Here is a 288,358-nt window from a genome sequence, read left to right on the forward strand (position 1 = left end):
AGGAAACTACCTTACACCACCACTCAGGACCAAACACTGGACCTGGAGCCACAGTCCCCTCATCCTGAAACCCTAAACAAATCAGAAACTGCAAATTTGGGATCTTCAAACCAGTCCTTTAAAACACACCTCTTCAGAACATCCTATAATAATGTGTATTTTATATTTCTAATTATTTGCTTTCTCCGTTTTTTAGACTATGTTTTATAAATACATCTTTATGTAATTATACTAAATATAGTATACTGCTATTTTCTATACTACAGTGAAATTATAACTTTATATTCATGTTATATACCACACCTACTTATATACTTTAACAATCTATGTCTAGATATATATGTATGTGTAAAGATGTAATAATTTTTTTGTTTCTCTATTCTATTACTCTGTTTTATTCTATTTTATACTACCACGTGTTCTCTTGTCTATCTGCTGCTGTAACAACTGAATTTCTCCAGCGTGTGATCAATAAAGTTGATCTTATCTTATCCTAAATAAAGTTGGTATTATTATTATTACTATCTCGATATAAAGGAGTCAGGTACAGCATCACAACTGTATCAAAAAGGGATCATTGCCACTTCCCAGAGTAACATTTCCTACATTGAACAATCTGCACCACACCGGGTTAATACAAAAACTGACTCAAGGCCTATTTCACCGGAGGCTACATCCGCACCATGCAGCCTGTATGTGTCTAATGAACAGCCATGTTTCTCTGCAGCTAACAAGAGGGGTCATTACAGTGGGGCTATAGGGCCCGGCAATCTATTCCTGTGAAACATACAAGCACAGGCTTGTCTGAGCCCAAGAAAAAGAGGTCACTCTCTGCTCTCCTCATTACAGGATTATGGTTCACTTCCAACACTGATCTTTAATAAGCAAAATGGGCTTGAGCTTTTTTTTTCCTTCTCCCCCACCCTGAACAAACCAATTGTTGAATCACCCGAGCATAAACTCAGTGTGTCCTCTTGGTGCAATGGGGCCTGTGTATTACACTTGTGTCCTTACTTTCCATTGGCTCAGTCATCTATAATGGGCATAACCGGCCGAGGAGGGGGCTGATTTGTTATGCCCATGACCAGTTCTGTCCCCTGTGGTGAGAGTATAATGCAGGGTAGGATCCCTGCCCTCTGCCTTGTGCACAAACACCCCATCAGCCAGCTGAGCTTAATGCACTGGCTCCCTTTGAACACTATTAATCCTATGCCTACTCCCAAATAATTATTCTTTTTTAATTTAAATCTTTAATGGTGCATATGTCAATTTGTCAGTGCAGGTATTAATATAAAAAAATGGGTTTAAAGCCAGATAACAAAGTATTTCTTCTCTGTTAGATCACTGTTAGAAATATCTACCATAAATCTTTAAAAAAAATACAACAAAATGTATTTTCATATATTCAAAAAACCTGAAAGAGGTTAATAATGTTCAATTCAGCAAATACAATTTTTTTTTCAAGCACTGTATCACGTATTTTTTTTATTGTGCCATAGGAATCTGCTTGCCACCTGGGTCTAATCTAATCAATGTGAATGACAAGGAGAGAAAAAGCCTGAAAGTGAGCACCAGCTCAGGGACTTTACCTAATGCCCAGCACTGTCACTTCAATGATATGATCACAGCACACAAAATGACAACAAAATTATTGCCAGCAAGGATATGGGGGACATAGTGTGCCACTCCAGTCAGGTGAAATTGCTTTTTTCCGACTATGAAATGGCTTGTCTCTTGTCGGATGGGTAAACATTTCCTTGTCAGGCCAGTAATAAGGAATGAGGCACACTGGGCTGAACTAAGAGGATGGAGCCAAGGTTATTTGGGATTCATGACAGGTAGTGGCTTATATTACAGCGGCACTAAAAATTTCATGGGAATGCATTTAAGATGGCCTTTAAGTTATTTATATGTTGTTTGCCAGACGTCACATTGCAATTTCCATCAATAAATCAAAGTGAAGCATTTCCTCCCCGTCCTTCTCCCTCTTTTAATTTGAAAAAAATGAAGAAGACAAAACCTGTGTTTACCCTAAGTCTTTAATTACCCAGCAAGGCTAATCTGATGAAGTTTGGTGGTGCTTTGTGCTATGCTAACATAACTATCGCCCCCTGTGGTTTCCTGCCATCAGTGATCTGCTCTGTCAGAGGCAATCGGGGCGCTCTCTGACAGAGAAGACAGCTGGAGGCCTGCTAAGGGGCGGAGTGGACAGTTGTGGCTTTTAAAACCTTATTAGCCGTCCTCCCTGGACACACCAAGACACGCGTCGAACGCAGAAGTGCACTCCTACACCTGCTCATTATTGATGGCCTTTAAGGGTCAGACCAGACCTTTCCGCGCGAATCTTCACCACAAAGCTCACAGCAAATTAACCTCAGGACAGGTGATTATGACGTTTGGTGGAAAATACAGGGACACGGCTGCTGTCTAGAGACTGCACCAAAGGGACTGTTCACCTGAAACAAATATTTATACATGTGCTTGATGCATGCTTTATTGGAATAAAAAGCCATGTATTCAAGAAAGGTGGATTTTTATCTCTACAGTATTTTTCTCATTTAAACCCATCATTCCCATTACTTTCTTATTAACACATTTACGGTGTTCTCACATGAAATTTGACTTTTTATACCAATTTTAATAAGAGAATAAAATGAAAACACACCTTTTAGTAGTTAGTTATAAATTATTGTTATGAGCATTTATTAGATGTGCATTTATTCTCACTTTTCATCACGTGCACTAAGGTCCTAGGCACAGCTCTATGTGCCGTTTCACATTCAATGCATTTATTCACCGTACCTCTTCAATTAGGTAAAAGCATAAACTGTTCCCTGAGTTATTTTTTAACTTCAGTCTTTCTGTCACTGTCAGTTGTTTCTACATCACAGGACAGTGACAGCATGATAATTAACACACTCCATTGGAAATCATAGTACAACTCTGTGGGGAAATGAGCCATGAGGTATCCACACTGCTCAGCTGAGCTCCCTCTCTCTCCTTTACAAGCACTAGAATTACGTGCATACACACGATGGTATGTTAAAGTGATGAATAATTATAGATGTGTGAATTTACTCTCTTACCAATTCTACAGCAAGGTAACACGTGTAAAATATAGCGATCCCTGAGGTACCACAATCCCTGGGAGTCATCTCTGTGCCCTCGGATGTGTACTATTTGGCTTAGCAAATGGTGAGGATGTAATGTCAGGAATCGCAAAGTTAGTGAAGAGGCTAATGTCTATGAAAACTTCTTTTATCACCTGCTACTGACCTGTTATCAACTGTTTGGTTTGTTGCTACTCCCTTTAAATATTAAAGAGGCCTGGGTGACCCAACCGAGTGCAGTGGGGTTTGTGACCATTTTGTTATTTCTGCTGCCATGCACTGTCAGACGTCTGCGAGTGAAGAACATGGCCACTGTCCCCAGCATGCCCGCAGCATGAAAAATTCAGACTAACTCCACTTTTTAAGCCACTTCTGATGAAAAGCACGCAGAAATGAAACTGACTTATGCCAAATGAATATCATTGAGTCGCTGTGATTGTGAGGCTGATGTTTGTAACTTTCAAATTATTTATAAAACATCAGTTCCATTTTAAGAGTGGCCGTGCCATGAAGTGTGCACTTACTCCTCTGAGGATCCTTGGAGGTTTCTCAGGCACCATCAGCCTCAACCCGAACAATAGAAAACACATGGCTTCCGTCCAGCAACTTAAGCTTGCCTATCTTTTGACGCGAGTCTATGTTGCTTGGACAGGATGAAAATAAGCACCAATTACCAAGTCACAGCTGTGTCTGCCGGCGTATTGTTTAATCGATAAATAGGTTGACACGATGATGAGTGTTTAATCTGAAAACAACAACTCATAAAGGCGTTCTCTCCCAACCCGCTACCTTAATATCTTTTTTTTTATAACCATAATAAATTAGGGATTGACCTGTTAAGGAAATACTCTTAAAATAAAGAGAGAATCCTGCACAGATCCCTTGACAAAAGAATAAAATTCTGTTTGAGGAGAGCAATATTTTGGGGAGAACAGGAGCAAACAGGCGCCTGTCGTGTTACAAGAATAATCTTCATTAAAATCACAGGCAACAACACCAGGCCAACACGCAGCTCATTGGGAATGCAGTGTGAAAAGAGAGGCCCACAGATTATCACTCTACATAACTCATGTTTAATTTATCCAGGAGCAATATTGTCAAGAGTCCTTCCATTCCAAGGAACGAGAGACGCTGATAAAAGCTGCAATAGGACTCAGGGAAACCCAAAAATGACACAGAGTAAACTGCCGCGAAATGGACAGAGCACACATGAGAGCGAAAGCATTAGAGACGTCCTCTGATATGTTTAGCACAGCTTCACAGGACTATAATATAACTGCTTTAGGGTTGTTAATATTTCAAAAGAAGACTTCTAAATGACGATAAAAATGTTCACACAACACGCAGACATGAAACGCAGCACTTAACCTTTGCTCTGATTCGGAGCCATTCTACCAAATACTGCACCTTTGAAAGACATGGTCCTTAAATCTCTTCAGACTACGTACAGAAAAACAAAATAGTCTTACATTCGATTATAAGAAGTAACCCTAAACCAATTTCTCTCTGCTCTGTGGTGTATGTGTTTTTTTTCTTCCCCGTGCTACTCCTCCTCCTCCCCATGGCTGAGTGAAATGGAATTGCCTCTCACATTCAAAGACAGCTCTAGGAAGGTGATAATAGAGCTACTCCCTGCTGTCTGCAGGCAGGAAATAGGAAAGTGGCATATGGGGCCAGGAACCAAATAGAGAGGAAATGTGACCAGGCAAGGGAAGGAACTAAAAGAAAGGTTAATGATCAGCTCTGAATTCTATGGGGAAGAGAACCATGTTCCGAGTTGAGAGGGAAAAATAAAAAAGTGACATGATTTATGTCTGTGGCGTTCACATCGAGGCTATCACAAACAAACATGTGGAAACCGGTTGGTTTTCTTCAGAAACTTTGCCGATGCTAAAGTCGATGAAGAAATATAAGAGGTCTCACAATGATTAGAGAGAGGAGAAATACACACTGTACCATGGAAGAATACATCAAGGAAGAATCCATCCTCACAGTTTCACTAGTGTGCTCCAACAAGTATGAACCGGAACAAGATACTAAATTAAATGCTGGACACCAGATTCCTGTGTGAGAAAAAGGAAGAAGAATAAAACGTTTCCAGCGGAAGTGTGTGAAAACATGAAAATTAGTGCCGTGAATGCAAACCAGTGGGTGTTTTATCACCTTGTTAAACTATGCCTTGGATGAAAGAGTTTGTGTCCCTTCACCACGAGGTTGGATTCTCACCCTTTAAACTATTGCTTAATTCACGTTTTCTGCTGTAAAGGAGGGATCAATTTTGAAGTCATTAACACTTGGTTTGTGCCGCTATACGGAGTGCCCGCTAACGTTCATTGTAAGTTGTCCTTTTAATTATCCGAGGGAGTGGGTGATACCAAGGACAGCACGAGATGAGAAGTGACTGAAACTGTCACGCACATGGTGGAATTTAATGGTATTCTGCAAATACACTTAAGTAAACAGCATTAGATTATATAACTAGATGATCAGATATCAGCAGATTGAACTACATCTATACGCTGGCCTTAAACATGTTGCCGGGGACGACTGTTGTTGCAACAGCTGGACATTAGAGACAAACCAACATCACGCGGAGCAGCTTTTTCCAGATCTGACAGCTAGATCATTTGAAGCAGACAAGATAACACTTAAATGCAAAGGTGACATGACAGTGTCTTCAGAGCCAGATGGATCAATACACCGCTTGGCTCGTCGGGTTCGGAGCAGTGGTTCTGCAGCCATGTTTTTTTTTTACACTGCCGTTTTGAAAATAGTCTATCATGGTCTCGCACAATGTCTGGTATGTTGTCAAAAGCAGATTTCCTTTTCTTATGTTCCGACTGAAATATTGATTCATTTGATTTAACAAAACAACTCTAGATTCCAGAGGAGACCTGGAGCCTTTTACCTATTTTTTAAATTGTAGTTTGTTTAGTGTTGTTTTTTTAGTAACGTGCCAAATCTTCAGGTCTTGAAATGTTTTTCAAGGTGTAACAGGAGGTGCAGCATCTGGATCGGCTGCGAAACGTGGCGCTAAAGAGCTCTATTCAAAAAGGCATGTTCAAATTCAAGCAGCGATAATTGACTATGAGACTAAAATGATCAATAATCTGTCAGCCCAATGTCGCCGTCAAAAGGTACTCAAAAAAAGCACATTTTTCCAAAACGTCCCCCAGCGAGACGGCCAAGAAGTCCCGTAGATCGGTTAGAAAAACTCGGCAAGTTGCCTTGGTGACCATCCAGGCTGCACTGACTGGCACTATCTCTATTTCTTTTTCCTTTTTTTTTTCATTTTCCCCCCCATCCACATATATACACTTTAAATAAAAAATCAAATCTATCTTTCAAATATTCAACAGTCCCCTTTTCCCTGGGAGAGGTAAAGGAGCATTGTTGAATAATGCAACCAGACAGGGATCTCCCAGGGCCGGTCTCTACAGGCATCACTGAGCAGGTCGGATCCCACTTGAGTAGCATCTATCACAGTGACATCATCATTCACACAAGGAGATGTGATCAGACAGTAGTACACTACTCTACTACTTGAGCCAACTCTAAAGCAGGCAGTGGTGTTACTCATTTAAACCAATCCATCGGCCATCTGTTGATGCTTAAATCATGGTCCGACTGCCATTTCTAAATCAAACACCATCAGTCTGCCTTTATTGCTTCCTGCTGAACGAGAGCATGTTCTTTGAGGGGTGAAAAAAAAATTGTAGCTTGCGAGACATATCGCATATTCTCTTTTACCGTGTGTGATTCTGGTGGGTGTGTAAATCTAAAAAAAAATAACCACAGGGACATGAAGCTCAGGAAGAAAACAACATCTACATGCTGCAGCGGCGGCGGGTCTCTACGCTGCAGATTAGGGCACTGGGAGCACTTTGCAGGTTGTTGTCACAGGTATGACGAGGGAGAAGAGCGCTCACTATCCCCAGGTTGCACAAGGTGTGAACAAAATGTGCAGCCAATTTGTTTTGTGCTGAATTAGAAGAAGGGAGAGAAAAACAATGGAGCAGTATGCTTTGCTTTATGTATATCTGTCTCTGAATCTGCTGTGAGTTTAGTTCAGGGTTTTTTCTTTTTTTCCCCTCAGTAGCTTGGAGGTACTTTCTGAGCGCGTATGTTCCGGTTCAAATGGTTATTTAAACTGGACTGCGAGTGACATCAAATCAACAACCAAACAGCATCAGAAAAGAAACACGTCCAATCCAACGGGCTTAATCAAACCTCAAGGACAAAGAGAGAGTGTGAGCATTGGCACAGGAACGACTGATCTTGGGGGAATTGGCAAGACCGACTGCAAGCAAGTGTATTACATATGGCGTGCCATTTTCACAGCTTCCACAAAGAGAACACAAAAAGTGTTATATCTCACTATCTAAGACGAATAAACAAAACGACGCAGATATGCTGAATCTGTCTTTAATTCTGCAACAAAGGCTCGAGGTAGAAGGAGCTCGAGGTAGACGAGGCTTGCGGAAGACTCTTCAGATTTATATCCGCGAGATGAGACGGCGGGGTTGTCTGAACTGAGCAGAACACACTAATAAATGAAGCTGTCCTCCCACTAATTCTATGAGGTGTCAGTCAGGAGGACTTTCAGCTCCAACCAAGCCAGATGGTTTCTTAACACTGCATTAATGAATTGATTTGAATGTGGCATCTGAGGGAAAAGAAGAAGGTTTGTATTCTCCTGCAGAGGTGGTCAGCGATAAGGTAGAGAGGGACGCAGTCCACTGACCCCGATGGATGACGAGTACACGTTGAATCTTTTCCCTTCGAGCTGATACGAATGTGACTAATATCTTCACAGTGTTTGTATCTGTTATGTTGACAAAGTGTTAAGACGAGGCCTTTGTCGTCACCATTGAACACAGCTCGCGCCTCAAGTGTTATCATCTGCGTCCTACACCACTGCACTTTATTACTATCATTAGATGGATCGCTGCACTTTCCCTGTGGTGTGAATTGATATCAATTATGTAGCCATCTTTCAATTATTGTATATTGTTTTAGTACCTGCTAATGAAATGTGAAACTACCGTGTTATGGTGTGATTGTACCGGGCAATAATCGGCTACTGTAGACTTAGGCACATTTTTCAATTAGGTCTGGGTGGCGATTCCTTTTTCAGTCATTAAGCCCATTTGGTGCAAGGCTGTCCACCTTACACTTAGCCAAAGGTGTTTCTGCAGTTTCTTTTCGCCAGCAGCATCGCCGGCCCCCGGTGCAAAAAAAACCCCACTGCTGTATGCAAGAGGACTCCGAAGACAATACAAGACGACCCACTGTGATTTTCACTGGGGATTTTGAAATTCACACCTGTGCTAGGTGTTGTTTGGGAGTCTGATAAGCATGTGTGAAACCGGAGGGGTGACTAGAACGGGGGCCTTATTTGAAGGGACAGATCTTTTCAGATGTATCTATCAAGGATTGAAGGATTGTTTTGGATTTTCATCTATGACAATAAGAAGGGACAAGGCCAATCGAGCAGCGTGTATCTTAGTTACCAGTCATGTGTCTAACTGAAGCTGCACATGGCCATATGGCTGTGTGCAAAAAATAGACCCTCCAACAACGCTACATGAGGATTCAAGCATGTAGCACATTGGGAAATGAAGTATTCCCAACATCACTGCCAGATGATAGTCAGCCACTGCACAGCTCATACAATTCATATGAACATGCACAAGGAAAGAAATATTATAATTTTCAGCGTATGATTAAATCCCAGACCTTATCATTACAGGATCAGAGGCTGGAAAACAAAGTGCATGGGAGTTGATGCTCCTCCTCTCTCCACATTGGTGATGTTCAGAGGCAGCCTGTTATCGGAGGTGTTAATTGGCAAATTCAGTACAAGTCAAGAGTATGTTCCCTGTCGTCCTCGCCCGGCGAGGCTAGGTCATTAAACCGAGAATGGATTCTTTCATGCTGCCTTAACCCTTGAATTGCGATTCGCCGCTCCACAAACATCCCCCATGCTCAATCCCACCCCCATGTGTCAAGAGAAGAAAAAAAACAACACTGATTTAACCGTGACAATACAAGAACAGGAGGAAGGCACATGTTTGAGAGCCAGACTTTTGCAATCCTTAAATTATTTTTAATTCCTAGCCAAACGACTTCAAAAAGTTTACTAGTTTACAAATGTCCAACCCTCCCCATGTAAGGGTAGTGTTACACGGTGGCTGAACAATGTGCATCAACGAGCGCCGCTGATCAGTGCCTATGTGTTCTGTGTATTGAACCAAGTCTCTCATCCGCCTGAAATGTGAGCCTCCTCTGGGGTTCCGGGTGCGATCTCACCACTGCCTCTGTCATCACTTGCTGTGACTGCCAAATCTCTGCTCCAGAAACCAGGGGCTCTCAGACCAGCACTGAGACACACACACACACACGACGGCACGGGGCTGCTCGGAGACTCTGCACGCACAGGCAGCGACGGCTTCAACACATTTAATCGAACACACAAAGTCAGCGCCACCACTTCTGCACAGAGAGCACGCCGGAGCCCAACGCATGGCAAGACAACTGTGAGGTGATACTCTCAGCTCGCGACGCCATGAGAGTTGGCAGTCTCTCATGCCAACGGTGACCAGTGCACAGACAGTTGAATATGCTTCTCTCCTAAGTTGTTAATCATCGAAATGACATTGCTGTGAAGAGGGCATTCTAGCCAGGTGACCTTAATCAGTTCTGTTTTTCCATTTGACTAAATCTGACAACTCTTTTAATCCCCTGCTTGCGTTCTTGATAAGCATCGTTTGAATGAATGAATATTTTGAGGAGTAATTGTGGGAAATAATTCCTTACACCAATAACAAAAAGGGTTTGTTTGTTGGATATGAAGGTTTGTTTCATGGAATTTACATATTTTAATTACTAGCCTATTATATTGGGATGCTTGAAATCAAATATCATGAAATTAAGCTCACAGAGATGTGATGGGAAGTTTCATAAAAATACCCTTTCTCTTTTCACCTTTGCTGAGGTCTGATGTCTAAATCAATACAATTATTTCCCCCCCCATCAATCCACACTGAATAGACGATACTGACAAAGCAAGAACAACATTTCAGAAACTTTTGCAAATGTATTAAATGGAAACTCGGAAATATGACATTGACATAAATGTTAAGACCTTTTATTGAAGCACCTTTCCTGGGTAAGATGTGACAGACTTTGTTCACATGTGTTTGAATATATTTCCGCCATGTTCTCAGTAGAGCCTCTTGCAGAGATGTTCAATGTGATTCAAGCCAGGGTTTCGGCTTGGGCCACCCAAGGGAACTCATAAATTAGAAAGAGATGTTAAGGGTCGGTACTGCTCATCAGTCCAGAGGATCTTGTTTCCCAAGGTCTGATGGTCCTTTATGTGCTTTTATGTGACTATCACCCAGGAGAAGCCTCTGTCTGGCCAATAAACCCTATTTCGATGGAGTGCTACAGGGTTGTGCTTCTGGATGTGTCTTCCATCTCCAACCAGGATCTCTGGAGCTCTGACCATCACTCCAATGGTCACCATAAGGCTCTTCTGCCAGCCGGCTCATTTTGGTGGGGCATCCAGCTATCAGATGATTTCTGGCTGCTTTAAACATCTTCCATTCAAGAATCAGAGGCCATTGTCCCAAGATACAGTCCTGTCTCTGAGCTCTACCGGCAATTCTTTAGACCTGCTGGATTGATTTAGATCTGATGTGCATTATCGGCAGCCAGACCTGATATAGAGAGGTGTTTGTCTGTCATGTCCAATCAAGTGAGTTTACAGGAGGTGAACTCCGACCGAGGAGATCTCAGATGATCAGGACTAATGAGACGTGCATGAGCTAAATTACAAATGACACAGCAAAGCCTCGGATTATTTATGTGAATGGAATTCTTTATGTTGTCCCTTTTAAAAGATTTCGTTATGTGATTATGACGAACTGAGTTTAGATCGCAAATGGAAACAATTATATTAAGGGGGCTAAATATTTTCTTGATGTACTGTGTGTACATATATATGTATATATATATGTATATATTGTAAACATGTCAGTTTTAAAATAAAGTTACTGCTGGATAGCCATTCTATTTACAAAGATAGCCATATTAAAGGACAAATGCAAATTTTTTGACCACTTTAAATTCAATTAGATTTTTTGTTAAAACCATTTAGCTCGACTTAAAAACTTGATAAATACTAATTTTCCTGCTTTGCAAACTTCATCAAATTATATACAATTATATACAAATTAACATCAAAAGCTTCAGAAGAAAAATAGTTATTGTTGTCCACTGTAACTTATTGTATCAAATGGTGTCAAGTCAGTATTAATAACAGGTTTCAATAGAAAGATTTTCGGTTTGGGGGCAACACAGCTGGTAGTAGTAGCTCATAGTTGGATTTTTAATGTAATAAAGTTGTGGGCAGTTTCAGTAACTTTTTCAAATCTTCTATTCTTATTGAAACTTTTTCATGAAATTACCACATGTATATTTTGCAGCACTTCATACAATCAGCTCATTTCACAAACACGAGCTGAAAGCACAGGCCACAGAGATCAGTCTGTGCATACGATCACCTCCAAGCTGAAAGAAGCAGTGGTGGAGTGCCAACAGCTATACCGTGCCACCCCCCCTTCTCTCCCTCTCGTCTCTCCTTGGAAATGACTGTGCTCCCCTGAAGCCAGTGACTTCCCATCTCCCCGAACTCTCTGCAGCACCGACTGGTGGTGCAGAAACACTGCTTATTAGCATGCAGTAATGATGGTGAGCTGGGCTCCATTGTTCTAACACCTCCCCTCTCCTCCGCACCAATCTGTCACCATTCAGTGGGCTAGAGCTGCCTCAAATGCTTCTCTCCACAAATGAGATGGATAATTAGTTGCCCCTCACGAATGCTGCACTCTTCTCACCCCTGATTGCTTTCACCTTCTTGCTCCTGGCAATTTTGACACCTTGTAATCAGCCTGCTACTTCACCATCTCAATCCATATCCCTCATCTCTTTTTTTTGGTCTCCTTTTACTTTTTTTTTTTACAGCTCTTAAATCTAACAGCAAATGTCCCAAAGAGAGAGATGGCTCCCATATATGTTCTTTTGCTGGAAATGCCCCCAAACACTATTGCTCGGCTGTAAAGTGGAGTTTTCTTAAAACAGCACAAGCAAGAAAATACAGGGTGCGTTAAAAAAAATCCTAGCTGTCACTATGAGTTTCCTCTTCCAAATAACAATGAATGACAACATAATTATGAGCAAGCAGCTGTTCATGATCCCACAGAGAAAAGCTTGCAGGTTGCACAATGTTCAACTCTTCACAGATTAACCACACAGCATCATTAGGGATATGTACTTGCCAAAAGAATCAGACTAAATCCTCCCCTTAGTATCCATGATGTGAGGTGAAATATGAAGGTACGTGGTTTGCATGGCTCTGATGATGTGTAACCCACTACATTAGATAAATATGTAATACTCACTTTTGTAAATACGCTAAATGGAATTTTCAATCGGTCTTTCACTCCATGTGGATTATACAGTGAGTTTGAGTAGTGCTCTTATATTTCCAGTGACTCATTAGTTCGGAATATTAAATAATATTCATCCCATTTTTTTACACCCTTCTGAGTTATTTATGAAACAGTGAAATGCTCAACGCGGATTTAAGTTAAGGCTGAAATAACAACATCAATCAGTCTAATAAGCCGTGTTTGACTATTTAAGATTATGACGCCTAATACATGTATAGGGGGAAAAAAAGGTTGTTTGCCGACTTCACACCAGCTCATCTACCCCAGCACAAGTGTTACCAGCCCATAGCTGAGGGGCTGCGAGGTCCTCGCCGCACAACCAAGTGTTCCAACACTCACAGCGTCCCCATTTCTTTAAACATCTTCACGCTGAATGGTGAAAATCACAGCAATTGTTGGCAGAGGTGTGAATAAATACTGCAGAAATAAAAGGCTGAAGCTGCCGTGTGGAAAAGAGGCAGGTTTAGTCAAATGATTACTGTACACATACTGTAAAAGATGTATTTTCACACAGGGAACAGACAGTGACTGACACATCATCTGTTCTATTTCCAAATTATGATTAAGTGTTTTTCACTGGTCAAAGCTTCACTGAACTGCTTTAATTGTTTGTGTATTTCTCATATAGCTGCATGCTTAATAAAATAAAATCTATAATGTTATAAAATGTATTTATAGGGAATACCTAGACTGACATATTAAAAACATGTAGAACATAATTTGAGTAAAAATGTAAAACTGCTTGAATATAATATACTACAAATAGAAATACAAACAGCAAGGTAATTGGGAAACTAATTGAATAATGAGCCTGCGCCTAATGCTATGTGATGCCATCTGTGTTGATCATTTTAATGAGCATGTGGCATGCTAACTTTTAAAGTTATTTCAAAGTTATAAATATTTTTCAACTCTGCACCAATTATGACATACAGATGCTTCAAATTATCCTGGTGTGACTCAGAGAAACAATAGGGATTCATGTGAAAATAGCACTAATCACCGTTCTAATGCCCGAATGAGGGATTTGATGCATATTGTTGTTACGTCTAATTCATAACATATGGTTGCTCTGTGAGATATGATGCCAATACTGAGAGAGGGCAGAACTCTCATGTTTTCAAATGTCTAAAAGTAAATGTTTTTTTTTCAATGCAATTTCTTTTAGAAATAAAAATATATATATTAAGTTGTACAAGAAAGTAAATAGATACACATATTGTCCACCTGATGTCTTGTGCACAGATACAATATCTCGTGAGATTTTCAGTTTACATGTTGGAAACGATTCAAAAGATAAAAATGTTGAAAGAGTAAATATCGGTTTTATTTGCTCATATATACCATGTTATGCATCATCATCACTTGCTTTCGTAAAATCTCAACAAGTTATTAGAAAAATATATTGGGTAAAGAAGTGTACCATTCAATTCTTCAAAATTAAATAAATGGATCCAAGTCCTATTGCAGTGTCTTTTCAAATCCAGCACAGCGCGTGTGCTTCCTGGCGGTCGGGCAGACCACAGGTACAGTAAAGTCTTTGGAGGAGTAAAGGCCAGGGCCCATCAGTCTGCTTACACTGTCAATTGTCGTCTTCACTCTTAGGAGAGAAATGCAAGTAGAGGTGGCTGTTCATTTGGTCCTGAGGAACCACAGCGTAGCAGAAAGCGCAATTATCAGGACTGCTGCTCTGAGGCGTCGCCAGCTCTGTCCCCACGTCAACTGCATCACACAGCTCAGGGCTCCAGAGAGGCTGCAGAGCAGGACGAACCAAACAAAAACAATACATTATTCATGCTCTAAACAATCCTTATATTAAATTCATGCTGGACCACTTGGCCCTCAAGCTGAAGTATCTGTTGCTCTAATGTCCTCTGTCAATCCAAAAGGCTGCACAAACACTCAGGAGCACTAAAGGCAAAATGCGAATTTATCTCTTACTGTTTGTGTTTTTTCAAGGTTTCAGAGCCATCATGTCTAATCTAAACGTCCGTGTTGATAAATCCAGGGAAATTATCATATCACGAAAAACTGGACCAACTTCTAAAGCTTGCTGCATGTCATTCACAATTTTTTATTGGGCATTTATTCACATCAGCAGATAAAATTCAGACACTGTGTTGTGCTTCTATCTGGCTCACACTTTCCAGCAAAGATGCCAAATATAACCAGAGCATCAGTGCTTGAGTAAAAAAAGAGAAGAAAGATTCGGCACACATTACACAGTAATACATTTCAAGTTAAATACTCCGAGGGGATTTTTTTTTGGAGGGGGGGGGGGACTTCACACCGTTTCACTACTCCATTAGCAAAGATCAATCATAAACTGATAATTTGCTACTAGGTTTCTCAGACCTTCTCCTGTGATTCTCACCTGCTGGGGTCCCCGCACACTCTCCTGGGAGAGCGAAGATGATGTGGAGTGGGAGGGGGCCGGAGGGTAGACAAAAGGCATGGGCAGTTCCACGGGCTCCTCCTCTGTCAGTGCGGACGGGTCACCACTGAGCGGTGGCTTCAGGGGCATCATGAGACCAAAGTGTCTGTCTGGGGCACTGTTCAGGAAGTCATATTCACTGTCTGCAGAGGGCGGGAATTTGACACTCAGTTTGGTGAGAGAGTCTACTAGGTCCCGGTCCTCAGGGCTGGCGCCGCGGGACGCCAGCGACTTGGGCTGGGGGGGGATATCCACTGCTGACCTGAGCACTGAGGGTAAGAGTCCCCCTGCCTCTGCTGTACGGTCCGTGCACTGGATGGGCATGGAGAACTGATGATCTGTCAGACGGCAGGAAATTATTTGACATTTTTCTGTCTTCTCTGGCTTTAAGGAGATTTCAGCTCGTCAGAGAAGCGTCAGAGACATAAAATACATCTCACACTAGTACACGAATACACCTTTCAATTTAAATGAAATAAAATATGATATGTTAAATTACTGTTTATAAATCCTGTATCTATAGCCAGCTTCATGCTTTAATTCAATCGATGCCTTCAAGTACAGTCCGCGGTAAAGGGCTGCTATATAATTATTGTAAGCATAGGTTGATTTGATATAACAATTTATCTCAATAAATGGAATGAATAAAAAAACTGAAGTTTGCAAAAAAGCGCTTGATTGAACTCGTTCTGCGGGAAGGAGTACACTTGTTTTATTATGATAAATAATTAGAATTTTTTTTATATTTGATGAATATTGACATTACCATTTGATGTTTCGTTTCCTCCATGGAATCTTTTCAGGTGATCTTTTTGTCTTTGTGTTAGAGACCGAATCTGCCGAAATTTCCCTTGAATTGCTTCAAATACGTCCAGCATGTCCTTGCTGACAAATAAATAAATAAAGAGTTAGGGGGGAAAAAATCCAGCCTTGACCTGTACTTTCTATGATTTAAAAAAATAAATAAATAGAAGAAGATGACACATACTTGTCAACTCTGCTGTTGACTGGTAATTTTGAAGAAACAGCAACAGGGCCCATATTCTCCTGAAAAAAGGCATAATGCATTTATAGAAATTATCACCACAAAATATCCAAGGAAATATTTTAAACACATCTGCATGTTCAATAAGATTTGAGATTTGTTTACTCTGGCTGGTTAAATAATGAACAGTAAAAATCAAGCTGCTCAACTGTGCAGGGATTAGTCCTCTAGCACCATCTGGTGAAGTAAAAGTGGATAAACCTTGTGTGGCGTAAAAAAAAAAGAAAAGGATGGATCCTGTTTCAGAAGCAGTTCAAACTCGGGTCCCCTCGATCGTTTGAATAATGTACAAAACATTTAAAAGGAAGCATGAAAAATTGAAGGGCATTCCCTTCTTATAGGCCGAAATGACTGGACAAGGACAGAAGTTCCCTAAACTATCATGAGGTTATATGCTTACTGCTTTGGAGCTACACTAACTTAACTTAAAAGATGCAGCTCAGACGTTACAGTGCTAAACATCTTATAGATAGTATCAATCACATGGGGCAAACACTTTGTTGCAAACCTAATAATTAGTGCTATATTCACTACCTAACCTAATGAGTTCCTTTGTCGTCAACAAAAGTGCAGCAACATCAAGCAGAAGCACGAACAGAGTGTGTGTTTCGTGTGCGGGAGGAAGCTGTTTGTATGCTTGTGCAAATGTTCCACTGTGAGAATGAAGAAAAACCTGTTTTGGAGTCATTATATAGACATTTTCACACAGTATAGACCCAGAAAAAGCTCAGTGTCAGACAGCAAACATACCGGGTACTGTGTTATCCTATAGGCACTGGCCCCATCGAGGAGATGGTTGCAGGGCTCACATTTCATCTCATCTTAAGAATCCAAATCAGTGAAAATGAACGTTTTGCATTAGTGAAATTTCAAAATTAAACAAATGAAGGGTAATTCATGCCAATCTATCAAAATATGATCTCATTGAAATATGAGCAGGGAGATGGTCTGATACGGCTCACTAACCTGCTGATGGTGGCCTCATCGATGTCAACTTCACTTGAAGTTTTACAATCATCTGCTGCTGGTCCTCTATCTGCTTCTGAAGTGTTTGAGTGTATCCCTCGTAATATTCAGTCTGTGAAAAAAATTTGTTATTTATTTGTTAGCACCATTAAATGGAATCAGGTTGAAGCCTTTACATCAGAAAGTGACACATTTTCATCTACTAATATGTTATAATTAACATTTATTTATTTCTATTTAAAAGTAGACGAAACCACAACGAGCAAACACACTTTCAGTGAGTGACATATAAAGAGTTTCTCAGGAAACAGTGCGAGCTGCTCGGTGGAGAATCACTTGAGCTACACTGGTAATATTTGGCAGATTTTACACAAAATTATATTAAGGAGTCTTTCTCCTTAAATTACCATTTTCTGCAGCTCTTTTTTTGCATTGTCCTTCTCGATGGAGACCTGGCGATAAGCTTCGAAAGCTTTGTTGAGCTGGTCTCCAATGTTCCTTTCCATGCCGTGTGCTCCACAATCATCACGAACACAGTAGACATGAGCCCTGAGAGCGAAACCACAAAATATTTTCTTTTAAATTACAAATAGTTTGTTTGCAAAAAAAGGCAAAAGAAGTTTAAAGAGCAATTTTGGGGGATACTGATTACATCTTTTTGCTCGTTCTATTGCGTCTTTGCACCACATCAGTCCTCTTTTAACAGACTTTTAAAACAGATAAAAGTCAATGAAGTAGTGCCAAAGCCGCTTGTTAATTTCTGTGAGCCAACGCTGAGTGAAAACACTTCCTAATATCTGCTGGCGTCTGAAAGAGGGAGAAGAAAAGAAATTCCAGCGGATTCTCAGCCACTTGCATGCAAACGCCAAATTGCATTCTTATTTCAAACAACTCAGGCCTCGGGAAGATGTCAATGACCAAACTGAGTCTAAAGAAGTTGCTCAATGCATTTGCAGAACCCGACATTAAAAACCACTGAGCAGGACAGTTGATCCATTATCTGCCCCAGTGTCTGTTGTGATGTTCAGAAAAAAGTTTGCAAGTTAAAAGTTAAAAAATGGACGTGTGGTGCAAAACAAACACGGGATCATATCATGCTCATGTCATTAATTAACGATCGATCCTCCTGATAAATGCCATAGCAACACTGAGGGTTGACAGCAGCAGAGTCCCACTCGTTGAGTTTGTCAGAGAGAAAGAAGAAGAATGGCCTGAACACTGAAGCTCCGCCGGGACACATCGAAGAGGCACTTCACAAAACTCCAAGCCCCATAGTTCCGTATTTTCTACAGTGATAGTGAATGGCTAGCTTTAGCTCATTCAACCGGTGGCGGATCAAGCGTCCGGGCAGACACTCCTCAGCCCGGTTCGGCTCGGCTCAGCCCGGCTCGACCCCGGTGACTCTCCTCTTACCTTCATCCGAGTTAGTTCACAGCCTCCAAAAGAGTCCAAATTAGTTGTTTTCACTCCAGCGTCTTCTGAAGTTGTCTGAGCAGCAGTGGAGGATATGGCGTGTGAGTGTGTGTGTATGTGTGTGTGTGTGTGTGTGTGTTTTACATAGCCCAGTTGAGTTGGGAACTTCCCTCGGGGAATCCCCCCGCGCTGTGGACTTCCGCCTTCAACCGGGCTCAGCCAATCAGCGTGCGGCGTGAGGAGCAGCGCTGGGCGGTGAGCTGGTTGAGGGTTCTTCCATCCTACGCGTCTGCAACCTCTGCAGCAGTGTGTGTGTGTGTGTGAGTGTGTGTGTGTGTGTGAGTGTGTGTGTGTGTGTGCTTGTGTTTGTGTGCTTGTGTTTGTGTGTGTGTGTGTGCGCTTGTGTGTGTGTGTTTTGTGTGTGTGTGTGTGTGTGTGTGTGTGTGTGTGTGTGTGTGTGTGTGTGTGTGTGTGTGTGTGTGTGTGTGTGTGTGTGTGTGTGTGTGTGTGTGTGTGTGTGTGTGATAAAAACTGTCACCAAACCTGAGCTGCTGCAATCTACTCATTTTCATTCCCAGACATTGTTTTTTTCTTTTTGTCATTGATTATCACTTTTTTACTTTCAGCAAGTTCTTGGGCAAGAAGTAAGCTGTTTTTTTTTTAGATGAAATAAAATAATCCCACAACGGGTTAAACTGCAGTGTTACAGAACATTCTTTAGCTTTTTTTCATAAATTAAATGCTACTTCTTAATTTACTGTACTTGACAAAAATATTTAGACTGACAGAAAGATTGCAAAGTATTGAGGGAGAGACTAATGCAATATTGGCTTTATCTCTTTTGTATGAAATCGTTAGAAAAATGTATGTAAAATATCACAGGCCTTAACTTGCACCTTGGTAGTTCAACCATTGCTTTGATGTTCCCAGAGCTTTCCTTAAAACGAATAGAGGCTCTGCTCCACAGTCTTAGCTCCTCAACACTGGGATAGCATAACTCTTACATTTAAATCATCCACTGTACCAACTCGATGAAAATTTAAGATAAGCGCATATTTTCTTACTTTTCAACAATGTTTTGCCTTTGTCATTTCTGTATGGTAGCAAGTTGACCTCCCTCATGTTGCATTGATTTATGTTTTAAAACTATAAACATATTCCCTCACAAAACAGCCCCATCTACATACAGTGAATATAGCTGTTAACAGTTTATCAGCAAACCATCAATAAGTGTTTCCAGATGTAGGTTTTGCGTAGTTTTAGTGCCTCCTGGTGACTGAACCCTTAACATGTGACCACAGTTTATACCACACAGGATCAAGCTCTTATAATGTGGCACAGCCGCAGGCTCAGGGTATAATGATGCACTGGTAAAACCTGTTCAGTGCCAAATGAGAAATACATGTTGAATGTTGATGGCTGAATATCAAGTCTTTGGAGGAAATGAGCCATATAGCTTGCAGCTGTTTTATTTAGATATTGATATTATCTGTTAATCTTAGAAGGCAAAATAAAAATATACATAAAAAGCCTTTATCCTAAATCCAGGATGAGTGGTTTACTTACCTTAATAAAAAACACTACCTGTGTTTTTCTCCATGTCTTTCCCGTAAGTACAGCAGTATAGAGAAGTGATGCAATACTCTGCCCTAGTGACTTCATGGTTAATGACTCTATACTGCTTATAAACACCAAGTGCTCTCTTCTCGAACACTCCCACAGTTTAGTGTAAGAATACGCATGACTCTAGATGATCTAGGTTCATATTTCTGTATCACCTCTGACCAGGATTAAATGCATCCATGTCCCAGAGTGCATTGTGTGTCACAGTTAGAACTGTGTCCTCACCAAAGGGAAACCCAGGAAATGCTGGCAGCACGCAAAACAATGACCAGCAGGTGGCAGCTGAGAGCGACGTGTTGTGATGACCTATATCTTCTTATTACTTCCTCAGAGACACTTTATTTTATAAGTTATTGAAACTATGTGATGTACCAACTACTGATGTTATAAGTGAAACTATGTGATGCATCAACTACTGATGTTATAAGTGAAACTATGTGATGTACCAACAACTGATGTTATAAGTGAAACTATGTGATGTACCAACTACTGATGTTATAAGTGAAACTATGTAATGTACCAACTACTGATGTTATAAGTGAAACTATGTGATGTACCAACTAAGTGAAACTATGTGATGTCCAAATCACTGACGTTATAAAACTAAGTGAAACAAGGCATTTCTATTGTCAAGTCTCATCTGTTCTTTTAGGAAAAGCAAAAACCTGACGTCTCTATGTTTACAGTTTCCATGTAATGTTTTATAAGTGCAATAAACATTGAATTATACAAAAAAAAGTATTCACATTTAAAACAAATGTAACAATCAATGTAATACATTTGTCAACAACGTATTATTAGTGATGTAATTTAATAAATTAAATAAGTGTTTTATTACATTCATCTGTCTACCTTTCTCTAACCTCACTATGTCCAGGACAAGATTATCCCTGAATTGTGATTGATATATTTATACATATATTAATGAACTGGTGAAGCTTACAGGTCTGATTTTAGCTTGAAAAAACACATTGTTCGGCAGATTCTATTTCAACAGCTTAAATTCATTTGATAACAACGGTCATCAACCATCTTTAGTGTTTAAATTGCAGACAGGAGGGTGTTTGTGTCCATTGTGATGAGTCAGTCTAATTTTCCCCTTAATTATTGATTTAATCCTGAACTGTGTAACAATGACACAGCAGTGACACATTAAGGCTCCGGTGGCCTGGTTCATCCAGGGATTGTTTCCTTGCATCCTGTCACAGAGATTGTCATCTCTTACCCTCGCTGACCTTTCAACCTCCACCTCTGCTCCTGCTGAGGGTGATTTTTTTCCACAAATAACCCAAACTCACACACACACACACACACACACACACACACTCTGTCTGTCTGTGGAACACATATCTCCCAAACCATTCATCCAATCGACTTCACACTCAGCATGTGTAATGTAAATTTCTCGAGAAAGTCTACCACCGAGTTTGGGGCACAAGTATATTGTATACTCTGATGAACTTAACTTCAAACTTTGAAGTGATGGAACTGTAGTCTTCTGGCTCTGGTAGGAATTTTACAGTACAGTGGTGTACCGATAACCAATGTTTTGATAATTGAATAAACGGGTGAGTCATTTCCCTGACCTCACAACCCTTTACCTCAGGAACGATTTCACTTTCTGTTCAGCCAACAATCCCCGCCTTTGTCCTGCTGTTCGGGAAATCAAAATGTTACCTACCAACACCAGAAAATGAAATTAAACAAAAATAATTTAGGTATATTACTTCAATGCGCTCTTTATCGACTCAACCTGCAGTGACAGTGTGAGCGTGAACCGCACAAAAGATGAGAGAAGTGCAAACGCGATAAGACAGATTTACGAAAAACTCAGAGTCCCTTTCATGTTGCACTACGCTCTGTTTGATCTCTCGCCCCTTCTTCCAATCTCTGCTTTTCTCTTCCAAAGTAAGCAAGCTACCGAATCTACCCATGTGTGACTCATAAATAAACTAGCATGTCATCATTTTCTCACATCTCACAATGAAGCATTTCCGTCAATAATAAGTGCATTTCCTGCGTTGTCAGAACACAGCATGTACACTTCAGTAACCCACACTTATTAACGGGTAGAAAACAAGAGGAAGTTGACACATAGGGTGTTGTGTGTTCATTATAAATGACTATTACAACACCAGTATCAATCTGTGTTACATGCAGCCACGTACGACAGATATGGATGCTCGATGTACAGCACTGTACATCTCTGTTGAGAAATTAGTGTCCCAATTCAATTCTTATCTAATATCCTGATCTCACCACTTACTGTACAAGGGGCCAGGAGTGGTCCAGAGGCCTCATAAATTTCAGCAGAAGCAATCTCTGGGGAGATGCTGTGTCCTCAGTTTTACCCTTGGAGAAGACATGAGAAAGGGTCAGATGTGTTTTTTTCGCCCCTTTGTCCATTAAAGGACATCTGTGTGTGTGATTCATTGATTGATCTATGCCCTCAATCTCCACAATTAGCTGGACGAATAGACTTTTGTATGCACAGCACCATGGCCTATCATCTAATGCAGGGGTTCTCAAACTTTTGCAAGCGGGCCCCCCACCCCCCCCCCCCCCCCGCCGCCCGCCACCGCCGCCCTCAACTACACCACCATATATAGATAGATAGATAGATAGATAGATAGATAGATAGATAGATAGATAGATAGATAGATAGATAGATAGATAGATAGATAGATAGATAGATAGATAGATAGATAGATAGATAGATAGATAGATAGATAGATAGATAGATAGATAGATAGATAGATAGATAGATAGATAGATAGATAGATAGATAGATAGATAGATAGATAGATAGATAGATAGATAGATAGATAGATAGATAGATAGCATATTGTTATTGATAGGCCTGACATGTCAAGGTTAGGCTATTGTTATTGTTAGGCCCATACAGACAATTATTATTATATTATACAGTGTGTGTCAAGTTAATAAAGTTCTAATTGCAACGGCGTGGTCTTGAGTGTGTTTGTATGTGTGGCTGTGAGCGACTTGCACACTAATGATGAATAAGGCTGTGCTAGCCAATGGTTCCTAACAAAACGAACAGTACACAATGTAGACAGGGACAGCACAGAGTAGTGTTCAAGTGCTGGTGTTTTTTTTGTTGCAACACGGTTGATGATTGAAGATGTAAAGGTAGCTGCAGTTGGAAGAAGTTAGCTAGCTGATTTGTTTGTGTCAGTCCAGCCCCTTGCATTTCGCCACTGAGGGAGCTTTCACTAACCAGCGACAGGGTGGCGGTCATTTTTTAATTTTTTTCTTCTTCTCCATCTGTGACATCGCGCCCCCCCCCCCCCCCCCCCCTGGAGATTGTTCGCGCCCCCCCAGTTTCAGAACCACTGATCTAATGGTGTCTTCTCCCTTGCAGCTAGACAATCATTGTCCTTTTAGTGACGTGTCAGTGAGAATACGAAACGTGCTGCTTTCAGGGAGCCCTTCCCACCACCACCATTCTTGATACACATCGTGCTGGAGCCTGGCTGAGCTGAGCAGTAAATCCTGAGCCAGTGAAGGGTCCAACAGTGTTTCCTCCATGTCTGGCAAAATAAACAATCTGCTGTAGGTCTGCAGAAACAGGAGATCAGACAGAGGGCAGAGTGGAGGACTCCGGCATGACGGGGGGAGGAGGGACTCAGGGGGAAACACACTGATCAGATTTCAGGAGCCCAGAGAGAGAGAGAGAGAGGAGGAGCAGACTGTCTGTCTATAGAAACCCACATAATACAAATGATAGTACAAAAAAAACGAATACAAATATTTCTTTGTCTATTTACACATTTTATTTGATAGAAATGTTTGCATCAAATAAGGCTGTGTGCAAAACCAATCAGCTTCTTGTGACAGGGTGCAATTTGTGTATTGTAATATATGGAAGCAGGGCATGTAAAATGCATGAATTCATGACATCATAGCATTCCAGAGAGCCACTTGAGTTTCCATCAGAAGCTTAAGCTGCACACATAGTTGTTTGGGTTGAGGCTCTGCCCTCAGGGACTTCCTGCTATTTGAAGAGGATGGGGTGGGGATGAGTGTGTTGAAAAAAGAAAACAGTGAGAAGATTTAGGAGCTCTGAGAAGTTTTCACAATCAGGCATTATACTCTAGATCTTTATGGGTCGATTTAATGATCATCAGCTGTACTGGACGCTTAAAGACTCTTGGCTGCGGATAGCTTTCTTTTTCAAATGCCGAATTCCAAGAGGGATAAAAATGCAACACAGCTATAGGCCGATTGTGTTGTGCCAAATAAACATTTCTATCTATTTGTACTCCAACAGTGACCTAAATAAGCTGCTGCTTTTAACCATTTGTGACCATGAAGAAATAGAAGAAGACGACTTTCCTGCATGCTTGAACAGAATACTCTTGAATGGCAGTGAAAGGAAGTTCTCTCTCTGTTCCTGTTGCACAATGACTAAACCACAAAATGTAGTTTGTATGAGCAGTGAGCATTCTAGAATATCTCCTTAAAAGAGCGGATGAATCGTATATCATATTAATTCACATACTGTTGTCTCAATATGATACAAAACATGTTTTCTGTCACCGCTCTCTTATTATTTGTCCTATTAAATTTAACTTTTGAGCCGATATCTACTATAACATTGCCTTCTTTAACTTCACGCAAACCCTCATTTTGTTTTACAGATATCAACAGGTCATTAATCCCCAAAACGTGGGTCAGCAATATGTGCATTGATCTTCCCACAGTTCAATCACATCCACATTGAGGTTAGGTCAATTGGAGACTCTAAATTGACTGTGGATGTGAATGATTGTTTGTCTCTGTCTGTCAGCCCTGGGATACGCTGGCCAGGGTGATGTCAGCTGGGATTGGCTCCAGTCCCCCCGCAACAAGCGGTATAGATAATGGATGGATGGTTTTCTGGCGTTCATGTGTTTCCCTCAGGTGGTGACGTTCAGCAGTTATGAATGTGGTTGGAACACTTAAAAAGCAGACGCCACTGAATACAATTCATTCTGTTTTCATGGGAAAACTGGGGAGCCAAAACATATTACCGTTTCTTCAAAGGCGCATGTGGGTTAAACAGATCTTATCCCTATATGTTGTACAAGCTGCATGCAAGACCTGGATTGTTGTTGTTGCAAGTGGGATCCATGTCTGATCTGCCCTATAGGGAAGAGCACAAGCTGGTTATACCACTCTGTGGAGTAAAACAAGACAAAAAGTCGGTGTAGATTGGAACAAAGGTGAGAGGGTATATGAGGTTACAAGTAAAGTCCCTTGCTAACCTCACTTAAAGAGCCCTCCAGCGCTCTCCATTACTCAAGCTCATGAAAATGTTATTAGCAGGAGACTGGAGGCTTCACATGTAGACAGCAAGAGGAAACACAGACAAGGCATTCACACTATCAGTAAACCAACAGCGAGAGTAGCAAAAATCATACTGTTTGGTGCACAAGTGAACCTGAGCGGTATTCAGTGAGCGGACTTCGCGCAATTCATTCATTCATGGCAGCTCTTGGGATTCTAAAGGGTGGTATATGAGATTATTCAAATGTTAACCAGGTGCCTAAATAAAACAATTTGTTTTTATAAAACGATAAAATTGGTTTTATATAAAACAATTTGTTTTTATAAAACGATAAAATTGGTTTTATTTACTTGAAATAAAAGAGTGGCCTGGTGACATGTCAACAGATTTTTGATTATCCTATGTGTCCTCTGTATAGCAGTTTTTTGTTCCACATGGGCTTTCTTGGTTTGCCTCATCTAAGATAATATTGTATTTATTATAACAATGAATTTCAAGGCAAGAAATTGTGATTTCTGTTTCCAGAGGATGGATTGTGCAGAACTTTCTCTATCATTTTAACTAAAGTATCCTATATGGGTATAAAACTGTTCAGAAAGTAGTGATGATGTTGATACTGATAAGCTAATCCAACAAATTAAACTTGAAACCAGACATCATATCGGACATATTTAATGCCGTAATGAGACTGAGGACAATTGCATTATGCTGAGGCTGAGCAGCACAATACAATGTTTACAATAAAGTTTGGAGAGTTGCCGGGCAGCAGAATGTAAACAATGAAACAGCTCAGTGGCGCTGCTCTTTATGTCAGTGACCAGGCCTGAAAGGACTATACTGTAGCTTTGTACACATATTACGCACATGCCCAGTACATGCAGCAGGGCAAGCTCCACAATAAAGCCTTTCCTGCTACTGTTATGTATTTCCTCAAATACATTAGAACGTATTCAGAGAAGTTTCAAATACAAATTTAAGAGAAAAGTGTGAATAAAGGCTAACTTATCGTACAAACCCTTGTGAGGACAATTTTAAAAGCAAACACTGTGATATTATGTAGCTCAATAATGTGTCATTTGAATATAAAAATGGCATAATTTCATCCTATTAGAAATTAGTTTTTTCATAATTCAGATATGACTTCATGAGTTATGTATTCAGATGAAATTAACATGTGTTCCAAGTTTAAAGAAGTTCCCTTAAAGTGATCCTGAGATGTTCATGAGAATGGGTTAACAGATGGACCACTCGAAAAAACATGCTGCCATGATGGTTGCCAATGCAGAGGCATGAATACAGTACTGACGTCAAGGATGAATGAAGATATATGTTGGACTGCTTGTTAATTCGTCAGTAGGACTAAGCAACATATTTGCACTCTCATAGAGATGGGACGGGGTCATGGAAAAACCTGCATATTTTTGTTGCTGATCTTTTTTATTTTGTTAATCAATTTTCCCTAGCATTGCAAAATAGGGCACTTTTATCCAGTTCCACAGAGTTATGTATGGTTCCTGATTTTAAAAAACAGATACAGAATATGGCGACTCCTGTCGGTTTTTATTTTTTTTTCTCTTTTAAAAGCTAGACAGACTGACTGTTGGACCTTGGTGGAGGTATACGCTCTACCGAGTTCCATGCTGGTTAATGAGATATATGTTAAAGAGTATTTCACATAAAATGGTTTCAAGAGTTTCAATTAGCTGCTTTTAGATTCCTAAATTGCCTTGCCACATGTTTTATACATTAAGACTACGAAGGCCACTTTAGAATAAACGAGTACGTCCAACACCGTGCTCCAGCAAGAATAAATGATGCATAATTGTGTGCTCACTAATAGGTTCCAAGTGTTCTAATGCAGTATAATCCTCTTACTCACCTCGACAAAATGATATACACAGTTTTAGAGTGCACTGGACTGAAGGATGACGCTGCTGCACTCATCAGTGTGATCATATCCCAAGTTCTCTGTTACTGTAAATCAAACACAAGCCCCTTTTATGCATTCCTGTTGGAGGTGGGAATGTTATTGCGCCTCGCTGCTCTGTATATTGTCGTTCCACCTTGATACCAGCAGCAGAGTTACTGGTAAAGGTTAAGGAGCCAAATTGACATCTGTGAAAAAAGAAGAGCTGGCATCGTGGAACAGAGATGCTGCTGGGTTTCACATCAAACCTCTGACTCCTGATCAGCTGCTTGCTATCCAAGAGCATACAATATGGTAGCTATTGCGATTTCTTTCTGCTCTGTGTAAGAAAGTAAAGTCGGAATAATGAGAGTTTCTCTTGAAGGTTCCATAACATTCAGAGAACCCTTATTATTACTGATACCGGTGGTCATTTTGTGAACTGCAGTTAGCATCCAGCATCTTGCATGTGTGTTAGCCAGCATCCTGGACAGAACTAACTGATATGTAAATGAATTAAGTACTTAAAGTTACCAGTATTGTAGTTTAACAATAAACTATTGACAATATTTGACACTCCAGTACTATCATGGCGCTAAATCAAAATGAGTAGATAGTGCTGGCTATTTGAATCCCTGGTTTGACCAACATTATGTTATGAGGTCCTTCCACAAATTGAAAGCTCTGCCGATGTTGACGCGTGTTTTTCCCCGCCGTTCGTCATATTCCAGCTCGGCCAATCAGGCATGACTAGATAAAACCTTTGTTGTTTTTTTAGTTTACGTGGCGTTTGTGTTGGAGGTTGTAGTGTGCTAGAAGTTGGTTGTTTGGTGACGTAAGAATAAGACACTGTTGGCGTTTTAGAGGAAAAGGAGCTTCAGAGCTGTAGATTCATACAGTAGCCCTGCCAACCACTTCCATGTGACCTCTCGTACCCCTCCCTCTCTTTCTTCTCCACAGGAAGAGGCCACGGACCAACAGGATATAGAAGCAGAAGCAGAACAATGTCCACTCTATCCCTTTATTCTGGGCTTCACGTGATGACTTGCTCCTTGTGTTGTAGAAGAGAGTGGACAGTGTGGGACAATGACCTATAATCCGTGGTACTACGTTGTATATAACGAAATGTAAAATAAAATGTTACAATACTGTTACAATCCATTCACAGTTTGGCAACAAAAAAAGATTGTTACATATAGTTACTTTGCCAGCAATACAAACAATACAGACAACAATACAGTGAAGGGTTCATACGTCATTCCAAACATCCATAGCGTAACATCATGTGATTCTTAGACATTCAAAAAGAGAATTTGCAGTGGTTGATCAATGCCTTGAAGCTATTGAGTGATTCATTCGTTTTGGATGGCTGAGCAGGGCTGTCATGAACACTCCCACACCAGCACCTCAATTAAAGACCAGAGTTGTGAATGTCTCCTTTTTTTTTCTTTGACACACACAGCTCACATTAGCTCTCTTTTATTGTGGCTACTTTACAGTCAAGAGTCAGGGGAAATGAATCTGCTGCTGCTGCCAAAGCAGTGATACACGCCCCAACCCTTTCCCTCCAGACAGGAAGGTAAAGAGCTGTTACTAACAAGCTTCCTGGAGCTACGAAAAACTCTCTGCAACACTGATTGTGGCGATGCCGCTTCTCAGGAATCTACAGCACAGGGAGGAAGTGAGGAGGAACGGCTGTCTCTGATTTTAACAGATTGAGCTGTTAGTGCTCTGATTGCTGTTGTAAGCTGTGAGGACTGAACTGGGAGAAACACTTTCTCAATCTAGAGTTATTTGCTGGCGGAGACTGTTTTTATTAGTTCAGGGGAAGAGTGAGTGCAAGTAGTACAATGTCCTAAAATAACCTCACTCTCTTATTTCTCTTGGAAATACCCAGCGTGTGTGTGTGTGTGTGTGTGTGTGTGTGTGTGTGTGTGTGTGTGTGTGTGTGTGTGTGTGTGTGTGTGTGTGTGTGTGTGTGTGAGTGTGTGTGTAAGCCTGTCTTGCAAACTTTACATCTCTGCATGTCCGTGCCTGTTTGAATGATTACGAATGCACAATAAAGCAGCATCTATATAATGGAAGATCTTCGGCAACTGCGTGCTTGTTGGATATCTGTTTCTTCCTGTAATGGCTAATTCTGTGTGGCATATTAATTATGTTTCTTTATTCTTTTTGCCATAACATGTAAAAGAAGCATCATTGTTTTCCGCTGTATGTGATTTTAGTTTTTGTATAATATTATTTGCTGACTTTTAAAAGACATTGGAATAATAAGCTTCTTGCCTCGTTTCACATTCTTTGTTTTGTTGTCCTCTTTGTGAAACACCTCATTATTACTGTTTTGAAAGCTAATAAATAAAGTTATAATACTTTTACAATGACACAACCTGTATGAAGTGATTTAATGGTACCAGTGCAGTTCCCGTCCTAAACATGGCTGTTTGCTTGGCCTGTGTTAATGAGCTACTTCAGAATTATTCCTTGTCATCAGTGAGTCCTCCTGTGTGCTGGATGTTGTGTGCAGACTTTTTATTCACAGTCTATGGTGCAGAGTAAAGTTGTTCATCCTACCTGGTTTATCTGCAGTGAACATTTAATAGTCAATGATTTTCATATAATGAAACTGAATTTTATTTTTTAGCGTGTTGGTTTTATATGTAAGTTTGAATAATTGACATAACTGCTGTTAATTTTTTACAACAAGTCAGCCATTTCATTTAATGGTATAAATAATTGTTAACACTGTGTAAACCTTAAATGCGTCAGTCATTCCAGGCCTTGTTTGTGGAAAGCAGTGAGTTTAATAATAATAAAGATAATTTCCCTGTGTTAATAACATTGATTTATAAAAGAGAGAATCGTTTTTTTTTTAAGTGCTATTGTAGTGCTACACAAACACAGGGAACAGAGAACAAATTTCCTTTCACTGTTTCATAAAAGGTGGTGGTTCAATTGCCTCTCTGTCTGCCCTGCCCCCCCCCTCCCTTTAGTACCCTGAGCAGAGTGCTGAATCAGACCTCTCTCCCTTTCCTCTAACGTTGACCCATTGACTCCTTTTGGCCCGGTGAACTTCTCTACATGTTCCACTGGTGACCTTTGCTTTCATTTCGGTTGATATATCACATATCACACCAATCCATACGCATTGTGCCACCGCCTTCAGTGGAGAGGGACACTGATGTCATAGTGGGCTCAGGAGGATATTTGCAGTGATTACTAAGGGTTAGGGACCCTCTTTCTTTTCATTACACAGCTAAAACACAGGCTCTGTCAGTTATAGGTTCTCTCCAGTTGTGCGTGGTTTGATGTTTAAGTGAAAGTGAGAAGTGAGAAGATAATATTTAATATAGCTTCCTATCATGTCTCAAGTCAATATCTGACAGTTGGGACATAAAACAGCTGCCACACAGGCAGAAATCAGAAGGTTTGACTGTTTTGTCAGACTGTTAAACCACAGCACGACAGTGCTTGTACCTTGCTGGAGGTGGCCATTAATTCACATTTTCTGCCACCACTGTTGGTTTTCCAATCAGCCGGTGACAGCGGTTGGTAGATTAGCTTTGATTTATAGCCCAGCCTGTCCCTCTTACCTGCTCCAATAAAGATCCCCACTCTGACCAAGACCACAACAACAACCCATCACTCACATTAAGAGGGTCCTACTCACAATCCATAATGGAAGCCACCTTTTTTCCAACAAAATTGTCCTTCCCCATGAAACCCAATCCTTAAAAGAGCAGTTAACCCAATTCCCTCTGGTTTCAAGCATTATATAACACAGCTTGAATGTTTAGATTTTTCAGTATCCACTACTGGGACTCCTTTCACCAAATAAAGTGGAGGTTAATGTAATATTGTTTGGGTGCTCTCTACTCCCTTTACCACTGTTAAAAGTGCAAAAAAATGTATTTCTTTACTGATATGTTCATTTATCTATTCATTAATGTATTCATTTATTGCCTTGGGTAAATGTAGTGAATTAAATGCAATTTTATTAATATAACTGATTACCCATCATGCAGTGACTAGGCTATGCTCACAATATCCTGCGTTTAGGTTCTAAAGTTGTGAAATTAAAGGCATCCGTATTATTTTGGGGTTTTGGCTAAAGCTGATTTGCTCTTTGGTGGATTGACAATAAATTGTTCCATTCATTCTAAATTCAATATAACAATTTTACTATGAATACATATCATCACAGCGTGTTAATGTTGTTTTGTGTGAACTAAGCTATAGTCTATGTTAATGTAACAGGTAATGTAATATTCTGTCTTTTGTTTTACTTAATGTATTTTACATCCATTTTCCCTTTGTAATACAATTTGAGGAACATAAAGGCACAGAGCCATACTTTTGATCTATTTGGCAAGTTAGATTTTCTATTTTGTATGTATATCTTATTATTTCATTTTTTAATCTGTAATTTTTTATTTTTTTTTAGGTTTTATTTTTCTACAGTTTGACAGAAGGCTTTGGAAAATTCACATTCAGCTGTAAGTTCTCCATGATCGTTTTTTTAGTGTAAACTGTGGACTGTAAAAACCCCAATAAATAAATAATTAAAAAAGAGAGTGGCTGTTTTTGCAGATGTGCCCAGCTAAACTGAGCATTTATATCTTGCATTCCATTTCAGTTGAACAGGAAATGGATGACCTGAAACTACAACAATAATAATGATACATTTATCTGTATAGCTCTTATCTAAACAAGGTTTGCAAAGTGCTTCAGAAAAAACGATGGCAAAAATAAAAAATTAAAGGTATTTGGTCCGGTTCAATTTTAAGCGCCAAATCATAAAAATATCAAGGTGGAGACCTTAAAACTTATAAAGGAACCCAACAGTTCCCACAACTAAAGCATTTCGTAAATGTGTTTTCATTGAGCCTCACCATCTCTTACGTCCATCTGGCTTGTAGATTATATTGATTATCGGTAGATTGCTCCCACTACAAAACAGAATCTCCCCCTGCCATTAACAATCACACTGAACTGCATGTTACATACCCTTTATTCTTTACAACTGTGGGACTATAACTCGAGTCAAAACACAAAGTGAAAATGGTCAGAACATCGCAGGAGCAGCCGCACGGTGGAATGCGTGGTATGCAACCTTTCATCCACAAAAAACAACAGAGGTGAAACGCCACTTTATATCATCTTCTTGGGAGAACATGGACAATTAGAGTAGACAAAAAACACCATGTTGTAGTTCACTAAAATCAACAAATCCTTTTACATATAAATTTGGCCGAACATGAAGGAACTGTGGAGTGTTTTGGGGGATGAGTAGTAAACGAACACCCCTACTCCAGGAGGGCGAATGGTTCCTCCCGCCGGAGCAGTGCCAGTCCTGCGCGGCCCCGGCTGCAGATCGATGAATCCAGTCAGGGCAGCGGGGCTGGGCGGCTCCGACTCGGGACGACTCACGGAGCTTTCTCTCGCCGGATAGTCGACGACCAACACGGACACGTACACGGCGAACATGCCCAGAAACATCCCCTCGGGCCCGGCAGCGGAGTGAGGAGGACCGCGGCGTCAACCACTTTCACACTTTGTACGAGAAGTTTGACGTAATTCCGCGACACGTCTGTGGAGAAACCGAACCCCCCCCCCCTGCTCGGAACCCAGGATGATTTTCGCCAATACTGGAAACCCGCTGAGGACTCCGTACCGCAAACAGGTAAACACACAACCAGTCACCACACATCACCTTCTCGGTCGAGGTGTCAGAATTTGCCACTGGCCATTAGCTACCCAGTCCAAAATCAACTTACAAAGAGACAACAACTTGTTTATTTGTTTATTCGACTGGGGTCGTGTGAGGTGGACGTGCTGTGTTCGCGTGTCCGATGTGAGATCCAAACATGATGACCCCCCCCCCAGCTGCTGTGACAGTGCTGGACGAGCTCCAGGCCGATCTCTTGAGTGGATGCTCTGCTAATGTCATGGCTCCACTGTTCACACAGAAGGCCAGCCCTCTCCTAAAGTGACCCTCATCTATTATGTAGTATCTCTAATGATATGCACTGTACACTCAACCAGTTCCCAGTGAAGATGTCCCCTGCGAGGTTTGGATCAGTGAACCTTTTACTTGATTTCAGTTTTTAGCACTTTAGGGTGTAATAATCCATCTTTTACCCAAACCATATGAAGTGTCTTCAATATCATACATGTTTATAGATGGTTTGCATTGTACATATTTCTATCTTTTATATATCCTTGTGTTTATATATTATTATCATATATTTGTATACATATTGTGTATTTCACTATTTCCTTTTTGCTGCTGTAACATGGTAAATGTCCCCATAGTGGGACGAATACAGAACTATCTTATCTTATTTTATGCATTCCAAGAAATGTGACCGAGCACAATCTTCTGCTTGCAGTATTCGGTTTCAGAAATAAGAGTCTAATTGCCTGCATATGCTTTGTCCACTTTGTCCCAGTTCCAATTACATATAGATTTATGAAATAAATTTTAAAAAAAACTCCCTTTAGCCAAAAGATTTGAATAAGCATATTTATTCTATCGTGCTGATGCTGTTCATCCTGTGGCTAGAGCTCCATGGGCGAGGCTTGTTACTGGAAGCCCTGTGTATTTCCAGCTCGGATATGACGGGGCTCTGCTGGTCTGGAACTGGCTGATAAGATGCTGTCCTCTCCCCCCCATCACAGTCGGTCACAGTCCCGCTGCATCTGAGTAGAATCAAACATATGAATGAAAACAAAATTTACTCTCAGTCCCACAGAGAAAAGGGGAAGTTGAAGTCATCCGAATCCTTGACCGTGAAAAACAAAGAGATTGGGGCTCGGTTGCATGCATTTTTCTTTAAATGGTGGCTTGTCATGTGTGTTTGTACATATGTTATAAACTATAAACCAACAGGTATGTAATGTATTTACAGCTCACGAATGCAGAGCAGAGTGACGACACAGGCCACTACCAGTTTAATGTTAAATACAACTAAAACTTAGAGCTTTTGTATATTTAAAACACTTACTCTCTCAACCCATTGATTCCCCAGCTTAGGTTTTTATTTATTTTTCTCATCTCTTGTCCTAGAGTTCAACGTAATGCAGTTGTTAATCTTGGCACTAATTAATTCCCCCCCCCCACACCCTTTTTAAATGTGACATTCATGCTTGGAAGTCGAACCGTCCCAAACAAGGTCAAATTACCATGGCTTTATTGGGATGCCGAGAAATAGCTTGCATTATTTGATGTGATCATTTGATGAAAACCATGTATCGAGCAGGGATGTCACAATACCAAGCATTTAGTAGTTCATACGATACCATGAAATTTCCACCTTTCTCGATACCCAATTCAACACCACGGTAATAGACAAAAACAAAACAATAAATCCCCTTTACTTCAACACAAACTACTTTATAAAGAATACGTTAACATACTTCAAGTAATAAATAAAAAGAAAAGACTATTAAGATTATGAAAAAGAACAGTGGCAGGTTGGAACATCATTTCAGATTTCAGTTATCAGGTGTAGCTCAATGATTGTAAGAAAACAGCAGACATCTCTTGACATCCCTAAAAGGGACATATTTTCCATGTTAAAGAAGGAACCTCCAATCTAGAATTGTGATACCCTATCTGCCTTTTTTTGGTTCGTGAGATTCATTTGAAATCAAAGTATTTCATATTTGGTGCCAAAATGCAGCCATAGTTCTGTTGTCTGTAAATAAATGCTAGTCATGCAAGCATCTGTGATCTATTTCAAACTTATTCAGTATAGGGTTGAGTTTTTTCTTTTCTTTTGCATTTTCCATTTAAAAGAAAAAAAGATATTGTGACCACTCGTCTTTCACTATTGTAGTAGCAACAGTACCAACATTGTCGCAGTTGTCTTTATGGTTGTTAAATGTAATCTCCTCGGAATAATGTGATCTTATTAATAGAGTTAAGGGAATAAGGAATTTCCCCAAAAAAGTCCACCCCTCTGCTTCCTCGGCTCTTTGCTTGCTATATGCTTTGCATGCTCTTTTACATGTTCCAATTTCCCAAACATTCTTCCAAAAAGAGCTGTCACCAGTTACATCGGCATTCACTATAGAGCATTGGGTGTTGGTCACAAAGATGACTCACAAGAATAAAAATGTAACGCCCCTTATAAAAACCAATATACAACGTTCTTCAGTGGTTTTACAGGGATGACAAATCCCTTGAGTGCTGTCACTACTTTCTTCCACGTTGTCCTGGATATACATGCGGTGTCTGCACACATCCGTCTGTGAGATTGTTGCCAACTTAATTTCAAGCACGACAGCATTTAACATGTGTTTTTAAGTGTGACATTCAAACACAGTTTAAAGGGTAATGAGAATATGAAAAGGTAATACTAACTGTCCGGTTCAGTGTGTCATCAGTAACCCTTTCATCCAAACGTACAAAAGACAACATAACAACTTTATCTTAAAACTCAGAAAAATTGGCAAGCTGCACCAACTGTGAGCGACTGAAATAGATGATTCAAGGAACTTGAAAAGAAGATTGAAGTTCTGCTTGAAATTTACTTTGGAGCAGCTACTGTACAAGGCGCAGATACACCAAATGCTAACAGACGGACCCTGTTTTTTTTAATGAAAGGGATTACATCAAATACGGAGCATCCAGTTACAGACTTGGTTGATTCGCCCCCCTGGATGTGTCGTAATGCAAATGGATTAGTTACGGAGGCTCCCAAGCCAGCCTTCCCTAATTACACTTCTCACTGTCAAAGCACTGGCGCCAGACAGAAAACATCAACTCCAGCCAGGACTTGGACTGACGTTGTCCGGCAAATCCAGCAAGAAATCAAATATAAGTGCATGTACGCCCACTCCTGGACTCTCATTGCAAAACAGACACAAACCGCATGCTCTGAAAAAATTGTGCTAGTACTAACTAACTAATATATTTAACTCAGTGGAGCTAATCATACCACTAGCATTTAGGATAACCAAAAATCCAGAAATCAACCCAAACCTCTACTAGACCGAGGGCTACATGAAACTATGCTAACTCTACACCTAATAAGGCGGCCACTACTCTGACTGGGGACTCTATACCCAAGCATGTAAGAAAAGCAAATATAGCAACTCTAACTGCCTGGCACTTCTGTCTAGGAGCTAATGGAGCCATACTACTACATAATACTCACCACTACTAATGGAGCATCTGAGCAACCTCTCAGGTCTCATTCTAACTTTGGAGAAAATAATCAAATATTTTACCAACCTCCTTGGTCTGAATACATGACTGACATCAGCATTCCTCACCAATAGGATAGAGTTTATTGACACTTTCTATATCTTTTGGGAATGTGAAGACAAATGTAAACCTGATGGGATTGATCTAAACATCCTTGAAACCAGAATACTCTACTCTTCTAATCTATAACACACTCTTGGCTAGCGTTACCAAAACAAGAATATGTGAATAAGAGCGAAGCCTATATTTCTCTCTCCTCACCTGACCCTCTGCTCTACACCACCTAAGACATTCAAATGATGTTTCTCTCTTATTCAAGGACTCCAAAACTCCCCCATTCCTCCTTCAATACACTGACTTGTCTTCTACCCTGTCCCGTAATCCCTAAAGGTGCCCTGCTAAAGCTCATCAAATGATTGAACTCTCAAACGGCAATAACTACAGACTGAGGTGTCGTCCAGTGATGAGGTATACCTAATGCCACTTCCTTAAACATACCGGTTATATAAGTGGCATAGTCAAACACATCAGAGCAAACATAGATCATCTGGTAACTGTCACAGTAATCTTAACATTGTCCTCGATACCTTTCCTTTGAAACCCAACCTAGATGGTTATGCACTGAGCAGCTACAGGCGATATTCAACCAGTCATCTGTTAATAGGCTACCTGAAAATGAAGTTCCAGTGCAAATGAAGTACTCAATTAAAGAAAACTATATTTCCAAGCTGTAGAACATATACAGCCCTGAAATTACTATTATAAATCAGTGATTTCAGACTAAACTCCGATGAAAATGAGGTTTCAATTCCTGTCTTCTTAGACACAAGCACATTGTTTGATACAGGGGAACATGAATCAATCCTCTTGAAATGTGGGTTGATCAGCCTTAAAACAAAATGAATCAAAAATCAAAACTCCCTAGATTAACTCTGAGCTCATGAATCTGGAGCACTATCTCACCCATGGCACAAAGTGGCAACAAGTTTTTTGACCCAAAAAAATGGCTTGAAGTCAGAGGGTTAGTATGGTCTACTTTTAAGCTTTCACTTTCTTTTTTCTTACTTGGCAAATTTGCCCTTGTAATGGCAATCTGCCAAAGTGCCAAGAGTGCCTGGCTTTTAAAGGGACTGCAAGATGGCACTCTTTGACTCATTCCATTTGACGCCCAAATCACATCCTTTGTGAGTCTGCCACGGCTTTTTCTTTTCACTGTTAAACTTGCAAGTATATTTGACACGCCCTCAATGCATTTTTGCCATTCCCTTTAGTCCATTCACTCAGACTGCTTGACGTAATATTCACAATTGATTTGATGGTCCACCCCTTTATATACAATGGGCTTCTACCAAGTTACCTCACAAACTCCCTTGTTAAGTATTTGCCTTCAACAACACTGCAATTAGCTGATGTTGGTTTATTGGGATGTAGCCATCGTAAGTTACAGCACAAAGCTATGGTACAGTAGCACATAAGAAAGCTAGAAACGTATCACTTCACTTTAGCCTGAATTTGGCTTCATTCTGGAAGGCATGTCAACCAGCCAGGAACGAGAGAAGATCCTTTAGGCTGAAGTCCAAACTTGGGTTGCTCTCTCCTGTCACCACCTCATGCCTGGGATTCCATCATCTTCCTCTCAGCTTGTTATTCCTCAGAGGGACAGAGGGGGAGGGGGGTTCGTGTCAGATAGTAAAGTAGAGCACAAATCCCTGAAGGGGCAAGCTCTCCCACACCAGGACATCTGTGTCTTGTAAACATGAATCACAAAGTTGGGCAATCACAGAGTGATTTTTGCTTGTATTTCCCCATTGCCCTTAGCCACTATTTGATGCTATTCTTTTACTCAGAAAATGATCTTAAGACTGAATAGCATATGGTGAATTCATGTTGTCTGACTATGTCTTAATATAATCTTAAAAATTGCAATTTCTTCCCTTTTTCCCCCTGACAAATTGTGGGGAGATGTGATTCTTTGTGTCACTTCAACCAATCTGATAATCAAAGCTATCTGTAAAAGGGGCATTAGGGTTAAGAAGTCTGGAACTGGACCAGAGATAATTGTTTATGTTGATCCACAAATACCTTGTTCGGAACCCCACAGCAGTGTGACATCTGTGTGAAACTGATGTCGGAGCTACAGCTCCCAGTGGGCCCTCATTGTGTTGACAGAAGGTGCAATGCAGGTTAGCCTGCAGATATGGATCACTGCTCTGTAAAACAGCAATCCTTGCACTAAACAGAAACCTACAATGATGGTGATACTTATAATGGTGTACCCAGGGATCTTAATCTTTTTTTTTCCCTATTATGTGACTGTGACTTGTTGAGGGCATTACAGACTGAACCAGCACCCAGCTGTAACCATCTGTGACGTTGGTGTGGTCAGAGATGAACCAACTTGAAACAGAAGCAACAGTGTTTCACTGCCCTGAGGTTAATTTATATTCTCCATGACATGCTTTTGAAGTGCCACATCTTTTAATTTAAGCTCAATTATTTGTACAGTTCCTGCTTCCGTTTACGTTGGTCGTTTCTACCAGTCTGGTGATGGTAAGTCGTGAGGGGATGTGATATGCGGGTTCCAATAAGTTTATCAGTTGTCGAAAACCTTTGCCCTCAACAGTACTAACGGGTAGCATATCCATCTCGATGAACTCTCAGATCCGTCGGGTGATTTCCTCTGCTCGTTATGCATCGGAGCTCCTCCGTGCTAACACTGAGTTGATGCTAGGTTGAGACCGGGATGCACCGCCACGAACCAGGGTCGGGTGTGCGGTGTTCAAGTGGTACTTCATTTGAGTCGTGTCCGAGTTGTACTTATACACAGCTTCACAGTGTTGGCAGTGAATCCCACGCTACACTTCACCGTGACCTCTTCATGTTTACTTTTGAAATTCATGGAAACTCGCAGGTAACTGAGTAGGCCTGTGGCGTTTTTTTTCAAACATTGACCCTCCCGTGGTAATATGTGTAATTGCTGCCACATAGCGAAATCCATTGCATTCCTTCAAGACTCACGCTACGCAACAGAACATGCATTAGTTTTATCGATGAAAAAATAATATCATCGACGAAATTCTTAATCGTCGATTAATTATGCCCATCCCTACACAGTATTATTTAATCACCACCCTGGATTAACCTAATTTTTTTCCTATGTTTTGCTCATCCCAGTCACTGTTTGCCCCATCGTCATACCCTATGGCTCCACCCAGCCCGAGCACCAACAGCAGCAGCAGCAGCACTGCAGGCTGGGACCAGCTCAGCAAGACAAACCTCTACATCCGAGGCCTGTCCCCTTCAACCACAGATCATGACCTGGTCAAGCTCTGTCAGCCGTGAGTACCGCACTTCCCCCCGTCAATATCTGGTATTGATCAGACATTGATTTTTTGGCCTAATTAGTTTTCAGGTTTAGTTTTAATTTGCAGTCAGTGATGTATTGATTTATATTTGGTGAAAAAATGATAAGATGTACATGTTATAAAATGTTTATAGTATAGTCTATGTAGTAAATTATTGATGAGTAGTTTACATTTGAGATTTTAACAAAGGTAACAGTGCTGTAGGCTTTGTTTACATTAAAATGACCTGAAAGAGTGCACAAGGACAGAGTGTAGCTGATGAGCTTGTTTACAGCATGTGGAGCACAGCAGCAGAGATTTCATTTATGAAGAAAAGCAAAATGTAGTGTCAGTGGTGGTCCACAGCTCTCTCTGTGAAATGAATGCTTTATTATTTTCCAAACAGAGAGAGAGAGAGAGAATGAGAGAGAGAGAGAGACCACCCTGGTGGTTTGTTTGCTTTATTTTCCCAGGCCCCATCTACAAACAGGACCTTCTTTTTTCTTCTGTCGCAGGGTCACACTGAATGATCCTGAGTCGTGATTGTAACTATATGTTCTGTTCATGAACTACTGTCTGATGGCACTGTAAGAGCGAACACGGTGGCCACACATGATATGAGATTAGAGTTCAGATGATGGGAAGCTCTTCACCCAGTTAGTTGATGTTAGCCCAGCCTAAAACTCCCTCCTGGTTGATTGCACGGCACATTGTGGCTTTCGACACTGTCACTGTATGTTGTGTGCATACATTTAAAAATGATTGTAGATAGATTGTGTCTCAACATTATTGAGCAAAGAAAATAATGAGAGTAGAAAGTACTGTGCAAACTGAAAGCTCCACCCATGCAGGGATCAACAGGCAGTGAAAAAAACCAACATATATTTCAAATTAAAGAATAACTTTATGAAAAATCAAAAGACAACCACTTGTGTGACCTTTTAAACATTGGGGATATACTAACAATTTGAATTTATTAAAAAATTATTATTATTTAATGTAATACATTTTAAAGTGTGAACAAAAATGTATAAATGAATAAGCTACTAACACTGAGAAGAAGTCACATAAAAAAGAGATATCATTACGCTTTTTTTAACAGCTCCTGCATCAAAGCTTCTTGTAGCTCTTCTAACTGTAAGAACAGACATTGTAGTAACACTGAATTCTCAGATGTTGCCATTAACACTTTGCTGTGGTCTGCTTTCATAACAACAATATTGCTCTGCTCACACCATGGCAACAGCACGAGCCAGACATGACTATTACATTTCTTGCTCTCTTTGTTTTTTGAGTGCATTTGCATTTACATACAGGGATTTGTAAGTTAGAAAATGTATCTTATGTGAAAACAAAGTACCATTTAAAAAAAAGTGTACACAGACCATTGTCCCGAAATATAAAATATGTAAAAATACTGCATGTTCATGACTCCCCATATTCAAAGATAAGATATTGATAATTCAATTCATCCGAAATATTTTTGTGACTGTTTATAAAGTTTGATTAACTGGTTCAGTTTGGCTGAAGAGGGGGACTGTTACGCTTTGCACTCACATGGTGGGGATTTTCAGTACCACATGGAAACCACTTCCTGTTTCTCATATTTTCACAGTGATGTCATAGATTGTTGCTCAACCGTCTCTGTGTGTTTTATAACTGGCAGTGTCTGGTACATAATCCTGTTAACAATGCCTCGCCTTTCTGCTCCTCCCCTAGGTATGGTAAAATTGTATCAACAAAGGCTATCCTGGACAAGACCACAAACAAATGTAAAGGTGTGTGTGTTTCTTTTTGTTCAGCGTCACAACGACACCCTCTTTTATTTATCTTCTAATTAAGTCTGAGTAAGGCCCTGCTGGATATTCAGCCCCTTGCTGCGAGAGAGAAAATCTCTTCTCCACTTTCACAAAATATGACCAATGTGTGAATCCTGCCGAAATCTTAAGTCATTCAACAGCTATCTAGTTCTCTCAGAGGATCTGGTCTGGTGAGGAAACAAGGCGGCCAGAATTCTCAAAGCTTCCTCCCAGCTTGTGTTATTTTAAGCCTCAGCCCTTGTCTGTTGGTGTGTCTGTGATGTGGGTGGGTCCTGGGGAGGATGCCGCCTCCTCCTCCTTTCTCTACTGAATGACAGTGCTTGTTTTGTTCCAGCCCTTGTAGACAGTCCACCTGGCCAAAGAGAGATTTACAGATTCTCTCATCTAGAGCGGATGGATTAAGAGAATACTTTGTCACTCTCCACTGGATTATGCAGATGCAAGTTAATCAAAGGTTCTCCGTGAAATGGGACACCATTAAATGCCCTGTAAAGCTCCAGCTTTAAATAGAACCCAGGAATGGCTGTGACAATAACCCCATGTGACCTTACGTCTCACGAAAATCTTTTTTTGACTAAAGTCTAATTTTATACTTTTTCAAGAACTAAGCGTATACATTAATCTTTTAGTACCAGTGTGGCCCGTTTCTAAAGCTGAACGAGCTCTGACACATTCACCATCACTCAGGTTAAATATAGCAGCTGCAGGGCCGGCACTACGGTTTCACCCTGTTTGTACCTCCCAGGACAAAGAGCTGACCTGAGCCATGAATGTCACACTGGTATCTGCATCCTCAGCACTTTCTACCTCTGCTCCCACACACACAAACACACACACCCACACACAAGCACATATACATATAAAATTAGAGAGATTTAAAGCAGATGTGTATGTGTGTGTCAATTTGACGCCGCTGCCTGACATGCCCATCCCAAGAAATGTAACCACACATTGCTGTGACACAGACCACAGCTGTGATTGGTCCACTTGGTCCAGACTCTCTGTGGCCAGACAAGCACACAAAACAGTCCAACTGTCACACACATCATCTCTTCTGACGTCTTCTCTCTTTCCTGTGTGGCAGCAATTTCAGTAAAAGTAACTCTAGATCAGCATTTATGAGTTCCAACTCCAACATGAGCTGCTGTTTCAGTCCACAAAGAAGACACAGTCACACCAGCACACAAGTAGAAATACTCAACACCATAGAGAACTTGCATGGACTATGCGTTGATCTGTTGAACAAAAGCATTAACCAGAATTTCGCTAATCAGTAACAATGTTAACGCAAAGCTTCTATATAGTAACACATGAGATACGCACAGACCATCACCATCCACAGCAGACAACAACACAGTGGCTTTTCCATTATGCTCGCCTAGATCTATTGTCCTAACTGTGCTGCCCGTCTCCACAGGATATGGCTTTGTGGACTTTGACAGCCACAATGCAGCCCAGAAAGCTGTGGCTGCCCTGAAGACGACTGGTGTCCAAGCTCAGATGGCAAAGGTGAGGATTTATTACGGTCTGATCCTGATATCCCATCCATACAAGTCACTCATTCACACTGTTTCTCCTCCATCTGGAAGCTATGGGAGCTCAGACCTAATCCTTGTGGTTTTAAATAGACTGGAGTCCTTGACTGGTAGGTGTAGGACCCCCAACTCAGTGACTCTGAGATCAGTGACTTCAATCATGACAGACTGCTGAATGATACTCTGTACTTTTTTATATGATTTAATCAAGCACTGCACAAATAGTGGGTGCAGATACTTAATGCTGGCTGAGTAAGTGTCCTGCTGGATGTACTTCAGTCACGTATTCCCCAACACAACATTAGGTTATTGTGTAAATCCAGAGTGGTTTGTGTTTTTTGAAATTGACCAATGGATTGAAAAGATTTTCATAATCTTGGTGAGACACGAGTACAGCATGATTGATAAATCAGATTGAATCACTTTTAGAAAATGTATTTTTCCACATGGTTCCCTCTCATGTTGACACACTTAGTTCAGCAGTTGTTGGGGACACAGATCTTTGTCATCACTTTGTTATAGTGGAAATGTCAGTGGCCAGTCTTTTAGGATGAGGGTCATCCACTAGGCTCTCTGTGCTATGTTTGAATTCGGCAGTCTACCTGTTCACCATGCTGTGAGAAGGGACACCCTCCCCCGTGTTGCCACCACATCCTTGTGGACCTCCTTAGGTGATAAGCCGTTAACTAAGGTAGAGGACGAAATCACAAAGGCCATCATTGTTTATTTGCTCAGATGGTGGCTGATTTTAGATTAAATTCCAAAGTTATTCACTTTGAAAGTTTCTGCATAATAATTTCTGCATATGTAACAAGAGATGTTAAATGAATCTTCTTCTACCTAAGGCCACACAGGTATCACTCAGCCTTTATACACTTTTAATCAAGAGTTCATGGGAAAGAAAGTTCATAAATTCATGCTCTTTCACCCGGTTTATTGTTTAGCTAAATCCCTGGTTGAAATATCCTCCTTGCTGACTGCAGGGTCCATCATAGTTTATATCACTGTCACTTTAGATCATAGAGGCTATTTTTCTGTCGACAAAATGTCTTTTCACATGATTGAGTACAAAAACTCTGAAGAATAGAGCTCCAATAGGTAATTGTAGGTGTGTGGTATGGATTTTTAGCGCCACATGGAGACCATTTCCTGTTTCTCATATTTTTACAATGATGTCATGGACCCTCCCTCTCTGTGTTTTTGCATCAGGGAGACATTGCTATATAAACACAATTTAGTAGCTCAGAGTGCCACCTCCTGCATCTGAGCAGCCAAACGCTTTCTCATTGGCTCATTTGATTTCTTTTCCAACTGCAATAAAGTCAGTTTGACTCCCTTTGCACTAAAGCAGGGTTATGACCAAAATTGTTCAAATTTATTTTGTAATAAGCTGCTGTGCTCATACATGGTATGTTTACTGCCAAGTGTTGTAGGCTTTTACACCACTGATGGTTCCAAGAGGTATTATGTCAGCTCCCAGCCCGGCTGACAGAAAGATTTCAGATGTGATAGGCGCCTTTAGTCAGACTATAGCATTTAGAGATTTGCGTTGCTGACAGTGGGATGACATACCAGTAGAATTATCCGGCACGTGATTGGGTTTCTACACTTAAGTCAGTTGAGGAGCTCAGATTAGTCACGCGGAAGTCTTATAGATCTATAAAGTATCTCTGAAAGAGGATTTTTGCTTAAACCTCTCAAATATGAATATTCCTTCTCTGAATGTGTGAAATACAGATTAACACATCTTTCTTTATTCTTAATTTGGAGTTACTGTAGAGTACCAGATTAATTCTATTGAGTGTGGTGTGGACAGACAGTTATCGTATTTTAAACACTAGTTTGCTCTATTTTTTAGGAGTTTATCAGATGAGGGGCCATAAAGTAAGGCTACATAATTTCTGACATTATACTTGTCCCTGACACCAGTAAAGGAAGTCAATAATTGTGTGTTGTTATGGTAACAGGAACCAGTCAGGGAAATGAGTTCCCATATAGCTCTGAGAGTGAGCTCTTTGCCTCATTTCTCTGTCTGGGGGTCTGTGGGGCTTCTTGACATGCCTCCGTGCACCCATTTTACTTTTTTAATTAAAAGAGAGCAGCGTTGAGGGCCATGCCTCAGTTTAATCTTTGTATTGTGGAAGGTAAATGCCATTATAAAGTGGGAGCCTTTCACTCCAGCTTTATTCTCACAATGGCAGTAGCTTGTTTGGGCTTAATGGACTCCTTGACAAAAGTCCCTTTTCCTGTTTTATTATCTGCCCTGGCATCCTTCAACTGACTTTTCCCCCTTATTAGTTGGAAGTCAGGAAGTGGCCTTATAGGAATTTGACTTCTTTTTAGCTTAAATCATTTTCGTTTCATTGAGTTTCTATTCTTGTGTTTATGTTTGTCGCTGTCTGTGAATACATCCAAGTGATTCGCCCAACTTTTACATAACAGAATATATTAATTTAGGCACAGTATATATCCTGGAATTCATCATGCTGTGTGGTTGAGCATTATAAAGAACAGCATTCCTATATCGTTTCTTATTTCTTCTGACCTTTCCATCCTTGCGTTACTTCAAATAAACTATTCCGTCCCTGTAGCTGACTCTGAACACAACACAACATAGATGAATAGTAATGGTGAGAGGCTGCCCCCCAGGGACTAGTAGCCACATCCTTTGTTTCTGCTGATGCTATTAAAACACAGCAAGAAATCAGCTGATGTGAGTCTTAAGCCACCGTGGACTGCATGCAAATCACTAATTATCACTGCTCATATTGACCCTTTATTACCTTAATTCCCCCAACACACAGACAGGGGGCAGCAGGACACGTACTTACTCCATTACTAAGATCTACAGTTTATTCGGTGTTACGCTGTTTCCAGGGATAAATGATAAGTGATTGCAAAGAAACTCCCTCTTCCCTGGTCTCTTCCTGCTTCATTTTTAAATTAGTATATCACTGAAGATTGTATGATGATGCTAATGTATTAAACAGCAAATGATTCCTGCTGATGGCAATTGTATAATATCTTAATATCTATATCCGCATAAGATAAAACAAATATCAACTGTCGGGACTTAAGGGGCTCTATAAATCTGAGTCTGATGCTCAAATGTATATATCTGTGTGTTTACCAATGTGTTGATACGTTAACTCTGGCTTCCTTCTCATTTACGGACTATACAGCAACAAGAGCAAGACCCCACCAACTTATATATCTCCAACCTGCCTCTGTCTATGGACGAGCAGGAGCTGGAGAACATGTTGAAGCACTTCGGTCAGGTCATATCCACACGTGTCCTGAGAGACTCCAGTGGAACCAGCAGAGGAGTGGGCTTTGCCAGGTCAGCTACTTGTTTTGTTTCTTTGTCAATGAACAAAATATGTTTCTACAAATGCCACTTACTGTAGGAATGTAATATCAGTAAATCTAATTAGAATCAAATATAACAAAATTTGATACACAGTGACCAACTGAGATGACTGACATCCTCGTCCGGCCCCTAAACAGCATTTTGTCCATTAGGAAGTTTATTGGATGGCTTCATGGTCAAAAGAGACCACTTTACAGCAGTTAACAGGAAGAGACCACTGTACGACAAGTCGAATGAAAAACATGCAAGAGACAGAGGAAATTAGACAAGTAGCAACGTAACAACCTTTGCAACGTAAAGCCACATCATATACACGGGAAATTTCTTTTGAGAGACAATAGTGCTAACAGGATTAAGATTGAGCCTAATGTTCTACACCTATTGTCATTATAAGTTACCTTTTAGGTAGATACAAAGTGGTTTGCTGATTCAAAGTACAACGTGTTTCATTTCTAAAATTAGTAACAAAAAAAAAACATGACCATGTCATCAATAGCAAGGCAGAGGAACAGCTCAGGTATGCACAAACGGAAACTCCTATAATACAGTTTCACAATGACATCACGATATAATTATAGTGATAATGCTGGCTTCCAACGTCAGCACTTGCATAACCGGATGTTTTACAGAACCCAAAATATCTTAATGCATCTCAGGAATGTGTATGTGCGCGTGTGTGTGGGTGTGTGTGTGTGTTCACTAATGGGTCTCTGTTAAGACTGCAAGTTGCTTCCATAACATATGTGTACTTAATGCTCACAGATAAAAAATCTGATTATTTTTAAACACCTTTTCTATCCAACTGAAAAGGAAACCGATATATATGAAAGCTGCTCACCCTCATTACTGCTGATGTGGTTAATGCTGTTTGTCCTTTTAACTTCAGGATGGAGTCAACTGAAAAATGCGATGCAGTCATTTCTCACTTCAACGGAAAGTTTATAAAGACACCTGCAGGTTTTCCAGGTAAGACATACTCCTGAATTATATTTGCAGACATACCTAGAAATGTAATGTCAAATTGTGTAGTTTAATTGTCATATTGTGAAAAGAATATGTTTGAAGGCAAGTAGCAGGATTTGTATTTTAATGATTAGAACGGGATAGAGGTGGAGCTGTATAGACAGGATGTAATGGTCAGCCAACTGATTCATGCTTCCAGGAGGAGTCAGAGAGTCTGCTGGTACAGAGCTCATATACACTCAGCTTTAAGTGGCAGAGCCAGACAAAGAAAACGAGAGAGAGAGAGAGCGGCTCTGTGTGGCCTCCACTCCCTCTATAAGCTTTTTAATTGGATTATTAGACTGAAATAGTCTCTGCTGGCCTTGCCTCCTTTAGGAAGCAGAGAGGATTACAGCTCCACAGCTGCCAAGTCAGATGTCTGTGTTCCCAGGCCGCCTAGTGAATGTAAACTCCCAGGCTGCAGGGAGCGAATGACTGCATAGCGAGCAGCGACAGAATGATCTGTGTGATAGTCTTAGTCTAAGACAAACATTTTATTTTATTCTCTCGCCCTTTTCTCTCTCCCCAGTGCCCTCTGAACCCTTGCTGTGCAAGTTTGCTGATGGAGGGCAGAAAAAAAGAAGTCAGAATAAATTTGGACAGAGTTATCGGGGCTGGGCAAGAGACAGTGACTCCAGACTGGTGAGTGGTGGATTGAGAGATCTGAGTGGCTGATGGGAAGAAATCCATGTGCATTTATGAATAATGAAGGATAAACCTCAGGTGTTGATGACAAACAACAGCAACAACTGTCACACAGCAACACATATTACAACCTACATGTAGAGTGTTGTATCTGTGAAGCATCTGAGGTGGTTACAGTCTCTGCTGTGAATTCTCCTGTGTAGTAAATGGATTCCCTCCCTCAGGTTTGAGTGTTATAGATACACACTGAACTGTCGAAACTGTAGCACAATGCTATTGTGTTTGTTTTGAGTTACATTCATCGGTTAAGCTGCTAAACCTGTGCTGTTTTTCTCCCCCAGCTTGGAATGACACTCACTTACGATCCCAGTGCAGCTGCCTTGCAGAATGGGTACGTTACAACAACAGATTAGATTACATAGCCAATATATTTTCACTGTACCTATTTTACCAAAAATGTACTGTCCTATTTTAATGAAATGCACTTTATTCCGTGTCCACAGACTTTTCCCACAAGCATACAGTATTTCAAACAGGATGATTGCTCAGACGTCCATGTCTCCTTACATGTCTCCGGTTTCAACATACCAGGTTTGCTGCTCTTCAATGATGTTGATGTATCTGTAAAAAAAACTTTATTTCTAGTACTTAAAAAAACCCATTTAATATAGAAATAAAAACAACCAGAGTTCTTACAGAGTGTGTTTGTGTGACGTTCCAGATGCAGAATCCATCCTGGATGCCTCATCAACAGTACATCATGCAGCACCCAGTAAGAGCTAAATCTCCTCATCCTCTCATCATCACTGAAACCTTTCTCTTTCCATTTTCTCTTCAGTGGGACAGTTGCTCACTGACTGACTGCTTCTTTTTGGGAGAGTTTAGCGTAGCCAACATTGTGAATTTGTCACAAGCTTTCCAGATTATTATTTTTTTTACCTCTTCTGCAAAGAGGCCCTAAACCATTTTAGACAAACCTTATCTCCTTGCAGTACAGGAGTCACCAGTATTGTCCTGTGAGCACGGGATCAGTCACACCTCTCCACACGTCTCATTCAATTGACCTCACAGCGGCTGACATAGACATGAATAAGCTCCTAGCATCCTCTCTGATTGGTCATTTTACAAGTAAATACAGCTGAGATCACAGCACAGCTTTTGTCTCAGGGTAAAGGCTTTTAGAAGCTTGGAAAGGGCTTAGAAGTGACCACTGTTTAACATGAGGTGCTATAAGGTGCATGTTTCAGTCACTATTTTATTACCTGTCTCATTATCTGACAACAGAAACAATAAAGTGTGTAAAATGAGAACATCTTTATTGAGGATTTGGCTTCATTACAATAATGTCAATGTGAGCTAGTAGGAGAATTGATCATAAATGATTTGACCATTTACAATTATTTAGTCTAGACTTTTTCTGTTAACAGATACAATGTGGAAGAGTAGTAGTTGCACATGAGTTGACACTGATTCTTGAGGATTTACTGTGTTCAAGTGTTAGTAGAGGAATGTAAAAATGGACGCTCTAGCGAGGCCATATAAAGACGGGTAGACGATGACAGATGCTGGATATTTCATAACAGATGGCTGTGAAATTAAGTGCTTTGAAAATGAGTCAAAATGGATTTGGGAAAAAAAGGTTGGAGGCGTCAGGTCCGCCAAGTCGCTCATAGACAACTTGTTCAACTTGTAAAACTCATGCTCCGACCTTCTGCTGCCGGCACAAGGTCTGACCTCATTCAGTTTCGCTTTCCCTGAAATCCAAATGGCAAATGGACTGCATCTATTCAACGCTTTTTCAGTCCTTTCGACTACTCTGAGTCACAGACACCCACACCCGCACCTTTCTATAACACACCATTCACACACTGTTGACACAGGCATCAGGGTCAATTTAAGGTTCAGTATGTTGCCCAAGGGCACTTAGGAATGTAGACTGGGGGAGGCGGGGATCAAACCATACAACATGCTGGTAATTGCGCGACCCTCTCTACCTCCTGAGCCAAAGGCAGTATTACTCATGTGTTATTTCACAAGCAGAAAGACACTACTCCACAAGCTGCATCCGTGCCCCTCACCTGCATTTTCTTTCCCTCAAGGGTACAGTGCTATCGCCATCTATGGACCCATCCATGTCACTGCAGCCTACTTCCATGATGGCCCCCCTTGCGCAGCAGATGAGTCACCTCTCGATGGGCAACGCAGGAACGGTGAGACCTTGAACCAGACGTGACTTCACACATTACACCCATTTGAGAATATGATATTTAAATGTGTTTCATTAAACTGTGAAACGTACAGATCATGACTCTTGCTCTTTTTCTTCACCGTGCAGTTTATGGCTGCCAACACAGCTATGCAAGGAGCTTACATCCCACAGTATGCACACATGCAGACAGCCGCTGTTCCTCTGGAGGTACGTGATGATCATTAATGATGCCTTCATATCGCATAAAGCATTATCTTCATCTAAACCCACAACAGCTCGTTGGCAAATAATCTGAGTTATCTCACTTTGTCTTCCAGGACAATGGGGGACAGTCACAATTGGACTCCTCCAGAAACCACTCCCCATATCCATACCAACAAACCAAGTAGCGCTGAGGTAACGTTCTGACAGCAGCTGAAGCAATCACGTCTACAAATGCAATGGGGGCGCCGAGGATCTTTTCACTGTTTTGCACAGGTTCTGCAAACGTTTAAGTGAGACTATTTTTTGGGGATCGTTTTCAGAATTAAACAAATGATTCAAATTTTATTTAAAAAAACTAAAAAAAAATGTTTGAAAATGTTTTATTTTGATACTACAATGTTTATTGTTTACCAAGGATTGCTACAGGAGACAAGAAAAGACTAGTTGTTTCAAGTGCATGATAGTTCATATGTCATTTGTTAATATTTCCAGATTTTTCCAGACAATTTCTTTTTAAGCCAGACATTTTTGAAAATGACGTTTTTGTGCTTGCTGTGTGAGTGTTGCTATGGTGAAGTATTAATTGTTGTTGTTTTTTTGTAAAGTGATTTATCTTTAGCTTTGGAATTGATCTTGCTGTCTGATTAAAATTTGCCTTAATAGTTTTGATACAGTAGTTGTACAGACCACCACAGAGAGTAGTGATACGCAAAAGCTGTTACATTTGAACCGGCCACAGACGACGTTAAGAAATAAAATAAACTCCCAGAACTGTTAGAAAAGTTATTGTAGAAAAGGAAAAATCCTGAATGAAATTACTCCACATCGGATGCTTTTATTGGATGTAATATTTATTCAGTAAGAAGGGTCTACATGTGTCTGGATGTTGGATGAGGACATTCTTCTGAACGATCACCATTTTGAACCTTGCCTTTTAGAATACTTAGTATTGCAGAGAAGCTGAAATGGATCTTGGTGGGGGGGAGGGGGGTTTGGGGGATGAGATGGGACTATTGTGTTTTGTTTTGTCGGTCTTTGCTTTTGTCTTTTTTGGATTGATATTAATTGTGACTTTTTATGAGGTGTGTCTTTTTCACTTTTCTTTGAACAAAAAATTAACAGTAAAACACAGATGATTGTGCAAAAAAAAAGAATAACTCGTCGGAGCCTTGTAATAGAACAGAGTCGAAGGGTAACAGAGATTAGTACGTGTATTTTATTGCACCTCGCTCTTTGATAGGAAACAAAAACTTGGCACTTTTCAATTGTAATTTACTTCACCAAAGATTGTGAGCTATAGTACACTGAGGAAATAGCATCATTTGTCTCTTAAACCAGGACAGAAGTGACTCTGCAGAAGGAGATTGCAGTGCGGACAGTGTGCCTTTTTTTGTACATTTACATTCAGTTCTCACAGGTTTCAGTAGAGTACCTACACACACTCGAGCATGAAGGAAGGCCTGGATCCAACAAGTGCCACAGATGAATTTCACGCAGGCAGAAAATGCAATGTTATTGTAAAAAAAAAAAATCTGTATAAAAGAGGAATCAATGAAAGGGCAGTGCTGTAAAATCTGATGATAGCACTAAAACAACAAGTCTGATTATTTCAATAATTAACGTTGGCTTTTTGATCAAGGCGTCCTCCAATAAGCCTGTGATTCGACCTGGTGGTCAGTCTGACCAATTATCTACCTCAGAGTTTTCTTTCTCCTCTGTAATAGGTCGGGTTAGCAGGTCCAGCCCGCCCTTCCAGACCAAACGCCACGCTCAGGAGCTGGCCACATACAGCTGTTTCCTTTCAGGTTGTTTTTTGAGTACTTTTCTTTTTTTTTGTGATTTGCATCCGACCTATTTTCTTAATGATGTTATTAATGTAGTCATTGGCGGGTGGGGCAGCGACATTTTTCTCCTGATGCTCACACATTCAGCTTTATAGTTCGAAAATGTAAGATCTCTTGAGGCCGTCGATGACAGCGAAGCTTTGTGGCGTTCACGGGATCTGTGCTCCTTTAAACAAACACGTCTGTTGCTTTGTCTTTGGGTCCAGACAAACACGCAGCAGCATTTCCTCTGTAGCTAACGGGCGAGCGACACACGGAGGGGCCGCGATACTTGAGATGTAATGCCTCAGACTGAGAAGTTGTACTGTTATGTGAGGTTCATGCTGCTAATGGTGTCTGAATCAAGTGCCATAAGTACAAGGATCGAGAGTTGCAGAGGTGCGTCAGAGAAAAAAAGCTCATATAGGTAACCATCATGTTGAACAGTCATTAAGTTATACAAGGAAAAAAAGTTCTAATTTATGACATTTTTTTGTACAGACAGCTTGAGAAAAGAAAGATTTTCATAGTGCTAGATGAAAGTTGTATCTTTTTTTTACTCGTGCCACACAGATGCCAGTGGTAACTTGTTTGTACAGTTTAAGGAAACTTTCCTCTGTATTTTTGTTTTGTAGTGTTTGTTAAATCCAAAGACCTGTTTTTTTTAGTAGCTTGTTGCCTAAGGTTTATTCTGTTCATTTCTTTGACATTTTTGAATAAAGATTTTAAAGATTTTCACCTTTTAATCTGTTGTGAGTCTAGTGTTTGTTTTCAGGGCGAGCTGCTGTCCTGATCATGAACCCTGAGAGAACCTGTTCTTTTGTTAGCCTTGTATTGTTCAAGGATAAAACTATAGACTTATCTTTTATATGGCTCATCTGTAAAATATCAACAGTTGAACTGTACATTTTAATATGGTATTGTCAAGGTAGATGACTACAATCAAAGCACCGTCTCTCACTTCATTTTTAATTTATGTGTAATAAGGAAATGGCTTCTATCCTAAAAATAAGTTTAAGGATATTAATTACTACCCTTTATTGAGATAGCTTGAAAGAAACAACATGCCCACTGCCAAACAAATATAATCCATAAGAAAAATATGTGGTCTTTTTTTGTTTGTGATTATCACTGAGCTGCTGCTTTTATTTTCGTCTTTTTCTATTTAAAACACAGGGTGGAATAAAGATTCTCTAAACTGGAGTTCAGGTAGGCAGAAATCTGGGAAGAGAAGGAACAACATCTGCTTAATACTCTAATTAAAGCAGCAGCTGACAAAGGTCCCTTCACTGTCAGTTTTCTCCAAGATACCAGACTCCATTAACATGACAGTGACCATCCCCTGCACACACACACATGCTGCACAGTCCTTCAGGAGTCCGCTCTGCATGTGAATTAATGAGACGCTATTATCTCCTACAGCTGCAAGCCAATGTGTGGAGGTATGATGTGCACTTCTGCTAAAATATGGTTTCTCTTTACTGCACAGTTTGCTTGCATCAAATCCATATGCTACTTCTTTATCAACAACCTTTACAATTAAACAAATATATTAATGTCATCACATTAAATAACAGCACTTAAACTCAGCGTTGTCTCAATGTTCCTGAGCATGCAACTCGGTACCAGTATTTAAGAATCTCTGTGCTATCAGAGGACCTGCTTGAGGACTCTAACAACACTGTCACATGGTATTGTTGACAACATGCATGGCCTGGACAGTAATGGGTATCAGGAGGTAGCAGTGGGTGGACAGGGGGGGCGTCTGCGAGCAGGCCTTGCCATGGCAGATGGGTCCCCAACGGTATCCTGCAGGGTGTTGGTGCCACCCTACGGGAAGCCACCAGCTCCAGACGAGGAGAAAAACTCACACTCCAGCTGTCTGTGTTGGTGCCACCTGCGCCTGAACAGGCAGTGGACATGAAGCCCCCTCATCCCTGTGTCCATTACCCATTCTGCCCCTGAGGCTCGCTGCTTCTGCCCTCTTCTGAGAAACAAGAAGGGTTAGGGTTACTTTTTTACAGTGGTAAACTGGTAGGTAAACATATTGACTGTGATTGCCGAGCTCATTTCAACAACCAATTAAAAAAAAATCACCTTTAGAAAGAGTTATACAAAGAATAAAGACGAACAAGGAGAAGGAGAACAATTAATTTGATCTGGAAATGTAATGCTTCCATAAACTGACTGGATTTAGAATATATATAAACCAGACAAAGGTCTTCTGCGATTAAGATTCAGCCGAGACTCATTTCCTTTTTGGTATATTTATATATAACAAAGATGGTTATCAGATTTACATTATAATAAAATTAAACCACAGAACCAGTTCAATATAGTGGCTACGGCAGCTCACAGAGGTCACTTGTGTGATGTATAACAATGCACATCCTCTGAGAAACAATGTGCACACAGCACCATCCAGAGGGCCCTGTGTGAAAACCTTTTTGGTCCGTGCATGAAGTTTAATTCATCAGCAGGATACGTTTTAAATCAGGAGGTAAGAGGTGGATGGAAGACAGGAGATCAGAAGAGGGCAGAATTGACACCTACACACAAAGACATTAAAGATGACTTGAGCAACTGCACTTTTTCATCCTGGATAAAGAACTCTTTTTCCACTGAGGGGGTATTTAAAAACAAATTGTGGAACAATCAATTTTCTTTAAACTTTTGGGGAGATTTTCTGGAGAGAGAGAGCCTACTGCCCACCACCCGGAGTTCTTTACGTCAACTATAATTCCCCTTAACTACAGCCTTTGTGAGGTTTCTGGTATGACTAATATATGACCTTATATAAAACTAGTTCCTTAAAATAAATACCAGCACTATACAGTCTGAAGCTGTGCTTCTCCTGCAAATATTTCAGTATAAAAGCTTCTTTTTTGTCTTTTTCTTTTTTTAAATGAATGGATTCCGTCAACAGAAACACTGGCGAGCCTTTATTTTGAAATATATATCTACATTTACAGGTAGTGTTGAGCTAAAATAGATATATTTAAATAAAATAACACCCCATCGAAAATATAATACCTTTACTTGCAGGTTTATCTAACACTACCCTTTTCTAAATTGTATCCATCCATCCATTAATGGGGGGGGGGGGGGGGGGTTACAGTATTTTGTTCTTTCCCAGGACCCAAACCTTCTAGCAGCGCCCCTGGCTGGCTGTGGGAGGGATTTGTGGAGTCAGAAAAGTAGTTTGGTGCTGAAGACTCTTCTCCGCTGTCATGGAGCCTGTGAGCAGGAAGCACCATGTTGGATCCGTGTGGCGCTGCGTCGTCTTCCTGCTGAGCCTCCAGCTGAAGCTCGGCCTGACGGGAGGTGAGAGACGAGTGAAACCTAAAGGATCGTGTGGGTTGTGTGCGCGTAGGTGTGTGTCCGTGCGTGCAGGGCTTCACTTGATAAGAGACATGTCAGTGGAGTGTGGCTGCACGTCGTCATGCGCGTGTGTTGTTCAAACTTTCCTTTATGTCGACACACTGGTTAGTGGACCCCCCCCCCCCACACACACACACACAGCACATTGTGAGTGAGTGTGTGTGCGCAAACACTACAGATTGAAAAGCCTGGAGGCGTCTAATCTTTGGTTTACTTGCGATGAAAGTGTTCAAACTCTCATCATGGAGATCAGCTGTGTGTGATCAGCCAGTGAGTGAGTGTGGGTCAAACGGGGACATTACACTTACACCGGTGGTATAACCTTATAAAGGGGACGGATTACAGTGGGAAGAGTCAGATGTGAACGTTTTTAAAGCAGCTTGAGAATGAAAAACCTGATGGGGCAGAAAAACTCCAAACAAATTCACCAGGAACCTTGTAAACAGCTCACACAGGCTGGACCAGTAAAGAGGAACCATGTTCACCGGTGTAGTCCTCACAGGAGTCCATTAGGGGACCGGTACTCAAATGTATGCATTTCAAGGACCCTTAACTGGCACCCTCAACTCAACCAAATTATGGGGTTTAGATGATTTTATTTGAAGAAGTGAACGAAATTCAGGACCAGACTTGTTGGGTCTCTAACTGGTACTTTTTTGGCATATTTTCTGTTTTTTTCTCAAATGTTTTTAGTATTAACTTTACAATATTTACAACAAATCTTCCTCATTGTTCAGGCTAATGTGTTATAGCAGCCGGGTGCAGCAGACAGAGGCAGGAAGTGACGTATTAACTCTGCTGTGTAAATCATGTGATTTTGTTTTTATAACACCTGACACGTCATCAGCCTTTATCACCACAAACGAGCTTGACATCTCCGTCGGTGTCTCCTACTTGTATGACACCGCTTTTACACAGGGAGATATTTGTTTTCTTAAATTTATGGCAGTGAATCCAGTGGGGGATCCCCTGCTGTGTCCTCACATCGACTTAATATTAAGAGGCCAGGCAGATAACTTCCATAGAAACTGCAAAGTGTCTCAATCTGACATTAACGTTCACACATGCACCTCCTCTGAAAAACATACTGAGAGTCTCCGGACTCCAGTGCATGTCTGAAAGCTAGCTTTTGGATGAAAGGACAGTTAAAATAAACAATACTCTTTTTGCCAGGGACCCTAATTGGTCCTTGAACCCCCCCTTTGAGAAACCCTGTACTCCCAGTTGTGAGATTGTGTTAACCGGCCTTCAGCTAAACTTAATGTTATGAGGATAAAATGGTTTGTCAAGTCATATGTGTTTTGTTAGATGTCTCCCTGTATATGTTTAAATATCCTAATTCAGGTAAATAGGTCATATTGTATATCAGATATTTCCGTGAACACACCCCCCCCCCCACCCCCCCCCGCCGCTCCTCAGACTGCCCTGCAGATGGACGCACCTGGGTGCCCCTTCAAGACAGATGTTACCACTTTATTCACGGACAGGAGGACAAAATCAAAAGCTACACTTTTGAAAGAGCAAAATCCCTCTGCCAAGGGTTCGGTACGTGAAACGTTTTATTTTCAATTTTTCATCCAAGACCAAATGACGAATATGCGCCGTATCCTCAGTGTGGTGATATATTGAACACTGCTTTGTGTTTTATTCCCCCAGAGCTTCTGACCATACAGAGTGTGGAGGAAAATGACTTTGTCATTAAATATAGCCCAGAGGTGTGGAAAGGCAATGTCAACGTGTGGCTGGGAATGTATTATGACACAAGCAGTAAGTACCATGTGACCGGAGGACTGTGGGAACAAGCTGGACAACTTCCATTAGATCAGATCTAAATATTGATGACAAACAGAAACTGATACGCCAATTTATCAACTACAATTGGTTGGAAGGAACTCTGTGGAAACCCAACATTGAACATTACAGTTTTGTTTCACATGTATTTATGTTCTACTATTCAGAATCTACGTGTTTCTATTCTTCTTTATGATATAAGCTTTAAAGTTGAGCCTGAAAATCAATAATCAAGCCTGGAGAGAGAACTCTGAAGAGATACATTTTTTTTTATTTTTCTTGAGACAGATTAACATAACAGAAGTTTGTCTTCCCAGCTTTTTAAAATTTTAAAACATCCATAACCGGCATTGCCTCACTGCTGATAAAGCACTGATACAATCAATATTAGCTCCACAAACATTAATATGGATAGAATCAATGAAAGTTGAGAATGTGTGACAACATCTTTCATAAACAAATGTAATGGTGTAGGGGTAGCATATTCAGATTGTGAGAAAAAACCTCATCACAGTATGAGGACGATATTTACATCATTCTGTATTTTTACTATTGTCAACAAATCACATGAAGACATTCTGACTTTCCTACTGAAGACGTGAAATTATATAATTCCATCTTTTGAAGATGTTTCCTTTCACAGCGAATGAAAATACATCGACCTATAGTGCCTCAGCGTGGTCCATGTAAACAACATTTACTGAATACCTTAACCTGAATAAGGTCATACTCTGATAAGCTGTAATCTTATTAAACCTGTGGAGCTTATTCCCATGATGTGGACATTTACATGTCTTTATCACATTATAACGCCCTCTTGACCTTTTCACAGCTTTTTGCAACCTTGACATACAGCAGTTACCAACTGCTTAACAGTGCACTTCCTGGATATAAGTGTAAACAAGTAGGAAGTAATGTTGACATCAGTTATGATCTGACTATGCTCTGTAACACGTAAACAGGAATATTCAGAAAAGGTTACAATTCATAATATTGCTGTCCATGTAAACACAGTCACTGCCTGTGTTTCAGTTATTGTTCCAGTTTCCTGAAAGACATGTTTGCGTTTTCCTCTGTTTGTCGGCCTGTCCCCTTATTTCTGCTGGTTCCAGCAACTTTTCAAAGCTTCGGTGACAACACTGATTTATCTTCCTCGTGAAATCCTGGCACTGCTTCGGGAAATCCTAGTTTTTTTTTTCTATTTTAAAACAGTCATGGGGAAAAAAAGTTGCACATCCCTTTTATATTCTTCTTTCATAGTATTTATTATGAAACTCGGCACAGTATGTTTGTGAATGCCGGAGAAGGAGCCCAAAGACAAAGCAAATGTGGGACTGTGTAATTTCCCCGCTCCATGGCTGATGTTGTCAGGTGCTTGGTATTCCTGCTGCCCCGTCGTGCTGGAGTAGTGATTGGCGTGTCTTGACAGGTGATGACATGAGGTGGTTCGGCGAGGACCCCGTGGGATTCACTAACTGGGAGGACAGCTCGTCTCCGTCAGACCTCGTGCCCCTGGACACGTGCGTGACCCTGCACAGCAACACGGGAAAATGGGAAAATGTCAGCTGCCTGGACGAGGTGGAGAACGGTGTGATCTGTGAGAGCGTTCAGAGTAAGATACGAGTCCTTTTCCCCCTAATAATTTACTAAATGAATGATTTATGTGTAGAAGGAATTTGAACCAATGTGACTTCAGGATATTGTTTCCACTCAAAATGTTTTCCTTCCCCTCAGAACCAGAGGAAGCCAAGCAGAGTAAGTGGACCTTTGAGCTTGTTCCTTTACATATTCCTCTGTGATTTTCTTTGTGTTTATACTCATGACCTTCCTTGCATTGTCACCCGTCCTCCTCAGAAGCCAGCGTGCTGCTGACGGCCCTGGTCATTCTCAGCGTGGTGGCTATCATGGGAGTCTCAGCCGTTATTTGGTTCCTGCACCAGAAGCACAATCTTGGCTCCACCCTCTTCACGGCATTTGAGTACCACCCTCCGTTCCGAGTCCTGGAGACGGACCAGTCCTGCCTGGTGGAGGCCGAGGAGAACGACAGTGTGCCGTAGAACAACCCCCCCTTCTCACTGGGTGGGTGTTCATTCGAAGAGAATTCCACTTTTACAGCAGTTACTGAGGCTTCATCCATACTCATAGGTTTTAGTTTTTAAAATAGGACGAAAAAATCTCCGTCCAGACTTGTGCTTTAGCTCCAAATCAGTATTTATCTCCATCCATATTAACAGGCTTGCGAATGAGAAACAGCAATGGTGAGATTGGGATACGTTTATTTGGACCGACCATGAGGTGGAACAAGTCTTCACATACATGAGTACATGCAGTTTGTTTTTCCAAACTTCTATGTTTCTGCCCGTCCATACTAAAACACAGCCCAGGAGTTTTCAAACTAAAACGGGACCAGATGTGTTTTCAAACTTCTCCGTCTTTAGGCACTTGAAAATGTGGTCATGTAGTCGCCAAGTCTAACCCTAGCAGCAGTGGTGCTTTAATAAAGCTAAAACGTTGCCGTGTGGATGAAGCCTGAGACAGTTTTTCGGTGGAGTTTCATGCCTGTGTCCCGTCTGAATAATTTAGTGTGACTGTGTGAAAACTGACCAGGATACTTTTGATACTAACCTCTTCACATAAATATGTCACTGTGTCTGCTTTTTTTTGTCGTCTGCACTAAGGGACACTCGCTTGAATCAGATGTTAATTTCTTACAGCTGTACCTCGAAGTCAACATCACCCGTCACACTAGGTTAACATCAAGCGCTACACTGCCTGTGGAAAATAACTTGTTGCGTATTAAAATGGGAGGAATGGGTTAATATTAGAGCTAAGCGTTGATACTTTGTGTGAGTAGACATTTTCTGTTTGCCATATATAGTATTATCCTCAGAAGGTTGGGAGATTTTGACTCATATTCCTCAGTATTAATTGAAGCTCATAAATGCTGCATTCTTCTGTACATTAGCATATTTTCTCTATTATAAATGTATTGTCTTTAAGCCTGATCCCCAGGGGTCATTTTATCAGACATCATACAGCTTCCTCCAGTGTCATGATGTGAGGACACAACGGTAGAACTTCAGTTGTTTCCCTTCATGTGGTGTTCATAGAAACAGGAATCTTTAATCACAAGGTTTAAAAAATGCACATGTACATAGTGGGATCAGAACGCGAGCCCAGTGATCAGTTGCCTGGTTACATGTATGTAAATGAGCCAATGAGGTTGAGTCTGTAGAGCTGATATTTTTTGTCCAGGTATCCTATTGATATGGAAAACGATCCTAAATAAATACACATATACATCCTGACCTATATCCATGCATTGTCATTAACTGGACCGAAAGATTTCTACCAACTTGTTATGATGGTTTAAAATCTTTCTGCTTCCTCCATGTTGGGATGAGATGAAAGAACATAATAAACTAGGGCTACGTTGTAGCACTAACGGGCCCGAGCACACGCGCGTTCCAAGTCTGTTGCGGTCGGGGAAGAGAGAACGTTGGATGAGCAAGCGCTCGTCTCCACGTTGCATGCGTTCGGCACTGCGGCAAGGATAAACGCTTCACTTCCTGTAGCCACCAGGGGGCGCTGTGATTTTAAGTCACGATTTCTGTGTAGATGTCTTCAGGTCGGGAATCTTGTCTTATGTGTCTAGTTTGGATTTGATCAGACCAAATATGTCTGAGATACAGAAACTCGTGTGTTGATGGCGTTTCATCAAACTTTGACGCCACGGTCACAGGCTCTGACGAAAAGTTGATTTTTTTGATAACTTTAGTACTCCATATTGTTGTGATGAGACTCGTCTAAATTTTAAGTTGATCCGATGAAAGCCCTACGACAAGTACATCAAAGTAAAAACGTGGAATATCGCCAAAATGGCGACTAAATCCAAAATGGCGGACTTCCTGTTGCTTTTTTCATAATGCTCCTTGAGACTTTTTTGTATGATTAGTCACGATACACCTTTCCCCCGATTTTGGTGAAGATCGGCCATGGGGAAACCTAGGGGCTGCGTTCCAGGTGGCGCTGTTGAGCCATTGTGCCACGCCCATTTCCAAATACTCCAGAATACGTCAATTTCCACCACATTCTAATTTACTGCAAAGTTTTAAACATTTTTGAGCATGGGAAAGCCCTCAAAAAGCCCATTCATTTGGATGAATAAGAATAATAATAATAATCATTTCAATTTCAATAGGGCCTCCCACCGGAGGTGCTCGGGCCCTAATAATAAATAATAAGAAAAATGCCTTCAATTTCAATAGGGCCTCACACCGGAGGTGCTCGGGCCCTAATTAGTATAAAACTGTCATTCCAGAATATTTCAGTGTGGTTATCATGTTGATAATCCATATCCACACTTTGGTCTGTTTTTTGTCTGTGTAAGAGGACAGATGTTACAGTATTTTACATACAGCATTGTCAGGATTTTGATGTAAACAGGAATAATAAATCATCCTGTGACATTAAAGACAATCAAGACTTGGCTCTATATGATGGGTACATTGCCGAATAATGGCAAATATCCCTCTGAATACTTTTAATGACAACAGCATGAACGCTACTGTGCAATATCTGGCGTTAATTTGGCAGAATCTGAGCCCCTGTGTGCTTTTCATAATAAAGTATGTTTGGATAGAAGAATGGTTTCATTTGCTTTTTGTTGAGTTCTGAGTCAAGAGTGCAAGTTTTTCTTATTTCCAGGAATATGCCCCCCTCCAGTCTTGCGTGTATATATATATATATACATTATATATATATAGTGTCAATGCATAATTGAGGAGAAGAAGATGAATTAGGATGCCAAAATAAGGACTGGATCCTAATTAGCTCTGAAAGGACATCTAGGTCACTGTCATTGAAAAGCGACTCCATCTGAATGTCCAGCGGCTCTGTTGACATCTCAGCGTGGTCCAAGATCAAACAGAACTGAGACAAGTCAGCAGGAAATCTTTTCTCTTTCCACTCATGCATGTCTAATTTTAGACTTCCAAGAAGTCTGTCACCCAACGAATTATCTTTGAATCTCCGCTGCATGTTCCTCTTTTTGTTCAGATCTCTCTATGTGTTTTTTTTCACATCCAGAAATGTTTTACCAGAGATTTTTATGGACCAACATTTTGTGATGTGGTGCCATAATGAAAAACCACAACAGTAATATTTTTCACCCCAAACCTTCCTGATAATTTCTGTATTTGGCCACCAGGTGGGACAGTGACTCACAATATGACACGTCTCTTTCACTGTGATTCTGCAGAGAAGCCATCAAATCAATGAAATTCAAAAACATGGAGGATGATCACTTTGAATGCAATGTAAATACAGTGGATGACACACAGAATCTGATGTTAAACCATAAAATAATATAATATAATCTTTAAAACATAATCTTTTCTTCAAGTTGAGGTGAAGGTCCTTAACAAATTATTAACTTGTGATTGAGTCTCCAGATTAAATTAAACTGACTGTAAGGCTGCTAACGTATTAACGGTCTGTTACACTGATGGCAGTGTGCACAGTCCCAGTGGCTCAACACTCTCCTTGTTGGTGCATTCTTGGTTGGTTTAATTTATCTGTTTAATTTATCTTGGACAATGTATGTCTTTTTTAAGAATATTTATAGTTATAGGATCTGTTAAAGGAATATTTATATATCTATAGGGCTTTGAGTAGGAATATTTATATATTTATAGGAATTTCTATTATCTCTTGGTGAATTATCTTTTTTTCTTTGCTGTGTTATGTGTGAATGCACAATCTGGACCGCTGAAAATAATCCTGTTGTGCTCAATGACAATGAATCTATTTGTTTACTGTATATCACCATTTTTAAAACGGGAGTGAAAGTGACACTTTTCAATTAATATACGGGTCTTTGGGCCTTTAGAGGTGGTTTATGTGGTTATGGCTTTGAGCAGACATGTCCTTTTGAAACCCGTGATTCACTCTCATGAATATGCAACCAAGTATAATTTATTAGAAATACAACAGCTGAATGTTCCAGGGGAAAAAAGCCTTTGAAAGGAGCCCAAAGTGATGCATTTATAAAGCTCGGGGTGTGCGATTGCAGATGTTCCTTTCTTCCCGCAGTCTCGCCTGGTTCCAGACCTCTGAGCTGCTGCCCTCAATTTGTTTTCAAATAAAAGAATGAATAATGAAGTGAAAACAAAATGACTGCTCAGTGTGAGTATCAGCAGTATAAGGTCTACCGAACCTAAACACAGATCTGCAATCTGTTGTACTGCAGACAAGTCCTCGGGTTCTGCAGTTCACCAGTTAAAATAGACAAATGTGTATTGACATGCAGAAGGTGGGGTCCTGTATTTGCCCTCCAACACAGTAATGATAATTTGAATAAATCAATGCATTTATTTTACTCCAGATTAACCCTTTAAAGCATATGCATTTACAAATTCAGATTTGCAAACATCTTGAGTGATTTTTCCTGTGACATCCCTAAACCATCTCCTCTGTTTACCCGAGATGTATTTAATAGTCACACAGCGGCTGTTGTCTCATCACAAAGGTTCCAACGGCCTGTTTTCACTTGGATAATAGCAGAAATGATTTCATTCACACATCTGCCATACCACTGCTTGGAACAGGAGGGGGTCCTCGCTGACCCAGAATGATAAATTAAAATGGACATTGGTATGCATGAATGTGACATACAGTCGCGTGATGGATGGACTGAAAACGAGAGGCAGTGAGAGGCAAATTCATCAAGCACATGAATTATGATAAGATATGAGCCAATAAAATCAGATACAGAACTAAAAACAAAAACCCTCAGCTTGCTCAAAGATGTCTCATTGTCTTATATGTATAAATACAGAGATAACAGCGCTGACTGTGGACTGTGTAAGAACAAAGAGTCTGTGAGAACTGTTTCCTTTCCTCCTGTTCTCACTCATCCTATCTTTCTCATCCTCCATGTTTCTTGGACACAAGTGTAGAGCATCTGTTTCTCATGTCCCGCAAATCTCAGGTTACTCTCTCATTTACTCTCCTGGAACATTCTGCTATTGACAAAGGAAAACAATGGCATCTTTTAAGGAGACGCCTCCCTGTTCTTCTATATTCTTTTATGCCAAGGCCTGGCATACTACAGCCGTACTACTGCACACAGCTAATCTTAATTAGCGTGTGTAATATTCATGTTTAAACCTCAATTTGTTTCTTTATACATTTTAATGTGTGTAGCAAAATTGGTTTGGCCCACATCCGGCCCACATACCACGTGGAATGATGGCACTTGGGCAGTTCATGTTGGCATCCAGATTACACCTTGCCTGGAGCACTGCATGTTTGCCAAAAAAGGCCCACATTTGATTTGAGATATTTCGGCTACGTTTGCTATTTTACAAGTGGGTCACTTAAGCTCAACTGCAAGAAGCCCAGAAGTGACCCACATCTGTATGCTGTATAAAATGAATGCATTTAATGCTAAATATGAAATCATTACATTACACTATTAATTTGATCTTCCCCTAATGCATGTCAAAGCATATGTTACTCTGTATATCTGATAACACACATGTTGTAGCAGAGTTTAAGAGTAAATCAGGTCTGAGTTGTTAGGGGGAAAAACTGTTGCACTAGACTCTAAACAGCATATTCCAAAAACTGACACAAACTTGATGAATGATAAATGAACGTACGCAGGTTTTCAGCTCGGGTAATGTTTCATTTTCTAAATCAAATGCATGTGCAGTGCTGGGAGGCTTTGGCGTGAAAGGATCAGAAGACTGTGTGCTGACATGATTAAAATCTGTATTATGGAGGGGGAGAAAAAAAAAATCAATGACAGTGAGTCCAACTCCTGCATGAGCCCTGAGGGGTATCCTTAGCTTTCTGAGGATTGATGGAAAAAATAATAATTAAAAACAAAAAGCAGTGTCTTAATTTGTTTTGCATCCGTCTCCAGAGACATCATCTTTGCTGTGTCTTTGGTATCTCATTATACTTTTTAATCAAGACTCTTAAAAAATCCCTTTTAAAGGAGGACAGACTGCTGGCCCTTCCCCCAGCAGGCTGCTTGCATTGCAGCCATCCACCACGACTTGTGTTACAAACGACCAAGGAAGGCTGACATTTTTATTGTACAATACGAAAAGCCACAGCCAGAAAAAAGGGGCTTTTTGAAAGCCACGTCGCTCTGATCTCTCATTCCCTCTAATGAGGAGTGTCCAACATAATTAAAAACCCAGGTATCCTGTGGCTCGGCTGACAAATTTATCAAATCATATTTTTCCTCCCTCCCTCACCGTGTGTGTGCATCCAGGCGGGCATGTGTGTTTCTCTCAGTCCATTCAATACACTAGCTCCTGTGACTGCAGCATCTACAATGACACAAGAATTAAAGCGTGGGAGAGAAAAATCAATGAGCACAAGGGACAGCGAACAAGCAAATAAGCCTGTTTTAAATAACAAATGCTGATCAACGATTTTTTTTTGCCTCCCACATCTTTAATTCAGACGTGCCTTTGTGCCTTAATTACTGTGTCCAATTAGTACAACTTTGTGTACAATGTGCAATGTGCAAAAAAGGGGCAGAGCCTTAAATTAAAAATCCACTGAAAAGCAGCTTCTTGTTTCTCTTTAGGAAAGAATCGCATGGCGTAATTTTTTCAAACACATAATGAATCAGTGCAATATTCAAAAGGTAATTCAAAATGCCACTTTACCTCAGTCCTAATCTCCGAAAGGCAAACATGTACTGTATCGTTATAAGCTGAAATATAAGCGAGCGTTATGTATGATTTGTCATTTACAGCACTACTTTAGTCACAGACTCCCAAAGTGTTTCCATCCACACTGTGTTGTAAATGTCTGTTTCAGTACAATGATCAAACGCACCCCCTTTTGTGTCGTCTGTGGCCAAATGTACGCTTGCTTAATGATCAGAAAGAAAGGCAGATGGTAGTCCTTGGCCAAATGGAGTCTTGAATAACGCATTTATTTATAACATGAATGTCTTGTTGACAGTTTCCGCATCACACTTGAAGCTCCACTTGGTCCTCGTCTGACCGCAGCGCTTCACACATTTACACAATTAGACAAAATAGAAGAGTATGGCAAGAAGCAGACATATTTCAAACGGATTCACACCTAATCTTAAATAAAGGGTTTGAGCTTCTGTTTTAGGTGAAATAATCACTTTATTTGCAGTCTGAATTGATTAAAATACCTTATTTCCCAACACTGTATTAACAACTCTGTCTTAAGTGTCACCTTGTTCTTATATATATTAGTTTAGTATTACATGTTGCTTTTTTTCTAATTTATGACATCAAACTGTTTTGTGGCTGGGTGAGTATGTGTTAAGTGTTAAGTGTGTGTGTTTGTTTGTGTGTGTGTGTGTGTGTGCTTTCCATAATGCAAGCCAAACTTTACAAAGCCTATAGGGGAATAAAGACTGAATTGCTTTACTTATCAAAGCACCATTGAATCTTCAAAAACAGACATCTGTCCTTCATCTTTATGTCAGTTTTACTTTCAGACATTACACTGCATTACACTTTGTCCTCACCGCCAGAGCCAAACTTGCTGCGCCTGCCTCCTTTGGTTATTAATTACAAAACAAGATGAGAGTGTATGCGGCACCGTCTACCACCAAATGCATTTGGCAGCATGTCCTCCAAACTTTATTCTGTACTCACTTTGATTAAACACCAACAGGACGTGGTGACAGATACAGCTTAGTTTCCTCTTTAAATTGAGTTAAATGCTTCTAAGTGTAAACTGTGCACTATCCCCACCAAACTCCTGTCTCATGATCAGAGTCCAAGCATGAACAGCTCTATGTGTCAATATTTCCTCAGTCATTATTTATTTTTTTCAGACAAAAGGCAAAACGCATGCAACGCTTCAAAATGCATGTGCCAGCTCAGTGCTGCTTTGCAGTCCTAGAAATGTTAGAAATTGTATTTTATAGTTGGTACTTTCAAGGGTTGAGCAATCCTGGTTATTATTATTTTTTTTTTTCAGGCAAATGAATTGGCTTTTTGAGGGCTTTGACGTGCTCAAATTTGCATCTCCTGCACAGAAGTGATCTGTACACCTCCTGCGCAGAAGTGGACTGTGCAGGATAATAAAATTTACTTTAAAAAAGTATCTACTTTATCTAAGTATCTATCTTTTTTACAATTTGTTCTCTTTGCCCACAAAATATGTAATCATATGATATAACGATACAGTTTAAAGATGTCTGTAAACATGTGGAAGTAGAAGAACAAAAGGAAACATGGGAGCAGTGAGATGAAATAATTAACCTGTTTTTATTCAGTGCGGCAGCTCATTAGCTCAAGTGGTAACAAATACCTGGTTTTCTACAAATATGGTTTCATGTGTTCCTGATTTATAACTTCTACTCTACTTTTTCACTTAGAAAGCTTGAAAACTACGATTTGAAAAGAATATCTCTGATACTAACTCATGGTGTGTCTTTTCACATCAGTGCATGTTGCTGCAGCTGAGCTCATGCTGTCTGTCCTGTCAGTGTGCACTTGCATGAAAAGTACTTCATAAACATTTTCAACAAGACTGCTTGATATACAATATGCCTACCCACATACTCTACCATTACTGAAAATAACTCAGTTGCTTGCGGCATCGATTGCACTTCTGTCCGTCCTGGGAGAGGAATCCTTCACATGTGACTCACTGAGGTTCCTACTCTTGTTGAGGGCTCAGGACAGAGGATGTCACACCTTGGTTATCCCTATGAGATGAATTGTGATTTGTGAAAATGGGCTTTACAAATAAAATTTGATTGATTGATTGATAAATCAAATCTGTTAGATTAAAATAGATTTTAAACTAATGTGTGTTTTACTTATTGGTGCATGTTGCTGCAGAACTGCTGCTGTCTGTACTGTCAGTCTGTAAAATGCACTTGCTTGAAAAGTACTATATCAATTAAATCTGTAAATATAAAACATATGATTAACTCATGTGTTTTTCTTACTTGTGCGTGTTGCTGCAGAGCTGCTGCTGTCCGTCCATGACTGTACTGTCAGTGTTTATAAGGCTCTTTATTGAAAATAACTATATAAATAAAATATGTTATATTACAATATATTATTAAGTCATGTGTGTTTCTCTTGTTAATGCATGTCCCTGCAAAGCTGCTGCTGTCCGTCCATGTCTGTATTGTCAGTGTTTATAATGTACTTGCTTGAAAAGTACTATATCAATTAAATCTGTAAATTAAAACATATGAATAACTCATGTGTTTTTCTTACTTCTGCGTGCTGCAGAGCTGCTGCTGTCTGTCCATGTCTGTACTGTCAGTGTTTATTATGCCTTTGCTTGAAAATGATTTTATAAATAAAATATGTTATATTACAATATATTATTAAGTCATGTGTGTTTCTCTTGTTAGTGCATGTCACTGCAAAGCTGCTGCTGTCCGTCCATGTCTATACTGTTAGTGTTTATAGTGCACTTGCTTGAAAAGTACTACATAAATAAAATATGTTTTATTAGAATAGATGATTAACTCGTGTGTATTCCTTGTTGTTGCATGTTGCTGCAGAGCTGCTGTCTGTACTGTCAGTGTTGATAATGCCCTTTATTGAAAATAACTATATGAATAAAATATGTTATATTACAATATATTATTAAATAATGTGTGTTTCTCTTGTTAGTGCTCGTCACTGCAAAGCTGCTGCTCTCCGTCCATGTCTGTACTGTCAGTGTTTATAGTGCACTTGATTGAAAAGTAAGTACTCGTGTGTTTTTCTTGTTGGTGCATGTTGCTGCAGAGCTGCTGCTGCCTGTAATGCACTTGCTTGAAAAGAACTAAATGAATAAGTCTGTTATATTACAATAGATGATTGACTCGTGTGTGTTTTTCTTTGCATGTCGCTGTCTGTCCATGTCCGCGCTCATCATGCACTTGCTCGGCTGCAGGTTCGAGAACAAAAGTTTGCTTTGTAGGAGCCTGGAGCTGACGTCACTTCTCTTGAGTTGCCTGGATGAGACGGAGGAGAGACTGTGTTCAATCTGCGACCAGAGAGCAGCACCAGCAGTCACTCTCACCCGGACTCAATTAACTCAGCACCTCTCCGCACCCACCTCGCTGCTGCTGCTCTCCAACTGGGATCAACTGGGAACTAAATTAGTGGTCTCCTGTATTTTCCCCTTTTGCATTTTTATGAGAACACACATTTCCAGCGATAAGGTGAGTCTAATTGTTTTTTCTCTCCCCCCTCCTCCTCCTCCTCCTCTTTGGGACATTAGCAGCATTAGCTTCGCTGGACGTTAGCGTTCACTAACAGGGCTGTTCATTCACAGGTTCGTGGCTAGCAGCTAGCTACGCTAACGGTCCCCAGCTTTGTAACGTCCTTCCCCCGGAACACTTGCCACCTCGAGGCGTCCTCCAGCACCGTGATGGAGAAAGTTCATATCTAAGTGCAGGCGAGGTTTTCACTGGTCGTTCGGTTTGGAATCGGTCGGAAATGTCACTAGTTCTCTGTGGAAAGTGTAACTTGGTGATAAAAGCACCGGCTCGGACGCCGAGTTGAGGAACTAAAGCACCAGCGGGCTCCCGGTGCTCTCCGGCGGGCAGCCCGGTGCTCTCCGGCGGGCAGCCCGGTGCTCTCCGGCGGGCATCGGAGCTCCGTGTCGCCAGGAACGTTAAACGGTCCTGACGGTGGAAATAGAAGTTGAGAACGTGAAGGTTTAAATCCCACGGCACGTTGCTCGTGATTCATATTTTAAAACAAAGTGGTGGACTTGTGCCTTGTTGCGGTTTGACGCCTCTTGTGACAACACGTTCACGTATGACCCAATAAGTGTATTAAACACAGGTGTGTGTGTGTTCTTTACGTGTTATCTTCTTCCTCTTTCATTGTGTTGTCACAGTGTTATGGAGCCGGGCTGCTCTCCTCCTCCTCTTCTCCTCCTCCTCCTCACTGTCTTCTCCTTTTGTGGCTTCCTCTTAAAGCAAAGCGCAGCTAATGCAGCAGCTACGGTCTGGGCTGAAATTTGCCCTCTGAGATTATGACAATACCCTCCATTTTTTTTCGCCTGCTTTCATATTAAAACAACAAGGCATTCGCCATCTTGGGCTGTTTAAAATAATCAGCACTGTAAACAGCAGTGATCTGCCCTGAAGTTTGCGAAACTTTCAAGGGAGAAAAGATCTGAAAGATAGGACCTTGATTTGTGTTGAGCTGGAATAGGAGGAGTGTTTTAAACACATAAATCTTGGAGGTGCTGGGGCAGCGAGGTCTGATTGGATGTGTTATAAAACTGCTAAATAGACGCTTTTATCTGCCTGTGATGCCACACGTTTTGGGTTTAATCCTAGAAATGAATCCTTAAAATGTGCCACAAGTCCAAACTTCTATAGTGCTTGAACTGGGGGCATTTGAATCCCCCTGATTTCTACCCTGATGTGCACTTAATGTGTTTATTATGACCCTGCTTTTTGGATTTCTGTCAATTCTGGTCAGGCACACATGCCACAGAAACGCATTCAGAAAACCAAAAGAAGTTTTTGTCTGTTTTCAGTGAATAAGGTGACATATTAAGGGCAGATCTAAAGGGATGCCACTGACTGAAATGATTCAGATGCTTGAGATGAATATCGATAAGCCTTTTTTTGACTTGTCTTCGTTGGGAAAGCACAGGAGACGGTCGTATTCAAGTGCTATAGCAAGCCCTGAAAGCAGTGTGACAGAGAGCCAGCGTTCACATTGCCAGGACCCTGTACCTGAAAACATGAAGCCATTGACAGTTTAATAAGGACTTTTTTCTTACTGTCATATGTTAAAAGGATTTTGTGGAGAAAGGCCTGTGAATTGTTAAAAAATGTTAGACCAGATCTTTTTTTCCTTCCGGAAATTAACTTTTATTAGGCTCTTTCACATAAGTTTGTGATCTGTGAAGTCATCGAGGACCACGGAGCTTATTGTGATCGCACTAATTCAACGTTTATCCTTCAGTTTGCTCTGGCATGCAGCAGCTTCTGTTGCACAGTGGAGCTGATTTGTTTTCTTTACAGATATAATTGATAGTAATGAACCAGCGTGTGCCCTTTGCACACACACACAAACACACAGTCTACGTGAGATGGCAGTAAACATTATTCCTGATGAAGTTCATCGTTTAAATGGCTTCAGTCGCCAAGGCAGCGAGATAAATCAGATCACAGCCTTGATGTGCTATGCATGCATCTAGCAACTGCCAATGAATCAAAACACAGGTAGAAGGTCACTAAATTTTGCCTCATATTTATTCAGAGCTCGCGTCCTTGAGAAGCTGTGCAGACAGAGCAGTGTTTAACCGGTGTGTACTCGGCTCCTAATGTGAGCTTTGAACATTGTAAAATCAAAAGAGTCAGCATCTTGCCATTTGAATGCTAAAAAAATAATGCAGGCTTTTGTTCTCCCATGCGCAGAAAGAAAATGTAGCTCATGGCTGCTAAAATCCACCAAACAGGACAAAATGTTAGCAGTCAAATTGTAAGATACGTGTTTTCAGATCTGTGGGTTTTCCAGAGATGTATCACTTGACCAAAAACTATTTATTGTGTTACTTTGTAGAACCACTAGTTTGTAAGGGTAAGGTGACAGATCTGGGTTTTTCTTTTGCTGAAATGATCCCCGTTGCTTCATTGCTCATATTTCACATGGGGATCACATTAAACATGCTTTACCGGTCTGACTTTTTATGCACGTCTCGGTATATTCTTACATAATATGAGATGGTCCCTTTTTATGTCCCTGTGCGTCTCTTTAAAGTGTCCTCCTTTCCTTTGGCCTTTTCAAACGGCCAAAAGAAGAAGAAAAAAAAAAAATCAGGTCTTGCTAATAATTGTGTTTTCACCCATTTTACCCTTGTCTCTCTATTCTTACCCTTTCCACAAGTTTGCACTCATTAATCAAAGATGCTGGAGTCCTGCTGAGGGCTGAGCTGGTTCATCAATTTGGCAGCCCGCTCGCTGTATAAGGAACAGTGCAGAGGCTCTTAACACACAAGCATAAATAAATCTGTGGTCTTTATATGCAAGCCCTGAAGGTTAATGCTGTATAATTCAATGCACCCTCTTTGTCTGCCGTGATTGATGTTTTTTAAACATGTAAGGCTTGACAGGATTCCCTTTTTGTAGGTCAGTGTTGACACTTTATGATTGGGTGAGCTTGGGGGGGAGCGGCACGAGGGAGGTGGATTATTAGGAATATGTCAGGGTGATTACTCTTTTTCACTCATCTTCCTGGTCTATTTTCTCTCTGCCTGGAGATGCTTATCCTAACCCACGATGTCTCTGAGACTGGAGTGTCCCCGCTGCGTTAATGGAGCGGATGTTTCGAATGCTACTGCTGTTTAGTATATATTTGTGTTGGTATACTTTACTACAGGAATTACAGGCCACTTGCAGGCCTTGGAGGATTTAGCTCCATATTCATAATTCCAGGCCAGTTAGCTTCATACATACGGTAATGGAGACTCTTTGTCCTGCTGCTGTTGTAAACCATTCCACTCACACACAAAGACCGGGCCTCAGCAGCCCCCTTTTTTATTGATCCTCATGCATTTAAAATCTGGTCACAAACACTACCCACTTGAAGCATGCTGCTGCAGCGTCATTTTTAAATATTTAATTTTTACTCAACTCACACTGGCCTGATACGAAACTGGAGAAAAGTAATTCATCCCCAGAAATATCTGGATCAGCAAAGGCCAGAATCTAAGGCTCAGTGGAGCTAACAGAGAATTTCTTGCAGACAGTGGCATTGCATCTTGGCCTGTAGTGACAATACTGTAACTCTTTTAAATAGCATCTTCTTGCATTGAAATTATAGACCTCTAACTAGTCATTATGTATTGTACACTAAGCTTTTTAAATATTGTAATGCTCACAAGTGTTTCAGCTCTATATTTATTTCACACCACTATGTTGTGACACACCAATGGCTGGATCGTTGCTCATTCCTCTTGGTGCAAGTTACAGTTTTGCTGGATGTGAAAGATTGATCACGTTAGTTTTAATCATAAACTATATATAAAGATGGACGACATGTCTGATCCCCAGATGTGTGTCCCTCTCCTACGGGGAGTGGGACACAAACCTAGAACACAGGCAAAGACGAATACACATCATCAAGCACTGCACCTCTCTTTTCGCTGCACTCTCTAAATGTCACACTGCTGTCTGTGTTGGCACTGAATGTTGCCATTATTAGAACATTAATTACCAGCATTAGTAAGAGACAGTGTTGGTTTGTTGGAGCTGAGAGGGGGGTATTAACAAATGAGGAAATGACAGATGCTGCAGGCCCAATCGCAGCCAAACTAAATGTTCAAGCGGAGAGACTCGAGTCAAGGACTGTCAAGGAGTCTAGGGACAGAGGTTACCATTTGTTACTCATGACTAGTAAACAGCTTTATGTGCAGCGAGGTGGGGGGAGCAATCTCATTATCTGTACTTTAAATGATGACTCAGAGCGTGATAGATGGATAGCTGAATTACCTGGGATGGTTTCTCCTTGTAGTCAAAGACTTCCTGTAAACTGCCCATTTGTTAAGACCATACCAGTTATGGAGTCTGACCTTTTGTATGTTTGATTTTCAATGAATCATTTATGTGTAGAAAAACATAATCTTTTTTTATAACAAAAGTATTCATATTACAAAATGACACAACTACAACTGAGTGTTGACTCACATGTTCGTGAAGGGAAATACATGTGGCTGCTACGGATGAGATTGAATGGAGGCGACGCGTGTAAGTTATTACAGATAGTGTTTACTGGTCATATTTATAGCTGATTCAGAAGGTATAGCAAGGGAGGTTAACAGCATCCCTGCATCAGACAATAAATATATGAAAGTGGCAGATATTTTATCCAGAGCCATTTTGCTTTATTTCCTCCCCCTGCATCTAGACATTTCAAGAGGATCAGTCTTTTGGGTCATTAGGACACAAGGTGAGCCTCATGTGACTGAAAGCATTGCCCCTGTCTTTGTAGACGCGGGATCAGGAGGTGAAGAGGGTCATTCAGCCTCTATACAGAGGTGTGCAGACAAATCTGCACTTTGAGTGGTCGATAAGAATGGAAAAGAGCCATATAAATGCGGTCCGTTGTGATCATAGCCCAATTAGGTTTTGAAGATATGTGACAGTCAGGAATGTGTGAACCTGTAAAATCTAAATGAAGTGCCTTCTAAAATCATGAGCAAATAGCCTGTGCTTGTCAGGTTTTCTTGACAGCTTCATTAATGTTGGGGCCTGAAGTAGTTTCTGAGATTCTTAATAAAAAATAACTCAACCGCTTCAAGAAAGGATATGTTGTCCTCTCAAAGTACTAACAGTGTGAAGACTTTAAACAGTTAAATGTAATATCGAAAGTTAATTAATCTCTTTTTGCCTTTTTAATATAATTATTTTTTTCTATTTCCTTAGCCGGTTTTTAATTCTATTAAACATTTTCCTTTCAGCGAGAAATAAAACTCAAGAGAAAGCTTGACTTAGAATAATCTTCTCTTTTTTCTGCCATAGGAAATGGTCGTGTAATTTATTGACACAATCACAATAGAGGACTGTGGAATGTCTGTAATTTTCTCTGTTTACTTTGTGAATAACTGATTTGAGTCCATTGAGACAGAAGCTTACTCCTATGACACCACAAGTTGGCATGCAGCCATTTTTAGGTTATTCTATGAGTGTAACAACATGGGCTTCAGCTGTACAAAGAAATCCCCAAAAAACTAACATCAGTGGAAAAAGAATCCAAACTAACATAGGACTATCCAATGGTGTTACCCCACAGCTTATCGAGAGGGATGGTGTACAGATATTGTAAAGGAAAAACACTGTCTGGTTTTACAGTAAGCTCAATTCCAACTTTAAAGTAATAATAAAGAAGATAAAAACCTTATGGATTGTTGTTGATGGATGTCAAGTGGTTGTAATCTGCTATACTGGACCATGACATCAATACTCTTATGGTTGCAGTAAAGCCTGGAGTCTGTGATCAAGTGATTATTTAAGTGGTGTACGAAGACTTGAAAGGATTTCAATGATTCAGGGTTGATTCAAAGATGCTTGGTCGAGGTTTCGTTTCTTTACATTCCAAAACAAAATGAACACAGATGCTATTGGCATAAATAGTAAACATGTGGTGGCAGGTCAGAGGTGTTTGTGCTGCCTTACATATGTGTATTACATCATAAAAACCTGTTTTGTCAGAGTATGAACAGAATCAACAGAGTTCTATTAGGAAGGAGACTTTATTACTAAGATTTAAAAACACAAAATCTGTCTTGATGCCAATTTATTTGATCTATAAATGTTTTTGTTTCCTAATGTCATCGGATGTTGGCTCTTCAGCCCCGTAACTGCTCTTGTTATACTGTAGCCTATAATCCAATTCCTCCAAAGTGTTTTTGTCATGTTCCATTTCCCTGTGTGTTTTGCTGGGAGCAATAGCTTTATTTTTTTTGTGCTGATGTCTAGAATGGATAATTCACCTTTCCTCCAGTCTACATTACCATTTTTATTTCATTTTCACAGAGCTCTCATGTAGGAACCATGCTGAATGAGTAAATCCATAAAAATCACGCAATAAATCTGAACGTTGTTGTTTCGTGTTGCAGGTGCAGAGCCGGGATGTCACAGAACTGAGGATCGTCTCATACAGTAAGTGTCTGGATACGTCAGTTTCCCCATGCCCTTTTGTATGTCGTGCATCTTTAGATTTTTGTATAGGAAAAAAAGCTGTTTGCTTTTGTGAAACTGGAAAACGTCACCCATGAACGGAAATGCTGGACTGAGCTGATCACCTCATTTTACTGTATTATTTAGGCATAGGATTAAAATTCTCCAATTAAGCTGAAATTTAACAAAGTCCTCATTTATGAAATTAGTTTGTGCTGCATTATGCTCTGCACTCATTTTGTGTGCATCTAATTAATTTGGTCTTTCTTAGGATTGGCGTATCGAGGCTTCAGAACACATTTAAATCTCTTGGGGGAGAAAGGAAAACTTTTTAAGACTATAGGGTATTTCTAGATAAATTACTGAGAGCTAAACAGGGCTAATTGGTGAGGCTGGGGCTATTGTTTGGCTTTGTTTAAAAAAATTAATATGGGTTACTCCTCAAATAGTAACTTTATACAGATGTTTCTTGGCTGCAATTAAAAATCAAATTGTTGCCGCAAGACAGAGGTGGTGGGTTTATCAAATTCACCTTCCCTTCAGCCTGAGCTCTACTCTGTCACCATGTGACATGGTTTTCTTTTGACTGCTAAATTAGGAGAGAGCTAATTTGCAGTCTTGTAAGCCAAGTCAATTTTTTAAACGTCTCAGTTGTTCATGGTCCTTTGTAGAATAGGTGTGAATTGATGAGAGTTTTTTTTCACAAAACACTTCTTCCTCAGAATGGCTATATGGGGACTATTGTGCCTGCTCTCACACTAAATTAGCAACGTCAAAGCAGACAAATCTCAAATCAAATAAGTATTGTTCTAAGTGAAATATTCTCAAAAAGAAATACTTCAGACCCTTAATTGTCTTGTTGAATTGTTGGCGAAACAGATTTTTACTCTCATTTACTGTGCCTTGGGCAAATCCCACCAAAGTTTTCTCTCCTGTGTCCTCTCCTCTGACTCCATTCGTACTTCCTCACTCTTTCAACTTTTAACAGTGTCCTGAAAGTGAAAGTGCCGGCCTACCCACTTAATTTTTATGAAGCAAAGAATACTGAAATTGTGCCATGAAATTCATGACATGAACACGGCCACTCTTGATCTACAGTAGGGGTAAAAGTCTCCCGCTCTTTATGTGACCGACCCTGGGAAGGGACAGGTCATGTGCAGCACTGTGTGGACAAGCCGGGTTGAAACAGCGACGGCAAAAACGAGCACGGTCGCACAAACCACATCATCTGTAAAGCTGAGCTCCCTCCCTTTCGTGTGAGGGTGTTGTAGAAGCTTTCAAGGATTTATTATGGCTGTTACCGGTAACCTTCAGTTTATCTACAGGGGCCACAGTAGGTTTTCGGATGGCAGAGTAGACAGCCAGTGCTTTTGGTTGTCCATTGGCTGAGGTATAATGATTGCACTCTCCTGATACAACACATGCAAAACACACATACCTATAATAAGTTAACATGACACAATGCTAACTGTAACCATTAATTCAAGGCTGGGACTTGATAGACACTTATTATTATTGTTATTTTTTTAGCGGTTCAATGCAATGGAGAAAAAAAAGGACACGAATGAAGAATTCTGAAGACTTGTTAGGGCAGAGAAAGTTCATCATATGCCATTCGAATAAATACATTAGTGTATTATGACATTTCAAATCAATTATCTGAGTTAATTTAAATGGGTTCATAATTTTATAATTTCAGATTTGTAATTTTCAGTATATCTGTATATATACCTTTTTAGATTGTGTTGGCATTGAGCGTGTTATCCATAATTTGCAGTTACATGATTATCATTTAGGTCTTAAATGAGGGGGAGGCAAGCTTTATGGACTGGTGATTGACATGTTTAATATGGATCATTATTTTGTCCTGTATTTTCTTTGTGTGTATAAAAGAGAGAGGTTGAGCTGTGCAAATGACATTTTGTTCTTTCTCTTTTAAATATTTATGATCTTCAGTTAATAGTGTAGCTTCACAGAGCAGGCTATGTTTTGTGATTTTGCCAGAATAGCAAACTGATAGCTGTGGTAATATAATATGGTGTTGTAGTAAAAAGCATAGCTCAGTCTTCTTTCCACTTCTTTTTCCTGCCTAGAGGGAGAAGTGAAATACACGCAGGAAAGAAAAGTGAAGAGATGAAAGGACTCTGTCAATGGTAAATCAAAGGCTCGTGTGAATGATGCAACTATGAGATTTATCTGTTGTAGGGATGGCGGATTGACACTGACTGTTCTCAGTCTAATGAATATACAGACATATTTAGCTTCCAAGAATAGCTGCCGGGTGCATTATGCGTTTGTGTGGTAATCCAGACTCACTGGTTACATCATGCTGCTTTATGACATGAAAGATCTTTAAATACACAGCCTGCTAATAAGACAAGTCAGGTGACCAGTCTTTACCTTGATGGCCAATTATTCTGGCTTCTGCACCATTAAAACAACACAAAGCTGAAACTTTGCAAGGCCTATGAGGAAACTGCCCACAATTACAATTGGTTGCAAAAAACAGGTAGGTTGCTGCACAACTTACAAATATAAAATAATGACAAACATCTTTTCCCTCTGGAAATCAGAGAGAATTGTTGTGGATCTTTGGATACTTTACCTTTGTTGGCTTCAAAGTCAATAGATTGTTCCTTTGTGATGACGGTGCATCATAGGAATGTTTAAAGGTGCTGATTCACCTGCGTCTTGAATAAAGGATGAAGTCGTGGGACCGGAACTGAAGTCCAAAAACTTAGCAGCCATATGGTGGAATCTCAGTCTAATTTGAGGTATAGTTGCAATGCTGTAAATCTTTAGAATATCATCTGAAGGGCGACGTAGAACCTTTTTGTGGATTGGTTCAAGTTGTAAGTATGCCTGTTTATTTAAACTCTAAAGACGCCTCTCATTAGCACCAAAGTGCCCTGAACTTCCTGTCATTTACAGCAAAGAAGCTCATGGGTCGTGCATGTTTATGTGACTTTAAAACAGGCTGATGCACAGACACATACTCTACTTTTCTCAACTTGGTGCTATACAGCCTGCTAGTCTAAAGAGAGTATTATGATATTTAGGATACAGAAAGAGTGAAGTAAGAAGTATGGATTTACAGAGCAACTGGGGTCTGCTCTACAGCCATAAAACCACTAGGAGAGAAATTGTACATCAGAGAGTTCCAGGCAGCTTCAATCACAGGGGCTACTTTGTTGTCAATAAAGTGGAATTCATTATGTGAGCCTCTCCTCTAAGGTGACAGGTCAGGTATGACTGGGATTTGGGACAGCACTGGCATGGTCTACTGGGGAGCCTGAGACTGAAGACCTGCAAGGGCGTCTCCGAGGTGTGCAGATGGCATTGAGGCAAAATTGAATTTTCTTGGGCAGCCGTGGCCAGCTGCCTGCTGTTCCTTCTTTACTGTTGGCATGCAGTCTTTATTGAACAACAGGGATTTTAAGTGTCTCCCTGACTTTATCACTACACAGCTGCACTGTGCATTGATTTTTGCTGCTGATCTAATGAATTAGTTGTTTCTTTGAGTGAACCAGAATTTCTGAAACCCTGAGTCTCAAAAACACTTAAACATTAGCAATGCTAATAAACTGCTTACCATTCTTGCGTAGGCTTAATGCCTTTGTTAGCAGTCTGCAGGGGCTGCACACTAAGGATCTGTGGTGTCAGCGCTCACACCGGTGTAGAGGTGACACCAAGGTGAACGCTGAGTTGTAGAATGGTTGGAAATCATTGACATTCTGACTTGAAGGCTGTAAATGGCTTGGTGGCAGATGGAGTCTTTGTCAAGGAAGAAAAATGGCAGCTCGGGAGCATCAATGCCATTTCCTCTATCAACTCAGCTGGCGGGCTGTGACCTTCTGCTGCTCACAGAGATCACCCAGCACATGATCAATTATCTCATTTCCATTGTTGACTAAGCTAGTGGAAAAGGATTTAAATGTCAGTTTTTAGCGAAAGACTGCATGTGCCATCACGAAACTGTTGTTTGTTGTTGGTGTATAATAAGGAGACAAATTGCAGGCAGTGAACAAGCATGTGTTTGTAAGCACAGTAGAAAACTAAACTGGTGTATTGATGCATATGAAACCAGTACTTGGCAGCTGTTTAGCTCCATTTATTCTGTGTTGTTACAGAATTGCTGTAATTGATTTGAATGAGTTCCATCATATATTACTAATGAAAGAAGATCCTCTGGAGTATAGATATATCACATGGCATCAATTTGGCAAGTGGCTTTCACTGATATTGTGTGTGTCAGATTAAATAATTTGATACAATGAGGATATTTTAATAAATAATATACATTTTTGAATGAGTCTTTTTACACACACTATTAAATTCAGTAATTCTGCTTGACTGTTAACACATAAAATTAAGAATTAATTATTGAATGAACCTGGGGAAAATGGTAACGGTGCAAAAAGCAAATGACATTGAAACCCCAGTTTAATATGTATATATTTTAGCTTAATGGTTGATTTTATTAGCAGATCTCATTGTAATGAATAAACTGTCCTCCTGCAGTAAAATGAATATTGTGTTAATGTAGCCTGAATATTCAGGATATTGTCTTTGAGTGACATCCCTCAGTAAATGTAGAGACTTCTCTTCTTAATAGAGATTATGTTTAAAATTGTATACATACATACACGTTATTAAAGGATTTTTATGTCAATTTAATGTAAAATTAACATGAATCAATAGTTCATTTTGAATGTTAACACAAATTTGAATCTTTTGTGATTACTGATAATAATCTATTATCTAAATAATAAGAAGTTATTTATTTTTACATTGTGACACTACACTTGGCTTTGTCTGCTTCCTTTGGGCATTAGCCATTAGTCATGTTCTCCTCCTCCTAACGCTTACTCAAATGTTTAAACAATGTTGTTATGTAAGGAACAATAATCTAATTTCCCATGTTATTTGTTCTTTAAAGTTCTATGTACCATACACGTGAGACTCTTTGTATGGAGGAGCACATACCAGCAGGCTGATATTAAATTGCCGTGCACCCACCTTTCCTCCCCTGCTTCAGGCCTGGCTGCACACAGCTTTCAGAGGGCACTGCTAGTGTTGCACAAACAGAACCTGTGAAAAAATGTCATCAGTAAAGCTCCATGTGTGTGCAAGGTGTTTTGTTTCACACTACCCTTATGTTAGCAGTGGCAGATGCTGCTTCCTCGTTGGGCTTAAGGTAACCCATTAAATACATATCAATATTAGTCTAGTCTACACCAGGCCAGTTTTGTTCTGTCCTGGAGGTCAGTTTGTAGATGCTGTAAGACAAACATTGAAGTAGATTAAGAAGGCTATGTATTTTGATTATCTGTCAATGATATATGGTGACCTGTTTCAGGGCGATACTGATGATAATGTATGTTGCTGAAGTGATATTGATGAGATATGAAGACCAGAATGGGGTAAAAGTAACGTGGAGCTGATGTATCTGTAGCATGTTGTGATTGAAGACTTAGAATTACTGTTATGGGTTCGCAAATGAAGCACTTGTAGCTTGATCTACTAGTGTTTTAGGTATTTTTCACCTTTTATTGAACATTTTGAAATGAGGGTGACAGGAAATAAGTGGAGAGAGAGGAACAAGACATACAACACATGTTATAGACGTTGCGGTTATATGGCCTAACCGTGTTGTTACCAAGAAACTCCAGACTGTGCAAGTGTATTTGCTATTTAAACATGGGCAGTGGAAGTGTATCATTCCGAAACAAGCAAAGACACTCGCGCTTTGTGCCGTGTGTGAGATAGAGACCTCTGCGTGAGCCCTTTAAAGTGGCAAATGATTCTTTCAGCCCTGGCTAATCAAATGTCAGTTCTCCCCAGACCCCTTCCTCTTTTAGAACAATGAACTTAACTCAGGTCCCGTTCCTGCCCAGAACAAACATAGCAGATAGTGGCACAATCTGCTTATTGCTGTGCTGCATTTTCGTCTTGTTGTTAGGCACAGAGTGTCGCTGGGTATATCTGGAACTGCACATTCATGGATTTCCTGTTATCTGACATGATATTCTGTCTCTTTGTTGTTTCTTCATCATCTATTTGAATGTGTGCAACACAAATCTTGCTCCCTTATTTGATTCCAGTGACTGCTCCATGGGTTTTTTTCAACTAAATAGCCCCAGGAAAGAGAAATCCCCTCAGCACATTCTTATTTGTTTTTCACAAAATCTGAAGAACCATAAAGATCAAGAAAATGTGGCAGATTAAATTACATTTTGGCATGAAAGGTTATATGTTTCTGCTTAGATGTTGGGAAAGAGACAGGCAAGGGTAGAATCTGCACAGTTTCACTTTTCTTCCTCAAAGTGTGACAGACTCTTTCAGTCAGTCAGGATGTTTGTCTGTATAACTGTCAAAATCAAGGACATTTTGATTAAACCTAAAAGTGGTTCTGGTGATGATGTATGTCATTCTGTCACTGCAAACTCGATCATTAGAGATGAGACGGCAGTGTTTTCCTGAACCAAGGCATATTCAGTGCAGATCCTGGTTATAGTCGCTCTCTATTTCACATTAGCTCTGTTTTGTTGGGTTTATAAATTAAGTATTGGCCACCCAATCTTCAGCCAAAATGACCTCTAGTATGTTAATATTTCACAGCTTGTACATATAAACCTTTTAGCATGGACACTGGTGTTTTGTGGCATTTGGTCAATGTCAGCAACACAATAGAACCCACAGTGTCTGACATATAGTCCAAGCTGGTGATGGAAGGATTCATTCAGCAGAGAAGAAGCTCTGCTTGCGATGATAACTCAGAGGCAGAGAGAAAACTACTTATTTTCTGAACACATTCTTCAAAAATATAAATAGTCTGAGTATCCCAAGTGACTTTCCCACATCAATTGAAGCCATGCGTTGAGCAACTCTCCCATGAATTTCAGGTGTTTTTGAGCACCATTCAAATAAGCTCTCCTTTTTTTTCATGCTCTTCCTCATCTCAAAGTCATTGTCCTACGTTTCATCCCATAAGAATTAGCATATTTAAAATAATGAAATGCCCTACTTAGATATATAACCTTCACTCATTACTTTCCAAAATTATAGTGTGAAACATAGTTACGTCCAAGAGCCAAGAACAAAGAATTCTGAAAGGCCAAATCTGTTCCATTAATAATGTTTGCCTTTTAAAAGTAATAGCCTTTGATTTAATGACTTAACAGAAGCAGAATGGGTTTTATTTTAATGATGACAAGCAGCATTGTCAGAGCATTATTGGGGGAAAAATTGTAAAATCTGTCATATCTAGCATAAATGTGCAGAAAAAAACATTACTCATTCATGGAATTTATTTTTAGTAATATCCTTTTAACTGTAGAAACTAGAGTTATGTTATTGTTCTGTTTGTAGCCTGTGAAATACAAGGTAGTTGTAACAGCAGTGGCAGTTGTCTTTATAACAGGAACAGTTTTTTTTAAATTGCACAACCTTAGTGATTGGACTTTATCATACATGTTGGGAAAGATAAAACTGGAAGTTGTTTTTTAAACTTTGAGGATTTCTTCATTCGCTGCAGTCCTCTTAACTGAGTAAATATCCCTCTGTGTGTTTTAATGATTAACTGTCTGAGAAAATTATCATCAGATTTAACATTAACAGGAATTCTTACTTCTCCTTGTCTTAGAAATATTGGATAATGGATAGAAATATAAGACAAAGAAATCCTTTTCTTCTTTATATGTTTTAATGGTGGGTTCTTGTCGTGCTGGACAATGAAACAATACTTATTGTTCGTCTTAAATTGATTGATATAATGCTTTAGGTTGTGCAAACACAGTTAGGAGATATAACACAAAATTGTTCTACCTCAGATTTGCAAAGAGTTTTGCTGTTAAGTGTCAGTCCCTGATCATAGAAAAGAGTTTCAAATAACAACCTTCACTCAGCAGCAAAAGTATATGTTTAAAGTTAAAAGAAATAATGATAATGTGACATTGGATATTGTGATTTTTTTTTTTATTATCTTGACAGCATTTTTGGCCCTATCATCCCTATGTTCTTTGAGGAAGACCAGGTTCTCCTCTAAAGTGTGTTTACAGGGATAGCACATTTGTGGAACAGTTTTTCAGCTGAACACTGATTAGAATTTCTTAGTAGAGAGATCCTGTTACCTCATGATACAAATTGTGAAAAGTTGTTGTTTTAGAAGAGATGAAAATGACCTTCATTATTCAGTGTTTTTGAACAAGCAAGCACTTTTTAATCAGGCTGTTCTGATCAGACCTGTGTTATTCAAAGCAGCTCTATCCAGGCAGGAATTATTAATCCTGCACTAACTGTGTTGTTTTGCCGCTGGCAGACGTTTCACACGAGTATCTCCTCCCTAAAATTATAAATTCAGATTTCCTGCTTTTAGGAAACCAGTTATATTCTAAAGATACATATTTTAAAATAAAAGTCCTCATACTGTTTGTGTTCTAAGTAGTGTGACACAATCCTAAAATATTCTCTCTGCTTATTGTGATGTTTTGAAACTCAATCAGAAATGTAGTTTTGAACTGGATCTCGAGAAAAACCCCATTGTGTCCTCTACAAAACCATTTTTTTGGCTACTTGATGCACTGAATTCACCATTAAAACTTAACACATGGAGAATCGTATAGCAGCTGTGGTGCACAGTGATTGGCCTTGTCAGCGAGTGACAGTTCATACATGTAACCTATAACCAGTGTTGGGAGTAACGGCGTTTAAGTATAACGGCGTTACTAACGGAGTTCTTTTTCAGTAACGGAGTAATCTAATTAATTACTTTTGTCATCGTTACAACGCCGTTATCGTTATTGATAATGTAAAGTGGCGCGTTACTACAATTTGGTTGAATGAAGCGGTCAGTCGGCGATCTCAACCGGCAGCGACTCTGCAGTCGCCGACCAGCCAGGGCTTACTCAGTCTCTCTCAGAGGTCCGCTCCTTAGTTTCGAGGGTTTCCACTGCCTCTCTTTCACTTCCTCCGCTATAGTGGTCACGCTGTTTTGCCGGCTTCCTCCGCACTTCCGCTTTCTCCTGTCCCTTGCGACTCCTTCTCCACCAATAAATAGGCTTGACGTCGCTCGCTACGTCATCATCCGGCGACGGCTGTCAAACAACACTGGTGGGGGGGTCTCTCGATCTGTTACAATATTACACCCCAGCTGCGTGGAGAGAGCTGTCTCACTGCACGCTCTGACTACAGCTCAAGACAGCGACAATGGCGACGAGCCAGGGAAATTCAAAAGTAGCGTTCAATAACTGGAAGTACCGGCACTACTTCTCACACTACTTAATGGCCAGATTTTCCTTTGTTTCTTTTTACCCAAGTTTACATTTGCACTTGAATTTTATTTTCAATATTTATTTTTATATGTTTTAATTCTATGCATCATATGGCAGGCTGCAATCTATTGAGTTCAAATAAATACCAAATGTTCTAAAATACTGTATATAGTGTTTTTATTCTTCAATCAGTTAATATAAACATCTTTGACGTTAAAGATGTTACAGAACGTAACAGCGTTATAAAACATGAAAAATAACGCCACAGTTACTTTGCTGAGTAACTAATTACTCTAACAATGTGGTAACTGAGTTACTAACTCAATTACTTTTTGGGAGAAGTAATTTGTAACTGTAACTAATTACTTTTTAGAAGTAACTTGACCAACACTGCCTATAACATACAGCTTTTTCCATTTGTTCAATTTATTTTCCTCTTCTTTCTCTCTCTTCTTCCTTTCTCCCCTCTACAGATTTATTGCACGTGTTCTCACTGCCACACATATACTGCTAATGATGTAAGAGGAGTTTGAGTGGTTGATATGATGAATATGTGTGTTACAAATGGTGTGCTGTGAAAAAGTAGAGTAGGGGAACGTTGTATATTGGAACCACCCTCTTTTCTTTTAGTTAATTTTCTAATGCTGAGGCCCAAGTGTTAACATGCGTCCTTCAAATTGAAGGAGTCATCACTGATCACTGTTGATCAGGGGAAAGTCACAGTACCATGAATATGGACAGTAGCTTTAGACGCTATCGGAAGTTTTCCCACCTGTATCGATGCATCATGTTTCTCTCTGTTATCCTAATCACGCTCATCGTGTGTTGACGACCCCTCTTGTTTCGTTGTGTTCCAAGAATTGTTATATGTTATATGGTTTTAATCCTGTGCTCGTCACATCAAAGTGACTGATGCAGAGATGTGATGTGTCAGTCCTTGTGCGTCTCCATTAGACGGCTGATGTAAGAGTTCCGCTGTTGAGAACCCTGCTCCCCTTTTGACAGCCCAGCATTATCAAGCTGTAAGGGTGCAGTGCCAATTTCCTGATTAACTCACATTTTACGTATCAGTGACCTTCATTTAAGACATTCGGTGTAGCGCACAGGTGCTTGTTTGAATGTAACCAGCGTCGTCTGCTTCAATAAAGCAGTGGACATATGGACACTGTGTGACTAATGCTTTGAAAGGTTGGATCTGTTTTATTGCTTCATTTGGCACACTGCAGTCCTACTTCCCATTACGGTTGCCATGTGATTTATGTTGTGCTCTTTGGAGAGTGAGCGAGAGAGAGGGGAGCGCTGTATAAAAAGCTGTGATAGCGATGTTTACCTTGATCCCGCTGCCTTTTTTATTTCATCCTGGACTTTGACATTGTGGAGAAAGAGGTTAAAAACCCAGTCAGGTTTTCCGGCACATAAATGCTGTTTGATCATTTGAGGCATGAGGAAGTTATTGACATTGCAGCGTGAAGCCTAAAGGACCGGCAGAACCTTGGACTTTTTATCCTCACTGTCTCTGCTATGATATATAGCCAAAATCACACCGTCAGACGTCACCACACCACCTTCCACCAACAGAAAACAAGCACATACTTCACTGTTGTCAGGCAGATTTTTGCCTCAATGTACAGTAGTTCTGTAGCATAATCCACACAATGTCCTCCTTTTGTCTAACCACGCAAATAAACAGTCATCATAATGTCATGATGTTACAGTAAATCCAAAATAGTATAGGCCGTGTCTTGTATCTTGCTGTGTTTTATTTAGCACTGCGGAATGACGGATAACCTTTGCATCAGCATCCTCCTCTCATGATTAATTTGTAGCTCTCCTTCCTGTCAGGTGTATGCACGTGATTCTTCTTTAGTCCCCAGCTGTGTTTTTTCCTGTTTACACTGAAATGCACCTTTCTCAGTCCACGTTTAATAAACATAGCTTTTAAACTGCTGAATCCCTGTAACATTTTAAATCACAACTGCATTACCACCCTGCTTTTTGTGAATAATTGAAGCGATGAAAACGATGTTTTCTTAAAAATGGAATTTTGTTAAAAAAAAAATTGTGCTAGATAGTATTTTCAAATGATTAGAGTGTAATGTCACAATCAAGTAAATGCAGGATATCACCAGATTTTAGTTTGTTGAATTTTAGTATTTATGAAATAGTTTTCATTGATTCTTCTTCCAGAGTCAGGTCCAATATCTGCACATTGCCTTTCAAATATATAACTTGACATCTAATCTTTGTTCTTCAAAGTGTGCAAAAAATAATTAGAAATGATTTTAAAGCAATGTATTTTGGTCTTTCAGTATTTCCCTTGTGAGCAATATCATTAGACGTTAATCCTTATTAGAGAGATTCCTTCAGTAAATTATGGAGAACAAAATATGAAGAAGTAAACAAAGAGGGTGAATTTGGAATTTGTCTAATTTGTGATCCTACTTATACAGTGTTAATGAGATTATCTGCAAAACTATTGGCTTTCCTACCTTCTCCATTTACATCAAATAGAACTGGCTGCGTATTAGGGCCACGAACAGGTAGAGTGAAGTCCCAGAATGTGAAACTCAGACATGTGTATGCCACTCAATTTAAACAGTGAGGTATCGATTTATATTGAGTTCAATATCTAATATATTAAACTGCTCTAGCTACGCATTAACAACAAAAGTGGAGGTCATTCTCCCTGTCCCAATACATTTTCAAAGCCAACTGATTAATAGCAGCTGATTGGAGGATGCAGGAAATATCTTGTCCGCTCCTTCTCTCTCAACCCCCGCTCTTCTCTCTTCTCTGTATGTGTCTAATTAGAAACTGCAGGTTGAGCTGCAGAATTTCTGGCTAACGTTTGCTGTCGATGAGGCAGCACGCGACCAGGAGCTCCGGGAACATGTCTGTCTGTGCAGAACATGTGGGGCTCCTGTTTCCCGACGTCATTTCCTCCCTCCTTGTGATGATCCCCATGCAAACTGCAAACTGTGCAAAGGCTGCTATATGAGAAATAGCAAAAATGCATTTCTTGAAACATCTGTCTCACTGCAGTCCACTATATTCATGGAAGTATTCAATTCTTGCTTGAGGCAGTCAGAACATTCATGTTTTTTGGTGTGAAGGTCTCTTTAAAAGAATGATGACAGCAGAACACTTGTGCTTTGTGTGTTCCGGGTAATTCTCAGGTGCGTAAATGGATTATTATCCTTGAATTATGCACAAGTGGATTTCTTGCTGGGCTTTGCGTTCTTGCATTGGAGGTCAGACATGTAATAACACTGATGCATGTGGCTATGGCTGTGACAGGCAAATCATGTGAGTAGCTGGTGTTTGAAGGTGTTTAGTAACACTAGGGCAGGTTTTGTGATGGAAAATATTTGTCACAGTGAGACCATACCACTGTATCTGTCATAGAACATCCCAGAGGCTCTCCACTGTAACCAAGGCTGCTCTGCCATCTGCCACCCAACACATAGTCAGGGGTTTTACTCAGTTTCTCTTTATTTACAACCTACATAGCTGCAGTAGCCTGACTGTTCCTCTCCAACCAGCTTTTTACTTCACCTTCTAAAAGGGTTCATCGCTGTGAAGAGCAAACCTGAGTTGACTAATACAGAGTATTGATTATGTAGCAATTAAATGTTATCCTGTTAAATCAGGTTGCACAGGTCCACTCTCTCTGTTGCATACTCTGTGAACACCATCAACTGAAAGGTCAGTATGTTCCCTTATGTAGAGACTCCAGAATATAATAAATTACCCTGTAAAAAGCCAAAACTTGTAGATATATACAGTGGCTTATATATTAAACTAACTAAGCCTATAAGTGTCACCTTATAGTCTCACATTATTACAATAAAATTGCACTCCGTATATCACATACCTAGGGTCCTATACATGTCTGTGTGGCCCTTTATATTGGTAAGAAAAAATGGAAAAGGGAGTCTTAATATGCACCAGATTGAACAAAGTGCTAGATGTCAACACCATAAATGTGTCTGACTTTTATATATCAAGATTTACACATTATTTTATAAGGAAATGAGAAAAATGTCAAAAAGTGCCCTTCACATATATTTTAATGTCGGGGAGAGAGATGATAAATTCTTGAAACTGTCCCTTTAATTGGATCCAAGCTGCACAGAGTGCGTCCATTTTTAAAGTCCTTCCCTCAAAGCCAAGAAAATGTTTGACATTGTACATAAACCCCCACCCCACTGTATCATCGCCAAACATATCAGGTAGTCGTCGGCCTTGAAAAAGGTCCTTCTGCTCTGACTCTGTAGCTAATAGTGTGTGTTAGTGTAGTTTTGCCCCTCGTGCAGGTCAGTGTGATGTTTCCCTTCTCAGCTGGTGGGATGGATAAGACATAACACTCCATCACTTTCCAGGTGGAGTAGGAGTCAGGGCCAGGAACCGTAACTTGTCATCAGAAGACATGACGGAATGAAAAAATCTGATTGAAACGTTCCAGCCGAACTGTGGGTGTGCCATTGAACTTGTTATACACCTAGCCGCAGCAGCAGTACGCACTCTATAAGCGCATGCTCCATACCGGGCCCTCATCCTGCACAACTTGTGGGTGTACACATAAATGGGGAGAAATGAAAACCTTCAAAATAATTGGCTGCATTTCAGCCTGTTCTTCTGCTTGACCTCAAAGAGGGAACGATGAGTGGGGGAGTGAATGGCTTTTTCAAAAATTTGCTTTTCCTGCTGCCACATCTCTCTATCACCTCCTCCCATCCCGGATATCACTTGAGCCAAATGTGAGTGGCATTGCTATTTTTCCTCTGACAGCAGAAGGAATTAATTGTGTTAAGTGGGATGATGGACACGAGCAGTGATTTGTGGTGTTTTGGAAACTGCAGCTGGTGACAAAGCAACCATGTGTACAATCAATCAATCAAGGAGACATAAATGTCTGCAGAGGTGGATTTAACATCGTGATGTAATTCTAATTAGAAGGCCATCAGGGATTCATGGTAATTATAATCAGAACTTGAAACATTTGTTGTTGTTTTTTGGTATTCACACTCTTTTTTAAATGTTTTATAATTTCACTTGCATGGAATACTGTGATGCAGCTCTCTGCCTTAAAACAGTTGCGACACATCAATATATTGCCTCTTTCTCTCCTGTGCCTTCCATTAGGTAAAAGACAGCGTTTGCAGCCGTAATACTGCTGATCCATGCTGAGGAGTCTGTTACTGGATTATCATTGTTAGCATCGGCCATCTGTTACCGTGTGAGAGGATAACGTAGACAGGGAGGAACACACAGTGAAAAACAAATGCTATAGTGCATCCACAACAGAACAAGAAGATATGAGATGTACTCACTGAGACACACAACGCAAGGTGCACATACACAGACAGAATGTGCATCAGAGATAAAACCAATGAAAATTTGCATCTTTGGTGCTACTTAATCCATCACAGTCAGATTAAAACACTGTGTTGGACTTGTTTTGAATTTGTTATCATTTATTTCTTATTTATTTATTCACATTCAGTTTGACAGATCGACACCATTCTTATATATATATGGTTCATTTGATAATGGTTAAAGAAGTTAACTGCAGCCTAGATAACTGACTGACGACAGTAGCTTCACAATACTGTACAGATGAGAGTGGACATTATATTTTCATCCAACAATCAGCAATAGAAAAAGCCCATTTCCCCCCCTCCAAAAGAAAACAACCCAAGCAACCTTGGTGAGGCTTTCTGAAATCATATCATATGACATTGATGACGGGCAAAATAAACTAAACAAGAGTTGGTGGATAACAGCAGAAGAGTGAAACTGGCAAAATTAAGGCAATGTTCAGACCTCATTTTTATCAGGGGTTTGGAAATCTTGGTACTGAGGCCAGCTAAATTATTTCTGCTTAAATGTTTTTGCATCTGCGGCGACGTGTCAGCTGAGTTTGTTTGCTTTGTCACAGCAGGGAGCTCCTGTGTTTGAGCTTGAGCTTTTTCTCTCGGGAGTGTGACTGTTCTCCTAACGATCATATATGTATCTCCTGCTTGTGCTTCAATTTGCCTACACATTACAGAAAAGTGCTAAGCAAAAGCTTATTATTATTATTTTATTATTATTATTATTTCAATATGTGTACGTCAAGGGAGTTGCAGAATATAAATGAGTCTGTTTATGTATGTCCTTACACCTGTAATGGAAATTAGATAAAGCAGTGTATGCTGGGATACCATCCAACTCGTGACCTAGAGAAAGAGTATGCAAATGTACCAAGAGGGCTGAATTTTTTCCAGCTATTAAATATTATTTCATGCTCCATATTTGTTATACGAGCTTGCCTTATACAGCCATCAAAATAATAAGTTGTGTACCATGTATTCCACATTGTACATAAAGGGAAAAACCTTGCTCTAACAGTTATTTGAAGCCGTTTCACTCTGTTGCAGTTGAGATGTCTACACAAAGGGCTGTTATTATAAGAAATGTTGTTTAATAACAGTTTGTGATACTGTGTCATCACTCATAACACTTTCAGAGTGTTTTTATCATTGGCTAATGGTTATATTGTTTATTTGAATAGTTATGGCTTATAAATGATTGATGGTGTTTTGTGCTTTCTTTGTCTGATTAGAATCTCTTTCTGTTGATGAGTTCATTGAAGACATTTTCCCTCAGAGAAGACGAGCTGTATTGTGTTTGTTGAGTCATACTCACACATGGGATCATGGTTTTGATGCAGTCATTTGCTCTGTAAATCCTGTAAATACAATACATTTCATACATGCATCCAGCATTTGGTCATGTCCTGGTTGTGTGACTTGCACTGAATCTGCTCATACGTTTATTACATATAAATTCCTTTGTATTTGCTTAAAAACATTTTAATTTCTTGTAATGAAGAAGGGTGGGCTTTGTAAGTGCTGCAAATGTACTTCATTACAGATCAGGGTTAGTGGATATATTGTAACATACTTACAGTACACAGATTATATATACATATTTTTAGCTGTGCTAGATTTGAACATTAACTATAGATAAAAATAATTCAATTTGGAATTTGTAAAGGAAATTGAGATGTAATTTCACGATTCTCATACGCCAGTTTAATTATCCAGCAGAAAATAATGACCTCATAATGACATCATGTCTGCAGCATTTCACTTTAATGAAGTGAATTATCACCAAAATGTGGAGTATGCAGAATTTATCACACACACTTTAATCCCAGTCAACACTCTCGCCTCCTCAGCTGAATATTTAATTTCTACAACAGATTTAAAATTAATACACACTTAAGGTTTTCCCATCAGCATACTGCACATCTTAGCTTGACAAATGAAGGCTGATGAAGCAAGGTCAAATTTATACTTTTTTTTAACGATGCATCATAAATATGAAAGCACCTTTTGTTCTTCGCTCTGCACAAACCCCGACTCACTACGGCAGGAAAACGGTGGCCTTATCAGTGAAGCATGGCCGCAGCCTTCATGTCATTTACGTCTCATCAGTGTCGTTCCTGGTGAGGGATGATACTTGATATTCAGAGGGTGGCTTTGTCTCCTCAAATTAATCAGCTGCTCCTGTTTTCCTGTGCAGAGGAGAATCACCAGGGAGATAGAGAAATTGTTGTTGTAATGTACAATGCTATACCAAAGGCAGGCTGCGAAATACAATCTGCATGAATACGTTATGTGGGCTTTTGTGTTCAATGAAGTCTGAAGCAACAGACTGGGGATATCAGCTGCACTAACATCTCTGCGGTTTGGGACGATGATTTGGATGATGGGCAAAGTCATCAGAGAAAATGGTGGAGACTGTGATTACAACCTCTGTGTATTTATCTGTGTTGATTTAATATAAAGGTTGCGGAGGGAAAACAGGAAAATGTGCTCCCATGAGAGTGAACATTGAATTTTCTCTTGAGGCTCACAGCTTCATTAGATTATCACAGCTTGGATGGCAGCAGCTTTACATTAAAGAGCTCGGGAACCCCTTGATATACATCAACAGCTTGTTGTCTCGTGTGTATATTGCTGTTGTATCTACTCTGTTTTATCCGTTGTCTCTGTCATCTCTCCATATCCCTGTGCTGCGTGATTGTAAGATTGTTCTTACGTTGATGTGTACTAGAATAACACAAAATCACTTCATTTTTCTTTCAATCAATGTGTTGTTTATTAATCATTCCAGCATTAACAAAATCAATGAAATACTTACTTGTCTGTAACATGTTTCTTTCAAATAGGACACCAAGAGACTCGGAGCACTAGCATGCAGATGACGTTTTTTTTATTTCACAGCAGAAAGCCAGTATTGTGGTGAGCCTAATTCAGTTGTGTGTCAGAAACTAAGTCTCAGTGGGGTGTGTGGCATGTGTGGGTGTTTTTTTCCTCTCCACTTTTTTTCTTCTCTTACATCTCTAAGTATTGACTGGATTGTGTTTGACAGATATGGAGTCTGGAGAGCGGCTGTCCTCCCCATCTTCAGCCCCGTCCTCCCTTCACATGGCCTCCTCTTCAGCCAGCTCCTCCCCTGCACCCCCCCACACGCCCTCCACCAAATGCAGCCCGGTCCCTAACCCTGCAAGCAGTTCCCCTCTCACCACCTGTGGTATGTACACACACCAAAAATGGTTTTCAGAACTATTGGATATAAACAATTTAAGCACATAATCCAATGTGACTCACAGGTAATTGTTTTAATGTATGATTTGATTTTTGTCAGGATTTTGATGTTTCCCACATTTTGGTTGAGAAATAATTTGAAGCAGGTCAAGGTTTGAATGTGTGGTGCTGCAAATTCCATTTCAACGAACCCAAAAAACAGCCAGGCTATTAATAAGTGTATGGTAAATGACCATTCTGACTGACTAGCTGTCATTTAAAAACTACACTTCTTCGCAAGCTTTTGAGAGAAAAAAAAATGGAAGCAAATCTATTCAGGGATTCTGTCCAACTAAAAGCTATGCAAAGCACTGAATTAAAACTGTGCAACAGTAAGGAGCTTAAGACACCTTCCTCTAGTCTTAACACGTAACAGACAATTTTGATAGGAATGGAAGGGCTGTTGAATTAATGAATGCCAACAATTAAGAGGCTGTGTACGCCCTTGTGGATGTCTTTTGACAACCTTTAGCTCCAGTTTATCCCGTGTGATTTGACGTGTCTGTCAGTCCTCACACTGCGCATGCAGCCGCCAACATCCTCTTGTTTTCTCTGAATACTAATTGTGGTCAGAGCCATTATGCATTGAGCAAGCAGCGATGCATAAGCTGTCAGATTACCCCTGACCACAAAATAATTTGCAAATTTACATACCCTGGTTTGTGATTTCTTTTTTTTGCTGTCATTATAAAATGCCCCAAAATTATTTTTTTGTCATGCTATGACAATGAGGAACACATTAGAGACTCTCATAAATTATTCATTTATAAGCCCCTCACACCAAAACGTGCAGAGAAATTTCCCTAATAATTTGTTTTGGGCTGAACACTTAATACTGAAAGTACACTGGCACGTTTGTAGTTGCTTCTATGTAGGATGGTAAACACCCTTTTGATTGGAACTACATTCAGGTGTTTATCACTCTGACTGGTTGAGTTTATCTAAGAAACTTATAGCATAGTGTCCCAGTCCAAATTGGTATATGACCTGGTAATTTTAGAGAAGTTGGTAATAGTTCCGGAACAGCAGGAATTCATTATATATAGCCGAAGCTGAAAACTTGACTCTTAAATAATAAAATCTGTGTGGTTTTAAAACTTTCCCACTCCACATTCACATCACTTTAATTTTTGTTTTGAAATTAGCTAGGATTACAGCTAGAGGTCAGGGTTTAATACCGTATGAAGAAGTTATACAGACAAATATACATAGAACTTATTGGCAAGGTCGTAAACATCAATCAGTTGTAATCAATAAATATCTGTTTTACTATGATTAGTTGTGCCATACCCGAAATGGTAATTATTCTTAGTAATGGTTTTCAGACTCTGAATATACACAGTAGTATAGACATAATAGTCTATACTGTGTCTGTTGTTAGCTAAAGCAGTTTTGAACAGGAAGTGTGCTTCGTCTTTATTGAGTATATTATTGTATGTGAATGTACGAGAGGTTCTAGATAAACGGATGGCCTATCTAGATAACAAGAATGATGAATTCCTCCCTCGATAAGATCCTTTCTTCTCCAGGCCCTTTGCTACAGATGACCGGGGATGCGTGTTTAAATCCGTCTGGCAAGCCCAACAGTTTTCCCTTAGTCGCTCATCCTGCTTTTGGGCTCTACGCTTCGAGTTTAGGCCGGTCTGAGTTTGGAGGTCTTGGTAGTCTGGGTTTATCTGCCATTGCTGCTCACCCCCAGTTTGGTACATTTCCAGGTAAGGAAGCTCAAGATGCAGCGGTTTTAATCCTAATAATCAAGGTGATGCAAAATGTCTGTAATGGAAATTCTTCCTTTAGGGAAATACTTTGCAAATGGTAAGGACAGTAGTATTTTGTATTGTCACCTGCTGATCATCAAGCAGGTACATACAACAGCATGCCTATCCTTGTTGTCATACTTTATTTTGATGGGGAGAATGAATATATTTAGGACATAGTATTGTACATTAACTGTAATAATTTGTTGTCTGAATTTTCAAGGACAAAATGATGATTGTATCTTTCTGGATACTGTTTTGTAACTAGGAAATGTCAGTAGATGGGGTGAAACTACAGAGTTCCAGATCAAATGCAAGACCATACTCTGAACTGAGTGATTAGCGCTGTTATTGAGTTGGATAAACTGCTGCTCTCCCAGCTTGTTGACAGATTGAATTCTCTGTATATCTACATCAGATAGAGTGGCTATTTTTGACTGTACGGTGTCTCGCTCCCACACTCCAGACTGGTTTTGGCCATCTGACGCACATACCAGAGGAGCAGCAGCCTTCTTCCCTCCTCTTCTGGGTCTGCATCCTGTATTTACATCAGCCTTCAAGAGCCAAGATCCTGCTGACGCCCAGTCCCGTACATCAGGTTAGCTCCTGTTCTAGGTCATACATGTTGTAGCAGTTTACAGATACAGAAAGCTTTTACAGAAAGCAAAGAATAAGACCATAAATTAATGTTTTGTCCTTTGGGGCAGCAACAAGGGCTTGTCACTGACTGATGAACTAGCAGGCAGCTGTCCTTACTATTAATGTAAAGGATTATACTAATACAAACCTGCTGTTGATATTATGAGACTAACCTTGCAAAGTGTTACTGGTATTAGTCAGGTTGTTTTTCTCTCTTACCCTCTTGAATAGTTCTCCTTATGTGTTTGACTCATGTTCCTCGTGAGTGTCCATCTGACGAAATGTACAATGCCAGTTTCTGTAGGTGTGAATGGAACAGTGAATGGAACAGTGAATGGGCGGAGCAGTTCCTCTCCTACTGGGAACTCTGCTGGGGACGCCAGTTCATTTCCAGCAAAGGCAAACAAGGATAAAACTAAGGCCAACAGTCAACCAAAGAGCAGTCGGGACCCAGGCCAACTCTACCAGAAGAGTGTTCAGAAAACAAAAGAAAAGGTAAAGTTTTGGTCAAGCCCTTAAATGTCCTTTCTTATTTACAGTATGCATGAAAGTCCACTTCACTGATCTGTTTAAATCAGGGGTCTCAAACTCAAATTACCTGGGGGCCGCTGGAGGCAGTATCTGGGTGAGGCTGGGCCGCATCAGGCATTCCACAAAAAAAAAAAATTTGCTAAAAAAATCCAAACTTCTCTAATGTCATTACTAACAGTTATTTAACTTCAATGGGTTCTTCTGAACATGAATAGAATATTGAAGAACACGAACAGTTCTTGTAAACATGGCTTCTCTTGCCTACTTCTTGCTGCCAGAGACCTGGCAGCGCTTCCTCTCACATAGCTGAGCCACATTTGGCTTGAGGGAGGAAGCAGTTGAGACCCTCAGTATGGCTTGAAGATGATCATCAGTAAGCCTGGACCTGTACCTGGACTTATTGAAGTTCAAGGTGGAGAAGAGCTTTTCACACAAATATGTGCTCCAAAAAAGGCACATGGTCCGCTTGAACATTCGGGAAAGCTCAAGGAAGCTGGGGTTAAATTCTCACAAAAATTGCCCAAGCTTGTCTTCCTTTCCACTCACCTCCCTGAACTTGGCTTTGAGGTCAGAGTTGCACTGCAGGCCAATGAGCTCCATTTGAAGCACAGGAGGGGCATCTTGCATATCAAAGGAGAAGGGATCCGCAAAATTTTTGTAAAAGTCGCTCTGTGCGTCTTGAAGTCTGCAAATCTATGATCAAATTCCTCCTGTAGCCTCACATTTTTCTATACATTTTTGTGCTTACTTTGTGCCGGCGTGTTGGCTTGCCTGCGTTCTGGGACTTATTTGAGCAGATCCGGTACCTCTCGTATCGAAAAAAATATGAACATTAAAAAAAGTTTTTTAAGAAATGATTAAAATAAAATATAACAATATAATGTAATCACTAGAAAATTACGGAGCCCCTGTTGACATCGGTGGATGAATTACTAATTTGTGGCCACGCAATAACAAGATAATCTAATAAATTATATATAAAGCTTTCTTAACAACAGCATCACAATTTCATAAAATGCAGACTTCTAAGATGAACCAAAATAACTAGCACATTGTCATGTACAGTCCGTGGCTCGGTGCGTAAATGTCACCACCAGAGGATGAGGGAATTTAAATCATTAAAATTCATCCACACATACCAGGTGTAAATAATAATGTAAAACAGCCCAGACTGTAAAATGTAGATATTAGCTCAATGACGTGTTATAAACTGCTGCGGTTTAGAATAATCTGTCTGCGTAAAGAAGCTCCCAAAACCTCACAGCGCAGCGTGTGCGTAAAGGAGCCGTGGTGTCCCTTGAATTTGCCTTCAATTTAACAAATTGTGTGTGTGTGTGTGTGTGTGTTCCGTTCCGCTGGACACAGAAGTCGCCCTTTGCTCAAGACGCCACTTTATTAATCACTGACATAAAGACTGATACCGTCACTGCAGTATAGCCTAAATAAGTCCCACTGCATTGTAAGTGGCATGTGTGTGCTGTTTTAAGCGGCGTTTTATGGGCGACCTGTGCTCGTCGTACCTGCGCTGTGATATGTACTTAGCGTTCCGGCACCTTGTGATTTATAAATGAAGCACTGGATAAATCATGACCTGCGCGAAAGAGGGCGGAAAACTATGAATTTCACCCTCCTGCACCGCACATCCAAAGCCACTCTTTTCGCTCCCGGCTCTCTCTCTCAGTCACTCTCACACGTACACACACATACACGACCCCGCCCCCCATGTAACTCACTTGCATGCTGCGTTCACTGGTCAGGCACACAGTAGGAAACCAGAACATCATAACATTGTCCCACACAGCAGCTAACAGCGGAGCTGCTACAATGTTTGTGCGGGCCGCACTAACATTAAACTTTCATATTAAGGTGGGGGCCACAAAATATCGTCCCGCGGGCCGCAATTGGCCCGCGGGCCGCGAGTTTGAGACCCCTGGTTTAAATGTATACGGAATTCTATTGTTACTTAGAAACCCAGCAAAAGACCACTAGAGACCTCAAGCACGAGTGGCAGCCAGTCAGGATCCATATCAGATAGCTCCAGTGATGGTGAGGACAGCAGCAGTGATGCTGATGACATGGAGGAGGAAGAGGAGGACAATGATGAAGATGAGGATGACCAGAGCAACGACAGCGATGACTCTGATTCCGAAACAGAGGGTCAAGTTAAACAGAAAGTCAAGGTAAGGCCAGGTTGTGTTCAAATGCTGTTGTCTGTGTTAAAACATTTAGCAGAATATTTACAATCAGCTGAGACATTATTTTTGGTTTATCATTTTAAAAAGGCCATATTTATCAGATGGAAACTTCTGGTACAAGAGGTTATTTTGTGAAGTTTTGTGTCTAACAGTTGTAAAAAAAAATCTGTGTGTAAAGCAGCCTTAATGGCAGCAAACTGGATGTATGTGCTAAGTGACAGAGCTGCCACAGTGAGGCTTTCTCAGCAGGATTTGACATGACATGCTGTCTTCTCCCTGTTCTCCCCATCCTCCCACTCAGCGGCTGACACAGAACACTTTGGAGAGTAAAAAGAGGAGATCTTGCACTGCTGATGGAAATGCAACTCAAGACAGTCGTCGCGATGGTGTCTCTTTGACTTCTTCGCACCGTATCCAGTCCTCTCCCCATCCTGCTGGCAGGCCTCAATCCGAAGCTCTGTTTCTCAAGAGATCCAGGACTGCGGAGGAGGACGGACAGAAACACATTAGTGTCATTCAGGCCACAGGGCTGGCAGCCATTAGCAGCAGTCCCTTCTCACAGTCCCACAGGGAGGTGTCTCCTCTGCCCTCCAGATCCTCACCCAAACCCATATCCTTCTCCAACTCACCCAAGCACTTACCTCCGGCTTCACCAAAGCCCTTCTCTCATTCGTCCTCCCCAAAGCACAGCTCTGTCTCCTCTTCCCCCAAACCTCTTGCCCTCTGTTCCCCTCTGAAACCCCTGTCTCTGGGTACCTCACCCAAACCTTCAAATCTTTCCTCACTTAAACCTCACTCCCTCTCCTCTTCACCCAAACCACCCACATCGTTAGCCAGACAAAAGCCCTCACATAAGCAGAGGGGTCTGATGCCCTCTTCTAAGCACACACAGCCTGTTTATAACCCAAAGGAGAGCAGTGGAAACCCAGATGAAATCTCATTGCACCTCAACAGTTTTAAATCGAGAAAGGTGAGTTATATATATATTCATGTTGTTGCATTGTAGCTGATTTTTTTTTATTTCTGAATTCTATCTAATGTACAGAACATGAATTCCTGTAGTTTGTTTCTCTTTTGCAATAGAATGAGCTCTGTTCTCATGTGTTGTCCATCATTCTCGCTGTCATGAAATAAATAAAAATCGGTGGGTTCCGTAACAATAGACGATGAATGCATAAACACTATTTTTAGTACTTTTATTGTACTACACGAGAGTCTGTCACTTTTAGACTTCTTGTCATACGGTGGTCAATGTTTTTAGCTCTATAGAGAAAACTGACAAGCAATTAGCTCTGTTCTGCTTCAGGATGTTTGTTATCAAGAGAGAGAAATTGGCCTTTTTACAGGACTCTGTTATTGTCACTGTACTGAGAAGGAGGTAGAATGTGGCAATCTGTAACAAGAGCATTCTAATTCATATGATGGTGGTACATTAAATACAGGCTTTCGGTTGCCAGAGCATGACAATAGCAACAAATGCGAGATGACAGCTGAATTTGCAGGATGGCACTAGGCCAAACAATTTGAAAATATTTTTCCACAGCAGCCTTTTTTCCCCCTTCATTGTTGTTGACAGCCGCGAGCCTGCTCTTCATTGTCCCTGTCTCTTATTACACCTTAAATTCCTTCATTCACAGCCCACAGCGATGTAATGTGAGTGACAGATTGTGTAATTACTTCATTTTTTCCCCTTTGTTTCCCTTTCTTTTGCATTTTTATTTAGCGCGTCCATCCAGAGGCCTCTTTAAAGCAGCCTTTCTCTCTGCAACTCTCCAGCCAGAACTGGTATTAAGTCACATAAATTCAGCATCCTCTTCAACATTGTTACCACCCAAATATTGCCAGATATATTGAGTAGTCATTTGCCGTCTCTCCCACACAGCAATGACAACAACCTGTTCCTGAACCTTCGTCCTAATGGAGCGTTCCACGGCGAAGTTCAGGATGCCCCCTTGGCTCTCATCAAGAAGCCCCGCAGGCAGAGCAGCACCCTCAGCAACAAGCCGCTTGTTGCCGCTATTAGCCCTTCCTGCCTGATGCCCATCAACTTGAGCATTGGCACCAAGGATCCAACGGACTCTGCTTCCCCGCTTAAATCAAAGGCCTCGCCACGACTTTCTCACGGATCGAGGAAGTCCAAGAGTCCTAAATCTCTACATGCAGGAAGGAGTCTCCAGAAAACCAACTCGTCCCGTCCTCCCCGTGTAGAATTGGTCAGAAGCAGTGAGTCTGACAACCACAGCAGCAGGGACTCCGACTCCGACTCTTCAGGAGATGACTCCGATGAAGATGATGAAGACGATCTTGAGGAGGAGGATTCTGATAGTAGTCTATCAGGTTAGATTTAACACCCCTCTCTTTAATTAATTAAATGTCTTCACTGATATGTTGTTGCAGAAAGAGCCGTTAGATGAGGCATCTTTGAGAAATTACCAGGGCTCTGGATGGTTTGGTTGTTTGAAGAATGCTAATTAGGTTTTATTTCTGCTCTTTCACTTGTTTTTCATCTGTCACTCTGGGATTCCCCGCAGAGTCAGAGAGCAATCTGGAGAGCGACTCTGACGGTTCTGAGGATGACATGAAAGAGCGCTCTGAGTCTGAAGCGGATAGCGATGCAGAGAGCACCCCCCCGAAACCAGCGAAAGCGCCGCTGTCAGCTCGCAAGTCCTCCTCGAGCCTCTCAGCCGACTGCTCCCTGCTCAACCTGCAGGTCATCACGCCACTTAGTTTGTCCAGTGGCCTGCTCACCCCCAACAGACTGAGCAGCTTAGGAGCTCTGAGCAACCACAGCACCCCGTCCTCATCCTTCACACTTACCCCCCTGCCAGGTAACAAATACACCCATAAACTACGATACAGCTTGAAATTTGAAATTACAGTTGACTAAGATCGTTAAATCTCTGCTTCAGGACAGCATTGATTTCTCACAATGTTTATCCCCCCCCCCCTACCTCTTGCAAAACATACATGTACAGTATCTATCTTAATAGTTCCAGGTTAAAATGATCTCTATGGAAGATATTTGTTACAGCATTGCTTTATCTCCAGCAGCTTTTGTTTTTATATCCCAGGCAGATGCTTTTTGAATCTGATACTGGATGAGTCATGGAACATGTTTTGTTCCATGACAAAACATGTTCCCCCACAGAACATTGTGACTTTCTAAAATGAGATAGTTTATTTTCTGTTCCATTCAGTTGTTCTTTGTATTAATAGCATCTATATGCAGTGAATCACTCTTGATGAACATAGACACATTTATACACTTATTTGCACATCTCCAATGAATAAAAAGCAATTTGTATTGATGTGTTTATATGTATGTTATTTCTAAATTACATTGCCCTGGATCACATGGTCATTTAGGTGAAATTATGGGAAGTGAATTGTGCAATTCATGCATCAAAAAACCTATCCAAAACCGACTGGTCTGTCTAGCAGTGTCTCCTTTTGAGGGATGTTATAGATTTTCAGTAGTGTGGCTCTTTTCTTTGTTTTATGTAGTGTAATTTGCTCAGGTTGAAGGTGCTGACTCATGTCTTCTGTTTTTAGGATCAGGGAAGAGGAGGAGGGTAACCGATGAGAGAGTCCTGAAGTCACCTCTTGAGTTTGGGTGAGCTGTTGTGCATGAAATTCTTGTTAAATGGATGGTCTGACCATGTCCTCTTTGTCCTTCCTGCTGTCATACTTGCTGCACTGTTTGTGTTTCTGCTATTGGTCTTATAGTTAAATGTCAGCTCACTGAGGGCTGACTAGTGGCCTTTTCCAAAAGGTCACCTATGGCCAACTTTTCTTTGTGGGGCTGCCTTCTTGTTTCTGTTTAGTTTTTTACATGCAATAAACAAACGACACACACACACACACACACAAATCTATAGGAAATACTATATTCTCTCATCAAATGCTATCATTGTGCTCCTGGTAAATTTTCCGCTCCCCAATGTAAATGTGGGTAAATATGATACTGGGCACAAAAGTAGTAATCACGCTCAATTTTCCCAGGCTAATATGTTTTGACCGCAGTGGAATTTCTGAGTTTTTCGAGTATGAGCAGAACACAAACCCCTCCATACCCTCCTTTAAGGGGCCTTACTAACCCAGTCTTGGGCTGAAGGTCACAGTGGTCCGGAAATGAAATGAGGCCCAGCCGTTCGACTCAAGGGGTTAATTGCATCCAGTTTCAACACAGACATGCAACATTAGCTGCTCCCTGCCCGCAAATTCTGCAGCATGGGATCAGAGCAACCTTTCATCTGATGGGGATGTTTTTCATCAGCAGGTTCACAGGAAACAGGCCACTGGACTGTATTTCAGCCCCTATTTCTGTCTGGGATAACAGACTACATGTGTTTTTTTCCTAAGTCATGGCTGCTGTCCAGTTGATCTCCTGGGGACTGAGGGGTTGCCCCTCTTGGCTCATGTCCATCTAGGAGTACACAGCTGTACAGTCACCCATTACATCATTTCCCTCCTTGTTTCCCTGCCAGTTTGAATGAGAGAATATGTATCTGCCCTAGTTCTGACCCTGAACATTATTCAATTGCGGGAAATAACTATTGTAAGATATCTTTCTCTTTGAATATATATATATATATATATATATATTAATGATGACTTAATACAGCTGAAACAACATTTGAATGATATTGATTTCATGCTAAATATGTTGTTCTTGGTTTGCAATTGTGTTTGCTCAGGTGGCAGAGAGAGACTCGGATCAGGAGTGTGGCGGGTCGACTTCAAGGGGAGGTTGCTTACTTTGCACCATGTGGGAAGAAACTGCGTCAGTATCCTGATGTAATGAAGGTGAACCAACAATTTATGGAAAATATAAAACCTTACACCATGGCATATAGTCACTGCAGCTTTATGTAATCACACACCAGTGGAAATCACAACATGTTACCAGTTATATAGCTCAGAGTTCTTCCCATGCTTTGATTATAATGCATAATTCTTTTTTCTGCAGTACTTAGTGCGGAATGGAATAACTGAAATCTCACGGGACAACTTCAGCTTTAGTACAAAAATTAAAGTTGGTGACTTCTATGAAGCCAGAGAAGGACCAGAGGTAAATGTTCCCTTTTATTTATTTTACACAACATATATATAATAATGTAAAAGTGTGTGAGGTCTGATAGAAACATTACTCACACGAAAACTGTTCGTTTGAGAGAAATTGAGCCAATATACTCACAGAGTCGCAGGTATGCAAGCAGAAGAATTCACATATTTGTTGAGAAGTATCTATCAAAGTTCATTTCTGATGAATCTTAAGCTTGAAAGCTTGCTTTTGTTAGATAAAGCAATCAGTAGATACAAGTCAGTCTGACCATCTTTTCCTTTCATTTTCTTTAATCCTTCCTTCGTCTTTGTAATATTTCTTAGGGTCCACAGTGGTTTTTACTGGCTGAAGAGGAGATCACTCCCAGTATCATAGCGATGGATGGCCGCCGCAGTCGCAGCTTGAAGTCTGAGCACCAGCCATCAGGTGAAGGCGCTGGGAGCCAACAATGGAAAAATCATCCTCTAAATGTCGGAGAAAATACCTTCCAAGACGTCAACAATGCCAAGCTGCTCCGCAAACTGGAGGCTCAAGGTCAGTGTACATCTTTGAAGTGTTTCAGTGTCACCTGTAAATAGGTTATCACTTTTGTGGGTTGTTTGATTTACTTTTTTTCATGAGAATATTTGGCCACCTGCGCATATATGTGAGATCACTTTAAGATATTCCCAGCTCAGCTTCAATAGAGTTTACTTCCAAAACCATTTTTTCAAACTATATCATTGGTGGATGTTTTGGTGTCAGCACCTCAAAATCGAGTTGTAAAAGTTGCCCACCTTGTAAGAGCCACCTTAAAAGAGGCGCCCTTTAACATTAAGCACAAAAAGCAAGGTTTATCGCCCATGCTTTTCTTTCTCAACTTTTTTTCCTTAATGATAGGACCAGCCTAAACCATCTTTGCAGTTTTTTCATGTAAATGAAAACAGTTTGTTGTTAAATGCTTCAGTCTTTTTCTCTGGAAATCAGGACTTTGGAGTAGTCTGCAGGTCAATATTTTACTAATCATTTCAGTTCTCTTTGGCGTGTGATTTCATAGTTTATATCCCATCATGTTTCAGAAATAGCTCGACAGGCAGCTCAGATCAAATTGATGAGAAAAATGGAGAAGCAGGCCATGGCACAAGCAGCCAAGGAGGCAAGGAGGCAACAAGGTAAACAGCCACAGTCCCGTCAGACTCCTCTCTAACATTGGATCAGATTCTTTGTGTGAACCTAACGTGTTTTTGTTTTCTAGCAATAATGGCTGCTGAGGAGAGGCGGAAAAAGAGAGAGCAGATGAAGATTCTCAAACAGCAAGTAAGGATCTTTCTTTGCATGCTCTGTTTAATTTTCCTTGCAGATCTTCCCAACTATCAGCTGCCACTCTGCTCTGTTGCACTTTCAGAACTTGTGCACTCTCTAGGTTTTAAATTGAAAAACAGTTGAATTGCTCTGAAATTCCACAAGGAAGTTGCTATCCTTCAAAATGCTGCACCTTCCTGATTTGCATAGACCCACTGTGCTTCCTCACCCCACACCCTGCTCCCCTCCGCCTCTCTATAACATGCATGACTTAACAGTTAATTCATTTGATCTTGCCCTCATCCTTTTACCAGGAGAAGATCAAGCGCATTCAGCAAATTCGAATGGAGAAAGAACTCCGTGCACAGCAAATTCTTGAGGTTGGTCCTGAAAGTTATTGCAGAAACATTCTGAAACACTTCCTTTCTGCTGTTGATAGGATTTTTTTTTTTTAAGCCAACCAAAGGCTATTCCTAAATTATATCGTCCCACTTTTGGTCACATCCAGTGAGTACATGTGACTAATGCTTAATTGGTTTTGTGCAAAAGTGCCATTGAATATGAAAATCTCCTCAGACCGTGATGGAGCTTAATACAAAATACAGTGTTTCATTAACTAAGAGGTGGCCCAGCGTTTACCATGGCTAGGTGAAATTCCTATTTTGCATTCTCTCACTAATAGAAGCTGTGAAGTATTTTAGCTTTTCAAAATCAAATTTCAGTTGACACACATGGCAAGTGGCTCTTAACAGGATTTCATTGGGGGCTATAATTACTGATTAAAATGTTGCTTAATTTATTCTTACTGCCTGCTGGTGTTTCATAATAACTGCGCTGCGGCTGCCATTTTGTCTTTGAGTTTTAATGGGAGCGAATAATCATCCTTTCACTCCGCGTGTCAATATCTTAGATCTGATATTACCAGTGAGACACTGGCACTATTTAGATTTGTGTGGAGTATTTTCTATTGACATCATTAAGCAAACTAATACCAAAAATTATACAAAATATAATAATGAGCATAACGCTTAAATATTCCTTTCAAGAATTTTGTTTTTTTTCACGTTTGTTTCATGTTATACCGTTAATTAAGGAAATGATTGGTTGATTCATTCATCAAACATTGTTGCCCCGGTTAAATGCAAATAGATCTTTACTGTTATGGACATACTGCACTTATTGAATGACTGTATCAGCCAACTCTGTTTCTTGACCTTTTTGCATTCACAGGCTAAAAGACAGAAAAAACAAGAAGCAGCCAATGCCAGAATATTGGAGGCTGAGAAACGAAACAAGGTCAATAACTGATGTTTATGAGCAAATTGTGTTTTTCACTGTAGTTTCTGGTGTCACATCTTACCGACTCTGCCTTGTCAGCCCGGTAATGTTTTGGCCCCATTTATTATGTATTTAGCAATTCATTATGCCTTATTAGTCCTGGTAAATGGACCCCTACTATTATTTTATTTTATTATTTATAATGTTTTATTGTTATGTTTTATTATGCTTTGTTGTGTCCTGTCTGTGCTGTTTGTAATATGTCTGTCAAACGGATGCATTCTTCTAAGACTGCAAATCTAGCTGCGGGTACAAATAAAGTAACCTGAACGTGAACTTTTGTTCTATTTGTTAGTGCAAATCAGATTTTTCTCACCTTGGTTTATGACTATGATTAAAATACCACCTCCTTTTATTTAGGGCGTTTTTATTTACACATTAGCTCAACCAGCAAAGCCAAGACACCTCAAACATTTTTCAGGCTGCTGCTGGATGGGATGAGAAGGCCAAACATTTCTGTGTGCTTTTAAAATTATGAATATAATATAAGAATTATTGTGAAACATATTTTGGTTTCTAAATGATCTGTTCTTTTTCCCATAGGATAAGGAGATGCAAAGACTGCAAGCTGTTATACTGAAGCACCAGGTGGGTGTTTTTCCCTCAAATGATTTGATTACCTTGAAGATGGTCTCTAACTAATTAACGCAAAATGTATATTTTCAAAATATTATTAATTAATTTGGGGTTCTTTGGTTTATTTTTAACTATAGGTTGGATTTTTCATGCATTGATTTTCTTCTGTGATTTTTCTATCTCCTAATACTTTGCCAACTCTTCCTACCAGGAGTTGGAGAGGCATAGACTAGATATGGTATGGGTATGTTTGTTTCTGTACATTTAACCACATATTGTGAATGTGTTGTGGTAATTGGTTGCCATCCCAGCAGTATGTTGCGTGTAGTGTTTGGTTGCAGTCGTACTACATCCCTCTGCATGGCTTTTCAAATCAGGGCACTGCATATCTGCGCTATTTGTCTCTCAGGGAAAACACATCCATTAAGTCCACGATATGATCGCAAAAAGGCTGGACTGTACAGAATTTATACAAGGATGAGAACATTTATGATACACTTAAAGAATACTGACTACTTGTTAAATTCTGTTTTGGATGAAATACCTTTTTCACCACAACATGTGAGCACGACGGCACGATCTGTCGTCCCATTTGGAAAAGTCAATATACATTGATGTATCTAGTTTGTGGGGAGAGTTTAGCAGCTACGAGTGAGGTCGTATTATTTAAAGCTTTTCACAACAAATAAATCAGATATAGAATTTAATCCTTTCAATTCCATCATTGTTGATTTGAAACGCACTCATTCTTTTGCTTGCTGTTCTGAAACTCTTGGCTTGTATCAGCTTTCAGTCTGCTACCGCCAGATTAATAATGGCTGTTTGTAACTTTGAGTTTATGCTTTCTGTGTGCATCACTACCCTCGTTTGCTTTTTATTAATCACTATGTTCCATTTGCTTTAAATGTCCTGTATGTCTTGCACTAAAACTACTGTGCAATATGCAGCATGTTGATTATGACATCATTGTGACAGTGTGACCTATGCAGACGATTCTGCTGTGCATGTCAAGTGTTCCATATTGTGTTCCATCTGTGACCCTTGTCTTCATGGCATAATAGAAACTGTGATTAGGAAAGAAAATAATGTGTCTATGCTCGGTTAGGAGAGAGAAAGACGCAGGCAGCACATGATGCTGATGAAGGCTGTGGAGATTCGTAAGAAGGCAGAGGTGCGTAACTGGTGATTTACACAGATGTTTCCTCACTAGTTTCAAATGTCTGTATCGATATCAATATCATGGGGAATAATACCATCTCTTTGCTGCAGGAGAAAGAGCGTCTGAAGAAAGAGAAGAAGGACGAGAAACGGTTAAACAGGGAGAGGAAGCACGAGCTCAGACGACTGGAACTGGAAAAAGCAAAGGAGCTAAAGAAGCCAAACGAAGACATGTGTTTAGCAGATCTTAAGGTATTCACGCACAGAGAGTCCGTACATCAGAGTGCAAACATATTACCACAGATAGTCTCCATCTGAGGAATATACATCATACATGTATGTGGAGAGATTAAGAATTCAACCAGGTGTTGTTGTTTTTTGACATAGGAAATACATCAGTATAATCACTGTAGGAGCTATAGGCATGAAGATTAGATGCTTTGACAAATTTATGGTTTCATTGTTTTACTGTCACATACAAAAATAGATGCTTAATATCATTGAAAGCATCTATGTTTGATTAAAGAGAGCCGGTATAAGTCAAAGTACTGCCACCAAGTGGCTACTGAAAGCATAACAAGTTCTACTGATCCTATTCCTGAATCTATATACTGTATTGTGGACTAGTATTTATTTAACACATTTTAGCTATATAGTCTGAAACAAGAAATACTTGGGTCAGATAGATTTACAAATCATTTCAAATTATAATATAACGTTGAGCTTTATTGGAATTTTTTTCTTCAGTGTCTTCCAGAGCTCTCACACATCCCTGGTCTGGTCTTGCCAGGAAGCACCTTATCTGACTGCCTGATGGTGCTGCAGTTTGTGCACAGCTTTGGAAATGTCCTGGGATTAGACATGAATGTAAACAACGTTGACTTAAGTGTCCTTCAGGAGGGTTTACTAAACACCAGGGGCAGTATGGGGAAAGTGCTAGACCTGCTGGGGAGCATGGTTTCTGCAGCCGTGCGTGATCCTGGTATACCTGCAGGTCACAGGGTGAGTCTGTCATTGTCAGTGTACTATTAATACAGTTGTTGAATTGTAAATGATTTGTTGATCATGTATTTATGCACACACACATTCATACTGATCAGACGTTACTTTTTACAGGTTTCACATTTAATTGCTTTAGACTTTGACTTTCACCATTTCTGTAGCTGATGCAGAACCACTGCAGTAGTTCGAAAGTAGAGTTGTATTTTTATTCAATATATTTAAGGAAGACCTGACAGCAGGGACACTTTAGTTTAATACATTCTGTATAAGTACATGTTGGCAACAGCATAACAGCTGAGCTGACATTGTTTTGTTTTTTACTAGCTGACTGCCTCTTCTCTGCTAACCAGACAGAACACACTTTAGGTTTCTGTTCCTGTTCTGTTTGACATTGTAGTATACAAAAATACTTACTCTTCACGCTAAGTAGCTGAAGAAACATTTATTAAACACACTGACTGAACTTATCAATATGTTTTCTTTCAGAGCAAAACCTGCCTAGGGGAACACTTGACTAACGTGGCGATCAACAGAGACAATGTGTCTGAGATCCTGCAGATCTACATGGAGGCTCACTGTGATCAGACAGAGTCAGCTGCTCTGGCCCTCAGTCTCAGGACTAAAGCTTTTCAAGCCCACAGTCCATCTCAGAAGGCGTCCATGTTGGCCTTCCTAGTTAATGAGCTGTGCTGCAGTAAAGCTGTGATCAGGTGAGGGATCCATTTCCTTCTAACCCTCACATATCTCACTTCTCATCTATATTTGCTTATATTCACTATGAGCCATTTTTATTTTGTAAAGTTGATTTGCTTGCACTGTTTAAACAAGTGTTTCTTATGTGCCTGGAGCTTAAGTTAATCTCTTTGCCTGAGAGTGGAAAATAGTCACTGGTTTTATTCATGAGGGCTCAAATTCTGAAGAAACAACAGAAGTATCAAAAGGAATATGACAAATCATGGTCTGATGGATAGTTTCAAAAGGTTGCATCAAACTAGGTTCCATTAATCTTTCATTAGTACCAGCAACACTTTGAAAGGCATGTCCTGCCCGATGCAAAAAATGCAAATATATCAATCTTAGAATTGAAGCATGATTTTCAATGTTACTTTGCAGTGAGATCGACAAGAACATAGATCACGTGACCAACCTGAGGAAGGATAAGTGGGCTTTAGAGGGAAAGCTCCGCAAGTGAGTACATGCTTCTTCCAAGTTGTTACCAGAAGGTTCTGTGCAAAGTTTTAAAAATCTTTTTGTGAATAACTTAATATATATTTTTTCTCCTCTGTACATTTCTGCGTTCAAAGACTGAGGAGCATCCACACCAAGAGGACTGGGAAGAGAGACAGCAGTGTGGGCGGAGATGACAGCCTCACCTTTATCATCTCGGCCGCCAGAAGCAAATGCAAGAGGAAAGAAGGAGACAGTGAGGAAGAGGAGGAAGAGGATGACGACAGCGAGGACCAAGCAGATGACGATGACGAGGAGGAAGACGATTCTGGGGGAAAGAAAGGGAAGAAAGTAGAGATATGTGAGGAGGAGGTCAGTAACAGCATGGTTCCTTTTTTTTTACTGTTGCCAGCGGCTGAATCAGCGTTTGTTATAGTTAATGTCAGTCAGTCCACTGGCCTCACACTAATGAGATCTTTTCATCTAGGACGACAGTGCGAACTCCGCCAGTGTGGAGGAGCTGGAAAAACAGATTGAGAAAACATACAAGGTAAATTTCACCCACATTAATTTTCTCAGGATTAGCTCCTTAATGAATTTAACAAATCCCATTCTACCTCTGTTTTCTGTCTCTTTAGCAACAGACTCAGATCAGACAGAAGCTGCTCCACTCCTCTCACTCACAGCGCTCCATGATGATTGGACAGGACCGCTACAAGAGGCGTTACTGGGTTCTCCCGGAGTGTGGCGGCATCTTTGTTGAGGGCATGGAGAGCATCGAAGGTGACAGCTCATACTGAAATATACATTTGAATTGTTGTGTTTGTTGTGCACTTTGAGCTGATTTTTTAAATGTTACTCAGGTTGTGAAGAGTTGAAGGAGAGACAGGAAACACCTCAGGTGATCAGAATAAAGGAGGAGCAGCTGGAAGAGACTAAGATGGCGGTGGTGTCCAGCCCAGCACCGAGCACAGACCGAGACACAGCCACACCAGAGAGCCAGCAGGACAAAGACAATCGCAATCTCTTCCTCCAGAAACCTGGCACCTTATCTAAGCTCAGCAAACTCCTCGAAGTGGCCAAAAATGCTAGATTTTCCAACATCCATCCTTGCAACAGCCAGAACAGTAGCTCCGCTAAAATCCCTTCCACTGCATCTTATCCCTCCGATCCCTCCCCTCAGACAGGGATATCCCACAGCCCCCCGCCTGCCACCACTCTGCAGGGACTCACAGATGAAACGGATACTTCAGGGCCATATCCGCTGTGTTCCCCCCAGCTCAAAGGCAGCCCCTGGATAACCTCCAGCCCCCAGTCTGTCCTTCAGGACGATCAGCTCACTAAGATACTGATGGAGAAGAGCAGCCAGTGGTTTAGCCTCCTGCCCCGCTCTCCTTGTGACGAGCTCTCGGTCACCTCCGGCTCCAGTTCCTCAGCCTCCTCCTCTTCTCCAAACACCACGAGCACTAAATCCTCCTCGTCCGTCTCCCCTAATCCCCCAGCGACAGCCGGCTACAACGCTCCTGCTGGGATCAATGACATGCATTCTCCTGTCCTTCAGGTTGGTGGATAAGCTGATGCTGTCTTCATCTCAGCCACAATTATTTCCAATCGTGTTGTGCTTTTTTAGAACGATGATGTGTCTCAAGAATTATTCCACGTTGCAAGAGGATTTCCTCATGTTGCAGAACCATGCGAAACTCCAATCATTGTTGGAGCGATTGTGTTATACATTATATATGTGCTGGTGGAATAAAATTGTGTGTGTATTCTTCCTCCCAGCAAGTAAAGTCTGGCATTCATCAGAGCGGACTGACACTGTGTGACGTGTCCAGTGCAGCGACAAGTCCCAGCCCGCCCTTCCCTGGCACTTCTCTACCCCCTGTGCTGGATCTGTCCTCCCAGCATGCGGAGGGTAGTGGGAGCAGGGTCTTACTCCTGGTGAATAACAACACTGTCAACAAGCTTGAGACCCCAGAGGCCCTGTGTGACAAGCCCCCTTGTGCCTTGTTCCCTGCTGTGGAGGCGGCCAAGACCCAGGACTACCCAAGACCTCAGCCTATCCCTGAGGGTAAGAATGGCTAACTGCCAGTAAGCGCAAGTGAAATATGCCGGACTAAAGATCATCACTGCCCAGACAGTCCTGGAATCCATGCTGTGATGACTGTCACTCAGCTTTACAACTTCCTTATGTTGCTAAAATGAAGCAATTAACAATACTTCTCTCTTTTGTTGGCAGAGATGCTGCACGGTTGGTGGCGAGTGTCAGGCGTGCAGGAGCTCCACAGTCTGGTGAAGGCGCTCCACAGTCGAGGCATCAGAGAGAAGGTCCTACAGAAACAGTTCCAAAAACACATGGAGTATGTGACCCAGCTCTGTGCCAACAGCGAAGATGGTGCGTCCACAACTCCTCTGCTCACTTTAATTCTCTTTAATGCAAAACAAACTGTTATTTGATATTTTCATGTCACCTGCTCCCAAATGAATATGTATAAATATGTTGCTTTTCATAGACAGTCATTTGCTGTATTGTTTGTATCTATCTATGGGGGCAGCGTTCGATGTGGCAAACCTGGAGAAACAGGAAGTGAGTGAGAAAACTGTGGAGAGCTGGTGTGTGGAGGAGCAGGCGATGGAGGTGGACATCAGCCAACTGCAGCAGGTGGAGGCTCTGGAGAGGAGAGTTGTCTCTGCCGGTCTGCAGATCAAGGTAAAAGCTTCCTGCACGTTTGTCAACTTACAGCTCATACGAATGCAAATATCCCAGGTTAATTTCAAGACTATTTCTCCAGTATGTGCTCAGATAGGATTTTTGGGTCCCTACTGTGTCACCAAACACCATATTTCAACTCTGTGTCCCTCAGGGCTGGATGCACCCTGAGCCCGAGTCAGAGAGGGAGGATCTGGTCTATCAAGAGGACAAGCTCCTCTCTTCTCCAGCTCCCGAGAACAAGTGGCAAAGAGAAACAAGCCCGGAGAAACTCCACGGCAGTGTCGTGCGGCGGCCTAACAATCCTCTTGATATAGCTGTCATGAGGCTGGCCGAGCTGGAGGAGAACATCCAACGAAGGTACCTACAGAGAAATGAACCCTCAGACCAAACAGAATAATACCACTGTGCCTGTGTCTGTAGGATAAGTAGTTTGTTCCTCTGCATGAAGTATCCCAGTCGAGTACCGACATCCTCAATGTGCAATGTACAGTTTATCTTTACCCACTGATTTCCCTGAAGTCACTGCTTGTGTATGTGATGCTGTCCATTAACACTGCAGTCTCACTCTGTGTAACCTCAAAGCAGTGAGGAGGAGGCGACTCCTGGGATGAGGCTGTGGCACAAAGCCCTCGGAGAAGTCCGCAGCTCGGCTCAGCTGTCGCTCTGCATTCAGCAGCTGCAGAAATCCATCGCCTGGGAACGCTCCATCATGAAAGTGGTTAGTGATGCCTCGTTTCTCTCGCTATCAAATATTTGTTTTTATTTTGTCCATGCCAGCGACAGCCATGAACTGCAGGCGTTATGATTGTGCATTATCTGTCCGTCCGTCTGTCCCATTCTCTTCTGCCATAAATCAAGAAGTCATGTGTTGTTTGTGACCCATTTTGAGAGTTTTATCCAAAACGTCAAAGGTCAATTTCACTGTGGTATCATAATGTTCTGCAAAAGCAGTTTTCTGGCCATTCCTCAGCACCGTAGCTCAGGAACTGAGGCTGAAGCATGTTTCTGGCATATTGACTGGTTATCAGGGACATGAAATCAACTCCTCAACAGTTTTATAGCTCACACTACACAACGATACTTTCACACTGCATGGCTTCTAATTTCAATTCATTAAAAATAAAAACAGATTTTGGTAAACAATTATACAGGCTACAGAGGATAAGAAGGAAAATACACTAGCATCAATTTATAATGCACCATCACCAGGAAACAACAATATCAGATAAAAACTCAATCTGCATCTTTCAATATGTCATAAATCCCTTTATCAGTGCACGTTGTCTCTGTGTGAATTTGTAACTGTTGGTGTTTTCTTTTTGTTTCCAGTACTGCCACTGTTGTCAAAAGGGGGATAATGAAGACCTGCTCTTACTTTGTGACGGCTGTGATAACGGCTGCCACACCTACTGCCTCAAACCTAAGATCACCACAGTTCCTGACGGCGACTGGTTCTGTCCCACTTGTGTAGCAAAGGTAAACCTGAGACTTTTTTTCCACAAGCAGTGCTGATCTACGAGCCTCAATCTGTTCAACTGTCAAATGATATCTTCATTGTTCCACATGTCCACATACATTTAATAAATCTGCACGTTATATGTTTCGCGTGGCTCCTCACCAGTCGTTTTTATGTCCTGTCTTTCAGGAAAGCGGTCATTCCCCCTGGAGGAGGAAGCAACAGAACCGAACAGCTGGGGGAGGGAAGAGAGGCAGCGATGTAAAACGAAATAGTAAGCCATCTGTGGTAGGAGAGCCCATCAAAGAGGAGGCTGCCAGCAGCAGCAGCAGCGCGCCAAAGAAAGGTACCAAGGAGTCGAAGAGGAGGAGGGCAGACGACAGTCCGCCCAGCTCCCAGGCCAAGCCTGACAGCCCCGGGTCCGGTGCCAAAAAAGCCAAACTGGCCAAAGACGACACAAATGGGCTGGAAATGTGCCGGTAGGTGTGAACGCATCCTCACTGCATGGATAGAAAACTACATTTATTTCTTCTCACTGTTAAAAACGCAAACAGTGGGGGACTGGGACGTTATCCAAGGAAGAACCCATCAGATTAGATTTAGTTGTGAATAAAGGTATTTTTTTCCTACTTTAACATTTCAAGAGATTGTGTTTCGCAACATTTTTGCTAATTTCTCAGAGAATGATTTATGGATCTTCGTGAAAAAACCAGGACTGGTATTTATGAGCGTGTGCAGATCCAAATAAAAATCCAGATGTAAAGAATCTAACTGTGGTTTCGTAAGGGGACTGTTGTTGGTTATCTGGTTAGATGAGCTGTGATGACATGTCCAATCATCATTGTTCACTTAAAAATCTGTTTCAAGCTTTTTCACAAATATCTGAAACTATATTAAAAGCTCAGCTTTGTCAACTGTTCACTCCTCCAGAGTTCTGCTGGCTGAGCTGGAGGCTCATCAGGACGCGTGGCCCTTTCTTACTCCAGTCAATTACAAAGCTGTACCCGGATACAAGAAGGTCATCAAGAAGCCCATGGACTTCTCCACCATCAGAGAAAAACTCACCAACAACCAGTACGTTTGTGTTATACATACATTCATACATCCTTTATTTCAGTTACTTTTCTGATTTGAATGCTGCCTCTGAATTACAACTAAACCATTTTCTAATCTTTGCAGGTACTTAAATTTAGAGACATTCATCATGGACGTCAACCTTGTTTTTGACAACTGCGAGAAATACAACGAGGACGATTCAGAAATCGGACAAGCCGGACACAACATGAGAGAATTCTTTGACAAACGATGGACTGAGCTGCTGAAGTAAAACAAAAAATAAAATAAAGAAAATAATGTGTGCTACTTTCTACATATCAAACTTCCTCTTTGGTGTCGGAGGCCTTCTCTTCACCTGTGACACTAGATCAGTGTAGAGCTGTAATAAAGCTGATGTGCAATGTGAAAGGACAAACTAACACTCCATGGATCAGTATCTTCAAGTGCAATACTGTTTACTTCATGAAAATAACTCAACATTTTGTTTGGGAATCTAAAGAGGTCATTGACTCTTTCTTATCATCAGCACTGCAGTACAGCTTTTTGTATATGTGTATTTATTTTTCATATTTATGTTTGAGTCTTTTCTAAGAAACGGAAGGAGATGGCACACAGCTTTAACTACGTCTGAAGATTGTTTTATGGACTACTGATCAAGCTGATCAGGAAAAAAAAAGAAGTTTACAGCATTTATTTGTAACTATGGGGTCCAGCGGTGCTACTGTTCTGTTTAAGTGTAAAAAGATACGGAGGTTTACTGTCACATGTATAGTGTTCATTGCTGTCTTTATTTACATTTCTAAAATGTATAGTGTACATACTGAACCGTCTCTGTGGATCAGGATATTGTAGCATTTCAAACACTCTGTCTGAACATCCACTCAAACACTGCTTTCCTCAGTATTGCAGTGCCTGACCTCTGAACAGTGAACGGAGTAGTGCATTCGTCTCTTTCTTCTTTTTCTATTTACAGTGTGTGTTTGCTCTGTGTGTGTCCTGCACAACATACTGTAAGAAACCCCCTTACACAAAATGCAAAGTTCTCTGTGGTGCATCGTGTTTGATCTCCGAGCCGTTCCTTTAACCAGTCTTGTCAGACGTCCTGCGGACAGACGTGACACCTGCGCTGGGCTTTAATCCAGCAGGGAGTTGGACGGAGTCACGGTCGGCTGGAGGCGTCTCCAGACAGCTGCAGCCGGAAGACTTGGAAGTAACTGGATTTTACTATGAATATAGTAGTAGCAACTTTTGTAGGTATATTCTTTTTAAATGGTGGATGTGTGGCACAGATCAAATAAAAGTTTTTTTTCCAGAAGTAATACTTATTAAGAAGAATCTCAGCCTTTTTAGCTTTGAAGATAAGTTTAATAATCATTTAAGATGTTATTTGAAGGACACTTATTGGGAACATATTTTTTCTACTTTATACTTCTCTTCACTGGGAAGTGTTTCAGTTATTTTTTCACTTCGCTCCTGCTGCTTACTAACGTTTCACAGCGTAGTTAGTTGGTAAAATAAAACATGATCAACAAATAAAATACAAAGTCTAGTTTGAGATCTGATGATCTAACATCATTTAAAGGAGCTCAAATCGGTTGATGTGGATTTTAAATAATTCTGACAATTATCTTAATATTTAAGATAAAATAATAACAGGACTTTTTTAATTTTAATTCTAAGTAAGCGTATTTTACAGACACTTCAGTGGAAATTATATAGTTACGCTACTTTAAAAAAAGATTTTGAGGTGTGAATGGACTAAAAGAGCAGAAGTTAATCATAAACATGCTATAGGGTTCAACGCATCAGTGTCAATGAAGGTTAATTCACTACTTCAGTAATATTTTGAGGGATTTACTGTTTTACTGTTAAGGATTTTGCATTTTTTCAACTTCATACATACACCACTTCACTGGGAAATATTCACTCCAGTGTTACTGCTTACTTTAATTTCCCAGCTACAGAAGTTGGATAATCAGCAGGTTGAATTCTGAATATAAATGATCAACAGATGAAATGTAATACAGTATACTGTTATTGTTATAATGTAAAGTAGATTAAATCAGCTCCACTGAAAAGAGCCACTCTGGGTTGTGATAGGTTTTCATACTTGATGCATTTGTCTCTGATGATCACCTTCAAATTTAAAGATTAAATAATAACTGATTATGATTTGGAGTTCAGCAACAACAACAAAGTGAAATCCCTTCACTAGGAGAAGGTCAAACTGTCAGAAGAAGTGAGCATTGTGTGACTGAGGATCACGTGACTGATAACATCTGAGATAACCACTGTATAACCGAACCAGGAAGTCCATGTTCCTCCCGAGAGGATTCACATCCGCCTTCATCCCTCTGACAGCTCCCATCAGCTGTTTGTCTCATATTAGATCAGTGTGCGCCCCCTGGTGAGTGAACCTCCTCCTCCTCCTCCTCCTCTTCATCATCATGGTGACACTAGTCCACACTCTGCGGCAGCACACCGACGAGCTGAGCTGCGTCTGCTTCTCTGCGGGCCTGCTCGCCACCTGCTCGGCCGATAAAACCCTCCGCGTGTACGACAGCGCGGAGGGTTTCTCTGAGCTGCCCGGCTCCCCGCTGTCCGGACACGGCTACTGCTGCTGCCTCAGCTCCTGCGGCCGGATCCTGGTGAGCTGCTCTACGGACGGGTCCATCGTGGTGTGGAGCCCGGACACCGGCGAGGCGGCCGCGGAGCTGCAGCACCCGGGCCGCAGTCCGCTCCGGGTCTGCGCCCTGGCCCCGGACTCCTGCCTCCTGGTGGCCGGAGCCTCGGACGGCACCGTGGACCTGCAAGACACTGCGCAGGTACAGGAGAACCCCACACGCCCCGGCTCTGAGTTTAAAGTGACACTTCAGGTATGAAGTCACAAACCATTCATCATATTAATACAATAAAAAATAAACATAAATCTATAAACATGCATCATACTGTAAACAACTGCCAAACTATAAGTTCTTAATGGTCCAGTGTGTAAGATTCAGGTGAAAGGATCTATAATGGAAAGAGGAAATTTAATATAAAACAATCCTCGTGATGTTTTCAATAGTTTGTTTCATCTAAATTGTACAAAATGTTATTTTCTTTCCCCTAGAATGGACCCTCTATATTTAAATACTTTATATTTGCATCAGGAGGAGTTCCTGTTTTTATACAGTAGCCCAAACTGGACAAACTAAACACCTTTGAGTTTTTCATGACAACTGAAGGTTACCACAGGTTCTCTTTCATGTTTGGAAGCGGAGGGTGAGGTGAGAGGTATTCAGCTGCAACATGCAACTTCACCACTAGGTGTCACTAAATTCTACACACCTAACCTTGAAGTTATTTGTCAAGTCAACATCCCGAGTCTATGGAGTCGGCTGTGTGAGTTGTTGTTTGACTATTTCACTGCATCAACAAGTAAGATAAATAAACCAATCAATCAAAGATTATAAGTTCTGTGTGAAAAGCGTCAGATCCACATATGAGAATGTGGAACCAACAAATGTTTGGTATTTTAGCATAAAAACAAACATTAATAATTAGGGTTGCAAAGGGTCGGAAAGTTTCCGGTAAATTTCCGGAAACTTTCCAGAAACTTTCCATGGGAAGTTAAGCTCGGGAATTTTGGGAATTTTGAAAAAAAAAAAACTACGCAAATTAGACGCTGAGCAATAAAAACATCATTCAAAACTCTATTTTAAAAGATGTATGGAATGCAGCACACGCTGCACTTTGAATTTCAACCCTCCACTGTGCATTCTTTCATCACATGCACAGATAATCCCCAGCATCCTTCACTCTACAGCAGGGCTACTGAGGCCTGCTGTAGTGTGCAGGACTAGTCAGGTAAGATTCGATGATATTAGTGGGGAAAATATAATAGCATGCTGATTGAAGATTGTTCATCTGTTCATCTAGCCTATTTCCATTCATTTATCCATCAATTGTAAAATATGAGTACAGACGATTCCAATTGTTTGGCTAACTATTTATATCTCTGGCATTGCATCAGTGTTTTTTTACAACTTTTTTCTCATCTTATTCTACAGAACAATGCCACGTGCACTATCTCATGTGTGGAGACATTTCACCCCATCCTATGTAGAAGGAAAGGCTGTGTACATTTGCAAATACTGTGCAAAGACCTATGTTAAGAATGACACAACGATGCAGAAGCATATAGTCAAGTGCCCAAAGTTTCCTCAGGACTCAAATCAGCCTATGACAAAACAAAATGTTTATATTTATGTCTGTATATTTCCAGTTTATTCCCGTTAATTCCCGTTAATTCCCATGGAAAGTTTCCAACTTTGAACATTCCCGGAATTTTGCAACCCTATTAATAATCAATTATCACATTAGTTGCAGTTTAGTTTTATGTCAATCAACTGTTCGACTGATCAATTGTTTGAGCATCAGTGTGATTGTTTGCCTTGGCCACATCTGGTAAAACCTTCATCAGCAGTAGGTTCTGCCTTGATTTATATTGTTTAGTAAAACGTAATGGTTAACGGGATCATGTGCCATCAAATTATTAAAGTATTGGTCAGAGTGAGTGGAGCACAGACACACAACACATTTAACATTTAAAAGGAAATACTGCATTAATGTTGTACCTGATGTCTCAAATTAAGATTCTGTTTGTATATAAATTTAACCTGTAATCAATTCATTAGCTGAACTCATCTTCTAAAGAAAGATTAAAGCTTAATACAGGGCTGCATCAAATAAGGTTTAAAGTCATATTACTGCTTTGAAAAGACACATGGGACTAAAGAAGATGAAACACAATCACATCAATGAAGCTGATGGACTAAGTTGATAAAACGTGTCCTTGAATGTGCAAAATCATTTTGTGAAGATTATTTGTCTCTTAATCTTCTAATTCCACGTCCTGACCCTCATCCCCTCAGGCCTGTTCTGTCCATTCACTCTCACAGGTCATGTTAAACTTCACAGTCTAAGCCAAAGTTGTTTTTAAACTGGTTCATGTTGAGTCTCTACTTCACTCCCTTCCTGTTAAGTGGTGTTGTTTCCCACACAGATGCAGTTCAGTGAGCCAGGCCAGTGTGGTGGCCTGCTGCTTCTCGCCGTGTGGCCAGGTCTTCGTGACCGGCTGCACCAACGGCGACCTTAAACTGTGGACATCAGCCTCCTGCACGCCGAGAAGGACGCCCACGACCTGGGAGTCACCTGCTGCAGCTCGGCACCGCACCTCAGCCCTGGTGAGTTCAGAGAGCTCCAAGGGTCAATTCAGTCAAATCACACAAACACACATTTCCTTTTATATTCACCTGCATGCAGATATTTCGTTTTTTGTTCAACAATTTTGAATTGGATATTGTGATTCATGTTGTTTGGAGAAAATAAAAACAAGGTGAACACATCAGTTTGTGGATCTGTAGTTGTTCTCTTTCATTCAAAGCAACACTGTCACTTTCACTGAGCAACAGCGCCCTCTGCAGCCTCATGTGGTGAATCATTCTGTAAATCAGCTTCCTGTAAAGAAAGAACTAAATCTATCAACGTGTTGACTGGAACTCTGACTGTGTCTCCTACTTACTGAACTGAAACACAACTGAACGGTGGATAATACTCATGATTTACAGCTTCCTCAACTAGAGGAGCTGCTGTTATTAAATCAGAAAATAACAAGGAATCTAGATTTAGGAATCTTCATATTTTAATAATTTCCTTGCTGAATATTGTAGAGAAACTCTCAAGGAACTATTTCAGCAGTATATCCACTTTTACAGCTCTGTTATTCCCAGGAGATCCAGTTCTCTCCTGTTCGTCTCATATAAAATATAAAATCCATTCACGCACAATTTTAAGTTTTCACAGAGAGCAGATTGTTGAAAACAACCTGTTGCACACCTGTCTTGAATCATAATGTTAATTTTATGATGTTGATTTTGAATTAAAAGCTCATAAATCTAATTATGAAAACCTGATTCTAATCCAAAGACTTTATCTATGGCACTTACTGTGTAAAAGATTCATGCTGCATCATGTTCACACACACAGTCAGTTAGAGAGCATCTATTCATGTTTGGTTATTAAACTCAGTTAAGCGTGTGCGTGTGCGTGTGCGTGTGCGTGTGTGTGTGTGTGTGTGTGTGTGTGTGTGTGTGTGTGTGTGTGTGTGTGTGTGTGTGTGTGTGTGTGTGTGTGTGTGTGTGTGTGTGTGTGTGTGTGTGTGTTGCAGATGGCTGCTGTGTGGAGTTTCGACTGGCCTCCTGTGGACAGGACAGCCAGCTGAAAATACGTTTCCCAGCGTGAAGGAGCAGGTACGAGAGAAAGAGAGAGAAGGGGTGAGAGAGGGAGAGACAGAGAGCTTTAACCTTGAGATCTCTGCAGAATAGAGGAATTTTATTAGTGTGTGGAATAAATCAGCTGCAGACTGAGTCATTAATAATGCATCACTTTAAGACATTCTCTTGAAATACAGAAGCAGCAGAGGTGTGTGTGTGTGTGTTTGTGTGTGTGTGTGTGTGTGTGTGTGTGTGTGTGTGTGTGTGTGCGTGTGTGTGTGTGCGTGTGTGTGTGTGTGTGTGTGTGTGTGTGTGTGTGTGTGTGTGTGTGTGTGTGTGTGTGTGTGTGTGTGTGTGTTGTGATGAGTTGGGAGGGGCGTATATCCACTCTGACATTCCTATCTTGTACGAGCGATCGCAGTAAACGCTGTGTGTTTTCTCTCAGGTTGCGCCACCTGCTTACAGACTGTGTGTTGGCGTCTGTGAGAACGCCATGTTGCACGCTCCCTAAGATGTGTTGCCGTGGTAACAGGCATTTCTGGGGAGGATGCAGCGTGTCCTGTGTTGTGACCCTGCTGGGGTCCGTGGGGATGTTCTCTCTCTCTCTGAGCAGCTTGTAGAAGAACACAAACCTTGTTTACTTCCTTTAAAACACTGTTGTCCACATGTGTCTCTGTGGAGGAGCTGGTTTGAAACTGGGATTTCTGTGTCTGCTGTTGATGTGGAGTATTTTTCTGATCCCTGCCATGGGCCTGATATGTTGATGGCAGATGGAATAGTTAGATTCCAGAGCTGTTTGGAAGCTCTGTGGATCAAATCTTTTAAACTATTGTTAGTCAAATATTTTTCCTAAAACCTAGAAGCCTCTTGCATACAGATCACATTCGTTTTGTTTTGATATCTCATGCCTACAATGTATTTTCTCTGCTTTATTAATTTGTTCAGTTTCCTTTCTCCAGCCTCACCTGTGTTTGTTTCACATCGCCTCACGAATATGCACGAAAATAACAAATGATCTGTCCACACAACAGTTTGTTCCCTAATGGAAGTTTGATTTAAAACATTTGTTTTACGAGCTGATAATTTAAACAATGCTACGGACCAATTAGTTTTCGCACAAACAGTGGAATTGGGAGCACAGGGGTGTATTTCTTTGAAGTGTCTCCGTATCTCCGGCTGTGAGAACCACAGCTTCACTGCCCAGAAGAAGAAGCTTTTGTTTCCCAGCAGCTGTCAGCAGGTGGCACCGCTCCCAGCCAGACAGGGGAGAGAGCTGTTGATAAAAAAGAAAAAGAGACAAGTTTTGGGTTGTCAGACTGTGGGGTGGGGGTCCAGCTGATGATGCACTGTGAAGTGTGTGTGTGGGTGTGTGTGTTTGTGTTGTTGCAAAGGACTGAATTTCAGTATTTTTGACAAATTGCAGGAGGCCGGTAGTTGAATAAATAGACACAACTTTGCTTTGACCTTGTGTGTGTGTGTGTGTGTGTGTGTGGGTGTGGGTGTGGGTGGTTTTGGTATTACTAATGTTGTGGGGACCTAAATCTGTTTACACAGTCATATTATGGAAACTTGTCTTCCTTATGGGGACAAAAGCAAGTCTTTGTGACTTAAATCTAGGTGAAGACATGTTTTAAGGTTAGGCAAGACGTAACTTTAGTTAGTTTAGAGGGCATTTTGAAAATTCAATGTAACGTAAAGTCCTCTGAAGTCATAGAGAAGCGACTGTGTGTGTGTGTGTGTGTGTGTCCAAGTGTTGTGAGGTCCTGAAATTTAGTATTTTCTGACAACAACTTTGCTTTGACCTTGTGTTTGTTTTCCTGTACTTATGTCTTTGTGAGGACCATTTAGACCTTACAGAGTGAGGACACTCACTTTCCCAACGTGCTGTTTGAGGGTTAAGAGTTGATTTTAGAGTAAGGCTTAGAATTAGGGTTTAATTTAGGGTTACGGTTAGGATTAAGCATTTAGTTTGTATGGTTAAGGTTATTGGATGTATTCAGTCAATTAGTGTCATCACTAGATAGACGTACAAATGTGTGTGTGTTGTGTGTGTGTTTGTGTGTGAGAGTGTGTGTGTGTGTGTGTGCGTGCATGTTGATGAGGGACTTAATTTTAGAATTTTTGGACGAATTGCAGGAGTCTGATTACTGAAGAAATTAAGTACGCAACTTTGCTTTGACTGTTTGTTGTGTGTGTGTGTGTGTGTGTGTGTGTGTGTGTGTGTGTGTGTGTGTGTGTGTGTGTGTGTGTGTGTGTGTGTGTGTGTGTGTGTGTGTGTGTGCGTGCGTGCGTGCGTGCGTGCGTGTGTGTGTGCGTGTGCTTCTGCTTGTTCAGCCTGGGTCATGAAGCTCCTCCACACTCTCACCAGTCACTCGGCTCCAGTTCTGTCCTGTGCCCTCTCCACTGATGGAGATCTGGTCGTCTCAGGGTGAGAAGACACACTCCCCACAAACACATCTGAATATCGTCCTTTTTATCCGTCTTTTTATTTTATTTTTTTAATCATTTACTGTAAAACAATCACCTCCCTGGGATCAGAGGAAGTTTAAAGGAATCTCTCCTCCCTGGTTCTCTGAGCGGATCTGTGGTGCTGCTGTTCCCTCAGTCACCACCGGAGGAGTGTGTTTGGTGTCTGTAGCTTTTGCTGGGTCCATAATCTCTGCTCTGTTTGTGACACTTAGACAGCAACATGTGAAAATTTGTTTTTTATAACAACAGTTATTCTATAATGCAAATGCCTGCATGTGAATCCTGAAAATTAAACACTTCACTCTCCATCTCCTCAACAGTTCAGTGGATAAAAGTGTTACAGTACATGACACAGTGCGTAAAACACAGAGAACTCTCACACTCTGTTGCCTTCAGGTGGTTTGAGAGAAAAACAAAGATTTTTCTGCTCTGTTCCCAGAACACCGGAGCCCTGCTCCACACTCTGAAACAGCACGACAGGTGAGCTGGTTGAATCTCTGCAGACAAACACCATCAGAATCGGATTCCCAGTGTTTGGCATCCAAACGTGTGATTTTTGCTTGATTAGTTGTTCTCCCAGAAGCCCCGGGTGCGCTGATGCAACAGGGCGCTGCTCGGCTCCCCTCGCCAGTGGAGTCATTGAAGTGGCACCGCGGGGGGGGGCAGAGCGCTTTGAAGTGTTTGAACGGATTTAAGATACTGAACGATCTAAGACTTGATTTAGATATGTTTTGTATGAAGAGGAAACGTGACTAGTAACGCAGATCTCTTCCTGTGCAAGTTTCTCTCTGTCACACACACATTTCCCCCCCCTCACCCTGCAGGTATGTCACTGCTGTGGCTCTGTCTCCCACCAAGCAGTGGATTGCAACCGGCTCCATGGACAGAACGGTGAACGTGTGGAGAATAGGAGATGGAGACGGCTTAACTGGTAAATGCTTAACAGGGGATTGTTCGGGGGGGGGGTCAGACTCCAACCAACGCGCAATCACTCCTCTTTTTAAAAGAGGCCCTTAGCAGCGGCCTCAGAGCCCAGAAGCCATTGGAAGCTTCCCCTGAACGAGTGTTCTGGGAGATGTCCAGCGGGAGGAGGCTCATATTACATGTGTGCTGGTGTCTGGCTGCAGCGTCTCAAGGAAACTACCGCTGAGCCCGGGGAGAGCGGCTTGTTATGGAGGAGAATCATCTTCCAGCCCGACATGAAAGACAATATTTGGAAAAGAAAATGAAAAGGTGCAATCGTCAGACATCTGGAGGCCTTGAAGCTTCATCAGGGAAGCTCCTCCATCTGCCATCAGTCAGCCCCGTGTTGACAAAGCAAATTCCTCCTCAATTGAGATCTGACTTTCTCCCTCCCTCTTTCTCTTACTCCTCATCTCCCCCTCTCCTTTAATCTTCTCTTTCTTTCTCTTCACATATTAAACTTATTCTCTTTCATGTTCTCCCGCAGCGGCTGAATCGAGGCCGACAGAGTGCCAAGGTAAATAAATCCATTGCTTTGTTTTGCCCTTAGAATTCTTCATTCACAGACGTATAAGAGCTGAAAAGTGCTGTGTCTCAATTTCTATTTTGTGTGTGTGTGTCCAGTTCTTTTGAAATAATCTCATGTTTGGGTCAGTGTCAGCAGGAAGTTAATATAAGTCTTCGTGCAGGTGTTTAGATAATTCCATGTCCCGATCCTCCTTTCATTTCCCGCTTCTCTTCCAGTCTCTGCCAAGTAGGTTATGTCTTTTATGCCTGTTGTTTTTTCCGACTGTAATGTGATTTCCACAAAACTGGGGAAGGGTTGGATGTGGGCCAAGAGAGAATCCATCAAACTTTGGCACAGATCCGTGCAAACTGTGGGGATCCAGGGTTTTTGGTTTTACTTCCTTAAACATTGCAAGACATGGCGTTAACATTTTCACCAGTTTCCTATCGGTAATAATTTATGGATCTTGTTGGGGAAAAAACCCAGGCGTATTTAACAGACTTATATCTCTGAGTGTGTGCAGCTTGATTGAATTTCAGGGAACTCTTGGGCTTTGCATTCACCTGAGTGCCATTCTAGTTTTCTCTATGTTGCATGTAAGGAGAGCTTTCCCCATGTTGTGTTTGTCATGTAGGTCCACTGTATATCTACATGCTGTAAACTGGGTTGTGTGAAGCCAGGAACAAAAAAGGTTCAGTTTCGGGTGAAGCCATGAAGAGAAGTTGCACTTTACCCAAAATAAACATCTGCCATTATTCTTTCTCTCCACGCCAACAAATCCCATGAAAAGACTAAAACCAACAATTGGTTAATCTCTGTAGTTTTTTACCAAAGCCCATATATTCCTTCTCTATTGTTAAATGATGCAGTTTATAGTTTCAGATCCAAAGAGGCTGTGTTATATCCTACAACATGATTTAGTTTTTAGCGATGTTACAGCCATGACTCTGGGAATCAGTGTCAGTCCACCAGTAAAAAATATCTCAGCAACTATTGTTGGGCTTGCACTGAATTTTCATCCACACAAAAACTCTTGATTTAGATTTACTAATTATGTTTCCATCAGCCTCAACTGTTATTAGTTTAGTGCCAATTAGCATCTGTTTCTAGATGATGTTCCATGTTGGTTTTCACAGGGTCAACACTCAGTTTTTAATCCATTTTAACACAACGCAGCCACACAGAGGAATTCTTGGACATGGTGTCAATTAGATTGGAGCTGACGCAGAGAAAAACATTCAGTAAACATGAAGTTATTCCAGCAGGCAGCCTTTTATTAGGTTTAATGACTAAATAATAGTGATCCTGGGGGTCTGTTGTACCACCACAGCACAATGACCCACCGCTCCTCCATCAGAACAACTCTTATTAGTTCACAGGCTTTAGTGACATTACATGACTTCCAGCTCCTCCCAGCTTCAGCCTGACTAAAGATCTAATCAGCAGCAGGGATGGAAAACATGTGTTGTAGACGGGGCCGTAAATCCAAAGCAGTGGGACACTGTACATCTTGAAGTTTTCAATGAACTGAGCTAAACGCTGCCGCTCCATGTTTAGTTTGACCACGAGGTACAAAGAATGAATCGAGACTGGGCAGACGATGCTTATTAACAGAATAAATTCATCGCTGGCTTTTGTCTGTTCATGGGATTCGTTGACAGTTAGAAAAATAGACAATCACCCGCCTCGTCCTCTTAGCTGTGAAGAATGGAGATTATGGAGAGAAGCCTTGTTTGTGCATCTGTCTGAGTAATTAAAGCGAGCAGGCTGAGCCGTGAAGCTCTGAGGTTTTCGTGTTTCCATGACTCAGCCTCTCAGACTGGGAGACTCCACACACTCCCAGACCGAGCTGGTGTTCCTCTGCTCACTGTCGTGCAGATTCCAGTGAGTGGATGTGTTGTGTCTGTCGCTTCAACAATTTGCTCCAGACTGATCCCAACGACTGCTGCTGCATCAGCCACCAGCGTTTCCACCGACTGTCTCCGAGGGCCCCGAGCACAACATGTTTATGTGCATACAAATAGATAATAGTAAAGTAGACAAGTTTGAGGGCAGACATCCAGATACACAGTTCACATTTAGAAATTCTGGTCTTCAACCAAACCCTCTACATTTTGAATCATTATGCAGAAAGTTAATGGCTTTGGGTCGAACTCCACACACGTCATTTTCAGACATGAACTCCAGTAAATGTCCGGACACGTGAGTCTGGACATTTTCTGCAGTTTGTCTTTTACTTGTGCAGAACACAGCAGGAGACTCAGGAGATTATGCAGAGTTCACTGCATGTCTATAAGGTGCTATGATGTCAACACAGTCTGACGTTCAAAGCCAATTTTAGAGTTTCAGGAGGTTCTCACAAAATTGTTGCTGCTGTGGATTCAAAAGTTCCAAGGGGGGCCCCCCCTCTCAGCCCTGGGGGGGCCCTGGGTAATTGCCTGCTTTGCCTAACTTGTTGCAGTGCCCCTGGAATCAGCTTTCAGTGTTTTTACAATCAATCACGAGATTTAATAATACTATAATGAGATATTAAGGATGGATCAATCAGAGGCAGAAATATCAGTGCAGCCACAGGACATGTTATAATTGGAGTGAACGTTGTTTCTCTTCTCTCTCTGACATGGGGGCGATCAAATTGCCTTTTGGCATCTGAAACCGAATTTTTTTGTGAAGGAAAAACATGCATGGAGTTTGAATAGTTAGAGGCAAGAGGTGAGGGTGAGAATCCCTCCATGGGGCGAGCGTTGTAATGAGCCACACCTTCCAGTCCTCAGGGCTATTTGAGAAGCTTCCAGTCTCGGGCTAATGACGGGCGATGGGAAGCGTGCGGCTGCTGTGAGGAGTCATCAGCCGGGCCGAACCACTCCGGGCCGGTTCATCTCAGCCCGGCGTGATAAACGACGGCTGCTCACTCGCATGGCGTCACACTGACGGCTGATGAGCTGCATGCTGGCTCTGTTTGAAATAACACAACCCCGGCTCTCATTTTCTTCCCTCTTCCTTTTGATCGCACCTTTGTGAGAACAGGGATGTGTGCATGTGCATGTGCATGTGCATGTGCATGTGCATGTGCATGTGCATGTGCATGTGCATGTGCATGTGTGAAGGTTAATTGTCTCCGACTGTGTCCATTTTTCTGCAGAGTGTCAGGGGAAATCGTTTGTTTGCATCAGATATATTTTTGCTGCCAGAGACGGGGGAGTAATGGTCGAGCACTTCCTCCTTTCCTGTTGTGTGTACTGCAGGAAGGAAGTTGCCGGGTCACTTCAGGCCGCTGCTTGCTGATTGGTCGGAGGATGATGTGCAGACTTGGCTGCACGAGGAGGGACTAGAGCAGCTTGTCGGCAACTTTAAAGCCAACAACATCGATGGACCGGCGCTTAGCCAGCTGAGCAAGGAAACAGCCTCAGAGATCGGAATTAGTGAGGATATAAAACACAGTCACGTACATTAGTGTACAACACACACACAAACAGACACTCACACTCGCACACAGACACACACAAACACACTCCCACACACACACAGGGATTCAGTGTTTTTCTGGGGATTTACTGTTTGATCCTAAAACATGACAAGCCCAAAATTCAATAGCGTGATATAAGCAGCTTTTATTGAGGGACTGATTTATTTCCCCCCAAAATACAGATCTGATTTATTGATACGAAGCTGCAGCGTTTTGTGTCTGTTTAATCACAAACGATGCAGCGAGGACAGAACCCCACACCATGACCTTTACGTCACAAACAATTATAATCCCTTTTAAAATAAGATTAATCCACGCTGGGCTGCACAGGTGCTCTTAATATTCACCAGAAGTATATATCGTCTCACGTGTCATTTTTATGAATAGCATTTTGACCGTATCAATTTAGAGATTTTACAAAATAAAAGTCACACATTTTTAGCTTCAAGTAGCTAATTTCTGGATATTTCAAAATACTGTAAAAACACTTTGATCAATAATTCCAGAGTGAGACTGATATGCCTGTTTTCAGGACCTCACTGACTACCTACATACTGAAGATCACACATTTTTACTTTATAGATTTGGAGATTTTTCAAAGTAAAGTCCAACATGTGTACAATCAAATCAGTTCATTTCTGCATATTTCAAAGTTCTATAAAATCACTTTGCTCAATAACTTCAGAGTGAGACTGATGTGCCTGTGTTCAGGACTTCTCTGGCTACCTACATACTGAGGATCAAACATATTTACTGTATAGATTTGGAGATTTTTCAAAGTAAAGTCCAACATTTTCACTGTGGAATAGATCATTTCAGGATACTTCAAAGTACTGTAAAAACACTTTGCAACAATTTGAAAAATCTCCAAACTACAAAATTCATCTTAATAAATGATCTCTACTTATTCTGCAGTTCTTCTTCTTCTTCACCATATTTTTCTAGAGTTCTCTCTAGAAAACGACATCAGGTCAAAACTATGCATGACGTCCTCACCACAGATTAAAACCTCTTTATCTTCTGTTGAAACTCCCTGGATTGTAATTTGTGTTCTTGGTGGAGGCCTGAGCGTTTTTATATATTCTGGTAGTTTCAGCTAAGTGCAGTCTGTGTTGAATTCGTATTTTCACACGCAGCTTCGAAGGCAGCGAGTCACACAGTTCACACGCTGCCGTTAGTCTGATTACAGGTACTGAGTGTAATCACGTAACAAGTCGCATCACATCCCTAATCACGGTGAAAAAAATGTTGTTGTTTGCTCTAATTGTCTGTAAACACTGTTTAAAAAAAAAAAAAAAAGTCAACTCATCCTCGACGCTGCTCTGTTATGCAAATCATGGTTTTATTGAATGGGAATTGCTTTTCTGTGTGTTTCATTAGCAGAGTGAGAACAGTGGAAACAGCAGATTGACACATTTCCTCTCCGTTCTGTGCCCTGCAAGTAACAACTATCATATTCCTCCCATGCTGTTTGTGTGAGTGTAGACACACACACACAAACACACACACACACACACACACACACACACACACACACACACACACACACACACACACACACACACACACACACACACACACACACACACACACTTAACCACACACATACACAGCAAATGTGATTCCAGCGCATTTTCCTTGATGAAATATTCATGAATCTTTGAGTAAGGGGAGAAAAAAAAAAAAAGAATTCCTCTTGGATATAATTCAGTGTAGCTCCGAGGAGATGTCCACCGCGTCTCATCAAATTATCTATCTAAATGTAAAGTGGACGGTATCGTACTAATGGCTCGAGCTACCGTGAAAGATGTGGGAACTTATGGAAACCTCCAACCCTATAGAGCTGGAAGGAGCAGTTTCTCCCGTCCCGGAGTCATTTCCTGGATTAATTAAAGCACTTAACGTGTTCAGCTTGTTTCACTGCGGAGAGACGTTTGAGATAAGACGAGGTCTCTTAAGGACTTGAGGAAAAATGTCACTGCGGCAGCTCCCACCCGCTCCATCACCGGCCCCCACCTCTGTGAGGCCACACGCAGACACAACCACTACTCATGTGGCCGTAAAGGTCGTCCCTCCGATTGTAGCTGCTGCTGAAATCTGCAGCCGAGGACAAATTGAAAGGGCGACGCCGCGACGTGCAGCTGTCGGCAGAGCGACTTCTCCCTGATTGGAGCCTTTTGGACTTTTATTCTCAAGTAGAGTAATGAGAGGGGTTCACTTTGAACCAAAAGCTACATTAAGTCAGGGGGAGACATCAACCCACAGTGAGTGTGTCTGCCTCTTTGTCTTTGAGCAGAGGTCCATTTGTATTCCTCCTCCCTTTTGTTTGAGCCTGTCAAGTGTTTCACAGAGAAACACTGAAGCCAAGCGTCTCGGTGGAATCACATTAAAGCAGCACAGTGAGTCGTTTTACGAGAAAAAACCAACAGGTTAAATGTGGGATACAAAAACCCTTTTGGTTCAATAAAGTTTAAGTGTTGGAAGAAATTGCACTGCGTGTGATGTAATTCAACGACCAGAATACTAAACACGTCAGTTGGTTTCTCAGAGTCGCTCGGCCTCCGCGGGCGTCTCCTGAGGAAGATCGAGGCCTTGAAGGCAGAGCAGAGCGGCTCAGACGCTCCTGATGAGTTCCTGTGTCCAATCACCAGAGAGCTGATGAGGGATCCAGTCATCTCTGCAGGTTAGACGGGAAAAAAGTGAAATGGAAAAAGCCAGTGCCCTTGATTCCCTCTGTGGACATCTATACATTTTCTTTATCAACATACGTTACTGTGTCAGTGTCTTCAAAGTGACAAAGTGTGTTTCTACCTCGCAGACGGGTATTCCTACGAGACGGAATCCATCGAGAGCTGGATCAGAGGCAAGAACAGAAGCAGCCCCATGACCAACCTGCCCCTGCAGACCACACTCCTGACCCCCAACAGGGCTCTGAAGACGGCCATCACACGGTGGAAGTCCAGTCAGTAGACAGCAGCTCGTTTCAGCTTGTTTGTCAGAATCCATTGAAAAAGTTCTTCATCATTAAAGTCATTACTGATATGGAGTTTTGTTCAGGGTGATGCTCAAGAGTCAAATTTGAAGGAATAACCTGAATGTGAGGTTTAAGATAAGTCGATCGTAAATAAGATGTTAGTCACAGAGATTTCACAAAATGTTCGGTCATGGAAATTTGGTTTAAAGTTATTGAAAAGTCATGGAAAAGTCATGGAAATCCATTGGTCATAATGTGTATGAACCCAGAACACTTCTGGAACCGAGACTGGAACATGTTGTAGGGATTAAAGGAAAAGAGCTAAAATGGTTTATGTTGCACCTATCAGCTAAATCTTAACGACTCGTCCATGCAAACTAAAGTTAGTCATTGAGCTCCACAGGGTTCTGTAGTGGGAGCGATACTTTTCACTTCATATACGATTCGTTCAGACAATATTATTATAAAGCACCACATACATTCACATTGTTGCTCAACTTTATAGATCACCCTCTGGTGGCTGACTTAGGTATAGTTTATACATCCTCCTTGTTGGTGGATGGGACATGGACCAAAGTACACATCAAATAATTGTTCTAATCTTTGGTAGTTCTTATCTGTTTAATTAGTATTTTTTTTTTTATAACAAGGGGATTTGAAATAACTGACAGCTGAAACTAACTTGTGTATCGGCAGAACCTTGTAACCACGGCTCCTTCCCCCTGATTACGACCACCCAGACTCTGGCTCCATATAAACAAGATGGCCTAGCTCGTATCCAGGATAATTGAGCTTCATTTCTTGATAGCAGTGAGACACGTCGCCCATCTTTATATGAAGTCTATCGTCCTGCTTCATAAACTGAGAGTCTCATAGTAACTCTTGGCCTGAGCAGTCTTGTGTTTTCGAATAATAATCATCAGACCTGTTAGTTTTTTCCTCAGAGGGTCTTTTATTTCTCTCTCCCATGATGGCTATGGCAGTAATGTTCTATTACAGTATGTGATCACAGCTAATAAAGCTCACAATACTGAAAACATGGAAACAATTGCATTAAATGTACATATTAAAATAGAGGTGATGGCACTAAACCCCAAAACCATTTCTGTTTATAGATTTTTTTATACTCTGTAATATAAACTGCAATTGTAGCATGCAATAAACTCAACATTATCGAGAATCAGAAAATGACTTAGTAGCTGTGCAAAAATAACTATATAAAATATATTGCTTTTACAATTAACCAAGCCATCGGCGCTGTAAATAAATTAAACTAGACAGCAACAACAAGCAGGTACAGAATAGGATTTCAGTTGAATGTTAATGGAGATTTATATAATGTACAAACATATTTAACAAATGCTTTTTTTTTAGAACGTTTAAACACCTTTTGAACAACAATGTGCATAAAACTCAAAATACGCAAGTCTGAACTTGTCAATACACGGAACACAGACCTTCACTGAAAAGAAGGAAAAGTACTTATTTATAATAATATACACAAGGATCTATAACATCCTTCGTAAAACACAGGAATGCCCGTCCTTGAGACGTTCTTTGACCTTCAGCGAGGACTTCCTCTTCTTTACTTCTCTCAGCACCATGGACGTAATGAACACAGTTCAAAGCTCAATTTCCATTCACTCGGAACTGTTCCGTAATAACATTAAGCCGGAACTGAAAGTGTTGTTTAAGCGGCCTAACTGCATATAAAGTGCTCACTGTCACCGTTTTGTTTTGGTGAGGACTGTACAGTACACATCCGAATACTTCCTTCAGTGCAACGTCTCCAGCTCGGCTGAACGATGGCGGACGTGTCATGAAACGAGCCACAAGCGACAGGTGGGGAGGAGAGAGATCTGGAGCATTCGGTTCACTGCCCGCCGCCTGCGTCCACACAGGGAATCAAACAGCTTGCGTACTGTTTTTCTAACAAGGCTAAAAAGTGAGACTGTATTCTGTCTGGGGCTGGGTTAAAACAAATTAAATCCACCTTTCCACTTTCGATTTTTGCTAGTATGTGTGTGCGTTATGGACTGTACGAGAGAAAAAAAAACAAACATCTCTACACATTGGACTCTATAAAAGATCGCTTTGGTTTCATCGACGCTACGTGGATGGCAGGATTATCTCGGACTAAGCCCGGCTGCTTGGGCTTACTGTCCATGAACGTGTGCGGCATCGCCAGCGCTGGCTTGGACTCTTTGTAACAGTTGGCGGCTTGGCAGAATTTCTCCGTGAATTCCTTGGCGTGCATGCCGTTTTGTAAGATACTCAGCGTCACCGGACCCGGAGGTGCTGGAGGTTTGTGCTGCTCCTGGTAAGTGCTCCCTGTTTTGGCGTAAGGCGGCTCGCAGTCGACCGGCTGCGGGCCTATCGCTGACATGTTGTGACAGACCAGCCCGTCGGAGGAGTGGTTGAGCCAGCTGCGGCCGGCGGACTGAAGGCTCGGGCGGCTCTGCACGCCGACCTGAAGCTGAATCTGCTGCTGCTGCTGCTGCTGGAGGAGCTGCTGCTGGAAGCGAGCCGTCTTGTCGGTGACGCCCATGAAGGGTCTGGGCTGAGCCGGCCTGCTGGCCTGCTGGCAGTGCTTGGTCTTGGTGCGGACGTCGGGTCCCAGCTTGCCGCTGTCTGACAGGCTGCTGCTGGACGCCAGGCTGCTGGTGGAGCTGGACACATGCATGCTGCTGCTGCTGCCCCCCCCCTGGGATCCTCCTGCACCACACATGCCCTCCTTCCCTACGTCCAGGTGGTTCCCCTGGAGTCCAGGACCCGAGCAGGCCAACGCATCCAGAGAGGAAACAGAGTGACACGACAGCCTCTCCTGCCCCACACCTTTGGAGCTGCTGCTGCAGGATGAGTACGGCACCTGTGGCGAGTGGAGGATCTCGTTCTCAAAGCTGTGACCCAACGAGGTGGAGGCTGCTGCCAGCGACATGCGGTTCCCGTACACCGGCTCGTCAGCCGGGGACGGCAGAGGGCTGATGTCGATGCCCGGTCCCGGCTTCAGCATGCTGGACATGTGTCGGCTGGGTAAGGGACTGGAGGGAGCGTACTGGGACTTGGACCCTCCCGAGCGCCCCCCCACGGCCCCGGCCTGCATGGAGCTCATGTGCTGGTTGGTCTTGACGATCTGCGCCTGCTTGGTCGGCTGCAGGACGAGACCCTGCTGGGCCAGAGCCTCCCTGTGCTCTCGGGGGTACCGGTGGGGGGGCAGCCTGCCGGGGCCAGGGGGGGAGGTGGGGGTCTGACTCTGACTCTGATGTCCCGCACTGTTGCTGACAGGCTCCGAGGGTAAGACTCTGTTGTAGGAGTGACTGTTGTGTGACCAGCATGCTTCAGCGGTCCTGGAGTGATGAGCCGGTGCTGCCGTCTCCTCCTCTTCCTCCTCCTCCTCCTCTTCCAGGATGTCTCTTTGGCCTTCCACGCTCCTGGCGAGGCTGTGCTCTGAGGGCTCGTCCTGTCCTTCGTCTTGCTCCTGGTCCGACTCGTGGCCTCCTGACGCCTGGTTGGACGCCCCTGCCCCCCCGGCGAGGCCGCCTTTGGTCTGCAGGCGCTGCATCTGCTTGCACTCGTCCTCCACTCGGGCCAGCAGACGGCGGATCTCTCGGTTATTGGGGCAGAGCTTGGCTGCTTCGTGCAGGTCGGCCATGGCTGCTGCGAACTGCCTGTGATCAGAGAGGAGAAAGACATGGTCAGAACATCCAGAACCTATTTATCACCAGAAGGTAAAACTACCGACGCAGGTCTGGGGCTGAGCTGAAGAGTTTACCTGCTGCTTCTTTTAGCTCTGGCACGAGCGTAGTAGGCCTCATAGGATTTGGGTTTCAGCTCCAGTGCTTTAGTTGCAAACTCCTCAGCCATCCCGAAATCCTGCAGGAGGAGGAACATGAATACATTCATTTGAATTATTTATCTGGTTTAAAGGGACAATGCTCATCAATAAACAATTCTGTAAACGAGCCAGTTTAGCCGTTTTGGCTACATTTCCACTGTAGTCCCCGGGCAGGTGAGAAAAGCTACAGAGGACAAACACACAATTAAACACGCACACTTCATAAGAACACATATAATGTTAAAAAACAGTACAACAATACACAATCACACAAAGAACATATAACCTAAAGGCACACTAGGGCTGCTTGAATCGACAGAGTATGGTCTCACACTTGATTATCTTTCAACCATGATTTAAAATTCATTTGAAATGAAGGAAATGTAAAACAGTCTCTGATGGATGTTGGCTGTTCTAAGTCTGAGCAGCTCTAACTCGTCCTGAAACTCTTCAATCCCCTCTTACCACTGACCCAGTGTCTCCATCATCAGTGGTTTTCTGCTTGATAGAAGAACTAAGAGGGGGAGGAGCCAATCGGTGAAAAGCCTTGTTCACAAGACACACGTCTGAACATTTTCTTTGTCATCCTGATACTTGTATTAAAATAAACATAAGGCTTGATTACAGTCAGTGAAATTAACATAATAAAATATAAATCACGTCTCCATTTGTTCTTGATTATAATTATTAATTATGTTTATTGATTAGAGGGCAGACTTTATCTCTCAAGGTCAAACCATAAAAACTGTTTCATGTCTGCTTTGTATCACAGATCATTTCAACCCGAATCTAATCTGTTCATCCTTGAGTCCAAGTGATTGTTTTTGCCAAAGTTGAGGCGTTCTTGAGATGTCGTGTTGAATACCTGAAAACATTTTAAAGGTTTGACCACTGACAAGAAAACTCATCACACCTTACAGTGACTGAGCGGACAGGCCGACACAAGGAGGAGCTGAAAATTGTTTCACGAGAAGATTTGAGATTTGAGGCCACTGCCCGGTGCATGTGAAGCTTCTTCCTCACCTCCTCACCTCCTCCTTTCTACTATCTGAACACCGGTAAGCTTCCCTGCCCACACATGCTCAAATCATCGTGGTTACAGATTCATTTTTTTGTCAACTGGGGACAAAAAAAAGTCTGTTCTTCCACCAAATATCAATTTACACTCTGTTCCCTGATATTCATTACATTGATAAATAAATAACAAGACAATGAGATCAGGCTAAAAAAAAAGAATACTGATTGAGGAACATAGAAACAAAGTGTGAGGGTCTCCTGAGAGGCTTACATTGGTTTTCCGGCGACATCGGGAGAGATTTAGGTAAAGCGAGACCCTCAGGTCTTTGAACGCCTTCAGGTCATCGCCAAAGCCTTCTCTGGGAAACTTCCTCAGGGCGTACTGGTACCTCTGGGCCGCCTCTTTCATCTTCCCTTTCTGAAGGACACACGGAGGGCAACACATGCAGCGAGGAAGAGGAGGAAACCAGAAGGAAGAAGTGAGGGGAGCGAGAGGCATGGGACTCAGCAGATGCAATGGATGCTCTCTGGCTTGAGCTCCACATTCTCATCAATCACACATAACACACGCACACACTACACTTGACTAGGGTTGGGTACCGAGAACCGAAGCCCCCCCTGCGACAGCCCCCGCCGCGGAGACACGGGGGTCTCCGAGTGAGTGAAAAGCGACCCTCAGTCTTCATTTGGCTCAGGCACCGAGGTCAGAGTCACGAGTCAGAGTGTGTGTGTTTTGTATTTATTTGTATTTATTTAAGTATAGTGTAAACTTTTGTTAACAGTTCGTATGTTATTCATAGTTTTAAGTTAAAAAGGGTTTTGTATTTATTTATTTTTATAATCTACTTTAAACAGTTAATATATTTGGCAATAAAAAAAGCCTTTCTTAGTCAAGCATCATTTTGTGCACTTTTTTTGAAAAAAGTATCGGTTCAGGCACCGTTTAGGCACCGGTATCGTTTTAAAAGTATCGGTTAGGAACCAGTATCGGATTAAAACCAAACGATACACATCCCTACACTTGACAGGTTTGTAATGTCTGCCATAAAACTCTATCTGTTTTATGTCAGGCATTGGTAATGGCTCCTTTGGTAAACAGTGCGGAACATACACATCCATTCATTCTCTACATTTCACTGAGCTTGAAGATCAGTCATTACGTTATGATGAACTAAGTTGAAAAATGCTCTATATTTTAAGAAAAAGGATATCTGAAAGGTCATAACCATTAAACAATAACAATAATTACCGCAAAAAATCAATCAATAGCAACATTAGAAAGGTTCAAAATATATTAATATATTATTGAGCTTTTAGTTTGAGGGCCGGCTGTACTAATGACAGGAACACAGGAAAGTTGCCAAGCCCTAATATCTGATATTTCTCTTCTAATAGACACATTTGTCTTCTTTTAGTAAAGAATAATAAGAAACCTTTAATACATACAGTGCAGTTTGCTCTGTGGTAGGTCACATTACCTTGTAAAGCAGGTTTCCCTCCTCCATCAGCTTCTGAAGAAGAATGACCAGTATATCAGGCTTGGAGGTCGCCATGGCCCAAGCAGCGTTCCCTGTGGGCGAAGAGAGGGAGAGCAGAGCAGGGAAGAAAGACGGGTTAGGAGGTTGTAATTGTCACCAACAGACGGTCGCTGTATTCTCTTGGAATTGGTACAAGGTAAAGTTACCTAAAGATTGTACCTGATCGATCGTAAGGAGACGTTCTGTAGCCTTAGTTTTATTGAAAGCAGTTAAAAAGAAAGAGAGTCGGGAGGGAAAGAGTGAGTGAGGAGAAAAGGTTTGACAACAAGAGGAGTCATTTGATGTGAAATGAAAATGTGTTGAAAAAAAGTGAGGCGTGACAATGTGTAATTACGTGTCACTCAGCTTAAAATGGCCGTGTAATTTGGGCACTAAACGCATGCAGGGTGTGTTAACTGTGCTGAAGGGGAATTTAAAAGGTCTAACTTTTATTTTTCCAAGACAGCAGAGTGCAGCGCAGATAAGCCACAGACCCAGATACCTCTAAGAATGTAATTTAGATGATAAGTCACATTCTTAAATTAGCTCTGCAGCACGAGGGAGAGGGTGGACACACACACACACACACACACACACACGAGATTGAAAAGCAGGAATGGAAGCGGAGGTTTTTTTTTCCTCCACAACATTCCACAAAATTAGTCTGAGCTTATTCTTAGCACCATGACAGCGTCTGAGACAGAGAAAAACAACACAAAATACTGAGAGTAATAAATGCTACACCAGAGACTTTTACTGGAGGAGCTGTATGTGAGAACGCAAATGTCTGAGTCAGTTGCTCTGGACATTTTCAGGCATTTGTGCTGCCAGCTCCCTGGTCCAGAAAATCACAGCAAGTGAGTGGGCGTGTTGATGTTGGTTTTAACATGCGACAGACGCCGAAGAATGCAAACGTCAGGATGAAAAAGAAGAGCCATGACATGCAGGAAACGCAGACAGAGATGTCACCTTTTAGTATTTTTGTCAATGCGAAAAATAGACATTAAGTCTGAGTCGGTAGCTTCTTCTCCCAACTTCTTCCAAACCAAAAACATCAACATTTCCGTAACTGCAAACAGTTTTAAGTCGTCTTCTCACCCAGCTTTGCCCCTTTCTTCAGCAGGGTCACCACCACCGACGTGTTCCGACAACCTATGGCCCGGTCCAGAGGCCTCATCCCGCTGTAGTCCACATGCTCTATCACTGCTCCTCTCTCCACCAAGTACTGGACCTGCGTGAGGGCGCAGAGAGTTAGAGACGCACTGTGTCTGTTGACAGTGGAGAGTGTGGTTAATGCGGAACATTGTGTGTTCAGTACAGAGCAGGGAAGGCTCTCAGTTAAGGCTAAATGAAGTTTGTCTGTTTACATGTGTGAGTGTTGGGCGAGCCTCAACCCGTGTCACTCACGATCTCTGAATCTCCGTAGAAGGCGGCGAGATCCAGCGGAGTTCGTCCGTTCTTGTCCGTGTGGTCGATGACGGCACTCTTCTCCACTAAAAACTGCACGACGTTCATTTGTCCTTTCAAACAGGCCCAGCTCAGGGGGGTCAGCCCCTCCTTGTCCATCGAGGTCAGGGATGCACCTACAAGACAAATGAAACAGAAGAGCTTTGTCAACTACGGCAGATATGAAGTGCCTGGCAATGCTGGCGATGATGTTTTTGTCTCTCACCTTTAGAAAGCAGAAACTCGACGGTGCTCAGGTGACCCTCACAGGCTGCCACCATGAGCAGGGTCCTGCCCTGCTTGTCGCTGATGTTAATGTCGGCCCCATGCTGCAGCAGCAGCTCTGCGATCTGTCAGAGAGCAGGAAACATACGATGAACAGATAGTATTTACAAATTCAAGTTCACACGAGTTGTTTGAAGAAGATTCAGCAGCAGTGGAATGGTTTCTCGCCGCTAAGCCTCTCTCACCTGCCAGTGTCCCTGTCTGACGGCGCAGAACAGGGGAGACACCCCCCGCCGGTTGACCTGCTGCACCACCGCCCCCTGCTCCAACAGGAAGCTGCACACCTCCATCTTCCCCCGACCGGCAGCCGCTGTCAAGCCTAAAGAGAGCAGAGAGCGGGACACAGACACAGGAACATGTTACAGTGAAATACAAGTGGAATTTAAACCATTTCACTTAACGACACTCAGCTGAAGAGCTCACTGAGAAGCAGGAACAGAAGTGAACATGAAGACATGTGTGCTGCTCCATTCGCTCCCAGGAAGAGACGAGCAGAGAAATGTAATTGACGGTTAGGTTTTTATGCTTATTAATGTCATTAAATTCCTGCCTCGAGCTCCACACGTCTTATACAGAGAGATGAGGAATCAGTCATTTTATGGAACATTGCACAACAAAGTCAAACAATTTGTGTTTATATTTTGTATCTTCATCACACAGAGATTGACTAGAATTTAACATCTAACGTGTCTAATGCATTTTAAACAAAAAAGGGAAACAATGCTAATTTACACTTGTAGGCGGAGGAGAGAGCAGGGACAGATCCTTCAAATGTTCAGATGCTCACAGTTAATCTGCGGCTGCTGACGTGCGGCGGCAGATGGGTTCGGTTTTAAACGAGAGCTGGTTGCACAAGCAGAGCGAGAATCACAACAGCGCCGCTCGCACATTCACCTCAGAGAGATCGGCGGTGCCGTATCTGATTGACATCATCCGTCTGGATGAACAGTCACCGAGAGCCAAACAACCCCACCCTCCATCTGCTCGAAATATGGATCTCCTAAACAAGCAGCACAGCGAAGCACGGTGACTATGAGCAGCTAAAGTTAGGCTCCTGTTTGTGCTCCTGGGAGAAGCATTAGCAGCACCTGGGAGGAAACTGGGGAACAATAGACGTACTATCAACAGCTGGGATGATGTTCATTGAATTCTTAGAAGTTCTTCATGCTCCAAATTCAGACTACACGACTTTCAAAGTTGTCGAGTCACCTCTGTAGTTGACACAACTTAACTTGCTGCCTTGTGATCGGGAGTCTTGGAGTCTACAGAGCGACTCAGGCTGGAATTCTCAGCCTGAACCCGTCAGAGATAAAACTACCTGACTTGAGTCATATGCAGTTAATGTCAGCTGCACTGAGTCACAACAGCCAAGCAGATGAGACATGATCCAAAACAGAATATCAATTCAAAACCTTTATCCAAACCCGGCTCGGCCCGTCAGATACCATCGGGATCCAGAAAATTCCCAATAGGCTCGTGTCGGTTTTTCCAAACTCTACTGCAGTCATTGTGGTTTTATACAACATATAAATACATGACATCTCATAAGGAGAATCTCCTGACAAGTGTCTCTGCTCTACTCTGATTAGTGTGTCTCCAATTCGTCTTCATATTTAGCGACTAGAAATCTAGTTGGAGTCTTTTTATCATGTTCTTGAAGAGATGACACAGCACTTGGTGATTGCCTATGAAAAGGAGCTGCAGTTCCACAATTTGTCAGCAAGTGGAAAATCAGGCTTAAAGTCTTGGAGTGTGAAATAGGCATTTAAGCCAGTCACACAACCTCCTGCTATAACATTTATTCCATACATGAGAGTAATCTCAACAAAATATTTCTTTATATCACAGCATCAACACTCACAAGCTGTGACTTCTTCTGCTTTCATTATTATCAATAAAATCCTGTCTCATTTATCGTATCTTCTACATTTAACTATTCATCGGCCTCAACTCAGCTCTCCTCTGCCTGCTCCTCTAGCTTCACCCTCATATCTGCATTGACAGTGCCTCTAAATAATAACTATCAGAAAAAAAAATTACATTTCACCACCACGCTGGAGAAAACTTCATCACACCGACAATAACAATTAAATATCAGTTTGAGATATTAATTTAAAAAATGCTTAAGGGTCTAACATTATTCCCAGGGCTAAATTCATGAATGACTCAATTACATATGGTTCAATAATTGCCAAAAATGTCAATTACAAAAGGTTGCAGGCAATTTATAAAAGGCAACACAGAGACATTGTTTGTGATTTGTAAAATGGAAAACCTGTTTTGCCTGGAGATGTAGCAGAGGTTAATTTTTTACAGAGCACATGTTGCTCTGCCTTCACCTCTGTTAAACAAACTCGAGATTCAGTGTTCAACAATGAGAGCGAGAAATTAATGAAGCAGAAATTAATTTAGCAAATAAAAGCTCATGAGCGGAAAGTTTGTGACAATTAGAATCATTTCATCACGTAAATTCCACTTCCTTTTACACAAGCATTATAATAGTCTGGAATTTAGAATCTCTTCTTCATAACACTGATAAATAAACCCAGGAGAGAAGCCACTTCTTATTCAAAAAAAAAGATGACCTGTGAAAATGGGTGGTATTCATGAAATATGAACCAACAGTAAACAGCAATGACTATTGCCAACACAAAAGCATACAAATAACATTAATGGCAGTCGGCAGCCATTCTAATAAACACACAAACTCTACTACACAGATAAGTAAACAGATAACTCTACCCTCACAGTCAAACTGATGATAGATCTTGACCCATACATAAATATATATGTATGCTTCCAATTAAATGTATTATTTCCATTCAAAGAAGTGCCACCATTGATATACATTTGCTGTAAGATGTTATGACTATATATAGGTTGTTGTGTTATCTGTACATACCACAGGGTGGAAACTAATTATGTCATAAAATGATAATTTGTTTTATGTAAAAATCCACGTTTTCAACAGAATTTTGTTTACTAATCCTACTGCTGCTGCGTGTTCACAACAATGAGAATGATTGTCTGCAGTTAAATAAGCGCTCTTTGCATAACAAGAGGAGCTTTACATCCTTCGATGGATTTTAAAAGATGAAGCCCGCACAGATTTGCAGTGCAATGAGCCTGCCTCTGTTTAAGCAGAAGAGACCCTGGGTCAATTTGCATAAAGATGTAATATTCCACTGAATTTTAAATGGGAGATAGAGACAGATTCTTGGTGGAAGTTTTAATCAGAGAGAACGATGAAAGGCCAGTTTTTCAGTGGATATTTCAGGAACTTTGTGTTCTGGTTTTCTCTGCATCAGAGCATCGGCTACTAACAGGATGGATTATTAAATTAAACCTACACGCTGAGAGGCAGAAAACTGAGGTGGAACTGAGTTTTCATGAATCGTTAAGTGAAAATCATTTATGCTGTTTGCTGGTAGTGAGCTCCTGCCCTGCTGCATTTATATCTGTGATGCACAACTAGATATTCAGTTAGTTTCTTTTTAAAACACAAAACGCAAAACAGAATCTACATCCACATTTGTTGTAGTGAGATGTAAACTGGACTCAAGCTATAGGTGGCTCCATTGTATGTGAGAGTATCTTTACTAATATTTATACCAGTGGTCAACAGGTCCTGGTTTCGCAGCTAAGCTACATATCAGGTTCATTAATGTGAACCGAAGCTTTTAAAAAACGGGAATATGTTTTCCAAATGGAGCAGGCAGGTGTTTCTATTGTACCAGAACACAGATTCTAGTCACATCAGTGGGAACAGAGCAGCAGTTGTGTTGAGGAATATTTCGGAGTGACGACTCTTTGTGTCAGGGACAGTAATAAGGTCTAAAAGCCCTCCGTCATTTAGCAGAGCACCAGCGCCCGTTAACCACGCTGTGGACAGCCTCTCCACTAATAGGCTGACCTACATTCCTGGAGCAGCACCAAACTTTTACTGATAAACGCTGCTGGCTTTTAACTGAGATAGACACAAAGAGACTATTATTAAAATTCTTCTCTTTTTTTTAATCTATTCTGGTATGACGGTGCAAAAACAAGCATCAAAGTATCACGGTTGCTGTCAAATTAGAAGAGGTGCGATTTGAACATTTATAGCTCAGATCACTGAACTCGCAGCATAAAACTCACACTTAAGATGAGATGAAACATTTCAAACCATGTCTCCATAAAAACCATGAACAAATCTGTAGCTAGAACATTACATGTGTCTCACACTCACATAATGAATCAGAAATATTTTTAGTACTTGAGTGCATTCATCAGAACATCACCTCCGTAATGACTTCAACAAATCGATCAAGATGCCTGGATCCTTCCACAGTGTTTTATAATTCTATAGATGTGGACGTGCAGTGGACGATTTCTGTCGAATAAAATTCTGCTCTGTGCTACTTTGTTCAGCTTTCATGTAACCAGTGTTACAGCTGACCGCCATCGTCACCTCCTCCTGCTGCTGCTTTTAGACTTTATATTGTTCCCTACTGCTCCACACGGCTTTTTGCACCATTACCTCAATCCATCTCAGAAGGCTCTTTAACAACAGCCTCGCTGCCAATGACTTTTAATCCTGATTTTCAGAGTATTGAGGCCATGCTGTAGAAAAATAAATAACTGCAATCTTACGAAAATAAATTAAACATTTAATGAGAAAAAAGTATTAATATTAAGAAAACAAAAAAAATAGGAAAAAGGTAGCAAGGATAAGCTATGCTCACTGGAGTTTCACTTCTGCTGGATTCAAAATCTTGATTATTAATCTCATTCTCTCTTGAGAAAAATTAAACCTCTTTGATATCACACGGAACCAACGATGGCCTGGCTGTTGACCTCTGCCAAACATTTCCTCCTCCACAAAAGAGGAATGTATTCTGTGAATTGTGAAATCTTTATAAAAGAAACTTCTCATATCCCCCTCTAAAATGACACATAGCCTCAATTACTTTTTCTTGCAACGTTCTCCTTGTAATATTAAGACTTTCTTCACGAAAACTCATATTATTATTTCTTTCAAATTAACCTATACTTCATAGTAGTCTCTCACTTCCTGTCATCTTTTTTATTAAATCAGGCACAGTCTTTGTAGAAGTCTCAGAAAAATGGTTTAACTAAAATCACCAGCTACATGCATACAGTTAAAGTGAAAGTCTATTGTTCCAAATGTAATTCTACTGCACTACCCCCTTCAAAACCTAAATATGACTAGCAATGCATACAACAGATGGTGGAGAGACTTCAAAAATGCCCAAACTCTTGGCAGCATCCTAACACAGAGCACCAGAGGGATGGTGTAGCTGAAATACCAGCAGCATGTTGGAAAATGATTGTTCGGAGGAAATGCTGTGTTGACCAAACTTTGAGTAGAAACCCACATGACCACAATAAGTAATGCTTTTAGCAGGAAAGTACAGCAGAGGAGAACTTGGAACGGTTGGCATGGCTGAGAGCGTTAGTGTGGAGGAGAGGGATCCGAGTCTGTGAGATCACAGCAGTGTGGTCCAGAATGCTAAACCAGCAGATGAGAAGACAGCAGAGCCATGTAATGCAAAAAGATGGATGAAAACATACCTGTCTCTCCCCACAGAGTGTCGTGGCTATCAATTTGCACAGCGTGCTCATTACTCAAAGCCAGTAAGCTGCTCACAACCTGCCAAAAGAGAAACCTAGATTAATGGCATACTGTTTTAGAACAAGATATCAAATAATACTTCAAGAGGTTATGGAACGTACAAAAACAAAAAAGATCAGATACTGCTGCCTGAGCAATATATTATTACTAATTAATCACAGCAGAGGAGAGGAGAGCACCGCCGCTGCCTGAACCTCTCTGGGAGGTGAGGTGAGTTGAGCACAATCTGATTAATACTTGAACTTTAATGGGGTCTCCTTCTATATGTGGGTTGACAGCTTGGCTTGGCCCACTTCTGTTATTCTAAGCCGGGCCTCGGGATCCCTTTCCAGCTAATGAGGGAGCCAAAATAAACCTTGAGCCTAAATTGCACCTGGGCAGCCAAAGGCAGTGCGCTGTGGTTGATCCTTGAATGCTGCTTTCAAACATACAAGGCCAAATAACACTTCAAACTTCAAGACGTCCTTACTGAGGGAAAGATGTGCTCAGATTTAATTGAAATTTCGATCTGCTCTCGTTGCTGCGGAAGTACACAAGAAAGGCTAAGTGTCGTGCTCCTGTGCTTTCAATTCAGTAAACTTTCATTTTTGCACTATATAGTGTTTATATATGTGGGAGTCAGTAGCCAGCTCCTCTAAGGACCATATGTTTTTCCATCAGCATTTGTTTGTGTGTTAGTCTGGTTTGTTTACATTTTGTGAAGGGCTGGGAAATGACCCATCCGCCCATTCATTTTGGAACTTCTAAATTATAAGGCGGATCAAATAATTGTTTTTCACTTTCTTGCAGCCTTTTCCACAGAATTAATTAAATCTATTGTGCAACAGGGTGACAAACGCACAGATTCTGAGTGACAGATACACAGACTGAGGAAGAGAAGTTCTCGCTTGACGTCAAGAGAGTTGCAGGTTCTCTTTCATATTCATTTATTTTTGTTAAAAGCTATGGTTTCCTTACGAGGACATAAAAACCTCACCTGAGTTTCTCTATCATATCTTCAGCTTCATGAAGAGTTTTTATACATGAGGCGACTGGAAAGTGTAAAGTAAAATGTGTGTCAGTCAGACCTGTGTGTGTCCCATGCTGGAGGCTGCTATCAAAGCCTGCTGCAGAGCTTTGTTCTTCAGAGCGCTGTCCTGCTGCTGCCCCTCGGCGCTCCACTCCACCTCCAGCAGGTACTGGATAATCTCTGGGTGTCCTCGAAGAGCCGCATGGACCAGCGCACACTGGCCGCTCTTATCCACATGATCAACCTGGCAGACACACAGGATTCTTGGTTATTCTGGCACGGGGACCCAGAAAATACCTCCAACACCTCGGGTGAAGGTGCAGCATGTTTAAATCACCGCAAATATCCACGTGGCTGAGTAAAGTCTGTGCAGGTGACAAAGAAGATTATTCCTAATCCTAACCCATCTTTATTCATAGAAGCAAGTACCATTACATTATATCATTATTATCCATTCATCCATTATATTACCGCTTATTATTTGAGACTCCCGAGGAAAGGCTGGAGCCAATCCCAGCAGGCATTGGGCGAGAGCTGGGTATACCCTGGACGTGGATCACAGGCCAGACCAACAACTATTCACAATCAAATTTACACCACTACGGTCCATTTAGAGTCTCCGATCAATGCTAACCCCGATCTGCATGTTTTTGGACAGTGGGACAAAGCTGAAGTACTGAGAGAAAAGCCATGCAGACACTGGAGAACATGCAAACTCCACATAGAAAGGCTAAAAACTGGGAACCCTCTTGTTGTGAGGCACCAGTTCTAAGCACTGGATCTCAATGGCACCTTAGGAGTGGGTGGTTAATCAAAAATCCGGCTCCCTCACCTTTGCCCCTCTCTTGCTGAGCAGCATGACGATTCCCAGGTGTCCTGCAGCAGCTGAGAAGCAGAGGGGGCTCATGGCATTTTCAGACACCACATCTACGCTGGCGCCAAACTCCAGCAGCAGAGAGGTAATTTCCTGGTGCCCGAGGTGGGACTGGACGCAAAGCACCGGCGCGTTGTTCAGGACCTCGGTGCGGTAGTTCACGTTGGCCCCGCCCAGCATCAGCAGACGGCTCACCTGAGTGTACCAAAGTGAAAACACACACAGCAGGAGTTGGAGCATTGTTATAAAAGCATTACTTGACCATCTGTGCTCCTGTTGCAGCTCCAAACTATTTCCAATTTACTGCCCGCTTACTCAAAACACCAGAAAAGATGTATTTTAATGTCGACTGAATTAAAGATTAATGTAGTTGGTAAAGTGAGGAAACAGGAGACTGCCCTGCTGCAGTTTCAATGTTAAGATCCGGCTGTGTTTAATCATGTGAATCGTTCTGCACTCAGTATTCATCTTACAATTTCCCTGAAGGCAGATAAAACAATTCTTCCACACTATTTGACAACATTACACAAATGCATTACTGTGCAGGTATCTATAAAAAGGGATCTTAACTTTAATTTAACAGCATGAGTTTGCCATAAAAGAAATTCAACCACTTCTTCATGGGTGAAACTACTTTCTACGGCAGTGAATTTTAAGTAGTTTCTGACTTTTAGGGATTTAGAGTGGAAATGGATAATGACTAATTTAAACAGCAGAACCATGATCTACAATTCTAAGATAAATTTGTAATTTAGTTCTCTGCAAAAGCTCAAACAGCTTTAGCCTTATCTCGAGATTTTCTCACAAGCAAAGGTCAGATACCAAATTAAGTGGTCACATTCTACTGATGGGAAATTATTAAGTGTGTTACTCTGATCCATGATGAGGGAATCAATAATAAATGCTTAGTCAAACACAAGCTTCGAGCCAAATGAGTATCCGACAACAGGAAATTAAATTGTGCTATTTGCTGGATCCTGTTTGGAATAAATTAACGACCATTCTTTGTTTTGTTTTTTTCCTCAGAGGACAGAACGAGGTCATTCTGCGAGTGTCTCTTCCAGCGATATTAAACACAATAACTCACAAGCAGACGATGACAGAAAGTGATGGAACACCACGGAAGCGCTAATGAAAAAGAAAGATGCGACATAATTTTGCTCATAGCGACGATACTTTGTTTGGAAGAAAAAGCCTTTCTAGGAAAAGAGAAACATTTTTCACTGCTTCAAAATAACTCTGGGAGGTAGAGGCTGCAGAGGACGCACATTTGTCTAATTAGTGTTATGGTGAACAGTTGGTTAATAATCGCAGTGCGTCAACTGTGTGGACCTCCAGAAGAAATAATCATTAAACAACAAGTCAGAACAAACATATCGTATTAACTAAACAAATAAAGCAGCCAGTTAAATCTTATATAATTAAAAAGATATGATACATTCCCAATTTTTTGTTTCCCATTCATCTTGTACTGACCTTTTAGGTCCTTGCATTTTACATTTGCTTCCCCCTGGGACACTTTTAATCTGTTATCTACATTCCAATTTCCTCAAAACATAAATGGCTTTTCACCACGTGTAACATGGAACTGACTATATTAGCCCAGAAATTCAGCCACTAAATGGAAGTGATATAAGATCAAACGACTCAAACTAGATCTAACAGCCTCTTTCATGTAACTTCTTCTTCTTATTATTGTGTCCAAATAGGCGATTGGCATCCAGTGTGTTAGCAGAGGAGTCCCGCCAACATTTAGGTCTTTTATCACTCACATTAGACAAACACACCCAAATTCAGAGAGGTCGAGATAGAGAAATTTGTCTTAAGCAGAAGTCTGGAATATGAGGTCAGTTGCCAAATTAGCGTTATGATTTAATTCATTATGTATTTAAATATTAGACTTTAAATGTCTGTAAATCATGACTATGAAAGTCATTAAATAAAAATGTGAATTCATATGAAACGTTATAGCCAATGTGAGGGAACAGCAAATCCTCTATGTGCTATAAAAATGGATTAAAGAGCTGCAGCTAATATGACAAAAGTTTGGAGCTGAAGGAGAAAAGCTCAAGCTCTTTTATTTTCACAGTCCATTTGGATAATGGGACTGGTTATAATTACATGCGTATTCATTTGCACTTTCACCTGGCTGACAATGACAGTCCCTTTTGTCCGTACAGACGAGAGAAGCCAACGGATCGAGCTGAGGCCGATAAATCAAGATGCATCAGTCTGAGCCAATGAGGATCTTTATGCTGCTTTTCATGGCGGTTTCAATTGTTAGTCTGTGGTGAGCTCACACCAGTATGAGTGAGGAGCAGAGCGTGACATTTCCTATGATTCACAACTTGATTGTCATCTGTGCAATTACAAAAGCAATCAGGGAGGACATTTAATGGTGTCACTAATAACACTTTGCATACTAATCATTGTGAAGTCGGATTCCAGAGTTTTATGGAAAATGATTTTGACTGGAGAGAGAGGTTGTAATTTTGGGCTGCAACTATTGATGATTTTGTTAATCAAGTTTTCGATAAATCTTTCTCCATTCAACAGCTAATTTTTTTAAATTTCAAAGTCCCCCCGAAGATTCCATTTATATTGACTGCAAACACTTTAACATGACATTTCAAAACTATTATTAGTGGATTTTCATTATCCAATCAGCATTGATCTAATGTAATTAGGGCTGATAGTATCAGGTCCATGTGACACACACACAAGCTGGAGAACATCTGTACCTTGACGTTGGGGGTGTAGAGGTTCCTCAGGGAGGCCAGAGCTGCAGAGAGGCCGTCGGCGCTGCAGCTGATCCACAAGGCCTGCAGCACACTGGATGACACACCTGTTTTCCTACTCAGACCCTGCACACACACACGGACAGACACATGCATATATGAATGCATACATAACATCAGTGAACATGAGCTGCACAAGCTGTCAGTGTTTGACTTCACGTCCCATGGCTTATCCACAACACATGAACAGAGAGTGAGCGCCGTGAAATTCCATGAGGAGATGGATTTCAACCACAGAGGACTGCAGACTGTATGTTTAGTTTCAGTAGCTTTACCTTGAAGATGTGTGCTTTGAGGATGTGATGTCCCAGCTCCATGGTCTGCTGGCGATTCAGTTTCCCCTCTTGGCGGGACAACATGAAAGCCATGAGAGCATGGCCGGTCCTGGATTAGAAAACAGAGAAGAGAGTCAGCTGTACGGCAGAATATGTAGTTCACATATGTATATATAGTATGGAACGTATGTTAATTCATTTTGTGCATACTTATACATTCCCATATGATTTTCAGCTTTATGTCTAACTCTGGATCTGTCTGGTGCGTTTGGCGTTCATCTGCTTCGCCTAACATTAAATTACTCTATTTATCCTGGTCATGAGGAGCAACTTGGCACTGTCATGAGGGAACAAGTGTCCAACCCCTTGGTTCTCCTCTCAGTCTTCACTCAGACACTATTCCGCTAATTAATGCAGGACTTCATTAAAAAGGACATGCATGATTGCAGATCACTTTGATCTAGTTAAGAATTTCTCTCTGTTCGTGCTCAGGCGAACACAAGAGGCAGTACAGAGAGCTTTTTGTGTGCATGTGCTTTTCCCTGTGCCAGACTCTCGAGCCTTTGTTTTGTGATGGCAGAGTTGGACGGCTGTGAATGACCAAAATACGAAGCTTGCCTCTGATCTGTGTCAGACAACCAGCGTGTGAGCAGAGGTGATACTGATAAGCAGCGGTGAGGAAACGGCGAGCAAAAGTGACATCATACGTTTTATTAAGTGACTTCTCCTTCTAATGGAGGTGTGTGAAGAGGATCTTGTTATAACAATTTGGTAAAACTTCAAAAAACTCTATGCATGATGAACAGGAAGGAGTGTACAACTGGAAACTATGATCATATTCAGCAGATTTAAGTATCCTTTTGTATAAAGTATAATCTTGAGTGTAAGTGGAATACACAGTAAAATCAGTTACAAGTAAATAGATTACAGTAAAAAGTATGTGAATTCAACATGTGGTAGTCTTTTCCTTATGATTGAACGGTAGGTCAATATCCAATGTGTGTTTTCAGTGAACAGGGTTCTTTTTTGTTTCCGAGGTCATGGGAGTCATGTTTGACATCACAAATGCCGAGGAAACTGAGGAGCTCTCTCAACTCGATGTCTCGCCAAATTTGCGCGTTCACCCAAGTGTCATGTTTGTTTCTCTTGGTATCTGAGCCGGAGCCAATTAAAAACTATGTCTGCTGCGGTCATTTGACCCGGGAGTGAATGCAGATTGTATCCACTCCCTTTGCAGGGAAAAGCCAGACGTCAGTGGGTGTTAGTGGGTTATTTGACCAGTGGAGAAGGAGCATAACAACACTCAATCTCACTTTCACCTCAAACTTAGAACCAACTTAGTCTGTGCACTAAGTCCTTTATCTCTGTTTCCTTTGCCTCCAAAACAGGCAGCTATGATTCACACATCCTTAATAACTAAATCAGAACCACACTGAGAGGTAAAAACCTCAGGAGCAAATGATTACTACTTAAACATGTTTGTGCTTGTTATTTTGATTTTGATTGAATGTCAAATTGAGAATAATTTTCTCTACAGCCACGTACTTATCATCATGTATTACATTATATTTTACTGCAGGTTGTAGATGCAAGATCCTGGAACTAGCCTGACTGCAGACTTGTTATATTGACCCACAGTTCTACAGGTAGAGATGCTGAGTTACTGCGTTTCATTAAAAAGCAGAGTACTGACCTTGGGTCACAGAGGAAATCCGTGCTCTCTCCGTCAGCTCTCCATACTAGCCACTCCCTGAAGGACGGGTGGCAGAACATGCGCGTCTTGTCCCTCCTTTTAATGAGGAAGCAGGAGAGCAGCTCCATGCGCTGCTGGAAGTCCTCCCACGGCAGCTCGCCTCGGACGAAAGTGGCGTTGATGGCCTGGAACAGCTGCTCGTCCGTCATGGGGTGCAGTGAGGCCAGCGCCACGTTGAGGATGGGCAGCGAGCGCTCAAAGGCCGAATTGGTCATAAACTTCATATTGCACTGTAACTGGTAGAGCTCGGCCAGCGAGACGGGCACCACTTTGTAGCTGGCACTTTTAATGACGAGGTGGCCTCTCTCGAACAGGTCCAGGGTGAGCTTGAGATACAGGTAGGAGCCCTGGCTGCGGGAGATCAGGTGGCTGCTGAGCTTGCCGACGGTGATGGGATCGGCCTTCCCATTCAAGCTGATATTGTTCATGATTTCTTTGCTGCCATTTATACGGTACTGGATGTATGCGTTAAGGTCATTGCTTATCTCTGTGTTGTCATTGAAGTCATCCAGGGAGATCTTGGTGAAGGGCAAAAGGCTGGTGATCTCCTGTGGAAGACACAGGATAAAAATGTTTAAGTCCGTTTTATTTGAGAAACCACGATGCTCAATTTCCTTGTGTAACAATGACAAAAAAAAAAAAAATTAAATCTCATACATAACAATGAGTAATTTCATTGTTAGTCTCTGAAGTATGAATTGTATCTCTCATTACCACAACATGCAAACAGAATAATTATGCCCAAAAGCATCATTCACATCCTGAGAAATGCCATGTGAATGAAAATGTGCCCGTCTGCGATTACTATCAGAGTCTTTAAGCGAAAGGGAGGCAAACACAACACTGAGCTATCAGGCCGAAGCAGAAGTGTGTTACTGTTGGAAATGTGTCTACAGCAAACCGGATCGGGGACAGTGAGAATTACGAGGCAGGGGATGGATGAGGTAGAGGACAGCCGGTGGCCAGAGGTCTGAGCCGAAGCTCACATTTCAATCTATGTCCTGGGGGCTGGAGAAATCAATGCACTTTAATCCTCCTATCCCCTGCCTGTCTGAGGCTAGAGAAGCATCACCGCAGTGAGATAACACTTCTCTCTTTCATCTTGACAAGGTACTGCAAACAAACACGCTCACACACACGCGCACACGCACACACACACCCAAGAGTCAATGAAATATACTGATCATAATCCACAAGATGGGTGAGGTGCTACTAACACCTCCCAGATATGTCAGATATTAGTTTTTGCAAGTAAATGCCAGAACTGTGACACTATTCATGACACCTCTGCTCACAAATATGGTTCTGTTGTTACTAACTGAGAATGTTTTTTCAAGGCTTCCTTTCTTCCTTCCTCACCACAGCCTGAACAATGCTGGCTTGTCCATTGTTAATCTACAAAAGGGACCTCAGACACTGTGACATGAAAACTGACTCTAGAGTTCAGAGGTTACGATACAAATTGCTTTCAATTACTAAAGTTACCACCCCGGTTGTTTTGCCTCCTCCAGCTAAGTTGCAGAAAATAAAGTCCCAACCTTCCTTTCTGTTCCAGAGTTTTTGGGGGAAATAATGGCTAGAAAAGCAGTGTCTTTGCAGAACATCATGCCATGACAGTGAAGTTCACCTTTATACCTTTACTTATCGGTTTTTCCAATAGATTAAAGATGCATGGCACGTCTCCACATATTGTGCAAAATTTGAAGAATTTCCATCTAGGCATTCCTGACAAATCCGGATATATAACGAGAATGGGAGGGATAAACAACCTGAAAACATAATGTCTCTGACATTGCCAGTGCAGCAAGCAACATAAAAATGTCAGTCAGACTCCACCTACACACCTCACAGAAACATTTTAATCAAATTGCCTAGTATGTTGTCGACTGGAACATCCCTGCAGAACATAAAAGCAATCTGACGGATTGATAGATGTGAACAGATGAAGACAGAGTGTCAGTGCTACAATATATTGATTTAACACATCCAGAGAACTTCCCAGAGAATTAAATCGTTTCTCACAGTTGCAGGGTATCAACAAATGGACTCAGCTGTAGCAGAGTGCACACTCACGGACATTACCCTCAGCATGGCCACTGCCTGAGTATTAATAAAGTGAGTTCTGGATGACAGTCAAATATCATATTATTATTCCAGGCTCAGCGCTTCATCTCAGCAAGAAAATAATTAAATAAATATCAACCGTCGTGTGTTTCATCAAGCAAACAGGAGTTTGTCAGAGTGAGTTCAACACACGCCCAGCACATTTCTTTAACTCGTCGACCTACTGTCACCGAGCTAGTCCCGTTTTAAGTGACTGACTCCTGTTCTGCACTCCTGATTCCTGATACTTCCATTCCTCTTGAATATCTATGACAAAAAATGGCTGTAGACAGTATAGAGTATGACGAGTTGGAGCAGATCAGTGCAAAAAGTCAACTTTCACAACTGTCAAAATCTATAGGGTCTGATGTCAAGTAGGCAAGAGCATCGAGAATTGACAGCCAGTCTGACTCATGGTCTGTTGCTGTTTTCAACTGACATTGTTACGTTGGACAATTGTATTGAGAGAATTCTGAAACCAAGGTAACATACTGACTGATTATTATCTCCACCGAGGAGATGTTTGTTTTGTTTGTTGGGTTTATTTAACTTGTTAGAGGGATGTGACCTTGGCCTGAGAAGATCTCAAAGTTTTCTGGCCAATGCGGTTTAGGGAGTTTATTTTCACTTACATTGTTTTTTATGATAAATAAGTAATTGAGTATTTGAATAGTATATATTTGTGGTAAGACATTACAAGCTCAGCACAATGTGTTTTCATTCAGTTTTTCCTTACCAGCAAGTTTACCCGGACAGTGACCACGAGTTTGAGCCACGAGGGGAACTTGGCAATTATCTTTGTGATGAAGGAGGCTATGGTGTCCCCGTAGTCCGGCTTATGGAACTCTGCTTCGTTCAGCCCGTCTATCAGGATGATGTGGTCCTCCTCTGCAATCTTACGCTCTGGAAACACAAACAGGGGAGTTAAGGGAGGTAAGAGGATGTGCAGTGAGGTCACATTATTAGATCAAACTAAACTGCCCCTTGGTGAAAGTACAGTGAATTGTTTTATTTCACTGCAGTAACTAAACTCTAGTCTCTCAATGGTGCAGTGAGTTTGAGCAGTAAGAACATTTATTCTACTTAGATTCATCATCTATCCAACCACTGCTCCCAACACCCAAACAGTTACTTTCAGTTGTAGCTGGTTGGGTTAAATGGGAGGCATAAAACAATCTTTCCCTTGCCCGTGAATATTTTCATACACATCCAAATCCTATTTGACAGCCATATAATGTTTGCAAGCTGTCTCTTGAAGAAACAGCAAATTAAATGAATTCTTTAGTCATTAAAGTGGTTTGGCAGATGTTTTTTATATTCAGAACAGAACACGCCTACAAGCATAACATTTTTCGAAAATTAGGCAACTCTCTTTTACCTTTACGAAGGTTAGCTAGTGGCTCCAGGACCCCCCTCCGGAAAGCAGCCATCGGGTCCTGGACGCAGGAGCGCAGACTGAGCATGCTCTGCAGGTGGGGCTCTTTTAGCAGCAGCTCCCGGTACGCACCGAGCTGGTGAGCTCTGCACAGCAGGGCTGCAATACTATGTACAAACTCTGGCACCAAGCAGGTGTACGTGTTGTCCGCCTGGCAGTAATGATACGCCACCACCTGGAACACAGACAAGAGGGAGGAGAAGCAGATGAAGGCAGGGTGAACCAGGACTTAAGATTAATTAAAACATGTTGGAGTGATGATTTAGGAGTGTCAATTTGTTTTAGTGATGAGTTATACCAATATTTATATGATGCCTTTTATATTCCTAGCCGCCATAAATACATATATTATCACTTTATCCAGGTTGAGAACATGATTTAGTCCGAGTCCACACAGAAGGGATGAAGTAATCGAGCAATGGCTGACCACCTCAGACAATGTGTTATAGCAGGTTGCTACCGTGCTTCTCAGAGGAAGGAAAAGAGAGGAGCAGGGGATAGAGATGAAGGAAGGAGAGATGCCCTGGGGGATGTATGACTGTGTTCTAATTACAAGACAACCTGGAAGAGCTGACGCACTTGCTGGAGCAGGTGACGTCTCCCTCCCCTGGCTCTACCTGCCTATTGCTCCATCAACTATGATGACCAGCTTCTGGAAGAGTTGCTGACAAAAGCATAAAGCTTATAAAACTTAGCAGACATGGAAAAAGTCCCCCCACTGTTTTTTATTTTATTTTATTAAAGTGTCCTGTGCTTTAAAATGCTTCAGGCCAAACTTTCTTCTCAGCTTTACCGCACTGACATTTGATAGCGCAATCATATTTCTTTTATTTGTAATGGAGGGAATATAAACCACATGGGCCGATAAATCAAACATAAGCACTTCAGCTATAACAAAGTGAGACACAGTAAGCCACAGTGTTCAGGGCTGCTGTGGTGGGAGAGGAACGAGAGACAGAGACCTCGTGTCCGTCTCAGGACCACCACTGTGGCTCAGACGTGGGTTAAACCTTGCCTAGTAATAATGAAATAATAATAATAAAGATGCTCAAAATATGTAAACAAGGCTACATAAAAATAAGTGAACATTCCTCACTAAAGTAGAGCTGTGTAATGACGCTGCTCAACAGGGAGACTGTGATTCAAAAATGGCATTGCTGTCTCTGAGGGGTAATGTGGTAGTTACAAAGAAAAGTTATTTGGCTAAATCTAAATGCACCAGAAAAGTAAAGAATACAACAATCTGATACAAAAATCCGACTTTTAAAGTTGTCGGATCACCTTGCAGTTCTCACTACACAACCTGACATGTTGTGATCAGTGGTCTTGCAGAAAATTTACTGGCGGCAGAAGGTCACACAGTACTTAACCATTCATCAGGAGAAACTCTCATCTCGTGTGTCTGGTCGACCCGTCCTTCGCTCCGATTGGCTGTTGTTGTCGCCACTTCTTCAAGATACTAAGTTGGATATCTAGTTGGAGGAGGTGACATTTCGACAAGCCTCTCAAATGGCATTTTTGAAGAGTTCACACATCGAACACTGATTTGTCTCAGAACTGGGATTAGTTGGCAACTCCAAACATTTGCCGATGAGTGTAAAAACTCTGGCTAAAAATCTGTGTCGGGTGCTTTTAAAAACCATGGAATTAAAGTTCCTCTACATATCATCATAACAATTAAGGCACAAAAATGAGAGAGAAGGAACTTGAAGAAAAAAACTAAACTGAAATAATATAATATAACACTGGGAGAGCAATTTGTACTATATTTCATTATTATTAAGCTACGATGCCACAACAGCCAAGTCAACTGATTTATTTTCATTTCGCACAAGGGAGAAAACTTTTTATGTGGTCGTTCAGTTTAAAAGAATTAAGACAAAATTCATTTCAAACGCTGAGAGACAGCGGAACACTCTTTTGGGTAATTTCATGTGTCAAACAAATTAAGGGAAACAGACTTTGCCGTAATGTTTAATGAAGACAGTAAATACGAGTTAGCTGGTGTTTGTATGAACACAATGACTCTGGACAGGCTGCTGCCAAACAGAGTGCAGTAACTAATCATCGTGTACAAGTCATGCAGACGACAGCTTCATCAGAGTCTTAACAACCAATGATGAAACAATCCGCAGAGCACCTGCAGTGCTACTGGTCCTGCAATGAATTTACTGCTGAGCAACAGTGTAAGAGTCGGAGGCATAAACGTTGTGATAAAACATAAAACCTAATGACCTCAGTGCTTCTGTGAGACCACGTTTAAATCAACGGTTAAAAAGGACTGGAGGAGTTTAACAGAAGCTGCAAGGTGTTGCATCAGGTTTCTGACATCACAGGGACAGAGCTGCTGTCGGGCGTCTGCTGGAGACACTTCACACCATAATTGGCTTGAGGGAAACTGCTTTGGACATTTAGATGAGCCTCAGTAGCATCCAGTCAGCTGTCTGGTGCATGAACGAAAAGTCCCACTGACACAGGGAGGATGTACAATAGTTGCCTCATGCAACATTCCACTACAAAGAAGGAATCCATGACATTACATGTGACACCAGCATGCAATCGGTAACTTTAACACGAAACTGAAGTAGTCCAGTGAAAAGAGTCCAGTGTTATGAAGCTGTGAATCCAAAGTATTCTCTGAATCACACTGGTTCCACATCTTTATCATTCAAGCTTTCAGCAGGCAAAGGAACGCAATGTTATCGAATGCCTGAAACTTTCACTCATTTATACATTTTTAAAAACTGTTTAGGTATTTCACTGAAGCTGCCAATCAATGCTGAGCACGTCTTGTAAACAGAGAGAACAGGTGCAGCCAGATTCAAGAGAAACACGAGAAGTTTCTGCCACTGGGATTATTTCAAGATGCTGATTATAAAAATATAAATTCCACGATAAGCGGGGTCATTGACAAAAGCAAACCACCGTGACACTTTAATAGCAGCATCCCAGGATGTAGAACCCCTAATTATGAAACCAACAGACAGCTGAAAGCAGCATTACCATGGACCACACTGGAGTGCACGACCTATTCACTGAACAAGTTGGATCATATTGGGAGACAGCATCACAGAGCGTGGGTCCAACTCAAATTGTGGCTCAAATTCAGGAATATTCAAACTGTTCACTTGTAAGTTAAAAACACTGAGAAACACTATCTTAAAATCTATCTACTAATTCCAGAACTCCCTGTCTGTCTGTAAGTATGTGGGACAAAACATTTTCGAGAATAACATTCTCATTGACTCAGTTCTTTGGACTGAGTCCTGCAGCAGGTCTTGACTTGACGCCACTCGGATACTGCAGGTTACTTTTACAGTTTCGGAAAGAAAAGCTGCAACCAGCACCACCACAGGCCGAGTAAACAGTCCATTCCCAAACAGGCAGGTTTAAAAACGCCCACTGCTGTAGTGTTGAATGAAAGGCAGAGAAAGGAACAACCTGCATTCTTGTATGGTCTTAAGTGCACAAAAAAAATGAAAAGCTTTTTAAAAAACAGTAACTTATGCTTAAAACAAGTTGGCAATCTTCCTTTCCAACAACCTGAAAGTTGCCCACAGGATTTTATGGTCATTCCAGTTTGCCTTTATATAGTGTTTATGTAGTGTGCAGGTGTTGAGTGTTGAGTAATCCTGTAATTCAGTGCCAGTGATAACAAGTTAATCCCTTCATATCCACACCCTGTGAACAGAACTGTGCTGTGTGTTGTCGTTCTCTTATTCGTTGCGGAAATGTTCTGAGTTGAGAGCCGACTCAATTTGGACCACTCAAACTTGTTGCCATGGGAATACAGAAAAAAAGAAGAAGAAACCCAACACAAAATATCAAAAGCTTACATTTCTCATAATAAATTCGGGATGGGTTTCGAGTTCTGCTCTGGAACTTAAGTATTACAGACAGACGACATACTGATCAATCTATCCACCTGAATTCTATGCAAGGAGGGAAATTAAAATATAAATGTGTGCTATTTTCTATTCTGACTTTACTTTTAATGTGTTCCTCTGGCAGCAGAGCAGTCTACACACTATTCACAATTCAGATGCCGTCCGTCTGAGAGCTAAAAGGGCACGCTGAAGATCGAAGGCCAACGTTTTCCATCTTCCCACTTCCTCAGCCGAGCTGCAGTGCTGAGATGCTGCGGACATTTAATCCTGAACTCGTTTTTCACAGCAGAGGCTGTAACTAACTGCTCCTGGAGTCAAACCCCGTCTGGGATATTAAAGGTCTCCGAAAGACCAATGGTGGCCCTGTCTTTCATAATCTCAGCGGACTGCCAGAGACCATCAATATTTCATGCGAGGAATATCAGACAAATGAACCCCAAACAACCATAAATCTCATATAAACACATATAAACATAAATCAACTGAGGCGAGCCGAGAATCAGATTTCTGCAGGACAGCTCATACATACTAAGAGCCGCACACCACCAGCACCTTTGTAATAAGTGTCAGTGGCAAGCACACACAGGGGAACTGAAAGAAAGGAACATACATAATGTGCAAGGAAACACACCCAGTATATCAATGCATGATGATTCAAATAATGACTTTTTTTAATGCCATGGTCCTGGTTGTAGTCATACCTTCGCAGCCAGACGTTTGACGGCCACCTCCCGGCGCTGCTGCATCTCGGGGGTTCCGGGGCAACTGTTGGTCCTCAGGGTGTTGGTAGCACTGGAAGGTGGGGTGGGCTGTGGGGGCTGGCTGAGAGGAAGTTCTGTGCTTGGTCCTCCACCACCTGAAGAAAACAGCATGAATAACACATCATTATAGAAGGTTGAAAGTGAAGATTACCAGGTGTTTGAGAAGCTATTTTGTGAAATTGAGGGAAGTGTTTTGATGCTCACATCCAAAGCTAAATACTGTAGTTCCTTACTTTTGGGGGAGGCACTGGGACTGTTAGAGGCGATCTGACGCATGCGGCCTCCGTGGCAGCTCAGCGCTACTAGCCGGGAGATAATGGCCGTCTTCCCGTAACCCACGCTGCCCACCACTACAGCGCCGTGGCTCTCCGCGGACTCGCCAGCCTTCAGGACATCTTCCAGCTGCTGAAAGAGCCAATCTCTGCCCACGAACACGGAGTCTGTGGTGATGCTGGGCACCTCAAACAGCAAGGGCTTGAGCATGATGTCCACGGGTTTGTAGGGTGAGAAACGAGCTGAGGAAAGGGAACAGAAAATGAGGGAAAGAGTTGTAATCATGGCATTATTTTTCACACAACACAACAATGTGCAGTGATGGACATATCTTTAACACAAACAAACCTGACTATATTTAGCTTTCTCCTTTAGCATGTTTATTAGAAACCTGAACCCTGGGGTCGAGACACTTTCTTTTTCAACTGACTGCTTAAGCTTAAATCAATCTTACTTTCAATGCAATCACAGGACAAGTGGACTGGATGGAAAGAGGACTCTCCATCAGTCCACTTCAGATCTAATTAAAGCTCAGAAAACTTTTTCACTCAAGAGCTCTTTTAAATCTCTGATCCTCTCTACTTATACAATTCAAACCAAATGCTGATGCTGCTGCTTTTACAGCTACTGCTCATTTCAAGTTTAACTTACTGCTATTATTGCTACAATATAAATACTTACTACATACTGTATATACCATATATAATAGCTATTCCTCTCTCAAATATACATACAAATACAAAAGCTTAATTTCTGTGTGCAGATCTAAAACATTTCAGAAGTAAAAAAAAAAGGTATTTTTTCTCTCCGCTCTTACAGAGTAAAATTACTGGACATACTACAACAAATAACAATAAGTAATAGTTGTTTGGACAGGAGCAAGGGTATATTAATAGACTTCCTTTAGAATCGATGGTTGGCCGGACTCCTAAATATACAAGATTTTAAGTCAATAGTACAAGGCAAAATATATCACCAGCTTATTCGTAAAAAATACTATTATTGTATATATATTAGATACTCAGTGTATGTTTTGTCAAATAAATATATATATTGAATTTCAACAAAAATAGCTATACAACATTATTTTAACCAACTGCTGGTGAAGTTTGCCAGAATACTTTTGACCTGACGTATTTATATGAGTTGTGGTGGCGTCGCCTGCCCACGCTCCAGCTCTGCTGCATGAAAACAAACCACACCTCAATTTCTCGGCTCTCTGAAGTCAAAAACTGTTATTTACAGAGCGTTGCATTCAGCTGTCTACTGTAATAATAGAGGCTTAAAGATGTATCTATATCCATACATACAGAACATGACTTGAGTCAGAGCAGACATGGGCTGTTCCACAGAGATGATTAACCATCCACATGGGACATAAAAATTACATGATACAGCTGTAACAACTTCATGTTTAAAGGAGATGTGGGGAAGGAAGCAGACGTTTTCAAAAGAGGGTTAAATACTTTGAGTATCTAATGATGTCGTTTTCAATTATTCATGCTCTCATCAAATATTCACTCTGTGGGATTTCGCTCCGTCAGATGGAGAATTCAAAACATATAACAAAGGCAGGCGCGGGAGAATGAAGGAGTCTTTACATGAGAGAACCACCTCATTCTTCCAACATACATTTGGATAGCGTGGCTTTAAATCCACTCGGTGCAGCAGTGTTTACATTGCACCATGTGTCAGCATTTGGACAGTTTCCCCTTTGGCTCGGGCAAAGTGGATGGAAATTAAACAATGCTGATAAGGTATGAGCTTTAATTAGATAAAATCCACTGTGGATGAACTGTGGCTCTTTTTAGACAGAACTCTCATTGTTAAAAAAAGCTACAATGCCAGACCATTTGACCCGATATAAATATGAAAATCACCTACATTATTATTGCTGAAACACAACACCTTCACCTGATAATCACTGTCATTATTTGAATATACAATGTGCTAGAGCTGAGTCAAAACATGTCAATATACTGAGCTGAAGAGAATTACTTGAAAAAATGTGAATTACTAACACTGTGGCTGACGAAAGTAAAAAAGAAACCAAAGAACTAAGTGGTAAATGTAGGGCTGCTTGGTTCTGGAAAAAATGGGTATCATTATGTTCTTGCTTAGAATTGAGATCATGATTCTCTCTTGTGAGTTTTTTTATATACACAATTTTATTGCACTCATTGTTCTGCAAACGGCAACAAAAAAAAATATGATTGTGGCTGATCCATTATTGATGTCTGTGCGCCGGGGCGGCTGGGACTTTGATGTCCTGTTGGTCTTTACAGCTTCGTCTTAATGCCTTTTGTGGTTGTGTTTAAGGTGATTACATACATTTGTGGTGTGACCCTGTGGTGCTGCTACTATGGCAAAAACACAGCTTACAGTGTTTGTGGTTTTGACATCCATCGCCGTGTCTGAATCCCAAAAAATGTCCACATCACAGGGAAGGCACCTTTTAACCACAGTGGGATTGGTTTTACCAACTTCAGCAGACGTTTCTGCTGGAGTCATTTTGATGTTGTTTTTTATCTATTTTTATTTGGGACCTACACGCCGGACCGAGTATCACAAACAATGTAAACTCGAGCTCACATGAACAGCATCAGGCTGATGTCAGGTTCTGACACGACAAACAGAATGCTGTCAGGTAGGATTCGGGTTGCGCTCGGTTATCTTGAACTTTGACGGGTTCAGACAGAAAAACTTGCTCCATTTCACTGCCGGTTTTCTGCTGCTCTGCATCACGAGGAGCAACGGCATGTTGTCATTGGTTGAGGAACAAAGTAAGAGAGCTTGTTTTGATGCAGCTGATATAATTAATATATAACAATAAAATGCAGCAAGATTGTTGTGAATTCAATACAGGATTGCATATGGGTCTGAATCAAGATCACGATTGGAACATGATTAATAATCCTGCTACTGTGGATAAATGTATTAGCAGTTGCACCTTTTCCCTCATCCCCCTGTCTGGGTTCATGGGTAACTAAGACAATAACACATGCTGCCACTCACCTTTAGAGTCCAGAGGCGGCCTTCCTCCTGTATTGTGCCAGGGAAGGCGAATGGATGTCCGCAGGGGGGTGTTGCGTTGTTCATCAAGAAAGCTCAGGTCCTCCAGCTTTGTGGAACTGGTCGCTGGAGTCAGACAGAAAAACAATATGAAGCAGACTCTTTACAGGTGCGTTTTGGGCGTATTTGACACAGCGACATGAAAGATTCTGACAGCAAACAACAACAAGAACACGATTTTGTGTTGCGTCTGAGAGAGATGATGAGTGAGGAGGCGAGCCAGTTCGCTCTGACATTTGCAGCTTGCTGGAGGCAGCGTGTGCAGGTACCAATGTTCTGCAGCAGCATCTGTAAATCATGACAGAAATGCACCTTTTTTCCCCTCTTTGATTTGAGCTGACAGCTACACAATATAACAGTGGGAGGTCTACCCCTGCACTATAATGCAGAACAGACCACAACAAGTGTAAGCTAACACACCAGACAAACTATTTTTAATGTTCACAGTAACATTGAAGTTTTTTAAAGCCCCAAATGGATGTCGTCTCCTTCGAACACCAGATGAACTACTTCATGAGCCGCCGACTACACAGCAGCTCAACTACCCGTTCAAAGTATGGTCTTTAAATATGTGCATTAGTGCAACTAGTTCTCTCCTCCAGCTGCTGCTCACTGTTCAACAATGACATCTCCATGGTGACCCACGCGCTCTCTCTGCCTTGGCTGAAGAGCTGAATCAAAGCTGCTGCTTTCTTTCTACTTTATCGACCTCAGCTGGGAGAGACTGTCACAAACACTCAACTCTTCTCCCCCACTTGGTCGCTAACATACTCTCTGGAATTTGCCACTAATTAAAACCCGACCGCTGACAACGGAGTGGCGGAGAAGGCTGCCATCACAACACAATGTTGACGGGGATAAAAGAAGGGCCCTCATGGTCACTTTTTACTGCAGTGGATGGCTCTTTGACAAGTGGATATGGAGGACTAAGTTGAAATTACAATGGTTGTAAATCATGTTAAAACCAGGGGAAAAAATTAAGTAACATTAACACACAAAATTTTAAATTACTGAGCACGAACACTTGACCAAATCTGATTCTAAAGCTAAACTAAACAGCTACTTACATCTGACAGCAGAGCCTGGGGGGACAATGGGGATTCTCAAAGCCCCCCCCCTTGTCCCCAGCATGGAATATATTTGGGCAGGCACACAGGCAAAGTAGGCAGGGTGCAGACCCTTTAGCTAAATCTATGAAGAGTGCTCCCGGTGGATGAGCTCACCGAGGGCACAAAAGCAATTCCTCTGCCCCAGTGCTCCCATGCAGGCATACTGGCAGCATTCAGCTGCTGAGCGGAGGGCTTGGCTGTCCCCTCTCCAGTGCACAGCCAGCCACAGCATCCAAAGCATTAGGCGCTCACTATATGAATACAGAGGAGTGGCACCCTCCCTACACTCACTAAACACATGCACGGACCTCTCCCCATGTGTGCACACAGATACAGTTTGGAACAGAGGGTGAAAAACGATCGAACTACAGGAAATAGAAATAGAAAAGCAAGAGATTTTGTCTCCAGGGGCCGATTAGAGTTTGTAGTCGTATTAACAAATGATCTTTGCTGAAGTCAGGTGAGGGATAAGAGAGAGGTGAGAATATGACATTGATACTGTGGGGATTGGGAGGTATGGAGTAAGAGAGATGTGTTAACAATGGAGGAGAGAGAGAGAGAGAGAGAGAGAGTGAGAGAGAGACAGAGAGAGAGAGAGAGAGAGAGAGAGAGAGAGAGAGAGAGAGAGAGAGAGAGAGAGAGAGAGAGAGAGAGAGAGAGAGAGAGAGAGAGAGAGAGAGAGAGAGGATGGACAGTGAATCAGCTCTATGCAGCAGATCGCCACTTTTGACATCAGCGGAGCACAAGAAGAATATTTTTTACTTCCTTCTCAAGATTTCTGATGAGGAAAAAAAGGCAAAAGCCGCACAAAACATTATTTTACACAAGGTACATCTTGTTCTCCAGTGGACCAGAAAAGCAAAGGCTGAAGCAAATACTATAAATGCACACACACCTTTATTCCTATCTATGGTTATACACCCCGAACCATTTTCTTTCTGTGAAGTCATATCTCCTATCCACATTTCTTTTAAGGCCAAAAATTCCCACCGGATGCATTCACATCCCGTCAGTCCTCTTCAAATCTTTTTTTTCTATCCTCGGTCTCTGGATTCCTTCCCATTCTTGTACATCTCTGCTCATTGATAACATGTAAATATGATACCTTGAAACCTTCGCTGGGCTTGAACTGACTTTGAAGCCGCAGAAATGTGTATTCTGATGAAAATGGGATTCCTTTTTTGTCCTCTTTTCCTCGGGCAGGTCTGCCCTTTGAAACCTTCAGTTCTATGGTTCCAATGACAGACAAGAGAAAAGGAGTGAGCTCCTCATGCTCCAACCCCTGCACCCCCTCACCCACCCCCATGGCCCTGACTTGACTTTCTTCTTCTCCTCTGACAATGAGTATAATCAGCGCTCTCTTCACCTTGCCCACCATCTTGCCTCTTTTTCAAATTGCAGGAGTTCTTTGTAACCTTTGGGTGACACTGTTTGAGTGAAAAGGCAGATTGAGGAGTGCGCCTGGAATTTCTGCAAATTCTCTCTAAAATGAAATGTGCATGTGGTTGCCCATGCCACAGAGTGATAAGTAATTATTACTAAACGTTGCTGTCTATTAAATATAATTTCACAGTACACAGCTAAGATCTTAAAATGTTCGGAGCATATGAAATCGGGTAAGTATGACCCATGACTGTAAAAATCTTGATAAACAAGACAAAAAACTGGTATAAACAGACGTTATATAAGATATAATCTATTATCACCTTCCCGATATCAGTGCCTGTGAACTCTCTACCTTTATCAGCACTAGCCCTCACCCTGCTCTGACCTGTTAATTTAAAATGTCTTTTGTTGTAGTTGAGTAAGGGCTAAGTGGAAAGTGGGTGGTCTACGTGAAAATGTGTCTTGTTACCATGGAAACTTTATAATATTGAAGAAAGTTCTGATGTGAAAAGTCATTTTGTGTGATGAGTCATTATTTATTTCATAGTTTATCAGGTTTTACAATGCTGCGCTTTAATTATTGAAAATTTGTTTCCGACTGCAGCGTGCACGGATGAATGTTAAGCACTACACTGAAAAGGGACCTGCATACAAACCATGAAACACAAGCCAGGTTGTACATGACCAACCCTGAGCCAAGAGTTATAGCCAGAAGGAAGAAAGGACATTAGGACCTTCATGCCATCATAACTGTCACACAGCTCCTGTCCTGCATAGCTATTACATCATTCTCAAAAGTAGGGGGCTGTTAATCAAACTTCCACAAACGGCTCTGTTGTTGCAGAGACTAGTTGGCTAACACTGTCTGTTTGAGACTCGGCACTTGCTAGATTCTGATCTGTCAATGAAATAACACTGAGCAGAATTTTAAACGGCTCCTCAAACCTGAAGAAGATTGATCTCGGCACCGCTTTCTATTTTCGATCCCTCTGTGACGCGCGGCGCTAACAATTCTCTGCAAATGGACGTTTTAACAGATGTGACAGTGACCTTTTCAAAGAGCTGCTGGATATGAATGGGTCGTCTGGTTTCTTTATGCTTTCTTTTCAACTCCTGGTCTAAATGGATCGATGTCAACATAAAGACAGAGGCAGAGCTGAATTCCATGGCTGCCTGATGTCGTTACAAAACACTCGACAACATGCAGAGATGTCTTCAGAGAGGGTTGCAAAAGTTACAGTAGACAATACTGTCTTCAAAACCTGCCTGGAAAGACGGGAGCTAGAAGCAGTTCCGATACATCAGTTACATTCCGCCTTCCTGCTCCAGTACTGCAGAGAGACCACAGCATACTGAATTAAAAAACCCATAAGTCATCTTTGTGCAGCAGCACTGCACCACTGAGACATGATTTTGTATTTTCTGATAATCACTGACTGACCTTTGGTAACATCTCTGAGTCACAGATTATGTGCATGGACGGAGTTTTTTTCATAAAACACAGATTTCAGGCCGTTTTCAAAACTTACCTTGGCAACGTTTGTCCTAGAATCTGCTCATCGACAGTCCAGACACTCGGGTGAAGACAAAGTCTGACAAGGATCTCGGATCCATTCTAACTGCTGAAGGTATCACAGAGTAGGAGCTTTGCCAGAGGAACAGACGACTTTGAAGTGCACACACAAACAATGAGGGTGTACTGTACCGCCGTGGCTTAGACCACAAAGCTCCGCTCAATAGCTAAACACCACAGAGGCACCGTAGCGCCATTCCTTAGCCACACTGACCCAAACTCCGTCTTCCTGTCTGAGCAACACGACCACAAGCAGCTCAAGCTAAGATTTCAAAATCATTGAAATTCCAATGTCCACAACTAATACGGCCCTTTGACTCTGTAAGCCTTTTTCAAAAAGCTTAACTTGAATGACCCAAAATAGAATTCTTATTGACTAAATACAATGAGGAGTGATGGCGGCACAGAGTAAGACAAATGGAGTTACATTTTGTCAAACTGTGTATCTATAGATTCAAATAGGGATGCATCAGTCTAAAACCAATATCTGATATTGATCTTGAGGGGTGGCAGCAGAACACTAAACAACACTACACTTTGATCAAGCCCCTTCTGAAGCACCACAAAATCAACAGCAGACATCTTATTGATCATGATGGTATCCAATCAGTAATCAATATCAGCCCATTGCTAGGGTATCAGTATCGAATCGGGGACTGCAGATGTTGGATCATTTGAACACACTTTTCAAAGTGCTGTGTTAATGAAATTAAGGTGCTGACCAGGCACTGAAAGAAAACAGGCTTAATCTAACATGCCATCAACTGTGAGATTTATTTTCACATTCTAAAATGCTTGATGTCAAGAAATAATAAAGAAACCGGAGCCATGATGACCTTGTTGCTCATAGCGACTGCTGAGACATGAAATATGACAGCAAGACTGAAAAAATTATGAAACACATTCTAGAGTGGGGAGTTATTTTGCTTCATCCAAATGTTCACCTCAAAAACAATATTCAATATTTATCTCTGTTTGTACACTATCTCTTGGTTTTGGCAAATTCTCAGATTAATGTGTCTCACCTTATCTAACTTGGTTTAATACCACGGACAAGGACGTCTGTCTGTCGTTCAGCAGGATGACGCAAAAACTACTCAACTGATTTCAGTGACATTTTCTGGAGGGATGGGAAATAACCCAAGAAAGAACCCATTCAATTTTGGAGCAGAACGGATAAACAGGCAGATCAAGGTTTTCTTAATTTTTTCAATTTCTTTAAAATGGCAAGATAGGGCGTTAGCCTTGGAAGAAGGTTAGCTCTCCTAACGCCCTTGAAGTTGCACATTTATTTTGTGGTTATACAAATGTAACTGAGTGGGATTGTGATTCATGATATTGCACAATGATAAAAATAAACCATATTTGGTCATGCATCAAATAACCAAACCACCAGAAACTATACCAAACTAAATCATCATTAACACAGCAATTTACTCTATTACATTAACAATAAGGAAGGGTCTGTTTCAACAGGATTTGTAATACTGGGCAGTAAATATTTTCTGATTGAGTTTCTCTGAGAGCACAAAGAAGCCCAGGAGATAGCCCTTCACATTGCTTTCTGGCTTTATGCATCCCACACAGTCTAAACATGAGGACGGCAATGACCTTTAAAACAGGATATATTTGATGTTAAATGGATGATAAATAGCTGTGCTGCCTGTTGGGTTTTCCAATGCAGCATTTTTTAAAAACCAACTTACAAGATATGGCAGAAAATATTTTTTATAAAGAATGGTGCCTGAGAAAACTCATAGCTAATGATACAACTACAAACAGCTCCTGAGGAGGCATCTGAACTCGGCTGTGACAGGTGCTGTGTGGGCCACCATTTGTGAAACTTGCCATAGCACAAGCAGACCAGGGAGAAGCTAGCTCACAGGGTGAGAGCGCATGTGTTCACCAAGGAAGTGCAAATTACACTTCTCATACATAGCTAACATTCTAGAGGCCCAGCTACACACTGGTTGATTGGCATCGGACAGATGGATGAAATCCACTTTGCCTTTCAGGAATTTTGGCCTTTGAGCTGCACCTCCTCAGAACTTTTTTTCAATGTCTCCACTGTGTTGTAGTTACCTCGATATTCCAGTGATGAGTCAACTGGTAAAAAGACCGCAGTGATGAAAGGATGCTTCGGTATTTCATTTAGATTGGTGAAATTATACAGCATTTACATGTTTTGCTTTGTTCTGGGTGCCACTTGAGTACAAGGTTGCCAGGTGACATAACAATGAAACAGCAAGGTTCATTATCAACTTTTTTCCAAATATTTCTCTATGGAAACAGTCGACCAAAGGTAAGGGGTAAATACATACACAGACACACACACACACACCAAAACACACGCATGTGGTAATATAGTACTGTATAAGCCCGCTGCATTACTCCACAGAATCTCTGAGGGAGAAGAGTTTATTTATATGCCTATATCTCACATTTCCAATCACGATTTTTTAGCACGAAGTATTTATTTTCCTGTTTGCTCTCCATGTCCTTGTTTAGTGTCAATAACAAATTGGCAAATTCACAGGAGACACGTCGTTATCCTACAGTGCATGCTGATGTACAAAGCTCGAAAATAAACATTAGTCACAGACGTTGTGGCACACGCAGCTGAATGCACTGATGATGAATACATTTTAGTTGCGTTGCACAATGACTGCTCTTCAATTTATCTCCTTTCTGTTTCCGTAATTGCTTCTTTAGAATCATTATTTTTTTATTGAATACAATTTCCTTGAGTATTAACCAAGACGCAGCAGCGTCCCTGGCACGCTGTGACACCAGCTCAGATCGGTTTGGGGCCATAAATGAAGCTGTTTCACCACCGTCGTCCATGTCCTCTCCCAGGGCTTTTTTAAAAGGTGTAAAAATCCGAGGTGTGATTTCCACGGGTCCGTAGAGGGCAACGCTGCATAACTATGACATCAGCCCATAAACTCTCTGCACACGAGCACGCTGCTGCTCACACGCAAACCAACACACACAAACAGCCAAATATTTCCTGGTCTGTTAACTTTATGAGCCAGTATGTGTGTCTGCACTCTTCAGGTTTATGGTGGGGGGGTCGGATAATGAGATGTACAAGGGTACAGACCCATGGAACAACAGAATGGGCAATGAACAGACTCTGCACAAAGCCATGAAAAAATGTCATGTTAACAATGTGGGCCCAGATTCAGCTATAGAAACACTATCCGAGCGCTGCACAGAAAGCGGTTCACAGTGTGAAATACATAAGCTGTGGCATGTGTCCTGAGACCAGGCTGTGCACCAGTCATGCAGGCTACTATTTGTTCTGCTTCTATTTCTAGAGTCCATCTTAACTCTTTTGCCGAAAGTTAAAGACAACACGGCAAGGATAATTTTGATATTCAGGGTAGGCAGACCAACATCATCAGTTAAGTGAGCTACTTGTTGTAAAGCTTTTAAGACAAACATGTCCTTTTGTCTTTGTCTCGCCGACTGTGGTGACCAGACTTATTAACTGCGCCAAGGAGGTTATGATTTGATTGCTGCTTGTCTTTTAGCAGTATTACTCAAAAACTACATAAAGGATCTTATTGAAACTTGATGACAGGCTAGGGTATGTTCCAAAGAATAAACCATTAACATATGTAGTGGATTAGATTAAGAGGATCCTGGAATTTTGTGTCACTTTCTTTAACATTGCAAGACTGGACATTTTGGTAATTTTTGTGAATTTGTCAAGAAATAATCTCTATAATAGATGAAGATTCTTTATGTGACTATGCAGAATATTTAGGCAAGGGACAAAATTTGGGAGCTGGAAGCCTGGTTTCTGTGTGTAGTTTGACCAATCATGTGTGAGCAGGCTTCGGTTGCCTGCAGCTTAACAGGAGACAAAAAGAGGCGGTAAACCAAAATGCATGGGTGATCCTTTTTTTCAATTATCTGCATTCATATGCAGATAGCTGTTAATAGGCATTAGGACATAACAACAGGACCTAAACACCTACTATAAGTATTGCTGTCTGTATTTTGTGGGGAGAAACATTAGACTCGTGATAAAAGAAACTACAGATATTTATGAGTGTGCGCAATTTGGTGCGGGTTGATGGAATTAGAGGGGACAGTTGGACCTTGGCGGAGGTAAACCCGCATCCTAGTGTTTTAAATTCTTTCCCCCACAGTTCTGCCCAGCCTGGCCATGCTGAAGCAGTAGTCCTGTCATTTAAGTGGATCCGTCTGCTAGAGCAATGCAGTGTGACACACAGCTCATCTTCTCTATAAACTTTCCCACTGTTTTTTTCCCTTCTCTATTGGCTTACATCAGTGTCACTGTCTCGTCTGCAACAGCTATAACAATCAAATATGTTTCTATTAGTCTGGCCAACATAATAGCGGCGATGTGCAGGATGGTTGCCCTGGGTATGGACTGCGATAACGAGCATGTGATGTGTGATGTGCAAGTGGAGCTGCAGACAACCTTGCTTGTGATTCACTCATCCATTCCAGTTTATCCTTAGCGAACCCTAAAGCTAAAGCAGAACTCCAAAGAATTCTTCTTGACTTGATTCTTGATGGACATTGCATTAACATGGTTTTAACTCTTCTTTGGATATCCATACAACAATTAACGTTTTAAAGGAATATGTAAAACCTATGTCTTCAAAAACAGAGGGAGTCAATGTGAGGGGAGACCTGGGAATGGAAAAGGGGTTGAGGGGGTGAGCGAGAGATATCAACAACTGTGACAGCTGTGTGGATACGGCGAGCTGAGCCAGAACAGGGAAGTTCCAGGGCAAGAATGCAGAACAGATCGGCCAGACAGCGGCTTGTGCTTGTGGTCCAACATGGCGGGTCGAGGCCGAGGAGCAACACGCAACAGCTGGCTAATCCCCCAACTTCTGCCTTGATAGCCCGCTCCCCATTGAAAAGCAAAACCTGTCATCTGAAAAACAGAGTTCCTATTCCCCTCTGTATGTACACGTGTTTTTGTCTGTCTCTGTCTGTCACATGCTTGGACTAGAAATGACACCGCGCTTGTCAGCCTCAGGCACAGGTCAAGTTGTAGGAAACAATCATGAACTGACTGCCAGTGCAGAGCAGGACGAAACCCGAGCCCCAGTTTTCATGTCAACATCTCAACGGTTACTAAGCTACAAGAAGAGAGGCTTGAGTAAAATGTTTTGTTTAATGCTAAATTAAAGTACAGGGTCCCTGAGGAAAGGTATACAGATCCATTCCTTGCTCTGCTCTGCACAGAGGACACACAGATGTTCAACGCTGAGAAACCAGAGGCTCATACCTGCTACGGAGTTCGGCCTTGGCATCATGAGGGAAGAGGATGTGTGTGGTGGGTAAGGAATAGGCCCCTCAGGCGAGTGAGGCTGTGGTGGCCCTGATAAGTTGGGCTGCTGCTGCTGGTCTGTCCTTGATGAGGCGTCGGCTGGCGTTGCTGTGGCGCCGTTGGCGTCTTCTTCGGCCACAGGAGAGCAGGTGTCGGCCCGCACGCTCTGTGCCAGGCCATGGCGCACGCTGCCTCTCAGGCTGCCATCCTTACTCCACTCCAGGCTGGAGCCACTGCGGTCATCGTTCTCCGAGGAACTAGTGATGGTGGCTGAGAGGAGAAGAAAACCGAAGGAATTAGAGCAGGTGAGGAGGTGAGATGGAGGAAATAGGTGAGAAATATGAGAGTTAAGTTAAGTGCTATGAAAATGTTTACTTCTGCCAAGAAGGTTATGTTGCTGTTTGCCTGTTTGACTTTTTGCTAAACTACTGAGCCGGTTTTCTTGAACCTTGATGGAAGGCTGGGGTACAAGCAAAGGAAGAACCCAGCTACTCTTTTAACAAATTTAATTAAGGGGGTGGACGCAGGGAATGTTTCTTTCTTTCTTTAACATTGTGTGAAAGGGTTTTAGCCCTGACTGAAGGATGTGCTCTCCGAGTGTCCTCTTAGTTACCTCCGTCAACAAGGTTATGTTTTCCTCCAACTTTTAGTTTTTTCATTATAAAAGGAAAAACTACTCAACCGTTTTCTATGATATTTTTGTATCAGGTTAGGGCATGACCAAAGACCGAACCCATTAAATGTTGTTGTGGATCTGGATTTTTTTTTCACATTAACATTGCGAGAACATTTTCTCAGAGTTTAATTGAGAAATCTTACTCAGGCATGTTTAGGTGCCTGATATTTATGAGTGTGTACAATTTGGTGCTGATCCAAATCAAAATCAGGATCAATGTGAATTTAAAAGTATTTTTTTAAGAGGACTGTTGTGCCTTTGTTGAGGTTTACACCCTAATGGCTGTGATTCTAGTTCTATGCAAGAAACAGAGCTGTAATTGAACTTGAATTTTTCTCATTGCCCTTATGAACACTATTGACTTGCTGATTTTAATTTACAGTGATAGCTTGTTTATACTGAGGAAAACTGGAAAGAAACAACGCCATAATTTAGCAGAATTGGTTTCCTCAGCACAGACTGTTTTTTTTTTCTTTACTTTTGTTCAGTTGAAGGATCCAACTCGTAAAACACAACTGGATGCTTCGATAGCAAACAAACTTTACACTTAAACATTCCAAAAATAACAAAAAGGGTAGAACTGGTGCTAAAGACTGCCCTAAGTGTTTTTTTTAATTCAGACAGGTGTTTTAGTTCCATGAGAGCAAATCCTTTAATCCTCCCCAGGGCAAACCCATCCACCGAGCACGATCCCAAAACAAAAAAAGCGGAGCGGAGCGCCAAAGCCACACAATGACAGGCAGCTGGAAACAGAAACATTAGCGCAGTCAGAGGAATGAAAGTGACTCGGCAGCTGTCTATGTTTGCATCACACATTACTAATCTGGATTTTCACGTAACATCATGGTTAATATTTAATATAACAAACACATCCTGGACATTGTGACTGCTGTGATGTTTCCTTGGGCGATGAGACTTCTCATGACAGCAGTTGTTTCTAGCCCTGCTGTCAGCACAGCACTGGGAGTCATCACACTGTAGAGGTTTCAGTGATTGTTTATTTGGTTGAATTACAGCCCTTGACGAATAAATCCATGTAAAGAGATGTTTATGGTCATAGCTGTCGGCCTGTTATAGGTCCTCCCTCAGCAACCTCGGGCAGAAACTCGTCTGGGGGCTGTTTTGTAAATGTTGACGCTGTGCAAAGTCTCCCCAGCTCCGCCAAAGAGATTTTAATGCAGTAAACAAACCAAATTTATGTGCTTTTGAAATCAGAGTCGGAGTCAAACTTCAAAGAACCAGGAACATTAATCACGGCTGGAATCTGACTTGTGGACACACCATGGCTTTGTTCTTCTCCGTGCCGGCACAGTCACATTAAGGCTGGTGGATGAGTTGTTTTGACCACTTTTGATTTGACACAGGCAAAGTGGCTTTGAAACGGACCACAGCACCTGTATGGTTAAACCTAATGTGGGTGGCAGCCTGCTGGAGGATTCTTTACCACAGCGTCCATTAGGTTTGGTTAAGATTCACAACAACAAAAACATGTCCGACAAGGGTTTTTCCTGCACAGAGATTTGCAGTACCCTTAAAAGCACAGAGTTCAGTACCCAACCCAAGCCTCCATACATTATTTAGCAATGAGCAGTCATATTGCTGTGGGGCGACAGAATGACTAACTCTTTTTTAGCACTTGTGTCAACTGTGCAGAGCTAGAAAAATTGTTGCAATATATTTAGTGTGTTGCTTTCTATCGGGGGAAAATCCTGTCCGTTACCTAAATAACAACAGATGGCAAATAATTTAAATTAATCTGAGGGTAACTGCAGTATCTTACACTTACAATATACAATCGAATCCGAACCGAGAATGACATCCTCACATTTTACAGCCGATGGAGGCTTTGTGAGTAGAAACGGCAGACGGGTTAATACATGAATAGACGTCATCTTCCTGTCAGCTTGTGTAAATCCCCAGATGTCTTACAGGGGCTATTACTAGAGATAAAGTCCAATGTCAAACTGTGGCAACTGTCACCCCAGTGGTCTCTCATACCAGAACGGCTGCATACAAACCTAGTAACTGACACATGGTGGAGGATGAATGCAAGCTGACACAACCGCGCCTCAGTCTCATTGGGTTTAACAGAATGATGAATGGCTGACACCATGTAGGTGAGACTTTTGAGTCTACATAACAAAGAGTGCATGAGCTCATGATCAGATTCAATAACAACTAGAAGAGCTTCTTTGCGAACACTTTCAGAAGGAATGTCAATGCAGTAAGTCTTTGCAAAATAACCTGTAGATGGGCTGCATTGTACAGATTAAATGCTAAAAGGGAGAAAAATATTACTGAGAGGCTGTAGAACTTTTGTTTGCATAACTTGTATCATTAAATCTTTCAAATAAGGAAAACACTAGTAAGCTGTCTGTAGTAAATAAAACAGTTTTTAGACAAATTGGGACTGGACATTTTCAGAGAAAGGAAGCAGAGCGGATTTGATTTTCTGAGTCAAAAACATTCACAACGAAAGTAAAAACATTCAGCTGAGGGGTGAAGCATGAGTAAAGAATCCAGGAGGCGGGACTTGACATATAAATTCCAGTGCAGAGGTCAAAGGTTTGTATTTATAGCACATCGGGAATCTATCAAATCTCATTGTCTTTATATTTTGAGTACATTGTTGGCGTCTTCTTTGTGTTCAGCACTTATTTTTATTCGTTAGTCTAAAGCTAGGCCTTTGACAGACTTTCTATAACTCTACTGCTTTATGTTATGTGAGTTGAGATATGAATGTCAGCCAATACTGAATGGTTTATTTTGGCATCATCCTGCACAATTTGAGACGAATGTACTGCAAAAGAAAAATATTTACTGTCTGATGACAACAAACAAAGCTGAGTTCAGCTTTCATTGTCACTCATAAAAACATATTGTGAGTAGGCCTGTAGAAAAAGCTCATTGCATTTTCTTCTTCACAAAACATTTGCTCGAAGCCAATTAAAATAAAAATGAATCCTGAGACAGTAATGCATCCTCATGTGCGTTCAGGTACAAACAAACTCATTAAAACATTTCTCCATATCTCTGCTATTGGACAACATCTCCACAGGGTACTTTTACTACACTCCTGCTAACAGTTGCTATCTGAGTGCTTTGAAGGAGCCGGCGATTTCTCACCTATGATCCCACTGTCCTTACTCTCAAGAGTGGAGCTGGGGCTGGTGATGGTCCCGCAGGGGCTGGAGCGGCTGAGGGGGGGGCGGCTGGTTGTGCTGTTGAGCGTGGAACATGGGCTGTCAGTGCAGGGAGACGCCGTGCTGCTGGTCAGCGTGGAGCAGGGGCTGATACCCTGGCTGGTCACTGAGCACTGGGAAGGAGGAAGACAGAGGGAAGGGTTAATGCAAACCAAGAAATCAAATATGTCAACTCATAAAAAAACTGGCAGCTGGCAACGTATTCACACGCTGTCAGCATTGGCAGACATGCTAGATACAACAAAAACATTTTCCCGACAGCCTTTGAAGGATAATTGAGATAATAATACAAAATATTTGATCAAAGTTTATTGCCTGTTTGACCTAGATCCTGTGAAAGCAATGCTAAATAAAACGCCTTACTAATAAACAAGCATTTCACGTATGAGCATGACACACTAACCAAATTAGCACTGTCAATGGAGCAAGCCATGGAAATTACACAGTCATGTATCCCGGGGAGCCAAAATAGGCCTGGAGAGAATTTCACAAGGCGAAGAGCTCACACAACGTTGACGTGACACAATAGACACCTTTTTTTTCTTGTGTCATCAAGCCTGTCTGACAAGCTTAGCGCGGCTGAATCTTTGTTCCATCCAACTGACAACCATAGAAATCCAAATTAAAGCCAGTTTGTCCAGTTTCGCCATCTCACTTCAACTGTATTGTGGTTCCACAGAATGTACTGTAGCTCCAGAAGCTCATCATTGTCCCAGTATGAGGAAAACCAAAGCCTTATTATCGCCCAGTAAGTTTTGAAACAAGAAATGTTAATATAAAATACTCCACAAATTTATTTTACACCAGACAGAATGCTATATCACATACACATATAACATCAAGGTCCATGATTAGCTTCTACAATCCATTATGTTTGGTAACTTCACAAGGATGTATGTAAATTTTTGCAATATCTCTCTCTTTTCTACAGATAAATACTCCAATTACAGCCCACTGTTACAAGCCCAGGTCAAATTAAATTAGCCCTCATACTCAATAAGCCCACTTTGTAGTCGATATTTAGCTGCCGGAGGGACTTACACTCGAGCAGAGCTTACTACAAGAATACGTATCACCTCAAACAAACTCCATAAATTCTTTGTCTAACATTACACCGTGACCTCAAATATCCTTAAACACCCTGGTTTTGGTCTGGTTTTTCTCACATACTCCAATAAAATATTTGAAAGTCTTTGTACCAACTGGACCAATACTTCCTAAAAATATGTATTGAGTAAGGTGTGTAAAACAACACAAATACGTCTCGACACTTAAAACATCAATTTTATGAAACTGTTTTTCATGGAAACATGAGTCTAAACTCTAAATACAGTTTTGTACAATAGGCAAACATATAGCAAATCTGATCAAGTCTTTGCACATCAAGTCCATATTTAATACTCCACAAGACGATAGATGCGTTTTATTATTCTACTCATTCCGAGAAATGGCGATGGGATTTAAATTGGAGTAAAGCAGTTAGGGAGATTTTACGGCCCTCAGTTAAGAAGAGGGAAAAAGAAAAGTTGGGACCATCTCATCCTCAGAGGTCTTGAAGAACAAGGAGAATTTCATCTTTTGATCAAGTCTATTTTGGGATGTCAGTGGTCCAGTTTGCTACACAAGCAGCAACACTGAGACTGCACATTGAAAAGAAGAAAACAAATCTCGACAACAAAAGCAGCATATCGAACCTGTTCTGAAAACTAATTTGGGACGAAGGCTCCATAGTCGATTTGTAACGTGGTTGGCACAATAAGAGCTAATTTCTTTTTTTAACAATAAGGACGAGGTGAGCAAAGACCTTTAATCAGTTTGAGAGAAAAATGTATAACCTCTCATTCAGCATGTAGTGACTGTTGCAGTCTGATGGTCGAGATGATTGACATATAGGCAGCACACTAGGAGGAAGGCTGTGTGCTTGGCAGCATTATTAACGACTTGTGTAATGCTGGTATTAACTCCATAACATTTCCTATTTCTAAGTCCAATCTGTTTTAAAACGCAGGTAATATTTTCCCTGGTGACTTCCTGCCTGAGGCTACAGCCCAGAGATTATGCCACTTAATCAAGTCAGAGCCAAACATCTTACTGAAGTTAAATAATTTACTGCGAGTCCGATCTCAAAACAACACGCTGAGCTAACGTGTTGTAAAACAGCAGCACGGAGGAACAGAGAATGGTTGGCAGATGACAATAATAAGCCCCCCTTAAGCCTGGCTCCGCAAACACACACCTTCAAGCACATAAACAAACAAAGTGAAAAACCATTAGACTTCAGCGCTGCCTGGCTCCTCTTTTGACATCCAAACATGAACAATGGACATGATTCATGAAATACTTTGTAAGCTTCTTTCACATTCCTTGGATTGCCGGTTCAGTGTCAAAACGTGTCTGAGACGCGGGATGAATGAGGCGAGCGTAATACGCCAGGCTCTGCTCTTCATACAGCCACAGCTCAATTAGCAAAGCCAAACAATCTGAGGCTCAGTCCTAACATACCTCTATTTCTGGACCTGGACTCAGACACTCTTGTTACACACTCAAGAGCCCCTGGAATAGCACTCAAGTTACTGGGAGACTACGCACAGTTACTGGAGCGCTTCCATCAAGATATAACCACTTTGGGCAAATGTTAAATAGGTATTTACTCTTCAGAATGTTTTTTATCATCACAGACAAAACAGTTCAGTAGCTACCGTTGTTTGTTGTGGCAAAAAAATGTAGTCCGAGAACTCCTTCCTAAATCTTCATTAAAAATATAATGCACAGGGGAAGAAAAATAACCAAAACTGCAACAAAAAAATCCATTCTTCTGCTACAATACCTCCTCCTCTTATCCTTTCCCTCTCTCCTCTATCTCTCTATCAGTGTGTTGCAGCAGTGGCAACAGCTGCTGCTGCTGGAGGAGGGAGGGAGCTGGAGGGGAGGGAGAAAATGAAATACCTTCTTTTCATTCTTGTCGTCCATAGATATGCGTGCCGTGCCCGGGATCCCTTCTCCCAGTAAAAAGCCCAGCCTTGTCATCAGTTCCTGGGTGGCAGGGGAGGAGGAGCTCTGCTGTTTCTCCGCTTGCAGCTCTGGAGGGAGAGAGAGTGAGAGACAGAGAGAAAAGGCTCAGTACTACAGCAGGAAAGATTGTCCCTCTCGCTCTCTCTCTCTCAGCTGGATGGCCCGCACATGGGCCACTCTGCCTCGCCCTGCCCAGCTCGGCGCTCTGAAATGCTTTCCTGCACTCCCCAGCTGCTGCTGATGTAGTGCAGACCTGGAGAGGGGGGGAAGAGAAGAGCAGGGGAGAGAGAGAGAGAGAGAGAGAGAGAGAGAGAGAGCGAGAGAGAGAGAGAGAGAGAGAGAGAGAGAGAGAGAGAGAGAGAGAGAGAGAGAGAGAGAGAGAGAGAGAGATTGGTGGGGGGGCTATAGTGTGTGTATGTGTTCTAAAAGAGTTCAAGTGCATGTGAATGTGTACCATTGTTAAGGAAGCAGAGAGTATGTGTGTGTGTGTGTGTGTGTGTGTGTGTGTGTGTGTGTGTGTGTGTGTGTGTGTGTGTGTGTGTGTGTGTGTGTGTGTGTGTGTGTGTGTGTGTGTGTGTGTGCGCACGTCTTTGTCAAGTTGTGTTGAAGTTGACAACCATCATTGTGAGGTTGGTTCTCACAACTTTAGGGAGTTGTTAAAGGGTTAATTAGAGTAAGGTAAGGTTAGGGTAAGGGGCTAGGGACTGCATTATGTCAAACAACATGTTTTTGTGTGTGTGTGTGTGTGTGTGTGTGTGTGTGTGTGTGTGTGTGTGTGTGTGTGTGTGTGTGTGTGTGTGTGTGTGTGTGTGTGTGTGTGTGTGTGTGTGTGTGTGTGTGTGTGTGTGTGTGTGTGTGTGTGTGTGTTGCTCTGTGTGATTGTGTGCCTTGAGTGCCAATTCCAGTGCTTTCTGGTTGTTTACAGCTCTCACTCAAGGAGCCTCTGAATATCAATGAGTGGACAGAAGCTTTTTCCAGCACAGCTCAGACCGTCTGCAGGCTTTACCTTCAAACCTTAATACTGGCATAGGCTGCAATTTCAAGGTTGGGGGTGCAATCAACAAGGCAGAGACCACATGCAATCTTTTTTTCTGATGATGTGTATTTGATGCATTATCTTGTTGAATATAGTATCTAACCACCACCATCAAACACCGCAACTGGAGATAGATATAACAACTTTGCAGAAACTGAGAAAAAGTGTTTTTGTCACCCGCATGAATGCAGATATGGCAAATTAATCAAGACAGAGAATCTGGATGACAGACAGATGGATGGACAGAGAGAGAGAGAGAGAGAGAAAGAGAGAGCATCTTACAGAAGCTTATTATCCAGCTCTCTGTCAGCACCTTTTCCTCGGTCTCCTCATTTTCCCCTTTAGCCTCTTTCTTCCACAGTTATTAATAATGTTGGCAGTGAATCTGATTAAATACAAACAAGGTCCAATGGCACAGTGCACTGCCAAGCCTCGTCAAAAACAATCCGCTGGGCACGCACACACACACGCACAGACACACACACACACACACACAATACGGTAGATGGTTTGATTGTATTTCTTTGGCTCTTCTTAAGCAGGTAGCAAATCACAAATGAAATGTTTTTTGAAAATGCATATTTTTGCTTTTAACTATTATCTCCATTTTAATGTGACTTCTAAAAAACAGCCAGTTGTTTCATTATGTCCAATATTCATCTTTGATACACTCAATCCTGACTTCTTTAATCTCAATCAAGCCTTACTCAGGAATCGTTCCTCCTCACTTCTCAAAGGCAAGGCATTTGAAGGCAGTTTTCATTTGCATTCGACTTCTCTAGCTTCACCAAAGCAAGTCTCTTCAGTCAGAAAGAAAACGACTTCATGGTCCTTTTGGAAGGCTGCAGGTTGTGTTGCTGTTGAACTGTATCAAGTGCTTCTATAATTGAATCCACCCCATTTCTATCAGTGGGGCTAAATAATACAAACACTTCTCTGGATGACAGAGGCAGTATATTACAGTAACAGTGAAGGAAGGTTATTGATCTGCCAAGGACAGTATATAATATCTGTGAGGGCAACATTAAAAACTGATCGACCCCTAAATTAATATCACTTTCTTAAATTTTTCATGATTGAAGTGCTTGCAGCTGATACCTAATTCACAAGAGAAATATGTAGCAGAGGAAGAATAAGCCAAGCCAGTAATTTATCAAAGTCTTGGGTACAACACAGAAGTAAGCATTATGGCCTGGCACATGTTAGGCATGTGCCTTCATCCTGCAGCCAAGAACAAAATGTGTATGAGAAGACACTTGTATTGTGAGTAATGGCAGACGAGCACATATCTCTAAGTTGAGGCTGTGCAGAATATTTACGTTGCCCGTTTGACATCTGTTCCCTGCTTTCTGATGTAATTATATTTTTGTGTTGGCGCTGCTTTTCAGCCAGTTGCACCACCTCTTGGGTTAGATTTTTTTAAGAAACTGACATATTCTTTAGGCCTGAAAGGAAACAGCAATGATCAAAACAGGCCTAAAGGTTTCATGCTGAATAAACCGAAGCTTTTGTCTTTTTGCAGAAACAGATATTGAATGCTAACCTCATACATACTGGCTGCTGTACTTTCACCACCCTTTCTTCATTGCAAATATTATGCAGTCTAAAGAGACCATTCATTGAAAATCTATGCTCTGTCGGGAAAGGCACTCAACTCTTTTGAATGCTTCAGCTGAGACAGGTTCAAAGACAAAGCTGAGGCCTGACTGACGAGGATATTATACATTTCCACTGGATTATATCACACTTCGGTCCTACAGTCCAACCAGAATGTGGATAAAGATGGACGACCATGGCAGCTTCCCAAAAGTTAAGCAAAAGTGTCTCATTCACCCCCTGGTGGCTAGCTACGGTCTTGGTCATAAAATTCTTTAAAAATACAACACCTCCTCCTCCTCAGTACTATTGCTTGTGTTTTTCTTATGTGTGCTTCTCTTTAGCTCTTAACAGTTGTGTAGTTTGTGTATTTATATGTTTACACCGGTGGTCTGAGACAAATGCATTTCAATCCCATCTATGTTCTGTGAATATGACAGAAATAAAAAATTGAAATCCATTTTCTGTAAAGATGGCATCTCTTATTTTTGGTAGTTCTTTTCCACTGATGTTTGTCCAAGTACCAATTTTTCCAGTGAGTAATTGATGCCCCGAAAAAACCCAGGGTTAACCGTCATGATTGACGGCTGAGACTCGCAGGTGTATCAGCAGGAGATTGCCACTGCAGCTCCATTCCCCAATCACTACTGCATGGCAGGGCTCCTATCCAGGATATTATGGCATCATTTCTGGATAATGGGAGGAAGGGGCGACCTACAGTTCATTCTTACACAGTCTATGACCAACTCACACATTTGTTTCCTGATAGGACCTCTTCTCGGGACTGTGTGAATAAATTGGGATTGTCAGCTCAACGCTCCTGTTAATTCTGAGGCGCCCAAATGACTTCTTCACCTCTTATCATTCAGGATTGTGACACAACACAGTCATTTTCAGCCTGACCAGCCACAGTTATTAAAAACGTTTGTGTGTGTGTATGTGTGTGTGTGTGTGTGTGTGTGTGTGTGTGTGTGTGTGTGTGTGTGTGTGTGTATGTGTGTGTGTGTGTGTGTGCTCGCGCAGAGGCTATATGACTCCACGCAACAATATAATCACATTTAATTATAATTTCTCACCTACCACAACATGCACACATCTTAACAACGAGGAGCAGGAGTCTCCATCATACTTGTTACTTTGACAATATGCGAAATGTGAGTGTTCAGTGTACTTCCGCTTAACCTTACTTTGACATCTTTACTGGATTTTCTGTCATTAATTCCAGGAGAAAAAGAACGAAACAATAAATAAAATATGTTATTGTAATCGAAATCCCTTTTGTGTAACGTCAATGTGCCACATAACTGAAATTTATATCTATAATGAGCATTAAGTTGTTAAATTAAACCACTGACAGATATGAGAAGTAAACAGCAACACATTGTGTGGCTCATCAACTTTTAGTAGATGGGGACAGATAATGAGAATTTTTCGCAGGTCTTTAAACAGGGCACCTTACACGTCACACATTTATGATCATCGTACATTAACAGGCAGTGACAGGTTGTTTTTTATACGATTGGGTTTTAGCTTCACAGTTCCAAACATAATGGATCCATGGAGAGTATAGATTATGCAGAATCACACCTTGTGACACGTGAACAGGACCATTTCAGATTTTTCTGTGAGGTGAGGGAAAACAAAAATGACAATATTACAACGATCCTTTTCTAAAACCGAATAAACAACAAGCAGTTACTCTTTACACTGCACTTGTACTTACTTTGGCTATTATGTTATAAAAAACAGAAAATTACCTAAATGTTGATAGTAATTTTTTGATGAAGTGATAATTCACATTTATGGATGTTGAAATGTGTCTCAATCAATCGGTTCTTACATTAGTTATTTTACTAGACCCCAATTCATCCCTGGTTCTTCAAAACCATGTACACCCACCTGCCTCTAAACTACTTGACACACAGATCATTGTGATCATAAACATGATAGAACAGGGCAATTGTCTAGTACAACTAAATTTTGAACTGTTGGACCAGTTTCTCTTATGGCTGCTGTTATTCTCTTTATCAGAATATTTTACTCTAAATGGGACCATATTTAAAAAATGAACAGTGTGCTGTATCAAAGAAGACTTGAAACTAGAGATTCAAATCATCAACTGTTAAAGAAAATCGTTATTGCCGTTATAAATCAAGTGAGAAGTAGAGTAATTTTCTCTTAATATCCGTTTGGACCTTAAATGACCTCAGGTCTTTGTTTGTGAAAGCAACAATGGCTCTCTCCTCGAACAACACCGTCAAAACTTTATGAATCGGTTTAATAATGTCATAGCTGACAATATTTATGATTCTGTTGTGTGCATGATGAAACTGTGGCAGAGGGCCAACAGTAGCTTTGTCATTACAGAAGGTAAAATGATCGTATTTATCTGGAGGGAAGGCTACTATAAATTAAAATGTCTACCTGATGTAAATTGGCTGGCTGCCTGCACTACAAAGTATCTGATAAGTTTAAATAACCATCCTGGAAATTATGGAAAGACCGGGGATGAAGCTGGAACCACTTTGTTATTCCAGTAACTGTACAGCAAATTGAGGCAAAAAAACAAAACAACTTTGTTATCTGCCGCCTGAGGAAGTTTATGAGCAGCTGTGAAATAGCAGCCGTGTGGTGCAGTCGGTGATAGGAAGGAGGAGGAGGAGCGGGAGAAGGATGGAGTAGGAGGAGGTGGGGCACCCTGAACAGACTGGCTTCACAGAGTTGTCTCGGCTCTCTCCCCGCTGAGAAAACAATCCAGCCGGTGCTCATTAGCAGCTGGAGTTTCATTACCACAACAGTGGAGCCTGTTTAATGAACCCTCAATGAGAACATGCATCCTGCCTCACCGTTTTAAAGTCCAGAGGTACGAGGTGACGTGCTCCCCTGAAGCACGCCGAGCGCCTATCGCACATTCCAAAGATAGAACCGCAAATCTCCTTCGCTGGAGGGCGCAGATGGGTTTGTCCAATGAGACATTACGGCAGACTGAGGTTAGACCGAGTCCCCGACACAGAATCTCCAAGTGAAATGAGGTTTGGGAGGTGGGGATGGCATGGTGGTAATAATCATAGTTTGATTGACGTCTCAATTTAACAAAGCCTCTTCATTAGGTAAAGAAGAATGGCAACACGCATTTCATCATGCAGCTGTTGATTAAAACAAGTAATCAACGATAAACCTGATTCGTCTTTGAGGAGCAGAAGAACAACCTCTCTCTGGTACGGCCCAAAAAAGAAAGCGCAGCTCATTCATCTCAGATGCCACAGAAGTTTTCCCTCGGTGGAGAAAGTGAATGAAGGCTGTACGAGTACCATCTTGTTTTCTATAAACTGCTAACAATCAGCCTTGATTATACAAATGGGCTTGTGTCTTCACAATCGGTGCAAGATAAGATGTTTCATGCAGAAGTGACCTACCTGGTTTATTCTTTAGGAAAAACCGTTTCACCTGCCGTCTCCATTTCTCAATAGAGCAATAACAGCAACCAGCCACTTTAAGAACAGCTCTTATTTTCAATTTCTCCACCGAAGTTTGAGAAAATCATAAAAAAATTATATTAAAACAGTTTTAACTTAAGGGTGGAACCAGAATGCGCAGCTACGAGATGAATCGTGACCATAAAATGTTTGATGTCTTTTCCTCCTCTCTAAAAAAGCGCTGCTGAGCTCTATAAGGTGCCATTCAAAGACAAAATGAATAATTCAATGTTATCTGTATCATCTTATGAATGGCCGATTCAGAAGTGTTGCTAGAGTCGCCATGGTTTCATACATGCAAAAATATTCCTTGCATGCAGCCTGTCAGGACCCCAGCTGCGGGCGAGAGATTCTGCATCAGATTACTTTTCTCTGATTAGATGTTTTCAATCAGGAATTCAGAAAAAGATCAGATCACATTTAGGCAGCTCACACAGAGCCACACACACGCACACGCACACACACACACACACACAGCACAATGAATGACACAATCTCCTAACGCTGTTAACAAATGAGTAACAGACACTGTACGGGAAACTGACAATGAGTGGTCGCATTACCACAACCAGATGTTTTCAGTGGTGGAAATACACAGAGTGGAAATACTGCTTTGCCATATAATATTGGTAGGTTCAGCATTGACAAGACAGGCAGTATATGGAGAAACAGGTGCTGAAGCTTTGAGCTTGTGTCCCACTGGGGTGGTAACATGGTGGGGGGTGCAGAAGAGAGACACAATTGTGGCAGAGGACAGGACTTGAGGTTCACTCTTGATTGACAGAGACAGAGCCTTGGGACCACAGCTGAAACAATTTTAACACTGTTGACTGTCTGTTGCAGACAGACACACACACACACACACGGACGCACACACACATAAACAAACATCAGTGTGCTTGAGGACAAAATAAAAATACACATTGCATTTACACATGTGCTACAAGAAACTCTGTCCCCCCTCAACCGCGCTGCTATGTGAAGGGACTCTACTGTGGGTCAAATCCTTTTCTTAGCCGACAGTCATTCCTAGCCGTCGATAACACAGACCATCCAACCCAAAAGAAGAGCAAATTAATACATTCAACATTAATCATATCTGAGAGTAGCCCGCTGACATGTAGACCCAAAAACATACAATGGGTGGGAAAAATCTTAATCTAAAAAACGACTTAGCTCTTGCTGTACATGTGAAGTAAGGTTTTTACAAATTCAAGACAGGCATCGTTCGGCCCTACCTAAACAAAAAGCCCCTTCACAACTCATTTGATGTGTGGCCTGAATGTCGCAGAGCTCTCCAGTTCTCCCAATGGATTTTCCGACTCGCATTCTTCCGGCACGGTATCAACATTCCATGCTGACGCTGACCTTGTTACAAAAGCTGCTATGTCGAACGTACCATCTAGTCCTGGCTCAGCAGTTCGAAAAAGAAGCAGGCATTGTTTGTCCTCTCTGAAATAAGATACAACTGGCTGAAATATGCTCTCTTCATTGACAGAAAATAATGACTACGTCCTTGTCACATGGAATGTGTGATGCACAAGTAATGCAAATTAATCCAGTCGATGTTAAAAGGCCTTTCAACAATACTACTACGTTTTGTTTGAAAACTCCAAGGCTACATTATAGTCTAAACAGGCAGAAACTGAGATGTTCAGATGACGTAGACACTGACAACCACTTGCTGATTGGGTGTTTTTTGTCATGACAAAGCCTTCTCTGATTTTTCAGGCTCCTGTCACATAAAACCTTTCTGGAAGAAAACAACCAGCCACAGCCTCAACTACCAGTGGACAATGCAACAAGGATAATTCATTACTGACGCTGTTGTCTTTGCTAAAAGCCAAGAAAAAAACTCCTGCTGTTACTTTTCACCATTGAAATTTGTAGCCAACCTCTGTGATTAATAACCACGTGCTTGCTGTTAACACCTCCATGCGCAGACCCAGTGTACGTGACTGGTCACATGATGCATGGATGGGGACTGAAACTGAGATAGTTTGAATTTAGCCTAAGACACCATATTACGTCAAAAATTAAATGTAGGAATGTGCTCATGTGGAGGAAAAAGAGAGTCAAAGCATGTGTGGTTGAGCTCAAATATCTTTCAGCTACATGGGAGCTCTTCCTACAGCTGAGCTGACGACTACAATTAGCCATCATTAATCCAGAACATATACAGCACCTAATTGTAGATAATGAGTTGGGTAAATTGGCCGGTTCTAATTTATCAACAGTAAACTACTTTTACCTGCTCAACACGGCTGTGAGAAGAAGGTGGAAACCTTCGCCTGACTTGTCTGCTTACATTTATTGATTAACTGCACACATCAGGTGAAGAACAGCATACACACACACACACACACACACACACACACACACACACACACACACACACACACACACACACACACACACACACACACACACACACACACACACACACACACACACACACACACACACACACACACACACACACACACACACACTAAAGACAGGTTATTTCTTCAGTCCTGAGAAAGATGAGTCAGAATTTATGATACCGAAATCAGACTGAAATGTCTTGGTCATCTGGTGCTGCACAAGGAGAGAGACCTCTGCTCTTATTTCAACAGTTATGAGCTATAAAAAATGTCCTTTATAAAGGCTGGGTATGACTGTTCTGCAGTGTCATTTCTCATTTGCCATAAACTGACCAGATCTGTAACTGCTCTCTGCTTCATTGGGAGAAGACCAGATGAACAACACAGAAAGCCAAATTCAATTTCAAATCATAGCTCGGAATCTTTGTGTATTCCCTGTGTTTGAGCCTGAAGTCCGGGGGCAGATCCAGGGGGGCACTGGCTCCAGCAGAAATCGGATTGGCTCCTGAAGAGCCCCAGTAGTGCCAGTAGTCTTTTTCTTTTACAATAAACTAGTCACTGACACTAACAATAAATATGACAATTGTATTTTCTTAGCATTTTTAAAGTACACAATTTGCTTGAACAAGGAACAACTATAAAACTATATTCAATGATGTGTATAGAGCTAACAATAAAAAGGCAATGACTTAAATGTGCATCTCACTGAATTAGGAATCGTGCATGGATGTTGGACATATAATTGGCCCCACTGTGTAAATCCCGGCCCCTTTATGGCCCCTGATCTAGAAAAGCAACTGGCTTAAGTTGTTGGGTGCTTCTCTACATTTTGTTGCAGTGAAAAGATTCTCACAAGGGTCGGTCGGTAGATCTGTCACATACTTGTGAGATAGCTCTGTCTGTTACATCGCCTGAAGAGTAATTTTAGCCTCGACTGAAATCAGAGAAGAGGCAGCACTGGGAACACAAGTTTAAAATCAAAACAACAAAAGCATGTTGTGTTTTTTTAAACATTTTGTGCACTCACATTAAGCATCGTTTTTCTGTGTTGGAAAGCAAAGAAAGGGAGGAGGGAAACACGTAGGAGTGATTGATTCTACGACAGCACAGGCATATGAATGTGTATGTTGATGTACGTGAGCTTCGAGGGGCATCTCAGGTCTGCAGATGAGGGCAGAGCAGGAGGAATACCAGACAGAACAGGGAGAGATGAACTGAATTTACTGCAGTTGATTTGAATTCATACACAGAGAATTCGTGCTCACTATTTAGCCAACCGCACAGATTCTGCCCGTACGCAGACTGTGAGAAATCCAAACCAGGTGTGTCATTACACTATCTCGCTAACAGTCGGCAGCACACCAGCCAGTCACGAGACAACATTTATCTGGCGTCCACTATCCGCCGGTAGTCCTCTCTCTCTCTAAGCCGAAACACTTCTCCGTGCCAGCTGAATGTGGGACACACCCTCGTGCCGTGGTGTGTAACATCAACAGTGACTGGGCTGTGCTGGGTTACTACTGTCTGCCTCATATGTACAATGAGAGGGAACAATGTCTGTGCTGCTGAAAATATCCCATCCTACAACCCAGCTTCAGCCTACGGCAGGAATTTGAGACATCTCGCTCTTACAGAAATCAAAACATAGCATTTAGTGCAACAACACACAATTTCCCATCACAGGAGCGAATAGGCAGCAGTAACACAAAAAGCACAAGAGCACACGTATATATGCATGTGCAAAGTTAGCGCGTATTTAAAGAGCTTTTCATCATTACATTGCATGGAAAACTAATTTAGAGCTTCGGTGCGACAATGTGTCTCCACACAGAGGAAGACTGACTCTTCTGTAAGCTAAACACACACTTTCAAATAAACTCAATTGTTTCTTTGTATAAAGTGCAAGGAACAGTGCTCAGATGACTGGATCTTTAAGTGAACACTCATGCAGTAATTTATACACACAACAAACATGCAGTTATGAAGACAGATGACATATAAAGGCACCATTGTGGACTCCTACACAAACATATTTGACTTTACACAACGTTTTTACAGTGTCTACAAAGAGCAAAAGCTGAGAGATTCAAAAAGGTGAAACTCACCATTGTGCGAGGACTCCTTGTTATCGGCCACCTTCCTCAGCGCTGACACGATGGCATCAGAGGGAACACGAGGACTCTCCACATATTTGGGTTTCCTGCTTGGACCTGCCAGCATGAACCGAAAGATGCAGGGGGGAGCGAGAGAGATAGAGGGAGAGGGAGAGAGGAGAGAGAGAGAGAGAGAGAGAGAGAGAGAGAGAGAGAGAGAGAGAGAGAGAGAGAGAGAGAGAGAGAGAGAGAGAGAGAGAGAGAGAGAGAGAGAGAGAGAGAGAGAGAGAGAATGAGAGTGTCAGACAGACAGGCAGAGGGGAAAATAAACAAAAACGACAAGAGTTAGAGACCGAGAGCGAGAGCGAGTCGGTGTCCTCGCTGGATTAACGTGTTCCAGATGGGACAAGCGATGAGAGGCGGTGGTATCTTAGTTGCACGGGCTGGGCTGCAGTCCGTATCTCACATAAAACTAACACACAAACATTTAAAAAACACTAACGCTCACACACACTTCCTCAGACAGCTCCCTGCGCTGGAAGCAGCTCTGGTCTGTCTGACAACCCAGAATATCGTCTGCATGGTTACAGACTCCCGTTAAAAACACTGCTCTCCAGCTCTGGGAATGTAAACTACAGCAGGAAACCACAACAATTAGCCCCTTAGTGAACTGTAAAAAAAAAGAACGCTCAAACACAAAGCAAAAAGAAGCTTTTCTGCATGTTTATCTGTGAGCCGTCCGGTGAAATTAAGCCCTCTCATTGCTGTGAGGACACACCAGAAAGATTAAGGTCCAGGCATCCTGCTGCGAGTCAGATGATGTATCTGGGACAGTGGTGGAGTTCTCTGAAGACCGTCTTTGTCTTTAGCGACGAGCTGAGGTTAGCGGGCTGCTCTGTTCCCTCTGCTCGAACCGTGACAGAATTAGAAAATCCCACAGCTCCGTGCAGAGTGCTTGCTCACTGCGCCGAACTTCACAATAAATCACTGACACGGTCGCCCCAGTAGAGACGCACCTCCTCTTGCATGATTTGAGTGAGTGGCCAGATTTGCCCCATGTCCTGTTAAAACTGCCCTTTAATTTGCCTCAAAGAAACAAAGTCGGGTTATTTATTTATGTGATGGAAAAGGCCTTCAATTTTTCTAAGAGCAGCAAAATAATTGTTTATACTTGCAGGAGATCCAGCAAAGACACTACACTAAATACTAAACCATGACACAAACATCTCCCGAGTGACTTCACTGTGCACATTAAAGCACTCTGCTTCCACCCTGTGTAAAAAGCAAATACATCCCAGAGTCCATGCTCAAGGATAAAACTAAAGATGAAGGAAGTAATGTGAAAAAGAGGTGAATGTAATTACATCCATAAATCCATTGAGAGTGGCAACAGCACTGCCTCCCCTGGCAACACTCCTCCATGATCTACTGTAACCTCATCCAAACCTCCTCCTCCTCCAGACTCCTGTTATCAGATGACTGTGTGTGTAACCCCAGTCATAACATGAAGATTGGATAGCAGAGCAGAGATAGACGTTTCCTATTACCACATCCAGTATCAGTCACTCTGACCTCAAACATTTTTAAAAAAGGATAATTTCCTCCGAATAAGTTTGAACAATTTCTTAAAACCACAGCTGCGATCTCAGGAACAGATTATTGGGTTATTGACAGGACTGCTGGTGGGGGGATAGGGGAGTTACATGAAACAGGAATGTGAGAGGAAACGCTCTGGGAAGTGACACTGCAATAAGAGTGTTGAATTTTGCTTGCTGCACAGTGCCATCTATGGATATGCAACTTGAAATGCATAGTGAGGAGCGGCAGGAAAAATATTCTGCCTCTTCAAACAGAACTGTCTTCTATTGCTTGTTAGCAGAAGTCCACAGGCATATCAAAGTAAAAGCCCAAAGCTGAATGTCAGTGTCTGTCAGAAGAACTGAAGGCAGTAGTTTTAGCATGTTGTGATGATAGTGTGGTTCAAAACCACTATAATCTAAGGTGGATTTCCAAAATGTGAGATGAGAGTGTTTGATTTGTGTTGATAGGTAGTTCTGAGAGTGCAGGGGACTGATCCAGAGATAACAACCATCAGCAATCCAAGCCAGCCTCCTATAATACAGCGAAAGCCAGAGAGTCTATCCTGAAAACCTCCATTCAGCTGTGCATGGTCAGGCACAGTCTATTACCCAGGAGTCACACGGCTCCAATTAGAGTGGGACTACAGAGACAGAGGGGGCTGTGTGTGAGACACACTTAGTTCAGGTAAATATCTCGGACCAAAGAGCAAACCGCCCAATATGTCCTCTTTAATGTATTTCATCTAAAGACATTAGCGGGCATAGTTTGAGTAATCTAAAGCATATGCTTAAGTTCAGATTCGGTTTACATAAGAAACCCAGGATCCACACACAAAATAACAAACATGTGGCCGGCTGTTGGAGGAGTAATTTTCGGCCACATCTTAAAGAAGTTGATAATAAGGGGAGGAGGCAGAAAGGTCTTTTCGTCAAGGCTGTGATGTCTGAGGATCCGACAAAGCACAGAGGAGTTTCTTTTCCATTAAAGATCTCATCTCCAGATTTAACAGGGTGCCATAATGGCCCGGACCTTTCCTGACGGAGCTGCTGACGAATAAGCGATTGCAGTCTTTAACAAGCATGAAAAGGTCGCAGCCACAGAAGTGTCTGGCCTGTGACACTTGAAGGACGATGCAGAGAGATGAGATGGGCTCTCACTCATATCACACGTTGGATGCAAAATGCTGAATTTGAATCTTTTGACAAGGACATGAATTAGTACATAATTAACTATCATAAATGTCTGACAATGACATGGCTGGGTAATAAAACAATATCAATAAGTATTGCAATTTTAGCAATATAAAAAACATATAAACACAGTGAGGTGGTGTAACATATAATTGATCTACCTCAGACTTTGCTCTTACATTGTCATCAAAAGCTCAATATGTGGTTCTTCTAGTGGGACATGGAGGATCTTTTCTTTTGCTCTTATGTGTCAGTAACTCCAAAATCACAAAGTGCAGTGGGTTTTGTCCTTATTTTCTATTTGGTGTCTATATATATATGGTTTTGTATTTATATAGCGCTTTTCTAGTCTTGATGACCACTCAAAGCGCTTTACAGTACAGCTTTTTACATTCACACACACGTTCATAAAGTGCATCTATTCGGAGCACTTTGTTATTCTATGGGGGGCAATTCAGGGTTCAGCATCTTGCCCAAGGACACTTCGGCATGTAGATGGGTCAGACTGGGGATCGAACTGCCGACCTTCAGGTTGGAGGACGACCACTCTACCCCTCAGCCACAGCCGCCCTATATATATAGGTATATATGTATATAGGTATATGACTCCATATTTGTATTTTCTTGCCAACTCCGACAAATTGACATCTGGTATTTTATACTATTGTTCATTAATGTGCTCTGCCCCCCTTAAATAAACTGATAAACAAATATGATAAAAGGGTTGGACAAGTGCAAACTATGTGTAACTGCAACATGTGAATATCTAACAAATAACAACACAAATTAGTATTAAAAGGTGATAGAAGAGCCTATTGGATATGAGGTTCCTATGATCAGTCCATTAAAAGCATTGTTTCAGCTTGCAGCTACAATATCTCCAAAAGTACTTCAAGTACAACCTCTTCAATCACAAGCTGCTCTCCTTTAGTGCCCCATAAATATATGTGTACATTTGTGTCTACGAACACGTGTAAACTGAATAGGAAGACAAGCAAGAAAACAGCAGGTACCAGGGGAGATGGGCGAAAGGAAGAAAAACAGAGAGACAATATCAAGGGTAAAGCAGCGAGAGAAGCTGCAACTGCCAAGGACGCTTCTCACCAGCATTCAGCGTAAGACTCAGGAATCAGGAATCCACGAGCGGCTAGCAATCAATCAGTGTGCTCAAACCTATACCTAACAATCGAATAACTATGACCAACAACTTGTTATGTCCAGTAAATTCCAATGAAAGAGAGGATTGTCAGTGGTTTGCGACGTGATCAAGGAGTTTTCCCAGCATTCTTCAAGATAGACTCTTGACACTCTTCACATTTCAACTTATCAACGAGACAGTGTGTCCTCTTTGTGCAGCAGAAGGGGAGTGAAAGCAGCTCTACAACAGCTCTCTGTATGTCCCAAAATGTCATTCTTCAAGTGGAACTTACGGCTCATGGTCATAGCCGGTCAGTCAGTCAGTCGTGGTTTACACCCATGTCTATCCAGACTCACATAGTACATGTTGTGAGGTCTTAAAAAATAGTGTATTGTTTGACTGAGATGTAAAGGAGATATCATGAAATGCATTGATTTAATTTTTTTCTTGTTCTGTGTTAACGGATGACACGAAAACAGAGTCAAGCTCCCTGTACGTGTTCACGTCATAGAGAAAATCAAGAAACTACTGCTTCCCACTATACAGAAGTGAAGCAAAAATATGAGTCTGCACAGTAGCAATCAGGGGGATAGAGCTGCTGGAGCAAGGTCTCACAGAAACCCATCCACAGCCAATCGAGAGTAACTCTCAGCTGTCAATCATAACGTTCCAGCCTGTTTTAATTCTAAAAAACTAAAAGTTACAGCAGACAAAGTTTCAGATGAGGATGTTGCTGTATAGAAGCAAGGTCTATACGGTCACTACAAGGTGATTTGAAGGTTGACACCAAAGATAAGTGTCACCAATTCACTGTCCGACCAAATGTGAAATATTGCGTTACGGCACTGAGGAAAAGGTGCATTTGCAGAACATCATGATGACACAGTTGACCTTTTACCTTTTGGATATAAAATGGTATCACTTGATTCTCTCATCCAATAACACATTTGGGTGTATGAATTCTTGGGTTATGGCCAATCACATCACAGTGACCTTGACCACCGAATCCGTTCATTCTTGAGTCCAAGTGAACATTTGTGCCAAATTTAGAGAAATTCCCTCGAGGCGTTCCTAGATGTTCCTAGATATGGATATTGCATCCATGAGCAAAGTAGGGACAGATGGACAATCCGACACCATAACAACTCTGCCCTTGACTGTCACTGGCATAGAGGCACAAAAATAATTTATTCCAGAAAATAAATGATAGAAGAGATTGGTATTCTTAGCGCTGTACGACAAACCACTTCATTCAGTGAATTTCCTATGAAGAGCATTAGGTGTCAAGCATTTAACATTTTCACCATTACAGCCGTGAAATACAGTCGTGAGATTAGAGCCATGGTTCATTATGACCTTAACTTCTGAATGCTAATTTACAATTCATTTCCTATCCACAGCCTGACATATACAGTGCTGCCCTTATCCTGTCTGCTTAATGCAGTTTCTTCACTGAACCACAATGAGAGGCTAGTTATCTTTTTTTTAACACCATGTTTAATAGTCATGACTAATCTCACACATGCTGTTTCACAGTGGGATATGAATTATGTGTTGTTCTCCACTATGGACATGGTCACACATTGTAAAAAACTATAATATCAAGTGAGCCACAATTTGTACTTCCATTTAACCATTTAAATGAACAACAGAGTATTAGGTCCATATAGAAGGAGGAGACATTGAGAATAATGTCATAATATTATGAGAATAAAGTAATAATTGAGCAGTCATAATATCATAAGAGTCAAGTCCTTATATTGTGAGAATAAATGCGTATTTGATATGAAAGTCGTAATATTATGGGCATTAAATCGTAATTTAATTAGAAGAAAACCATAATATTACGAGTAATAGCATCATATTAAGAGAATATTAAGAAAGAAATAACCGGGAACCTGTGCCTGAATTTCACACCATCTGGATCCCAAATGTTGATTAACAGTCTCACTGTTTCTCCAGAAACTTCACGAAACCCCATAATGCTATGACGTTATTCTGAAATATCAGATTTTTTCCCCTTTTAAGTGTCCCTTATACTTCATCATATAAATGTGGTTTGATACACTTTTACATTATAAGAGTATCTTGAATTTCCCGACTGACTGAGGATATATATTAATAACAGTTTATTCAGTATTGGTTTCTGATGCAGCGAGTGAACTGGGATCCCACTGCAGAAGGAAAAAGGGGAGACTGCATTTGATAAGGAGTCAAAGCCGGAGTGTAGTGAAGTGCGGAGAAGTGGAGAACGGGATAGTACTTTTCAGTGGGTGCCAATCATAGGAAGCTTTCAAAGAGTCCGTGCAGCATCACATGGTCTTTTACAGCTCAGCTCTCATAGAAGCATTAATATTCCCCCAGGGCTGTCTGGTTGCTGTCAGTTCCCCAGAGGAGACTTCAGGAGAGTTCACCTCAAAGGAGCCACAACAGCCTTTGAAGACAGTTTCTATCCTCTTGACAGAATTACAAAATAAACCACACTCATCTGGCAATGTAAGAGAAGACCAAGAACGCTGCTGGTTGAACACTGAGCTCATGTCTCCTCGGACAGTATTTGTCAGGAACATTTAAACTAAGATTGTGAAAAACTAGTTAGTTATCAGTATTAAGATTATTTTGAAACCCATGATGCACCTTTCTGTTTGTAAAGGTGGTTTGAGTCAAAGCAAACATCGACCTTGAGCTCGCATTGGCCATTTATTTATTCTTTGTAACCATGCGGCTAAATGAAAAAACAGGAATCCATTAAGAAATTCTCATGTGTTTTACCAAATCACTTTCTGTCCTATTTTATGAGGTCTTTTGTGTTAATATCCTCCAAAGCTATCAGTAACCTCCAGTCCAACCCTTCTTACAGTCACTTAACTAAATGGATGTGGTGCTTGATAACCACAACAACAACAACAACACACTGCAAAGACTATATAGTGGTTTAAAGCACTAAGCACCTCCCACGTATATCCTTTAATGTGCTCAGAGGCAACACCGAAGATGCCGCTACAAAACAGAGTTAAAGAGGAGATAAGCTACAAAGAGGTTATAGGGTCAGACCCCCGTGGATGAACACCGCCACCTGATCGGCTTTAACGTGCGCACAGACACACACACAGACACACACACACGTACACGCACACTCACACACACAGGGAGAAGGAGATAGCTAAATATGGCAAGCAAGTAGCTGAAGGTGTCTTTAGAAGTTTTAGAGATTATTTTCAGGTTATCTTCTTGGGTCTAAAGCCTGGATTATAATCCTGCATAACATAGATGAAGAGCCAACTCTGTAGCCTACACAGGTGGCCTAGGCAGTTGGGTGTCTGTGTCAGTCTGTTATAACACAACCAAATTCTAGTCGATGGTACAGTTCCTATGCTAATGTGTGTGTACTTTAAACAACTGTGACTGAAACTGAGCACATCATGTTGGGTTTGCATTGAACTGATTGGGGCGGCAGGGGAGTGAGTTTTGTGTGCATGTTTGTCTACTGAGAGATATGGATGAGACATGCCGACATTGGGGGCCAAACTGTTGTTGCAGTCTGTGTCATCATGACATGCAGTGACATTTCTAGGGAGATGCACGTCAGGCTCAGCATAGCCACAGGGTACTTCTTAGAGTTCGGTACGAGGTAGGGTATCACATATGGTGTGGCCCAGGCCACGATGCAGTGTTTTAAAGGCTACGCTTATATAGATTAAGCACGTATAAAGTAGTAGTAGTATAAATTATACATTTTAGCTCAAACAAAGAATATCACCAGAGTTGCCACCCTGCCTGAATGAGAGAAGGAAAATCTCTGGTGATGATTTACATGTTTGTTTGGTTGCTCAATTAGTGAATCATCCTCTGCACCACATAAAGCCAAAGCTCCCATCAAGGCAAAAAAAAATCACTTAGCTCATTTTACCACAGAACCACCAGAGAGCACTTCCCCTGTGGTCTAATTGCATACATACCAATTAAAATGATACACTACTGATGGCAGCAATAAATTAATGTGAATTGCTGCTTTATCATCCCTAAGATGCTTACGCAGGGACAATGCAACTACTCAGAGGTCTCACATCCGCTGTACATTCAGAAACATATCACCCCTCTACCTACCACCCTGTAGCCTTGCAGCCTCCTTGTTTTAATACATTTTTACAATATGTTTTATTCAACTCCTGCGGCCTGGTGCAGGGTTTATATTTCAGGGATGCAGTGTAGTTGTTCTAAAGTATGAATCAGGAGAGATGAGTTTATTTGAATAGTCAACAGTTGTGTTAACTTGGTCATATTTACAGATGCAGGACAACATAATGCTTTTAATCCCTAAACAGCACAGTAACCTATTGCAGCCAGTGGAGGTCACTGTGGAGATGGAGATACCCTGGAGACTGTCGGACCATTAAGTTCTATCAGCTCTAATGGCTTAAAGAGAGCTGGAAACCACAATTACTGTGTCATCAACTAAACTCTGCTCACTTCATATTGAGGGCCCTCTGGTTTTTTAAATACCTGATCTCTGACCTGTGCTGGTTTGGTGCAGGATGGGTCCACTCAGGCGACATTCCTGCAGTAAATGTCCCCTCCGTTGTGCCTTCAGAGGACCTGTAAACTATTAGGACTGTAAAACCAAGGTGCTGCTCAACACATGTCCGGGTGCTGTGTTTCATGGTTAAGCTCTGGGCTTAGCTGATCAAAGCTGTGGCAGTCAACACCACCCGAGCTTTGCGGCTCAGGCATCCGTCACACTCCTAATTAACTCAATGTTTCCCTGTTGTCCCTTGTGAAGTTTTTTCATGAAAAAGAACAACCACTAAGTTGGGGCCTTCCTAAGTGTGATAGATTATCCAATGTGTCGGGAAACGAAGCAAAGCCACAAAATGCTTTTTGAATCTGTGAAACCACTTCCCCTCAAAAGACATCAGTGAAGGCTGTATGGGAGGCTGACTCGAGTAAATTGAGTGTTCTTTAAGAGTCAAAGTATATAAATGAGCATGATTCTCAAACTCTGGATGAAATGTCGCCAGTGATATAAAATAAAAAAATACAGATATGATTACCCCAAAGACATTCTGAAAACACTGCATCAGCTAATAACTGATCACTGTCTTAACTTTCCTGACCCACACTCCATCCCTCCTCCAGGTTTCATGATAATCCGTTAAGTGTTTTTTGTGTAATGATGCTAACAGACAAACAAACAAAGTTTGCAAAAAAGCCAGTAAAAACACAACCTGCTTGCCACTTCTTATCGCTTTTGATTTTAAAAAAAAGGCAAGGAGGATAAATAGATGTATAGTGTTTCTGAATATTTATTTGGGTCATTAAATGTCTGTTTATCTTTCCATAAAACCTACATTGTACATCTTCTAGTTTCACGTAGCCACAGGGCTCACTGTGTCACACTCCACCCCCCTGTGTTTCCCCCTCTGGGTCTACACTGATCTCGTACAGGGCCTGTCTGGAATCCAACTCACAGGAAACCATTAGAGTGATTAAGAGGTTTAATCGCTGCATAAAAATATTTTGTCATTTAGATGTGGTAAATATTGATAAATTGTGTTTTCATTGGGGTGGGTCCTGTATCTTTTTTGTCAAGCGTACATTTCCAAAACTTGTTTCCTGTGCTGGAAAGTCCACAGTCTCCACATCTGTGTGCATGACCGCAAACATCTGCAGGCAAATCTTTACTGAGTCAGAACACCTTTCAAGCTCTGACAATCAGCAGCAGAGATCAAAATGGCACTTAAACATTTACACCCAACATGAATTCCTTATCCTAGAATAAGCGCAAACTTGCCTGTTCATAATACTGCTATATGCTTAAGAAGAATGTGTTAGTTGTGAATACTGGCTTAGATTTCCTTCGAACAAACCATGCTGAACCACTCACTGATAATCAGGTTAGTAACTGGACTTCTACATAATGGTAATAAGTCACAGGGTCGTCTTGTTTCTATCCATTTTTGGCAGAGGGGGGAATAAAAGTCATTTCACCAAGCGCAGAGTCTTGAAATTGCGTTTAACACGATGTTCTCTCTTACGGCTCCATGGGGGAGAGAAAGAGAAAATGCAGCACGGCCAACGTCGTTTTCGTCACAGAGCTGAGACATTTCCTGCTGTATGTGTTTATTAACTGGGGGTGTGAACTCTCCCCCGGCGGGTTTTCACAGTTACCTCTGAGGACAGAGGAGGAGAGACTCCGGACCCTCCCCCAACCTTCACTCCCCGGTCGTCCTCCGCAGCATCCTATCTTGTCAGTCCATTTTTTTTCTCATTCTTCAGAGCACGCCATGAGGGAATGTGCCTTTAATGAGAGTTCCCCCTTCCCCAGTCCCCAGGGCCCTTTTCACCTTCACAAACCTGAGCCTCCTCTCTCTCTTCATCTCCCTTTCCTTCTCTGTCAGTCCCTTCATGGCTGTAAAATATACATTTTCTCTTTGGTGGAATAAAAAACACAAATCTCAAATATTACATCACTTAAGGTGGTTGTACAGATTTGTTTTGAGTGGAGGCGGAGCTAATTCACCTCTTTGCAAATATAAACTGCATCTGTCTGTTTCATTAAATAAATCCACAGTCTTTCATATTAAAAAGAATAATTTAATGAAAAACCCTGAAACTAAATGAGGATTTATTTTACAAGAGATCTTAACGTGAACGACAAGTCCAGGCAAGGATCAAGCCGAACCATCCCCCCTCCCATCAACTCATCTTTACACTAAACAGATCAAAGCTGTAACCACTCTAAACAAAGGCTAGATAGCCCGCAGATGAGTGCCACATGTGAGTGGGGCCACGCTGACCACTTAAAGGATTCCTCTCCTCTTTGCCAAGTCTCCCAGAACACAAAGACTCAGGTTGAACCCCACAGCTGCTGACAACCACAGCCCAGGAGAGACTCACAATTAAATCCAGTGTAAACACTCGGCCATTACGAGCCAGTAAAGTGTAAACACGCGGCACAGTTGTAGGGAGTTATACTTCAACACAAGGTGATCAAATACGGGGATGAAGTGACAAAAACAAATCTCTGTAACCAGTGGGATCCAGAATGGTCCATCTAACGTTGTTACTTCATCCTCCTGTCTTCATCCTCCTGTCTTCCCTGTGACTTTTGTTTCTTTGAGAGGAACAGTTATCCAGAATAGTTTGACATGTTTCAGAGAGGAGTGAGATAAAAGCTGCTGAGGGAAACTGTCATTCCTGGAGGGATGTCAGATGCTCAACAATTGTACAAAAGCAACTGAACATAGACACGAGTCCTCAAGTATACAGGTGACTCATGGAGACGAATGAAGCTACAAATGAAATGATGCACAGTATAATTAGATAACCCAAATTTTAGCACCACTTTTAGCCGACATGTACCTGGTGATCTTTTGCTGGGCCGGAGGGGCATCATGTAGGACTGTCGTGGCAGCAGAGGCGATGAAGGCAGAGACATGGACACTCCCTTGGCAAGGCTGAGCCTGAAAATGTCCTCATTAGGGAGAGTGCTGCCAGGCCCCTGGGACTGGGGGGTTCCCTCCAGTGGGAATCTTCTTTGACTGTGAACATCACCTGTTGAAGAGAATCACAAGGTGTTTACAGATGGAACAAACAGCTTTGGCATGAGCTCATGTTCTGACATCATGACTCTACACAGTCAATCTCAGTATGCACAGACCTTCAATAGCTCAAAACAAGCACTTACATGGGCATATGTGTTACTTTTATTGTACCAATCACGGTGCAGCGTTTTCAGGGCGGAAGGAAGTGAAGCTTTTTAACAACTAAGTGATTTTCTTGGACAGAGTTGTTAAAACTCTGAGAATGATTTAGCAAAGCACTAATGTCTAATGTGAATGTAGTGCCGCACACTAATAAGCACTGTGTGCACAAGGCTGAATCAGTGTTTCCCGCAGAATTAGATTGCTGCCGGTGGAGGGGAATGTGCACTGCTAGCGCGCAAAACAAAGCATTTTGTATTATTATGAGAAGTGCAAGAAAAATGGTTTCATTATAAAACTGTGGAAGGACAAATTAAACTGTGATGGGCTGTCAACGTTTAATTATCCAGATTTTTATTTGGATCTAAACCAAATTACACATAAATAAATATTAGTCCCCTAAATGTTTCTGACATTTCATCAAGATCCATGAATTATTCTCTAAGGAATCAATAAAAAGCCTATTGTCAGAATGTTGAAAAAAACTCCATCTCCCGCATGATCATGCCTCACCCCTTTGCAAAAGACATCATGTTTATCTGCATTGTAAGAGGCATTGTATCACATGTTTCCTTCCCACAGACCAAGTTTTTTCATGATTCTTTCTGATACAATACGGTTTATAAAAGAAATGGGTTATAGCTTCAACAGGGAAAACAATGTATTACTGTAAACTGTCAGAATGAGCCAGAGGAAAATCCATGACCACAACAAGAAATGGAGAAGTGACTTTTGTAGTCCTCACTGCGATAAATGAGAAGTGTTTGAGATGTAGCAAAAATTATTTACAATATAAACCATGTCTTATTATAAAGGATTTCATGTAATACAGAAACCATATTTTCAAAAAAAGCTTTATATTTAGACTGTGGGTAAATAAAGACAACCAAACTGACCTTGAAGCAGATTCTACTGGAACAATGTACCAAATCATTTTCTTTTACTATCATCCTGAGCTTGAAGGTCAGGAACTCAATGTAAAAACCCCAGAGACAAACCTTGGCCGTGCTTTATTTTGCTGCAGAAAGCATCTTGGCTCAGACAGGACGGGACTCATGAGTATATACTGAATTAAACACACATGGAAAACCAGGTAGAAAACCTCCCATAATGTCAGCTTCTTCAAGAATATTGATGGCAGCACAGTTTCAAAAACATTGTGAAACTTGAAATTTTCTACGCTCATACAGTTGTTGTTTACGTATTCATGCAACAACATAACACAAGCAGCCGGACAGGCTTGTTGATTAATCAGCGTACACCACTGGGCTAATGGTGGATTTCAGAATTCACTACTGTGGTTCCTTATTGACGTTTCCTGTAAATGATTCAAACAAGAAAACTAAAATATTGAAGAAGCTTCCATCGATCCCGGTACTCCAGGCTTGAGAGAAAGCCGGTTTAGTGGAATAACAATCCTTATAACTCCCATGACATATTCATCTCAGCACAGCAACATACAGTGTCAAATACAATGTTTGCAATAAGGCTGTTTATTTAAGACGTCAGTGAACCTTCTACTTGTGTGCTCTCACTGTAGCAGCTGGTTCATGGCCAAGTCTGTGAGTTTCGCATACACCTGAGGGCTCCGTCTGTCTGTCTGTTACCGGCATCACTCTTCAGTCTCCACTTTGCTGAGCTGTGCGTCGATGAGGAGCCAAACAGATGCCAAATATCAACTCAGTTCATGCTCCGTATCCCATAATAAATTTGTCCCACGTGAACTGAGCTGAGTGAAGTATGTTTACCGGAGTTAAAAATTTAGAGTGACGCATCCTGTCAGAAATATCTCTCACTGCACACATGTTGCAGGTTGGCGTGCAGTCAAGATCTCCAATTTAACAAACAGGGCATACTTCGACTCCAGATACAAGAATGTGTGGATGAAAAATGCGAGAATTTGTGGGCGAGGCTGGCGTTCATGAAGACAGACAAACATTACAGAATGTCATGCCAGAAAATGACGTCAAAGGTAAGTCCCTTGCTAGCAGGAGTGGGAAAAAGCAGAAAAGACCTGGATCCTGAAAAACACAGCAGCACATATTATGTATTTAAACCCAGGGTCATGGGCCAGTTAAACGTTTCTCATGCCACCGGGGCCCAAGAGAAGGACATCCAGTCAGCGGAGTAAACACGGCTGTGTCATTGACCACTGACTTTAAGATAACATCTAACTCACAAAGCACAGTGGCTGCCTGTTACTTTTAAAGTAATTTAGGGGTTAAAAATCTGTTATCAGGTGCTACTGAGAGATGTTAGTCATGTTCATCTTATACAGTGTTCCATGACAGAGTTGCAGCGGAATGATGTGAATAAAGCCCAACATGGAAAACCTGCACTCCCCCTTAACTCCCCTAAGACATATTAATCATGAACCTTATTTAGAACATTTTTGGAATAAAAAAAAGTGGGAATTTTGGTACATCAGTTTGCTGCACTTTCCTGTGTATTCAGCAAGCATAAGTTCTTCTCACATTTGAGCGATGCAGCAGAAGATTGTCCAGGTCAGACACATTCACAAGGAACAGGAAAGTAAAGTTCATATCTGAAAGACAGTGACAGTCAGTGACAGTCACTGTTTGTTGTCCACACAAATTCACTGAATGAGCTTCTCTGGCCTGAGGCATTATCACACAAATCTAAGGTAAGTCTAATAACTTTTTATCAATACCGAGCAGCTTGAGATGCCAAGAGGAAAACGCAGCATCCATGTATTGGCCAGCTGCATAAAAGGTTTGCAAGGCTCCAGCTTGAGGCAGAAAACCTCACCTGTGGTTGGACCCACCACACTAATGGTAAACCCCCAGCAGCTCTGAAACACAAGCCTTATGATAAGTTGAGATGTCATGCTGCCTAAAGCCATGAAAGTTGGGGTATGGTTCTTTATTGTATCCTATGTAAAGACTCCCCTCCCCTGTGTAACTACAGCAATCTCAAAACAGAAAAAACAGTTGAGCTGGTCAAAATGATGTACAACACAACCCATGTCCTGAAATAGAAGCCAGCACTTCTCTTTTAAAAAGTCATTGTTCATCAAATCAAACTCACATTGCATGAGACGTCCCCACATTTTCCTGTTGAGATACAGTCGTCCTCACAGAAATGGTTCCCCACAGTCTCCACACATGACTTAGCACAAGTCTCCAAAACGACTGTACCTGGCTACTGGTTCACTCGGCGGTATCCAAGCCCTCCATGGAAAAACTGGTTTTTCTTTATTGAGAACCAATCGTGCATGGAAAGATCGTTCTGGCCACGGAGTCGTCTAACAGCAAAGTACAGTAATCTATTCTGCGGCACCAAAGTTGCCCACTCATCATAGCCACAAATTAAAATGTATGAATTATCAACCTCAAGATAGCATGTAGTACCAAACTAATAACACAGACCATACGTCAGCGGATCCGGCTAAATCATAACTGCAGATGTGGCAAGCCACAGTAACGACAATGAGCTTTGGGTTCCGTGTTCCGCACTGTGCTGCTCAGCAGATCAGCACTGACGCCTGTCTGCAGGAGGTTTGCAGAAATCACTAAAGAACCCGAACTGCGAGAGACAAGCTACTATTAGCATCCTGCTCCTCTCCTCGGGGGAATAAATGTTGTTGGGATGCCGGTCAAATTAGAAACAGTGACCCATTTTCTCCCCGCCTCCGCCTCACCACGGGTGGTGGGGGGGCACACAAAAGGTGCCCTGTGTTTTAAAGGGTCCCTAGACAAAGAAGAATGCCAGAGCCAGGAAGCGAAAAGGTTGCAGTGACACCTTCAAATTCCCTCAGACACAGAGAAACCTGTAATTGACCCAAAGGTCACGCAGCCAAGGTCAGGACCCACAGTGACCCTGACCTAAGTGGGAAACACTGCAGCCACACACTTCCTTAGAGGGGATGTCCAAAATGGGTCCTTCGGAAATTGAGTCTGTATGTGTGTGAGTGTGTGATAAATAGGCCGATACAGAATATTTGATGCAGGAAGTCTTTTAAATCGATGTTTCTTTTCTCATGGTTTGAGAATGGGGTAGATATTAAGCATTGAATTGATCCGAAATGGTCGGTGATGTATTTTTGGACGCAAAGCAAGTCTTAACTTCCCAAGGCAACATTACTGCAGGTCACTTTATGAGTTTTAGGAAAAAAGCAGCCACCAGCATCACCAGGCCCAGAAAACAGCCCATTCCAAACAGGCAGATTTAGAACAGGCACTGCACTTGTTTTAACAATGCATCAAAAGCATCTGTACAACATGAAGATAATAAAGTCTCAACATTTGGGTTTGTAAGATGCATTACACTTGGTACCTATCTGCATTGATTAACTGCTTTACCAATACCTGCAGCACCAGCTCTCCACTCTTGTGCCAACTGACACCTTTAACAATAAATTTACATTTTCATCACAGAATACATAGAACTCATGATTCTGTGGTGAGCAAGGTAACAGGGGAAACACTATAAACACCCACCCACTATAACACCTTTAATAGAGGCTAGTTCAGGCTATGTAGGGTGCACGGTGAGAGTGGATGCAGTCATAGCAGGTCGTGGCCGATACAGGTTTCAGCCATACTGCATGCAAAAGAGATTATGGCAAAGTTGTAATTTTGGTAGTTGGTTCTGAAAACATGAGGCGCCACATAAAAGTCGGTCGTCCAAGTGCTGGTGAATCGGCTGCAGCGTGTCACGGTGACTGCGCTGCCATCTGACCGATACTATATAACGCAGAGGGACACAAGTACAGAAACTCACCCAGCTCTATTTTAGTTACTTTCCTAAACCTTGGATTCAGGCAAGGCCTGCAATTTCAGACCCTGCTGTGGTCAAGGAAATCAACCCTTTCTAATTATACATTGCTGCCCTGAGATGATGTAAAAATGATTACAGTCTCTTTCCTCCTCATCAAAGTGAAGGGCCAGAGCCCACGAGCATGTGCCCAGCCCATAAAAACAGTTCAATATTATTTCAAGACATTGATTTAGAAAAATAAACATTAAAGCACAAATCAATTATTTAAGTAAGTCAAGCCTAAATGTGTTTCCAAACCAATGTTCCAATGCAGTAATGTCCTAAAGATAGAAACTAAACTCTGCATTAAACTAAAGGAAATGGAAATAAATCTTGACTGTATTCTGATGAGAGTATCTTCATTGCCACAGTCATATTTGCATTGTGATTACGGTCAGAAATTAATAGGGGTCCTGCACAGCCTTTACCAAATGGACTTGGTAAAGAGTCCATCCCCGTCAAATAAAAGTCAGCCACAACAAATTCTAAAATATTTCCCATTTCACACATGGCCAAAGCATCCTACATTTCCCCTGCTATCATGCTACCGACTGTACAGTGTACACACAGCTCAATGCTTTCAAATGTCTTTCATGGGTATAAATCTGGATTAAATCTTTCCCCTCCCAAGTAAATCTTTGCAATGGAATGTGATCTGTTGATCCTTCTGAGGGAATGTATGGGCCCACTGAAAGATACAGGCCCCCTCCATTGTCCAGCAGAGTCGTGAATTGATCAATTAAGCGATACAACCTTAATTCTTACAAAACCTTAAAAGACCACAAAAAAACTGCAGAGTACCAAGTAACATGGACACATATGAAAGAACGTCACAGGAGATTGTCTTGGTCAGACGCCTTCACAGCAACAGAAATGTCTCTGCATTATTCAGGCGAGGGAGAGGAGCATGCAGGAGCAGGACGTAACGTATAAATTCTGCTGCAGAGATCAAGTGCTAGTTAGGCATGTCAGGGGGTGAGAGGTATTGAAAGAGGCGGTGCTGTCAGATGAGATGAGTCTTCAATGGGTTCTTTAAGATAGAGAGGGACGCTGTTGTTTGTAGGGATCAAAAAGGAGAACAGCCCGAACTGTGATTGCATTGTGTGCAGGGATGACAGTGCAAGACGAGTGTCATGGAGGAGCGATTTTGTTATGAGGGAATCTTCTATTAAACTGCCAAACTAATGGAACTAAAGAATAACTGAATCAACAAAAAGGCAAAGGAACATTCAATTCAACCCATCTTGCCTAAAGAGTAATACAGCATGTTGGAAAAAGATGATTACACAAATAAAAAATCTATACAAAACAATACAATCCATATCATTCGATCTTCTACGCTTACATACACTGTATACACACACACAAGCACTCACACACACACACAGATACTCCATTAGCTTCTCACTAGTTAATTCTATGGACAGCAGAGAATGCAGAAAGGCTATAATTAATGCAGATTCTTTCAGTCGACACACAATGCACGATGACCATAGGACAATCCACCAAAGGGGCAATTCTCCCGCTAGACTGAGTGCCAATGTGGATTCCCTGTGTACTTCCGAGACCAGGGTGACAGTCTCACAAAAGCTGTCATGGTTAACACCCAACGACCCACAGAGAGGAAAGAGAGAGCGCCAGACAAGAAGGACTACGGAGTGGGGGGAGGGTCTTCACTTTAAGTCATCTGAGATGATGAAGGACAAATTAGGGCTGATATGTTAATAAGATGTAAATATGTGTGGTTCAAAATTCACCCAAAAACCCAACACAGAAAAGACTTATTAAGGTAAAGCCAAGCTACTAATCAATGTTTTTTCCCACAAGACCATTGTCAAAAAACCTGATAACTGTAAAACACAAAATGAGGCATGAGATAAATGTTCAAGCAGATGATCTGTGATGGTTCTTCCAACACATTCAGTTTTCACTTGTATATCTTCTACCCGGCTTCATGTCTGGTGCAGGATCAAGCACACAGCGTATGAAAGATAACCAATGTGACATCTCTTCCTCGAAGCGTCAGATTTTCTTTTCTTTCCTCTTTTGTTTACTGTAAGTTAAGTATATTAACACACTGCCTCCCTGTGGGCATTCTTTTCTACCACAAAATGTCCATTTTGCCTGCAACAACGAAATTCCACAACTCATGAAGTTTACAGACTGACTCTTTAACTGGTTTCAAAGGATTACTCATCTATTCTGGTGGCCTCTAATGAGAGAAAACAACTCAAGACAGCCTCCTCAGTTTGAGCTTGTAGGAACCAGCGACAGTTCCCGCAGCTCTGAAAACCCTCAGCCTAAATTCATACGCACTTGATGATTAAAACAAATTTGCTGCTTAGATGCTGTTGGCAAGGCAAGATGGCAAAAATGTTCTGACTCAAAACACTAAGACAGAGTGTATCTCATGGTTTGCATCTGAAGCACAGCTCTGCAGTGGCCTGAGCTCTGGAATGCCTTCCCCACTGGCCCCATGAGGAAGAGAGACTCACAGGGAGCGGTGTGTGTCTGTCTGTGTGTGTGTGTGTCCTGGGGAAGAAAGAATAGAAAAGGGAGGAGGAGGAGGTGAAGGGCAGCACCTCACTATGACATTTTCCATTCTTCTTCATAAATCGTCAATTTCATTTTTTATCATGCTTTTTTTTCAAGAATCCTTGCAGGGACTCAGAAGGGATACCAATTAAGGATATGACAGAAGACCATTTTCTGTGTGATAGCAGGTTATTATGAATACTGATGACCTGCTTGACCAGTCAATACAGAGGAGAGAGGGTATGCTTTAATGGTGAAAAGACACAATACTAGTTTATAATGGCCCACATTCAGTCAGGCGAAGTGGAAACTCTTTGATGGAGAGGTCTTAAAAAGCTATTAGTGTGTTTACACCATAGACTGTATATAAAGATGGAGAGTGCATCTCCCTTTCCTCCCACTATCAAGAAATTAAGCCAAAATATCACAGATATACAAATGCAGCCATCTTGTGCATTCGGAGAGTTAATGCAGTAGCGATTCGGGGATAGAGATGGCGTATCAAGGTCCCACTGATACACGCTCTACCAATCATGAGTTAGTTTTAGTTGTGAGCATGTGAGTTAGAATTTATGATATATGTAATAATTGTTTGTATGTGATTGGACCCTTGTAAAGAACAGCTAATGTAATGAAATTCAACATTATAGACGATCTGTCTTTAAAAGTGTTTTCTTTATGTTGTTCTTATGTTCTTTCTAATATAAACTGTCCGGACACAAGATGATGATTCAGTAACTTCCAGACCAAGACTTGATTTAAAATACAAAGCACCACAACATTGTCACTTTGCACTAGTGAGCACTATCTCACTTCCATATTTGTCTTGTCTGTACGATGAAAGGCACAATACAGAAGTTGAACTTAAAGCCATAAAATGTCTCACATGGGTTATACAGTACATGGGGTTAATTACAGCAATGTCCTCTACCAGCCAAGGAAACAGCTGGTACAGTCAAAGCAAAGGACAGATGGATGATGGATGACCAAGTACACTTGTCCTCACCATGATCAATCATCTTAACACTGCAAACACAGCTCTGAGGCCACTGTGATTCAAGGTAGAAGATTCACAATGCAGTCAGATGAGAGATGGACATGAGCTTTCACCTGCCACACATTTTCTGAATTCCCAGTCGACCTTTCTCCAATTCCTAACTGTTCCACTTCCAGTTTTTGACTCATATCTGTTAACAGTATGCACAAAGCAACCTCCTGCAGAAAAAATAAGTGGAATTTGTCTCATGGTACAACTGCAATATAGTCTTGGGTCGTGGGTTGCCATGGAGATCTGGTACAACAAGAGATTTGGACCACCATTAGCACAGATCATTAGGCAGAGCTCCTTCTGGGGGCCAGGTGAGGTCATGAGAAAACCACCAACTCCTGGACAACAGCCTCTTCAGTCATTTTAAATGGACGATATATTGCACAAAGGCTCTCCGTCCAATCCCTCCAAAGAGCCTAATCCCATAAGCAAACAAGGCCAGAGGCAAATCTTTGCCAAGCTTGCTGCTATCTTGAGCATAAATTACATATGGTTTTGATAGGAACATCTTCAACCATTAGCACAGCGATGATATGTCCGTTTGTTATTTTCAAGATTAACAATAAAGGAGAATTACCCCTGACACAAAAACTCCTTCTGCGACTTCTTAACCTCACTTTCTAAGGCTTTACTAAACTTTGCCAACTAAGTTTCAAATAAAAGAATGATCTTGAAAAACTAAATCTAAAATATGACATAAATATGAAGAGGGAGCACTCTCCGGACGACTGCTCCTCTTTACAATAAGCACCATTCCCTCTTCCTTTGAGGCCTGGCACAAAGGAGTCGAGGTCATTAGTTCGGCCTGTCTCAAACCCTCCTGAGCTAAGGATGGCGAGACATTCATCTACAGAAACAATTGCAAAAGGAAAAAAAGTCTCTGTGTTCAGAATTGCAGAACAGAGAAAGACAGAGTAAAGCTGGAGAGGGGACAGAGAAAGCTCCCCCCCCAAATCCCAAGACGGAACAGAGGTCTCCGCAGACACCCACACAGACTTTACTGAGAGTCAGACAGTGTGACAGCATGAGTCGCTGTCTGCATAGAAAGATGGCGATATGTGACAAAAATACCACCCTTAAAACCCATTGGAAAATACATAAAATAGAATAAACTATTTGTGATTAATTGTGTACTGAAGTTGATGGGATAGTCGCCCGAACAAAGGCGGGACACTAAGTGGTCATTTAGATCACAAAGGATGGTTGAGGTGTGAAAGCAAATTGGAAAATCGGACAGAAGGAATGTGTCTGCCCAGGGAAGGTCACGCTATAATTAGAAAAACCTGTGGCCGGCTGACCTCTCCAACCAATGAACTGCCACAACAGACGCTATCATCGCCTTCAAAGACCATCTAAAAACACCCCGCCATGTTCACTGATAAACACGTTTTCCTCTTCTTTGAAGAAGGGGGACAAAAACACTATTTGCCCATGGATTGGGGAGGGGAGATAACGCCGGGTGATGACTGATTGCGTTTGCTGTGGTGTAGATGACATCACCCGCTGCTTCCATGAGTCCTCGTGTATTTGTTTGGCCGCTTGCCGTTGCTGTGCACATCGCCTCCAAGGTCACACAAGCACTACGGATGCTGAGTGTGTGAGAGCCAAATTAGGGTAATGGAGAGTGATCACTGGCTGCAGTGGCAGACAGTGGGCCGCTGGGAACAGTTCTCCAAATTCCTCCCAGCCAGAAGCCGCTGGGCAGAAAGAGGAGCGCCAGATTTGACCATCCATTATTCCATTTAGCTATCCTCTGTGTGTTCTCTTTGGATATCATTAAAAATAAGCACGGGATGGAAATTATGCATCTCATCCCACCATAAAGAAAAAATTAACCAATACATGAATGAGTCATATTAACAGTTTTAAAGACAGCGCAAAAGACATATCATCTCAGCCACTTTTACAATTATATTGAAAGTAGACAAAAATATATCAACATATTTCTTCATTTGATATGAAGATACATATTTTTTGCCACTAGGAACAGTCATGGTAACATTTTTTTCCCTTGCTTACATAGCAACACGATCAAATGAAATGGCTGTGGCTCAAGAGGTAGAACTGGTTGTCTCCTAACTATAGGGTTGTCAGTTTCTAGTCTAGTCTCCCCTCTTCTGTGGGCCAAAGTGTCCTTGGGCCAGACACTGAACCCCAAATTGCTGTAACTAAGTGATGTATGATAGATAAAGTGCTGCACAAAAATGCACTGTATGAATGTGTGAGTGAATGGGTGAACAGCAAAACTGTACCGTGGTTTAACAAGACTAGAGAGGCGCTGTATAAATACAGACTATTTACAATATATTTATCAAAACCAAAAAAAATGCTAAAACTAGAGGGTTTCTCAGTACAGCCTACACCAAGGCCCAACAGTACCCTTGAATTCAAGTTGCACCAAGTTACACACACTCTTAGATCAGTTCCCTAAACATGCATGCGAACTATCTATAAATATGTCAAGACACCGAATCACATAATCCATCCTCCAACTACTTTTGGTAATCTGATTTGGTTTAATACTTCAGACAAACAAACAAACTGACAGGGATGAAATCATAACCTGCTTGGCGGAGGTAATGAACTCGGTGTCAGGATGAATAAAGAAGTGAAATGAAATGGTTATTCAGCCTGATCGTCATGCTCACCAACTCAAAGTGTGATGTCATTTTACATTAAAGTGCAGAACATAAGGTGAAGAACTATAAAATCTCAACCTGTTAAATACTAGGTGCAGAACGTACATAAGATCAATATAAATCATTACAATAAGTAGAATTAACTACTTCTTGGGTTGTACGTCACTTTTATGCGATCATAAACTTCAAAGCCCTTCAAAGACGTTCTTCCTCTAACACTTAAGTCATGTGATGTGAAAGCTAAATGTAGCCCAGGCCAGTGTTTGTTGTAAAAGCCAACCCCAACAGAAAACAGTGAGACTGGCAGACCGGGGTCACTGCTTTCCCCCATAGCCCATGTTTTACTTTTCAGAAGCAGAGACAGGGAGTGTCTAATGTGGATACACCTGAGGTTTGTGGGCGTGTGAGTGTGTGTTTGTGTACACAATTGTGTGTGTGCGAGAGTGTGTGAGTTATGTGGTTTGAGCTACGCCCTGCTAATCGTTGCCTGCTGGCTGCACAGCGCTTTGATAGCCGTGCAGGTCTGCGCTCTCAATGGTCTCCTTTGTAAATCAGGTGCATTCTTTTCTGCACCGTTTTAAATCCTACCACTAGTGTCTGGACATGAAAATCTAGATAAACATGACTACGAGCAAAAATAGCAAACACAGGCCGAAAACCCACAACACTATTGTCAGCTGTGTTTTTGTTTAATAACAGTGAGGAGAACAGAAGTGTACAGTCGAACAGATATAAACGTATGTGTTTTTTAAGTGAAACTGATTTAAAAAGTCTATTTATCACAGAATGTTTAGACTTAAGAGCTCAAATGGAGAACTTAAACAAACCCCAGCTTCATAGCCGTATGAGGCTGCTCAGTATGAAGTGGGTTCCATAAGGAAAACCATGAGCTGATGATAAAGGAGTCAGTGGTTCTGGTCTAAAAACTGCTTATTATGGTTAATCAAAGGATGTTAATCATGTCTCTTGAGGTTGCTTGCCTCTCTCTCTCTCTCCGTCTCACCCTCTGTGCGTCTCTCTCTCTCTATCTGTGTGTGGCATAGCTTAAGAGTCGGCCTTTCTGTCCTGTGCAGGTCACGTACTGTATATAATCTGTGGTCTAGACATCCCGTGGTCGACTGCGTGCATCTTGTTTGCATCTGTCTTGGTTCAGTGCTTACAACTTCAGTGCCTACTTAATTTTGTAACACCAAATGAATGAAAAGAATACGTTTTTCCAAAATTTCTGTAAAGGCCCTTCATTGACAAAGTGCTTCCCTTCTCACCATACCAATTGTCATAACAGATGTGCATCATGAATTCCTAGTTCACCTGGCACAGAGATTATTCGAGGCATTAGAGCAGTTTTCCAAATAAAAAGAGAACTTAAACGCTTCCCCACAGGACGGAACAACTCTGTGAGGGAGTTTTCCAACCAGCCGCAGGACGAGGAGGAAGCATGTCTCAAAATGGCTGTGGTAGACATGGCTGCAGAGGAGGCTGCCACCCAGCTGTTCACTTAGAAGATCCAGGATATCACAGGCACTCCGACACACTCTGAACCTGCGGGCAAACTTGGTCCTGAGCGGTGTTTGTTAATGTCCGAGAGGAATGTCAGCCGCCGTATGTTTGTCAGTGAAAGAGCTCGCTGTGATCATGAACTTGGTGTTGAGCTTTCCCTTAGTGGTGTTAGAGGACTGCACCTGATCCAGCAAACAACTCAGACTAGAAAGTCACACATAGACTGTAAATAAAGATGGACAACTCTTTTGTTTACTCTGACTTTTAAGTTTGACCCATCTCGGAAACACTAACATGGAGGAGACAGAGTTTATGTGGATGAACTTTACAGCTTCCTGAAGACAAAGTGGTTGACAAACAAATAGTCACGTTGAATTTAGACTTTTTTTTTACAGCTACTACTGTATATCAATAATTCCTAAATTGATACAAAACAATTTTTTCTGCTCTGTTAAAAAGCTACAAAATGGGCAAATGACAGTCCATCAGAAACTCATTCTTTTAACAAATAATCAGGCAGCCACCTGTGGTTATTGTTTATTGAGGGCAGCCTTCCCATAACAGTAAAAATTCCTGATGTTAAACCCCTGAGGGCGGCTGAAAGAGAAAGACTACAGAAGGGAAGGAATCTCTGCAATGTCTGCTCTCATATTTAACTGTATCACCACAGAGAGTGAATATACAGCCACTTCCGAAAATACAGAAGACAACTACGATTGACAATAATAAAAACAGCAGAAAGTTCTGCGTCAAGAAGGTTATTAGCTTCAACAACATATTCACTGTTCAGTTCAACAAAAACTAAGCTTTTCAAGCTTCACAAACTAAGTGTTTATGAAGGGCTATTGAGTCCCCCCCCTGCGGAAAATGCAGCATGAAGGGCAAACCTACAAACTCTATCATCGTTGTGGTACCACCAATTTCCAGAACCATGTGAAATCCTACAAACACAACAGAGTCCTGTCTCGTAACCAATTTGCTGTTGCCTGACCCCTGAGCAACAAATCACTGTTTCATGTCAAAACAGCCGAAGAGCTCACAGAAACTGCAGAGACAGCACGTACCAGTCACGGCCACAGCTGAGGCAACAGAGTGCAGTGCTGAATGGTCTCTCTCTCTCTCTCGCACTCGCTCAACAACTCACCAAAATCAGTTTGTTCACAGGTTTTCTACATTATGAATTGTCCCTTCATCTTTCACTTTATCACACAGAAATCCTGGATGCACCTAATCAGAAATTACCATTAGAATAAAAAAAAAATTCTGCAGGTCAGTTATTCATGTTTTCACTCCATGCTGTGGAAGACCTTGATGATGATCAAAGCATTGTAGTCACACGTTCACTATTTAAATGCACAGAAACGTAACCTCTGAAGGACTTTGGTGCAGATCTAGTTGTCATAAAAAAAAAGCCACTGGTAAATGAAAAGTTCAAGCGTAACAGTTGCACCAACCATTTGCTTCTCCGTTTCATTTTTAATAGTCAAGGCTTAAGACTGTATCTTAAAGCATTACTGTCAGCAGAAATGCCATGCAAAGTCATTATTACTCCTGCTGACACTGCTGGGAACTTAAAAGTTAAAACAGAGCAGAAGAGCAGGCCCCTCCCTTTTCTCTCTGCTTACAGGTCAACAACAGGCCTGCAGGCTCCTGTCCAGCCAGGTGCATGATGGCTTCAGTCTCCATGCATACGGCTAAATGAAATGGGAAAGAACCCTGCCAACTGGTGGTGGCTGCCTGTCTTGTTTTTGTGTGTGTGTGGCTTGTGTGTGTTGTTGGGGTTCATAGGAATAAACAGCTGAAACCGTTGACGGCCTCTGAGGGTGCACTGCCGTGCTTGCTAGTGTGATTAACATTGTGTCACCCCACAACAGACAGACAACTGTCTGGCAGCTGCTTCGAACAACCCAAGCTCACTGAGCGGGAAGCCCCAGTTGGAGGTCCCTCAGAGGTATTACCCAATCCACGCAGTCACCTTCAGCAATTAAAGCTGAGTCAAAAGTTCTGTTTGCCTGGGTCACATCCTGAGCTGACTGATGAGACTCCCACAACAGCAGCGACAGTACGCAGCAGTTCACTTAACTCAAGACAGGGAGACAGATCATGCTCTCCTATGTGAGAACCAGACAGAAAATTGGACGGTTTCACAGACAGAGCACCAAAAATACAGACTTGTCTTCACATGTCCTTCATAGGGCTTTGGCGTGGCTTAAAAAATACACAGTAAAACACTTAAGAAACCACCAATTATTTGGTCTGAAATAAGATGTTGTCCATTAGTCATTATTAGAGCTAAGAATATCAGGCTGGTAAAAAAAGAACCAATAGATTATATGTGACTAATAGCAGCACTGTGGAGTGTCATGGACGAGTCTGCCTGAATACCCCGGCTGCAGGGCTCAGTGTGTCACATAAAGAAAATACGGGCTGGTGCTGAAAAATCTACGAGTGGGCTTAAATCAAATACTTTGGTTCTGAAGATGAATTCTCTTAGGGCACCAAGAGGAGAATCATAGTCACTTTACTCAACTTAAAACATTGTAGTTGAAGAACGTTTATCGCATCCAGGGATAGTGTTTAAAATCTATTCTGCCACCTTAGATGAAGAAACGAGTTCAGCTGAGAAATTCAAACCAGACACTGTTGTGAATTACTGGGAAGTCAAAGGTGAACCTCGCAGTAAAATCTGAGTGGCCTGTATCCGCTACCCTGAAAGCGAACATCAATTAAAACACTGCTTGATTTTTTACAATATCATCATCTTCTTTTGCCTTGGGGCTCAAATCTATTAATTCCACTGAGGCTTACTTGCAATGCAACCTTTCTCAGAAAATGGTCACATCAAAAGCAACAGGCCAGAGCAAACTAGCAGCCCATTTCCAGTATGGCATGGGCACCATAAAAGACGACTTAAAAGGGATTAAATTGGCCAAGTCCAAACAGATCCCTTACAGAGTGAGTCTAGGAGAGGAAAGCGAGGAGGAGGAGGAGGAAGGATGTAGGAGGAGCGCAAGATGGAGAGACTAAATTAGCAAACTGTGAGTTTTTGCGGTCTTGGCAATGGGGAGATCCCAAGGGAGACCTAATGACTGTGGTGGTATCTGGCATGGGGGCCAAGTTTCCTTGACTGCTTTAAAGTTTCCTCCAGTCCATATCCACCATGTCATGAGCAACATATGCTGAGCTATCTTGCAATTATACCATTATCAAGGTCCCTCCTCCCACTGATTACCACTATAGCATGTCGAGCAGATTTTACAGGAACTGTGTCCTTCTGGTCCCTCTGAAGGAAGGACAGTCTGCACAGTCTGCTCCTGTATAAAAACAAATAGGACGATGAAAAACAACAGGGGTGACCTCTGGGAGAGCCAAGCTGGAAAACGGCAAAAAAAATAAGAGCACATTTTTAAAGTGCACTTTGCTATGTAAATCTATTTGGAGTTATGGACGTATGAGAAATTAAAATGAATGCTTGACCAAAATAGAATAAAACAAAAGGGTTGACAATTTAACACAAAATATCTCTCCAAGAACAAAATATCTCATCTTTCTTAATGTATGTTAAACAAAGACTGTAAATAAAGATGGACGACATGTCTCCACTTCCTCCCACTAACCATCAATGAGGTAAAAATATCCTGAATACAAATACTGCCATCTTGAGCCGAGGACGTAATTTGGAGCAGTTGTTTGTGCAGTAGAGATCATAGGATGGAACCGCAGTATCCAGGCCTGCCGATGCATGCACTCGACCAATCCTCTTTAAGGAAGTTTGGTCCAAGCCCCATCCACCAACACGGAGGGGGTAGGGTTTATGACCTATACTGCTGCAAGCCACCAAGCGGGACGATCAGGACGCTTTAGCTTCACTTTTCGGAAGCTGGAATGTCGCCAATCTTTATAGTCTATGATATAAAAAAGCAAGCACTTCCCCAATGCTAAAACAATCTCAACCACAACACTGACACTGTGTCAACCAAATTATTCTCTTACCAGTTGATTCCAATTTGAATATTTTAAGACAAACAGAAACACAAACAATATAGTGGATGACAAAACTCCAACCACACCAGACTTTAAATTTAACACATACAACATTTCCAAACCGCCTGGGATCAAAATGAAATCTTTATTCAATCCGTGCAGAGGACGCAGTGAATATTTATGTGCAATATGTTACTATCTTGTCCCGGAGACCATTAACCATACTGCAGTGTGCCCAATTTGATTAACACAGCCTTTCCCATCAGGGCTCCTGTGATGCTAACTCTATTTCGGCTGCCAGGAAGGACCTGAATTCCCAAACAGGTCCTCTTCAAGGACAACAGGGACATACACAGGGTGGTAAAATATTTAAACCAACTCCCTTCCAATGAAAGTTAAAATTTGAAATGATAATACTTAATTGATTAAAACTTATCCCAGATCACATAAGAAGCTCAATTAAGATAATTTAGGAAATAACTTTAATTTAATACATGCCATTACAGGACATTAGCCATTTTAGTTTGAGTCTGACCTTCATAAAAAAGCCTGAAAATAAAAAGTATGCAGTAAATATATCTGTCCTACGCAGGGGCAACAGTGCGACAAAGTGACCACTGGGAGCTGTTGTTTCTCTGTGACCTCTCATCTGTCTTAAGAGCTCTTAACAACGGAGAGGAGTGGTCAGATTTTATTGTCCCAGCATGAGAAAAAGGGGAGAGAGCTGCTTTGGCTTGATGGATGGGTTCCAACTGGGAGAGTGAGGCTGGGATAAAGGAGCTGGGTCCCGCCATAAAACTCTGCTGCTCCCATGCACGTACACAGAGCCTCCTGTTGTCAAGAGAATATGTGTGTGGGTGAGGGTGTGAGGGCGTGTGTTGTGTGTGTTTGTTTGTGCGTGTGTGTGTGCGGAAACTGGGAAGCTGCGTTATCAGCATGATTCATGCATGCAGACAGGTTGCAACAACTTAATAGCACCTGACAGAAAACAATACATAAAAGTCTTCAATGATAACTTCCCTCTTTGCACGGTACTGGAGAACAGTGGGGGTGACTGTTGTGTAAAGCAGAGCCAGACTCTTCCCCTCTTTAATCTTCACATTTGACTGTTGAGTGAAGTGATCACGTCAGACAAAGACGTGTAAGCGCTGTACCGCCTGCTAGAGGCAGTCCTCAGGTGGTAAAAGCAAGTCGAGGCTGGTAGATGCAGTCTAAGCATAAATGGTCAATCTGCTATGCCAAGAAAGAGCATTGGGGGAGAGCATTGTACGAAAAAGAGACGAGTTAACCGGGTATTACTGACAGTGACTCATGTTTAGTCATGTTGGATAATAAAGATATATGAAGGAAAAGAAAACATCTGTTCTGACACAATGCCAACGCTTCCATACGGAAGGTATCCTGCTTTGAACTGAGGTTTGCAGATATAATAATGGTTTCATGAATTTTAAATGAGTGACAGATACAGTGGGTTGGTGCTGGAGTGTATCCATGGTGTACACAGTGTAATTGTCTCCACTTCGTCAAACCGCTAGCAGTACTGCAAGAGCCTGTTGCATTATGGGACCTGCGGTCATACCCAACAGGTTTGTAAACCTTCATGCTTCCATAAATGGGTAGAAAAGCTACGCATTTGTATTATGGTGATCACACTAACATAACATAATGACATAATTTATAAACCAAGCATGCAAGGATTTTTTTTACCAGGACAAAGAATGAAATAATGTGCATGCTCTTCATCTTTTGCTAAATATGGCTGATATGTATGTCGTCCACTGCCTGTAGTGATGCAGCACTGTTGCCAAGGACACACTAAGGATTATTTTGACTTCTTCAGCCTTCTTTTCAGAAGAAGTTTGTGTCTAAGCCTTGAGATACTGATATGATACGATATGTGATATTCCACATACCTGAATCCTTCTTGCTCCCCTTGCCTCCATCTCGGTTCTTCTTCAGCACCGACTTGAACATGGCAAGATTCCTGGAATCCTATCTGTAGAGCTTCTGGACCAAAAACAAAACATAACAAAATTTTTGATTACTTACAAAAAGAAAACAAACATATCCTAGTGAAAAAGAGGAGTCATGCACGTAGAAGAAACCAACGAACGTGTCAATAAGTTTGAAGTGAGCTGTAACCGGAGTCTGTGTGATGTACTGAAAAGCATGTGATCTCCGCAGCAGAGATAATACGTCTCTTCCTGCCTCCGACTGCTTCATCCGGCTTCACCCACTCCCGTCTGAATAATGCGGACGATTTGATGCTGGTGTGAATTTGACTGTGCACAAAACCTCATGCTGTGTTGTGCATGTGTGAAAGGCAGACTGCTGGTAAATTCCTTTGCCAGTTCTCCAGGTTCTACACACAGGTTATGTCTGAAAACGGCCTAAGACATGCAGGTCTTGCTTTACACAATACTTACAAAACGGTACAAAATGTGTCCTTGAAACCCTAACATAGTAATGGCAAAACAGAGTTCTGCTTAGCTGGCACCCGCCTGGGAGTTTTCCCACAGCACTCCCAATCCTGCAGGTCATCAGTGGAGGGGCACATGGAAAGAATGCTCTAATATTTAAACAGAAAAGGACAAGTTCTGCTATCTTGTTATGCAGGAAAACACTGTTCGAATGCCCTGAATTCCACACGTAATTGATGCTATGTGGCTGAACTTGGGGTGTTTGCAATTGCTTTCCAAGCTTGTTCCCAAGCTAGTGTGCATTTTGAGTACTTTCCTGGATGTGCTTGTTTTCTTTGGGATTATTTATAGACTTATGTAGCCGGACAACGTAAACCAAACTGAACTGCACACAACACAAGCCAGAACAGTTAATTGTGGTTACCAACCCCGTGAACACAATATAGACTGCTTTAGTGCACCCTTCTATATTAATAGCAGCAGAGCAATCTTTCCAAAGAGGAGAAAAGAAGGTTTCAACCAAATAAGGCTATGCCTTCTGCAAACAAAACACAGAGTCCTTGTACTGAGTCCTTAACCCCAGAGAGCGGGCTTTAAATATCTAGGTCCTCTTACTGCTGCAGAGAGAGGCTATCGATCCGCCCCTTTTCATCCTTGATGGTGTCACATGAAACACTGTGAAGCAAAGCTCTCACTGAATCAGTTTTGAAGGTGGAGGAGGTGTCTGGGGTAAATTACTGATGATCTTCTGCATCTCACCTCAACCTTGACTGCTTTTCATGAACCAAACTCTAAATTATCAGTGATAGTTCCAAGGTAAGAGAAAGATCAGTCTATTCACTTTCACTCTGCTAATTTTTGAAAATGTCTGCTTCAGTACAAAACATTTTTCTGCACTCATTCACTCATTCTTGTTCATCTTTATGGATGACAATTCTTAGTGACTGATCCCGTTTCAACCCTCTCCATCACATGAAGTAGAAGATCAAGATAACAAGTGTCTCATTAACATTCCCTTAGAATTGAACAATTAAGTTAGGGATACAGACCTCAGTTATAATATCAGGTTTTATACCTTACATTATATAAATGCCATTATCACAACATAATTACCCCCAGATAAGGCAACATGAATAGATTAAATATAAACATATTGTGTCAATTAACCAATTCATGGCAGTCATGACGGTGAGCACAGCAACTTGGCACAGCGTATTCTCACAGTAAACCAGTACAACTCTGATGTCATTCTCTAGTGATGCTAATGAGTCACAGTGAGGTGAGATATGTCTACAAATTCCACAAATTAAAAGGCAAACACAACAAGTACAACAACTACATTTAGTACCATAAAAAGCAGTTTCTGATGACACCAATAGATAATTAATAGGCAACTAAACTAAAATATATGATAATGCTAATAACATGAACTTACAATCTGAATCCTCACCCCAACCCTAAGGCTGAGGTTGTACTTGCACAGAATTAAGCTTTTAGCTAAATGCAATTGTCAACATACAGCTGCACTGTAGCATGGTTAAAATGCATTTTTAGGTAAAATATATACATGAACGCACATATTTTCTACTTTTTTCATGTAAAATAAAGTTTTCCTATCCCGCACATATCGGCATACATAAACAGCAATATCGAAAGGCACTTATCATATCAGCTTGAGTATATTATTATATTATTATGATAATAAATGGCCTGACAGCAGAGTAAAGAGCGCACGAGATGTAGTATAAAACAGACCTGTCTTTATCTATGTGGTGCTGCAGTATAGTATGATAGAGCACGGTGCATTAGCCTGGGGCTCACTGCTGTGTGGGAGCTGCCGGCTCATCTCCACAGCAACAATAAACATCACCCATGTTAACCCGTAGGAAATGAAAACCGCCCTCTTTAAACTCCAAAAGCCAACATGACAAATTCCTTCCACCACCCCTCCCCCGTCACAGCCACCAGCCACACTCACACACATACACAGTTCATTCCCACTGATAATGAGACACCACCTATTTAACCATCGTCTACAGTACTGTACTTTTTAGCTTGAGATAAGTTTCCATCAGCCTGTTTATCCCCAGGAGAGGAATTAAGCTCTGAACTATACTTAAATAAAAGTCTGACATGTCTAATCTGACTAATACTAATCTTTAATCAATAATTAATAGCATATATTTTAAACACTGTGCTACATAGTGTACTAGTGAGAAATGTCTCCCTGTATGAGGCACAGGCATATTCTGAACAGACAACAATGATACTTGAACCCAAAAGCCAGAAATGAAGCTGATATTATTATTGTCCTAACTCTGATTTCTGGTAGGGGTACAACAATGTTTTCTTCAGATGTGTGTCAGGTATATAGTAGAAGATCAATCAATCACAAATCAATTAATCACAATTTTTTTTTTATAAATCATAGGTAATCTATTCTAGTCACTACAAATGTTTCACTCAACAGATGCTCATATCAGATCTGGGTAATTTTAGGAAATCTCTTAATGATATCCCTAACTCTACAAACATAAATTAAAATTTTACCACTAACTTACTCAAATCCAACTTAAATTATACTTATTATCAGTTAAAACTACTTGAACACAAAGAAACGCTCAATACAGTACTGTAGTACTGAGTAACTTCTTTAAGTCTATTATATTCAACAGGCATAACAGGTTGTATAATAAGCTGTTTCATTGGAATTAGATGTTAGAATTCCAGAGAAAACTGTGAAAATCAGTGTGAAATCAAGTGTGGAACCTACTTTAACAAAGATACCACCGTCAACTTCAAATGCAGCGAAGCTTAAGCTGTGGGGGAAATATAACTGTGACCTCTTGTCAGAGAGGAGTCATGGATTGCATGGAATGCAGCAAGTCAAGCACCAAGATTCCTCTGGCCTTAAAAGCCAGGTCTATCCCACTGCATGTTTCATATTTGCCTCAATCCATGACCCCTTAAAAGGGGCCCTTTAAAAATAACAAGAGAACAGTGAAAGTCCCACAGCGGCTTACAGGTTTCTGTGGATGACAGGACAAAATAAACCCTCAATATTCATTTGAAGAGATCGACAGCCAAAAGTCATGAAAAGGCTTCAAAAGGATAGCAAACAATAACACTGCATGGACAGATTCACACAAAATCTGGTGAGGATATTACTTGTGAGGTTATCTCCAGATGATCAGTATTTGGAGTTGATTGGTCAAAGGTCAAGGACAACAGCAATATAGTCCCAAAAGCAGATTTTTCAAGTAACTCCACAGATATTACGATTAGAGAGACAAAGTAAAGCTGACATTGGTCAGTAAATCATTCCTCATCATATTGTATGTTATGATAAATGACGTCATGAAGTGATGTCAATAAGTTGGACAAATAATGATGATCATATGGTAGAATGACATCATAATGACATCACCATGAAGTCAAAGAATGACTTCATACAGTGTTATAACCTTTGCAACCGAAAACATGAAAGACAAAACCAACAGCTTGTTCAATTAAATTCAATTGTACTGTATTTGTATCGCGTTAAATCACAACATACATTATCTCAAGGCACGTTACGTAGTAAGGTGGAGACATTACAATATTATAAAGAAACCCAATGGTTCCCACAATGAGTAAGCACTTGGCAACTATGGAGAGAAAAACTCCCCTCCACTCGACAGATTAACCTATCACTCATCATGGTATGAATGACATCATGATGACATCATAATGAAATCATCATCGCCCCCTCCAATTCTTTAAATTTAGTTTGGGCAAATAACGTGCCAATTTTCAGCCATTCATGCTGTATGTCAGCTGGTTGACCTTCACATGGGCAGCCTGATACCTGTGAGCAGCTCGAACCACTCCAATCTAAAGGCACAATGTAGAGGCAGTTAACTTTCTGAGAAGAGATAATGGAACCCAGAGTGGTTAAAAGGTGCCTCAGGCTATCAACATGTCTGTTTTCCAGGTCACCACTTCATTGATAGAGTTCAAATCAGTGCAGGTGGGGGAGTCACCTCCACAATACGGACGTGACATGTGGTTAATGGAGCTTCCTTGCTATACCACAGACATCTGAGAAGACAGCTATATATAGAACGGAAACGGCATTGTTTGCACCAGTCGCCTCTGGCAGGTAAGCATTTTACATGCCGTGGCAGTTAGAGGCTGCTTTGTCCTCTGTGAGGTAGCAGACAATAGAGAGAGCAGCCTGAAACTCAGAATATCTTCACCTCTCTTCCAGGGCGGCTGCAAAACAGCAATTTTCCAGCTTGTGCCTTCATCTATTTCCTGCTGGAACGCCCTGCCAGCTCTCTTCATCAACTGATTCTACATGAATGATCACTCTCGGATTTCCAAACTGTTGTCATAGCGACATGGAAATTCGCACCATGGGCTGACCTTCAAGCCCGTTCATTACCCAGTGCCTGAAAGTAATCAGATATTTTTAAATATTCCTGTGAACTCCATAATTATCTGTTCCTTTTGTTGTCCGTGTGCTGAGTGCAGGAAACAGGCCTGGACGGTGAGTTCAAGAGCTGCATAAACAATGGGAAGTTTGCTAACAAACCAGTGAAGGAGGAAGTGTAGGGAGTCTGTACGGAGGACAGCACAGTCTCTGTGTCGGCCATTGTTGGCAAAGGTCGTTATTCACAATAGCATGAGTGGACAACAAAAGAACAGACATTTTTATGTAACGCGTCTACCGGTTTGACTCGAGTGCTTCCCCCTCAACCTTAGAGCCCTGGAGAAGCACGCCTTCCTCTTATACAGAGCAAAAAGGGAAATGTCTTGGAACGCCAGCAGCTGGCCTTGAGGAGGAAAGACAAAGTCTAACCCGTCAATATAATACTACAGCCAACTTTACAAAGGAGAACCTCTAGGTACGATGTTGTCATTGTGCTATCATCTGACATAGAAATCTATCAAAAAAACAGCTTTTTGTCGACGTTAGCAGCCCCAATTCTTTAATATGTATTCAAAACTGTAGATTAAAAAAGATAAATAAAGGCCGTGTCGAGAGTTCCACTCCTTCAGGAAATCCTTGTATACCAATACCACACCAGGCATCTTGACATGTCACCACAGGAATAGAACAGGTGTTACTGATAACAGCAACAATGGCTCTGTTCAGTTCAAGTGTCCAAATAAGAACTGGCCGTGTGACAGTGGGCCGGCACGCTCAGTACCAGGATCCTGAAACTGGAGCAGTGGAACAGAACTCTATTTACACCTGTGCTGTTCCTGCTGTGACATGTCAAAATGTCTGCTGTGAAAAGTGCCTATTAGCAGCATGTGTCTGCAATGAATCAGAAGAGGTGGTGGATTTACTGGACAAGTACAAAGGGTTTTTTGTATGATTAAATAAGACAAGCACAAAATCATTGGTAGTATTGTGTTCTGGGTAAAACAACAGCATCATTACTGCTGCCTACTATTTACTTCATACTACAGCATTAAATATGATGCTATTCTTAAACATTACACTGTGGTCACGGCAAAAGATTGGAGAAAGAGGATTGAAAATGCCTCCATGCATAGAGCACAGGGAGTCACTGAATGGTTTGATGACTAGAAAATGATTGTGAAAATGAATTGTATGCTTTAGACTGTGCTGTCACCACATTACATTCAGTTCAGAAATTTCTAGAACTAATACACACTAACGGTACATGTATCTGTATTTGTACCAAAACACTTTGGTATGGGCCACTCAATTTGGAATTCCGTGTTTCAACGAGTGCTGTGCAAACACAGCCCCCCCCCCCCGGAGGTATTCAAGCAGTGTCTAGTTAACAATTCAGACCAAGAGAAAGCGATAACAAACAGTATAGGGGTTTTATCAGCAGTGGGTGTGTGGCCATCCTGTGTGGTTGAGAACACCGATTTTAAACATGTGCTGAAAGTAACTGAGACCTGTAATCGAGCGTTAACAAATCAATGTTAACATTTTTAAAAGAACAACAAAAAGAAGCTGTTTAATGTTCTTTATTTTTTATCAAACTGTCACCTAAAAGCCGAGTTATATACAAAGCTGTGATTTTTGTGTGCGGCTACACCTCTAATGCACTCTGAAGCTTTTAGGTCTACGGTGGCTCAACACCTAACTAGACACTTGCTTTTAATTTAATTTGATACCTGTCTGTACTTCTTCTGCAAGGATATAAGAAATTCCAAGGGAGTACTTTTTTTTTAACTAAATGATGAGAAAAGGAGCTACCTTGTGGGAAATCATACCATCCCATCACATACACACGCGGATCCAGTTCTAGCTTGGGGCAAAGCCAGCTGGTCTGTTATGGAGGAGGACTAGCTGCACGGCTCAGCACGACATTAAAAACGGATAACAAGTCTGATCTCCTCATTAGACTGCCATGGGAAAGGTGCTGTCATTTTGGAAAGACAGATTTAGCCTTCTGTGGCCACTTGTCCTTGATCATCTCTAATGTGACTGATTAAATCCAGATGCAGGACAAAATGTTGGTGCAGTTGTGACATTGGTTAAACCTGAGTCTTCATTATCCCACCTGCGTTGCCCTGGAAGTGTCAAGGCATGTTTTAGAGGGGGATCATTGCTCTGAATTCACAGTTATACCCCAGGCTCTGGAAAGACACAGAACCTGAAACTAAAACGTCTGAGTAAGAAGAGTTGTTGCACATCCTCTCCAGATAAATACTACCCTCCCTGCTTTACACAGATTAAAATAAAAAACTACGCTTACATACTGTACAACCTACCCTGATAAAGCTTTACAGATCAGTGTGTAATGTGGCCTCGGAGGAGTTAACATAACCTGTTTTCAGACATCAACTCCAGACCCAGTTTCTTGAGCCGATGGGTAGCGCTTGAGTGGAGCATGATGTACAAATATGATGTTCAAATATTGCTATGCAAAGTGTTTTTGACGAGAGGCTGTCTCAAATACAGCCCCTCTAGAAGATTCCAGGGACATTTCTGTGAATGTCTATACAGCAGCTCTATAAAGCAGGACTACCTTTTAAGTTTCTTCTCTCTGTGTTTTTTTTTTTTTATCAATGAGCTTTCTCTTTTTTCTGAGTTAAAACTCTATAATGACACACTCCTCATGCTACACCAGCTACCACCTCTCTTCAGAAATGATCAACCAGCCTCATGCTAAACTGAAAACTGAGTTACAACAACCACAGCATCAGGGTGACGGTCATTAACTCCCGTTATCACTGCTGATTAAACCGTATCCCCCATTTCTATCACTCTATTACTGATTTGCCATAACAATCAAAGTGTTATTGGCCATCTGAGGTAAATATAAATAAAGCTGTATCCTTGCTGCTTACACTTAATTCGACATTAGCCTCCCAGGAAGTCTGCTATTTGATTAAGGGTAAAACATTAACAAGTAGTGTTTAAAGTCTACAGGAAGTCTCTGCAAGCACAGGGAGAGATTCTCCTCACACTGAGATTTGTCGGTCAGAGGGTCAAATAAATGATTCGGCATCTTACTAGGACAAATTACATTATTTAACAGTGACAGCCAAGTGATGAACTTGAATCCAACAACATTCCTTGTGTATCAGGGTTCAAGTAACTACACATTCAACAGGGCTTTAGACCCAAAAGCCCATTGCAGATAAGATGTCATCACCACTTGTCAATTTTGGAGTGCATGTTTATTCTAAGCCAATCTCTCTAAGGCTTTATTAAATGAAACACTTTCAGTATTAAACTTTTAGTGTCTAAAAAACAATGAATGTATTTCATATGTGAAGAAGGCAAGGAGGTTGGGGGTTGAGGTTCAACAAGCTCAATGCATGTATGAGTCAAACTGCTGTTCAGTCTTTAATGTGCAACTGCCTATTATAGACTGAGTTGTAGCATAGACAAAAAAAGTTGACATGTCTGACTCAGAGACTAGCATAGGAAAAAAAACGTTAATTCATTGTTATGGCTGGAATACATCAAGTTGGGTGCACCCAGTTCCAGTGTTGGACTTTGAAGACTCACACACTTTGACATACTTTCCCACATAGTCTACGAGGATTCGGGGCTGTCCCACTGTGAAGTCGTAAAGTTCTTGAGGGCTTTTGCTCTATAGGAAGAACCCTCTGTGTGTTGAGGCCTTAATATGATGAGTCTATCACCACTCTCTACTAGACTTGAACAGGAAAGTGGTGTCAGTCTTTACGACCCCACAGTATTTATCAGAATCCCAATAAAAGTTTGGACTAAATTTATATTTATTCATATTGTTATGGTTTGTTTTTAAAGAACCTTACTGGATTTCACACTTTGGTATGTTGGAGGCGCTTTGCACCACTGAATTGCTCTCTGGGGCGTTCGAAAAAGGCTTGACAAAAATGTAAATCAGTAACAGCTGTTAGTAGGAAGCACTGCCAAACACACACACATGCTCTAGAAACATACATGCAGGCATGAGTGCACATGCACACACGTGCACAGCCGGGTCACCTGGACTTTCAACTTCCACTACAGAAAATACTGTACTTTTACTATGATCAATTATTGGTGTGTAACTTAAATGCCTCATACAAGGGCCAACACAATCAGTGAAATACAAAGGCAGCTCAATATGCACGCCTGTCAAAATTGTTTTGAATAGATGACCTAAGGGTAAATGGGGCAAATAAATTGTGAGGAAGCAAGTTGATACATGAATTGTCATAAGTACTTAAGAAACTTGAGCAAATCCAATTGCACAACCCAACTTTGCCAGTAGCACTGACCCCAGATAATGTGTGTGATCCTCCGTCTGCCACTGAGAATTAATGAGAGCTGACAGTGAATGATATCGAGCCTTTTTAGAGCTTCATGACTCACATATGATGTTCAGAACATGCATCTCCGCTTACAGGGATAATAATTTCACAATACTTTTATTTTGCTCTGTTTGACATGTTGGGTTTTTGCAACATCAAGTGTCTTATTGAAGGAGAGTGTTTCTCTCCAGGTATGGAACTCAGTAAGGGGTGAAACAATTCTGTAACGTGATAAAAACATCCACAATATTGTATCCCCATGAAGGACAGCGGAACCGTGATACCGCAAATCTCAATTAGCACTATAACAAATGCAAATCACAAAATTATGATCGTAGGTTAGGCCAAGCTATATTGTATTTTATATGGCATGCGTCACATGACCGTATTGGTATAATCATGATCAGGTGATGATATCTCCATTATAATTTATATGGTAATGGATTGACAACTTCCACATTAACCCCAAAAAACTTTACTTTACATACTTAATCCACCAGAATTAATTTGAAAGGCACCATACAGGTTTTTGTGCAAAAGAACCAGGACTAATTGATAAAGGGCATCATGATGCTGCTTATATTTGTGGTAAAGTTTGGTTATATGGCATCACCATATGGTTACATTCAACCCTAACCCCTTAACTATCTCTTAGTTACAGTGAAGGTCCTGAACCCAACTAACCTCTAAAGACTCTGCACTTCCTGTTGGAACCATGTGCTCCTACGGTGAGTGGCCCCTTTCAAACGGTACACAATAATGATCATCATCCTCAACAACAGCTCAGTATGTGCTGTCTGTCAGGTCACTGGCTCTAATAACTTTCCCTCCTCAGCCATAACAATGCGACTCCAATGCCAGCCTCTGTTACTGGCCAACTGGCTGGGGACCATGGGAACTAGGCTCTGAAGAGACTGGGAGGTAAACTCTTGTGGCACTTTCAATAAGATGAGTGCTCCGCCGAACAAACGCCTCATAACGCTGCAGTTGGTAGACAATTGGGATTGCTCTGGCCTTGGCATGGAGGCATACAAATCCATTATCTGCGTAAAATTGCCTGAAATGATGTTGGAAAGTTAACACTGAATATCTCCAGGCAAACAGGCTGTCAGCACCACTGTCAGCAGTTAAGCCTGTTCCACTTGTTGAGTTAAAAATGGAAAAATCAACACCTTGGCATATACAGTGGAATTGCTATTGACGGCAGATTGAGATGCGTAACTCAACATAGGAAATGTCAAACGCTGTGGCAGGTTCTATCAAGATTAAAGAGGTTGCAAAGTTATGAAGACTTCATAACACTTGCTCCGAGTGTACGTTGAATCAATGACTTCATGTGCTGACAATGATCAAAGGTGCATCCTGGCATTGAGAGGCTGCTTCTCAAGAGGAAAAAATCTGAGTGCTGGTTTTTTTTCACAGCACCTGGCTGAGCTACAAGAGGATTCCTCCACTGAAAATATACTGGAAACAGAAAAGTCACACACAGCCAGCCGAGTTCAAACTTCAATGACTCAATCCTATGTGGGAGGACTAGATTACAGTCCTCTAGCCTGAAGCCTACCACTTCATCTGGGCTGGGTTTGCCGCTTTGAAAACCACCGCCTCCAATCACAGAATAGAGACTAACATTAGCATCAAACAAGACCACACAGCTCCAAGAAAAAGTAATGAGCTGCACGTGCATCCGAGCGAATGGGATGTTAGTCCACAATAAGCGTGACACACTGCACAATAAGCATGACACACTGCACAATGAGGATGACATACTGCACAATAAAGATGACATACCATTGAAGGGACTTTAAGAAAGTGTGTCTTAAGGCAAGTTAGGAAATACAGTAACAAACAATATAGGATATTCTGCTGTGGCTTTGTTTAAACTGATCATTTCTATCGATCTATGGATTTTTTTTTCAATGTATCTATCAATCAATACTTTAGCTTATAAAATCCAAAATAGCAACAAAAAACAAAAATATATATGTTATTTATCTTTAAATCTTTATTTATATTTGGCTTTAATACTCTGCCTCGGTTCCCTGGTCATTCAATCACGCTTAAAATATTTGTCTCTTCAATATCTCAATTAACACATACTTGGTGACAGTGACAGCTTTGTAGAAGTTCTGGTGGCTGGACTTCCATCTCACTGCAGTGAACTTATTCTAGACTCATTTTGACTCATCTTTTATTAATCTCATGCTTCCCGTGTTTGACTGTTTTGTGTGCTACTGTATGCCCTTGGGATCAATACAGTATCTATCTATCTATCTATCTATCTATCTATCTATCTATCTATCTATCTATCTATCTATGTACAATACTTCCTTACTGTGCACAATATTGATGTATTAGACTGTTGTTATATTGCCATTGATGAAATTTACATTATGATACATATTGAAGTTTTTTCATTTCCCAGCCTGAAGTATCTTCAGCTTTGGGACTGTCAGTCCAACTTTAGGAAGTCAGATTTCTGTGACCAACATCTCCTGACACTGACAAATCATTTCAATAATCAATAATGATTTTTTTAAACCAATTTTAGAGGGAAGCGCCGATGAAAACACGAAAAAGTATAGTTAAACGAATACAAATCGGCTAATGAAACGACTAATCCATCGACTTTTCGTTTCAGCCCTTAAGTATCACCATGGCGACGGTGAAGTAAAGTCACGTGTTGCGGGATAAAAGTGAAACTTCTTCCTCGTTGGTTTTCCCAGCGACTCATGGTGAGTCCCGTTAAGTCCGGTTCTCACCAAACTAACCAAACTCCACTACCTGAGCTAACCAGGCGGCTAGCGCGGTTAACACGTAGCTTAACTCATAGTTAAAGTAGCAGAAGTAGTTAATGTCCACGAAGGAAGTTCGGAGGCTGAGAGGAGAGAAGTTTCCCCGCTGACAGACAGCGGTGCTCCGGGGCTGCGGGGCTGGAGGTGACGGCTGCTTCCAGGGACATGTCCCGACATTCCTCCCCAGGAAACAACTCCCCCGCCGCCGCTAAAACAAACTCCCTGTCACCGCTTCTCCGCCGGTTCACCGACTTCCATACGCCCCCCACCGCCCCCCGCGAGTGTGCTTGTAGAAGTCTTACCTGTTAAATGTCATGGAGAGTAAAGTACAAAAAAGTATAAAAGTTTTCCCGGTCCTCCAGCGTAAGGTCTCCACACGGACTCCAGTTCCCCCAGTTGATCCGCCAAGGTGGGCAGGCTGCGGGCCGCCGGGCTCCTCCTCCTCCACCTCCTCCTCCTCCCAGCATGAGGTCATGTGTGAGGGATGCAGAGAACCAGGCTGATTTCTTTCTGTCTATCTGTCTATCTGTCTATCTGTCTATCTGTCTATCTATCTATCTATCTATCTTTCTAGTATCTATCTATCTATCTATCTATCTATCTATCTATCTATCTATCTATCTATCTATCTATCTATCTATCTATCTATCTATCTATCTATCTATCTATCTATCTATCTATCTATCTATCTATCTATCTATCTATCTATCTATCTATCTATCTATCTATCTATCTATCTATCTATCTATCCATCCATCTATCCATCCATCTATCGATTTATTTGTGTTTTATTAGGGCCGGAGCACTGACAGGAATTGACAGACAGTGTCTATTGAACTTGTAGGGATTATTATTTTATTTTTTTTCAGGCAAATTAATTGGCTTTTTGAGGGCTTTAACATGCTCAGATTCTTACCAAAATTTACAGAAAGTTAGAAAGTGTTAATGTTTCATTTCATATTCCACATTTTTACTTTCAGGTACTTGTTCATCTTATTATTTCTGATGAACAATTATTTAGATATTTGACAACGTAATGCACATCCCTCCTGGTGCTTGTAGTATTGTTTATACTTAATTTTTGTTTAAATGTTTTATATTGATACTTTCACAAATACACCACAGCAAATTCCTTTATGTGTAAACCTGCATGGTAATAAAACCCGATTCTGATTATCTTATTTATCTTAAGTAGTTTAATTATAATCAATTGCGGCTTTGTTTCCAATGAATGTGATTTCAAACAAGAATACGTGAGGATAACTGAACTCTTCTTTTTCTTTGTACAGAAGTTGTAAGAGTCTGATCTCCTCAGTCTGAAAAACACTTTAAAAACATTGTTGTGCCAGATTCTGATTGGCAGGTCATTGAACACGAGTCCTCTGTCTATTACACAGATTAAGAGTCTGCACAATTGATAAATCTGCACTTGAGACTGATCACAAAGATTCATTTACTCATTTATTCGATCCATACTTTGCTTCTTCAGGCCTATTTTCATTTTGTGTAGCTAATTTATACACATGTTCATGTCGGCTACATTTTAGGCAAAGCTGAGGTAATTCGTTTATAGATCATGAATCCATATATATTAAAATAATCAGTAACATAACCTTTAAATGAATAAAACAAACATTTTCTGATTGAAGCTGGTTTTGGATTGTTGGTACAAATCAAGCTATTTGAAGCCGTCACTTCCAGCTTTGGGGCATTAATTTCACTCTTTTCTGTCATTTATATTCAAATATATTGAACATTTATATGTTGATTGATAATTAAAGATAATGCTCAATTGTACTTATATTTTATATCAAACTCATTCATGTTATAAAAGGAGTTCTACTCTAAATGCATCTGTAGTTGTTTGCTGCTGTGCAGACACAAAGCTGCTCATAAAATCTGATGCACGGCTGCATTAAAAACTCAAAGGGTATAAAAAGTAACATGGCACCACCTGGACTGACGACAGCAGTTGCTCTGCTTTAACGTCTCATATCTGTCAAAGGGAGCATTGGTCTCATATTGTTGATATATTTTGTCTGTGTTTATGTAGAAGGATCGTAATCAAGTATTTTCACTTTGTGAGATTTTTTATTTAAGTCAATATACTGAACACCTCCTGCACAACTGCCTGATAAACACACTCCTGTCACCAGTTCAAACTCGGCCTGTTCTAAACATCCTACTGACGCAAACTACTGGTTGTACAACTGTCAACAATCTTAGATGTTTCACTGTGTAACCTCCTCCTCACTAATGGACATTAGAAGAAGATGATGGGTCGAAAGATGAGTCGAAAGCTTTTATGCAAGCGTTTGTGTATTTGATTTTGGTTTGTGTAAGTGGCTGTTAAAAGCAGGATGCCACTCTGTGCCGTTCTATTTATACTGCTGAATATGGATGTGCTGTAGATTTCTAAACCTTCGCATCTTATAATACATTTTAGCCTATAGCTTAATTTAAATGTTATTTCCGTGGAAGGACTAAAATATCATAATCGGGCAATCATTTTAAACATCTGGTAAATTTATAATCATGAAACAGCTTCAAACGTGCAAATGACTGCTTATGTTTAATTGCATGAAAATACACTGCAGGCTTGTTAGAGTAGGATTCACACTGGTCTGATTAGAGTAAAGCATGCAATACATCTTAGACTATAGTGACCTCATGTGGTGATAATATTTTATGCAGCTTATGTGCAAAACCAGTCTCACATATGCAATGCTGAATAGAATAATATAAAAAAACTGCCTCAAAGATCGATTTTTCGTCACCCGGTGTGACCATGGCGTGGCCTCAAAGTTTGATTACACGCCATCAAAACACGAGTTTCTGTATCTCCATGGACCATGAATCATTTGATGCTGATAATTCAGGAGTGGAGTTATATGTTGACAGCTCAGAATCAAAGACTACAACAAAAAACACTTGCTGGACTTCAAACCTGTCTCAGAGCTGTGGCAGCTGCTGAGAAGGCTGTGATATGTGATGTTGTGATATATGATGTTGTGATTCATGATATTGTGATATGTGATGTTGTGATATATGATGATGATGACTTTACTGGTTGGCCCTATTCCCCTTGGCTTCACTTCCTGCGTCCGTCACGTGATGTCGATCCTTGCCTGCTTATTGCTCATTACGGTCCACGCTATAAATTGCAGAACACATGGTGGAAATTGTATGTACATTGAATGATAGTTGTAAAACAAAGCTTTGTCCCTGTAGCCAGTAGGTGGCGCCATCAAAATTATTACAAACTTATAGATCTGTTCATGTAGGGGCTTTTTCATTGTAGAATTGTAATTTAATGAGGGTTAGGGTTAGTTTAATTGTAATAAGAGAATAAAGTTTTAAAAAAGCTTTTAAAAAATCATAATATTATGAAAGTTAAATTGCTATTTAATTTGGAAGAGTTATATTACGAGGATAAAGTTGTAATTTAATTAGAAAACGTTAAAAGATTAGGAGAATAAAGTTGTGGATGTGTTGCAGGACTGTTACATATAATATAAGATAATGTTTAGCTTCTCTTTGTTGTTAGTTGAACTTCCACTTCACCTTTTCACCTTCAAACTACCACATGTTCTGAATATTGGACTTTTCAGACTGAACAGGAAGATTCAGCTCCACACGAGGAGATTTGTCTTCTTGTCTGAGATAATGGAGGCAGTAACTGTCTTGAAACTCCAGCTCAACCTGTTTCCTGTTGGGCTGCATTGATTTTCTGTTTGTATAAAGAGATAAACCACCACAAGGGTGAAATTGTTCTGCAGCTCGGCCAATTTAAAAAGAGAGAATCTCCGTGGTTCATCAGCCCAGACACTCTGGGCTGATGAGTCAGCTGTTTTGACGAAGAAAAAGTCAACATTTGAAGAGATCATTTCTAGGTCCCATACTTACAACAAGTTTCATGGAAATCCATTCACTAATAGTAGTAGTAGTAGAATTAGCCCTATAGGCAAAAAGGGACCTGGGGGCCCTACTCTGTCACAGTTACTACCTTGTCTGCCTGGTCATTGAGGATGGAGTTTATCTGCCTGTCAATTCCTGCAGGGTGTGTGAAGAGGACTGGAGAAAACACGTCAACAAATCACAAACCACAATGGCAAAAAAGAAAAGACGGCAGCGAATATTAAAACCTAAAAACAAATTGGAAAACACACCTTTTGTAGCATCAATATGCCATTTAGAGCAAATACAACATGTCACGTGCCAATAGGAGAATAAACCATATGATATATACGCTATTTAGCACATATACAGTATCTTGCATATGAGACCAATTAAACCCCTGATTACAGCCAATATTCTTTAAGGTCGTGGGAAATTACCTCGTCTAATACCTGGTGCTTTCAGTGTTGTTCCCTGGGGAGTGTACTAATAGTTCTGCTGCAGCAGTTGTTCGTGTGCTATGGACTTCATCACAAATGTTGGTTCAGTGAATGTAGCACCTCACAAGTCTATGTGTACATGTACATGGACACTGCTATTGTAAGCCTTTATATTTAATATTTTATGAAATTATTTGAGGAAAACTGGACAGAATACTGTGGGTAATAGCTGCTGGTGCACACTTGCAAACCTCCGAGTTATTCCTTAGGAGTGGTTTCTCTGCAGTTTTTTCCAGGCCATAGTGAAAGAAGAGTTTATATAATTATTCCAGCCTCACCTGAGTTGAGCTCTTCACTGACAGACAGGTAAAAGCACAGCAGCAACCGTGTGTGTCAGGGTGAGCGTTTGGCTGTCTGCACCTGCTCCACTACAGCGGTGTGTTAGACTGGAACTGGAGCTTCGTACCATTACTGGTGATAATAGGATGGGATACAAGTTGCATCCTTCTTCCCTGGTTTTCAGAATAGACATACAACATGATCCTCACAGCAGCAAGTTCGATAACTCACAGAAAGAAGAAACTTTGTGTCACTAACTAACTGAAAGACTCACTGACTGCGATGTGAGGTCTGGGTAAAGTGTGGATGCATGAGAAAGTGTATTTCACAAATAGGTTAACATGAATTTAGGTCTTTAGCTTTTCCTTACACAGCCCATTAGACCGAGATGACTCGCACGTTCCATTTCTTAAATTATTATATAGTCTGCAATTTATGGTATGTAAAATTCTATGTATATAAAGTATATTATTATCATTGTTATTATTATAATTATATAAAAAGATTTATGAATCTCAAGGGTGGTGACGTTAATAACAACCAGCTTGAAAGTCTCTCTGCTGGCCACAAGGGGGTGCCATTATATCAGAATATGGTAGCTATCCTGTCCAGTCCCACTAAACAGCAGAATGCGTGCACACTGAAATATGATGTTGCAGTATATCATATAAACAGTCCCTCATAAATATACAGATAATCAGAGAGTTGTCATTTGTGTTATTCCTTCAGCTCTCACCATACACACGGCAACTATACTAATGTCACCCACCATATCATCACTCAGAAAATCAGTATTAAAAACAGGGGGACGTCGTTTAGCTGAGGACTGTTTATTATTGATGGTTGAGACAGAGCGAGACAAAGAAAGAAACAGCATACAAGTACTGGTCATACCATATGGTCATACCATAAGAGATGCATTTAAAAAAAAGACACACACACACACACTGTGTATTATCTCCCTGGCATACCCTCTCACTTGACTCATCCACAATGTTTTTCCATCAACACATCATGTGCCCTCTTGGAGGCAGTAAAGAAATAGTAGTTCTATTCCAAGTACTTGAGTGGGAGTAATGTAATGAGGATTTCTCCACCATTGGTGTAGGGGTGAGATGGTTTGCCTAATGGATACAGGACAAATTAATCAATAATACTTAAACAAAAAATAAATTTGGGCTTTGTGCAAAAATATCAATTAAGTTGGCAGAGTTTCATATAAGCTGTAACTCTATGTTTTCAAATATCTCCAAAAGTTATATGTTCGGGGCGAAATATATTTTATATAAGTTTTTCATTCTTTCATAGTGTTAAAGTGTAAAGTGTAAATCAATAACTGATTTGGTCCGAGATCATAAAACATTTTCTTCACACTTAAGGCATTCTTAAATATGAATCTATATAAAGCATTTCACTAGAGAGGACCACGCCTCAGCAATATATGATTTAAAGGTTTGAAATTGATGTATTGGATGTTGAGTAGAAATGAATGTCGGAGGAATGAAAGGATTGGCATGAAGAAGCGTCTCAAAGGCTGTCCTGAGAAGATGCACTCGTGACTGGGCAAAGGCAGACTTCCTGTGCTGAAGGGAGGGAGATGAAGGGATGAGAGAAAGAGGACGAGGGTAGCGATGAGGGACTGAGGATGAAAGCTGAGGGGAGCGATGAGGGAAGGAGAGAGAAGGGATGAGGGACGGAGGATGAATGGATGAGGATAGGCATGAGGAAAGGAGGATGAGGTAATGGGATGAAGGGATGAGGGTAGGGATGAGGGGAGGAGGATGTATGAGGGTAGGGATGAGGGAAGGAGGATGATGAGGGTAGGGATGAGGAAAGGAGGATGATAAAGGTAGAGATGAAGAAAGGAGGATGGATGAGGAAAAGAGGATGATAAAGGGTTTGTTGAAGAATCAGAGACGAACAGAGCGTGATGGGATGACCTGGTGAATGCAGGCTGAACAGGTGACAGGCGTGGTTGAGGCGTGGCCCTGCTCCTGAACCTAAGTTAACTGGTTCACTTCTTTTAATGAGTTCCAGTTGTTGTGAAGTTCTTGAAAAGCAAGCGATAACTTCCCATTTTAGATTGTCGAATAAATTATGTCAGCATCAAAGGACAAATATATTCTATACAGTATTTCTTGGAATGTTTTGTGAGGCTGGATATGCACCACATTCAATGGCTGTCTCTGTCAATGATCACTGTGAAGGTCAGTCAAGTAAACGTCACCCCCCACCCCCCCCACCCCCCCTCCACATCAACATGGCCACAGAAAAATCCCAAGCTTGTCTGCTGTGGTATTCCACACAATTATTTCAACCATCAGATAAAAGGGAGGACATTAGATGGAATGGACACAAAGGGTTAGCTATTTCAAGACCTTTGTATGGAGCTGATCACCGAACACAGACCTCAAAAGGTCAGCAATGGCCCATTTTCTAAAAAAATCCCCCGTCGGTGTCCCTTCACACATGCACACCAATTAACATCAAGGGGATCTCAGGCTGATCTATTAATAGCGTGGCGTGGATTTCAATGCAGAGCCTTGCTGCCGAGCTCATTGCTGAGCAAGTGCCATCGAGGCGGTCCAGATGCCCGGTGCAGTGTCTGGAAGTCGTTGTTTTCTGAGGTTATTCTCTCTCAGGCGCATTCAAGTCAATACTCAATCAGTCATTATTCTCTGGCCCCCAGCTAGTTAGTCTGTATCCTCCCAGTTTTGTGCAGATGGTGTATGGGCATCACTGTGTTCCATTTTAACCATCAGAGGTAATGACTGCACCTAACAAGTCTTTGGAAAGCTTTTTTGAAGTCTTCATTAAAGATGGTGTAGATGAGGGGGTTGATCAGCGAGTTGAGATAGCCCAACCAAGTCAGAAAGTCGGCCATCTCCATTGATGTACTGCAAGCACTGCAGGTGTTGACGATGACCTCCTTGACAAAAAATGGCAACCAGCAGATGACAAAGGCCCCTATGATCAACCCCAATGTGGAAGCCGCTTTGCGCTCCCTTGAGCCTGAGATCCGCGGTCCTTGGTAAAACTGGCTTCGACGTGACTCACTGCGCGAGTCTTGTCGGCGTGACTTGGAACGGAAAGCCTTCGACGAAGCACGCTTCCGCTCGCGCGGAGGTTCCTCAGTTGAGGGTTCAGAGGACTTCTCCGGTGGATTAATGGGCTCTGGACTCCGAGGCCCCTCATCAACATGACCATCTCCAGCAGGGTAGGACGAGGGGATCATGCTCCCATTGGTCATGCATGAGTGACGGCTGGCTCGGCTGGCCTCTCTGCGCATATAGAGGGTCTGTGCGGCCCGGTAGATTTTGTAGTAGAGGATGAGGATGAGCAGCAGGGGGATGTAAAAAGCTCCAAGGGTGGAATACAAGGTGAAAGCCATGTGATGGTGGACGATGATGCACTGGTCTACGTAGTCTGCGTCCCCGCTGTAGTACCGCCACAGTAGAGGAGGAAGTGAGATTAGGATGGACAAAAACCACACAAATGCTACCATCGCGCCGGCCCTGGCCCCTGTGCGTATGCGAGAGTACTCAACTGCATCAGTAATGGCCCGGTAACGGTCGATGGCGATAGCAGCAAGGTGCAGGATGGAGCATGTGCAACAGGTGATATCCACACTCAGCCAGATGGTACAGAACACCTGGCCCATGACCCAGCTCTCTTTCTGGATGTAGACGATGCTGAAGGGCATGACCAGCACCGCCACCAGCAGGTCGGTCACTGCTAATGAGCAGATGAGGTAGTTGGCTGGGTGGTGCAACTTGCGGGTCACTGCGATAGCTGTGATCACCAGGCAGTTGAAGAATGTCGTCAGGATGGCCAGTACAGACAGGGTCAGCGTGAGCAGGGTCTTACTGGGAGGGAGTTTATTGGTATCCAGTGAGTAATTTCCCTCGCTGCTTGTAGCAAACACCCCTTCGGTGGAATTGAGGAAATCCATTCTGCAAGCGAGAGGTAAAGACGTGTACGTTAGACATAATGGAAGCTTAGGGAAACCATGCTGTAAAAAATATTTATTTGGAGCAGATTAATGATCTTAATATTGTTTTTTCTCATCTCTTCATAATGGATTTCAAACAGTCAACTTTTAAACATGCTGCGAAATTCACTTCTGTTATGCTTCCCCCTCCGCTTCTACTTTGAAACATTCCTAGCCAGCAATTTTGCTTTCTGAACTTCATACATAAAACATGTCAGAGTGGATGAAAGGGAGGCTTTCATTCAGAATGTGCCTTTTAAAGATAGTACACTTTAAAGTTTACCTTACTGTACGGCCTGCAGCTCAGGACTAGTTGCATCCAGTTGGTTCAGTGTGCAGCAGAAGGTCTGCTCTGATCTGCCCCGCCCAGCAGCTCTGCCATCGCATTCCTCCGGTCACTCACCAACACCTGAAAGAGAACGAGAGTGAGGGAGGGAACAGGAGACAGAGAAATCGTGAGTGAAAGAGAGAAAGAGAAAAAATATCTTGGTGAAGATGCAGCCAAGGACAAGTACAGTTACACAACAGAAAAAAAAGATTGCAGATGCAGTAAACCACACACACACACGCCAACATTATGCTAATCATGTATATAAAGAGTATTGAATGAACACTAATTTAGAGACAGCCACTATGATTAAATCAAAAAAGCTCAGGTACGACTGTCATCGTTCACTTGCACTGCATCGCTCAGTATCCTGAAGACATGAGTGGGAACTGTTGCTATAGAAACCCACGGAGTACAGTAATTTTTCCTCAATGTAGTGATTGAGCAGAGGCAGCCAAACTCTTGACTGTCAGGTCTCTGCTGAGACCGCTCCATTCCCAGATGGTACGGTCCGAGGGCAGGTGGGTTGTTGAATGAAGCTCTGAGGTTACATGACAGCCGAGAGAGGTGAGAGATTTCAGTTCAGTTCATCATCACACACGGCAAAGTTTCTGCTAATATAATATATGCGGTAACTGTCGCTTCACAGCAGGAAGGTCCCTAGTTTGAAATCACAGTTCCCACTATTAGTTTGCATGTATTCTCCCTGTGTCTATGTGGATTTTCTCCTGGTTCTCCAGCTTTCTCCCACAGTCCATAGACATGCTGAATGTGAGATTTGCTTGTCTCTGTACATTCGGCCTGCGACACACTGGCGATTTTTCCAGTAAGTACCCCGCCTCTTATCCGATGTCAGCTGGGATTGGCTCCACTCCAAACCACAAATGATAAGCGCTACAGATAAAGGATGGATGGCTGAACAAAGGGATGATGGACTATAGCAAGGTCACTGAAGGGAGTGGTGGTGAGGGTTGTAACTCCAAGGCCAAAAGAGTTAACCAACTAATGTTAAAGGTTCAGTGTGTAAAATTTTGTTATATCTAGTGGTGAAGTTGCATGTCCCTCACCTCACCCTCCCCTTCCAAACATGAGAGAAAACCTGTGGTAGCCTCCTGTTGTTATAAAACCTCAAAACTGTGGCAAACTATAAAAAACATAAAAATATAAAGTATCTAAATATAAAAGGGTCCATTTTAGGGTAAAGAAAACAGCTGATCGTACAATTTAGTTGAAACAGACAGGATTGTCTCATTTCTGCCAATAGATCCCTTTCACCTAAATATTACACACTGAACCTTTAAGAACTAATGTGACGGATTAATTTAGATGCCATTGCTGAAAAAAATCATTTAGTTTGTTGTCTTGTTAAATGATCCGAAGCTGGTGTTAAATCTTCTGTTTAACACTTTTTAATTGGTGTTCTTTGGATGTTTAGCCTTACAATTATAATCACAAATCTGATGGATATACCCCTACCCACAATAAGACCCACCCACCCCCGGCCAGCCTACCCCATGCAGCAGAAGTACATACAATAGAGACACTTTAGAATGTATATAAGAATATTAGATTATTACAATACAATTGCATACATCACTGCTGCAAGACAAAGCAGAGAAAAGAAAGAAAGAGGAAAATTAAGATTAAAATTAAATTAAAATTAAAATTAAAATTAAAATTAAAATTAAAATTAAAATTAAAATTAAAATTAAAATTAAAATTAAAATTAAAATTAAAATTAAAATTAAAATTAAAATTAAAATTAAAATTAATTAATTAATACAATAAATCAGTAAATAGGTAAATTCAATTTAAAAGAAATAAAAATAAAGGAGGGGGAGGGGTGGTTGCCATCTAATCTTCCTCTTGTAGTGGGCTTTGTATGCTCTCATAGTACGACAAGAAAGGGGTCCAGGTTCTCTCTGTATGGAACCTTTGAGATTATATCTGATTTTCTCCAGTTTCAAGAAAGACATGGTGTCTCTAATCCATCTACTGAATGTGGGAGGTGTTTGCTCCTTCCATAAGAGTAGTATCAGACGTCTGGCAAGCAGAGAGGTGAAAGCTATGACAATATGGGCCCTGCCTTTAAGAGGACGAGTTTCATCAGTAAAACCAAAAATGGCACATAATGGGTTTGGAGGGATGACAGCACCAAACATTTTAGAGTAAGAATGAAAAATGTCTCCCGAAAATTTTCTGAGGAGAGGGCAAGACCAGAACATATGTATGTGATCAGCTGGTTGACTTTTACAGCGGGGGCAAGAGGGGTCAACATCAGGGGAAATCTTGGCAAGTTTAGCCCTGGTCCAGTGAACTCTCAGGATGATTTTAAGTTGAATTAGGCTGTGTCTAGCGCAGTGGGATTATGTGTGTACTTAGTTAGCGCAGCCTGCCACTGATCCTCTCTCATTAGCTGGTGTTAAATCTTGTTGGCAATTATAATTATAACAAAAATCTTGACTGTTACCCTGTGCACTGTTTTTAACACAACATTATTATACAGACTGTCTCTCTGCACCTCCAATTTCAACTGACTTCCAGCATCCCTGGACCACAGCTACACCATCACTGGTGGAAAACCTTACTCTCTTATGTAAAGCTCCAGGTAGCATCAGACAAAAACATCTCGGTGAAACTGTGGCATTTGAATTGCCATCACAATATTGACCATCTTACCTAATGTGCGGGTGAAACTCACCAAGAGCAGTGCAGAGGCACATGACGTGTATTGTTTTAAGGCCTCATTCAGTAGTGTGGGCACATGCCACCCCTGTTTCAGACTGATTCATGTGCATCATCTCTGAAAAATATTCCACCCTAGAAATTAGATCATATTTCTGCTGGTTAGAACACACGTTGACACACTAAATCGTAGGCATTGTTAACTATTTGCTACTGTGACTTCAAGTGTCTTTGTACTTGAGATTCCAGTCGATAAAGACGGTAAAAATCAGGCACTTCTACACTTCTTTCCATTTACTCTCAAATCAATATGGAAGAAACTGTTACTTAATATGCAGATTACTTTGTACAGATTGATAGATAATTACAGTTCCACCTCTGCAGCACTCTCAGATGGCATCTGAAAACAGTTACTCCTGTCAGCGTTTTTTTTCCACATATATATAGTTTAATATATACAGTTTGGGTGCAGTGTGTCTCTGTACATGCTCGCAGTTTGTAAATCTGTAACGGTATGGATTGCTTCAGCCCTGTCATTACACGCAACAAAGAAATCATGTGCTTTTGTCTTACAATGCTCCAAAACCGAGGCTCTCTGCTCAAGGCCGTATGAAGATCAGCTCCAGTGAGAATCTACTCTGTGCTTTACTCAGAGAAAAAAACAGCGCCCTGATGTAAAACAGGGAAAGCTGCTTTATTTCTAGACTAACCACATTGTTCTAACATAACAGAAACCTCTCAAGTTTTTTTTAACGTAGTTGCTGGTGGTCTTATGTGTAGGTTAAGATAACAGATAACCAGCTCCTTTGTAATGTTTGGTGGTTTCATGCTCTGCAATATTAGCATATTTATGCAGCATTCAAATCACTGTACACATTTTCAAAATCCCCTCAATTTCAAATGCAAGGTTATTATGTGGCACCAGATACAGGTTGTGCAGATAACAGGACGGCTGACAAAGCAGGGACATGTTGGACATATTTAAATATTTCCTTGACTTCCAGAGATGAAGACAGATTATTCTCTGCACACACGCACATGCAAGCAGCGGCTTCACTCTGATTTCCAAGTCGCACACCCAAAAAGCGTCAGGGGGGGACGGGGAAACTGCATGTGTTCCGTGAAGTCGCACAATCTCCCAGACGTTGAGATCTGAAAAATAATATGACTGTAGCAACACAAGAGGCCACCACAAGTTAATGTTTATCTTATCTCATCTGCTGTATCTGTTTAATTTGGTGGACAGAAAAAACAAAATGCTGCTAGGGAGACTCTCTCAGATAAATATTGTTTTTGTGCCGGCTTACTGAGCACAAAGACATTTTATTCAGAAGTAAATATTAATTCTAGCTTTCTGACAGAGAAAGGCACCCCCCACAAAAACACACAACACGTTGCATACTAGAGTGGATTTTTAGGAAATGATAATAGCATGGGATAACAGGAATAAGTAAGGGGCTCACTGTAGGACTATCCACTTCTACCTTACATTTCCATAATATTCCAATTTTCTTTTTTTTTTGTCTTTAGAACCTATTCATTTTTAATCACATTTTGACAGATGGGAGTATTTTATGCAGATCAGAAACCACTAGCAAGAGAATGTTGCTCGATATCAAGGAAGAATAAAAAGCAAAGTATTTTGGATAACAATGACTTGCATGTTCTCAGACTCACTGACATGTGAGTCATGACAGGGAGATATCGTCGTTTCGCGAGGGCTCAACTATTGTCATGTCAGTTTTACAGCAGTTGCAATTTTGCGCTTATTGACCTGTGTCCTCGTTTCAAGCTTTACTGGATCGCTTCATGCGTGTCAATGCCGGGATTTCACTGCACACGCATGACGCCATTATCTCTGTCTACCTGCTTGATGCAGATAGAAGTATTAGATGCCCCCCCGAGGACTGAATTAGATAGAATGGTTCAAGCACTCACAGGGTCCAAACCTGGCTGTGCAAGAGTATTAGGGTCAGGCATGAAAAAAGGAAAAGAGAAGAGGAAGATGTTGTTTTCTTTCCATTTCTGCATTTCGAGAATGTAAAGGAAAAAATGTAAGTTGTCGAGATTGAAGTTGTAATGATGAGAATAAAATCGAAATGCCATGAAAAAGTCCAACTGCATTCAAGGAGAATTTTATCTTGCACATCAAGAATAAAGTCGAAATGTTGAGAATAAAGTTAAAATTACAAGAATAAAGTTGAAAATAGAAGAAAAAAGTCTTGATCTGAAACAACATTGAGGAGAAATTGAAACTTCAAGAATGAGGTGAAACTTTTAAGAAAAAATCAAACCAACATTCGCCCATAGCCTCTGCAAAATGCCTTTTGTTGTTGAATCTGTGAAAATTCTTTTTCAGAATCAGTTTTAGTATCATGAAATTCTTTCTCTCTTGACAGAAACACTGTGGTGATGAGAATTAGAAAGATTGTGTTGAAAACTAAAATCCCACAGGCTTGTAAAGATGGAACACTGACAGCTCACATAGCTGTCAATCACAAATCTCTCACCTCCCTCTGGATTTGATGGACCAGAGGAAATTACTTAATCTCCACAATTCAACCTTAATCTTGAATTGCAAAATATGTACTGTATCTTTACCTTATTTAGTTAGAGTTTTTTCACAAAATGCAAAAGGTATCAAATCTTTTTTCTTATGCCTGTTCCTAATCCGAACATGGCTAATAGTGTATGATTATAATCATCTTGCTTATTGTGCACACCACAAGATTATATACAATTTGTGCACTGGACATGGTTCTTGTTTTACCACAGTCACTGTTGTGTTTGAGTATTTTTAACCAGCTTCAATTGATACAATACGTTTCACACATCTGGATGTTTTTGTCTTAGCGTGTTTTGTATGCATCATCACCTTTAGTTCTATCTAATTTTCCACAAGATGGTTTAAGGCATTTTGTTACATGCTTTGCTAAATACAGTGTTTTCCCCTAAAGGTGCTATATGTGATTTTTCTCTGCTGGGAGCGGGTGTTTGTGGAGGTGGTGATAAACGTCACTTGCCAAGACCTTCATCCATCTTTGCATTTACAATACGGCCTATGGGCAACGCTATACTTCTTCATCCTCTCATGCTGAACCGAGGCCACACCGGACACTAGTGACTCACTAACACAAAGCACTATTGAAGACAGCCAGGGTTAGCTGCTATGCTAATTATAACAGAGGGTCAACGAAGTGATAGCAATAGAAACTGAACAACAGTTATTATTGGTTTTGCATTGCACTGCCTGACAAGTACAGGATTGAAGACTCATACTGGACATCCCCAGTTTCCTCTGAACTGATAATTAAACTGATGTTAATGCAAACAATGAATGAATAGCAATAGCAAAAATATATATTTAACATCTTTAAAAGTTTTACCACAGAACAAAAGATGTTACCTGCTTGATAGAAAAGTTCATGTTAAGTGTATGTGCACTGTATAGTTCAACCTTCAACATCACACTTCATTCTGCATTGTGAAGGCTAAATATCCGAGTAAAAATAAGCAAAACAATCAATTATATTGGTTGGGTGGATGGTGCCTTTAAGGAGCTTTTGTTCAGATGGAAGGAATAATCATCTATCATCGACCTGCTGGGCTGAACGTCATCTGTTGCTCATTCTCCAAAGCGTCTGAACGTCTGAGCCTCTCTCTCTCATATGTCGACTGCATTTAAAAATATCTTGTTTAAATGTCTCTCTGAGGTGAATACATTTTATAAACAGAAGCCTCCAGGAATTAAATGCACAGGGTTTCCATGCGGTGTTAAGTGGTTGCAAGTTTAACTTGTTGAAATATGCAGAAACCCTGATGCAGTATAAACCCAAACTTCACTATTGTGTACATTGAACTGACACACACACACACAAGGCAGCCATTACAATGTCTTCATTACAAATGACAAACACACAGAGTACATATGTCTGAGGATCTTGTGACTACATGTGCAGCTTATGAACAGGACGTGCCATTTGGCTCATTATCGCCTCTAATGTTAAACATGAATACAATAGAGAAGAAGGTAAAGAGGAATTTTCAGAGTTGCAATTTAGATGAAGACAAATAAATTCCAGCAGTACATGTAAATTGACACAGGTCACGAAGCACGAACAGAGCAATCTGTCGAAAGCCACAGCAGCACTTGGAAGCAGATTCACAATAACAGCTTTGTCTCGTTGCAGATGATGGCAAGGATCCCTCACTCACTGCTAAAACAGGCTGAGCTTAGTTTTTGTCCAGTTGTGCATCAGTAATACAGAGAGACTGCACAGAGAGGGGGCTGATTTTGCATGACAGGAGTATAATCACCATCTGTCACCATTCTGACACCGAGCAACACAAACAGTGATTTGGTGTGGCTTTGAGAAAGTGAAGGCAAGTAATGAGATTGACTGATCCCCAGTGTAACACAGTAACCCCATTATAATTTCAAGCCTCTATAGCCTAGTACAGTTCATATGTAATTTCACCAACACAGCTCCTTCTTAGTGATTTCACCAGCAATCATTAATGGCGTAATATGTGACACAGCCAGTAGGCGATCTGAAAGGGGATGACAGGGGAAGCCATCACCTTTAAAACCTATATGACCAAAGCACCATCCCCTCTCAGCCCCATGACTTATGACAGAGAGGGCTGCGTGTGCATGTGAATATGCAGATCATTAGCAGCACTGGGAGAAATCCTTTCCGTGTTCATCCATAAATATTTTACCGTCTTCGTCAGGAAGGCAAGATTCAGCATTAACGCAATAGTAAGGATGGCCAATAAACCGACATTTATAACCTCTAACCGACCTAATCTTGCTCATGTCACCTAATTCCTTTAGTACTTTCCCTGATCCCTGCATTCACAAACACACAGGTTTCCTCTACGTTAATTTAGATGGGGATAAAAGAATCTATCATTAATCGTAATCGAGCTAAAATAATCATGATATCAATACATGGTTCTCTAATGTAGCGATTATGTATCTGCACCTCCAAGCAACAATCAGCTCAAAAAGTTAATCATGGGGAAAAACATTCCAGAGTAGAAAACTAGAAACTCCGTACATACGTTGTCTTCACACAGAAACACATGCTGACGTGATACCAATAGTGAAGCATGAATGCGAACCAAACTGTACAGAATCGATAACCAATCCAAGTTTAAAAATCAATCTATAGAGAGCTGTAATCTATAAACATGTCATTGCAATGGCAAAACATAACAACTAACTTAAATGATGTTCTCTTTCTATTTTGACTAATGTATATGGCCCTGTAACCGGAAACAGGAAATAACCCTGCCTTTATATATAGTCCGCTAGAAAAAATGTAAATGTATATATAGTGATTACTTCAATAATTATAAAAACAGGATTTTAGTTGGGTTGGTTGGTGCAGACTAGAGGATTTGCAGGAAAGAAACCGTCTGATTAGTTATTCTAGACAATAATGGGAAGAGTTCGCTCAAGACACATATTTAGATCCAAATCGACAAAACAGGTCTAATGAGATTTAGGCAATAAACGCCCTAAAGCATTCTGTGCTGAGTTTAAAATGATCGGGGGGGTGTTTAGAGGGGCTTGGCATCCACCGTTTCATTAGAGGGCATTTCCATTCTATTGATTAATTCCCTTTCAAGGCAGCATGACTGGTACCATGTTTGATTTCCAGTGTTTAATGTGAAAGTGCAGCATCAAAGCACATTATCATTAAACATTCCGCTCCACAGTTTAGCTTGATGAAAGCACAGAGCACTACACACCATTTGGCCTTAAAGCAACACACTGCAACATAACCACACAATCCTCTGTGCGTGGAGCAGAGGGCAGGCGCACACGCCGGGATCTCCACAGCATCATTGTGTCAGTGCTGGACAATGGTCTGGCTGCACACATTAACAACCTGCTGGCTTGTGTTGACTTTTTTTAACCAATCATAATCGTCTTGGACAGCGCTGAGCCCGGGATGCAGCGACACTGCCCCTGTGGACTACTTACACATATACAGTATAATGAGGCCATCCCTGGGATTTAAATAATTCCCTCGTAGGAAACACACACACAGTTGCATGAAAAAGTCCTTTTCTCTGCATCACTGAACATTCTGACAACAGAGCAGCCCAGTCCTACCAATCCTGTGTCCTCACCAGGCTACTGAGGGAAACAGTTGAGTATATCTTAGTATGTTAGTTTAGTACATTCTCAGACCATTATAAACGTATGTAGACCTGCAGTCATCCAGGTGGAGAGGAGTACCTGGATAAAAAACCTCAGAAACACAGGGAGAAAATGCAAACTCCACACAGAAGGACTGGAATCGAACTGTAAACAATCTTGCGCTAACCATAACTATGGATTCATGCTTGTTGTCCGTGTGCACCAATATGCGCTGGTTTCTTCTGGTCAATAGAAAACTGTCAGTTAAAACAGTTATTATTCAGGGTATTGGTACATTTCTTCATTTTCTGTGCTTATTCATACTGAATGTCTCTTATTTAATTGCGGCCCACATTGATTTTAATAATTTATACCCCTTTAAATGTGTTTTGACAACAGCCACTGCTTCCATTATGGAAAAGTGTCGTTAATTACTGAGCAGCTTTCTGTGTGATGGAGCAGAAGTATAAAGAGTCAACTAGAAATTGTTCAGCTTGGTGTGAACTGAAAAGAGGTGAGTGAGTTTACCATGCAGTTGAGAAGAATATGTTTTAAATTTATGTTTAGAAAAATGCAGATCATCTCTCTCAAGACAGAACCCTGCACGTCAGAAGTGTAGAATTGCATTCTTTACACAGACAGAATGCTATGCATCCAGTGCAACCTTCACACAAATAAGAAATAAAAAGTCCAGCTACTGAATGATGAGCTTGACGGGAGTAAAATATAATTTTGAGGTTAAAACGATGTGGATAGTCCGACACATGATCGCTGCCATTCATTACTACCGACAGTAAGTACCAGGGAAAAGGTGGAAATTGTTATCTCCCTTCAAATTAGGGTTAGAGAGCAATGTGGTATTATGAGTTAATGAGAGTATTTATTTAAATATTCAACATGGTGCGTGTGTAGTTGGATATAATTAATGGCCTGATACCAAAATGTTACAGCTACTGGGTAGGTTAATCCTGCTGATAACGTGTAAAGGTAAGGTCACAGTAAATTAAAAATGTAACTCCACTGGAGAAGAAACAAGATTGGAAAACTTCTGAGGAAACTATCAGCAGCTCAACATATGAGAAGAGCAAGTTGTTTGCCTCTTTCTGAACCACTTGGCCCCTGAACCTTGAGAAACATCAACACATCCTGCCACGTACGACCACACCCGCTAATAAAGCTGTTTCTGCCGAACGTGTTTCCGTATATTTTGTGGAAGATTTGCTTGAGTTAATTAGACTCAACCATAATAAATGTACAACAACTAATTGGATAAATGGAGCAGCTGCTTTGAGTTATAATTCTCTGTGATCTCAGCATTAGGGGTAAACACTTTCATTGCAGTGAGGAGATAAAAGAGGACATTACATGTTAGTAAATACTGCATTTCTGAATATACTATGCTTTTTTTATATGGACTGCCCATTAATTACATTCCTTTGATTAATATCACAAATACTCATGAATGCACTAAAACACACAGTGAGCATGTGCAGCTACTTCTGCATGTTAACGCCATGTACTGTATATAAAGATGGGCCTCATGACTGCTTCCCATTAATGAAGGCAAAGCAAAACCTTAACCCTCAATCGTAACCTAACGTAAATCTCATAAACCCTGCCTAATCCAGGGTAGTGTATGGGACATGGACCAAAGTAAAAACCCAGAGTACACGTCAAATACATTTTCTCAAAGATGGTTTTAGTAATATGTCTTGCCTTATCACACTGATGTATTTCCAACAAAAGGTTTTCAGTAAATTTAGTTTGATTAGTTATTTGATGGCAATAAAATCGAGGAGAACGTCATGATTGACAGCTGAGACTAACTTGCGATTGGTCGATCCATCCCTGATCACTGCTGAGCAGACTCTAGCAGTGGCTCAATTCAGGGGCTGCACCCTGAAGAGGCTGTATTTAAAGCGATTGCACCACAGCCTGTCCCATTTCAAAGGTGTCTTTCCTTTCCTGAGAAACATAGGCCTTATGGTTGGATCCTACCAAGCCCAAACTTTCCCAGGGTTCATTGCACATTGGTGATGAACCATTTTTCAAAGAGGTAATGATGCCGGCAGCTGACAAGATGTTTGATCCTTCACATCATCCTGCTGTCACGCGTCGACTCAACTGAACAGCTAGCAGTACACATACAAAAAAACAAGGGGCTTCAAAACTTTCTTGTAATAACTGCAGCTCTTTTGCTAGGCTACAGCAATAAGGGTGGGACAAATAGATGACGCCGATTACATATCCTCTGTAGTCCATACCTTCTCAACTCGGTTTGACTTTCAAGGTCTTTGCATGTAGTGTGTCTGTGCATGTGTGTGGGATTAATAAATGTATCTTATCTTAAATGCACAAGATGGCAGCGTTCATGTCCAGGGTATTTTGGTGTCATTTCTGGATATTGGGAGCAAGTGGCGATGTCGCTATTTAGAGTCGTATGTGGAGTATAATAGAATGGAGAAACTAACTCATACACATGTACTAGCTCTATCACACACACTGTACAGGCATATAATTATACTTAGGTGTTTTGATTATGACTATGAATAGTAAACAGTTTAACTTAGTTTAAAACCCCTTGTGCTCTATTTCAAAATTGTATAATCAATCCCCAAACACTAAATACAGACTTAATCAGCCACATGGATTTAATTATATTGCACCTCATGCATAGTTCCTCAAACCTGCAGGAGCTAATTTCCTCAAGCCCTTGTTCACTTTTATTTCCACCAGAGTTACGCTGTAATGAGGGCACCTTAGTGTAAATGGTAATGACAATGAAACAGATGGCTAAACTGATGGGTGGTCCATGTGGAGAATAAAAAAACTAACGCACACACTGATTATGTAGAAATGAAATACTCAGTCGTTCAATGGCCCGTCCTCTTTATCCCGCCACTGCAATCTTGTTCTGTTTCATTCTGACATCAAGGAAACATCCTCACAATGAGAACGATAATTCAGATGTTTGATTTTTACAGCGTTCAGCTCTCGGGGCTGATGGCTCAAATGTCCTTCGGATGTCAGCAGCAGATAGATGAAAAAAAACTCTCTCATTCCAACATCACAGATGTTATTGACGTGACACAAATGTGACATTGCTGTGGTGTGGCTCACTACACTGCATCAAGAGTTTGCTTGGAAACAGAGCCATTGTTTCAGTAAGTCTCCTTGGAGTTGTTTGGTGCATATCAAGGTTGGGCGGGCAGAAGTCACCCCCACATACTGGGGAGAAATTAATCAGAATGACGTTGAAATAAGCCCTTTCCTGGTGCACACATACTGTATATAATATTTGAACTTATTTCTGTTTTTGTGACAAAGGGGGCATGGAGAAATTGACGCTTTGTAGCATATATTAGAAGCATTTCGATAGAAAAACATGATAAACCCTTTATGAAAAACTAAATGAAATTACTGAATTCCCCCTTTGATTCACTGCTGACTCAAGCTGCAGGCTCTTCACTGTTGGAAACAGATGAATGATTAGAACCCGCAAGGTGAAGGAAAAAGCTTTGAACGCTACAGCCTGCGGTGATTGAAATGTGCTTGAGAATGTCTATCTTAGCCACGGGGGTTGAACGAATCACAAATTACTTATTGGATTACAGCTATCTGGCTGCATCAGAACTAATTTTCAGCAGGTATTAAGCTCTGGAACAAACTCTGAGTGCATTTATCTTTGGTTGGATCGACACCAGCCGGGCCCAGAGCAGATGTAATGAAAATGTTCAATGAGAAGCAGGTTAGGTGAGGGGAGGATATGGGGGGCAGGGCTGGCTCTTTTGCCATAGAAGCCACAAAGTCACTAGTGAAAGTCACTACAGCAAGGTTCAATTCAAGAGGAGGTGTACTGGAAGTCATTTAAAGGGATCATTCGCAACGGTTTATGCTGGGATACGTAGTTCTTCACTGTTGTTCCTTTGCCCCCTGCAATGTTCAGGATTGTAGGATAGTCAAGCTCGAGGAGATGGAAGGCTGGCACACTCTGCAAACTTCTTGTTGGTTCTGAGGTGAAAACACAAATTCAGCTGCTTAAATAGGGCGTTCACACCTTCAGCCTGAACCACAAGGAGAAGGTAACAAAGCACGATGATCAATCTTCTTCTTGTTTTTCAACAAAAGAAGCTTAGACTTAATATCTCTTTAAAAAGGACATACATTGAAATTGATATCTAATACTGCCTGACAATCCCAATAACAGACTTTCCTCAAGAAAAGAAAACCCTTTCACTTGGTTTGCCCCTGTGATGTCATCCGTGACATCACTAATAGTAGAATAAAACAAGAAATTCCAGGTGGCACCATCTCACACATGATCCTGCATGGTGGGGCGGAACAAGGAAACACATGAGTATGTACTACTCAACAATCAAACAAATGTTTAACGTGCAATATATTGAACTAAACTACCTCATAGTTGAGTGTTTACTTTGATATACTCTTGTACTTGTACCTGAACATTAGAGATGAGCTGGATACTCGGCTGAAACGAGTATCCGGTACGGATAAAGCACTTTTGCCGATTATGAGTATAATACGAGTAATCGGAGTCATTATCTGTGCTCGGACTGAATGAAAATCCTCACACAGCGTCACAGCGCTTCTCCCGTCACACACGGCTCTGCTCACTCACTCACAGAACAGCTCTCTGTCTCTCAGTCACTCAGGTTCACTGCGCATCGGGACTGTTCCATAGGCTCAGTCAAGGAAGCAGAAATGATTCGTTCATTTCCCGACTGGGTCTTCGGGTACGAGTCTTTGGAAACATTTTCACGAGACCTGCATTGGCTCAGTAGAGGAGCGCTGGAGATGCGAGGGACGTTCACTGTCTCCCGGAGAAATGAACACTCTGTGTTTTTAGTATAGAAAGACGTGAATTATATTTGTTCACAAGTCATAATGACTGGTTTTGTTATTTTCACTTTACATTTACACTTACTTTACAGTAAAGTAAACCTCTATAAAATACAGTACAACATGACAGTTTGTATGGTTTGAAATTGTCATCTATTATCACACTGGCATTTAATTATCACGGCAAACAATTACACTGCACTAAACTTTAAGTGTTAATGTAAAGTGAAAATAACAAAACCAGTCTGTATGACTTGTGAACGAATATAATTCACGTCTTTCTATACTAAAAACTAAATAAATAAATTTAAATTTAAAATTTTTAAATTTAAATTTAAAAAAAATAAAAATAAAAAAATCCTAAAAAAATTTCAAAGTTAAAAAAGAAAGTTATGTTGAACCAGCCCACTTCCGGGTAAAATCACACCCACTTCCGGGTTAGGCCCCGCCCACTCCGAGTACAGATACGGATACGGATAATTCATATGGTTAACAGATACAGATAATGCTGTACTCGCTCATCCCTACTGAACATAGTGAAAATTGATTTTCGGACCGATAGAACTTCTAAAAGTAGGCGGTCACTGTTACCATACAATTTTAGTTTAAGTAAATGTTTTAGCTATTTGTTGCACAAATGCCTACTTTTGAGTCGATGAAATTGTTCGTTTTTTTAATTGGTTCACTTATTAAATATAAAAAATCTGAAAGGTTTGGAATGCTGAAACCCTGCAATGATACCTGTATCTGAAAGAAGCCACAGACTCAAACTATGTATAGTGTATTTAAAATATAAGTTCATATCTCATCGACGAGTTTTAGAGATTTTTACGGACGTCTTCGGTTCAACAGATCACAGCATATAAACACGTATAAAATGCTCTTTACCATTGCTTTAAAGGTGTAATTGAACATGTGTAATTTATGTTATTTGCTTTAATTGCTTTCTCCTTTTTAAACTATGCAAAGTGTAGATTTAAATAAAGCACTATGTATAAAATGTATAATTATCGTTTATTATTATAGGTAGAGGAGAAGAGGAAGGCGGCTTTATTGATTCCCAGCAGGTAAATGCACATGCGGCTGTGCAGGACTCAGGAGGTCAAAGAGGTAAGTACACAGAAGAGAAATCATGGAAAAATACAATGTGGATATGTTCTCATGGGATGAGTCACTGCTGCAACAGCTAGTTACATCAATGCAAGACATACTGTAATTTATACTGCAAAGAAATCCACCACATGTCATACAGTAATATACTTTTGTTTATATAAATTGTATATAGCGGATATTTTGGTTAAAGTGCCTCTAATTCCTATATTCCTCCAGTGTTTTAATATGTCATGCAACATTGGATTTGTTTCCCTCTTCCTCTGTTTGTATGATAATGAGTAAGATGTATTCGAAATGTTAGAGTCGGAGCTGATACATGATTGGATTATCACCATGTGACACAGGCTCTCAGCTAATTTAGCAGCATGTCATTCCTGCAGACTGGAGCCATTTCCTAATGATCAGGATGGTTTCGATTGTGAGAGTGAGGTTCACCTTTCCTGACAGAGGAGAGTGGACATGGTGCATGATAGATGACAACGAAGGATGACTAAGGACTTTTGCATGTTCTCCTCATCGATATACTTAGTTTATTTCTATTCTTGCTGTTTTTATTCTTAGTTATTGTTAATTTTAGACAAGAAATTCCTTTGGGAATAATATAGTCCTGTCTTGTCTTAAATGACTTTCACAACGGAATAGGTAAATGATAATATAGGTAAAATAAACCTAAAAATATAAACCTGATAATTCATGTAACATTAAATATATAAATATTGCAGATAATTCAAATGTGATGAATATTGTGTGTTATAAAATATAAATAAGGAACTTGCAACATTTTTTACGTCTCGCGTATTTTATTTAATGACCTCTCTTTATTGTTTACATGTATTAAATTCTACTTTGAAATTACAGTGTCTAGTTTCGCTGATGCTTCTGGGATTTCATACTCGAAACTGTTTATTGACACAATGCACAATAACATTATATCTCAACACTCTGTCATAATCAAAAACCACTTAAGGAATCATCTAAATAGATTGCAGTAATGCGATAACATTAGAGTTATTGTAAATAAGACAAAGACGAAGTCAGTTAATGGAAGCTTCTTGTAAACCAAACATCAACCCAACCCTTTCTGATCAGAAATGTGATTATCCACTCATTGAATGATGTCAGACAGAAAGCCATAATACATATGTGGAAATGCTCATTAACTTCTTCCCTAATGCATCATCCTCCATCATTTATCTGACACCAAATCTTTATTAGTTTATCACATACCTGCCCCTCAGGCCAGGTACTGCTATGTGCCCTGGATTGTCTGTGGAGGAGGTTTGACTGACAGTAGTTTTATACTTTCTAAACAAACTCACAATTCAATCAACAGCTTAAAAGAATATTTCCCAAACTAGTTTTGCTGAACTCCATGTTCACAGAGTAGCAAAGTGTTTTTGTCATTATTTGAAGAAAATTTAGAAGATTTGCTCTCAATACATATTGTAATGTGTCAGCATGACAGCGTTACAGCTTAGATCCAGAGAGCGATATAACTGGGCCTAAAAGCTCAGGTTACCAACTAACAGAACAAATGCAAATGCATTAAATGAAACCGGCAATTCTTTAGAGACCACAACAGTAACACTAGATGGAGGTACAAGATCTTGCTCTATATATTTATACGCCCCCCCACACACACACATGTTTGTACTTCTATCTTAGTGAGGACACTCGTTGGTATAATGCACTCCTTACCCTAACTCTAACCATCCAAACTAAATGACTAACCCTAAACCTAATTCTAACCCAACCCTAAAACCAAGTCTTAACCCCCCTAAGGCCGGCGCATGCTTCTGCGTTTTCACGGGCCCGGAGACGCAGGAGCCCTTCCGGGCCCCTCACGCCCCTTCGTACGTCCTTACGTGGGTCGGCCAATTTTTCTAACTAGACGGCAAAGCCCCGCAAGCGTCACCCGGCCGCAAGGGCTGTGATTGGTCTGCTGACTACATAATTTCCGGAGTCGCATTTCCGGTTCATGCCCGGAAACCACGGAAGATTTAGAAGAACGAATATGGACCAAATAGAAGAGCACTTGGCAAAAGAGATCCGAAACTATGACCACTAGTATAACCCGTCACTAACCGGCGGATTTTTCTGCCAGAAAAAGGCTCTGAGGAGCTGCGTGGCGATGTATATAAATCGCTCCTCTTCGTGCCACACACGAAGAAGAGCCGACTTCGACAAAAAACATTACTCCGCCTAGTGTTCTGGCGGGGAATTGCATGGCAACCCGCACAACGGTTGGAAAACCCGAATGAGAACGAGTCCTGCGTTACAGCTGCGTGCCTGCGGGCCCCTGACAACGCAGAAGCATGCTCCGGCCTTAACAGTCCATTAAGGGTGGGGTCACAAAGTGACGACCGGCCAAAAGGTCCTCACTTTCCCAAAATGTCCTCACTTTGTCAGTTGTAGACTCAAACTGGTCCTCACAAAGATAGCTGTACAAGAGCACACACACACGTTCCAATACATAAAACGTAAACTCTTTGTGCTTTTCAATGATACTTGTGCAGTTTCCCACTCAGAAGAACGACTGTATGGACTGTATTTATATTTCACTTCTCCATTCTTATCAACCATTCAAAGACTTTCACCCATTCTTACAGACATGAATCGCTTCTACATGTCTGCAGTTCGGAATGGGCAATTCAACCATTTCAATTATCACAATATAATTTTCATTGAAAGTAATATATCAAAGGTCGAATGTATATTGATTTATTGCTAAAGCATTGTGCAGGCACAGAGAGGAGGTATAACACAAAATTGGTTAATCTCAGATTTGTCGATTGTTTTGCTGTTTATAAAGTGTTTGTCATTCTCTACGATTAAGGACGAGTTTAACCCACAACATTCACTCAGTAGAAGAAATCAGTCGTTACACTTTTTAAGAAATGATAATGTGACATTTATCATGATAACTATCTATCAAAAACACTTAGCCGAGCCAACTAGAGGAGCTGTCGATCACTGTCACTGCAGGAGTTGAGTTGTTGTTTACGGCTCAGCAGCAAAGGATTCATCGTCCATGTATGTCCGCGTTACAGAACCTTGTGTTTTAATGGCGTGTAATCAAACTTTGACGCCATGCCACGGTCACACCGTGTGACGAAAAATCAATCTTTGGATAACTTTTAATCTCCATCTTGTTGTGATGACACTCATCTCAATTTGAAGTTGAGTGCTCGGGCCCTAATAAGCCTTCACTGTTTTGTGTTTAAAACAAAGAGCTGTTTACCAAGAAATAAGTAAAAACACAAAGGTAATCAAAGAGTCAGTTATTCCATCTTTCATTCAAACTTCAGACTAATATTTTAGAGGGTAAAACAGTTTAGTGTTAAATGCTTTAAAAATAAAACAGTTGGAATTTCAACCATTAGTTTTCATTAGATGTCGAATTTGCAATAATGCAAAGGTTTTGAGATGAGTCCTCGGTGTAGACCTTATTCTAAAGGTGGATTTACTTGAAGCCATACACTGTTTGTACCCAGAGTGAAATATGTACATTGCCCTGCTTCTTGTTCCTTCAGAGAAACTGATTATTTTATACCATCTTAGCAACTTGATTGGCAGGCTATCTGTCCTTCAAAAGCTGCAATGAAATGCAGCCTTGAAAGAAACCCTAAGCCCAAACTGTTTTCAGACATGCAATGAACTTTCCAGAGGGCCTGTATGTTAGAGCGTAGCTGTCAGTCAGCTGCTTCAGACATTTTGCAGAACACTTCCTGTCAGGCCCCTTGTAAAATGTCCGGAATCTTGATTACATCTCCTCTGGAAGACACAGATGAAGATGCCAACTTGAATAGACAGCGAGATTGGAGAGCTTTTGACGATAAGGGCAGACACGTCAATGTGCTGTAAACAAAATCACGTAATTTCTGCAGCCAAAGTTGATCGTCGTGTCCTGCCTCTGCTTAACTTAGTAATTCTTCGTCTGAATTTTCTCCTGTTTCTTGTGTTCTTCATACATCTGAAGCAAACGTTGGAAAATGTTCAGACCCCATGAGCAGGATTTTATGACTCAACACATCTCTAATGTGTCATTAGTAGCCACTTTGTGACTGTTGTTGGGTTCTGGTGATGATTTATTATTGATATATGAATTAGAGTTTAAAAGATGGAACAGCTTTTACAGGATACAAGTATTGGGGTCAGAAATGCACTGGTTGTTCTTTTAAAGCTTCGACAAGTTGTAATCAATGGTCAATGAGTCATGATCCTCAGTTCAGGCTTTGGCTTCTTAGACAGTCTTGGAATTCAAAGGATTTGTTGATAATATTTGGGATTTAAAATACTCATCCTTATCATACTTATCTTTTCAGAAAAACACCTTGGTGATAAAATGGAAGGTGACTGTCTTCTATAAACAAAATTAACATTAATAGAAAACGATTGGGTGTTGCATATAAAGCTACATGTTTTTGGAGAGGTAAAGGTTAGCTAGTTTGTTTTTTTTGTAATGCAAAATGATGCAATAAGTACAATATACTGGAAAAGCCTTGGGTGTCCTACAGCTCTCTCTATGCAAAGTGGAACTTTTTATTTGCAAAAACATAGGGCAATGACTTAGCAACTTTTGTAACTGGCTTTGCCCTTATTCTTACGGTTAATACGATTTATTTTGTCTACATAGTTGAGGTACAGCACCTTTAATTTTCTATAAGGGGAGACAGGAGACCAGGAGGAGAATTTAAATGTCCTGGCAGCCCTTCAGGTTTTTGAAGGACTTAACTTTGTGGGATGTGTCTATGGTGCAGTCCCTGAACTGGGACACACCCACTTACATATTCACGACACGGCTTGCATTATAAACCCCACGACATGTAAATGTCTCACATAAGCAGCATGAGTTCCAAACAGTATGTCCTTTACTCCAGCCAACATTAGTTTTATGGAATGTTCAGGACATCAGAGCCTCAGGGTGTCGCTGTCGGGGCTTTAGGCTTTTACTCTTGTTCCATTAAGAGCAAATTTCATATTAGGGGCCAAAGGGAGAGGACATCTCTCAGACATGGGCCACTCTATTAAATGTGCCCAGTTGATGGATGATCTCTTCAGGTCCACTTTAGCCCCTAAAGGTTATCGAGCTACGGCTACTAGTTCACCTTTACAAAATCAGTTACTGTTTGTCTAGAATTCATTTCTGCTAACAAGACAAAGTGCCATCAATTTGGTGCTCCCTCCATCTGTCTTATTCTGTTGCCGTGTCTACTCTCTCTCCCAAACACACACACACACGCAAACAAGAATCCACGTGGTAGTGCTGTTATGTTTGCTTTATGCCGTCTTCGGTTTGAAGACCTTTCAAATGTCTTCAAAGATCTATGAGAAAAACAATGAGAGCTGTCTAGCATTTGCATACTTTTGGCAAGCAATGTTGGCATAAAAAACCATCACTTGAATTCTCGTCTGTGATGGTTTGGTGACAATTAATTAAACACTGGTTCCTGGAGGCAATGGGTTTTTTAATGTAGCACAGAAGCACATATAGGCAGTTCTTTTCAGAACAGACACCGAAGGGAAACCTAGAGCGCTAAAAGACCCTGTTGTCATTGTTTGACTTGATTAGGTGAGATGTATACAGACAGATTTTAATTGAGGCTCTCACCTCTGTGCTACGTTAGGGAAAAGCTATACCTTGGAAATCTGTGTGGGGTTTATTAGAAGCCAGGGAGGGACAGAAAGACCCCAAGGGCAGACTCAGTTAAAATGTCTTTCTTGAATAAGTTACATTTTTTGGATTACTGTTCTTGTCTCATCAATTTAATTCACATGGTTGGCCCATAAGAGAGGAACATTTCAGACTCAAACAGCATCTGTCCTAATGAAATTAAGCTCTGAAATGAAGACAGCTCTGTCAGAGGGAAGGACAAACTGAGATTTAAGAGCAGCAAGCAAGGAAGCACAAGTTAAAAAAGATTCTGAACCACTCAAAGAACAAAAAGGCTTTCCACTTTGTAGGTGTCGTTATTTGATTGAATCTGTAGTGCAAACAGCTTACAGCAGGAACGGCAAAACCAGCTGCATAAAAACACAAACAGTGGGCCTTAATTAAATATATTGTAACTGTGGAGGTTTTTCATGTACCAGCTATATAAACTATAAATATTAAATAGCTTTTAACATTCAAACAAAGAGTTACTTCAGACTTAGATGGCGCCGTACTAACAGCAGCCTGTTATAGCAGCTCCTGGTTCTACCGTCGGTTTATTGTGTTTTTATTAGGTTTGCTGTTTGTTTTTTATATTTATTTTTGCACTGCTCTAAGCATCGTCGTACCGCACAAGGACGAGGTGCTTTTACTACTGATTTTTACACTTTTTACAACTTTTAACTGCACTTCGGTCTCTTCGGATCACTGGGAGCATGCCGGCTACACACGCCGGCTTTGTTTACACCCGCGACCAGCTGATGGCCCTGAGGCACACAGCCCTCTTGGCCGGAGAGAGACCCACCATCCCGGAGGAGTTAAAGAGGAGATGGCGAGGCTGCAGAGCGGGACTTAAACTGAGGATGGAGAAGAGAAAGTTTAAGCCCTTCATCCCTGCAGTCATCACTGGTAACGTGAGATCCCTGGCGAATAAGGTGGACGAGCTGGAAGCGCTCATCAGGACGCAGCGGGAGTACAGGGAGTCCAGTGTTGTGTGTCTCACGGAAACGTGGCTGCACGAGCACATACCGGACTCCAACGTCACCATCCCCAGCTTCCAGACGGTCCGAGCCGACAGAGACACCACCGCGAGCGGCAAGAAGAAAGGAGGGGGCCTCGCCGTGCTCGTAAACAACCGGTGGTGTCACCCCGGGCACGTCACGGTTAAACAGCGTGTCTGCAGCCCGGACATCGAGCTCGTCGCCGTCGGACTTCGTCCGTATTATCTGCCGAGGGAGTTTACCAGTGTTTTCGCCATCACTGTTTACATTCCTCCATCCGGGAACGCGGAAGCAGCGTGTGACGTCATCCACACTGTGACTGTGGGATTACAGACACAACACCCCAGGGCCTTCATCTTCATCACAGGTGACTTCAATCATGCCTCCCTCTCATCCACACTCCCTACCTTCTTCCAGTTTGTGAAATGTGCCACACGTGATAATAAGACTTTGGACCTGCTGTATGCAAATGTGAAGGATGCATACAGCTGCACTGCCCTGCCACCACTGGGCAGGTCAGACCACAACCTTGTCCTGCTCTCACCATCTTACAAGCCTGTGGTTCAGCAGCACCCAGTCACAGTGAGGACTGTGAGGAAATGGTCTCCTGAGGCCATGGAAACACTGCGTGGAGCCCTGGAGGCCACAGACTGGGCTGCTCTGTATGAGCCACATGGTGAGGACATTGATGGCATGACTGACTGTGTCTCTGAGTACATTGGGTTCTGCATTGACAACACCATTCCCACTAAAGAGGTTCGCTGTTACCCAAATAACAAGCCGTGGGTAACCAGCGACCTGAAGGCCCTTCTGAACCAGAAGAAGAGGGCCTTTAGATCACGGGACAGTGCAGAGCTCAAGCGAGTACAAAGGGAGCTCAAACGCAGCATCAGGGAGAGCAAGGACAACTTCAGGAGAAAACTGGAGCACAAACTGGAAGACAATAACACCAGGGACGTCTGGAGTGGGATGAAGGAGATCACCGGCTTCCAGAGGGACGTGCGAACGAGCTGAACACATTCTTCAACAGGTTCAACTCCAACCCCCCCCCCCCCAGCGGACCCTTCACTGCCTCCTTTGCTTCTCCGAACAACAACCCCCCACCTCCCCCCATCACCCCCTACCCCCCACCACCCCCGTCACCACCTCCCCCCATCCCCCCGCTGGCCTTCACCACAGACCTTCCCACACCTCCCACCCCCAGGACATCCTCACATCACCCACAGCCCCCCACCCCCGAGTCTGGACTCCACTTCACAGCCAGCCAGGTGAGGAGAGAGCTGGAGAGGCTCAAACAGAGGAAAGCTGCAGGACCTGACCGCATCAGCCCTCGTGTGCTGAAGGGATGTTCCACCCAGCTCTGTGGAGTTCTCCAGCACCTCTTCAACCTGAGCCTACAACTTCAGAGAGTGCCAGTGCTCTGGAAAACATCCTGCCTGGTCCCAGTGCCCAAAAAAGGACGTCCTGCTGCACTGGAGGACTACAGGCCGGTGGCACTGACCTCTCACATCATGAAGGTCATGGAGAGACTGGTCCTGGCACACCTCAGGCCGCTGGTGTTCCCATCACAAGACCCCCTGCAGTTTGCATATCAGCCCCATGTTGGGGTTGATGATGCAATCATCTACCTGCTGCAGAAGGCTTATTCCTCCCTGGACAGACCCAACACCTCAGTCCGGATCATGTTCTTCGACTTCTCCAGCGCCTTCAACACCATCCAGCCCAGACTGCTGAAGGCCAAACTGGAGGGCACGCAGGTGAGTGCTCCCCTCATCACTTGGGTCGATGACTATCTGACGGGCAGACCGCAGTTTGTGAGATTACAGAACTGTGTGTCTGGTCGTCTGATCAGTAACATCGGGGCCCCCCAGGGAACTGTACTGTCCCCCTTCCTCTTCACCACATACACTGCTGACTTTCAGCACTGCACTGAGTCGTGTCATCTACAGAAGTTCTCTGATGACACGGCCATTGTGGGGTGTGTTGAGGGCGGGGGGGAGGCTGAGTACAGGGACCTGGTTGACCGCTTTGTGAAGTGGTGTGGGGAGAACTGCATGCAGCTCAACGTGGCGAAGACGAGGGAGATGGTGGTGGACTTCAGGAGGAACAAGCCCCTGCCCTCTCCTGTCTGCATCGGTGGGACGGATGTGGAGGTGGTGTCGGCATACAAGTACCTGGGTGTCACTCTGGACAATAAACTGGACTGGTCCACCAACACACAGGCCGTCTACAAGAAGGGCCTGAGCCGGCTTTACTTCCTGAGGAGGCTCAGGTCCTTCCACGTCTGCAACAAGATGCTGCAGATGTTCTATCAGTCTGTTGTGGCGAGCACCATCTTGTTTGCTGTGGTGTCCTGGGGTGCGGGCATCAAGGCAAAGGACGCCAACAGACTGAAAAAACTCATCAGGAAAGCAGAGTCTGTGGTTGGCTCTAAGCTGGTCACCCTGGAGGAGGTGGTGGAGGACAGGATGCTGGCAAAACTGCTGGCAATCATGGACAATCCCTCTCACCCCCTCCACAAAACACTGGACAAGCTAAGGAGCAGCTTCAGCCACAGACTCATTCAACCCCGCTGCTCTAAGGAACGATACAGGAAATCGTTCCTCCCAACCGGAATAAGACTGTACAACTCCTCTACCTCTGTCAGAGCCACCATCACAGAACTGCACTAAACCTGTCTCCTTGCACTGTGTACCTGTACAACCGCTCCTTATACACTTACTTCACATCATATGTGATATGTGTGCATATAAACCATATTGATATTATATATCATTTTATACAATAATATTGTCTTTTGCACACTCTGTATACATATTCTTAGACTCATAGTATATTATATTACCTATTGTATAGTCAAATACTTATATTCATATTCATACTTCTACTATATATCATATCATACTCTCTGTATATTCTTGTTTACATAAGTCTATATACACATATTTATTTATGTGTACATGTTATAATTACTATTATTATATCACCCTTACTATTATTATTATATATACTGTTGCTGCCATTATTACCATATACTGCTTTTATATTGGTATAATTACTATCATATATAAATATATATTATGTTATATTACATACTATATATACTGTACTATTCTTATATACTGTCTAACAATACCATTACCATCATATCATCAGTACTTTTACCATCATCTTGCCAATGCACCTTATCTACCTATTTTATTGTATTTTTATCTTGTGCTTCTGTTTTTTTATTCTTTCTACCTTTTATTTTTAATTTTATTCTATTGTATTGTATTGTATTTTATTGTATTCAATTATACCGGCTGCTATGACAACTTAATTTCCCTTCGGGGATGAATAAAGTACTCTATCTATCTATCTATCTATCTATCTATCTATCCATATTCTGTATATAAGTTTTATAAAAAAAATAGGATATTGTGAAAGAATTGGGAAAACAAGTGGTCAAAATGAGTTTTCTCCATCAGTTTGCTGGGCTCAGCCTTAAACCGTTTTCGCACATGAACTCCAGACAATGGGGTGAGGAATCTGGCAGACCAGTGTTGGCCCGTATCACCGGAGGCTCTTAAATATTGTAGTTTTCAAAGTGGATATCTTGTTACGTGTCTTCTACGTGAGTGGATCCTTTTTTTTCAACCTGAGTTAACGTCACATTTGCATCCGTCACATGTTAGAAACGTCTCCAACTCTCTCGTGTTAAATCCTTTGGACAATATCCAGCTGTATTCTCACATGGGCTCATGCTGATTATTATCCAGGTAGCTTGCTAGTAGCTTGCAGGAAAAACTTGTGATTGTCCAGGACCTCTGTCTCGGAAGTATGTTATCTCATATGCTAAAGCAGATTTGGAGTTGAGGTGAAGAGTTCAGACATCAAGGAACGCTGAGAAGAATCACTGTTCCTTACTGAAAGGGGGCAGTTGAGGTGATTCGGACATCCAATCATACGCCTCCTTGGAACCTTTCATTGGAGGAGGCCCTGGGGTAGACCCAGAACTCGCTGGAGGAACTACATATCCCATCTGGCCAGGGGACGCATCGGAATCCATCAGGAGGAGCTGGAAAGTGTGGCTGGCGAGAGGGATGTCTGGAATATCCTACTTGGTCGGGTACCTCCGCGAGCCGAGCTGGATGGATGGATGTATCATTTCAGAATGGCAGGTCACTGCAGTGATCCGAAAGGTGGATCCGTGCAGTCCTTCCCGCCCCCATAACAAACAATAAACTTGAATTCACCTCTGAGATCCCTCAGGCTATAAACGATTCCAATTTACCTGAGCACATCACACCGGCCCAATATAAACACAGGGGAAAACGCTGGTTAAATATCATTGTAAGAAAAAGCAGATATGTTCTTTATGCTTTCAGATCGGCTGTTACGAGCTGCAATTCACTGCTCAAATATTCTCCTCGTCTCTCATACATTTGGCATATTTCGGTATAAAACATGCTGTCTGCAGTTTACTCAAATCACGTCTGGGAACTTTTTCACCCACCTCTCAATTTTGGGATCTGCAAAGATTGATTAAAAGTGTGAACGGATGCTTTTATATTTTCCCTCTTGGACTAACCACAATGCTCTCTGGGAGAATTAGTGGAAAGCTTTTGTGAATGATTGACGTGTTATTTTCCCATCGCACCCTATTTGTTTTGTTTTTTTTGTTTTTCCATTTGCTGATACTGAATGCTCTTCTCTCTCTAAATCCCATGATTAGTCTTGTGAGAAGAGAAAATCATTATAATTGTTACTATTAACTCTGATGGTAGCACATCTGTCTCAGTCTAAAATGGACACTAACGCCATCTCTTTACAACTGACTGACAGCAAATGTCTCGGCTTTAGAGATATTAAGGTTTAATGGTCTTCACATTACCCCAATTGGGTGAGTAATATAATTACTGGTGTATCCTGTCTCCAATTATGTCATGAATATGATAGAGTGGTGTTGTTATAGCACTCTGTCCACACAACGTTCATTTTACAAAATATCTCTGTCTAGACGAGAACACAAATATGAATACAAATGCCCAAAGAAGCATGCCGGGCCAATAGGTGGCAATAAAGTCTACATCTACGATCCCTCAAACACCAGAGAAGAATGCTGTGTTTCAAGTAATGTTGGGAAGGGCTGGCGGCTGTGAATGCCTGAGACCTAGCAGAGACGTGTATAGAAACTGGTATGTAGACGCCATTGTCGTAGGTGTTTCTGGCACATGCTCATTGCACAAAGCCACAGTTGCCGCATGCGAGATCAGTTACAACGTCGTAGTTTCCATAATGCTCGGTTTTATACATGGTTACACAGAAACGACATTTTGAAAATCTGCACTTTGGAAGGCGTTTGTACAAATCTCCATTTCAGTGACATAAAAGTTCGCTCTCCGTATTACTGTGGACAGGGCGTCAATGTAGCACGTACATTTTTAATTGAAAAGCAAACAAACATCATCACTATATAAGTGATTCTAATTGCAATTCTGGAAAAGCAGGCCTGGCACATCCCTATACACTTGGCTGAGTGCTCAGGATGAGCTTCCACCATATGCCTCCTGCTCCGTGGCTTCAAATCATCGCTAAGTGTGTCCTTGGTTTGACTCTGCCACTCATCGCTGGTGTCCATTTATTTATTTATTTCCCCCCCAGTAATTAAGTATCATAAGTTAATGTGCTTCCTTGTCCATAAGGAGCCCAGTGTGAAGACCCCTTTCAATATTTCATGTCAGTTAATGAAACCTTTTTTTTTAACGCTGCCTTGCACTGTGAGGGAAATCTCGGCTTTACTGCGCGCCAATTAAAAACCCTCCTTTAACCATTGCAGTGACACTACGCATGGACCAGCCCACTACCCTGAGACTTTGGTTCATAATTAAATCAGCGCTGCTCTGCCCTCTGTGTAGTGAGGTCAGGAGAAGGGTGGTGGATGAGTGTGTGGTTGGTCCAACTGTCATGCAATTTCATTTACTGTAACCACAAGCGTTCCCTCACCTTGGAGTGTTTATGCCACATAACAACCATAACTGTTGCCCATCTCCCTTAAGCACGGGTTTAACCTCACCCTTAACCAGGCTACTGTTGCCAAGGACAGAATACTAACACAGATTCCGCTATGGACATTCTTGCCTGTCATGACGGTTGCATGGACACACACAGTTAGATGTGTGTGTGTGTGTGTGTGTGTGTGTGTGTGTGTGCTCAGTCATGGGAATGCACATAAAAAAAACTTACAGTCACTCACCCGTGTGATTCCCTCACTGTCTCTCTACCAACAATCGGCGAAAACAAATGCTGCAACACACACATGCACACACCATCTTTCTCCCATTATTTCTGCCACACACACACACACACTTCTTCTCGACCACACGTAGTGATGATGTTGTGGGATTGATCTTCTTTGGCTTGGTCCATCAGAGCTTCCTAAGTGGACCCTTTCATTGTAGAACCATTGCAGCAAAACTGGTTCCCGGTTGGATCCCACCACAACGTTGCTGACTTTTAGTCCGGTCTACCTCCAGATGTTGAGTTCAACATGAGACATCGGGCATTCCCCCACACACACGCACACACACATACGTACACACACACACACACACACACGCAACCACTAGTGAGGCTTTGCTCTCAAATCGACCCCCTTGAAGAAGAGGAATCTCCTCATTACCTATTAGTGAACCAGGTCGGGCAATTGGCTGTCAATAGAAACCAGTGTAGCCTAACACAAATCACTTACAGTAGGTACCTGCATGCTGTTACATAATTAAAACCACCCCTGGATTATTAGTCATTTTCTTGAATCTGAGAAGGGAAACAATTATTGGAGCCACGTTCATAACAATATCTGATCATGCATTTCTGCATAAAATCCCACATTATTCTGAAGTCCATTCAGCCCTGACTTTATCATATTATGTGCATGGGGTTAGTTATGCTGTGCACAAAGGTGGAGGCACAGCCCTTCACACACAATGAGTGCAATAAAGAACCAATTAATTAACATGGCAGCAGAATTTTAATGCCCATATCACTTAAACACAAAACACATGACTGTCCAGTAATTAAACAATCTCAGCTCCATGAATTCAGGGAGCTTCCCTGTCAGACTCCACACTCCTCTTCATCACTGTTAACCCGCTGAGGGGGGGAAATGAACTCACCCGGCTTCCGTGGATAAATAAATGACAGGAGAACTGCAGGCAGCGAGAGAAGAATATCACATTCCCCACTTCTGCCCATTCACGGCACCGCGACGCTCCCGCCGACACCCGGTTAGTGTGTGGATGGGAGAGAGAGCGCGTGTGCGAGAGAGAGAGAGAGAAGGGGGGGGGGGCAGAGCGTGAGCGCGCTTCCTGGCCACAGACAGAGCTGAGAGAGGTGCGTCAGTACAAGGAGGAGGTGTGAGGACAGACATGAGATAATAACAGCTCAGCACTCCCAGCAGCGAAGAACCACACCATTGTTTTCTGCAGCAGCATCATCTGATGTGAGGTCAAGCATGTGTCTGAGTGTGACCTAAAACATTCATCTCCTAATATCTGTTACTTCCCCAATTCCATAATAGGGAAGAACACTTTTTTAAATACGATGTTTAATACACTTTAAAACATGTAACTTGCATCTTTGTTCGAAAAATATTTTAAAAAATGATAATTTCCTAATATAGGTTCCTACATCCTTGGAGGCATGTTATATTTAGTTTTTTACGTCTTAAGAAGTGGTCACCATTTACTTGAATTGTATTGGATTTGGCTGCAACACAGTTTTTTGTGGACTCAAACACTTCACCCACCAACTCCATCAGCATAGTGTCGGTATGATTGAATTTGAATTATTGGGAGAACTATTCCCTTAAATACTCAAGATTATATGTATAAAGATGGATGAAATGACAGCTCCTCAAAAGTGAAGCCAGAACGCCCAATCGCCACCTGGTGGCTGGCTACAGTATCAGTCATAAACCGTGCATCCTCCATATCAGGGAATGGAACATGGACCAAACTATGAAAACCAAAGTTCACATTAAATAGATTTTTCTCATATGGTTTCCGTCATTTATGAAGTTCTTATAACAGTGATGTTTGTTCACGTAATTTTTCCTGTGAGTTTGATTTAATCAGTTACTTGATTCTATGAAAATGGGTTGAAACATCATGATTGGCAGGTGAGGCTGACTAATGATTGGTCCAGCCTTTTTTCGATGGTATTTCGCTATCTCAGCTCCGTCAGACTCTGGCTCCAAATTCCCAAGATATGGCGGCTTTCATGTTCTGGATCTAAACTTCATTTCAAAATATGTGGGAGGAAGAGGAAACGTATCGTTCATCTTTACATTCTACAAAGATACTTTTACATGATGTTCTTTTTGTGCTAATATTTGTTTATTTATTCCTCTTTTATCGTTTACTTTTACCATTGCTTTTAAGTTATGTTGTGTAATAAATCGTCTTTCTTTGATTTTACATTTTTTTAATCATAGAATTTTCTGTATTTGATTTTCATGACATCATACTTATTCGTTTCTCTATAACTTATTATACACAGAGTCTGTTTTTTGTTGTAAAGATTTGGAGCAGCATTATGTGTTTCTGGGCACTGTATGAGATGCCCAATACTGAAGAAGCAGTGTGAATTTTTAAATATAAAAAAAAACTACCCCTTTCTCACATTAACAACTTATTTCACAGCATCACAGTAACACTTTCATTTAATTTTTCAGGGAAAGTGTAAAATCCGCTAGAGGTTTCGTGCAGAGGCGATGGAAAGGTTCATTAACGAGTTGAAACGAGCAGAAAAGCCCTCTCATGTAAAACAAGCCCTCGGATGTCGGGTTGGAAATATCAGCGGGTCCAGGTGACGGCCCTAATTAAAGGACTTGGAAATCGCTGGTTATGAAATGAGCTGGCTCGTGATATCTGGTTGGAGGTGTTGTGTTGCATCTTCCTATCAATCTCACCCAGATGACGCGGGGATGTGGAGTGACTCCCGGACAAATGTTTAATTTCCTCAGAGATGTAGTCAGGGTGTGTGTGGCTGTGTGAGCACTTTATTTGACAAACTTCGAAAAAAGTCTCGACCAGGATTGTCGCTCCCGAGAAAAATCAATGCCACCATCTCTGCAACGGATTCTTACAATGCTCGGTTTTGAAAACAAAACAAAGTCTTCCTTCCTGAAATACATCTGCAGTTGCTCTCAGGGCTCCTCGTCAAGTAGCTGTACGGTGGGTGGTGAGAGCTCTCATGTTCCCCGAGAGAATTGTGCTCGAGTAACTCTGGGTAGTCTCAACACCATCATAAGGGAGTTTATGCTCTGCCTTTACCAAACAATGGGAGCCTCTCGGAGTCGTTAAATCAGTTAGACCATTGTCATTGAAAACATGAGCATATATGAGAGATATGCACATATCAACATTTTTATGATGATTCTCTGAGAAATCAATGCTTTTCTAGCTGCTTGAATAATTATCCTATTATGTAGTAGATGCTTATATCCACTATTAGAATATGCTTTAATTATTGCAGCCTCAGCTATACAATCAGAAATATTCAACTTCAACTTGACTCGTTTGAAGTGCATTTAAAAGTGTTTCGATTTTTAGTCAGTTTTAGTCAGAAGTTTGAAACCACTGATTTAGTATTGCTAATATGCAAAAACTACTGAATGCAAACAAAACTACATCAGTACGTTCTCCTCTAAATCAGCCCATAATTTTGTATTTTGTATTTTGTGCTATGAATAATTTATTAGTAAAGGAAAAAGTCAAATTAGCAGTTCACTCTTCTCATATTCTTTGTATTCGACAGGTTGGTGCATGCAGGGATTCATCTTAACTTGATTTGCAGGCTTTGAAGTTGTCTGCTCTTATTGTAAACTCAAGGTTATAATCCACGTCTTCACTCTGCAGCAATGCACCATTTTTGCTTTCTCCACTGATGATGTACAGGTTTACAAACCGCAATGCAATAATAAAAATGTTTTGTAGACTCAGCTCTGACTAAAGTTTAGACAATGTAGATATAATGAGCATATGATGGGAAAAGTAGAATACTACCTACTATACAAAATATAGTAATAAATGTTATATATCTAATAAAGTATCTTTATTACTAAATTAAAATATGATAGTAGAAGAGCTTTCATCATTGTAATGACATGGAGACAAACTGGACATGAAGTGATGTTGGACAAATGTAGATCAATCAGACTTTATATAGATGTTTTCATGCAAACAAAATATATCACAAACACAAACAAAACATGGGCTTAATAGAACTTGAAGAAATAAAAATGCTCAGTAAAATCAGGAAATGAGGAAACACTATCTCATCTATCATACAAACATGTGAGAATTTGCATTAAATAAAATTAAAATATGATTGACTTACAGTATTCAGGCTTGAACTACTCTCCCTGTTGGCGACTGAAGTCCATAATCACATTTTGGAACTGTATGGTAAATGCCTCAATAAGTATTAATATGATCAAATTTAATAAAATTTGGTATAAATGTAGCCACGTCCTCTCCCCTGGGGAACAAACTGCTGTCAAAAGCAAACAATAATATCACGCTTGCTGAGCTGAAGGAGACAGAGAGGCTCTGCAGGCAGAGCAGGGTGAGCTCTGCGCTCGTGGGCTGAGGCTTAATCCACGTTCTGAAGGGGAATCTTGATTCATCATTGTGTTTATTCATTCATCAAGTCCTACGCTGACTTTCCTGTTACCTCACAAAACTGTAGCTCCATCTCTCAGAGCCAGGACAGCCTTCACCAGATTTTCCTCCAACACGTTTCTAATCATGTCTCCATCTGCACCATGTCATTGTTTTCAAATAGTGAAGCTGCACGCCCAGCCTCGTCCCCATTCTCTCATCGAAGAAATGTAATTAGGATCCCCTCATAGAGAAACTGCAGTCAAAGCTGTTGTTGCTAATTAGCAGCCACTGTGTTTTGTATATCCCATTACATTTCATATCACAAGTGAAGAAATTAATGAACTTTGATCAGGGTTTACTTATGCATGTGGTGGAACTGCCTTGAACTCCACAGAATCAGCCAGTTTGATACTAACTTGCTTATTTACAAGTATAAGGCCACTAAAAGGGCAAAACAAATATCTGAGATTTCGAGAATAAAGATGGAATATTAAAAGAAAGAAGTTATATTATATAACCATAAATTAATACATGTCTTAATATAAATAAATGTGCAACTTTTTTCTGTCATAATATGAGTTTCTTCTTGTAAATCTAATCTCCTTATATAAGTATTATTTGTCTAATTTGAGATTCAAGAATAGAGTAAAAGTAAATATGATATTTAATAAATGGATTAAAGATTTTGTTGAAAACTTTTAAAGCTACCTAAAAACAATTTCAAAAGCACTTAGATGAAATTATTTATTTAAATTGTTCCTTATAATCCTTACATAATAAATCTACTGTCTATATACGTATGCACATGATGAGTCATGAATATAATGCTGTTTTGATTTTTGAGTTTTTTTTTGACTGAATTATAACACAAACAGTTCTGGGGATAAACAAATGGCCACTTTTTCACAACGTGTTTCAGGGGAAAGGAGAATTAAATATTCCAAATAAATTATGTCATGATGATATGTTTGTGTTTATCACAGAATGTAGCCTATATAAAAAGATAGACAATAAGCCTTGTAAATGTACGACCTTGTCCTCATCATATTCAAACCTCATTCTCATAAATTCATAATTTTTTCTCATAGTTTTACCACTTAAGTTTTAAGTGGCCCCAATACTCAGTCGTACTTATTAGCAACTGGACATTGCATAATTCCTTTGATTATAATAACTGACTTCAATAACATATCTGCAGTTGTTGTGCTTCGTCAACTATCCTTGTCTTTCCCCAAGCAAAATATATAGCCCACTGCAATAGGATAGATAGCAGCAGATACTGTATTCTGTTTATTTGAAGTTTGCTACAGTGGAATGAAAGTACATGATTTGCTGGTCTCCTCCCACTACTGCCCACCCCTTTTTACTCACTCCTCTATGCAATCATGCCAGTTATGTAACAAGGTCAGCACACAAGCTCTGCAGGTATTCTGCAAGACTGCAGAGCCGCTGTGTTGTCTGCTATTCATTTAGATAACACAGAATTTCGAAATAGCTCACGATAACAGGAGGTAACATCAGTGTGGCCTGCTCGCTGAGAATCTAATGTTTTATTCAGTGGTGTTTTTGTTGCCACACAATGCGTTTGTCTCGTTGAAAAGATTTTAAAGAGTGGTTTCACGTAATCAGAGCTGAGATTAATACTAATGTTTAGGGCAGTTAACATGGAATAAGAATGTACACAATTCATAACACAGTTTTATGAGAGATGGCTTAAACCTACCCAATGGCCGCACTTCCTGCATGTGAGTAATACACATCCAGTGTTCACCTTTCGATTGGAGTGACTAGAACCCAGAAATAACTTTGCATTCATTACACTGTGGAGGCTGGAAACACACCAGACGTCCAGCGTGAGCATGCTGTTGTCTCATGTAGCAAACTAACTCTCCATCGCCCCCGGCCTGAGATGTAAATGATAGGGTCCTTGAAGTAATGCAGAGTTAAACTGATGTTACACACCGTTGGTAATTTGTTTGTTTTTAGTTTTCAGTGCAGTAGACTCCTGTGTGTTTGAACTATGCTGCAGGAGAACAAATTTGGGATGACAACGTAAACTGTACTCAGGAGGGTCAACGTTTGAACTAAGGAGCTTGATATGGACGACAGCTACCCAAGAGGGAAGCCAAATCATATTTGTCGCCTCCTGGTGGCTGACTACAGTATAGGTCATGGATGGGACATGGACCAAAATAAAAAGCCAAAGTTTACTATAAGTACAGTTTTTCTCAAATATGGTTTGGTTGTGGTCATTTTAAGTAGATCTTATCTCACTGATGTTTGTTCCAAGTGTGCAATTGGTCAGGACCTCGATACTTGAGTGTAGGTTTCACAAATACCTACCTCTTTTGTGGAGGTCAACTGTGAGGCTATCGTTGGTTACACCTTTGTTATACTCAAAGTTTCATTGTTTCTCAAGGAACAATGAGATTGGTTCAAGATGTTGGATCCAGAAGGAGCTAAACTCTGGAAAACATGGGTCTCCTTGCTGCTTGTTTCCTTAAATATGTCTTTTCCATAGAAGTTATGTTTTTGGGTTGTCTGTCCGTCCATTTGTCCCAACATATGTCTGTATGTGCGTGCATCAGTCTGTCCGTCCCTCCCATTCTCGTAAATGCAATATCTCAACAATGCCATGAAGGAATTAGTTTATATTTGGTACAAATATAAACTTGGACTTAAGGAAAAACTAATTAAATTTTGTTCACAACCTCAAAAAGCACACTTTTTGCCTTGTAAATTTAATATCTCAGGACCACCTCAAGGAAATTATTTCAAATATGACGCACGTGTTAACTTGGACTCATGGATTAACTGATTCGATTTTGGTGAGCAAAGGTTAAGGTGTCCTTACAAAACATGTTTTTGTCTTCTTGAATCTCACGTCCACCTTGAGGGAATTTCTTTAAACTTTGAAAAGTTATCACTTGGACTCAAACATGAAGTGATTCGATTTCATTGATCAAAGTTAAAAGTCACTGTGACCTCACATGAATCTGGTAAAACAATGATGCAGACTGAAAGTGCACTGGTTTGCGGAGGCGACCACACTGCGCTTCTTCTAGTGATCTAATGAAATTGTGACTTTATTGTGGTAATATTATGACTTTCTGCTTCATTAAGGTTGTACATTATCCATCTCAATACACAGTCAATAGTACGACCTTTAAGCCACACTGGGATCTCTCCGATTTCAACCTTTAAAAAAAGATGAGAGAATTGACTCCATCAGTCAGTCCTCTGGCTCTGTGACTCTTTAATTCACAGTTTTGCAGTTATGTGGCTGCGAAGAATCACATCAGTGAAAGATGCTGAAGTTGTGATGACACTCCTGCAGAGACGCCAGCCTCCAATGTGTCACAACCTATGGTCACAACACAGCTCTGATGGTGATTAGGGCTCATTTGAATCACTAGTGTGTCTGTGAGTGTCACGTCTCACATACTCTCAAATTCAAAAGAATAATAGCTTGCGGGAAAACCTGATGAATGTTTCAGTTCTTTCATTTATTTGTTTACATGAATTTAAAATCGTTCTGTATCACTTTGATCACTTGAACTGCTGTTCCTCTATAGAGGATGAAGAGGATGATCCTTGGAGGATGAAGAAGCACTTGAGCATTCAAACATACATTTTCTGTTTCCCTAAGCTGCAGTCCATTATTTCCAAAACAAATCAGCTATTGTATTACACCACCTACACAATTGCATATCAAGAGCAACACAAATAATTTGAACCAAATGTTCTATCCGCAGCTCGGGAACATTGGTGAAAGCGCGAAACAACCTCAGGTCACACTTGTATAACATAAGAGCGCTGTGCTCATCATTAGTCATTTAGGAAAGACAGCGGGATGGCACGACTTCTCTATTGTCATCATGGCATTATTATTTCCCAATCATTTCCAGCCCTATGGCTCGTGGTAAAACACACATAATTAGAGCCGGAAACACAGGTTTAAATCTGAAGGCCGAGCAACAAAAGACGCAGCCGCACCACCTTCGTTTAGTTGAAGCCATAAAAGCAGAACCGCATGCACAACTAGTACGCTGGTGTTGCCTGGCAATCACTGATGTGCAAGCCCATAAAGTTGGCCTGGTTTAGATACCTGTTAATCTAAGCAATAACTAGCACTCAGAGTATTTCTAGTTTTTAGTGGAAGGTCTCGCCACAGTGTTAAATTTACTTAATTTGTTTAGAACAATTTTCAGCCGTGGAATTTGCTGGATTTGGTGCACTAGTGAGTTTTATGGCAGCAGGTCAACGTCCATCATCTGTAACTCTTGTTCTTAAAGGGTCGTGCAGAGGCACACACCAAACCAAGCAAATATTAGGCAAGAGACAAGTTACACTCTGTACACCTCGTCAGTCCATCGCAGGGCCGACATGAAAAACCAAACAACCACCCAAGCTCACATTCACACCTTCTTAGGGTTGCGGGGGGGAGCCAATCCTAGCCGACATGGGGCGAGAGGTGGGGTACACTCTGGACTGCTCGCTAGTCCACAACAGGACCAGCATACAGAACCTTTCACTCTGACATTCAAACCAATACCGATAATTTAGAGTCTCCAATTAACCTAAGCTGCTTTTCTCTGAGCTCAAAGGCACAGAGTAATAAGCTCTGTGAGGAAATCGCTACAGAGGAAATCGCTTGATAGTCATAAAAAGTTCATTTTCCCGGGTCCTGACAAGACTTTCACACCTGCACCTCCACCAAAGCTGCAATTTCTGTACGATGTATTTTTTTTAATAACAGTGCAGCAAAAAGCTGTAAGGTGGAGTTCATGGTGTGAACGTATATATAGTGTTTGTCTCATTCACTGGAGACCATAGATAAGGACAACATGACTGCTTCCAAAAGTGAAGCTAAAGCGACTCAATCGCCCCCTGGCTGCTAGATGTAGAATAGCTCCTTCTCCATGCCTCATCCATGTAAGTGGATTTGACAAAGACCAAACCAATAACTTGAAGTTAAAGGTTAAATGGATTTTTTCTCAAAGATGATTTCATAACATTACATATCATAGTGTTGTATGATCAAGTATTCATGTTTCTGGTGAGTTTAGTCATGATTTGATGTTATCGATGTTATCCAAACACCGTGAAAGGTCAGAATTGACCTTTCAGTGAGACTGACTCAAGTCTCACTTCATCTTCTGATAACGACTGCGCTGACTAGCTCCAAATGTGCAAGGTGGTGGCGTTTGTATCTGGGTATTTTGATTGCTTCATTGCTAGATAGTGGGAGGAAGTGGAGACACATCGTCCATCTCTTTATACAGTCGATATCCGCTACTAGAGTCAACTTTGATTTGTTATATGAAGTTCTTTCCGGAGGGTTCAGGCCTCTGTATTCACCCAGTGTACAGAGCAAACATTGATTTTTTTTTTTTTATACTTGCCACATATTTTTGGCTTATGACATATTTTGCCTTTTAAAAATGGGTCAAACCACATATCTGAAATAACTGGTACATATTGACTACAAGTGCAAGATTTTCATAATGGAACAGCATTTCCTTAAATTAGTAATGAGAAACACGCTATAGGGTTTAACAACTAAATAGCTTTACTGATAAGAGTTAGTGCTTGTGTCTTGCATACACACACACACGCAGGAATAGAAACAGACACAAAAAGTTTCTGTCTGAAAGCCAGTTTCCATTCATCTGCCTTAGGTGCTGAACAAACTGGGGAGAGGAGAGTGGAGGCAGATTCAAACACACACACGGAAAAAAACAAGAGATCAGTTAATTTGATGGCCAGCCAACATCTTTGAATCTAATGGTATTGTTTTGCAGCTCATAGTTTGTGCTTGGAGGGTTGCAGCCATGAACGTGATGTGAAATGTTCAGAAGAAGACTTTTTCATGCTCTAGCAGCCCTGAGTCCCGACAACACTGACACACACAGCGCCAGCACAAAAGCCACAGCATCCAAAAACTTCCAGCAAGCTGAATCACCAGCTTTCTCTCCCAGTGACAACAAGATCACCAACATTCAAAGCTCCATAATGCAGGCTGATTGCATTCATACATCCTGCATATGGTGCAGTATTGAAGCTTGTATAAGTGATTGTATATTTTTAGATTTTGTTCTTGTTTGCTCTGTTTTTGCTCAGACTAGTAATTATAGTCTGTGGAGTGTGTGCATTTCCACTCGGAGACAGACAGAGCCTGGATGTTCTCACCGCTGAGACATGAACAATGGGCAATAAATGAATACCGCCCAAGCAAATAATAATTTAACCATAAACCCTAACCCTGTGACAAGATTCAGAGTTTCACTTTGCTAGCAGGTCTTTCAGGCTGTGGTTAAACAACATGGGCTAATTTGCACACAATGAGAATGCAATAGTGAAGACAGGGTTTTCCTCCTATCCTTGATTACAACTTACTTTAAGGCTGATGTGAGTAAAGCTGAACTCGCCACCACCAAAGTAGAAATCTCAAAGTCAGTTTTAAACAACACTTAAATTCAATGCATGTAAAGTTATAGAGTTCCAGATCTAAATTTAAGAGCAGAAAACAATACTGTACATCGTTATTACCATTATTTAAATTATTTATATTATCAAAACATGAAACTGAGTAAAATAAAGGAATCAACAGAATAAATCTCATCTTACACTAACATACTATAAGCATTCAGGTGTATAATGTTTGAAATTTTGCTGATATGTATGATTTCATATCAGGGGGACTTGTTTAGAATGAAATCGGGGCGGGGGAGAACCCACAATAGCCAATGAGAGCAAGCTGACCAAGAATGAATTGTGGCAACAGTACGAGCACTTGTTTAACGTGTCCTGGTGTTTGTGAAAAAAATTACACAAACACTCGCAGCCAGCTGAAGACGTCGACAGTCCGCCCCGATGTTTGTTTTTATCCCGAAGTCACGTTTGATCGATGTTACAGTGAGATCCCAATTCCCTGGAACCACCACTCTGAGATTAGTTTGTTTAAACGCCAAGTGTGTGGTCCTGCTTCTCGACTGGTGTGTGTGTTCTCTGGATGAAAAGATTATAAACCATCTTTGTTCTGCCAGGTAAAATCATTTAGGATTATACAAAACTGAAAATCATTTAGTGTGCAGCAGGCATCACACTGTAAAACTCAAGTAAGATTGGAATAAGATGGAAAAGAAGTTGAATTACTAATATACGCCTTAGAGCCATTCCACTCAAGTGGTTAAAAACCTGTTTGTAGCTACATAAAACTGAACTCCCAGCTATATAAATAGACCATATAAAGAATTCATGTAGAAAATAAGACGAATAAAGTCATTCCAGGGTAATCAAACACCTTTTGGGGCCCTAAATTGTGAAAATGCTCCGAGCTAATTGATCATTTCATCGTTAAATTAAAGGTAAGAAAAGCCGCTGAGAGCATTTCTGTCCAAAGACTCAATCTGCATTATAAATACCAGCTTGTATTTTGTATAAGCCAGTAGTGACTGTGTGGGAGGTTTGAACCAGTCCTGTGCCACTCTGCCTTATGGACAAGTCACGTCATTAGTTTGCCTTTCACTGGTTTGTTTGATCATCTTTTAATGGTCCCAAAAAGCTGTTGCACAGTCTTTTCTAAAGGGCTCCATGTGTTCCTTGTGTTCCAGGGCAGCTTCTGAAGTTTAGTCGGACCATGCAATTATCTTGTGTGTCAGCATAAAAAATCCTGGCAGCTCCCGTGTATAAATAAACACTCGGTATCTCGTGTCTTAGAGCTCTCTTGTCAGTCAGATCCTGTAATGGCCTGTGCCAGATGACACATTACCGCAGATTGCAGTTAGCTTGGCTTCCGCTCTGTGCCCCCCCTACGGTCAAAGCAGTGACACAAATTGCTTCACCTGAGAATCCAGGTTCCCAAAAGGGATCATTGCAGGTTGCTGCCTCACACTAACAATGACCAAGGGCAAACATGTTTACCCAAAAGCTCACTTGTGCACAATCACGAACACGAGTTGGAGAAGAGATGAGTCACGTCTCGGTCGGCACTGGGGGAGATACAGGTAACGCGAGTCCAATCTTCTTCAATAGCAGTGACAACTTTCTCTGCCATTAAAAACACTCACACACCCGCTTAATGGCAAAACGAGGGCGTCTTCCACTATTGATATTTAAAATTGGCCCACAAACACTCAACTCGGGTTAGAAACGATTGGCCCCCAGAGAGGAGGCTGTGAGTATTTTTCTCTCAACTGCAGGAGAAATAATTATTGTTCAAGCCCATTAACACACATATTGCACCACCTGGCATTCTCTGTTTCTAAATATGGCCACTGGCTCGAGGTTCTTTTTTATTCCCACCGGCTCCATGTTCTCGAGCCATCGGACACATACTTCCTCTGTGTAGAAAAAGGACCGAATGTGTTGATGGAATCCTCTCGCATAATTAGGATGAAGCAAAATCTCAGTTATTCCTGTTCCCTTCATAGCACCAGGACAATTCAGAGGAAAAGTCGGATTGTGTTTTTCACATTTAATTGACACCCTCCAGTAAGAGGTTTGGAAATATCCCAGTGTGGCATCTCAGATTTTAAAGTAAAGTGGTTGTAAGCTAAAACTGTCTCCCAGTATCAACACAATGTTGTCGTTTGACTGTGGTTGGAGCAGAGTGGCAGCATCTAGCCCTGGTAATGGCAATAATGGCTTTTAAAGTTGGAGAGCCTGAATTTTCTCTGGCTCCAAAACAACGAGCGAGCTGCATTTACATGAAAAATAGGGCATTTTCTGCCTGCTGGAGTGGTTCTGCAGTCTTTAGGCCAAAAACAGTCAATAGGCAAGTCCCCGGACTGGCAGCAGCTCTGTGTGTTTGTTGGTGTGTGCGTGTGTGTGTGTGTGTGTGTGTGTGTGTGTGTGTGTGTGTGTGTGTGACTACTCTGACAGATTGATTTCCAAATCCACCACCCAAACTACTGTTTCTCTTCTTGTCCTACAGAAACTCACAGTCATATAAGTAAGAACAACACCACCGCCACCACCATTTCTTTTGTAGCCTCTTTCACCTCATTGTTTTGCTTTTCCTTCTCAAAACCTAAACTGTTTGCTTCTGTCTCACTGCTTCTCTCTCTCTCTGCTCGCGTGGTTTTAAGAAGCTGGAGGCGGCTGTTACAAGCAAAAAAGCAAAAAAAAATTCCCTGACTGCAAGAACTGTAGCAAATGTCTAGAATATTGAGTGCGGACATTCCTATGGAGTTTGCCTTTCATATATAAAGGACATCGCAGGACATTATCTTGGTCAGACGTGTTCTTAACAACAGGAAAATGATGATCTTGTGTTTTTGTCTGGAGCACATCAACTAAGGTGTTGACTCTCATCACCAGAAGCTCTCGAATCTCGTTGTCTTTGCAAGTTGACATCTTCGTATGTGTCTTCTATGTGTACGGCTCCTCTTTTTCACCCTAAGGCGTTTGTATTCATCCAGTTTTCGTATTTATATTACCTCTTTAGTCATCATCTGTCTTGTGTCACTCACTACATGCCCTGTTTACAGATGGGCTCAAACTCCATTGTCGCGGCATGGTTTTAATTCCCTAAAGAGACCCCTGCTTATCTTGTACCTCCTCCTTCTCCCCGGTCGGACTGATCTGTAAACAGAGTCTGGGTCATGGTAAAATCGCACCCATATAATTCTGTCAGTCCACTTTCATTTAGATCATGAGCTATCAAATAATGGAGGCACAGATAACGCCTGGTGAGGGGCAGACCGGCCAGGATCTGGCAGGTAATTTGTTTGCTTTGTATTTGAAGCCACCTCCCTTTTCTGCTTCAGATTCGCAATATACTCTCAAATAAAATGGTTCTTTTCACTTGAAGCAGGAGCCTTTGTATAACAACCACAAAGCATTGTAATGATGTCACTGAACCCATACAAGATTTTCTTGTAGGTAGTTCTTTATCTTGAATTCCTAAAATTTTTAGAGAGGGATGACTTCTTGAAGCCAATTTGCTACACATTATATTTTAATCTGGTCTACGTTGTGTGTTATTACAATCAAAGCAGAATATTGTTTGAAAATTCAATTTGCATGCCCTTCCCATACCCACGACCGCGAAGGAGCAAACCCATCCAGCCTCTCTGTAGTGGTTTGTGTAAGTGAACGTTGCTCCAATTCCCCTGATCGGCCAAGTCAGTAGTACCAGCTGCACAAGGCTTTTATCACATGCATAATCATCGAGGCAGTGCTGCAAGGTTTGTGAAGTAATTGGTTTTTGAAGAATACAAGAACAGCCGAAGGCCAAGAGAGAGTTCACGCAGTCAGACTGTAGAAAAAACAAAATTGAAAGCCTTGTTGCAACCAGCTGGAAACTAACCAACGCTACTATGCATTAATTGTACTTAGTATAAATCAGTATCTCTTTTTTTTCGCTCTCTAGCAAAAAAATCATTGTGATTATATCAATGAAGAATGTGGCAATATCTCTTTATTATAGACAAAAGGATGTTCAGGGATGTTAAAATTTGTCTTAATCATTATGTAATGCCTCAGCTTTAATTTGTCCAATCACCATTAAACTAAATTTTCTCCACTGTTGATGATGAGGAGAAATAAAAAAGTGTTTTTTTAATCTGCAACGACAAAGTAGGAAGAAACTGTGGAGGAGAAAATTACTGAAATCATGGTTAAAGTGAAGTAAAAGCTTAATTGTTGATTCTATGTATGTGTGTGTGTATTTCTACAGGTGTCCTTCTGGGACATTGAGGACATTTTGACTGGTCCTCACTTTCTGACCCACTTTGAATGGCCTGTTTGAGGGTTAAGGCTTGGTTTTAGGGTTAGAATTGTGTTTAGCTTACAGGGTTTGGGTTCAGCATTTAGATGTGATGTTGAAGGTTAGGGTAAGGGTATGTGTGTGTGTGTGTGTGTGTGGTCCAGGTATTACTCATGTTGTGGGGACCTAAATCCACATTATCACTGCACTTGTCTTCCTTATGGAGATAAAAAGCCTAAGGTTATCATGCCAAATTATTACATTTTAAGGTGAAAGCATGTTTTAAGGTACTTTAGGTTAATATGACTGTTAGAAGGGGGGGTTAGGGTTAGACTAAGTCTCCAGGAAATCAATGTAAATCAATGTAATGTCCTCTGAAGTCATTGAGGTACGTCAGTGTGTGTGTGTGTGTGTGTGTGTGCGTGCTTGTGTGTCATAACAGATGACTAACATCATTTACGAAGACAGCTGGTCTCCTCGAAAGTAAACATGACATTTTTTTAAACTCATTAACTTTCATACAAATACACCAACAACTGCTTATCTCTGTATATCTCATCGTTTTTGTTTAAGTGTTAAACATTTTCCCTGGTGTCTAATTTGCAGCTTTCCAGACGTGTGGTGGCTGTGCTTGAAAATCTAGTGTGCAAATTATATCTGTTCTGAAGTGTGCTTACATGTGTGTGTGTGTGTGTGTGTGTATGTGTGTGTGTGTGTGTGTGTGTGTGTGCGTGCGTGTATGGACGACATGATGAGATGTGAATTTGTGTTTCACATCAATCTGTATTTCCACAACATTCATGTAAATGTACCAGAGATAGAAACGGTTCCACTTGTCTATCTGCAGCACTGGGAGTCACACTTTGTGAAAGCTGTGGGTCCAAGGATAAGGATTTTGCATTGTACAGCTGCAGAGTGGGTGGTCAAGCTTCCTTTCATTATTATTACAAAGGTTCCAAAAATTGCAGTGATTTTTGCAACTCGCTTCATATCAGCACAAGTAATGGTGCATGAGGGTTCAGAATGCATTTAGGGGCTTGCGTTTGCGGGGGTGTGCAAGAGTGAAACCCTGGTTTAAATTCCTCCTCTGGTGATTTCACACTGATAAATCTGTTTTACTTCCTGTGGTTAATAATTGCTCAGCTCACTTTAGTTCTGTTCATTTACATTGAATGTCTCTCTTAAGAGCCCGTTTTCAGTAAATAAATAAAATAAACAATAATTAAATGATGCCTCTGGGGCGGACTGGAGGACATTACCGGATCTGTAAAATGAGGATAAAGCTAATGCTGTATCTTTAAACAGCAAATGTTCGAGTTCGGTAAAAGTGAGTTTGTTTTAAAGCAGACAACTGTTTCCAATTAGCACAGAAATTTGCTTTAAATATAAAATGGTCGAGTCGTAGGCTACTTAAGCTGTTCCTTTTATTATTATGTCCAAATATACAAGATTTAGAAAAAATTTAATCGCTTAGAAGAAAAAAAGGGGGGGGGCTTCTATCCCCTGTTTTATCACATTGATATGGTATCACCTATTGTAATGTTTACTCGGCAGATTATTGGAAGCCGGAGTACCTGGAAAAAACATACATAACCGTACAGACTCTGCTCAGAAAGACCAGGAACCTTTCTGCTGTGAGGTGACAGCACAAACCAGCCCACACTCTGAGCAACTGTTTACAAAATGATTGTACAGCCCTGAAATAGCGTCTGTTCCGATTTGGCACTGTGTAGATTAAAATGACTCCTGTTGAACCGACTCTCAAAATCTAGATTATGCGCGGCTGATTGAATCAGTCAGAATTTACAACCATGTATAAATGCTGACTCATCGGGAGATAACCCTTCAGTCACTGTCAGAGTCAGGTGAGTGAGAACCCCATGTTTCCAGATTTACCCCCTTAGATGAAAAATACGAGATAACCTCTTCCACGATCTAAAAAGCAGCATAACGACAACAGGCAACTTGATACCTCGATGCCTTAAAACCGTTTCATTGTCAAAGGGTTAAAGAGCCGAAGGGAGCGCAGATGAAAACAATGATCGCTCCTCTGAGTCGCCTGGGGATGTACTGAGCTCTGATTATCTTCACGCGCCCAAACTGAGAGTCAGTGTGTATTTCCTTATTCGTGCCAGTGCAGGATTATCTCTGCCTGAGTGACTTCCTTCTCTCCTTTCTCCCTGCAGAAGGACCTGTATTCATTTCCGAGGCATCTATTACCCACAGAGAGGGAATGAAACAACCTAGCAATTAGAGAGAAAAGGCATCAAAGCCAGAAAGACTTAACTTTCCCCGAGAAAATGGCACATTTACTTTTAATCTTCAAGGCAAATTCAACTGTGCATTGTGCACTCTTTTACATCCAAAACCCAGTCCACCCACTCTCTGCTGGGATGTGTTGCCCAGTCACACCAGTCGCCGTGAATAATGTACCAGTACTTCCAGTGCTCTAAGAGGGACGGATTCACAGTGGTTGTTTTTGTGTGAGTGTATCTGTGCAGTGGAGAAGTTATTAGAGTCATTTTTTTTTCATCAGTGCTTCAATAGAAAAAAGCTGATTCACACATAGACTCTGTGGACTTGGGTTGGTCTAAATGTCAAGTGAGAGTGCACGGCAGGTAGGTTGGTATTTCATGGTGTCAAAACGAGGCTGAGGGAAGAGAAAGTGCGCATACAAATTTTTCATCAGCATAATCTGGCAGTTCTGCTTTTTACAAAGGACAAACGCTAATGTTTCATTTCTACCTACACTCTATCTCTCTCTCTCTCTCTCTCTCTCTCTCTCTCTCTCTCTCTCTCTCTCTCTCTCTCTCTCTCTCTCTCTCTCTCTGTCTCTCTCT

General features: G+C 41.3%; 6 protein-coding genes and 1 pseudogene across 6 annotated transcripts; 4 read left to right on the top strand and 3 right to left on the bottom strand.

The window, feature by feature from the left end:
• Positions 1–13,933: 13,933 nt before the first annotated feature.
• Positions 13,934–18,600, bottom strand: tank (TRAF family member-associated NFKB activator). Its single transcript, XM_061088503.1, has 8 exons — positions 18,487–18,600; positions 17,481–17,622; positions 17,074–17,185; positions 16,858–16,928; positions 16,051–16,109; positions 15,829–15,947; positions 15,003–15,400; positions 13,934–14,381 (listed from the first exon to the last, which is right to left on the bottom strand). Exons 2-8 carry the CDS (start codon positions 17,577–17,579, stop codon positions 14,211–14,213), a joined length of 1,029 nt encoding a protein of 342 aa, XP_060944486.1. The 5' UTR covers positions 17,580–17,622; positions 18,487–18,600; the 3' UTR covers positions 13,934–14,210.
• Positions 18,601–32,696: 14,096 nt separating this feature from the next.
• On the top strand, positions 32,697–51,313 carry LOC133021844 (RNA-binding motif, single-stranded-interacting protein 1). Its single transcript, XM_061088838.1, has 13 exons — positions 32,697–32,988; positions 39,694–39,857; positions 41,583–41,641; positions 43,101–43,192; positions 46,401–46,558; positions 47,475–47,554; positions 48,120–48,232; positions 48,577–48,626; positions 48,739–48,826; positions 48,957–49,007; positions 50,335–50,445; positions 50,571–50,651; positions 50,762–51,313. Exons 1-13 carry the CDS (start codon positions 32,938–32,940, stop codon positions 50,831–50,833), a joined length of 1,170 nt encoding a protein of 389 aa, XP_060944821.1. The 5' UTR covers positions 32,697–32,937; the 3' UTR covers positions 50,834–51,313.
• Positions 51,314–55,653: 4,340 nt separating this feature from the next.
• Positions 55,654–60,951, top strand: cd302 (CD302 molecule). The gene is made up of 6 exons (XM_061088839.1): positions 55,654–55,795; positions 57,272–57,397; positions 57,509–57,619; positions 59,073–59,255; positions 59,378–59,398; positions 59,498–60,951. The coding sequence occupies exons 1-6, from the start codon at positions 55,702–55,704 to the stop codon at positions 59,698–59,700; spliced, it is 738 nt and encodes a 245-aa protein (XP_060944822.1). The 5' UTR covers positions 55,654–55,701; the 3' UTR covers positions 59,701–60,951.
• An 8,684-nt stretch (positions 60,952–69,635) lies between these two features.
• Positions 69,636–117,471, top strand: LOC133021331 (bromodomain adjacent to zinc finger domain protein 2B). Its single transcript, XM_061088124.1, has 39 exons — positions 69,636–69,833; positions 76,256–76,298; positions 94,013–94,174; positions 95,757–95,942; positions 96,451–96,582; positions 96,919–97,118; positions 99,122–99,334; positions 99,651–100,319; positions 101,073–101,134; positions 101,232–101,686; positions 101,881–102,177; positions 102,902–102,962; positions 104,047–104,155; positions 104,319–104,420; positions 104,738–104,948; positions 105,473–105,565; positions 105,649–105,710; positions 106,010–106,075; positions 106,926–106,991; positions 107,577–107,621; positions 107,821–107,847; positions 108,715–108,780; positions 108,879–109,019; positions 109,515–109,769; positions 110,256–110,479; positions 110,883–110,957; positions 111,074–111,308; positions 111,424–111,486; positions 111,575–111,719; positions 111,800–112,497; positions 112,719–113,007; positions 113,176–113,331; positions 113,492–113,646; positions 113,801–114,006; positions 114,232–114,367; positions 114,979–115,125; positions 115,295–115,584; positions 116,036–116,179; positions 116,285–117,471. Exons 1-39 carry the CDS (start codon positions 69,807–69,809, stop codon positions 116,430–116,432), a joined length of 6,861 nt encoding a protein of 2,286 aa, XP_060944107.1. The 5' UTR covers positions 69,636–69,806; the 3' UTR covers positions 116,433–117,471.
• Positions 117,472–118,466: 995 nt separating this feature from the next.
• On the top strand, positions 118,467–133,086 carry LOC133021332 (WD repeat, SAM and U-box domain-containing protein 1-like; annotated as a pseudogene).
• Positions 133,087–133,726: 640 nt separating this feature from the next.
• Positions 133,727–234,083, bottom strand: tanc1b (tetratricopeptide repeat, ankyrin repeat and coiled-coil containing 1b). Its single transcript, XM_061088343.1, has 26 exons — positions 233,997–234,083; positions 221,630–221,723; positions 202,891–203,082; positions 191,632–191,736; positions 180,987–181,120; positions 177,964–178,153; positions 174,120–174,431; positions 164,717–164,839; positions 161,662–161,943; positions 161,369–161,523; positions 156,724–156,955; positions 156,082–156,248; positions 153,183–153,790; positions 151,490–151,598; positions 151,158–151,280; positions 148,375–148,611; positions 147,601–147,786; positions 146,473–146,551; positions 141,084–141,217; positions 140,840–140,963; positions 140,575–140,750; positions 140,266–140,398; positions 139,129–139,220; positions 137,922–138,068; positions 136,571–136,671; positions 133,727–136,466 (listed from the first exon to the last, which is right to left on the bottom strand). Exons 2-26 carry the CDS (start codon positions 221,688–221,690, stop codon positions 134,864–134,866), a joined length of 5,805 nt encoding a protein of 1,934 aa, XP_060944326.1. The 5' UTR covers positions 221,691–221,723; positions 233,997–234,083; the 3' UTR covers positions 133,727–134,863.
• A 7,045-nt stretch (positions 234,084–241,128) lies between these two features.
• htr1fa (5-hydroxytryptamine (serotonin) receptor 1Fa) lies at positions 241,129–242,322 on the bottom strand. Its single transcript, XM_061088989.1, has one exon. It carries the CDS (start codon positions 242,320–242,322, stop codon positions 241,129–241,131), a length of 1,194 nt encoding a protein of 397 aa, XP_060944972.1.
• Between the last annotated feature and the right edge of the window lie 46,036 nt (positions 242,323–288,358).

This window comes from Limanda limanda, chromosome 16, assembly GCF_963576545.1.
Source record: "Limanda limanda chromosome 16, fLimLim1.1, whole genome shotgun sequence".
Taxonomy (NCBI): domain Eukaryota; kingdom Metazoa; phylum Chordata; class Actinopteri; order Pleuronectiformes; family Pleuronectidae; genus Limanda; species Limanda limanda.

What these genes read in the sequence shown, in the direction of transcription:
- LOC133021844 (XM_061088838.1), top strand. Translation starts at nt 32,938, where the DNA reads ATGATTTTCGCCAATACTGGAAACCCGCTGAGGACTCCGTACCGCAAA. An exon ending in GGACTCCGTACCGCAAACAG is followed by an intron (nt 32,989 to 39,693) that starts GTAAACACACAA and finishes TGCTCATCCCAG; the next exon opens with TCACTGTTTGCCCCATCGTC. An exon ending in GACCACAAACAAATGTAAAG is followed by an intron (nt 41,642 to 43,100) that starts GTGTGTGTGTTT and finishes CCGTCTCCACAG; the next exon opens with GATATGGCTTTGTGGACTTT.
- cd302 (XM_061088839.1), top strand. Translation starts at nt 55,702, where the DNA reads ATGGAGCCTGTGAGCAGGAAGCACCATGTTGGATCCGTGTGGCGCTGC. An exon ending in GATCTGTGAGAGCGTTCAGA is followed by an intron (nt 59,256 to 59,377) that starts GTAAGATACGAG and finishes CCTTCCCCTCAG; the next exon opens with AACCAGAGGAAGCCAAGCAG. An exon ending in ACCAGAGGAAGCCAAGCAGA is followed by an intron (nt 59,399 to 59,497) that starts GTAAGTGGACCT and finishes CGTCCTCCTCAG; the next exon opens with AAGCCAGCGTGCTGCTGACG.
- htr1fa (XM_061088989.1), bottom strand. Translation starts at nt 242,322, where the DNA reads ATGGATTTCCTCAATTCCACCGAAGGGGTGTTTGCTACAAGCAGCGAG.
- LOC133021331 (XM_061088124.1), top strand. Translation starts at nt 69,807, where the DNA reads ATGAGAACACACATTTCCAGCGATAAG. An exon ending in CCGCAAACTGGAGGCTCAAG is followed by an intron (nt 104,949 to 105,472) that starts GTCAGTGTACAT and finishes ATCATGTTTCAG; the next exon opens with AAATAGCTCGACAGGCAGCT. An exon ending in ACCTCAGCCTATCCCTGAGG is followed by an intron (nt 113,008 to 113,175) that starts GTAAGAATGGCT and finishes TTTTGTTGGCAG; the next exon opens with AGATGCTGCACGGTTGGTGG.
- tank (XM_061088503.1), bottom strand. Translation starts at nt 17,579, where the DNA reads ATGGAAAGGAACATTGGAGACCAGCTCAACAAAGCTTTCGAAGCTTAT. An exon ending in AAAAAGAGCTGCAGAAAATG is followed by an intron (nt 17,186 to 17,480) that starts GTAATTTAAGGA and finishes TTTTTTTCACAG; the next exon opens with ACTGAATATTACGAGGGATA. An exon ending in ATAGGATAACACAGTACCCG is followed by an intron (nt 16,110 to 16,857) that starts GTATGTTTGCTG and finishes GCCTTTTTTCAG; the next exon opens with GAGAATATGGGCCCTGTTGC.
- tanc1b (XM_061088343.1), bottom strand. Translation starts at nt 221,690, where the DNA reads ATGTTCAAGTCGGTGCTGAAGAAGAACCGAGATGGAGGCAAGGGGAGC. An exon ending in TCTACACCCCCAACGTCAAG is followed by an intron (nt 148,612 to 151,157) that starts GTACAGATGTTC and finishes TGGTACACTCAG; the next exon opens with GTGAGCCGTCTGCTGATGCT. An exon ending in GAAGAAAGGGGCAAAGCTGG is followed by an intron (nt 139,221 to 140,265) that starts GTGAGAAGACGA and finishes CTTCGCCCACAG; the next exon opens with GGAACGCTGCTTGGGCCATG.